Source organism: Stegostoma tigrinum, chromosome 21, assembly GCF_030684315.1.
Source record: "Stegostoma tigrinum isolate sSteTig4 chromosome 21, sSteTig4.hap1, whole genome shotgun sequence".
NCBI classification, from domain to species: Eukaryota; Metazoa; Chordata; class Chondrichthyes; order Orectolobiformes; family Stegostomatidae; genus Stegostoma; species Stegostoma tigrinum.
In genome coordinates, this window is record NC_081374.1 from 46,017,041 (window position 1) to 46,285,525 (window position 268,485).

Here is a 268,485-nt window from a genome sequence, read left to right on the forward strand (position 1 = left end):
GGCCCTGCAGCCAAACCGGGCCTTGACCTGTCCGTACTCCCTGGGCTGACCTATCCACTCCCTACCTCCCCACCTACACTCACCTCTACAGGCTCCATCCCTGCCTCTTTAACGTGTCTGTCTCCTCTCCACCTATCTTCTCCTCTATCCATCTTAGATCCGCCTGCCCCTCTCCCCCTATTTATTTCCGAACCCCCCTTCCTCTCCCCCATTTCTGATGAAAGGTCTAGGCCCGAAATGTCAGCTTTCCTGCTTCTCTGATGCCGCTTGGCCTGCTGTGTTCATCTAGCTCCACACTTTGTTATCTTGGATTGGTGAAGGGAGTCTGGCAATTCGCAAATGCAACATTCCCCACTGCACCCCAAACAAAATCAGTGACGTTTTCTTCATGCCCTGGATGGGAAGGAACAGTCGGCCAGGAAAATATATATGGGAGGCAGGCTTTATGGTTCAGAGTGCGGAATATTCAATGGCTCGATCGATCAACTTTGAAATGTTGGCTCCCTGCTTACTTTGATTTTGACGCTTCAGCTAAGAGGTCTGAACCAGACAGAAGGGGAGATGTTGATTGGAGAATTGGGGCTGTTCTTATTAATACCATCCATCACGCACAACCTGAATCTGAATTTCCCCTCATTCCCTTCCTCCTGCTAAGTCACTCACCTTGACTGATCCTGAGTATTGTGGAACTCCTCAAGACTGGGTCAACTCCAGCCATGTAACGCCACACTCCCTGATGTGCCAGGTTGTAGCACGGCTCTCTTGGGAAGCAGCCTATCCTTGTGAATCAGGTGCCATCTCCCATCGCACAGTAAATGTTTCTTAGACTGACTGAAAAGCTCAGTGTAGAGCAGGCTGCTGGAGAATGAAGGTATTGTGACTATCTCATACCGGCCAGGACTCTGAGGGAGCGAAACTTCCCCAAGGTGTAATAAATCACCAGACTCACATGTGGAACTCAGATGGATGGACGGTCTGTGGCATCTCATTGGTGTGGAAGAGTGGCTCTTGCTTCTGTTTTAGCGGGAGGCACTGAAATGTGGTTCGCTCTGCCTTCCTGCTCAGTGTGAGTGACCGCCCTTACATGACAAAAGACAGCAACCTCCCTGACATTGGAAATGCCTTTGGTTCCGTTCCAGGAGAAGACTGGCATTCATGGCCACACGGTTACTTTTACAGCCCCTGGCAGTGCCAATATCATCCACCTCTGAGTTTGCAACAGTGCCCGAACACTGGGCTGATCTCACAAAGCAGCCTCTCTATGACCCATAGGCTTTCCCAAACTGTTTGCCTCTGAGATGAAGGTAAGGAAATTACCACCATTTTGCTCAGAGGTTTTCTTCACTCATCTCCCGTTCCCTTTTCAATTAGTTTGTGACCCTCTGTGTCACTCAATCAAACTCGATGTGTTGCAGCTCCCTGGTGTTGCTAAGTGCTGCTTTGTGACTGTGAGCTAGTGTTTGTGAATAGAACCTTTGTGAGGAGAAACAGAGCCTTCACCGTGAGCTCTGCAGATTTTTCCAACTTTAACTGCTGCACAATTCACACTTTGATCAGCTTGACAATAGGCACTCAAAACCAACCAGCATCCAAGCTGAAAATAGTTGCTGAATCTCTTTAAATAACTCTGATCTTTCCTGCCTCTGGACACAGATTTAGCTGTGTGAGGTAACGGGTGGGCCTTAGCTTGGAGGGCTGAGGTTGAAATCTGTTACAGTCACACATGCTGTCATCGGTCTAATTTGTGTCCCCTGTACAAAAGGTTGAACTGAAATGGTTTGCGACAGGCTACCTACGTGTTGCGATGGCTATTTTGGGACAGAAATGGCATGCACGTCACATTGAAAACTTAGACTCTAAATATCCAAATGGTGTGGCACAAAGCTTGAATTTTTTTAATTGCAGAACTTGAAAAAGTATGCGTTTCCTTTCAGTTCAGAGACTACATTTTACAGGTTGAGAAATTGGCGTTGCGCTGGACATGCATATTGATCACTGCCCTGTCTACCCTCTCTGACATTGCTCTAGTAACAGCACACACCATGGGACAGGATTTCTGTTTCCAACATCAAACAATGGCACAGGGATGATGCCATTATCACTTGGTGACTGCACCCCATCAACAGCTTAGGGGAAGGCCCATCTAAACCCAAGGAGCTGCCCGTCACCGTCTTTGTTTTATCGCAAAAATCTACTCTATTCATAAAAAATACTGTCCGCATGTACATACAAAGGGTTCTCCATCTGTTATGCACCACCTTTGCAGAGAAACACGAACAACACTTTGGAATTTGACATCCCTAGAGCTACAGTGCAGTTGCTAAAACAAAGACACAGTTATGTTCATTTTGAAGCAACAGGGAAGTGGGAGATGGTTTTAAGAATTGAACAGAGCCCTGTTTTATTTTGGCAGAAAGACCCAAACAAGTGGGGAGTGTTGCATCATCCTCCTGCCTTGTGTTTAAAGGGGGACAATCATTACAGGATGCAGAACCTCTGCCCTGCTCTTGTAGCTATTGTGGCTATTGTACACATTCATGCAAAAGTCGATTCGATCCTATTCAGGGATCAAACTGCATTGTAATTATTGTTGTTTCATGGTAATGATGACAGCTCATTAAATTGCAAACAATTTACAAAATCTTTAGGTGTTCCCTCTGTCAATCTTCCAGCCAATTAGTAAGAGCCATATGAAGGATATGTCACTCACCTTGACTGATCCTGAGTATTGTGGAACTCCTCAAGACTGGGTCAACTCCAGCCATGTAACGCCACACTCCCTGATGTGCCAGGTTGTAGCACGGCTCTCTTGGGAAGCAGCCTATCCTTGTGAATCAGGTGCCATCTCCCATCTCCCAGTCTTACAATGCCTCTGAGAAAAAATCACAAGTCCACAGCTCAGTGTCCAGTGAGGAGACAATTCGTAGAATGTGTTGATGAAGCATCAGCAAAACAATTAGATCATCACCCACAAAGCCAGCAGACGGTGCCCTCCGAAAACTAAGGCACAATGGTATCCTGGGACAGAAGACTGATGCTGGTTGGCACGTGGGATCCATGGAAAGGAATGTTTCAGTGCTCTGTGAGAGAATGAAATTTTCAACAATAGCTATCACTGGAACCTGATGATATTCACAAATGATACTGTTTTGTCGTTGGTATTGAGAGAGAAACACAAATCAATTGAACAGAATTGGAAATGGTAGCGAAACCACAATGAACTACAGCTAACATGCTGGAAATGAGACTGTCACTGGACTTGGCAAGAAAACTATCTTTGTAAAGATGGATGGCATTTTTAAATCCTGCTAAAAATATTCACACTTATTTTGAGTCAGTGAAGAATCTGATACTGAATGGAGCCAAATTGTATTTTGGCTAAAGGGCCTTACACAGTGGCCTTTCCCCACTGCACCTTCCCAGCAGCTGGCCCAAGCTTTAGTGTATCCCTCAGCACATGGCCCTCGGCCTTGGAATGCGCCCAGCCTGCAACACTCAGTCGGGGTCAACATTTTGCACTGGAAAACCAACAAGTTTCAGGCAGACCAAAGAGTGTCTTTCACAGAGCTGATGGTGCTCTAGGTGCAGTCGATGTTTGTGTTGGTGTGTGTCCTGGGGAAGAGCCTGTACAGCACAGAGCTGCTCGGAACAAACTTCCACAAAACCACCGCATCTTTCTCCAGGATTCCTCTGCAAAGGCTCATTCCAGAAGGAGGCGTGTGACAGCCTCTATTCCCGCCCCTGCAACCACTGTGCTGGCGGCGTGTGGTGGTGTAGAGAGTGTACGTGAGGGGTCTCACAGGTAGTGCCCTTCTCACTACCAGCCGAGCGATATCTTGGTGCTTGTTGGAAAAGTTCTGGCGATAAGGCATTTTGCTGAATGCCAGGGAACAGGGTCCACCATCTCCTTCTCCTGCAGGGTCTCGTGCTGACCACTTCCTGATGGACTTGTGGACTCACAAATTTCTCCACGAAGGAGCAGGTGATATGGGGAAGTCCAACTGCTTGGGAGTGTTCCACAGCAACAAGGCCAGTCCCATCCTGCGCAACACCGGGGGCAGGTAGAACCACAGTGTGTAGTGACACTTGGAGTTTACATACTGAGGGTCTACGCACAGCTTGATGTGGCTGCACACAAAGGAGGCCTTTGGGAAGAGGGTGGTGTTGGATATGTCCTTCCCACCTTAACTACAGCTTTTTCATGGTGTTCCTGCAAACATACACAACCTTTGACTCTCAGGGAACCATCAGTCACCAAAATAACCAGATCAGAACTGAAGGTTTGGCTGATGATGGATTGTGAGCACATCAAATCCCTTCCCCCTCTTTTATTCTCAGGAAGTGACACTTATCGTGGTTATTGCTTCAGCTCAACTTGATATAATCAACGGAAAAACTGAAGCAAGATATGACTGTTGTTTTCTCAGGGCACACAGTGCAAGCAGAGCAGACAGAACCCAGTCTCCAACAAGAGCTGCTTCAAATGGGAGGACCATCCATCAGAATGTCACATAACACATAACCTCGGGGAGCCATGGACCAGCAGGCTCAGTGAGATCTCATTTCAGTTCATTCCTGACTCTGCATGTGAGTGTGCATTGGCGAGTGTGTGTGTTAATTGTGTATATTTGTGCTTGCTATAGATGTAATGGAGTGCATTAGTTGCCTACAACATGCATTGAATGTGTGAACAATATGTGGTGCGTAGGGGTGGTAGGGCACTGTTTAATGAGCGAACATTCACTAAAACCTTGCTGCATGTTAAGTCGTCCTCACTCATCTGTCGGGGCTTGCTGGACTACTTTGGAACCTGGTCGAACAATGCCACAATTTTAAAATTCTATCAGACTTTTCAGCTCTACAATGTCACAATCTTCCCTAACCCCGAAACTTCCTCTCAGCCACACAACTCTCCATAATCCTGTAATCTCCTCCAACACCTACATCCCTCCCTATCTCTGTAACCTCCTCCAACACTCACATCCCTCCCTATCTCTGTAACCTCGTCCAACACTCACATCCCTCCCTATCTCTGTAACCTCCTCCAACACTCATATCCCTCCCTATCTCTGTAACCTCCTCCAACACTCACATCCCTCCCTATCTCTGTAACCTCGTCCAACACTCACATCCCTCCCTATCTCTGTAACCTCCTCCAGCACTCACATCCCTCCCTATCTCTGTAACCTCCTCCAACACTCACATCCCTCCCTATCTCTGTAACCTCCCCCAACACTCACATCCCTCCCTATCTCTGTAACCTCCTCCAACACTCATTTCCCTCCCTATCTCTGTAACCTCCTCCAACACTCACATTCCTCCCTCTCTCTGTAATCTCCTCCAGCACTCACATCCCGTCCTACCTCTGTAACCTCCTCCAGCACTCACATCCTTCCCTATCTCTGTAACCTCCTCCAACACTCATATCCCTCCCTATCTCTGTAACCTCCTCCAGCACTCACATCCCTCCCTATCTCTGTAACCTCCTCCAACACTCATATCCCTCCGTATTTCTGTAACCTCCTCCACTCCCTACAATGTGTCCTGTGCCAGTAACCTCCTCTGGCCCTGTAATCCTCCCTTTCTCTGTAGCCTGCACTAATTGCTACAACACTCTCAGTCGCCAATGGCTACTCCACCTTGGGAACCCTCCAAGGTCCTCCAGAACTAACTTTTTGTATTTCACTACAGACAGCTGGGCCTTTAACTGCCTGGCTCCAAACTCTTCAAATCTCTCCATAAACCTCGTCAAGTCTCCTCTCTCTGCCTCCTCTAAGATTTCCTTAAAATGAACAGCTTTGACCATATTTCTGTTCACATTCCAGAACACCACCTTTTTCAGAATTGAAGTGTGCTTGCTCATGTCTCCTGTGAAATGCCTTTGTAGGATTTTCTAGAACGTTATTCTTGTTTTTCCTTTATTCACCAGATGTGGGCAGCTTCTGTTTATTCTCCATACCTAATCACCTGTCAGATGTTAGTGACTAGCTTCCTTCTTGAACAAGAGCAGTTCATGTGGTGTTGTGACATTCTCTGCTGTAGGGGAGGGCCAGGATTTTGTCCCAGCAGCAGGAAGGAATGGTGATACATTTCCAAGTCAGGATGCTGAGCAGCTTGGGGGTATTTGCAACTGATGGTGTTCCCATATGGCTGATGCCCTCGTCCTTCTGGATGGACGTGGCCATGGCTTTGGAGGTGTATCAGAGATGATGAAGGGTCTCAGCCTGAAACGTCAGCTTTTCTGCTCCTAAGATGCTGCTTGGCCTGCTGTGTTCATCCAGATCCACACCTTGTTATGCGAGTTTGGAAGATGCTGTGTGAGGATCTTTGGTGAATTTCTGCAGTGCATCTTGTAGCCAGTACACACTGCTGTTACTGAGTGTCGGTGGTGGAGGGAGTGGATGCTTGTGGATGCGGTGCCAATCTAACAGCTCCTTTGTCCTGGATGGTGTCCAGCTTCTTGAGTGGTTTTGGGGGCTGTACCCATCCAGGCAAGTGTTGGGTATTCCATCACACTCCTGACTTGTACCTTAAAGGGAATTAAACATTGCAGGATACAGCACCTCTGACCTGCGAGTGTATTTAATGTAGAAATCAACTTTATCCTTTCCGCGATCAAACTGCATTGTGATTTTTATTTCACGGTAATTACAACAGCTCATTAAATTGAAACGAATTTACTATTCTTTAGGTGTCTCCTCTATCAATTCTGGCAGCAATCGTCCCACCAATTGATAGGACCCGTATGAATCTCACAGTCTGTTACATTCAGAGAAAAAAACCCACAAGCTCTCAGCTCAACGTCCAGTTGGGGGGGGGTACAAGTGACAGCAAGATGGTTAGATCATCACCCGCAAAGCTATCGGACTCTCTGTCCTCAGAGAATCAAAGTACAGAGTTATTCTAGAGCTCGAGACCAATGCTGGATGGTACACAGGATGTATGGAAAGGAATGATATGGAGGGCAATATTTTTACATTATCGTGTGTGGAATGAGCTTCCAGAGGAAGTGGTGGATGTGGGCACAGTTACAACATTTAAAAGACATTTGGATAAATACATGAATAAGAAATGTTTGGAGGGAAATGGACCAATATGGGGCTAGTTTAAGATATCAAGGTGTAGAGCTGGATGAACATATTAGGCCAAGCAGCATCAGAGGAGCAGGAAGACTGATGTTTCAGGCCTAGACCCTTTTTCAGAAATGGAGGAAGGGAAGGGGATTCTGAAATAAATAGGGAGAGAGGGGGAGGCGGATAGAAGATGGATAGAGGAGAAGATAGGTGGAGAGGAAACAGACAGGTCAACGAGGTGGGGATGGAGCCAGGAGAGGTGAGTATAGGAGGGGAGGTAGGGAGTGGATAGGTCAGTCCAGGGAGGATGGACAGGTCAAGGGGGCGGGACGAGGTTCATAGGTAGGAGATGGGGGTGGGGCTTGAGGTGGGAGGAGGGGATAGGTGAGAGGAAGGACAGGTTGGGGAGGCGGGGACAAGCTGGACTGGTTTTGGGATGCAGCGGGGAGAGGGGAGATTATGAAGCTTGTGAAATCCACATTGATACCATTGGGCTGCAGGGTTCCCAAGCAGAATATGAGTTGCTGTTCCTGCAACCTTTAGGTGGCATCATTGTGGCACTGCAGGATGCCCAGGATGGACATGTCATCTGAGGAACGGGAGGGGGAGTTGAAATGGTTTGCGACTGGGAGGTGCAGTTGTTTATTGCGAACCGAGCGTAGGAGTTCTGCAAAGCAGTCCCTAAGACTCCGCTTAGTTTCCCCAATGTAGAGGAAGCCACAACGGGTGCAGCGGATGCAGCATACCACATTGGAAGATGTGCAGGTGAACCTCTGCTTGATGTGGAAAGTCTTCTTGGGGCCTGGAATAGGGGTGAGGGGGGAGGTGTGGGGGCAGTTGCAGGAAAAACTGCCGGGTGTGGTGCGGCTGAAAGGGAGTGTGGAGCAGACAAGGGAGTCATGGATTGAGTGATCCCTCCGGAAAGCAGACAAGGGAGGGGATGGAAAAATGTCTTTGGTGGTGGGGTCGGATTGTAGATGGCGGACGTGTCGGAGGATAATGCGTTGTATCCGGAGGTGGTGCATGTGGACAAGGGGGATTCACTTTTGGCGGTTATTGCGGGGGTGGAGTGTGAGGGATGAGTTATAGAAATGCGGGAGCCACGGTTGAGGACGTTCTCGACCACTGAGGGGGGAAGTTGCGGTCCTTGAAAAACGAGGACGTCTGAGATGTACGGGAGTGGAATGCCTCATCCTGGGAGCAGATGTGGCAGAGGCAAAGGAATTGGGAATAGGGGATGGCATTTTTGCAAGAAGGTCGGTGGGATAAGGTGTATTCTAGGTCGCTGTGGAAGTCGAAATGGATACTGGTTTCCAGGTGGTTGCCTGATACTGCTTGGCCTGCTGTGTTCATCCAGCTCTACACCTTGTTATCTCAGATTCTCCAGCCTCTACAGTTCCTACTGTCTCTGAGACTAGTTTAATCTGGGATTACAGTTGGCATGAGCTGTTAGGACTGAATGGTTTGATTCCATGCTGTATGACTGTATGAATACTTTAGAGCTCTGTTAGTAATTATAAGTTTCACAGCAGCTATCACTGGATCTTTCTGATATTAACAACTGACACTGTTTTTTCATTGGTATATCGAGAGAGATATGCAAATCAATTGGGCTGCATTGGAAATGAACACTTGACATGCTGTAAATGAGTCTGTTACCGGGTTTGGTGAGAAAATCATCTTTGTAATACCCAGTTTCGTGGTCCTACCTTGTACAGCATGCACTCCTCCCTGAAGAAAGATTTCAGAAAGAAGGCTTGCCCACGTTTGCAGCAAAGTGTAGATGGATGAAGGCAGTGGCAAGAAATGGGATTTGATATCAAGAGGATGACACAAAGAAACAAACCCGGGACCGGCTGAAATCCCAATTTTGTCGACATGGTTATCAGTGACGTGATGGCAGTGCGGTGTCAGTTACTCCCAGCAGTCTGACCAGTGAAGGCTCTACCCTGGCTTCATGAATAAATAAAACTCTCAAAGACAGCACTCAAAATGTGTTGAACAACTGGATGTTGGAAGACCAAGAAAGATTTGCTGAGAGCAGATATATGCAAGGATCCCCAACACGTGAAACATCGTGCCAGTGGGTCATAAACATGTGAAACAAACTTGATCCCTCTCTTGTCAAAATCTTTCCAAAACGTGCGTAATGTCCAGGTGCTGAGTGGTACTGAGAGCAATTATTTGTGAACAATGAAGTTGGAGTGATTGATACAACCCACGATGATGATGTATATGACTATGATGCTGTTTTGAAATATTGGGGCATGTTGTTTGCGAGTCGGAGGGGATCAGAATAATTTAGATCGATTTCAGTGTGAAGTGTTGTAGTTCTGGTCATTAATTTGATGTGATACATACTTATATTGCGTTGGACATAGCTTGGAATATTATCAGATAGATAAATATTAGAAACATGAATTATTTTGTGTTATTGGTTTTAAGTTTTATTCCATGGTGAAAGCCTTTTTGTGTCTTAAATCGAGAAAGCATGTCAATCCCTCAAAATGCTTGCCTTGTAAAAATCACTCCATGAGTTTTGGGTCAAAAATTGGACAGAAAGCTTTACTATTTGCACTGTAGATATGGTCAATAGCCGCTGTATGTTTCTGCTCAATAGGAACCCCAGGAGATTCATGGGGAGGTTTTCCAATTCCAATCAATATCACGGGAGCTGCTTCCAAACTTGTTAATTGGAGATGGTCGTTGATTGGCACTTATGGGGCATGAAAGCACTTTGCCACAAAGTGGTCAAAGTCTGCTGGGCAGGCTTCAGTACCATGTGAAGTGTTGCCAATAGTATTTGCAGATGGCGGTGCCCAATGCTCCTTCAGATGGTCCAGATCGCAGCTTTGGAAAGTACTGTTGAAGAAGCTTTAGTGAGGTGTTGCAGTGCACCATATAAATGGGGCACACTGGGCTGACTGTTTAACGTAGTTGATGGGTGCCAGACAAATTGCTTTACCCTGGATTGGTTCAATCTTCATCACTGTTGTTGGAGCGGAGCTCGTCCAGGCACAATGGAATCACCTCTGCTGGGTCCCTCCTTACTTTGGAACAGGCCAGTCTGAGTGTTGCTGGTGGGGGGTAAGGAGAGTAGGTGTAAGGTCTGATTCAGAGGGTGACAATGTCTGGCTGGTAGTTGACCAATCTGTGGCAACATGGTCAACACTTGGTCAAAGACCCAGATGGTAATGCTTTACCAGTTCAATTGGGTGTGCCGGCATTTTGCCTCTGAGTTGATGTACTATGTCAGATGATGATCTGCCTACTTTTAATCAGATTTCACTGTGTTGTAGCAATTTGCTAGGACATTTCAGAGTGTGTTTTAGAGACAACCTGATTGTTGCAGATGTAGAGCACCTTTATCCAACATTTTCACATACAGGGTCACAGGTCAATCTTTTTTCTGCCTTTGGACAGAAGAGGCAACTAACAAATGGACTCAAGAACACAACCTCTTTGCAACCAGGGGACTGCCTGCAAATCACTTGCAACTAAACAGATTGATGCATGGGGTTAAGTACAGAGTAAAGCTCTCTCTACCCCCTATTCCCATCAAACACTCCCAGGACAGGAACAGCACTGGGTTAGATACAGAGAAAAGCTCCCTCTACCCCCATTCCCATCAAACACTCCCAGGACAGGAACAGCACAGGGTTAGATACAGAGTAAAACTTCCTCCACCCACTATTCCCATCAAACACTCCCAGGACAGGAACAACAGGGGGTTAGATACAGTGTAAAGCTCCCTCTACACTATCCCCCATCAAACTCTCCCAGGACAGGAACAGCACAGGGTTAGATACACAGTAAAGCTCTCTCTACACTGATGCCATCAAATACTCTCAGGTCAGGAACAGCATGGGGTTAGATACACAGTAAAGCTTCCTCTACGCTTACGCCATCAAACACTCCCAGGACAGGTGCAGCACAGGTTAGTTACAGAGTAAAGTTCCTCAACATTTTTAAATTGAAAGTGAAGCTTCCTCTAATCTTTTAAACTGAAAGTAAAACTTCATTCACACTGTCCCCACCAGAGTCTCCCAGGACAGGCACAACATGGGGTTAGATACAGGGTAAGGCCTCCTCTACTCTTTTAAACAGGAAGTGAAGCATCCTCAGCACTGTCTCCATCGAACACTCCCAGGGCAGGATCATTGTCAGTTGGAGCTCATTGAGGGGAGCAGGTTTTCATTTTGTATTGCATTACCTGAACATCTGATGAGCCCGCTGATGGAGTTATTAATTAATGCTGATTGAGAAGGAATGCTGTGCTTTAGCTCACACTCAGTTTTAGCTGAGGTCAGCTTCTGAAATCTTTGAAGTTGTACCACTACTTCCTCAAGGTGTTGTGTGTCAGTATACCCTATTGCCTCATAAATATCTAAATTTCCTGTTTCTGAGCCAAAATGTAAGCCAATATTTCCTTTTGAACTGTTCACCTTGGTTAGCTTAGGTACATGGCAGATTTTCATGATGACAGCAAGTTGCATGTGGGTTATTTTCAGCGCTCCCTGTGTAGGCCAGGCTCCAATCGGCATCTTTATAGTCAGACCATGAGAAACAGGATCAGGAGGAGGCCATTCAGCCCTTCAAACCTGCTGCACCGTTTCGTACGATTACAGCCGATTCCTCTGCAAAATGAAACCAAGAGCTACAAACGCTGGCGATCGGAAAGAAAACCAGAAATTGCTGGAAAAGCTCAGCAGGTGTGGCAACATCTGTTTCAGGCCCCAGTGACTCTTCTTCAGAACTGATGGCAGTTTGGCAAAGGTTGGTGTATGTGCTGAAGATAGAGTTGGGGAGGGAGCAGGAATAAAGGATAGGTGGAAACGGAGCGCAGGTAGAGAGAGAATAACAGTTGAAAAATCAATGGGTAAAGGTCAGGCTGTGGGCATGAATAGCTGCTAATGGGGACAATTCGTGGCTGACATTGGGTTGTGTGTAGTAGTAGTACCATGCAATGACAAGTCCTGGTGTGTGGGTGTCGGAGTAAGGATATGGGAGAAAGTGCTCGAGCCCTAATATTGTTGGAGTTGATATTGAGCCCTGAAGGCCGCAGAGTTCCCAAATGGAAGATGAGGCGCTGTTCTTCCAGCTTGTGCTGGAGAACTGTGGCAAGGCTGAGACACAGATGTTGGCCATGGAACAAGGTGGCGTGTTAAAGTGGCAGGCAACAGGAAGCTCAGGGTCTTTTTGCGAGCAGAATGTAGATGTTCTGCGTTGCAGTTACCCATTCTGTACTTTCTTCCCTAGTGTAGAGGAGACCACGTTGTGAGCAGCGAATGCAGTAGACTAGATTGTGTGAAGTGCAGGTGAAGTGTTGCTTCACTTGGAAGGTATGTTTGGGCCCTTCGATACTGGGGAGGGAGGAGGTAAATGGGCAGGTGTTGCACCTTCGTCGCTTACAGGGGAAGTGCCGTAGGGCTGTTGGGGGGAAGGAAGAGTGAGCCGGGGTGGCCCGGAGGGAACAGTCCCTGTGGGAGGCTGACAAGGGAGGGGAGGTGAATATGTATCTGGTGGCATCATCATACTGGAGGTGGTTGCTATAGATTCTTTGGATGTGGATGTTAGAAGGTAGGTGAGGACAAGGGGGGCCCTAATGTTTTTCAGGGAAGGAAGAGAGGCGGGTGAGGGCAGCATGCAGGAGATGGGTCAGACACACCTGAGGGCCCAGTTTACCACAGTTGTGTTTCTCTCTATTTAAATAAAACTCAGTTCTTTTGTTCTCTCTTCCAAAATGAACAACTTCACATTTTTCACCCCATTACACTTCATTTGTGAACTTTTTGCCCATTTCATGGATCATAGAACCCCTACTGTGTCCAAACAGGCCCTTCAGACGAACAAGTCCATACTGCCTCTCAGAGCATCGCACCCAGACCCATCCCCCTATAACCCACCTAATCTACACATCTCTGAACACTACGGGCAATTTAGCATGGCCGATCCACCTAACCTGCATGTCCTTGGGCTGCGGGAGGAAACTAGAGCACCCAGAGGAAACCCACACAGACATGGGGGAGAATGTGCAAACTCCACACGACCAGTCGCCTGAGGGTGGAACCGAACCCAGGTCCCTGGCGCTGGGAGGCTGCAGTGCTATCCACTGAGCCACCGTGCTGCCCAAAAATTTACTGAACCTGTCACTGTCTATTTGCATCCCTCTCTCAACCTGCCTTTCATCCTGTGTTCTCTGCAAAATTGACCACAATACGTTCACTTCCTTCCCCCACGTTATTACTATATATTGTAAACAGTTGCTGCCCCAGCACTGATTCCTTTGGAACCCCACTGGTCATGGATTGCCAGCCTGAAAAAGAACTGCTTACCCCCACTCGCTGTATTCTGCCCATGAACCAGTTCTCTATTCAATTTGAAGGGACTGTGTACTGTTACAACTCAGTTGGGTTAGATGGACTGATTCCTTTCACTGCCCCACTCCTACAGTGGCCAAACACAATTTGATGTCAAAAAGGAAGTGATATTGCAATTAGCTTTACATAGGCTTATTCACTTATTGTCCAAACGCTTGTCTGTAGTTGAAGTCACTTTCCATACAAGCTGCTGGCACTAGATCCGTTATGGCTGGTCGATGTCTCTTTTTCTGCAGACACTTGATGTAGGTTCTGAATTCGCCTTTGATAACTCTCCACTTGAGTTGATGGTGGACTTTCTACTCTCAAACTTTGTTGAAAGGAGTTTCAGATAAAGGGAGAGGGTGTAATGGCTGGTTTTCCACACAACAGGTTCTCTCTAAGCCTATGTTCAAAGTTTATAAGAAGGATGTGGAAGCTTTGGAAAGGGTGCAGAGGAGATTTACTAGGATATTGCCTGGTATGGAGGGAAGGTCTTACGAGGAAAGGCTGAGGGACTTGAGGCTGTTTTCGTTAAAGAGAAGAAGGTTGAGACGTGACTTAATTGAAACATATAAAATAATCAGAGTGTTAGATAGGGTGGATAGGGAGAGCCTTTTTCCTAGGATGGTGACGGCGAGCACGAGGGGGCATAGCTTTAAATTGAGGGGTGAAAGATATCGGACAGATGTCAGAGGTAGTTTCTTTACTCAGAGAGAAGTAAGGGAATGGAACGCTTTGCCTGCAACGGTAGTAAATTTGCCAACTTTAGGTACATTTAAGTCGTCATTGGATAAGCATATGGACGTACATGGAGATGGGCTTGAGATCGGTATGACAGGTGGGCACAACATCGAGGGCCAAAGGGCCTGTATTGTGCTGTAATGTTCTATGTTTATTTTACACCTACTAACTGGATCATGCGGTATCTGACTGAAAGTGTTGTAGGGTCTCTTCAAGGAGCTTGTGTTCTTTGGAAGCCTCACTTTATTGTTGCTGTCACCAGTGTCCTTCATTTTGAGATAATAAAATGTGAGGCTGGATGAACACAGCAGGCCAAGCAGCATCTCAGGAGCACAAAAGCTGACGTTTCGGGCCTAGACCCTTCGTCAGAGAGGGGGATGGGGAGAGGGAACTGGAATAAATAGGGAGAGAGGGGGAGGCGGACCGAAGATGGAGAGTAAAGAAGATAGGTGGAGAGAGTATAGGTGGGGAGGTAGGGAGGGGATAGGTCAGTCCAGGGAAGACGGACAGGTCAAGGAGGTGGGATGAGGTTAGTAGGTAGATGGGGGTGCGGCTTGGGGTGGGAGGAAGGGATGGGTGAGAGGAAGAACCGGTTAGGGAGGCAGAGACAGGTTGGACTGGTTTTGGGATGCAGTGGGTGGGGGGGAAGAGCTGGGCTGGTTGTGTGGTGCAGTGGGAGGAGGGGACGAATGGGCTGGTTTAGGGATGCAGTAGGGGAAGGGGAGATTTTGAAACTGGTGAAGTCCACATTGATACCATATGGCTGCAGGGTTCCCAGGCGGAATATGAGTTGCTGTTCCTGCAACCTTCGGGTGGCATCATTGTGGCAGTGCAGGAGGCCCATGATGGACATGTCATCTAGAGAATGGGAGGGGGAGTGGAAATGGTTTGCGACTGGGAGGTGCAGTTGTTTGTTGCGAACTGAGTGGAGGTGTTCTGCAAAGCGGTCCCCAAGCCTCCGCTTGGTTTCCCCAATGTAGAGGAAGCCGCACCGGGTACAGTGGATGCAGTATACCACATTGGCAGATGTGCAGGTGAACCTCTGCTTAATGTGGAATGTCATCTTGGGGCCTGGGATGGGGGTGAGGGAGGAGGTGTGGGGACAAGTGTAGCATGTCCTGCGGTTGCAGGTCATTTTGAAGAGTGTTCTTTGCAAAAATCCAGTATATGTATGTATCTGTTGTTGTGGACCAGATCAAACCCCTCATACGTAACAATGAGATAGCCTAGGCCCTAACATTAATCTTTATTTAAACGTAGGTATAAGGTGCTGTGCTCCAGATATGATTCAAATGGTCAAACTACTAGGCTTTAAGCAAATAATAATTTATTCTTACGCCACAGTCAAAATACAAACAAAAAAAGGAATAACTTTAACACTGTTAAAATTTTTAATAAACTAATATAATATTTTACTATTCATCAACTGTTCCACTGTAGCAGCATCCCATAAACACACCCTTGGCAAAGGCAAATTCAGCAAAACAGATTTCCCTCACTTGCGATCTCCCCCGTTCCAGGAGAAGGAATATTGACAGGGCGAAGCTAGCAGCACAGAGAGCAAGCTGTACCTAGCAATTTCAACTCCAAAACCCCCAAATGCAACAATTGAAAACAAAAATAAAACCCTGGGTCTCTGTAATTATTGACTGGTGAGCCTGACATCAGTGGTAGGGAAGCTGCTGGAAAAGATACTGAATCTATTCCCATTTGGAAGAAAATGGGTTTATCAGTGATAGGCAACATGGTTTTGTGCAAGGAAGGTCATGTCTTACCAACTTCATAGAATTCTTTGAGGACATGACAAAGTTCATAGATGAGGAAAAGGCTGTAGATGTCAAACACATGGACTTCAGTAAGGCATTTGATAAGGTTTCCCATGGCAGACTGATGGAGAAAATGAAGTCACATGGGTTCCAGGGTGTGCTAGCTAGATGGATAAAAAACTGTATGGGCAACAGGAGACAGAGGGTAGTAGTAAAAGGGAGTTTCTTAAATTGGAGATCTGTGACTAGTGGTGTTCCACAGGGACCTGTGCTGGGACCACTGTTATTTGTGATATATGTAAATGATTAGGAGGAAGGTGTAGGTGGTCTGATCAGCAAGTTTGCAGATGACACTAAGATTGGTGGAGTAGCAGATAGTGAAGGGGACTGTCAGAGTTTACAGCAGAATATAGATAGACAGGAGAGTTGGGCAGATAAAGGCAGATGGAGTTCAATCCGGGCAAATGCGAGGTGATGCATTTTGGAAGATCTAATTCAAGAGTAAATGGAAAATTCAAACAGTAAATGGAAAAGTCCTCGGGAAAATTGATGAACAGAGAGATCTGGGTGTTCAGGTCCATTGTTCCCTGAAGGTGACAACGCAGGTCAATAGGGTGGTCATGAAGGCATATGGCATGATTTCCTTCATTGGGCGGGGTATTGAGTACAAGAGCTGGCAGGTCATGTTGCAGTTGTGTAAGACTTTGGTTCAGCCACATTTGGAGTTCTGTGTACAGTTCTGGTTGCCACATTTACCAAAAGGATGTGGATGCTTTGGAGAGGGTGCTGAGGAGGTTCACCAGGATGTTGCCTGGTATGGAGGGTGCGAGCTATGAAGAGAGGTTGAGTAGATTAGGATTATTTTCATTAGAAAGACTGAGATTGAGGGGGGACCTGATTGAGGTCTACAAAATCAAGAGGGGTATAGACAGGATGGATAGCAAGAAGCTTTTTCCCAGAGTGGGGGACTCAATTACTAGAGGTCATGAGTTCAAAGTGAAAGGAGGAAAGTTTAAGGGAGATATGCGTGGAAAGCTCTTTACACAGAGGGTGGTGGGTGCCTGGAACACGTTGCCAGCGGAGGTGGTAGACGCAGACACGTTAGCGTCTTTTAAGATATATTTGGACAGGTACATGGATGGGCAGGGAGCAAATGGACACAGACCCTTAGAAAATAGATGACAGGCTTAGACAGAGGATCTTGATTGGCGCAGGCTTGGAGGGTCGAAGGGCCTGTTCCTGTGCTGTAATTTTCTTCGTTCTTTGTTCACTCATGCTTTCTTTGACTACTTTTTAAAAAAAAATCCCAAAAACCATTTATTCTGCTTTCCATGGAGTTGACATCTGGGCACCAGGTTTACAACACCCCCATCAAGAAAAACTGGACTGAGCAAATCCCTTTACATGGCACACAGTATAGAAACAGCATCCCTACAGCATGGAAACAGGTCATTTGGCCCAACCGGTCCACATTCCCCTCTGAAGAGCATCCCACCCATTACCTACCCCTGATGTCCCATATCTAAACCATACATCCCTGAACACTATGGGCAATTCAGCATGGCCGATCCACCTAGCCTGCACATCTTTGGACTGTGGAAGGAAGCCGGAGCACCCGGAGGAAACCCACGCAGATGCGGGGAAAATGTGCAAACTCCACACAGACAGTTACCCGAGGGTGGAATCGAACCTGGGTCCCTGGCGCTGTGAGGCAGCAGCGCTAACCGCGGAGTCACCGTACCACTTCATCAGATTTTGTCACACCAGCTGGTTGTAGTACAAACTAAATTTTGACAACACATCTTTACAACAGTATCAACACTGCGTTTCAAAAATTTAAAAAAATCCTGTAATGCTTCAACATAGAGTATTAAGGATTATCTAATTGAAGCATTCAAGTGGATTAATTGATTTGATAAAATGAGTGCAGAGAAACCATTTCTATGCTGTCTGAAATCTCGAACAAGAGATTATAAATTTGCAGTACCGGTGGAATCGCTCAGAGTTGATTTAGTTGGAAATAGTTTTCCAGGGGCAGTGGAAATTTGCAACTTAGCTCTTGTCGCTTGTGATTCAGCTAAAAATGTTGGAAATATGCACGCAGTAAAAATCCCATAAATGGTACGATCATAATGAATCTGTTCTGGTTTGCTGACTATGGGTGGGGGGTGTGGGTGGGAACAGAATGCTGGCGAAGGAACAGGGGAGAATTCCCCAGTGCTTCTTGGAAATCGTCTTTTACATCCACACCAGGGGACAAGTGAGACTTTAGATTAGTGTTCTATTGGAGAGACAGCATATCTGACAGTGTGGCACTCCATCAGCTCACAACACTGCCTCTGTTTTCGAAAATACCCTGTTGCCAGCATGTAACAGGTACACAATGAACATTTCACTTTTCCTCAGTTATGATGTGCTGGCCTTTTTAGCTACCCCATGCTCTCTATATCCCCCCGTGCCTCAGTGCAGTTTGTGCCTGTTAGTTTCCTCCTTTGGTTCGTTTGACCTTTGGAAAATGAGCTTCTGTACAGTGTGGCCCAGGGCTAGGACCTTGTGTAAATGGCTGTGAATGTTGGCAGGAGGCTGAGTGTGAGGGTCTCGATGGTGCGGACAATGAAGTTGGGGATTTGAGGGATGGGGCATGAAGTGAAGATCCTGGGTGGTCCTGGCCACAGGGTGATGGTTGACTGGTCGTGCGCTGTTTCTACGCTGTATGCCTCTATAAATCATATCAAACCGGCCTCATTCTGTGTCTCGCCCTGGTAGAAAGCAGGACTGGCCAGCCGTGATGGACGAGCAGAAGACCCCCGGCCCCAGAGCCAGTAAGGGGGTGGGCCCCCGAGAGGGCAGGAGGACAGCGAGACGGCGGAGGGAGTTACGGAACGCCCAGGATTCACAGCAACTGCAGCAAGAGGCCAGCTGGAGCTCTGGGGAGCGCTTCATGGTGGAGAAAGTGCATGAGTTTTTCCAGCAGTGCGGTGGGGCTGAGAGGGGCTTCATCACTCGCGATGACATGGAGGTGAGAGGAGCTCAGATCGGTACATCTCCCCGAGTGCTGACCCCCAGCTCAATGAGCTTACAGCAGCCTGGGCCCGTTTATGAGACCCAGGATGGGCTGTAGCCACTGAGACCTGGGCAATTCCAAATCTAATAAACACCTCCATTAATATGGTGACATATGGTGAATTGCATCAGTGCGTGGGCCAATGATAAATGGATTCCCGTCCCTTGATTCACACGCGTTTAATGACCAGTTTCATCATCCCGTGTGTTCAAAGTGGCTAACACTGCCACAACGGCTCACATCTTCTCTTACGGAGGTGGTGGGGTTGGGGGTGGCAGTAGGGGTCTGGAGTCGAGGTGAGGGCTATAGACCTGAGGGGGCGGGGATATGGGAGAGGAGTTGAGGGGTTAGAGGTGAGAGGGCTGGGTTGGGGGAGAGGAGGTGACAGGTGTAGGGGGTGATGTGAGGCGAAGGTGGGTGGGTGAGGATTGAGGGGGTACCAGGGAAGTGGTGTCTCAAACGCACAGAGGGACAGTAACATGGCCTTCCGCCTCAATGGAAGCAGTTCTTTGTGGATAGGCTGCGTCTTCCTGCACACTGGGGACATGAAAGAGCCTTTGTGGGCGTGTCTGTGAGTTTTACTACTTTCCCTCGATTTTCTTTCCTCAGAAGCTGCAGGACAAGTTTGATTTCAGTCCTGAGGAGTTAGAGATGGTTTTCAATAAACTGGATGTCGATCAGACTGGCCACCTCACTCCCGAGAAGCTGACCAAGGGCCTGAGTAAGTTCACAATGTCGCCCCTGGGTGAATAGTCATTCAGAAACGCTGGGACGACAGAGAGCCCCAGGGTGTGATTCAGAGTTATCAGCTCTGTCGTCACACCAGTGAGTGAGGTCTGCTAAACGCTGACTCATGTTATAAAAGGACTGAAGCATCACTGACAGGGGATCTTTTGGGACCTCTCAGTGCGGCGTGGGTTCTGATCCCATTACAGTGCGGTGAATTCACACAGTGTGGGAACAAGTCAGACTTCGTACTCACCACAATGCCACAAATAAACTCCAGGGTGGGATATTTCACTGTTTATCACATCCAACACATTGAGCCAGGTTCATCTGGGCCTTTCTCCCCTCATGTCATTCGCATTCAAAACATTTTTAGGTGTTAATATTTTGAATCGAAGTCAAATAGATCAGCTTTGTGTTAAAGAAAGGCCAAATGGCCATCCAGCCAATTTACAAATCCCTGCTGTGCTGATATTGTACAAAGTCATTTATCTGTTTGAAGTTCCTGGTTAAAGTTGGTCCCAATGCAAACCATCCCATCACGCACTGGGCACGGCCTGGTTGCCCCACCCAGACCTCACCCCCCCACCAACACCCAAAACCACCCACCTACTCAAACTCTGTGAGGGCCATAACACTGTCATCCTGGCCGACAGCTTCCGCCCAAAACAACTCAACCAGGAGTGAGGGAAACTTGAGTGGGAAGGCAGGTGTATGACTGGGGGTGACGGGGAGCCGGGGTGTGAGGGGGGGAGGGGACAGTATTGGGAGAGGGCAAGGGGTGGGGGACAGTGAGTGGGAGAGGGAACAGTGAGTGCAGGAGGGAGAGGGGGAGGGTAAGTGAGTAGAATGGAGCAGAGAGTGGAGGAGGGGGCAGTGAGTGGAGGAGGGGGCAGTGAGTGGGGGAGGGGACAGTGAGTGGAGGAGGGGGCAGTAAGCGGAGAAAGGGGCAGTGAGTGGCATGGGCAGAGGGCAGTGAGTGGAGGAAGGGGCAGAGAGTGGGGGAGGGGGCAGTGAGTGGAGGAAGGGGCAGAGAGTGGGGGAGGGGGCAGTGAATGGAAGAAGGTGCAGTGAGTGGGGTGGGGCAGTGAGTGGAGGAGGGTGTAGTGAGTGGGTGAAGGTGGGGGTAAGGGTGGGGGTGGTGATGGGAGTGACCGTGGAGACAATGAGTGGAGGAAGGAGCAGTGAGTAAGGTAGAGGATGGGGGCAGTGAGTGGGGTGTTGGAGGGGGCATGAGTGGGGGTAAGGGTGGGGGTGAAGGTGGGGTTGGGTGTGGTGGTGAGAGAGGTCAGTGAGTGGGGGAGGGGGCAGTGAGTGAAGTGGGGGAGGGGGCAGTGAGTGTGGTGGGGGTGGGGGCAGTGAGTGCGGTGGGGGTGGGGGCAGTGAGTGCGGTGAGGGTGGGGGCAGTGAGTGTGGTGGGGGAGAGGGCAGTGAGTGAGGTGGGGGTGGTGGCAGTGAGTGTGGTGGGGGTGGGGGCAGTGGTGAGGTGGGGGTGGGGGCAGTGAGTGCGGTGGGGGTGGGGGCAGTGAGTGAGGTGGGGTGGGGGCAGTGAGTGTGGTGAGGGTGGGGGCAGTGAGTGAGGTGGGGGTGGGGGCAGTGAGTGCGGTGGGGGTGGGGGCAGTGAGTGTGGTGGGGGTGGGGGCAGTGAGTGAGGTGGGGGTGGGGGCAGTGAGTGAGGTGGGGGTGGGGGCAGTGAGTGAGGTAGGGATGGGGGCAGTGAGTGGGGTGGGGGAGGGGCAGTGAGTGCGGTGGGGGTAGTGGCAGTGAGTGCGGTAGGGGTGGGGACAGTGAGTGGGGTGGGGGAGGGGCAGTGAGTGAGGTGGGGGTGGGGGCAGTGAGTGCGGTGGCGGTGGGGGCAGTGAGTGAGGTGGGGGCAGTGAGTGTGGTGGGGGGGGCAGAGTGAGGTGGGGGCAGTGAGTGTGGTGGGGGTGGGGGCAGTGAGTGAGGTGGGGGTGGTGGCAGTGAGTGAGGTGGGGGTGGGGGCAGTGAGTGTGGTGGGGGTGGTGGCAGTGAGTGCGGTGGGGGGGGCAGTGAGTGAGGTGGGGGTGGTCGCAGTGAGTGCGGTGGCGGTGGGGACAGTGAGTGAGGTGGGGGCAGTGAGTGTGGTGGGGGTGGGGGCAGAGTGAGGTGGGGGCAGTGAGTGTGGTGGGGGTGGGGGCAGTGAGTGAGGTGGGGGTGGTGGCAGTGAGTGCGGTGGGGGGGGCAGTGAGTGAGGTCGGGGAGGGGGCGCTGAGCCAGTGAGCAGTCAGGCACTGAGGTGGAGCAGGGTTTGTGCTGTCAGGAATCGAGGTGGGTTTAATGTGAGATGACACGGTGCGGAGCTGGATGAACACAGCAGGCCAAGCAGCATCAGAGGAGCAGGAAAGCTGACGTTTTGGGCCTAGACCCTTCATCAGAAAATGGCTGGGTGTTGAATGGGAAAGTGCTTCCCTCTGTTCCTCGAGTGTGTGGTCTATGACTGACTGAAGGAGATGATTCCTGCTCAATGAGACTGTTCCTCACTGACTGTTTGGCCAGCTCAGGCCCTGAGAGATGTGGGGGCGGGGCGGGGGGGGGGGGTTCTATTTCTATTTCTGAGGGAGTAGTTTTGAGCTGTTTATAATAGAGACACGATCACTTAGAGCCGGTCCCTAAGCTGGGCCTAGGCCTGATCCCTCACTCTTGGTTTATATTGAGGTGTTTGATGTTTGAACAAAAGAATGACTGTCTGGTCTACAATCTGCAGGCCACTTTCTAACGGATCAGAGGCTGGCCGAGGATGGATCACAGCCACAGAGCCTTTCAGAATCTCTCTATCAATCCCAGGGCTTGCAGCAGCAGGTCGAAGTAGAAGATGAAGAAAAGCAACAGTTTGCTGCTCTGATGGAGAGACTGGGGGCCAGTACAGTCTTCCCAGAGTAAGTGGATAATGTAGACTCTCTCACTGAGGGCGGTCATGGGCCTTGTTATTTTAGGGAAAGTGTGTGTATGCCAGAGATAGAATGAGCCCAACTGCAGAGGGCTTCCGGGCATATCACAACCACATGTTGTTCAGCGTTTTCCTCATTTCTCTTCCTGAAGGCAGGTCAAAACCATTGAACCATGAGATAACCTCCTTCAAGCTGCTCATTGCAAGGTTCACAGAATCCCAGAGATAATGGGAACTGCAGATGCTGGAGAATCCGAGATAACAAAGTGTGGAGCTGGATGAACACAGGCCAAGTAGAATCTTAAGAGCACAAAAGCTGACGTTTCAGGCCTAGACCCGTCAGAATCTAGGCCTGAAACGTCAGCTTTTGTGCTCCTAAGATGCTGCTTGGCCTGCGGTGTTCATCCGGCTCCACACTTTGCTATCACAGATTCACTGGTGTCTTGCAGCGCAGGAGGACACCAGTGTACCTGTCCCAGCTCATTAAATGAGTATCATTACCCTGGGTAAATCTCCTGCATTTCCCCACCCCCATCTCCTTCCACACCATCTCGATCCAAATGACCATGCAATATCCTCTTAACTGCCTCCTTTGAACCTGCCTCGTCCACATTTCCAGGCAGTGCACCCCACACCCTAACTACTCACAGCGTGAAAAAGCTTTTCCTCACTTCACATTTCCTTGTTTTGCACATCACTTTAAACCTGTTGCCTCTCATTCTTGTTCCTTTTATGAGCGGGAGCAGCTTCTCCATCTAGGCCAGCTCATGATTTTGTAAAAAAGACCTCTCTCAAACCTCCTCTGCTCCTTCTCTCAAGGAGAACAGTCTCAATCTGGAATCATAGAATCCCTATGATATGTAAGCAGGGCCAGTGAGTCCACGCCACCCCTCTGACAAGCACCCCACCCAGACCCAATCCCCGACCCCGCAATTCTCCATGGCTAACCCACCTCGCCTGCACATCCCTCTACTCTATGGGCAATTTAGCATGGACAATCCACCCAACCTACACATCTTTGGACCGTGGGAGGAAACCCACGCAGACACTGGGAGAACGTGTAAACTCTACACAGACTGTATCCCCAAGAGGGGAATCAAACCAGGGTCACGCACAAGGGACACTTGCTCGACCTCAGCTGGAGTCCTGTGTACAGGTGTGGACACCATGTTGTAGGAATAAGTGAACACCTTGGAGAGAGGCAGATATGATGAACAAGAATCATTCAATGGGAAACCTCAGTGATGCTGATAGAATAATGAAGCGGATGGCACCCACAAAACACCATAGGCCTGGGCTCAATACCAACCTCAGTGATGCTGATAGAATAATGAAGCTGATGGCACCCACAAAACACCATAGGCCTGGGCTCAATACCAACCTCAGGAATCTGTCTGTGTGGAGTTTGTCCATTCTCCCCATGACCTATATGTTTCCGCACAAATCTTTTGTATAGCACTGTATCAAATGCCTTCCAGAGATCCATGTCAGCCACATTAGTAATACTCCAAACAATGGGTCATTCTGCTACCATGACACAGAACTCCAGCCAGGTTGCAAACAAGATTTCATATTCAGAAATCGAGCTGACAATTCCTGATCAAACTAAAATTTTTGATGTGATGAAAAACTTTATCCCAAATAATTGTTTTCTGAGGTGAATGTTATCTTTAATTATTTCGAGTGCTTAACGCTATGAGTCTGGACTATGATTTCCTTGTGGAAATGTTGATGGTTTCAGTAAAGGAGTGCGGGTCCACAAGTGTATAACAATGAGGGGTGTATCGGTGTGTTACAGTGAGGGGTGTGGGGTGTATTGGTGTGTTACAGTGTGGGGTGTATCGGTGTGTTACAGTGAGGGGTGTGGGGTGTATTGGTGTGTTACAGTGTGGGGTGTGGGATGTATCGGTGTGTTACAGTGTGGGGTGTATCAGTGTGTTACAGTGAGGGGTGTGGGGTGTATCGGTGTGTTACAGTGAGGGGTGTGGGGTGTATTGGTGTGTTACAGTGAGGGGTGTGGGGTGTATCGGTGTGTTACAGTGAGGGGTGTGGGATGTATCGGTGTGTTACAGTGAGGGGTGTGGGGTGTATCGGTGTGTTACAGTGAGGGGTGTGGGGTGTATCGGTGTGTTACAGTGAGGGGTGTGGGATGTATCGGTGTGTTACAGTGAGGGGTGTGGGGTGTATTGGTGTGTTACAGTGTGGGGTGTGGGATGTATCGGTGTGTTACAGTGTGGGGTGTGGGGTGTATTGGTGTGTTACAGTGAGGGGTGTGGGGTGTATCGGTGTGTTACAGTGAGGGGTGTGGGATGTATCGGTGTGTTACAGTGAGGGGTGTGGGGTGTATTGGTGTGTTACAGTGAGGGGTGTGGGATGTATCGGTGTGTTACAGTGAGGGGTGTGGGGTGTATTGGTGTGTTACAGTGAGGGGTGTGGGGTGTATCGGTGTGTTACAGTGAGGGGTGTGGGATGTATCGGTGTGTTACAGTGAGGGGTGTGGGGTGTATTGGTGTGTTACAGTGTGGGGTGTGGGGTGTATCGGTGTGTTACAGTGTGGGGTGTATCAGTGTGTTACAGTGTGGGGTGTGGGGTATATCGGTGTGTTACAGTGAGGGGTGTGGGGTGTATTGGTGTGTTACAGTGTGGGGTGTGGGGTGTATCGGTGTGTTACAGTGAGGGGTGTGGGGTGTATCGGTGTGTTACAGTGTGGGGTGTATCAGTGTGTTACAGTGTGGGGTGTGGGGTATATCGGTGTGTTACAGTGAGGGGTGTGGGGTGTATCGGTGTGTTACAGTGTGGGGTGTGGGATGTATCGGTGTGTTACAGTGAGGGGTGTGGGGTGTATTGGTGTGTTACAGTGTGGGGTGTATCAGTGTGTTACAGTGAGGGGTGTGGGGTGTATCGGTGTGTTACAGTGAGGGGTGTGGGGTGTATTGGTGTGTTACAGTGAGGGGTGTGGGGTGTATCGGTGTGTTACAGTGTGGGGTGTATCGGTGTGTTACAGTGTGGGGTGTATCAGTGTGTTACAGTGAGGGGTGTGGGGTGTATCGGTGTGTTACAGTGAGGGGTGTGGGGTGTATCGGTGTGTTACAGTGAGGGGTGTATCGGTGTGTTAGAGTGTGGGCTTTATCGGTGTGTTACAGTGTGGGGGGTGGGATGAATCGGTGTGTTACAGTGTGGGGTGTGGGATGTATCGGTGTGTTACAGTGAGGGGTGTGGTGTGTATCGGTGTGTTAGAGTGTGGGGTGTGGGGTGTATCGGTGTGTGACAGTGTGGGGTGTGGGGTGTATTGGTGTGTTACAGTGTGGGGTGTGGGGTGTATCAGTGTGTTACAGTGAGGGGTGTATCGGTGTGTTAGAGTATGGTCTTTATCGGTGCGTTACAGTGTGGGGATGGGATGACTCGATGTATTACAGTGTGGGGTGTGGGGTGTATCGGGGTGTATCAGTGTGTTACAGTGAGGGGTGTGGGGTGTATCGGTGTGTTACAGTGTGGGGTGTGGGATGTATCGGTGTGTTACAGTGAGGGGTGTATCGGTGTGTTACAGTGAGGGGTGTATCGGTGCGTTATAGTGTGGGCTTTATCGGTGTGTTACAGTGTGGGGGTGGGATGAATCGGTGTGTTACAGTGTGGGGTGTGTCGGTGTGTTAGTGTGTGGGGTGTGGGATGTATCGGTGTGTTACAGTGTGGGGTGTGGGATGTATTGGTGTGTTACAGTGAGGGGTGTATCAGTGTGTTAGAGTGTGGGCTTTATCGGTGTGTTACAGTGTGGGGGGTGGGATGAATCGGTGTGTTACAGTGTGGGGTGTGTCGGTGTGTTCGAGTGTGGGGTGTGGGATGTATCGGTGTGTTACAGTGTGGGGTGTGGGATGTATTGGTGTGTTACAGTGAGGGGTGTATCGGTGTGTTAGAGTGTGGGCTTTATCGGTGTGTTACAGTGTGGGGGGTGGGATGAATCGGTGTGTTACAGTGTGGGATGTGGGATGTATCAGTGTGTTACAGTGTGGGGTGTGGGATGTATCGGTGTGTTACAGTGTGGGGTGTATCGGTATGTTACAGTGTGGGGTGTGGGGTGTATCGGTGTGTTACAGTGTGGGATGTGGGGTGTATCGGTGTGTTACAGTGTGGGGTGTATCGGTGTGTTACAGTGTGGGGTGTATCGGTGTGTTACAGTGAGGGGTGTGTGGTGTATCGGTGTGTTACAGTGTGGGGTGTATTGGTGTGTTACAGTGTGGGGTGTGGGATGTATCGGTGTGTTACAGTGAGGGGTGTATCGGTGTGTTAGAGTGTGGGCTTTATCGGTGTGTTACAGTGTGGGGGGTGGGATGAATCGGTGTGTTACAGTGTAGGGTGTGGGATGCATCGGGGTGTATCAGTGTGTTACAGTGAGGTGTGTGGGGTATATCAGTGTGTTACAGTGAGGGGTGTGGTGTGTATCGGTGTGTTACAGTGAGGGGTGTATCGGTGTGTTAGAGTGTGTGCTTTATCGGTGTGTTACAGTGTGGGGGTGGGATGAATCGGTGTGTTACAATGTGGGGTGTGGGATGTATCGGTGTGTTACAGTGAGGGGTGTGGTGTGTATCGGTGTGTTAGAGTGTGGGGTGTATCGGTGTGTGACAGTGTGGGGTGTGGGGTGTATTGGTGTGTTACAGTGTGGGGTGTGGGATGTATCGGTGTTTTACTGTGTGGGGTGTATCGGTATGTTACAGTGTGGGGTGTATCAGTGTGTTGCAGTGTGGGATGTATCGGTGTGTTACAGTGTGGGGTGTGGGATGTATCGGTGTGTTACAGTGTGGGGTGTATCGGTATGTTACAGTGTGGGGTGTGGGGTGTATCGGTGTGTTACAGTGTGGGATGTGGGGTGTATCGGTGTGTTAGAGTATGGGGTGAATCAGTGTGTTACAGTGTGGGGTGTATCGGTGTGTTATAGTGTGGGGTGTATCGGTGTGTTACAGTGAGGGGTGTGTGGTGTATCGGTGTGTTACAGTGTGGGGTGTATTGGTGTGTTACAGTGTGGGGGGTGAGATGTATCGGTGTGTTACAGTGTGGGGTGTATTGGTATGTTACAGTGTGGGGTGTATCAGTGTGTTGCAGTGTGGGGTGTATCGGTGTGTTACAGTGTGGGGTGTATTGGTGTGTTACAGTGTGGGGGGTGAGATGTATCAGTGTGTTACAGTGTGGGGTGTATTGGTATGTTACAGTGTGGGGTGTATCAGTGTGTTGCAGTGTGGGGTGTATCGGTGTGTTACAGTGTGGGGTGTATTGGTGTTTTTCGATGTGGGGTGTATCGGTGTGTTACAGTGAGGTGTGTGGGGTGTATCGGTATGTTACAGTTTGGGGTGTGAGGTGTGTCGGTGTGTTACAGTGTGGGGTGTATTGGTATGTTACAGTGTGGGGTGTATCAGTGTGTTGCAGTGTGGGGTGTATCGGTGTGTTACAGTGTGGGGTGTATTGGTGTTTTTCGATGTGGGGTGTATCGGTGTGTTACAGTGAGGTGTGTGGGGTGTATCGGTATGTTACAGTTTGGGGTGTGAGGTGTGTCGGTGTGTTACAGTGTGGGGTGTGTCGGTGTGCTTCAGTGTGTGGTGTATGATCTGACGCTGTTCCTTTCTCTGATGTTGTGCCCTCTCAGTGAGGCGGAGATATGGAAATTGTGGGTCCAACTTCGACGCAATGAGCCCAACTTACTTGGTCACCTGGAAGATTTCCTCTCCAAGGTCACTGTTCGGTTCCAGGATGCTCAGAGTGAGAAGGACGATTTGGAACGGACCCTGAAAAAGTGAGTAATTCAGTGTCCATTTGTTTTATTCCCTCCTGTATCAACTGCGGGACAGATTCTTTGTAGAACATTTGTATAAATGCAGACTTGCATGTTTGTCAAAAACTTACTGAATTCAATCTGTCGCTACAAAGTTGAAGGGCCTAAGACCAAAAAAATCAGCTTTCCTGCTCTAAGATGCTGCTTGTCATGCTGTGTTCATCCAGATCTACACCTTGTTACCTCGGAGGCATTGTTTGTGATCATCCAGAATCCCTTACATTCTAAGTGCCATCTGCAAGAGTTGAAAAGATGAGATGCAGAACTGTCCTATTTATAGAAAACAAGAATAGAGAATGTTGGTATGTCACAGCCAGTTGGTTTCATATCAACCAGCAAACTGCTGGCATTCGCGATGTGACAACAGAGTACTTCAAAAATCACATCATTCAGCAGAATTGACACTAATTGATGCAAGGAAAACTAGGCTTTACAAATTTGTTAGAGCTTTCTGTTGAGGATATAATGTGAAGGGTTGATAATGGGGAGCTGGTAGAGGTGGTGTAATGTGTGTTTACAAAAATTAGCTGATAAAGGGTCCCTCAGTTATGACACAGAATTCCCTGGATTCGAGGTAATGTACCAACATAGAGTGAAGTTAGGCTACTGGCCACAAAACTGAATAGGAATGAATGGGACATTTTTGGGCTGATGCATTGTATTTATCAGAGTGCCATGAGGATCAGAATTTGGCCTCAACTATGTCTAATCTATATTAATCAGTTGGGTGAAGGGGTTGAGTGAAAATACCCAAACTGTTGACTCAGTATTCAATGAATGGCTGGACACTAGAATGCTCAGAGGAAGAGAACAATCTTGGGGTTGTTATCCACAAACCCGTGAAGGTAGCAGGGCAGGTTAATGGGGTGGTTAGGGAGGCGTTTGGGACACTGCCTTTCTCATTTGAGGTGTCGATTATAAGGGAAAGGGGATTATGCTGGAGCTGTACAGAATTATTGTCAGACCACAGCTAGAAGATTGTGTACAGTTCTGGCCACTTTGTTATAGGAAGGATGGGACTACAGGTGGAAGGGAGTGCAGAGGAGATCCACCAGCATTCTCCCTGGGATGGTGCGTTTCAGTGAGGAAGGAGAGGCTGGATAAGCTCAGGTTGTTTACGCCGGAGCAGAGAAAGTGTGTAAGATTATCAGGGGCAGGGACAAGGGGTTGGATAGAAGGGTAAATAAGGGGGTGTTATTTTAAAGTGAAAGGCGAGAGGTTCATAGAGGATTTGAAGAAAAATATTTTCACCCAGAAGGTGGTAGAGATCTGAAGTGGAGACTTGGGGCAGTAGTTGAGGCTGAGAAACCTCCTAAACTCTTAAAAAAAACTTGGATGAACACTTGAAGTGCCATAACATCCAAGGCTATGAGCCGAGTGTGGAGCAGTAGAGCTAGTGGAGGGCGTAGTATATACTTGAAAGGCCAAAGGGCCTGTTCTGTACTGTATGATGTAAAGAAGTTGCAAAGATTTATACCACATCAGTGGTTGGGCCAGAACACGGCGGTGACCTGGTGGCAGTGGAAACAGCTCCAATATCACTTTCAGCCCTAATGAGAGAATGTCAAATCCTTTTGTTTCATTGGTCCTTGAGGGAAGCTTCATGGAAAGGCGTTGGAAACATCTACTTTGCCTGATAGAAGGTGACACACTTTATATTGATGGGTACGACTTCAGTGATCACTCAGATGGGTGTATGGGTGGAATGTGATAGCACTCCCTGGCATTGAACTGGTAAAGGGGGAGTATAAAATTGCGAGCCATGCTGACAGCACTGTACAGGCTGACTGTATTCATGTCTTTACCATGAGGTCGGAGGCTCTAAGCAAGGCCTCTAATTGACCAATCAGTGGCCATTCAAGGGCCTCTGCACTCTGTTGTTGGTATTTTGGCAGTGGTGGGTGGTCTTCACTCAACATGGTAAAGATGGCATTTAATACCTGGCTACCTTTTTACCTTTCTACATTTTTCTGATGAAGGGTCTAGGCCCGAAACGACAGCTTTCCTGCTCCTCTGATGCTGCTTGGCCTGCTGTGTTCATCCAGCTCCACACTTTGTTACCTCTTTACAGACTGGGGGCCCGATGAAGGATCTCCCACCAACAGTGCCCCTCATTCTCGTATTTTCCAGCTGCCCTACTGAGCCGGACGCCATCTCTCACACTGGGACTCACCCAGTACAGGCTTACCTCAATTAGCTAATTACATAAGAAGTTAGGAATTGGGAGCAGGGGTAGGTACTTCAGCCCTTAGAGCCTGCTCCACTATTTACCACAATAATGGCAGATCTTATCCTGCTCTCAACTCCAGACTCCTGCCTCCTCCCATATCTCTTTATCTCGCTTTTCGTCATAGAAATCCCGACAGTGTGGGAGCTGGCCGTTTGGCTTTTTGAGTTCACACTGACCCTCCAAAAAGCATCCCACTCAGACCCACCTCCACGACAACCCTACATTTCCCAAACCTAACCTACCTAGCTTGTACACCCTGGAAACTACAGCATGGCCAATCCACCCAAACCTGCACATCCGTGGACTGTGGGGAGAAACCCACGCAGACGCAGGGAGAATGCGCAAACTCCACACAGATAGTCGCCTGAGGGTGGAATCAAACCTGGGTCCCTGGTTCTGTGAGGCAGCAGTGCTAACCACTGAGCCACTGTGCCACCTGACAGAAACACATCTATTTCCTTCTTGATAACAAAGTGTGAAGCTGGATGAACACAGCCAAGCAGCATCTCAGGAGCACAAAAGCTGACGTTTCGGGCCTCGACCCTTCATCAGCGACTATGGGATGGTGATTGAAAGGGGCCTCACTCCCAGCTTTATGACTGGGGGATTGACAAGATTATGGGTTCAGGAAGCTATCTGATCCACCATCCCTGTAACTATCGGGTGTTTGGACCTGGGGTGCCCTGCTTAGAACTGACCATCTCTACTTCTGACACAGGAAGATGGTGGAGCACAATACCGAGGTTCAGAAGCTCTACGAGGAAATGGAGCTCCAAATCAACAACGAGAAAGATCGGATCGAGACTGAAGTGAGTAATATAATTGTCAGGCTGAGTCCTCAATGAAGCTGGTGAGGGTCTCAGTTTTATTACTGAGATGCTCCTCACTGGGTTTAAGTAGCACAGCATTGGTGTAGTTAGTTAGGGGTGTGCGCGTTTGAGATTGATACAGAGTGGCACAGGGAAAGAATACCGTTTCAATTAAGTAAGAGTAAAATTACAACCTGGTACATCTCACATAACAACTCTTCCTTGTTCTTTTGTGGGATGTGGGTGTCGCTGGCTGGATCAGCATTTACGGCCCATCCCTAATCGCCCAGAGGACTGTTAAGAATCAAACACACACTGCTGTGGGTCACACGTACGCCAGGCCAGGTAAGGATGGCAGATTTTCTCCCTAAAAATCATTGCCGTGTTCTCAAATAGAATCAGCCTCTGGGCTAACACTGTTTGAATTGCCTAAAACTTGTTCAAACAATAAACCCCAACCTCAAGTAACCAGAGGCGAGCTGTTAAATACTGAAGATCACTTTCTGCGCTTCTATCCCTGGAAGGTGCAAAGAATTAACTTTTTAACTTTCTGTTGTTCTGATTTTGGTGAAGTGTAAAGGCTAGTGTGTGAAAAGGTCAACTTGTAGAAGGGACACTCAGCATTGCTGTTCCAAAAACTGTGTTACTTACTCCAGCCTTGTTTGTACATTGGTGAAGCATTCAGAAACACAGGAGTTAAATTTGATTCAGGCTCATAAATAAAGAGCAACGCTGTGGGGCAGACCACATCGATCGTGCAGAACCTTAGCAATCATTAAGTGTGTCTTAACATAACTACCACCATTATTTACCAGCAGCTCTCAGGTTGCAAATGGGTTGAGTTTGCAAGTCGATTTGTATGCAAATCAGACCACAGTGCAGGATGATGTAAAACAGCTGTTTGTAAGCACAAGAAATGTTTGTATCGCTGGGTCTTTGAAATGACACCCCTGTACGAGATCGTGTTTCTAAATTGGAGCGTTCATCAATCAGATGTTCGTAAATCAGGGACCCCCTGTATATAAGTTATTTGGGAGGAAGTAATTGTTACTGCGTTATAGAAAAATGTATTTTTAATGTAATGATATGATAAAACAGGCATGTGGATATTTTAACCTGTAAGGGGCAACTGTTGCAGCCAATAGTGACTGTGAGCGAACTCACTGAGGTACCTTTTGTGATACACTTTCAAACGTAGTTATCAAGCTTTTGTAAAGCTTTTGTTAGAAGTGAAGTAAGCTATTGAAGTTTATAAAACAATCATCAATTTATATGGGTTTATGCTTTGAAACAAAATGTGATCAAAGACTGATTTCCAAAATTTGGTCAAATTATCAAACTGCAAAAGTGGGATAAGAGATCCCCCCCACCCCGGCTGGATTTTGATTCAAACGTGATGCCCGCTACACAATCCGAGATTACACAGGCAGCATGCACCGCCCAGGATGACTGTTCTGTTCTCTCTGTGCTTTTAGAATACTGTGAAGCTCCATGCTCAGAGCCAGGACCTGCAGAAGGAGTTAGACAGCAAACAGGAGGAAGTACAACATCTGGCACAAGCTCAGGCACAGGTAAGCCGGAACTGCTCCCCAGGTGTTAATGTTAAATAGCCCCCTCCACGTGCACCCTGGGTTCCCCTCCCTTGCGATGGAAAATTGATAAACTGGGAGCTGGTGGAAAATCTGAAGTTTAAGACCAATGGTCTGGGTGAAAGTCTCAGGAGCCAGCTAAAAGGGAAACAGCAGCTTTGTTGACTAGGAAGCAAAATACATAAGTGACAATGGGAACTGCAGATGCTGGAGAATCCAAGATAATAAAATGTGAGGCTGGATGAACACAGCAGGCCCAGCAGCATCTCAGGAGCACAAAAGCTGACGTTTCGGGCCTAGACCCTTCATCAGTGAGGGGGATGGGGTGAGGGTTCTGGAATAAATAGGGAGAGAGGGGGAGGCGGACCGAAGATGGAGAGAAAAGAAGATAGGTGGAGAGAAGAGTATAGGTGGGGAGGTAGGGAGGGGATAGGTCAGTCCAGGGAAGATGGACAGGTCAAGGAGGTGGGATGAGGTTAGTAGGTAGGAGATGGAGGTGTGGCTCGGGGTGGGAGGAAGGGATGGGTGAGAGGAAGAACTGGTTAGGGAGGCAGAGACAGGTTGGACTGGTTTTGGGATGCTGTGGGTGGAGGGGAAGGGCTGGGCTGGTTGTGTGGTGCGGTGGGGGGAGGGGACGAACTGGGCTGGTTTTGGAATGCGGTGGGGGAAGGGGAGATTTTGAAGCTGGTGAAGTCCACATTGATACCATTGGGCTGCAGGGTTCCCAAGCGGAATATGAGTTGCTGTTCCTGCAAACTTCGGGTGGCATCATCGTGGCACTGCAGGAGTTCCAGAACCCTCACCCCATCCCCCCCTCTGATGAAGGGTCTAGGCCCGAAACATCAGCTTTTGTGCTCCTGAGATGCTGCTGGGCCTGCTGTGTTCAACCAGCCTCACATTTTATTAGCAAAATACATAATATGCCTTTTGGCCCACCTGGTCTACTTCTCCATTCATTAGGATCATGGCTAGTTGCTGCAGCCCACATGTTGTAGGATGACCCACAATACCCTTAGGGATGGAATTCCAGGATTTTGGCCCAGGAACAGTGAGCGAACGGTGATATAGTTCCAAGTCAGGGGTGTGAGTGGCTTGGCGGGGAACTTACAAGGGGTGGTGTTCCCATATGTATCTGCTGCCCTTGTCCGTCTAGGTGGAAGTGGTCATGGGCTTGGAAAGTGCTGTCTGATAATCTTTGGTGAATTTCTGCAGGGCATCTTGTAGCTGGTGCACTCAGCAGTACCACAGAGAATGTTGAGGCTGGTACTGGAAAAGCACCCAGTGGATGCCAGGATTGTGGTAGGCATGGAGAGAGCATTTCCTCAGGGTGAGGGTCATAGGAGCGTGGACGGAGCCAGTGATGGGTGGGGTCAGATTAGATTCCCTGATGTGTGCCCTTCGGCCCAACAAGTCCACAGCGCCCCCTAGAGTATCCCACACAGACCCATCCCCCTATAACCCACACACCCCTGAACACTACGGGCAATTTAGCATGGCCGATCCACCTAGCCTGCACATCTTTGGACTGTGGGAGGAAACTGGAGCACCCGGCGGAAACCCACGCAGACACAGGGAGAATGTGCAAAGTCCACACAGACAGTCACCCGTGGGTGGAATCGAACCCGGGTCCCTGGCGCTGTGAGGCTGCAGTGTTACCCACTGAGCCACCGTGCCACCCTAGATGCAAGGCCAGGCGGATGGCGACCACCAACCACTGCCCCTACCCACACCTTCCTGATATCCAGTCCCTCACTCAGGCACAGATTGTCTGGAATGAGGGACACCCCACCCCTGGGTGCCTGTAGTTACAAGATGCTCAGAGAGTACACTCACCATGCAGCCAGGTTAATCCAGGTTCTGGGAGGCTGCGGGCCCTTATTTGTTCTCAAGGGTACACTCAAGCGTCTGTATTGACAGTGGGACAGGAAGATTGATTGTGGGCCTTTCTGCTTAGAACTTGATTGTGATGGAGCTGGAAGGAGGAAGAGACCTGGCCCACCATGACCCCACCCGATTATATACCCCTCCTTCCTTTCTCAACACCAACAACAGCAGAAGATTCTGCCCCCCAACCACTGGCAACCTGATTGAGAGGTTGCTGTGCACGCAATAGCTAGCTCTCTCTCCTTTCCTGCTGACAAGGACACTGTGAATTACTGCGTCTTTGGTGTACAGAAGGATACAAGTTGCCTGTAGTAGCAGAAGCATTCAGGTGAACAGGGCTGGCTGCACTTGTGTGGTCAAGCCACGGTTTGAGACCAAATTCAACTCATGAAAAGTTAGTGCACAAGATCAGAGGTCATGCTGTGGGGGCAATATGTCAGGGCGCACAGAAGGTTGGCTCACAAACAGCAAACAGGATTAGGATAAATGGATCATTTTCAAAGTGGCAGATTGTAACCAGTGGAGCCCCACTTGGACCAATGCTGGGGCTTCAGCTATTTATAATCCACACTCGCGAGTTGGGTAACATGGTTGATAGTATCACAGCTGATGGTGGAGAGATAGAGCAAAGAGTATGTTATGAGAGAGTTGCAAAGAATCTGTGAAGTGGCATCAATATATTAGGAGAGTGGACAAAAAAAATGTGGCAGATGGAATGCAATGGTGGAAGATGCACACTTTGCAAAGCTGAATATTATTTAAGTGGAAGGTAGGGTGCCATGGTATGGAGAGATGTGGGTGTTCTTTTACACCAATCACTATAATCCAACCTGCTGGTCCTGCAAGTAATTCAGGCAAATGGGATATTGGTCTTCAGTGCAAGGGAGATGGAGCATAAAAATAGTGCTTCAAATGTACAGGACATCAATGACCCTGGATTATGGAGGGCAGTTTTGGTCTCCCTATTGAGGAGGGATATACTTACATTAGAGACAGGTCAGAGAAAGCTCAATGGGCTGGTTCCTGGCCTGAGGAAAAATTTTTATGAGGAAAAATTGCACAGTTTTACTTAATATCCACCCATGGGAGATGAGAATGAGAGGCGATTGTATTCAGTTGTAGAGGATGATGATGGGGGTTGGCATGGTTGATGCTGAGGGGAGGGGTATGATCTAGAACTGAGAGACTGTCTGATAACAGTCTCCAATTTAGGACTGAGAAGGGGGTTAAAAGTTATCTGTGAGGCTCAGTAGTGTTTGGAATTCTTCTCCCCAGGGAGGAATGGGGGCATTGAGCCACTGATTTTGTTCAACAGTGAGTCGGGTAGATTTTTGATCAACAGTCCGAGTTCCTGGGGAGCTGGCAGGAAAGTGGAAGTGAGAGCCCAATCAGATCCCACGCAATCCTATTGAATGACAGAGCAGTCCCAAGGGACCACATCTCCTGCTCCTATTTCTATTGTTCTTAGAAGATACAGGAAAGGGACAATTCAGGTAAAGGGAAATGAAAGTAATAGTATCAGATATACCAGGATCAGGGGGTGGAACATAAGCTAATTTATGGTGATATATTGATATTTGACAGGTAACAGCAATTTTCTGTTACTGAGAAGGTGAGTGACAAATCCAAACCTATTTCTGGAATCAAGGGATAGATTGGGATGATGGGATTTACTCTTCTGAAGCCATCATATAATCCCTATATTGAAGGAAATGTATTATCACCCCAAAGTTTATTATCACATGCATGCATCTCCCCATCCCAGTTAGAGGCAGAGCTTGTCTTCCTGCGCAGTAAACAGAATGAGTCCATCACTGAGAATGAGATGCTCAAAGTGACCAACCAGGAGCTGGAGACGAGGCTGGAGCAGGTCCAACAGGATCTTCAGGAAGCCCGGGATCGGCTGGTGGATCAACAGGAGGAAGCAGCTCACCGAGAGGAGAGAGAAGGGTAAGAGAGCCTGTACACACCCCTATATTGAGCATATGTCCCTCAGTGTGCACACAGGGACAGTGTGAACATGTAGTATAGCCTCACTACTCTGTTACAGTGAGCTGCTGCAGTTACTAATCCCAACTAATTCCTGCTAAACAGCAGGCATGTGGGACCTGGTCTGGCATGTGTGATTGAGGTGTGAGTGAGTGAGGATATCTAACAATAACAATCCTACATTTATTCCAGAGAGCGGGATCAACCTCCCGGCAATGACGGACTGCACTTCACTGAAGTTTATCCACAGGTAACGAGAGATGGACAGTGTGTGGCTAATTATGCAAATAGACTGCTTCAAAATCATTCAACATTGCTATGGGCTTCCAGAAATATTTAATTAATTTTCCTGAAGGAGAATGCTACCTAAATGTGATGACTATAAAATGGAGAGACGTTATTGATGTTATTAGAAAGTTATCATAAGTCATCCAGACGTAGTAAACAGTGCAATGATTTGGTAAAAAATGATAAGGATTTTACGTGGATCTCCATTGCTAACTATGGACCCTCATGACTTGGATAATGGGATAGAAGACCACCTGTAAATGAAACAGTGAGAGGTTTCTATGTAAACAATGCTGATGGAAGCAAAAGGTTGTAAGAAGGTTATTTGTAGATTAGCGAGTGGGCAAAACTGTGGTTAAGAAGTTTGGATCTAAAAAGGTGCTTTCTAAAATGGTGAGAAGCTACAACCTGTGGAAGAACAAGTCGATTGGGAGGTCAAATATCAATGAAATTTATAGAAAGTGACTCTAAAGCCTGGTTTTAACATTTACCCACTTGTAATACAGGTCTAATAGGTGCGATGCTACAATTATACAAGCCCTGGATGTATATAATCTGGAATACTGAGTTCAGTTCCAGGCATCGCACTTTAGGAAGGATCCATTAGACTGGGAGGGCGGGTAGGAAGCATTTACCTGATTGATAGCTGAAATCCAAGGGTTAAAATTCAAGGAGAGCATACACAAACTAGGGTTATAGAGTATTCCCTGGAATTTAGAAAGTTAAATGGTGATTGGCTGGAGGTTTGTAATTTATGAGAGAGATCTAATAGGGGCTATAAGGAGAAACCAATTGAAGTGGCCACTGAGTATGGGATTAACAGGCACATTGGGGACCGCTTTGCAGAACACCTCTGCTCAGTTCGCAATAAACAACTGCACCTCCCAGTCGCAAACCATTTCCACTCCCCCTCCCATTCTTTAGATGACATGTCCGTCATGGGCCTCCTGCAGTGCCACAATGATGCCACCCGAAAGTTGCAGGAACAGCAACTCATATTCCGCTTGGGAACCCTGCAGCCCAATGGTATCAATGTGGACTTCACCAGCTTCAAAATCTCCCCTTCCCCCACCGCATCCCAAAACCAGCCCAGTTCGTCCCCTCCCCCCACTGCACCACACAACCAGCCCAGCTCTTCCCCTCCACCCACTGCATCCCAAAACCAGTCCAACCTGTCTCTGCCTTCCTAACCTGTTCTTCCTCTCACCCCAAGCCGCACCTCCATCTCCTACCTACTAACCTCATCCCACCTCCTTGACCTGTCCGTCTTCCCTGGACTGACCTATCCCCTCCCTACCTCCCCACCTATACTCTCCTCTCCACCTATCTTCTTTTCTCTCCATCTTCGGTCCGCCTCCCACTCTCTCCCTATTTATTCCAGAGCCCTCACCCCATCCCCCTCTCTGATGAAGGGTCTAGGGCTGAAATGTCAGCTTTTGTGCTCCTGAGATGCTGCTGGGCCTGCTGTGTTCATCCAGCCTCACATTTTATTATCTTTAATTCAGAATGTTAGCTCTTTTAGGAGCGAAATTAGGAAACACTTATAGACACATTTGCCATTTTCTTTTCCAATGACAATTGAGATCACTTGTAAATTTTAAATCTGTCATTGATAGATTTTTGTCATCCAGAAGTGTGAAGGGATATGGGCTAAAAGGGGGCAAGTGGATTTAGGTTACCAATTAGTCATGATCTGATTGGATAACAGAGCAAGTGTGCAGACAGAATGGTATCCTCCTTCTCCCATGTACGAGAACCAGTGAGTGTGACGGAGACAACATTCTCAAATGGTCATTTGCATTGCTTAATGTTTACTTTCAATTTGGCTTCAGATACAATCAGCTGTGGATGATGTTTTGTTCAAAACTCTTTTGCTTTCAATCTGACAGTGTCATGTTAATATAAACACACAGAAAGTGTACACCATTTAAATTTGAAGTGTGATGTTAAATACCAGTCCTAAGGTTCTTCCAGTTTAACCAGAAATGTAACCTTCAGTTTAGCTTAAATAGATCCCAATACGAGTAACTAGAATATAATACATGTAGAACGTATGACAAAGAAGGGTCCTAATAGCCGAATGATGCTTCCAGAAGGATTGTCTCGAGTGGCTGAGAGTGTGATACGGGGGTAGGGGAGATGAGGGGAGGCTCTTCACGGGATATCGTGGAGCTCTAGGAATGGGTTTTGGGTACAGTATTGGGCCTCTTTGGAAATAGGGTGCTGGGTGGAGGTTCTTTGGGAGAGTTAAGGAACGAGCGAGATGGCTTTCAATAGAAAGAAAGGATATTGTTAAACTAGAAAGGGTGCGGAAAAAGAATTATAAGGATGTTGCTGGGACTGGAGGGTTTGAGTTATAAGGAAAGGCTGGGACATTTATCCCTGGAATGTCGGCGGCTGAGAGGTGACCTTATAGAGGTTTATAAAATCATGACAGTCATAGATAAGGTGAACAGCCAAGGCCTTTCTCCCTAGGGTAGGGGAGTCCAAAACTGGAGGGTTTGGATTTAAGGTGAGAAGGGAGAGATTTAAAAGGGACCTGAGGGGCAGACTTTTCATACAGAGGGTGGTGAGTGTATGGAAAGGGCTGCCAGAGACGGGTGCATTACAACATTAAAAAGACATTTAGGCAGGTCCATGGATAGGAAATGTTTAGAGGGATATGGGGCCAAATGAAGGCAAATGGAACTAGTTCAATTCAAGAAATTCAGTCAGCATGGACAAGTTGGACTGAAGGGACTGTTTCCATGCTCAACGACTCCACAAAATAAAGTTTGAGAATAATTAATGTTTTGAGAGAATGGACCCCTGACACAATTTGGGAATTAAGCCCAGATTTTACTTGGAGTCTAAGGGAACTAGGGATGGGATTTGGTGAAAATGTGAGACTTCAGTGAGACAGACCTCCACAAAAATAATTGGGGAGCTGCAAGTGTGCTATTCTTTATGTCTTTATTTCTGTTAGATTTAGATAGTAGTCTAACAAATGGAACCAGGCTATTTCCATCTTGTTGAATGCACATGTGGTCTCCTGGATGCTTGCTGTCTGCTTCCAGCTCTGGGTTTTGAGCTGGAGCTAGAGTGACCCTGGTGCAGAGTCATGAATTTAAAGGATCAGCCTTCTCAGACAATGTATACGTTTTCTATTAACTTCTAATTTAAAATATATTGTTTGTGGAGAAGTAGAATTTGATCTTGTTGAGCGTGGGTAAGGTGAGACCCATAAGGACTAGATCAACTGCAGAAGCATTGTGTCTTCAGTGAGTGAACGGTAATTGGCTTATTTCTTGTAATCACTAGCTTTCCATTTCAGAAAGAGACCAGGCAGAGGTGGGGATCTGACACCAGTCAGGGATTTACAAGCTCTGAGTGGTAAGTGATTGATCCCTGTCTTCTGAAACCCTTCAGCCCCACCACCACCACCACGCTATCCCATTCACAACCAAACATAACCATTGCAATACTTAGAGACCAACTCTTGTTAGAATCTGTTTCAAATTTGTCGGGGAGCGAAAACAGGTCATTCAGCCCCTTTGCTATGCAATTCAATCATTCCAATCTTCACCTGCTGACATTTATCTGCCGCTGATCTAATTCTGAAATACCCAAATGAAAATCTACCAACTGCAGCCGTGGAAGCTCCAATCCTTCCCAAACATCTGCAGCCTGTTGCAGGGTGTGAGATTTCTGGATTTTCACTGCTCTTTTGTGTGATAAAGTGTTTCCCGGTTTCACTGGTTCTCGTTTTTTATTCTTTAGTGCAATGTGGGAATCGCTGGCTGGGCTAGTGTTTCTTGCCCATCCCTAGTTGCCCCTTGAGAAGGTGGTGGTGAGCTGCCTTCTTGAACCGCTGCTGTCCACCTGCTCTGGGTTGACGCATAATGTCCTTAAGGAGGGTATTCTAGGATTTTGACCCAGTGACAGTGAAAGAGCAGTGATATATTTCCAGGTCAGGATTGTCAGTGACTTGCAGGCAGTGGTGTTCCCATGTACCTGCTGCCCTTGTCCTTCTGGATGCAAGCAGGTTTGAAGGTTCTGTCTTCGGATCTTTGGTGAGTTTCTTTCGTGAATGTTCCAGATAACACACACTGCTGCCACTGAGCGTTGGTAATGGAGGGAGTGGATGTGGTGCCAGACAAGTGGACTGCTTTGTGCTGGATGGTGTCAATCTTCTTGAGCGTTATCGGGGCTGCACCCATCCAGGCCAGTGGCGAGTATTCCATACACTCCTGAGTTGTACCTCGTAGGTAGACGAGCTCTGGGGAAACAGGAGGAGAGTTACTCGCTGCAGGTCTCTGACCATTGGGTGCGTTAAGTTTATGTTTCATCACGCACTTCACAAAACTTTGCATCACTCACCCAATCAATACCTTTCCACACCCCAGTCAGATCAATCTTAAATCTTCAAACACTCAACAACATAAAAACTAAGTTTATGGAACTGGCTTTCTCAAAGAGAGAAAAGAAAATCCTGTTGGCTGCCCTCCGATTAATATAGTGCCCTGTTACTTATCACCTTGTAACCATTCAGCAGTCTTCAGAGGAACTTGGAAAGCTCAGGCCATGTGACCCGCATCATTTCAATTGAAGAAGAACCCCTGCCACAGCAGGTCCAAGTCTTTGGAATACAAAGGTCAAGGGTCACCAGACAGGAAGTCGACATGAGCACTGTCAAAGATGGAGACGTAGTCTTCGAAGATAGAACAGAGCCTTTATGGAGTGTTGGAGAGGCACGTCTTCCAAAAGAGGTAAGCAGCTACTCCCACTTTTTAAACCTGCCCGGGGCCCTCAATTGTCCATTCATTAGAGAGAGAGCCATCAGCAAGCAGCTGCCTGCCTTACTTTGGCCTCTTGAGCATTTCCAAAAATGTCCACTCCTCCACTGTTAGCTTTGCCTTCAGCTGTTGTGGATCTATGTTCTGGGAAGCCCTTCCTATAAATCCTGACTCATGTGCTTTCATTCCTCCTTTAGGACACTGTTTAAAATCAAGCCTCTTTTGTCACTTATCCAAACATTTCCATTGTAGCTTGGCGTTAATTTTTAGGTCTCATAATCTAGAGGCGGCCTCTCTGGAGTAGATTGAGGCCTATCAAAAGCCTCTTCTCACTCCTCCCAGCTCTGGCCACATGGATATGATGACCCTAGGAAGTGATACCAATCATTGTTAGGAAGGAATTTCCCATCACAACGCTGGCCATAAAGCTATGACGAACCATGGGCTTCAATTTCTCTCAATGCTGCAAGAAGTATCTCTGTCTGGAGCTGCTCTCCTGGTCTCCTACCTGCCACCGTAGTGTCTCAACTGGACAATGTTACAGAATATAGTCCCCCCAGCTCCATCGGGCCTTCCAGTTCCCCATTCGGCCCCCACGTCTGCGACTGGCCAGGGATCCTGGAGGACTAATTGACTGAATCCAGGAATATTGGGAGTGCCCTGACACCACTGGAAGTTCTGGGAAACTGGAACACCGGAATATCTTGGGTAGTGACCACACTAGCACTGTGATCCAATCACCATCCAATTCAATTCTCACACAGTGAAAGAGAGAGAAAGACTAAAGGAGGTAAAGTGAGACAGAGAGAGACTGAGATAGTTGCAAATGGAAAGAGATAGAGAGACAGATCAGGAAACAGAGTGAACGATAGTGCGAGAGAGCCTGTAGAATGAGGGAAACAGTAAGACAGCTGACAATCTGATTTTCTATTGAGATAGCTTCATAAATACTGATTGGATGCGGTGCCTGGGTGTGTTCCTGTTCCCAGTTACAGGAGGAGCTTGTCTCTCTGCGCAGTAGACAGGGCGAGGCTGTCGCCGAGATTCAGATGCTCAAAGTGACCAATCAGGAGCTGGAGACGAGGCTGAAGCAGATCCAACAGGATCTTCAGGAAGCCCGGGATCGGCTGGTGGATCAACAGGAGGGCGCAGCTCACCGAGAGGAAAGAGAAAGGTAAGAGAGCCTGTACATACACTTTTTGCACACCCTGCGTGAAGGAAGTAGGCAGTGCGTGCGAGTACCACAATCTGAGTGCACACCTTGCATAGAATAGAGAATTATAGGCTAATTAGTGAAGTCAAATAAAAGACATGGTAAAACAGTGCAATTGAGGGTAACCGTGCATGTTTGTGTCTGCGTGGAGTGGGGTACTTTGGATTGGTGAGTTACAAAACTCCGTCTGCCATTGTGGAAATTTGATGTTACTGTGATAAGGGGACTGCCCAAAGGAGAAGAAGATTGGGTTTTTAATATTCCTGGGTACAAGGTGTTCTGGAAGGATAGGAAAGGATGTAACAGAGGACAAGTGTCAGTATTGGGTAAGGAGAACCCCGCAGTGCTGGAGAGAGGTGATGCTTCAGATGTTTCAAGCTAAGAATGGATTTGGATTGAGCTAAATAACAAAAAGAGTACAATTACATTGTTCAGTGTTGTCTCTCGATCACCAAATAGCAGGAAGGCACAAATCTACATGGAAATACAGAAAGGTTTTAGAATCATAGACCAATTATAATGGAGAGCTTTAATTACCCAAATGTAAACCAAGTCATGTAAGGGGAGAAGAGGGGCAAGAGTTTCTGGAATTTGTCCAGGAGAATTTCCTTTAGCAGTGGGCATCCAGTCAAACAGGAAAGGAGGCACTGCTTTAACTGGGAATGATGTGAGCCAAGTAGGTCAAGTGTCATTGGGATATCGTTGAATGGAGGATTATCATTGTATCGCAAAGTTTAGGAGAGTGGCGGAAAAGAACAATGAACAATACAGAGTAAGAATAATCAACTGGGAAAGAGCTGACTTCCATGGAACAAGAACGACTGAGCAGATAGATTGGAACTAAAAGTTGGTGGGAAAACCTGTAGGTGAATAACAGCTATTTGTCCCTGGACCTTCAGAGGCTGAGGGCGAGCTTATAGAAATTTATAAAATCATGAGGGGCTTGGATAGGGTGAATAGCCAAGGCCTTTTCCCCAGGGTAGGGGAGTCCAAAACTAGAGGGGCATAGGTTTAAGGTGAGAGGGGAAAGATTTAAAAGGGACCTGAGGGGCACCTTTGTCACACAGAGGGTGGTGTGTGTATGGAGTGAGCTGCCAGAGGAAGTGGTGGAGGCTGGTACAGTTACAGCATTTAAAAGGCATCTGGATGAGTACATGAATAGGAAGGGTTTAGAGGGATATGGGCCAAATGCTGGCAAGTGGGACTAGATTCATTCAGGATAGTTGGTCGGTGTGGACAAGTTGGAATGAAGTATCTGTTTCCGTGCTGAACATCTCTATGATCCTATGAGATGGTTCGGGTACAGTGGAGGTGCAAAGGAGTGCAAATCCATAGCTCCCTGTGTGTAAAAAGGAGATGGAAATTAAAATATAACAAAGGAAACGTGCGTTTATTGAGTCGGTGTCGGGTAGAAAATACAACTGAGATCCAGGGCGAATACAGAAGGCTTAGAAGGGAGGTAAAAGAAAGTAAATGGCAGAAGAGGGGTTATGAAAAGAGACTAACGACTAACGTAATGTGGAGAAGTGTGAGGTCATATGTTTTCATAAGAAGAACATGGAGACAGAGTGTAAAATAAAAGGTGGCACTTTTGAAAGGGTGAATGGGAACAGACTGACCTGGGTGTGTCTATGCATAAGGCATTAAAGGTGCTGAAACAGAAACTGCTGGAGAAACTCTGCATGACTGGCAGCATCTGTGGAGAGAAAAACAGAGTTAATGTTTTGGATCCAGGGACATTTTTTCAGAACTAGTTGGAGCTTGGAAAAGTTGGTTTAAATGGTAAAAGTAGGGTCAGGGAGGGGTAAAGGAGTGAGAGGATAGATCCTAGAGTATGAGAACAATATATGGACAGATAAAGGAATGGATAGTGGGATGCTGCAAGGAGGAAAAGCTGATAATAGGGTCAATGAGTGGGTAACAATGCGTTGGCTGGGCTGAAAGCAGCCCATGCCATGACAAAACCTGAAATGTTGGGGGACGTAACACACGGAAGGAGGGCTTCATATCCTAAAATGATTTTATAGGGTCCTAAAGGCTGCAGGCTCCTTAAGCAGGAAATGAGGTGCTGTTCTTCCAGCTTCCACTGAGTTTTGCTGGAGCTCTGGAGAGAGAGAGAGAGATTGGCCAGGGAACAGGGTGGCGTGTTGAAGTGGCAGGCAATCGAAAGCTCAGGGTTATTCTTATAGACAGAACGTAGGCATTTGGCAAAGCAGTTCCCCAGCCTGTGTTTTGTCTTCCCAAGGCAGAGGAAACCACACTATGAGCAGTGAATACAGGAGACTAGATTGAGTGAAGTGCAGATGACGCTCCCCTTCACCTGCAACGGTGTTTTTGGGCCCTTGGATTCTGAGGAGGGAGGAAGTAAACAGGCAGCTGTTACACCTTCTGTGACTGCAGGGAAAGGTGCCAAGGGGTTGTGTGGTCTTGGGAGGTGTTGGGAGTGGTGGAGGAGTGGACCAGTTGTCCATCCCATTCTCCCAGTTTCTTTGTCTCCATGGCATCTGTCCTAGCAATATTACCTTCTGCAGGGGAGCCTCAGAAATGTCCGTCTTCTTCCTCAACTGAGGTTTCCCAGCACTGAGGTTGACAGGGCCCTCAGCCATTTCCAAACCATCACCTGCACTTCCACCCTCACCCCCTTTCTTCTCTCCCACAACTGCAGTAAGGTTCCCCTAGTCCTCGCCTACCATCCCATCGGCATCCACATCCAATCCACCAGCTCCAGCAGGATGCCACCACCAGACATACATTCCCATCCCCTCCCCTCCTTTGTTAGCCTTTCACAGAGAAAGCTCCCTCTGGGGCACCCTAGTCCACACCTCCTCCAAACAACTCGCATTTGTGTGGCATGAATGTTACTTGCTGTATGTCAGCCCAAGCCTGGATATTGTCCAGATCTTGTTGATTTGAACATGAGCAGCTTCAGTATCTGAGGAGTTGCGAATGGTGCTGAACATTGTGCAAACATCGGTGAACATCCCCACTTCTGACCTTATGATGGAGGGAAGGTCATTGATGAAGCAGCTGAAGATGGTTTTGCCTGGGCCACTACCCTGAGGAAATCCTGCAGAGATGTCCTGGAACTGAGCTGACTGATCTTTAACAACCACAACCATCTTCCTGTGTGTCAGGTGTGGCTCCAACCAGCGGAGACTTTGTTCCTTGATATCCATAGATTCTAGTTTTGCTGGGGCTCCTTGATGCCACACTCAGTCAAATGCAGCTTTGATGTCAAGGGCTGTCACTCTCACCTCCCCTCTGGAATTGAGTTATTTTGTCCACATTTGAACCAAGGCTGTAATGAGATCAGGAGCTGAGTGGCCCTGGTGGAACCCAAACTAGGCGTCACTGAGCAGGTTATTGCTGAGCAGGTGCTGCTTGATAGCGCTGTTACTGACACCTTCCATCTCTTTACTGATGGTCGAGAGGGGACTGATGGGGCGGTAACAGACTGGGTTGGATTTATCCTGCTTTTTATGTACAGGAGATATCTGGGCAATTTTTCACATTGTCGAGAGGATGCCAGTGTTGTAACTGTACTGTAACAGCTTGGCCGGGGGAGCGGCGAGTCCTGGAGCACAGGTTTTCAGTACTATTGCTGGAATGTTGCCAGGGCCTGTAGCCTTTGCAATATTGAGTTTCTCTGACGGTTTCTTGATATCACATGGAGTGAATCAAATTGGCTTCTGTGTTGCTGAGACCACTGCAGGAGGCTGAAGTGGATCATCCACTTGGCACTTCTGGCTAAAGATTGCCCCAACAGCTTCAATCTTATCTTTTGCACCAGGTTAGAGATAAAAAAACTTCAAATGCTAGAATCTGAGGCCGACAGACAGGAGGCTGGAAGAACGCAACAGGGCAGGCAGCATCTGGAGTGAAAGAGCAGTCAAAGTTTCGAGGACTACCTTTCCCGAAGAAGTGTATTACTGGAAACATTGACTGTTCCTTTCCTCCAGATGCTGCCCGGCCTGCTGCGTTTTCCCAACCTCCTCTTTGTCTACCTTATCTTCTGCACTGATGTGCAGGGCTTCATTGTACCATCATTGAGGAATATTTGGGGTGTTTCCTCTTCCAGTGAGTTGTAAATTGCCCACCACTATTCCCGAGTGGAAATGGCTGGACAGAAGTGCTAAAATCTGACTGTTGATTGTGGGATCACTTAGTTCTGTCTGTCACTTACTGTTTGGTGTGCAATTAGTCTTGTTTTCTGGCTTCACCATCTGATACCTCATCTTCAGATATGCCTGATGCTGCTCCTGGCATTACCTCCTGCACAATCCATTGAACGAGGGTGGATCCCCTGGCCTGATGGTAATGGTGGAATGGAGGATATGCAGGGCCATGAGGTTACAGATTGCGCTGGAGTACAGTTCTGCTGCTGTTGATGGCCCACAGCGCCTCATGGATACCCACTGTTGAGTTACTAGATCTGTTTAAAGTCTGTCTCAGTTAGCACAGTGATAGTGCCACATAATATGAGGGAAGGTATTACCCTGGTACAGTGAAAAGTTTTGTTTAGCGTGCAGTACAGGCAGATCATGGGTGATTGAATAGAGCGAGGAATACAAATTTTACAGCTGCAAAGCGGGTGTATTAAAAGTAAGTTCAACATCAGATTCCAAATTGAGCAATTAGAAATGAAAACTATTGCACACACATTTGCCATTAATTTCATAGACACACCATGTACTGTATGGATAATGTGTCCACGTGTGACACACTGTACACACACTGTACTCCCTGTGTACACCCTAAAAAAGTGTACACACACTGAGCACTATGTACATGGGGGCATCATAGAACCAGAGAGGCCGACAGCACGGATATAGGCCCTTCGGCCTAAATTAGAGCCAAATAACAGTGGGGAAGAAGCTGTTTTGAAATTGTTGGTATGTGTGTATTAAGCTTTTGTATCTTCTGCCTGATGGAAGGTGTTGGAAGGGATTACAACTGGGGTGGGGGATGTCTTTGATGATGTTGGTTGCCTTTCTGAAGCAGTGGGAAGTGTAGATGGAGTCAATGGAGGGAAGGCTGGTGTGCGTGATGGACTGGGTGATGTTCACAGCTCTCTGTAGTTTATTGTGGTCTTGAACAGAGCAGTTGGCGTACCAAGCTGTGATGCACCCAGAGATTCCCTCAGCACCTGTCGCAAACTCAGTCTGGCCGCCAGGTCCTTTCGGATGTGACCGGTCAATCGGGAATGCTGATGGATTTGACTCACTCTGGATGCAGCTCGCCCACTGGCTACACACCCACCCAATGTGTCCATGTCCCGTACACAGGGGCAGTGGGAATGTTCAGACCCAGCCTCACTGTGGGACAGTGAGTGCCTGTGGTTCCCAATCTCAGGAAGTTCCTGATGAGCAGCAGGATTGGGAGTTGGGCTGGGATTTGGGACTCAGGGGCCAGTGAGTGAGTGAATCTGAGAATGAATGTCTGTGGTGATCCTTCCTTCTGTCAGTGACCTTCTCTCCCCGTCTGTCTGATCCTTTGGTTTTCTCTCTGTGCAGGGAACAGAAAGAGGCCATCGCTGAGATGGAGAAGTTGAAAGTGACCAATCAGGAGCTGGAGACGAGGCTGGAGCAGGTCCAACAGGGCCTTCAGGAAGCCCAGGGTCAGCTGGTGGATCAACAGGAGGAAGCAGCCCAACGAGAGGAGAGGGAAGGGTAAGAGAGGCCTCATTCTGAACCCTTAGAACACGCCTGCGTACAAACTCCATTTATCAACTGTATATGTGTGGTCTATGTCTGTACTGTTCAGTTGTTCTGTGATTGATTGTAGAAGTCTGTATATTTTTACTGCTCCCTCTGGTTGATTGGTTAAGACTGGGTATGGACTCAGTGTCAAGGAAAGTCAAAGGAACTGGAAGTTAGAATTGGAATGTAGAGCAGACACTTTGAACAATCTGAAATGAAACCTATTGCACACACAGAAATCAATGTGATCCCTGCACAGATTGAGACATAAGATTTACAAAGTGTGCCCATGCCTTTCATTCTGTACATACACCACTTACTTCATAGACACACCATGTACTGTATGGATAATATGTCCACATGCGATACACTGTATACACACTGTACTCACTGTGAACACCGTGAAAATGTGTAAACACACTGAGCGCCGTGTACGTGGGGACAGTGTGCATCATAAAGCCGTAGTGTCCTACAGCACAGAGATTGGCCCTTCAGACCACACTGGTCCATACTGACCAAAATGTCCATCTATGCTAACCCCATACCCTGCACGTGGCCCATATACTTCTAAACCTCTCCTATCCATGTATTTACCCAAATGCCTTTTAAATGTTGTTAATGTACCCACCTCAACCACTTCTGCTGACAGCTTATTCCATATGCATACCCTCCTCTGTGAAAAAATGTTACCCCTCAGGTTCCCATGTATTCTTCCCTCAGACCTTAAACTGATATTCTCTAGAACTTGATTCCCTAATCCTGGGAAAAAGGTTGTGTGCATTCATTGTATCGACGCCTCTCATGATCTTTTACATTCTGTAAAATTCCCCCTCAGAGAGCTATACTAGAAAGATAAATGTCCTACCTTGTTCAATTTCTTCTTATAACTAGGTCTTTTCACTTTAATAACATCCTTCCTATAGCAAGGTGACCAAAACTGAACACAATATTCCAAGATAACAAAGTGTGAAGCTGGATGAACACAACAGGCCAAGCAGCATCTCAGGAGCACAAAAGCTAACATTTCGGGCCTAGACCCGCAATATTCCAAGTCTGTTCTCACCAACATCCTGTACAATTGCAACATAACTTCCCAACTTCTATTCTCACTGCCCTGACTGATGAAGGCCAACCCTGGGAAAAAGACTGAGTGCGTTCACCCGATCCATGCCTCTCATGATCTTATACACTTCTATAAAACTTCCACTTGGTCATCTACACTCTAAAGATAAAAGTCCTCGCTTGTCCATCTCTCCCTATATCTCAGTTCTTTGAATCCTGACAACACCCTTGTAAATTACTTCTGCAATCTTTCCAGTTTAATATCATACTTCCCACAGCAGAGTGACCAAAACTGAACACAATATTCCAAGTGTAGCCTCACCAATGCCCTGTACAACTGCAGCATACCTTCACAACTTCAATACTCAGTGCCCTGACTGATGAAGGCCAGTGTGCCAAATGCCTTCTTTCCTGCCCTGTCTACCTGGGACTCCACTTTCAGAGAGTCATGCTCCTGAACTCCAATGTTCCTCTGTTCCACTGCACTCCTTAAGGCCTGACCATTCACCATGAAACTCCTACCTTGATTTGATTTCCAGAATGCAACACCTCACAATTATCTATATTAAATACCATTTGTCATTTTGTGGCCCACTTCTCCAGGATCCTGCTGCAATTTCTGATATCCTTCCTCACTGTCCACAAAACCGTCTACTTGAATATCATCCACAAACTTACTAATCCTGCGTGATACTTTCTTATCCAAAGCATTGACAAAGACAAAAATCAGCAATGGGCCAACATTGACCCCTGAGGCACACCGCTAGTCACAGGCCTCTAGTCAGACAAGCATCCTTCCACTATTACACTCTGCTTCCTGCCATCAATCCAACCTTGTGTCCAATTTGCCAACTCTCCCGGGATTCCATGTGCTGTAACCTTCCAGAGCAGCCTACCATGTGGTACATTACCAAAAGCCTTACAGAAATCCATATGGACTACGTCTACTGCCCTGCCCTCATCAGCCTTCCTGGTCATTTCATCAAAGAATCCTAACGAATTTGTGAGGCATGATCTCCCACGGAATGTTCAGACCCAGCCTCACCGTGGGACAGTGGGTGCCTGTGGTTCCCAATCTCAGGAAATTCCTGATGAGCAGCAGGAATGGGAGTTGGGCTGGGATTTGGAATTCAGGTGCCAGGGAGTGAGTGAATCTGAGAATGAATGTCTGCAGTGACCCTTCCCCCTGCCAGTGACCGTTTCTCCCTGTCTGTCTGATCCTTTGGTTTTCTCTCTGTGCAGGGAACAGAAAGAGGCCATCGCTGAGATGGAGAAGCTGAAAGTGACCAATCAGGAGCTGGAGACGAGGCTACAGCAGATCCAACAGAGCCTTCAGGAAGCCCAGGATCAGCTGGTGGATCAGCAGGAGGAAGCAGCTCACCGAAAGGAGAGGGAAAGGTAAGTGAGCCTCATACTGAGCCCTCTTCACACTCACTGTATACAAACTCCATTTATTGACTGTATATGTGTGGTCTATGTCTGTACTGTTCAATTTTTCTGTGATTGATTGTTGAAGTCTTTTTATTTTTACTGCACCCTCTGGTTGATTGGTTAAGACTGGGTATTGACTCAGAGTCAAAGAAACTGGAAGTTAGAATTGGAATGTAGAGCAGACACTTTGAAATGAAAACTATTGCACACACAGAAATTAATGTGATCTCTGCACAGATTGAGACATAAGATTTACAAAGTGTACACATGCCTTTCATTCTGTACATACGCGACTCATTTTATAGACACACCATGTACTGTATGGAAAATGTGTCCACATGCGATACACTGTACACACACTGTACTCACTGTGAACACCGTGAAATAGTGTAAACACACTGAGCGCCGTGTACGTGGGACAGTGTGTGTCATTGAGCCATAGAGTCCTCCAGGACGGAGATCGGCCCTTCAGGCCACACTGGTCCGTGCCGACCAAAATGAATAACCATGCTAACCCCCTTTCCCTGCAAATGGTCCATATCCTTCTAAACCTTTCCTATCCATGTATTCATCCAAATGCCTTTTAGACGTTGTTAATGTAGCCGCCTGAATCACTTCCTCTGGCAGCTTATCCCATACGTGTGCCACCCTCTGTGTAAACAAGTTTCCCCTCAGGTTCCCCTGCATTCTTCCCCCCTCTTACCTTAAACTGATGCTTTCTAGTCCTCGATTCCCCAACCCTGGGAAAAAGACTGAGTGCATTCACCCTATCCATGCCTCTCATGATCTTAAACACTTTTATAGATCCCCCTCAGTCACCTAAACTGTGAAGATAAATGTCCTCGCTTGTCCAATCTCTCCCTATAACTCAGTCCCTTGAGTCCTGGCAACATCCTCGTAAATTTCTTCTGCACTCTTTTCAGTTTAATAACATCCTTTCAATAGCAGGGTGACAAATACTGAATACAATAATCCAAGTGTAGCCTCACCAATGCCCTGTACAACTGCAACATAAGTTCCCAATTTCTATACTCGGTGCCCTGACTGATGAAGGCCAGTGTGCCAAAAGCCGTCTTTATTGCCCTGCCTACCTGGGACTCCACTTTCAGAGAACCATGCTCCTGAACTCCAATGTTCCTCTGTTCCACCGCACTCCTTAAGGCCCGATAGTTCGCCATGCAGCTCCTTCCTTGATTTGAATTTCCAGAATGCAACACCTCACACTTATCTATATTAAATACCATTTGTCATTTTGTAGCCCACTTCTCCAGGATCCTGCTGCAATTTCTGATATCCTTCCTCACTGTCCACAAAACCGCCTACCTTAATATCATCCACAAACTTACTAATCCTGCGTGATACTTTCTCATCCAAAGCATTGACAAAGACAAAAATCAGCAATGGGCCAACATTGACCCCTGAGGCACACCGCTAGTCACAGGCCTCTAGTCAGACAAGCATCCTTCCACTATTACACTCTGCTTCCTGCCATCAATCCAACCTTGTGTCCAATTTGCCAACTCTCCCGGGATTCCATGTGCTGTAACCTTCCAGAGCAGCCTACCATGTGGTACATTACCAAAAGCCTTACAGAAATCCATATAGACTACGTCTACTGCCCTGCCCTCATCAGCCTTCCCGGTCATTTCATCAAAGAATCCTAACGAATTTGTGAGGCATGATCTCCCACGGAATGTTCAGACCCAGCCTCACCGTGGGACAGTGGGTGCCTGTGGTTCCCAATCTCAGGAAATTCCTGATGAGCAGCAGGAATGGGAGTTGGGCTGGGATTTGGAATTCAGGTGCCAGGGAGTGAGTGAATCTGAGAATGAATGTCTGCAGTGACCCTTCCCCCTGCCAGTGACCGTTTCTCCCTGTCTGTCTGATCCTTTGGTTTTCTCTCTGTGCAGGGAACAGAAAGAGGCCATCGCTGAGATGGAGAAGCTGAAAGTGACCAATCAGGAGCTGGAGACGAGGCTGGAGCAGGTCCAACAGGACCTTCAGGAAGCCCAGGATCGGCTGGTGGATCAGCAGGAGGAAGCAGCTCACCGAAAGGAGAGGGAAAGGTAAGCGAGCCGTCATACTGAACCCTCTTCACACTCACTGTATACAAACTCCATTTATTGACTGTATATGTGTGGTCTATGTCTGTACTGTTCAATTTTTCTGTGATTGATTGTTGAAGTCTTTTTCTCCCTCTGGTTGATTGGTTAAGACTGGGTATGTACTCAGAGTCAAGTAAAGTCAAAGGAACTGGAAGTTAGAATTGGAATGTAGAGCAGACACTTTGAACAATTTGAAATGAAAACTATTGCACACACAGAAATCAATGTGATCTCTGCACAGATTGAGACATAAGATTTACAAAGTGTACACATGCCCTTCATTCTGTACATGTGCCACTTAATTCATCGACACACCATGTACTGTATGGAAAATGTGTCCACATGCGATACACTGTACACACACTGTACTCACTGTGAACACCGTGAAATAGTGTAAACACACTGAGCGCCGTGTACGTGGGGACAGTGTGTGTCATTGAGCCATAGAGTCCTCCAGGACGGAGATCGGCCCTTCAGGCCACACTGGTCCGTGCCGACCAAAATGAATAACCATGCTAACCCCCTTTCCCTGCAAATGGTCCATATCCTTCTAAACCTTTCCTATCCATGTATTCATCCAAATGCCTTTTAGACGTTGTTAATGTAGCCGCCTGAATCACTTCCTCTGGCAGCTTATCCCATACGTGTGCCACCCTCTGTGTAAACAAGTTTCCCCTCAGGTTCCCCTGCATTCTTCCCCCTCTTACCTTAAACTGATGCTTTCTAGTCCTCGATTCCCCAACCCTGGGAAAAAGACTGAGTGCATTCACCCTATCCATGCCTCTCATGATCTTAAACACTTTTATAGATCCCCCTCAGTCACCTAAACTGTGAAGATAAATGTCCTCGCTTGTCCAATCTCTCCCTATAACTCAGTCCCTTGAGTCCTGGCAACATCCTCGTAAATTTCTTCTGCACTCTTTTCAGTTTAATAACATCCTTTCAATAGCAGGGTGACAAATACTGAATACAATATTCCAAGTGTAGCCTCACCAATGCCCTGTACAACTGCAACATAAATTCCCAATTTCTATACTCGGTGCCCTGACCGATGAAGGCCAGTGTGCCAAAAGCCGTCTTTATTGCCCTGCCTACCTGGGACTCCACTTTCAGAGAACCATGCTCCTGAACTCCAATGTTCCTCTGTTCCACCGCACTCCTTAAGGCCCGATCGTTCGCCATGCAGCTCCTTCCTTGATTTGAATTTCCAGAATGCAACACCTCACACTTATCTATATTAAATACCATTTGTCATTTTGTAGCCCACTTCTCCAGGATCCTGCTGCAATTTCTGATATCCTTCCTCACTGTCCACAAAACCGCCTACTTTAATATCATCCACAAACTTACTAATCCTCCATGATACTTTCTCATGCAAAGCATTGACAAAGACAAAAATCAGCAATGGGCCAACATTGACCCCTGAGGCACACCGCTAGTCACAGGCCTCTAGTCAGACAAGCATCCTTCCACTATTACACTCTGCTTCCTGCCATCAATCCAACCTTGTGTCCAATTTGCCAACTCTCCCAGGATTCCATGTGCTGTAACCTTCCAGAGCAGCCTACCATGTGGTACATTACCAAAGGCCTTACAGAAATCCATATAGACTACGTCTACTGCCCTGCCCTCATCACCCTTCCTGGTCACTTCATCAGAGAATCCTAACAAATTTGTGAGGCATGATCTCCCATCGAATGTTCAGACCCAGCCTCACTGTGGGACAGTGGGTGCCTATGGTTCCCAATCTTAGGAAATTCCTGATGAGCAGCAGGAATGGGAGTTGGGCTGGGATTTGGGATTCAGGTGCCAGGGAGTGAGTGAATCTGAGAATGAATGTCTGCAGTGACCCTTCCCCCTGTCAGTGTCCCTGTCTCCCTGTCTGTCTGATCCTTTGGTTTTCTGTCTGTGCAGGGAACAGAAAGAGACCATCGCTGAGATGGAGAAGCTGAAAGTGACCAATCAGGAGCTGGAGACAAAGCTGGAGCAGATCCAGCAAGACCTTCAGGAAGCCCAGGATCGGCTGGTGGATCAGCAGGAGGAAGCAGCTCACCGAGAGGAGAGGGAAAGGTAAGCGAGCCGTCATACTGAACCCTCTTCACACTCACTGTATACAAACTCCATTTATTGACTGTATATGTGTGGTCTATGTCTGTACTGTTCAATTTTTCTGTGATTGATTGTAGACGTCTTTTTCTCCCTCTGGTTGATTGGTTAAGACTGGGTATGGACTCAGAGTCAAGTAAAGTCAAAGGAACTGGAAGTTAGAATTGGAATGTAGAGCAGACACTTTGAACAATTTGAAATGAAAACTATTGCACACACAGAAATCAATGTGATCTCTGCACAGATTGAGACATAAGATTTACAAAGTGTACACATGCCCTTCATTCTGTACATGTGCCACTTAATTCATCGACACACCATGTACTGTATGGAAAATGTGTCCACATGCGATACACTGTACACACACTGTACTCACTGTGAACACCGTGAAATAGTGTAAACACACTGAGCGCCGTGTACGTGGGGACAGTGTGTGTCATTGAGCCATAGAGTCCTCCAGGACGGAGATCGGCCCTTCAGGCCACACTGGTCCGTGCCGACCAAAATGAATAACCATGCTAACCCCCTTTCCCTGCAAATGGTCCATATCCTTCTAAACCTTTCCTATCCATGTATTCATCCAAATGCCTTTTAGACGTTGTTAATGTAGCCGCCTGAATCACTTCCTCTGGCAGCTTATCCCATACGTGTGCCACCCTCTGTGTAAACAAGTTTCCCCTCAGGTTCCCCTGCATTCTTCCCCCTCTTACCTTAAACTGATGCTTTCTAGTCCTCGATTCCCCAACCCTGAGAAAAAGACTGAGTGCATTCACCCTATCCATGCCTCTCATGATCTTAAACACTTTTATAGATCCCCCTCAGTCACCTAAACTGTGAAGATAAATGTCCTCGCTTGTCCAGTCTCTCCCTGTAACTCAGTCCCTTGAGTCCTGGCAACATCCTCGTAAATTTCTTCTGCACTCTTTTCAGTTTAATAACATCCTTTCAATAGCAGCGTTAAAAATACTGAACACAATATTCCAAGTGTAGCCTCACCAATGCCCTGTACAACTGCAACATAAGTTCCCAATTTCTATACTCGGTGCCCTGACTGATGAAGGCCAGTGTGCCAAAAGCCGTCTTTATTGCCCTGTCTACCTGGGACTCCACTTTCAGAGAGTCATGCTCCTGAACTCCAATGTTCCTCTGTTCCACCGCACTCCTTAAGGCCCGATCGTTCGCCATGCAGCTCCTTCCTTGCTTTGAATTTCCAGAATGCAACACCTCACAATTATCTATATTAAATACCATTTGTCATTTTGTGGCCCACTTCTCCAGGATCCTGCTGCAATTTCTGATATCCTTCCTCACTGTCCACAAAACCGCCTACTTTAATATCATCCACAAACTTACTAATCCTGCGTGATACTTTCTCATGCAAAGCATTGACAAAGGCAAAAATCAGCAATGGGCCAACATTGACCCCTGAGGCACACCGCTAGTCACAGGCCTCTAGTCAGACAAGCATCCTTCCACTATTACACTCTGCTTCCTGCCATCAATCCAACTTTGTGTCCAATTTGCCAACTCTCCCAGGATTCCATGTGCTGTAACCTTCCAGAGCAGCCTACCATGTGGTACATTACCAAAAGCCTTACAGAAATCCATATAGACTACGTCTACTGCCCTGCCCTCATCAGCCTTCCCGGTCATTTCATCAAAGAATCCTAATGAATTTGTGAGGCATGATCTCCCACGGAATGTTCAGACCCAGCCTCACCGTGTGACAGTGGGTGCCTGTGGTTCCCAATCTCAGGAAATTCCTGATGAGCAGCAGGAATGGGAGTTGGGCTGGGATTTGGAATTCAGGTGCCAGTGAGTGAGTGAATCTGAGAATGAATGTCTGCAGTGACCCTTCCCCCTGCCAGTGACCGTTTCTCCCTGTCTGTCTGATCCTTTGGTTTTCTGTCTGTGCAGGGAACAGAAAGAGGCCATCGCTGAGATGGAGAAGCTGAAAGTGACCAATCAAGAGTTGGAGACAAAGCTGGAGCAGATCCAACAGGATCTTCAGGAAGCTCGGGATCAGCTGGTGGATCAGGAGGAAGCAGCTCAACGAGAGGAGAGGGAAAGGTAGGTGAGCCAGTACCAATGCCATTGAGAGATAATGCGAACTGCGGATGCTGGAGAATCCAAGATAACAAAGTGTGGAGCTGGATGAACATAGTAGGCCAAGCAGCATCTCAGGGGCACAAAAGCTGACGTTTCGCGCCTAGGCCCTTCATCAGAAATGGGGGAGGGGGAGAGGGTTCTGGAATAAACAGGGAGAAAGGGGGAGGTGGACCGAAGATGGAGAGAAAAGAAGATAGGTGGAGAGGAGAGTATAGGTGGGGAGGTAGGGAGGGGATAGGTCAGTCCAGGGAAGACGGACAGATCCAGGAAGTGGGATGAGGTTAGTAGGTAGGAAATGGAGGTGTGGCTTGGGATGGGAGGAAGGGGTGGGTGAGAGGAAGAACAGGTTAGGGAGACAGAGACAGGCTGGACTGGTTTTGGGATGCAGTGGGGGGAGGGGAAGAGCTGGGCTTGTTGTGTGGTGCAGTCGGGGGAGGGGACGAACTGGGCTGGTTTAGGGATGCGGTGGGGGAAGGGGAGATTTTGAAGTTGGTGAAGTCCACATTGATACCATTGGGCTGCAGGGTTCACAAGTGGAATATGAGTTGCTGTTCCTGCAACCTTCGGGTGGCATCCTTGTGCCACTGCAGGAGGCCCATGATGGACATATCATCTAAAGAATGGGAGGGCGAGTGGAAATGGTTCGCGACTGGGAGGTGCAGTGTTTATTGCGAACCGAGCGGAGGTGTTCTGCAAAGCGGTCCCCAAGCCTCCGCTTGGTTTCCCCAATGTAGAGGAAGCCACACCGGGTACAATGGATACAGTATACCACATTGGTAGATGTGCAGGTGAACCTCTGCTTAATATGGAAAGTCATCTTGGGCCCTGGGCTGGGGGTGAGGGAGTAGGTGTGGGGGCAAGTGTAACATTTCCTGCGGTTGCAGGGGAAGGTGCCGGGTGTAGTGGGGTTGGAGGGCAGTGTGGTGCGAACAAGGGAGTCACGGAGAGAGTGGTCTCTCTGGAAAGCAGACAAGGGTGGGGATGGAAAAATGTCTTGGGTGGTGGGGTCGGATTGTAGATGGTGGAAGTGTTGGAGGATGATGCATTGTATCCGGAGGTTGGTGGGGTGGTGTGTGAGAACAAGGGGGATCCTCTTTGGGCAGTTGTGGCGGGGGGTGGGGTGTGAGGGATGTGTTGCGGAAAATGCGGGAGTCGCGGTCAAATGCATTCTCGACCACTGCGGGGGGAAAGTTGCGGTCCTTGAAGAACTTGGACATCTGGGATGTGCGGGAATGGAATGCCTCATCCTGGGAGCAGATGCGGCGGAGGAATTGGGAATAGGGGATGGAATTTTTGCAGGAGGGTTGGTGGGAGGAGGTGTATTCTAGGTAGCTGTGGGAGTCGGTGTGCTTGAAATGGACATCAGTTTCTAGCTGGTTGCCTGAGATAGAGACTGAGAGGCCCAGGAAGGTGAGGGATGTGCTGGAGATGGCCCAGGTGAACTGAAGGTTGGGGTGGAAGGTGTTGGTGAAGTGGATGAACTGTTCGAGCTCCTCTGGGGAGCAAGAGGCGGCGCAGATACAGTCATCAATGTAATGGAGGAAGCGGTGTGGTTTGGGGCCTGTGTAGGTGCGGAAGAGGGACTGTTCCAGGTAACCTACAAAGAGGCAGGCATAGCTGGGGCCCATGCGGGTGTCCATGGCCACCCCCTTTGTCTCTCGGAAGTGGGAGGAATTGAAAGAGAAGTTGTTGCGGGTGACGATGAGTTCGGCTAGGCGGATGAGGGTGTCGGTGGAGGGGGACTGGTCGGGCCTGCGGGACAGGAAGGAGCGGAGGGCCTTCAGGCCATCTACATGAGGAATACAGGTGTATAGGGACTGGACGTCCATGGTGAAACGCCATTGAGCCCACAGCCTGCACACAGGGTATAACACAGCATGGTATGTGTAACATTTTCACACAGAGGGTGGTGTGTGCGTGGAATGAGCTGCCATCAGAAATGGTGGAGTTTGGTACGATTACTGCATTTAAAAGGTATGAACAAGCTGTGCTGAAGGATCTGTTTCTGCGCTGTCTAGCACTATGACTGAATCCACAGTACAGCTGAGAGTTAGTGCTCAATTGTTCTGTGTCTGACTTTATATATCTGTCTAGTTATCACGCACATCAGTACTTGGTCCATCAAACCTGGGTGTGGCCCCAATGAACAGGGTGGCGTGTGTAAAGTGGCAGGCAGCTGCAAGTTCAGGGTCCCTTTTATGAGCAGAACGCAGATATTCGGCAAAGCAGTCACCCTGTCTACGCTTCGTTTCCCCAAAGTAAAGGAGACTACATTGTGAGCAGTGAATGCAGTAGACTAGATTTTTGGAAGTGCAGGTGAAGTGTTGCTTCACCTGGAAGATATGTTTGTGCCCTTGGATACTGGGGAGGGAGGAGGTAAATGGGCAGGTGTTGCACCTTCGCCGGTTGCAAGGGAAGGTGATGTGGAACTGTGGGGGGATGCTGGAGGTGAAGGAAGATTGGGCCAGGGTGTCCGAAAGAGAACGGTCCCTGCAGAAGGGGTACAAGAGAGGGTAAGGGGAATATGTGTCTGGTGGTGGCATCCCGCTGGAGGTGGCAGCAACGGTGTCTGATGATCTTCTGGATGTGGATGTTGGTGAGATGGTAGGTAAGGACAAGGGAAACCCTATTGCTGTTGCAGGAGCGAAGGGAAAGGGTGAGGGTGGAAATGTGGGAGATGGGTCGGACCTGGTCACGGGCCCCATCAACAACAGTGCTAGGGAATCCTCGGTTCAGGAAGAAGGTAGGCATTTCGAAAGCTCCCATTGTCGAATTTGGCCTCATCTGAACAAATGCAACAGAGACAGACGAACATGAGAGTACGGGATGGCACTATTACACGAAGCAGGGTGTGAGGATGCTTAGTCGCAAAAAAAGACACTGAGCTACCTGTTACCTTCCGCTTTCATGCACCACCCTGTTCCGTGATCAACATCTGTGTCTCAGGCTTGCTGCAGTGTTCCAGCGAAGCCCAACGCATGCAGGAAGAACAACACCTCACTTTCTGCTTGGGAACCTCTCAGCCCTCCAGACTCAATATTGAGTTCAATAATTTTGGGGCCTAAACTGTCCCATGTCCTAGCCCCCTACCCCAGGTGTTGTTATCACATAGCCTGCCACTACACAACCCCCGTTGTTGGTCATTAACAGCCCCCATTAACAACTACTCACCCTCCCAGCCTGATTGTTAGCAACTCCTTTGTCTGTCCAACTGTCTCTTTCTCTCTCTTTGGGCTCTGTCCTATCGTTCACTCCCTACCCCACCCTCCTCCCTGTTTTCTGCATATGAACTGACACTTTCCCAGCCACCATCAGTCCTGAGGAAGGGTCACCAGATCCAAAATGTTAACTCTGTTTTCTCCTTCACAGATGTTGCCAGACCTGCTGAGTTTTGCCAACTGATCTGTATCCTGATGTAGCGCGTGCTCACCTTCCTCACTATCTGCATCTCCACCATTTTCCATGTTGTAGTACTGACAGCAAAACCTCTTGCATACACAGAAAATAATAATGTCTCCAAAGGTTTACAGTATAAAATATACGACGTCATAGATAGCCCCCTCGCTGTGGGCACCACCCACCCACTGGTTACACACCCACTCGATGTGTCCATGTCCCGTACACAGGGGCAGTGGGAATGTTCAGACCCAGTCTCACTGTGAGACAGGGAGTGCCTGTGGTTCCCAATCTCAGGAAATTCCTAATGAGCAGCAGGAATGGGAACTGGGCTGCGATTTGGGATTCAGGAGCCAGGGAGTGAGTGAATCTGAGAATGAATGTCTGCAGTGACCCTTCCCCCTGCCAGTGACCCTCTCTCCCTGTCTGTCTGATCCTTTGGTTTTCTCTCTGTGCAGGGAACAGAAAGAGGCCATCGCTGAGATGGAGAAGCTGAAAGTGACCAATCAGGAGCTGGAGACGAAGCTGGAGCAGATCCAACAGGATCTTCAGGAAGCTCGGGATCAGCTGGTGGCGCAACAGGAGGATGCAGCTCACCGAGAGGAGAGAGAAGGGTAACGGAGTAGCTTGTCCCACTGAGAGTTTGATCCTCTCGCTCATTCACTCATAAGGGTGGCACAGTGGCTCTGTTGTTAGCACTGCAGCCTCACAGCACCAGGGACCCAGGTTCGATTCGACCCTCAGACGAGTGTCTGTGTGCAGTTAGCACATTCTCCCCGTGTCTGTGTGGGTTTCTTCTGGGTGCTCCAGTTTCCTCGCACAGTCCAAAGATATGCAGACTAGGGTGGACTGGCCATGCTACATTGCCCATAGTGTCCAGGTATATTCAGGTTAGACATGGGTAATGCAGAGGTAGGGGAATGAGTCAGAATGGGATGCTGTCCAGAGGGGTGGTGTTGACTTGTTGGGCTGAATGGCTGTTCCCACACTGTAGGGATTCTGTGAACCTACGTGCTTTTGGTAAACCCACGACACCCTTAGAGAGTGAAATCTGGAACATTTACCCAGTGGCAGTGAAACAATGGTGATATATTTCCAAGTCAGGACAGTGGTGGGTTGGAGGGGAACTTGCAGGAGAAAGTGTTCCCATGTCTCAGCTGCCCTCATCCTCCTAGATAGAAGAGTTCATGTGTTTGTTAGGCGTCTCAGGATCTTTGGTGAATCTTGAAGATGGTAAACATTGCTGTTACTGAGTGTTGGTGGTGGAGGGAGTGGGTATTTGTGGATGTGGTGCCAATCAAGTGGGGGCTGCTTAGTCCTGGATGGTGCCAAGTTCTTGAGTGTTGTGGAGCTGCACACACTCAGGCAAGTGGGGGGCATTCCATCACAATCCTGACTCCTGTCTTGTAGATATTGGACAGCACATGGCCAGTGAGGAGATGAGTTATTTGCCACAATGTTCCCAGCTTCTGCCCTGTCATTGTAGCCACACTGCTAAAGTGGTGAGTCCAGTTGAGTTTGCTGGACAATGTAACCCCAAGAATATCGATAGTGGGGGATTCTGTGATGGTAACACCATTGAATGTCAAGGCACAGCAATTAGTTCACCTCTTGTTGGAGATGTTTATTGCTTGGCATTTGTGTGGCACAAATGTTACTTGACACTTGTTCGCCTTAGCCTGGATATTGTCCAGGTCTTGTTGCATTTGAACATGAACTGCTTCAGTATCTGAGGAGCCATAAACGGTGCTGAATGTTGCGAAATCATCGGCGAATGTCTCCAAGTCTGACCTTATGATGGAGGGAAGGTCATTGACGAAGCAGCTGAAGATGGTTGGGCCTAGGGACACTACCCTGAGGGATTCCTGCAGAGATGTCCTGGGGCTGAGACAACAACCATATCTTCATTTATGCCAGGTATGTCTCCAACTGGCAGACAGATTTCCCCTGGTACCCATTGATTCCAGTTTTGCTAAGGTTCTGTAATGTCACATTCAGTCAAATGCAGCCTAGGGCTGTCACTCTCACCTCTCCTCTGGAATTCAGCTCTTCTGTCCATGTTTGAACCAAGGCTGTGATAAGACCAGGAGTTGAACAGCCCTGGTAGACCTCGAACTGGGCATCACTGAGCAGGTTATTGCTGAGCAGGTGCTGCTTGATATCGCTGTTACTGACACCTTCCATCACTTTACTGATGGTCGAGAGTGGACTGACGGGGCGGTAACAGACTGGGTTGGATTTATCCTGCTTTTTATGTACAAGAGATATCTGGGAAATTTTCCAGGCACCCGTGTTGTGATTTTACTGGCCCAAGCTGGCCCGGGGAGTAGCAAGATTTGCAGCACAAGTCTTCACTACTATTGTCAGAATGTTGTCGTGACCTGCAGCACTCAGTGTCTCCAACTGTTTATCGATACCACATTGTGTGAATTGAATTGGCTGAAGACTGGTGTCTGTAACGCTGGAGATCACTGGAAGGAGGCCGAGATGGATCATCCACTTGGCACTTCTGGCTGAAGATTGCTGCAAAGGCTTCAGCCTTATCTTTTGCGCTGATGTGCTGGACTCTTCCATCATTGAGGATGGGGGTATTTGTGGAGCCTCCTCCTCCAGTGAGTTGTTTAATTGTCCACCACCATTCCCAAATGGATGTGACAGGTCTGCAGAGATTAGATGTGATCTGTTGGTTGTGGGATCGCTTAGATCTGTCTATCATTTGCTGCTTTTGCTGCTTTCGCTGCTTGGTGTGCAAGTAGTGTTTTTTTATGGCTTCACCAGGTTGATACCTTATCTTCAGTTGTACCTGGTGCTGCTCCTGGCATGCCCTCCTGCACTCTCCACTGAACCAGGGTTGATCCCCTGGCCTGATGGTAATGGTTGAGTGGGGGATATGCCGGGCCATGAGTTTACAGATTGTGTTGGAGTACAATTCTGCTGCTGTCGATGGCCCACAGCGCCTCATGGGTGCCCAGTCTTGAGTTGCTCAACGTGTTCAGAGCCTGTCCAATTTAGCTTGGTGATAGAGCCACAAAACACGATGGAGGTTGTTCTCAATATGAAGAAGGACTGTGCAATGGTCACTCTTACCGATACGGTCACGGACAGATGTGTCTGCAGCGGCAGGTTGGTAAGGATGAGATCAGGTGTGTTTCTCCCTCTTGTTGGTTCTCTCGCCGCCTGCTGCAGACCCAGTCTAGCAGCTACGACCTTTAGGAGCTGACCAGCCCGATCAGTAGTGCTACTGCCCGAGTCATACCGGGTGGTGCCCACGGAAATCCACCACCCAGGGTACGCTCATGGTTACAGTCACGTGCCTGTCCAAATGCCTGTTAAATATTGCAATTGTATCTGCTTCTGTCATCTCCCTTGGCTGTGTGTTCCAGGTACCAACCACCTCTGTATTGTAGTCTCACTCTCCCCCTCTCGCCTTAAACCTATGCCCCCTGCTATGTGACATTTCCACACTGGGAAAAGTTTCTGATGACCCACCCTATCCATACCTGTTAGAATTTTGTACACTTCTATCAGCTCATCCCTCAGGCGCCAGCATTCTCATGAAATAACCAAGTTTGTCCAAACTCTTACAACAGTTCATGCACTCTCATCCAGCCAACATCATGGTAAAACTCACTTTCACCCTCTCACGGCCTCCAATGGTGCGGTGACCAGAGCTCCCCACATTACTCGAAATGTGGCCTCACTGGTCTTTTATACAGCTGCAGCATGACTTACCACATGTTTATGCTCAATGCCCTGACCGGTGAAAACTAATGTGACATACACCTTCCTCACCAACTTATCCATTTGTGTTACCATGTTCTGGGAACTATGCACTTCCATCCCAAGATCCCTGTGTAAGTCAGTGCCCTAAAAGTGCCTGCAACTTACTTTCCTTTTATATTTGACTTCACAAAATACACCACCTGTCTCTTGTCCAAAGTAAACACCATTTCTGGGCCCAACTTGCCAACTGATCTATATCCTGCTGAATCCTATGATCACCTTCCTCACTATCCACAACTGCACCAGTAGCACTGACAACAAAATCTCGTGCCTACCCAGAAAATAATAACTTTGACAAAGATTTACAATATAAAATATTTGACGTCATAGAGAGCCCCTCACTATGGACACCACCCACCCACTGGGTACACACCCACCCAATGTGTCCATGTCCCGTACACAGGGGCAGTGGGAATGTTCAGACCCAGTCTCATTGTGGGACAGGGAGTGCCTGTGGTTCCCAATCTCAGGAAGTTCCTGATGAACTTGACAGAGGTGTACAAAATGATCAGCGATATAGACAGAGTGGACAGCCACAGACTCTTTCCTAGAGTGGAGATAGCTATTACATGGGGGCATAGTTTTAAAGTGAGTGGAGGTAGATATAGGGGAGATGTCACAGGTAGATTCTTTACTCAGAGAGTGTTGGGGTGTGGAAAGCATTGCCAGAGAGGGTATTAGAGTCGGTCTCATTAGGGGCATTTAAGCAGCTATTAGATAGTCATATGGATGATAGTATAAGGTAGGCGTGGAGGTTAGATAGACCTTAGGTTTAGGAAAAAATCTCGCACAACATTGTGGGCCGAAGGGCCTGTACCGCACTGTACTGTTCTATGTTCTGTGTTCTTTGAACAGCAGGAATAGGAGCTGGGCTGGAATGAAGTGCTCGTGTGTGAGAAAATCTTGAAATGAATCTCAGCAGTGACCCTTCCCTCTGTCAGTGACCCTCTCTCCCCGTCTGTCTGATCCTTTGGTTTTCTCTCTGTGCAGGGAACAGAAAGAGGCCATCGCTGAGATGGAGAAGCTGAAAGTGACCAATCAGGAGCTAGAGACGAGGCTGGAGCAGATCCAACAGGATCTTCAGGAAGCTCGGGATCGGCTGGTAGATCAGGAGGAAGCAGCTCACCGAGAGGAGAGGGAAAGGTAAGAGAGCCAGTACCCACTCCATCGAGCCCACAGCCTGCACACAGTGTGTAACACAGCATGGTGCGTGTGTGCTCTGTGAGCTGGCAAGGTAGCGCTCAGCTGTTTGTGTTTGACTTTATACGTCTGTTTATTTTTGGTACACATCAGTGCTCGATATAAGGTCGCGGTGGAGGTTAGATAGCCATTAGGTTTTGGGTAAAAGTTTGGCACAACATGGTGGGCCGAAGGGCCTGTGCTCTGCTGTCCTGTTCTATGTTCTATGATATGTTAGCCTGGGTGTGGGCAGACCTGTAGACAGATCTGGAAGCAGGGGTTGGAGCATGGAGCAGGCATTTTAAAGTAGAGAACATGGAGAAGGGCAACACTGTCCAGACCCTTCGGCCCACCATGTTTGTACCAACCATGATGCCTTTCTAAACTATCTCTATCTGACTGCACTAGTCTGTATCCGTCTATTGCCAGCCTGATATTTAGACAACAGACAATAGGTGCTGGAGTAGGCCATTTGGCCCTTCGAGCCAGCACCACCATTCATTATGATCATGGCTGATCATCCACAATCAGTATCCTGTTCCTGCCTTATCCCCATAACCCTTGATTCCACTATCTATCCATCTCTTTCTTGAAAGTATCCAGAGAGTTGGCCTCCACTGCCTTCTGGGGCAGAGCATTCCATATATCCACCACTCTCTGGGTGAAGAAGTTTTTCCTCAACTCTGTTCTAAATGGCCTACCCCTTATTTTTAAACTGTGTCCTCTGGTCCTGGACTCACCCATCAGCGGAAGCACGCTTCCTGCCTCCAGAGTGTCCAATCCCTTAATAATCTTATATGTATTCATCTTATTCAATTTACCCGCGAGATGGGGGCATTGCTGGCTGGGCTAGCATTTATTGCCCGTCCCTAATTGTCCTTGGTGAGGCGATGGTGAGTTGCCTTGTGGAACTGCCATGATGTGGAAGTGCCAGTGTTGGCCTGGGGTGGACAAAGTAAAACTAAATCACACGACACCAGGAGGAAGGCCAACAGTTTTATTTGAAGACGCAAGCTTTTGGAGTGTCGCTTCTTCTTCAGCTGTCAGTGAGAGCGGTCACAGCATTTATAAGCAAAAGGTCAAAGGGAAAATAGCCCTAGCCTATTCAGCCTCTCCCTGTAGCTCAAACCCTCCAACCCTGGCAACATCCTTGTAAATCTGTTCTAACCCTTTCAAGTTTCACAACATCCTTCCTGTAGCAGGGAGACCAGAATTGCTCACAGTATGCGAAAGGTGCCTAACTAATGTCCTATATGGCGGCAACATGACCTCCCAACTCCTACACTCAATGCACTGACCAACAAAAGGCAAGCATACCAAACACCTTCTTCACTTTCCTATCTAACTGCGACTCCACTGTCAAGGATCTATGAACCTGCACTCCAAGGTCTCTTTGTTCAGCAACACTCCCCAGGACCTTACCATTAAGTGTATAAGTCTTGCCCTGATTTACCTTTCCAAAATGCAGCACCTCATATTTATCCATGTTAAACTCCAGCTGCTACTCATTGGCCCATTGGCGCAGCTGATCAATGTCCTGTTGTACACTGAGGTAAACTTCTTTGCTACCCAATACACCACCAATTTTAAAGTAATCTGCAAACTTACTAACCATACATCCTGTGTGCACGTCCAAATAATTTATATAAATGACAAAAAACAGTGGACCCAGCACCGATCCTGTGGCAGACTGCTGGTCACAGGCCTCCAGTCTGAAAATTAACCCTCCACCACCATCTGCTGTCTTCCACCTTCAAACTCATTCTGTATCCAAATTGCTAGCTCTCCCTGTAATCCGTGTGATCTAACCTTGCTCACTAGTCTACCATGAGCAACCTTGTCGAACACCTTACTAAAGTCCATATAGATCACATTTAATGCTCTGCCCTCATCAGTTCTCTTTGTTACTTCTTCAAAAAACTCAATCAATTTAGTGAGACACGATTTCCCACACACAAAGCTATGTTGACTATCCTTAATCAGTCCTTACCTTTCCAAATACATGTAAATCCTGTCCCTCAGAATTCCCTCCAACAACTTGCTCAACACTGATGTCAGGCTCACTGATCTACAGTTTCCGGCTTTTCCTTACCACATTTCTTAAACGGTGGCACCACATTAGCCAACCTCCAGTCTTCCAGCTCCTAACCTGCGGCTATCAATGATACAAATATCTCAGCGAGGGGCCCAGAAATCACTTCCCACAGAGCTCTAGGGTACACCTGATCAGGTCCCGGGGATTTATCCATATTTATGTGTTTTAAGACGTTCAGCATCACCTCCTCTGTAACAAGGACATTTTTCAAGAAATCACAATTTATTTCTCCAAGTTCTCTATCTTTCAAATCCCTCTCCAAAATTAACACTGATGCAAAATCCTTGTTTAGTATCTCTGCCATCTCCTGCAGTTCCACACATAGGCAGACTTGCTGATCTTTAAGGGGCCCTATTCTCTCCCTGGTTACCCTTTTGACCTTAGTAGATTTGTAGAATCTCTTTGGATTCTCATTAACCCTATTTGCCAAAACTATCTCATGTCTCCTTTTTGCCCTCCTGGCTTCCCTCTTAAGTATACTCCTGCTGCCTTTATATTCTACTAGGGATTCACTCGATCCCTGCTGTCTGTCCCTGTCACACGCTTCTTTCTTTTTCTTGACCAAAACCTCAATTTCTCTAGTCATCCAGCATTCCCTACACCTACCAGCCTTGCCCTTCATACTCACAGGAACATACTGTCTCTGGGCTCTCGTTATCTCATTTTTTGAAGGCTTCCCATTTTCCAGCCATCCCTTTACCTGGAACTATCCGCTCCCAATCAACTTTTGAAAGTTGTTGCCTAATAATGTTAAAGTTGGCCTTCTTCCAATTTAGAACTTTAACTTTTTGATCTGGTCTATCCTTTTCCACCCCCACTATTTTAAAGCTAACAGAATTATGGTCACTGGCCCCAAAGTGCTCCCCCACTGACACCTCAGGCAACTGCCCAACCTTATTTCCCAGGAACAGGTAAAGCTTTGCTCCTTCTCTAGTAGGTGCATCCACATAATGAATCAGAAAAAAATCTTGTACACACTTAACAAATTCCTCTCCATCCAAGGCGCAAACACTTTTGCAGTTCCTGTCTATGTTTCAAAATTTAAAATCCCCTACCATAACCACTCAATTGTTCTTACAGATAACTGAAATCTTACAAATTTGCTTCTTAATTAGCTGCTGATTAGTGGGGGGTTTGGTGGGGCGGGCGGGGGCGCTGTAGTACAATCCCAGTACAGCTTGTGACATCAAATATAAACACATAAGCACACACGCACAGATGCGCGCACACACACACACATGCACACAAACACAGAGACACACACACACTCATGGACACACACACACACACACACACACACACACACGCAAACACAGAGACACACGCACACACACAAGCACACAAACACAGACACACACACTAATACACACACACACACATACAGGCACACACACACACACACACACACACACACACACACAGACACAGACACACGCACACACACACACACACACACACACACACACACACACACACAGACGCGCACACAGAGACGCGCACACAGAGATATACATCTATGAGGGGAATTTGTATTTATAGATTAGTAATTGCAGATACATTCAATTTTGCTCAAAAAGCACGCAATTTGTCAATGTGGCATTTTATAAATTCCTACTTTGGAAATAAAACCAGTCTGTCTTCCAGTTGATATACATCCAGATTTTAAACAAGTCCTCATACCTAAAATGCATTGTCTGACCTGGGATAAACATAGAACATAGAACAGTACAGCACAGAACAGGCCCTTCAGCCCACGATGTTGTGCCGACCATTGATCCTCATGTATGCACCCTCAAATTTCTGTAACCATATGCATGTCCAGCAGTCTCTTAAATGACCCCAATGGCCTTGCTTCCACAACTGCTGCTGGCAACGCATTCCATGCTCTCACAGCTCTCTGTGTAAAGAACCCGCCTCTGACATCCCCTCTATACTTTCCTCCAACCAGCTTAAAACTATGACCCCTCGTGCTAGCCATTTCTGCCCTGGGAAATAGTCTCTGGCTATCAACTCTATCTATGCCTCTCATTACCTTGTATACCTCAATTAGGTCCCCTCTCCTCCTCCTTTTCTCCAATGAAAATATGTCACCTCTGGTATACTGATGGAACAGATAAACCCTTTAGTTATCTCAGGGCACTGACTTGAAAGAAATTTGGCATTTTGCATATTAATCCTTTCAAACTGATTAAAGAATTAACAGCCGTTTTAAATTTGTTCAACACTGCATCATTTCAATGACCCTTTGATCTTTTGCTTATACATTCTGTGTCTGATGCCACCTTTCTCACTGACACCTGTAGAAGGAGTGAGACTCCGAAATCTTGTATCTTCAAATAAACCCATTGGACTATAACCTGGTGTTGTGTGATTTTTGACATTGTCCACCAGCACCTCCACATCAATCCCAATGAAGGTGATCATCCCTTTCTTATTCTTCAGTTCCACCAAATAACTTCCCTGGACATACTCCCATGAATATCCTCCGTAAGTACAGTTACCCCTAACCAAAAACACCACTCCCCCTCCTCTCTTGCCCCGGCCCACCACCCCCAGCCCCACTTCCCCTATCTTTCCTACAGCATCTATACCCTGGAACATTAAGCTGCCGGTACTGTCCACCCCCGAGCCATGTCTCTGTAATCCCTATGATATCCCAGTCCCATGTTCCCATTCATGCCCAGTCACCTGTTAGGCCTCTTGCATTGGAATAAATGCAGTTTCATTTATCATCCTACCTCATTCTCTGCCTTGCTCCTGCCTGCCCTCACTGTTTGACTTGCTCCTTTTCCTAACTGTGCCAGCCTCAGGCTGATCTGTTTTTGCACTATCTCCCTGGGTCCCACCCCACCATTCTCCCCAACCTTAGCAGCTCAAGCAAGTCTCCCCACCAGTATACGATTCCCCTTCTAATTCAGGTGTGATCCATCCCTCTTATACAGATCCCTTCCACCCCAGAAGAGATTTTGATGATCCATCAATGTAAATCCTTTTCCCTTGCATGAGCTCCTCGGTTGTGCACTCATCTGCTCTACCCTCGGATTGCAACTGTCACTAGCTTCTGGCACCGGCAGTAATCCAGAGACTACTATCCTTCAGGGATAACAAAGTGTGGAGCTGGATGAACACAGCAAGTCAAGCAGCTTCTTTTGCTGCTTGGCCTGCTGCGTTCATCCAACTTCACACTTTGTTATCTCGGATTCTCCAGCATCTGCAGTTCCCATTATCTCTCTACTACTATCCTTCAGGACCTACTTTTTAAATTCTTGTCTAATTTCATATCTTCTCCCCTCAGAATCTCATCCGTTTCTCATCCTATGCTGTTGGTTCCAATGCGTACAATGACTTCCAGCTGGTCCCACTCCTGTTTGAGAATATTCTGCACCTTCTTCAAAGTATCCTTGATCTGTGTATGAGGGACTATATAGCCAGTATACACTATATAGTATACCGCAATATAGCACTATACCGCAATATAGCCAGGAAGATGGGTTACCTCCAGGAAAGGTAGGAGAGGGAGGTAGGTAGTGCAGGAGTCTTCTGTGGCTATCCCCATCTCAACGCCATTCTGATGTCTTGCTGCCGGCCACAGAATCATCTGACTAGTGACTCCCCTATCACAGTTAGTCACTTGGAACCTGACGTACCTCTCATTATATTAGAGCCAGTCTCATACCAGAAACCTGGTTGTCCCTGCTACATTCCTTTGAGAGTCCATCATCCCTAAACGTTCCAAAACAGCATATTGGTTTGAGATGGGGATAGCCACAGAAGACTCCTGTACTACCTACCTCCCTCTCCTACCTTTCCTGGAGGTAACCCATCTTCCTGGCTATATTGCGGTTTTTCTCTCTTTCCGAAAACGTCATACATCACAACCCCTAGCTCCTGTAGATTCCACATTGTCTCTCGGTGATGCTCCAATCGATCCATGCGATCCGATAACATTTGCAACCAAACATAGTTCCTGCCGACATAGTCATCAGTAACACGAAGACTCCCTAGTCTCCCACATCCAACAGGAAGCGTACAAAGACAACAAAATGTGAGGCTGGATGAACACAGCAGGCCAAGCAGCATCCCAGGAGCACAAAAGCTGACGCTTCGGGCCCAGGCCCCTCATCAGAACACTGCTCTAAAGGCCACCATTACAACTATCTACTGTCTACAGACTCAGAAAATAGCACAGTATTACTGCTCTAAAAACACTGCTCCGAGCTAACCTCGAATCTGTTTTTAAAGTTTAATCGAGTCAGATCGCAATAAAACATAAGAAATCTCACTGTATTCACTCTTGTAGATTTATAGAAAGAAATACGAAGGTTAGACTGTACAAACTAGCTCCCCCTCACAGGTTTCTCATGGTCAGTGGTGATTTTCACTTTGTTTATGTTTCTTAGAACTAACTCGGATGCCCAGAGACACTTGAACCCAAACAGCAGACGCAGTCAACTGTACAGGAACTCTGCTCACTAGGTCACACAGCTGTACAGGATCACTGCTCACTCGGTCACACAGCTGTACGAGATCACTGCTCACTCAGTCACACAGCTGTACAGGGTCACTGCTCACTCAGTCACACAGCCATATAGGATCACTGCTCACTCAGTCATACAGCCGTAAAGGATCACTGATCACTTGGTCACACAGCCGTAAGGGATCTCTGCTCGCTTGGTCACACAGCTGTACAGGATCACTGCTCACTCGGTCACACAACTTTACAGGATCACTGCTCGGTCACATAGCTGGACAGGATCATCGCTTGGTCACATGGCTACACAGGATCACTGATTGGTCACACAGCTGTACAGGATCACTGCTCGATCACACAGCTGCACAGGATCACTGCTCACTCGGTCACACAACTGTACAGGATCACTGCTCACTTGGTCACACAACTATACAGGATCGTCACTCACTCGATCACACAGCTGTACAGGATCACTGCTCGATCTCACAGCTGTACAGGATCACCGCTCGATCATACATCTGTACAGGATCACCGCTCGATTTCACAGCTGTACAGGATCACTACTCGATCTCACAGCTGTACAGGATCACTGCTCGATCACACAGCTGTACAGCTTCTCCATTTGCTCCACCTGCCATGTGCTACCTGCTCCCTCTCTCTTCTTCCTTATCCCAGTGTTGTTGTTTTGATCTAATTTTTCCCTAAGTTCCAAAACAATGCAACAGTTGGTTAAACTGCAATTTCTTCTCAAAGAATTTGAGGAAATCAGTGTACAACAGTGAAAATACCTCAAAAAAAGGAGCAGCTCTTAGACACAACTTTTCCCATCCTCCATCTTGCATTATACAGAATTCCTGATGGAGGGAAGGTCATTGATGAACCAGCTGAAGATGGTTGGGCCTCGGGACACTACCCCGAGGAACTTCTGCAGAGATGTCCTGGACCTGATATGACTGACCTCCCACAACTATGACCATCTTCCTATGTGCCAGGTGTGATACAACCCAGCGAAGAGTGTGCCGCCTGATACCCATTGGTACAAGCTTTCCTAGGGCTCCTTGATTTCTACACTCAGTCAAATGTAGCTTCAGTGTCAAGGCCTGTCATTCTCACCTCTCCTCTGCAATTCAGCTCTTTTGTCTATGTTTGAACCAAGGCTGCAATGAGATCAGGAGCTGAGTGGTCCTGGCAGAACCCAAACTGGGCGTCACTGAGCAGGTTATTGCTGAGCAGGTGCTGCTTGATAGCACTGTTACTGACACCTTCCATCACTTTACTGATGGTCGAGAGGGGACTGATGGGGCGGTAACTGACCGGGTTGGATTTATCCTGCTTTTTATGTACAGGAGATATCTGGGCAATTTTCCACATTATTGGGTAGATGTCAGTGTTGTAACTGTAATGGAATAGCTTGACCGGGGGAGCGGCAAGTTCTGGAGCACGAGTCTTCAGTACTATTGCCGGAATGTTGTCAGGGCCTGTGGGCTTTGCAGTATCCAGTGTCTCCATCCATTTCTTGATATCTTGTGGAGTGAATTGAATTGGCTGAAGACAGATATCTGTAGTGCTTGGGACCACTGGAGGAGGCTGAGAGGGATCGTCCACTCAGCACTTCTGGCTGAAAGATTACAAAGAACAAAGAATATACTTCTTGCCCTTTCGATTGCTGTGAATGCTTCAGCCTTATCTTTTGCACTGATGTGCTGGGCTCTTCCATCATTGAGGATGGGGATATTTGTGGAGCCACCTCCTCCAGTGAGTTATTTAATCATCCACTATTTTTCATGCCTGGATGTGGCAGCACTGCAGAGCTTAGCTCTGATCCATTGATTGTGAGATTGCTTAGCTCTGCCTATCACTTGCTGCTTTCGCTGTTTGGTGTGCAAGTAGTCCTGTTTGGTGGCTTCACCAGGTTGATACCTCATCTTCAGGCACACCTGGTGCTGCTCCTGGCATGCCCTCCTGCATCCTCCACTGAACCAGGGTTGATCCCCTGGCCTGATGGTAATGGTTGAGTGGGGGATATGCTGGGCCATGAGGTTACAGATTGTGTTGGAGTACAATTCTGCTGCTGTCGATGGCCCACAGCGCCTCATGGATGCTCAGTATTGAGTTGCTCAGTGTGTGCGAAGTCTGTCCCATGTAGCATGGTGATAGTGATACACAACACAGAGACTGTTCTCCACATGAAGTGAGACTTCATCTCCACTCTTACCGATACTGTCATGGACAGAAGCATCTGCAGCTGGTAGTTTGGTAAGGATGAGGTCAGCTCTGCTTTCCCCTCTTGTTGGTCCCCTCACCGCCTGCTGCCCAGCCAGTCCTGGTGGTGAACATTGAAATCCCACACCCAGTGTCTGCCCACTGTGAGCCCCACCCACCCACTGGGTCCACACCCACCCAATGTGTCCATGTCCTGTGCACTGGGGCAGTGGGAATGTTCAGGCCCAGCCTCACTGTGGGACAGTGAATGCCTGTGGTTCCCAATCTCAGGAAATTCCTGATGAACAGCAGGAACGGGAACTGGGATGGGATTTGGGATTCAGGAGCCAGTGAGTGAGTGAATCTGAGAATGAATGTCTGTGGTGACCCTTCCCTCTGTCAGTGACTCTCTCTCCCCGTCTGTCTGATCCTTTGGTTTTCTCTCTGTGCAGGGAACAGAAAGAGGCCATCGCTGAGATGGAGAAGCTGAAAGTGACCAATCAGGAGCTGGAGACGAGGCTGGAACAGGTCCAACAGGATCTTCAGGAAGCTCGGGATCGGCTGGTAGATCAGGAGGAAGCAGCTCACCGAGAGGAGAGGGAAAGGTAAGAGAGCCAGTACCCACTCCATCGAGCCCACAGCCTGCACACAGTGTGTCACACAGCATGGTGCATGTGACTGTGAGCTGGAGAGGAAGTGCTCAGCTGTTCTGTGTTTGACTTTATCTGTCTGTTTATTTTTGGGGTACATCGGTGCTCGATATGTTAAGCCTGGGTGTGGGCCCAGAGAAACATAACCCACCTGTAGACAGAGCTGGAAGCTGGGGTTGGAGCATGGAGCAGACATTTTAAAGTAGAGAACACGGTGGCTCAGTGGCTAGCACTGCAGCCTCACAGCACCAGGGACCCGGGTTCGATTCCTGCCTCAGGCGACTGTACAGAGTCTGCACGTTCTCCCCGTGTCTCTGTGGATTTCCTCCGGGTGCCCCGATTTCCTCCCACAGTCCAAAGATGTGCAGGCTAGGTGGATCAGCCATGGGAAATAGTCCGTAGTGTTCAGGGGTGTGTGGGTTATGTGGGCACGGATCTGGGTGGGATAATCTGTGGCTCGGTGTGGACTTGTTGGGCTGAATGGCCTGGTTCCACACTGTAGGGATTCTATGATATGAGAACATTGATCTGTACAGCACAGTCCAAACCCTTTGGCCCACCAAATCTGTGCCGACCATGATGCAATTCTATACCAATACCATCTGGTTGCATGTGGTCTGTATCCATCAATTCCCAGTCTGTTTATGTGTTTGTCCAAATGCCTGTTAAACATTTCAATTGTATCTGTTTCTACCACCTCTCTTGGCAGTTGGCTGCAAGCACACTGTATGGATAACTTCCCTCACACAGCTTTAAACATTCTGCGTCTCACCTTAACCCTATGCCCTCTGCTGTGTGACATTTCCACACTGTGAAAAAGTCTGACCATTACACCCTATCCATGCCACTCATAATTTTACATTCGTTCATTCACGTATCCCTCAGCCTCTGACTTTCTAGCGAAACAGCAAAGTTTGTCCAAACTCTCCTTATAGCTGATGTGTGATAAACCTCTTATGCATCCAGTCCACGGCCTCCTCATCCTGCCAATAGTGCGGCGACCAAAACTGCGCACAGTACTCCAAATGTGGCCGAACTAATGTTTATATAGCTGCAACATGCCTTGGCAACTTTCATACTCAGTGCCCCCACTGATAAATCAAGCATCTTCAGCATCTTATCCACTCGTGTTACCACTTTCAGGGAGGTATGCACTTGCATGAGAGGAGACTGTCCGCGCTCTGAATGCTCCTGCTATTTGCTGTCAACTTACCTTTGCTTTTGACCTCCCGAAATGCATCACCTGACACTTGTCCAAAGTAAACATCACCAGCCATTTCTGGGCCCAACCTTCCAACTGATCGATATCCTGCTGTATCCTGTGATCACCTTCCTCACTATCCACAGCTGCACCAATTTCTGCGTTGTAGTACTGACAACAAAACCCAGTACAACACAGAAAATAATCATGTCTGCAAACATTTATAGCATAAAATATACAATGTCATAGATAGCCCCCTCACTGTGGGCACCACCCACCCACTGGGAATACACCCACTCAATGTGTTCATGTCCCGTACACAGGGGCAGTGGGAATGTTCAGACCCAGCCTCACCATGGGGACAGTGAGTGCCTGTGGTTCCCAATCCCAGGAAATTCCTCATGAACAGCAGGAATGGGAGCTGGGCTGCGATTTGGGATTCAGGTGCTAGGGAGTGAGTGAATCTGCGAATGAATGTCTGCGGTGACCCTTCCCTCTGTCAGTGACCCTCTCTCCCTGTCTGTCTGATCCTTTGGTTTTCTCTCTGTGCAGTGAACAGAAGGAGGCCATCGCTGAGATGGAGAAGCTGAAAGTGATCAATCAGGAGCTGGAGACGAGGCTGGAGCAGGTCCAACAGGATCTTCAGGAAGCTCGAGATCGGCTGGTGGATCAACAGGAAGTAGCGGTTCCCCGAGAGGAGAGAGAAGGGTAAGATATTCCCTGAAGGTGGTGTGTCCTACTGAGTGTTTGATCCTGTCTCTCATCATCCATCCCTGGATCCCTCAAACCAACAACTCACACACTTTCCCAGCTCCTTACCCAGGACACACCATAAGACCATAAGACATAGGAGCAGAAATTTAGGCCATTTGGCCCATCAACTCTGTCCTGCCATTCATTTGTGTCCAATAAATTTTTCGCCCCATTCTCCCACTTTCTCCCGGTAACCTTTGAACCTCTTGACTCACATCCTTCATTCGCTGTCCCACCTCCCCCCATGGGGACAGGATTCCCCCACCAGGTTCAGAATGGATTCTTGAATTCCTGAATTCTCCGACCAGCACAGTTACTGGACAGCAGTGATGGTCTGCTGAGCCTTGTAGCTGCTTCAGCCAATCAACTCGTTGAAGATTTACTCTCTGCCTTTCCTTCTCCCACTAGTTTTCCAACTTTTCCTTGACAGTGAAAACAGATCCCAAATCCTCAGCTCACAGACTGACCATTTCCTTAAAAGCTGGAAGTGGAGGAGAAATCTGGCAGGTCTGGCTGCACTGGAGACAGAAACAGAGTTAATGCTTCAGGTCCAGTGTGACCGGTTCAGAACTGAAGAGAAAGTTGATCATTTGATGGATTTTAAGCTGAAGAGAAATGTAGAGACTGCGAGTGGAACAGAAGTAAAGGCCAGGGGAATGTCAAAGGCCAAGTCAGATCACAGTGACGCAGAATGAAATGTAAAGGCAAGGAGACAGCTTGGTCTGTGAGCATCATTTCCAATCCTCTCTGGGCCCACTTGTGGTCGGCTAACATCGTATCACTGCTTAAAAAGAAAGAATGGGAAAGGTTGAGTAATTATTGTCCATAAGTTCCGTGGTGGAGAAATTATTGGAGAAATGATTCTGAGGGACGGGATAAATGTTTGTTCAGAAAGGCATGGGTTCATCACAGTCTGCCAGCGTGGGTTTGTTCAGGGAAGCTTGTATCTGACTAGTGTGATCGAATGGTTGAGACTGTACGAGGACAGTCAATGGGAGGAGTGTGTTGGATATAGTCGATATCAGTTTTAGCAAAGCTTTTTCTATGGCAGCACAATGGGAAGAGGAGCGAAAGCCCATAAAATCTAAGGCAAGCTAGCAAGTTAGATCCTAAAGCAGCTCAGAACGAGGGAGTAAACAGTTATGGTCGGTGGCTGTTTCTGTGTCTGGGAGACTGATTCCAATGGCATTCGCCCAAACCTAAGTCCTACATCCCCTGCTGTTTGTGGAATGCATCAATGATTCGAATGTGAACATAGAGTGGATGATTAAGAAGTCTGTAGATGCAAAAATTGGCTGTGTGGTGTAATGACGGAGATAACTGGAGATTGCAAGATTAAAATGGAGCAAACAAGTATTTGGAGATGGTCGAGAAATGCCATAACCCATTAGGGGACGCAACAAGAGCTGGAAACTGGGATCACGATGGAAAGCTCCTGGTTGGCTGAAAGGCCCCCCTCTATGTTGCACATTTCTACGATTCTAATATGTGTGTAATATAGAATTGCGAAACGTCCCAAAGGATTGTAAAAGTGCAATGTAATTGCAAGTGTCTCTTTTACTCTTCATTCTCTATTGCCTTCACATTGTTACTTTCAGCAGTGCTCAGTCTGTCTCTGAGACCCCTCTCCCTCCTGCCCTGAGACAGAGCTGAAGAAGGGTCTAGGCCCGAAACGTCAGCTTTCCTGCTCCTCTGATGCTGCTTGGCCGGCTGTGTTCATCCAGCTCTACACCATGTTATCTCAGATTCTCCACTGTCTGCAGTTCCTACTATCTCTGATCCCAGCAGCAGTCTCATTGTTTCGGGCCCATTTGTCAAGCACAAAATAACGATGGTCTCTCTCTCTCTCCCATTCCCTCTTTCTCTGAATTTCCTCGACAGGCTTCAGCGAACTCGCTCCATCCGACGCCGTGCAACCCAAAAACCGACCCCCCTGGGAGAGGACCCTGCACTCGCTCACCTGAGGGTCGAAGGTCAGGGTGTGACCATGGCGATGGGCAATGACGGAGATGGAGTCACTGAGGAGCCAGCAGCATCTTTAGGAAGTGACGGAGCAGGAGAGAGAATGAAAGAGGTAGCTGGGCCCAGGGAGCAGGTGTCCCACCGTGAGAGCTGTAGCCAGAGGGAGGGCCTCTGTCCAGCAGGAACTGGATCCCCCCCCCACCTGAGTGCAGTCCCCCACAGAGACATCGAGCTGAGGGACAAAGGGCCCAGGCCAGGCCTGAAACCCCTGTGAATCAGAGACAGTCTCTCACCTCCTGAAGGCCTCACTTTGTGTCAGCTCCAGCTTCAGGGAAAGTTAAACCAAGACAATTCGGGGAAGTGTCATTAACAGAATGACTGACACTTGGCGAGGACCTTAAATTACACAAGTTTCCCCTTGGATTCTGGGGGGAATGTGTTCTGGAATGTAGGTGGGGATATAACTAACTGAAAAATTCCGTCTCCCAGCACTATAGGATTAGAGTCTTTTGGGGAAAACGGGGTGTTTAATTGAGATTGAAGAAGACACAAGGAGAGTCGGGGACAATGTCTGAGAGATAAAGGCTCAGACGAAGTGTACGAACAATGTGAGAGACTGACAACACGAGTGATGGGAGAGATACAGAGTGAGGCTGTGTGAAAGATGTCGATAGATGGTTTACAGAGCACGTGTCGTGCGTTTTACCTTCCTATTGGTGATTGAATGCGGTGCCTGTGTGTGTTCCTGCTCCCAGTTACAGGAGGAGCTTGTCTCTCTGCGCAGTAAGCAGGACGAGGTCATCGCTGAGAACCAAAAACTCAAAGTGACCAAGCAGGAGCTGGAGGCAAAGGTGGAGCAGATCCAACAGGACCTTCAGGAAGCTCGGGATCGACTAATGGATCAACAGGGAGATGCAGCTCACCGAGAGGAGAGAGAAGGGTACGAAACCCCAAATACTGAGCCCTCATCACATGCACTGTGTACAAAACTCCATTTATTGTCTGTTTGATTGTTCTGTGATTGATTGTACAAGTCTGTTTATTTTTACTGTGCCGTCTGGTTGATTGGTTAAGTCTGGATAGGGACTCAGGGTCAAGTAAAGTTAAAGGAACTGGAAGTTAGCATTGGAACATAGAGCAGACACTTTGAACAACTGGAAACATTGTTGATCCCTGCACAGATTGAGACATAAGATTTACAAAGTGTACACATGCCTTTCATTCTGTACATACGCCGCTCACTTCATAGACGCACCATGTACTGCATGGAAAATGTGTCCACACGCGACACACGGTATACACACACTGTACTCACTGTGAACACCGTGAAGAAGTGTAAACGCTCTGTGCGCTACGTACACAGGAGCAGGAGACAAGCCCTTTGGCCCAAACTGGCCCGTGCCCCCCAAACTAACCCCATTTCCCTGAACTTGGCTCATATCCTTCTAAACCTTTAGTCTCCATGTGTTTGTCCAAATGCCTTTTAAATGTTGTTACTGTACCCACCTCCACCACTTCCACTGACAGCTCATTACAGATGTGTACCACCCTCTGTTTAAAAATGTTACCCCTCAGGTTCCCATCTATTCTTTCCCCTCTACCCTTAAACTGATGCCCTCTAGTCCACAATTCCCCAAACCCTGGGAATATATCTGAGTGCATCCACCCTATCCAAGCCTGTCATGTCCTTATACACTTCTGTAAGATCCCACGCCTCAGTCACCTACACTTGAAAGAAAAAGCCCTCATTGGTCCAATCTCTCCCTATAACGCAGTTGCTTGAGCCCTGGTAACATCCTTGTTAACTTCTGCTGCCCTCTTTTCAGTTTAATAACACCCTTTCTACAGCAAGGTGAGCAAAACTGAACACAGTACTCCAAAACGGCCTCGCCAATGTTCTGTACTAATGCAACATAATTTCCCAACGTCTATACTCGGTGCCCTGACTGATGAAGGCCAGTGTGCCAAAATCCTTATTTACTGCCCTGTCTACCTGGGACTCCACTTTCAGAGAGACATGCACCAGAACTCCAATGTGGGGGAGGGTTTAAACTAATGTGGCAGGGGGATGGGAACCAAGTATTGGACAGAAAAGAGGTAGAAATGAAAGCCTGTAGGGAACCAGATAATGGAGTCAGTGTGAATAAAGGGAATAGTAGTCGGGAAGCAGATGATGAACACAAAGGGACAGGTGGTCTGAGGTGCATTTGTTTTAATGCGAGAAGTGGGGTAGATAAGGCACTTGAGCTTACGGCTTGGATCGGTACCTGGAGGTATGATGTTATTGCTATTACTGAGACTTGGTTGAGGGAAGGGCATGACTGGCAACTAGTTGTCCCAAGATATCTATGCTTCAGGCGGGATAGAGAGGGAGGTAAAAGGAGTGGAGGAGTTGCAGTAATGGTCAAAGACAATATCACAGCCGTACTGAAGGAGGGCCCCATGGAGGACTCAAGCAGTGAGGGAATATGGGTAGAGCTCAGAAATAGGAAGGATGCAGTAACAATGCTGGGGCTGGACTACAGGCCTCCCAGTAGTGAGCGTGAGATAGAGGCACAAGTATGTAAACAGATAATGGAAAGGTGTAGGAGAAACAGGGTGGTGGTGATGGGAGATTTTAATTTTCCCAACATTGACTGGGATTCACTCAGTGTTAGGGGTCAAGACGGAGCAGAAGGAGGGTTTTCTAGAGCAGTATGTATGTAGTCCAATTCTGGAAGGGGCCACACTGGACCTGGTGTTGGGGAATGAACCCGGCCAGGTGGTTGATATTACAGTAGGGGACTATTTTGGAAATAGCGACCACAATTCCGTAAGTTTTACAATACTCATGGACAAGGATAGGAGTGGTCCTAAAGGAAGAGTACTAAACTGGGGCAAGGCTGACTATACCAAGATTCAGCAGGATCTGGGGAATGTGGATTGGGAGAAACTGTTTGAAGGTAAATCCACATTTGATATGTGGGAGGCTTTTAAGGAGAGGTTGATTAGAGTGCAGGAGAGACATGTTCCTGTGAAAATGAGGAAGAGAAAAGGCAAGATTAGGGAGCCATGGATGACAGGTGAAATTGTGAGACTCGCCAAGAGGGAAAAGGAAGCATACATGAGGTCTAGGCGACTGAAGACAGACGAAGCTTTGCAAGAATATCGGGAATGTAGAGCAAATTTGAAACGAGGGATTAAGAGGGCTAAGAGAGGACATGAGATATTGCTGGCAAACATGGTTAAGGAAAATCCCAAAGCCTTTTATTCAGATATAAAGGGCAAGAGGGTAACTAGAGAAAGGATTGGCCCACTTAAGGACAAAGAAAGAAAGTTATACGCTGAGTCAGAGAAAATGGGTGACATTCTTAACGAGTACTTTGCATCGGTATTCACCAAGGAGAGGGACATAACAGGTGTTGAGGTTAGGGATGGATGTTTGCTTACTCTAGGTCAAGTTGACATAAGGAAGGAAGAAGTGTTGGGTATCCTGAAAGACATTAAGGTGGACAAGTCCCCAGGTCTGGATGGGATCTATCCCAGGGTGCTGGGGGAAGCGAGAGAGGAAATAGCGAGGGCCTTAACAGATATCTTTGCAGCGTCCTTAGACACGGGTGAGATCCCAGAGGACTGGAGACTTGCTAATGTTGTCCCCTTGTTTAAAAAGGGCAGCAAGGATAATCCAGGTAATTATCGACCGGTGAACCTGACGTCAGTGGTAGGGAAGCTACTGGAGAAGATACTGAGAGATAGGATCTATTCCCATTTGGAAGAAAATAGGCTTATCCGTGATAGGCAACATGGTTTTGTGCAGGGAAGGTCATGTCTTACCAACTTAATAGAATTCTTTGAGGACGTGGCAAAGTTGATTGATGAGGGAAAGGCTGTAGACGTCATATACATGGACTTCAAGGCGTTTGATAAGGTTCCCCATGGCAGGCTGATGGAGAAAGTGAAGTCACATGGGGTCCGGGGTGTGCTAGCTAGACGGATAAAAAACTTTATGGGCAACAGGAGACAGAGGGTAGTAGTAAAAGGGAGTTTCTTAAATTGGAGATCTGTGACCAGTGGTGTTCCACAGGGATCTGTGCTGGGACCACTGTTGTTTGTGATATATGTAAATGATCTGGAGGAAGGTGTAGGTGGTCTGATCAGCAAGTTTGCTGATGACACTAAGATTGGTAGAGTAGCAGATAGTGAAGGGGACAGTCAGAGATTACAGCAGAATATAGATAGACTGGAGAGTTGGGCAGATAAATGGCAGATGGAGTTCAATCCGGGCAAATGCGAGGTGATGCATTTTGGAAGATCCAATTCAAGGGCGAACTATACAGTAAATGGAAAAGTCCTAGGGAAAATTGATGAACAGAGAGATCTGGATGTTCAGGTCCATTGTTCCCTGAAGGTGACAACGCAGGTCAATAGGGTGGTCAAGAAGACATATGGCATGCTTTCCTTCATTGGGCGGGGTATTGAGTACAAGAGTTGGCAGGTCATGTTGCAGTTGTATAGGACTATGGTTCAGCCATATTTGGAGTACTGTGTACAGTTCTGGTCGCCACATTACCAAAAAGATATGGATGCTTTGGAGAGGGTACAGAGGAGGTTCACCAGGATGTTGCCTGGTATGGAGGGTGCGAGCTATGAAGAGATGTTGAGTAGATTAGGATTATTTTCATTAGAAAGACGGAGACTGAGGGGGGACCTGACTGAGGTCTACAAAATCATGAGGGGTATAGACAGGTTGGATAGCAAAAAGCTTTTTCCCAGAGTGGGGGACTCAATTACTAGGGGTCATGAGTTCAAAGTGAGAGGAGGAAAGTTTAAGGGAGATATGCGTGGAAAGTTCTTTACACAGAGGGTGGTGGGTGCCTGGAACACGTTGCCAGCGGAGGTGGTAGACGCAGACATGTTAGCATCTTTTAAGATATATTTGGACAGGTACATGGATGGGCAGGGAGCAAATGGACACAGACCGTTAGAAAATAGATGACAGGTTAGACAGAGGATCTTGATCGGCGCAGGCTTGGAGGGCCGAAGGGCCTGTTCCTGTGCTGTAGGTTTCTTTGTTCTTTGTTCTTTGTTCTTTGTTCCTCTGTACCACTGCACACCTCAAGGCCCGACCATTCACCATGAAACTCCTACCTTGATTTGAATTTCCAGAATGCAACACCTCACACTTATCTTTATTAAAGTTCTTTTGCCATTTCTTGGCCCACTTCTCCAGATGATCAAGATCCTGCTGCAATTTTTGATCACCTTCCTCACTGTCCACGAAACCGCCTGTTTTAGTATCATCCACAAACTTACTAATCATGCCTGATACATTCTCATCCAAAGCATTGATAAAGACAAAAATCAGCAATGGGCCCAGCATTGACCCCTGAGGCACACCGCTAGTCACAGGCCTCCAATCCGATCCGCATCCTTCCACTATTACACTCTGCTTCCTCAATGAAGACAACTCTGTGTCCACTTTACCAGTTCTATTTTGATTCCATACGACCTACTTACTCAAATCATTATATATCACGTGTACCGACCTGCCCTCATCAACCTTCCTGGTCACTGTTTCAAGGAATTCCAACAAATTTGTGAGGCATGATCTCCCAAGCACTATTCAGTTGCAGCCTCACTGTGGGACAGTGAGTCCCTGTGGTTCCCAATCTCAGGAAATTCCTGATGAACATCAGGAATAGGATTTGGGCTGGGATTTGGGATTCAGGTGCCAGGGAGTGAGTGAATCTGAGAATGAATGTCTGCGGTGACCCTTCCCCCTTTCAGTGACCCTCTCTCCCCGTCTGTCTGATCCGTTGGTTTTCTCTATGTGCAGGGAACTGAAAGAGGCCATCGCTGAGATGGAGAAGCTGAAAGTGACCAATCAGGAGCTGGAGACGAGGCTGGAACAGGTCCAACAGGATCTTCAGGAAGCCCGGGATCGGCTGGTGGATCAACAGGAGGAAGCAGCTCACCGAGAGGAGAGAGAAGGGTAAGAGAGCCTGTACATACCCCTCTATTGAGCACATGCTCCTCACATTCCATTTACTGCATATGTACACACCCACTGTGTGTGTACAGTTCAGTAATTGTGTGGCTGCTTATAAAGTCTCCCTGTGGTTGATTGGTCAAGCCTAGATATGGGATCCAGAAAAATTAACCAACTGGTTGATAGACCCAGAGGCAGGTTTGGAACATGGAGCAGACGTTTGAAGCAGTAAAAATAAATCCCGTTCCACGCGAAGAAATCAGTGCAATCTCTGAATAGGTCTGCCACACAGCTCATCACCATTGATGGTCCCTCGCAGATGAGGATGACTCTCTTCTACTCTCAGGGGGATTGTGCAAGTGGATGTACAGACTGATGAGGCTATCACAGGATCTGTTACAGTTGAGAGGGTTGGGGTGCAGGTGGTCATAGGACGGGGTGGGGTGTGGTGCTGATGTGACAGTGCCCTCCATACGCTCCTTGCGCCTGGCTTCCACCTCTTCCCGACGTCAAGCCTTGAGGGGCTCGACACATTCCCGGGAATAGTGATCCTCCTCTTTGGACGGGCAAGAGCTGGTGCTTCCCAGATGTCTGTGGGAATGCCGCACTTTGCCAGTGAGGCCCTAAGGGAATCAATGAAGCTGTTCCAATGGCCACCTAGGGATTGCCTGCTGTGTCGAAGCAGGGAGTAGAGCGCCTACTTGAGGCGGGTTGACTTGGTTGTGCGGACGATGTACCCAACCCGCCGTAACAGAACACGGGTGGACAGTGCCTGGATGCTGCAGATGTTGGCCGGGTCACAGACGCTGGTGTTGGTGTGTCTGTCTTCCCAGTGGAATCACAGGATCTTGTGCAGGCAGTGTCGGTGTCACTTCTCCAGCACCTTGAGGTGTTTGCTGTGGACGGTCCACATCTCAGACCCATACAGGAGGGCAGGAATTATCACAGCTCTGTAAGCCACGAGCTTGGTGTCAGATCTGATGTTATTGTGCCATGTGTATACTGTGTACACAACCCAACCAATCGGTACATACCGGGTCAATGTGCCCACATCCCAAACGCACAGCAAACACAGGGGCAGGGGGAACTATCCAAGCTTAATCTCACAATGATTCAGTCAGCACCTGTGGTTCCTAATCTCAGGGAATTCCTGATGAACTGTGAGAATGGGAGCTGGGCTGGGATTTGGGATTGAGGTGCTATTGAGTGAGTGAACCTGAAAATGAATCACAGTAGTAACCCTTCCCACTGTCAGTGACCCTCTCTCCCCGTCTGTCTGATCCTTTGGTTTTCTCTCTGTGCAGGGAACAGAAAGAGGCCATCGCTGAGATGGAGAAGCTGAAAGTGACCAATCAGGAGCTGGAGACGAGGCTGGAACAGGTCCAACAGGATCTTCAGGAGGCTCGGGATCGGCTGGTGGATCAACAGGAGGGAGCAGCTCACCGAGAGGAGAGAGAAAGGTAAGAGAGCCCTTTTACTGAACCCTCATCACACCCACTGAATACAGACTCCATTTATTGACTGTATATGTATGGTCATGTTTCTGTACCGTTCAATTGTTCTGTGATTGATTGTAGAAGTCTGTTTATTTTTACTGCTCCCTCTGGTTGATTGGTTAAGTCTGGGAATTTGACTCAGGGTCAAGTAAAGTCAAAGGAACTGGAAGTTAGAATTGGAATGTAGAGCAGACACTTTGAACAATTTGAAATGAAAACTATTGCACACGCAGAAATCAATGTGATCTCTGCACAGATTGAGACATAAGATTTACAAAGTGTACACATGCCCTTCGTTCTGTACATGTGCCACTTAATTCATAGACACACCATGTACTGTATGGAAAATGTGTCCACACGCGATACACTGTATACACACTGTACTCACTGTGAACACCGTGAAGAAGTGTAAACGCTCTGTGCGCTACGTACACAGGAGCAGGAGACAAGCCCTTTGGCCCAAACTGGCCCGTGCCCCCCAAACTAACCCCATTTCCCTGAACTTGGCTCATATCCTTCTAAACCTTTAGTCTCCAGGTGTTTGTCCAAATGCCTTTTAAATGTTGTTAATGTACCCACCTCCACCACTTCCACTGACAGCTCATTACAGATGCGTACCACCCTCTGTGTAAAAATGTTACCCCTCAGGTTCCTATCTATTCTTTCCCCTCTTCCCTTAAACTGATGCCCTCTAGTCCGCAATTCCCCAAACCCTGGGAATATATCTGAGTGCATCCACCCTATCCAAGCCTGTCATGTCCTTATACACTTCTGTAAGATCCCACGCCTCAGTCACCTACACTCGAAAGACAAAGTCCTCGTTGGTCCAATCTCTCCCTATAATTCAGTCGCTTGAGTCCTGGCAACATCCTTGTTAATTTCTGCTGCCCTCTTTTCAGTTTAATAACACCCTTTCTACAGCAAGGTGAGCAAAACTGAACACAGTACTCCAATTTTGGCCTCGCCAATGTTCTGTACTAATGCAATATAATTTCTCAACGTCTATACTCGGTGCCCTGACTGATGAAGGCCAGTGTGCCGAAATCCTTATTTACTGCCCTGTCTACCTGGGACTCCACTTTCAGACAGCCATGCACCAGAACTCCAATGTCCCTCTGTTCCACTGCACTCCTTAAAGCCTCACCATTCACCATGAAGCTCCTTCCTTGATTTGAATTTCCAGAATGCAACACCTCACACTTATCTATATTAAATACCATTTGTCATTTTGTGGCCCACTTCTCCAGGATTCTGCTGCAATTTCTGATATCCTTCCTCACTGTCCACAAAACCGCCTACTTTAATATCATCCACAAACTTACTAATCCTGCGTGATACTTTCTCATCCAAAGCATTTATAAAGACAAAAATCAGCAATGGGCCAACATTGACCCCTGAGGCACACCGCTAGTCACAGGCCTCTAGTCCTACATGCATCCTTCCACTATTACACTCTGCTTCCTCAATGAAGACAACTGTGTGTCCACTTTACCAGCACGATATTGATTCCATACGATCTACTTACTCAAATCCAAATGGACTATGTGTACCGACCTGCCCTCACCAACATTCCTGGTCACTGTTTCAAGGAATTCTAACAAATTTGTGAGGCATGATCTCCCAAGCACTATTCAGATGCAGCCTCACTGTGGGACATTGAGCACCTGTGGTTCCCAATCTCAGGAAATTCCTGATGAGCAGCAGGAATGGGAGCTGGGCTGGGATTTGGAATTCAGGTGCCAGGGAGTGAGTGAATCTGAGAATGAATGTCTGCGGTGACCCTTCCCCCTGTCAGTGACCCTCTCTCCCTGTCTGTCTGATCCTTTAGTTTTCTTTCTGTGCAGGGAACAGAAAGAGGCCATCGCTGAGATGGAGAAGCTGAAAGTGACCAATCAGGAGTTGGAGACGAGGCTGGAGCAGGTCCAACAGGATCTTCAGGAAGCTCGAGATCGGCTGGCGGATCAACAGGAAGTAGCGGCTCCCCGAGAGGAGCGCGAAGGGTGAGAGTTTCCCAGGAGGTGGTGTGTCCCACTGAGTGTTTGATCCTGTCTCTCATCATCCATCCCTGGATCCCTCAATCCAAAATCTCACACACTTTCCCAGCTCCTTATCCATCCCAACATGCTCCAATCACAGTCCCCCATTCCTCCATGGGGCAGGATCCCCTACCAGCTTCTGATTAGATACTGGAATTCCTGAATTTTGTCCCCAGCGCTGTTACATCGCAACAGTGCTGGGCTGTTTGACCCTTGCAGCCGCCTCAGCCAATCAAGCTATTGGAGGGGAAATCAGATTAAATTTTATCCTGGTTTTATTTTGACTCCTTTCCACCAATGAGAAGAAAGGATGGGCTGGCAGATAGTGGTTGGAAGGACATAGGATCATGAGCAGGAGGTGGCCATTCAGCCTCTCTAGCTTGTTCTGCTACTTAATACAAACATGGCCGCTCTCATTCAGCTCCAACTCCACTTTCCTGGCTGCTCCCCATTAATCTCCACAAATTAAAAACCCAGCTATCTACTCCTTACATTTACTCGGTGTCCCCGCATCGATTATACACCGAGTTAGTGAATTCACAGATTCACGGCCCTTTGAGAGAAGTAATTTCTCTTTAATTCTGCTACTCCTTACCCTGAATCTATCATCTCTCATTCGAGGTTGTTCCACATGAGGAGACTTCCTCTCCTTGTCTAAGATAACAAGGTCTGGAGCTGGATGAACACAGCAGGCCAAGCAGCATCAGAAGAGCAGGAAAGTGTTCATCCAGCTCCACACCTTGATATCTTGGATTTTCCAGCATCTGCAGTCCCTACTATCTCTCTCTATGTCTACTTTGTCAATCCCCTCTCAGCATCTAATGTACCGCAGTTGGATCTCCTGTCATTCTTCTAAATCCCTGACAGTATCAGCCGAATCTGCACGATCTCTCTCCATATGACAAACTGCTCGTGTCTGGAATTAATGTAGTGAACCTCCTCTGAACTGACTCCAACACAACTACATCGCTCTTCAAGTAAAAGGATCAAAACTATACACAATACTCAAGATGCAGTCTCATTAATTACAATGTAAGAACTCCTGTTGAACACAAATTAATGATGCTCTCTCTCTCCCATTCCCTCTTTCTCTGAATTTCCTCGACAGGCTTCAGCGAACTCGCTCCATCCGACGCCATGCGAACCAAAAACCGACCCCCCTGGGAGAGGACCCTGCACTCGCTCACCTGAGGGTCGAAGGTCAGGGTGTGACCATGGCGACGGGCGATAACGGAGATGGAGTCACTGAGGAGCCAGCAGCACCTTTAGGAAGTGACGGAGCAGGAGAGAGAATGAAAGAGGTAGCTGGGCCCAGGGAGCAGGTGTCCCACCGTGAGAGCTGTAGCCAGACGGAGGGCCTCTGTCCAGCAGGAACTGGATCCCCCCCCCGAGTGCAGTCCCCAACAGAGACACTCAGGTCTCCTCATTGAGCTGAGGGACAAAGGGCCCAGGCCAGGCCTGAAACCCCTGTGAATCAGAGACAGTCTCTCACCTCCTGAAGACCTCACTTTGTGTCAGCTCCAGCTTCAGGGAAAGTTAAACCAAGACAATTCGGGGAAGTGTCATTAACAGAATGACTGACACTTGGCGAGGACCTTAAATTACACAAGTTTCCCCTTGGATTCTGGGTGGAATGTGTTCTGGAATGTAGGTGGGGATATAACTAACTGAAAAATTCCGTCTCCCAGCACTATAGGATTAGAGTCTTTTGGGGAAAACGGGGTGTTTAATTGAGATTGAAGAAGACTCAAGGAGAGTCGGAGACAACGTCTGAGAGATAAAGGCTCAGACGAAGTGTACGAACAATGTGAGAGACTGACAGAACACGAGTGATGGGAGAGATACAGAGTGAGGCTGTGTGAAAGATGTCGATAGATGGTTTACAGAGCACATGTCGTGCGTTTTACCTTCCTATTGGTGATTGAATGTGGTGCCTGTGTGTGTTCCTGCTCCCAGTTACAGGAGGAGCTTGTCTCTCTGCGCAGTAAGCAGGACGAGGCCATCGCTGAGAACCAAAAACTCAAAGTGACCAATCAGGAGCTGGAGGCAAAGGTGGAGCAGATCCAACAGGACCTTCAGGAAGCTCGGGATCGGCTGGTGGGCCAACAGGGGGAAGCAGCTCACCGAGAGGAGAGAGAAGGGTAAGCGAGCCAGTACACACCCCGAGACTGAGTACATGCCCCTCAGTGTGCACGCATTCCATTTACTGCATGTGTGCACACCCACTGTGAATGTCTCATTCAGTTGTTCTGTGGTTGATTGCAGAAGTCTCGTTCCTTCCAATGCATGCTGTGGTTGATAAGGGGTCCAGGAAAATTAAACAATTGGTTGATGGACCCAGAGTCAGATTTGGAACATGGAGCAGATGTTCAAAGCAGTAAAAATAAAACTTGTTCCACACAAAGAAATAAGTGTATTCTCTGTACAGGTCTGAGACACAAACGATACACTGTGTACACAACCCAACCAACCAGTGCAAACCGGGTCAATGTGCCCACCTCCCAAACGCACAGCAAACACAGGGGCAGGGGGAACTATCAAAGCTTAATCTCACAATGATTCAGTCAGCACCTGTGGTTCCCAATCTCAAGAAATTCCTGATGAATATCAGAAATGGGAGCTGGGCTGGGAATTGGGCTTCAGGGGCCAGTGAGTGAGTGAAGCTGAGAATGAATGTCTGCAGTGACCCTTCCCCCTGTCAGTGGCCCTCTCTCCCTGTCTGTCTGATCCTTTGGTTTTCTGTCTGTGCAGGGAACAGAAAGAGGCCATCGCTGAGATGGAGAAGCTGAAAGTGACCAATCAGGAGCTGGAGACGAGGCTACAGCAGATCCAACAGGATCTTCAGGAAGCCCGGGATCAGCTGGTAGATCAACAGGAGGAAGCAGCTCAGCGAGAGGAGAGAGAAGGGTAACGGAGTAGCTTGTCCCACTGAGAGCTTGATCCTCTCGTTCGTTCACTCATAAGGGCGGTACGGTGGCTCAGTGGTTAACACTGCTGCCTCACAGCACCAGAGACCCAGGTTCGATTCCACCCTCAGGCGACTGTCTGTGTGCAGTTTGCACATTCTCCCCGTGTCTGTATGGGTTTCCGCTGGGTGCGCCGGCTTCTTCCACAATTCAAAGATGTGCAGGCTAGGTGGATTGGCCATCGGAAATTGCTCATCGTGACTAGGGTGGGAAATGCAGTCATACAGTAGGGGATGGGTCAGAGTGGGATGGACTCAGAAGGGGCGGTGTAGACTCGATGGGCCAAATTGCCTGCTTCTACCCTGAGAGGACTCTGTGAATTCCCCTCCCTGGATCCTCCATTTGATGCATCACACATGATCCCAGCTCCTTACCCAGCCGCACATGCTCCAATCACTGCACCCCTGCCCCATACACCCATGTGTGTGAATCCTGGAATTCCTGAATTGTGCTCCCAGCAGAGCTTCATGGCAACAGTGATGGGCTGATTGACTCCTGGAGCTGCTTCACCCAATCAACTAAGTCAGGCCTTTATCTAGTTTATTTTTATACTGACTATACATCGTGTTCCATTCTTCCTCTGGTTGAGGGGAGGTGAGTGGATGTGTTTGGAGCATCGGTCGTATTCCTGTTCAGCACAAAATAACATTTCTCCCTCTCTCGCTCTCTCTTTCGCTCCCCCATTCCCTCTTTCTCTGAATTTCCTCGACAGGCTTCAGCGAACTCGCTCCATCCGACGCCGTGCGACCCAAAAACCGACCCCCCTGGGAGAGGACCCTGCACTCGCTCACCTGAGGGTCGAAGGTCAGGGTGTGACCGTGGCGACGGGCAATGACGGAGATGGAGTCACTGAGGAGCCAGCAGCATCTTTAGGAAGTGACGGAGCAGGAGAGAGAATGAAAGAGGTAGCTGGGCCCAGGGAGCAGGTGTCCCACCGTGAGAGCTGTAGTCGGAGGGAGGACCTCAGTCCAGCAGGAACTGGTTCCCACCCCCGAGTGCAGTCCCCAACAGAGGCACTCAGGTCTCCTCATCGAGCTGAGGGACAAAGGGCCCAGGCCAGGCCTGAAACCCCTGTGAATCAGAGACAGTCTCTCACCTCCTGAAGGCCTCATTTTGTGTCAGCTCCAGCTTCAGGGAAAGTTAAACCAAGACAATTCGGGGAAGTGTCAATAACAGAATGACTGACACTTGGCGAGGACCTTAAATTAAACAAAGTTCCACTTAGATTCTGGGGAGGGATGTGCATTGGAAATTAGGTGGGGATATAGCTTGCTGAATAATTCAGTGTCTGAGCACTGTGGGATGGGGGGATGTGCGTAGTGAACAGTGGGGCAGGTACCTAAATAGGAAGGCTTTAGAGGGATATGGGCCAAACACAGGCCAACTGGGACAATGGGTCGGCATGGACGAGTTTGTGGCTGTCCAAGACATTAGTTAGGCCACTTTTGGAATACTGTGTGCAATGCTGGTCTCCTTGCTTCGGAAAGATGTTGCTAAAGTTTAAAGGGTGCAGAAAATATTTCCAAGAAACTTGGCAGGCTTGGAGGGTTTGAGCTCTAGAGAGAGGCTGAATAGGTTGGGGCTATTTTCCCTGGAGCATCGGAGGTATGGGTGACCTTTTAGAGGTTTATAAAACCATGATGGGCATGGATAGGGTCAATAGACAAGATATTGTTTGCAGGGTAGGAGAATCCAAAACTAGTGCACTCAGGTTTAAGGTGAGGGGGCAAGATTTAAAGGCACCTAAGGGGCAATTTTTCAATGCAGAGGGTGGTGCGTGTATGGAATGAGCTGCCAGAGGACGTGGTGGAGGCTGGTACAATTACAACATTTAAAAGGCATCTGGATGGGCACATGAATAAGAAGGGTTTAGAGGGATGGGGGCAAATGCTGGCGAATGAGACTGGATTAATTTAGCATATCTGGTCAGCATGGACCAAATGTTCTGCTTCTGTACTGTACAGCTCTATGACTCTGTGGCTGTAACTGAGCCTGACAGCACTATGGGAATGGAGGACAGGGTGTGAACAGTGGTAGAAGAACATGGGTACAGAAAGGGGGAGAGTGGGGTGAAGCTGGGAGCAAGTAAGAGAGGTGGAATAATGATTTAGAGAGAGCAGCAGAGAATTTGGAGAGTAAGTATTATCAGGAATATAATTTTTGTGACATTATGAACGAGGACGCTGGTTGTGAGTCTCTGCGGAGGGGTCACAGGAAACTGCACATCATTGAAATCCTGCAACTCCTCACTAATTCTTAGATGGAGAACTAGGACAAGGAAGTATTTCTTTATTCTTTCATTGGGTGTGGTTGTCACTGTCACCCATCCGTAATGGGCTTTGAACAAAAGTGGATTGCTCAGCTATTTTGGAAGGCGGGTAAAGTTTGAGCACAGTGCAGTGGATCTGGAGGTCAGACCACGTAAGGATGGATGATTTCCCTCCCTAAGGGGAATTAGTGAACTTGGTGGATATTTGCAACAATTGATGATCATTTGGTGTCACTGAGACTTGTTTTTATTTACTGAATTTAAGTTCCACGAGCTGCTATGGTGGGATTGAATCCCTGTTTCTAAATAATTCTCTCAGTGTGTGGTCCAGTGGCATTACCATCATAATCTTCTTGAGAGTGGGCAATGCAGAGGCAGAGAGTTCTAACAATTTCCAGGATAATTTTTGTGAATGGTTACTTGATAAATACTGATTGAATGCGGTGCCTGTGTGTGTTCCTGCTCCCAGTTACAGGAGGAGCTTGTCTCCCTGCGCAGTAAACAGGACGAGGCCATCGCTGAGAACCAAAAACTCAAAGCGACCAATCAGGAGCTGGAGGCAAAACTGGAGCAGATCCGACAGGACCTACAGGAAGCTCGGGATCGGCTGGAGGAAGCAGCTCGCCGAGAGGAGACAGAAGGGTAAGAGAGCCAATACACGCTCCCATATACAGTGTGAATACCCCACACTCTGCATTTGTCCCATTCCTGCTATGCACCCTGTACTTCACATGCACTAATCCTCTTGTTACAGGCAATGTTCTATGAGCACATCTATCCTTATGCATCAGTAGTGTTTGTTTTTTGTAACTCCACAGAGATGCCTTGCTTTTTAACAGAACCATAGAGGTTTGAAAAATTGAACATCCACAAACCAACAAGTCCTGGAATAAAAGCAAAATACTGCAGATGCCAGAAATTGGAGACGAAAATTGAAATTGCTAGAGAAACTTAGCAGTTCTGGCAGTATACAGGAATTGTGAATTCTGCACTGTGTGAACCATCTACAAGATGCACTGCAGAAATTCACCAAAGCTATTTAGACAGCACCTTCCAAACCGACGACCATTTCCATCCAGAAGAGCAAAGGCATAAGATACATGGGAATACCACCCCCGCGGAGCACTCACTCTGCTGATTTGGAAATACGTCGCTATTCCTTTACTGTCACTGGGTCAAAATCCTGAAATTGTGGGTCAACCTACGACACGAGGAATGCTGCGCTTCAAGAAGGCAGCTCACCACCACCTTCTCAAGGGCACCTAGGGAAGAGCTATAAATAGTGGCCCAGCCATCGACATCCACGTTCCCATGAATGAATAAAATAGTCGCACTGCACTCAAAATGTTACCTCTGTTTCAGGCCTGCTGAGTTTCTGCAGCACTTTCTCTTTCAGTCTCGGAGTGAGACTTGGACCTGGAGCTTCTTGTTTACAAGTTCCCCAACTTTACACCTGTCCCTTTGCTTCTGAGGCAGCTCTAATTCCTGCCACTCTCCTTAAAACACCTGCACTCAGTCAAATCTTTGTTCTGTGATGCCATTCCCAGAGTTACCTGAGAACACCCCAAGCCTACCAGAAAGTCAGAGGTCACACGGGATTTTTCAACACATGGATTCAGTACAAGAACTGAAATGTGTCGACAACCCTTGAGAATCGGACTAACTCGTTCTACCTGTCATCACTTCATTTTCATTCATTCTCCATTCACCCACTTTAGTAATTGACTAACCCAATGCTGGTGGTTAACTTCACGTCTATGGTAAGCCCCCAAAGTGTTGATAGCCGTGATGGGGACACAGTGGACATCAAGGGGAGATGGTTGAAAATGGTGTGTAGTGTGCGGAGTGTGCATGTTACTTACCACTCCATAGCTCACTCCCCTCCTAAGTCCGTGATTTCCTCCTGACCAAAACACATGGAGATATCCATACTGCTCCACCTCTAGCCTCTTAAGCGTTGCTGCCTCTAATCATACAAGAATAGTACATAGGAGCAGAAATAGGCCATTCGGCCCCCGAGTCTGCTTCACCATTCAATAAGATCATGTTTGACCTATTTTGTCCATCTACCTCCAATAGCCCTCAGTTTCCCCCGATGACCCTCTGTTCCCCTCCAATGATGCATGATTCCTCTCCGATGCCCCTCGGTTCCCCTGCAATGGCCCTTGTCTCCCTTGTGATGACCCTGGATTCTCTGCCTGACATGAATCTACCCACCTGTGTTTTAAAAGCCCTCAATGGCCCTGCCTCCACCGTTTTCAGAAACGGAAACTTCGAAAGTTGCATCACCCTCTAAGAGGAAAGGCGTTCATCTCATCTCTATGTGTGCCCCCAGTTGTCGATGGGCGCCCCCTAGTTGTGAACAAACACAAAAGAGAATACACCCTTTCCACGTCCATCTCATCATGCTAATTTGGGATTCATACACTTCAGTCAAATCACCCCTTCTCTTCTAAACTCCAGTGGATAACAAGCCCAGCCTGTCGAACCTTTCCTCATATGACAACTCACTCATTCCAGGCATCAATCTGCTGAAGCTCCTCTGAAGCGCTTCCAATGCATTTGCTGTCTTTCTAAATAAGGTGACTAAAACTGCACATAGTATCTGAGATTTGAACTCCGCAATGCCCTGTGTAAGTGAAGCAATACACTCTTACTTTTATTAAATGTTCAATTCCTCTCTTAGTAAAGGCATCGAGCATTTTTCTTGACTGCATGCTGTACCTGCACACTAACATTGTGTGTCTCCGACACAGGAATGCCTGAATCTTGGAATTCTGCTGTCTTGCTCCATTTTTCTACATTCTGCCAAAGTCAGCACCTTCACATTTTCCCGCATTATGCTTCAGCTGTCTGCTCCCTCAGCCTATTTATAACTTTATACAACTCTTTATGTCTTCTTCATAACTTATCTTTCTAACTATCTCTGTGCTGCCTAGTGACAATACTCTCACTCCCCTCATCCATGTCATTAGATGTAAATTGGCCCTAGCACAGACCCCTGGTTTGCAACCTTTCGCTTAATCCATTAAATCTCCCAGCAGTGTTATATTGAGCAGAGAATAAAGCATTTACTTTATTGTGGCCATCTCTTCCATTGATCAGAAAAGAGTAACATGAATAATGTAAGCTGTTTGTCACAGCACTCTTCGCATCCTACCAATTAGGCAAATACCATTTCCACCTACTCTGTGTTTTCTGCCAGTCAGCTGATCTTCTGTTTGTGCTAATGTGACCCCAAACAGTGTGAGCTTTTATTTTTCACAATAATCTTAACAAATGCCGCCTGGAAATATGATGACAGTATTTCCACAGACTTCCCTTTATCCACCAGCATATGTTATTCCTTCAAACAACTCCAACAAATTGGTTAAACATTCCTTCTCTTTGATGAAACTCTGCTGGCTCTTACAGATTCCCTGCTTTTCTAGGTGCACAGATGTAATTTTTTTCATGATCAGTTCTACCTCTTTCCCCATGATGGACATCACGTTAACTGGCCTATAGCTTCCTGTTTCTGCCTTCCAGCTTTCTTGCATACAGGGCTTGTATTTGCTATGTTCCAGTCTGAACCTAAGGAAATCTGGAAAATCAACTACAACACATCTGCTCTTCCCATTGGTCACCAGGCCTTCTCTTGCTGAGCCTCTAAGCTCCAGAATTCCATTGTCAAAATTTTCTGTCCCTCTCTGCGAGGGAGTCCGAATATTTCCGTTGGTGGTTTGGTGTCAGATTTTCTTTTATATGTTATCCATGATGGTGCTTGACGACAATAAGCACGCCGAAGAATTTACTAATGTCTGTAACTCAACTCATAGGATGGTAATTGGCAGATTAAATTTGTTTGGGGATGGGATATAGCTGGGCACATTTCTACATTACCAGTTAGATATCAATATTGTAGATTAATTGAAACAGCTTGACGAAAGCATGGCTAATTTGGAGCACGCACGGACATTGTAAATCCAGGACCATGTCTCAGTGAGGGCTGTGTGGTGGTCACTGCTACAATTACTGAGAGAGATCGACAAATCTGTGACAGGTAGATTGGTTGAAATGAGTTAAAATAGACTATCTCCCTCTACTAGCCAAGCAGCCACGTCCTACTAAACATCTCAGTGTTAGTGGTGCTATCGAGCAGCGCTTGGCCGTCTGAGACAGAGTACATTCTCAACCCTTGCCATGCTCAGTGTTTCTCCCAAATGTTGTTCAGCATGGAGGAGGATTGATTCATCAGCTTAGGGAGAATGGTACATTGTAATCAGCAGGAGATTTCCTCGCCCATATTTGACCTCGAGCCGTGAGATTTTATGGGGTCCAGAGTCAATGTTGAGGACCCCCAGGGCAACACCCTCCTGACTGTATCCCACTGTGCTACCCCCTCCTCTGCTGGGTCTGCCCTGTCAGTGGGACAGGACGTACCCAGGGATGGTGATAGTGGTGTCTGGGACATTGCCTGTAAGGTGTGATTCTGTGAGTTCGACTGTGTCAGGCTGTTGGTTACCTAGCCTGTGAGACAGCTCTCCCAATGTTGGCACTAGCCCCCAGGTGTTAGTGAGCAGGACTTGGTAATTGTGTTTGTCATGTCTAGATCTAAAGCTTAGGACTATGGTGATTGGTCCATTGGTTTTTTTTTAAAATTTAGATGATGAGCTAAATTAAAATAATGTTCAGTATGGAAAAAGGTTGGGAGAATGGTGCTAAGTCATGACACTGATTTTGATACTGATTTAGAAAGCTAGTAGACCGAGAGGGCTGAATGGCCTCCTGCTGATAATAGTCTAACCATTTGTGATACTCCTTCAATAACAGGTTGATTTAATTGTGCTGCTTGTAACTGTGTTCTGTCTCTGTCATTCGTGGTTCTCAGACTTCATCGAACTCACTCCATCCGACGCCGTGCGACCCAAAAACCGACCCCCCTGGGAGGGGACCCTGCACTCGCTCACCTGACGGTCGAAGGCCAGGATGTGATCGTGGTGACGGGCGATGATGTAGATGGAGTCACTGAGGAGCCAGCAGCAACTTCAGGAAGTGACGGAGCAGAAGAGAGAATAAAAGAGGTAGCTGGGCCCAGGGAGCAGGCCTGTCCACACTGGGAAGAGCCTCAGTCTCATGGAGGTGGTTGATCTTCCTCTCAACCTTCGAGAGAGATTAGGGTGTTGAGGAGGGAAAAGGGAGTCTAAGGCCCGAGCAGACAACAGAGGTCCGGAGGCTGAGAAATTTAGATCACTAGAAGAGAGATTCTCCCCACTGTCTGACCATTATCGCACTGTTTGCAATTAGCTCACTGCCTGGGATTATAGCAGGCCCTTTGGCCTGTTGTATCCATGCTGGTTATCAAACACTTATCTGTTTCAATCCCATTTTCCAGTAGCTGGCCTGGAGTCTGGCATGCTATAGTGTTTCAGTTACTCATCTAAATGTGACTTAAATGTTGTGATGGGGGTTCCCCACTTTTGAAAACATTTTCGGGTTTGTGTTCCAGGTACAGTCCACCCTCTGGGCGAAAGGAATTTTCCTTAAATTCCCTGCAAACCTCCTGCCTCTTATTTTAAATCTATGTCTCCTGGTTATTGATCCCTCTAATAAGGGAGAAGGTTTCTCCCTACCTCCCCTGCCTATGTCCCTCAGAACCTTGTACAGCTCACTGAAGTCTCGCCCTCAGCCATCTGCACTCTAAGGGAAAGAACCCCAGCCTGTCTTTAGAGCTGAGTCACCCTGGTCCAGGCAACTTCTTGGTGAATCATCTGTCCAGTGCGATCACATGGTGGTGATCTGAGCTTCACTACGGCCTAATGAAAGTTGTACACAGTTTGTTTAGCCATCCTCCAGTCCTCTGGCACTTCTCCTTCAGCAAGAAAGGGTTTGAAAATTAATGTGAAAGCCCCTGCAGTCTCCTGCCTTGAGGTTTAGCTCTGCCTGGGATTATCACTGTCCCTCAGGAATATCTCTGTGTATCTCGGGATTATCTGTGTTGGTTGATTACCGCACTGTGCTGGGATTATTGCATCATTTTTGGGATTATCCCACTATTTGGACCCCTTTATCCCTGTAACACCTGATCCTTAGTGGGTCGATGACCCAATGCTATTTTCTCCTGTAAATACATTACCCTGTGTGTGTTCAAGCATACTCAGTTTGATAAGCTTGGAGCAATGACAGGTAAATGTGCCGAGCATGATATTAAATCAGTACTTCCTGAGTGAGGAGATTTGTGATGTCTGATCGAAAACAAACAGTCTGGACTCACTGATACAATGGTAGATGAGAGAATGTTTTGAGACAGTATTGAATTGTGAAGTAAGGTGTTTGCTGTAGTCCTCTGCACTATAGGAGCAGTAACACTGTGAACTGAAGTTGTGTTCCTCCTTTTTATAAAATTCTCTCCTCCTGTTTTACAGGTGGGAAGCAGCAAGGATCCTGACCATCTCTACAACATCATGTTTGTTGGGAATGCCAACACTGGGAAAACATCCTTCATTCAGCGGTTTTATGACAATAGTTTCAAACCTGGGCTAGCTTCCACAGTAGGTATGGCAACACTGCATCGTCCCTGTAGTGACTGTAATGAGGTCAGCCAAGTTGTAGAATATGAGTTCCCTGATTGGGGCTATTAACCTGGCCCAATCAGAGAGTCCTGGCTGACAGATATAAACAGGAGTGTGAGACATCCTGTTTGCTCTGACAGCTGGCTCTGAGGGAGCTGGACCAGAGAAACGGACTCTCCACATGTAAATAAACAGTGATGGGATACTGGCCTCTGTGGAGTTATTTCAATTCGCATCAGCTTCACTGGTGTCGTTTAGGGAAGGAAATCTGCAATCCTTCCCCAGTTTTGGACATGTGATTGCAAACCCCACACCAATGTGGTTGATGCTTAACTGCTCTGTGGGTAATTAGGGATGGGCAAGAAATGCTGGCCAAGCCAGCAATGCTTCTAACCCATGAAGTACTAAACAAAATGACACAAATGCAGATTGTTACTTGACAATGCAGAGTTAGAGTCCCTCTAGTCTAGTTTGTTAACACTCATAGATCAACAACGAAGTGTATTCTAAGAGAGTATCATCCACTAGCAGATTAAATCGCAAACGTTAGCGTGGGGTCAGTGAAACACTTTCAGACCGAGTTAGTTCTGGGACACTGGCAGTTTAGCTGGTGTTTGTATTTGAGTCAGTCCCACAGTAGAACAGAGGAAATGTTCACGGCCCCATTGCCCGAAACCTTCATGCGCCATTTCTACATTATTTTGAAGTGAACGTTTTCATTATCAGGGCTATCTAGCTTAGTTAGGGTTAACCATGTGAAATATAGATGTTAGCCTGTGAAATTGATACAACTGAAACTGAAGCAAAACCCAGGAATTGGTGATTTAAAGCTCCATTGTAATATTCAAGCCCAGTGTTATAGTGGGCGATGGGTTTTAACATGAGTGCCTGTTCCTTTAATGTTAATTGATTTAATTCTTCCTTCCAATAGTAGTCCCCCATACACTAGGTAAGTCGGCCAGCTGTCTCGTTCAAGACTTATGGGCTCTTACCGTGTACAATTCTGGTTCTATGTGAAGAATGAAGACATGTCAAAAGTGTTTGGTTTGCTCTCAATCACTTTGACATCCCCTGGGAATATGTGCAGCGTTGTGTGAATTTTAATTTCGTACACACATCATTGTCAGATAGAGTTCCCTGAGCACGTAGGTAGAAGAAAGACTTGAATTGATAAAGTACCTGTTCTCACCATTGGAGAGTTTAAAGCCAATGAAATTAGTTGTCAAGTGTAATCGATCATGGTCATAGAATAATTAAATAGACAGAAAAGCAGGAAACCATTCAGCCCATTGAGTCTGCACTACTTCTTTCAGCGAGATATCTGTTTAGTCGCATTCCCTCAATCATCCCGATATCTCTGTATTTTTTAAATGTTCTTCAAGTTTTATTGTAACTTCCATTCGAAGTTTTCCGCTCAGCGTGGATCTACCACCCACTCAAAGCAAGGCATTCCAATGCCTCACTGCTTTTCCACAAGTTTGTTCCCTTCACATTTCCTCAAGTCCTTTGTCTTCAATCTGTAGCCTGTGCTTATCACCCCTTTACCCAGTGGAAACGGTCTCCTGTAGCCTGTGCTTATCACCCCTTTACCCAGTGGAAACAGTCTCCTGTAGCCTGTGCTTATCACCCCTTTACCCAGTGGAAACAGTCTCCTGTAGCCTGTGCTTATCACCCCTTTACCCAGTGGAAACGGTCTCCTGTAGCCTGTGCTTATCACCCCTTTACCCAGTGGAAACAGTCTCCTGTAGCCTGTGCTTATCACCCCTTTACCCAGTGGAAACGGTCTCCTGTAGCCTGTGCTTATCACCCCTTTACCCAGTGGAAACGGTCTCCTGTAGCCTGTGCTTATCACCCCTTTACCCAGTGGAAACAGTCTCCTGTAGCCTGTGCTTATCACCCCTTTACCCAGTGGAAACAGTCTCCTGTAGCCTGTGCTTATCACCCCTTTACCCAGTGGAAACAGTCTCCTGTAGCCTGTGCTTGTCACCCCCATTAACCAGTGGAAACAGTCTCCTGTAGCCTGTGCTTGTCACCCCTTTACCCATCGGAATGTGTCTCCTGTAGCCTGTGCTTGTCACCCCTTTACCCATCGGAATGTGTCTCCTGTAGCCTGTGCTTGTCACCCCTTTACCCATCGGAATGTGTCTCCTGTAGCCTGTGCTTATCACCCCTTAACGCATCGGAAACAGTCTCCTGTAGCCTGTGCTTGTCACCCCTTTACCCATCGGAATGTGTCTCCTGTAGCCTGTGCTTATCACCCCTTTACCCAGTGGAAACGGTCTCCTTTAGCCTGTGCTTATCACCCCTTTACCCATTGGAAACGGCCTCCTGTAGCCTGTGCTTATCACCCCTTTACCCAGTGGAAACAGTCTCCTGTAGCCTGTGCTAATCACCCCTTTACCCAGTGGAAACGGTCTCCTGTAGCCTGTGCTAATCACCCCTTTACCCATTGGAAACAGTCTCCTGTAGCCTGTGCTAATCACCCACTTACCCACTGGAATGGGCCTCCTGATTATGTCAGTCTGGGCCCTTCATCACTTTAAATGGCCTGAACAAATCTCCTGTGTGTCCTATTTTTGCCTTAAAGGACAGCAGTCTACTTAAGTAACTGCAATCCCACAATGTGGAACCTGTCCATTGAAAGCACACATGCCAACTGGTGCACTGCAAGAACACACAAACATCGGTGTCAGTAATAACCCTTGATTTGGAGATGCCGAAGTTGGACTGGGGTGGTCAAAGTCAAAAGTTATACAACACCAGGTTATAGGCCGCAGGACTGGACGTCAGCCTGGATGATGAGTTTGTGTCTCTGGATTGAATCCATTCCTTCCTAACTCAGTGAATGTGCTGTTTGATGTGTGAGACAGAGCGGTCTTGGTGTGAGGGTGGCACATCGTTGTGCTCACAGTGATATGATCAGCCATTAGATTAGGCCAGGCTTGAGTTTCACAGTAACTGGTCCAGCCCCTGACCTTGGCGATACTGCGGTAATCAGATTGATGTAGGCCTCGCCCTACGGTGAAGGAAATCTTTCCTCAAAGATGAGGAAAGTGCTGCTAATAGGAGGACTGTTCCCTGTCCCACTGCCCGCTGCTGATCTCTTGCCCCATGATTGCAGGGATGGACTATCGAGTGAAGACCTTGACAGTGGACAACAGACATATTGCCCTTCAGCTCTGGGATACTGCAGGACAGGAGCGGTGAGTGTCGGGTCTCCAATAACAGCGCACGGCTTCAGGTACTCAACCAACAGACAGTCTTGGTGTAAGGATAACAGGATTGGAAACCGTTAAATAATGGACCATGACCTCAAGGTCAAAAACCTGCTGGAGAAACTCAGAGGGGTCTGGCAGAATCTGTGGTGTGAAAGCAGGGTTTTCAGTTCAGAGTCCAGTGACCCTCCATCAGAACTGCCCCTTGGTCTGCCAGTGAAAGGGACAATACCCCAGGCATCAAAAGATTAAAAGGACAGCACTCCCAGCAGTCATAGTGTAAATGGAATATGTGTTAAAAGGAGCAAACCTTCAATGTGTGAAGGGGGACAGCACAACTGCGTGTTCCAGCTAAAGGAACAGTACCTCTCGGGATCAATGTGTTAATCGAGCAGTGCGTTAAAGGAACTCAAATCATCGTGGTCAGTGTGTTAAAGTGAGAGCACCTGTATGGGACTGTGTGTTAAAGTGACAGGACCTGTATGGGTCAGTGTGTTAAAGTGACAGGACCTGTATGGGTTAGTGTGTTAAAGTGACAGGACCTCTATGGGACTGTGTGTTAAAGTGACAGGACCTGTATGGGGCAGTGTGTTAAAGTGACAGGACCTGTATGGGTCAGTGTGTTAAAGTGACAGGACCTGAATGGGCCAGTGCGTTAAAGTGACAGGACCTGTATGGGACTGTGTGTTAAAGTGACAGGACCTGTATGGGTTAGTGTGTTAAAGTGACAGGACCTGTATGGGTCAGTGTGTTAAAGTGACAGGACCTGTATGGGACTGTGTGTTAAAGTGACAGGACCTGTATGGGTCAGTGTGTTAAAGTGACAGGACCTGAATGGGCCAGTGCGTTAAAGTGACAGGACCTGTATGGGTCAGTGTGTTAAAGTGACAGGACCTGCATGGGTCAGTGTGTTAAAGTGACAGGACCTGTAATGGGTCAGTGTGTTAAAGTGACAGTACCTGTATGTGCTAGTGTGTTAAAGTGACAGGACCTCTGTGGGTCAATGCGTTAAAGTGACAGTACCTGTATGTGCTAGTGTGTGAAAGTGACAGGACCTCTGTGGGTCAATGCGTTAAAGTGACAGTACCTCTATGGGTCAGTGTGTTAAAGTGACAGTACGTCTATGAGTCAGTGTGTTAAAGTGACAGAACCTGTATGTGCCAGTGTGTTAAAGTGACAGGACCTCTGTGGGTCAATGCGTTAAAGTGACAGTACCTCTATGGGTCAGTGTGTTAAAGTGACAGTACGTCTATGGGTCAGTGTGTTAAAGTGACAGTACCTGTATGGGCCAGTGTGTTAAAGTGACAATACTTCTATGGGTCAGTGTATTAAAGTGACAGTACGTCTATGGGTCAGTGTGTTAAAGTTACAGCACCTGTATGGGACAGTGTGTTAAAGTGACAGTACCTGTATGTGCCAGTGTGTTAAAGTGACAGGACCTCTGTGGGTCAGTGTGTTAAAGTGACACTACCTTTAATGGGTCAGTGTGTTAAAGTGACAGTACGTCTATGGGTCAGTGTGTTAAAGTGACAGTACCACTATGGGTCAGTGTGCTAATGTGACAGTACCTCTGTGGGTCAGTGTATTGAAGTGACAGGACCTGTAATGGGTCAGTGTGTTAAAGTGACAGTACCTGTATGTGCCAGTGTGTTATAGTGACAGGACCTCTGTGGGTCAGTGTGTTGAAGTTACAGGACCTGTAATGGGTCAGTGTGTTAAAGTGACAGTATCTGTATGTGCCAGTGTGTTAAAGTGACAGGACCTCTGTGGGTCAGTGTGTTAAAGTGACAGGACCTGTAATGGGTCAGTGTGTTACAGTGACAGGACCTGTAATGGGTCAGTGTGTTAAAGTGACCGGACCTGTATGGGCCAGTGTGTTACAATGACAGGACCTCTGTGGGTCAGTGTGTTAAAGTTACAGGACCTGTAATGGGTCAGTGTGTTAAAGTGACAGTACCTGTATGTGCCAGTGTGTTATAGTGACAGGACCTCTGTGGGTCAGTGTGTTAAAGTTACAGGACCTGTAATGGGTCAGTGTGTTAAAGTGACAGTATCTGTATGTGCCAGTGTGTTAAAGTGACAGGACCTCTGTGGGTCAGTGTGTTAAAGTGACAGGACCTGTATGGGTCAGTGTGTTAAAGTGACAGTACGTCTATGGGTCAGTGTGTTAAAGTGACAGGACCTGTATGGGTCAGTGTATTAAAGTGACAGTACATCTGTGGGTCAGTGTGTTAAAGTTACAGGACCTGTATGGGTCAGTGTGATAAAGTGACAGTATCTGTATGGGGCAGTGTGGCAAAGTGAGAGCACCTGTAATGGCCAGTGTGTTAAAGTGACTGTACGTCTATGGGTCAGTGAGTTAAAGTGACAGTACCTGTATGGGCCAGTGTGTTAAAGTGACAGTACATCTATGCGCCAGTGTGTTAAAGTGACAGGACCTGTATGGGCCAGTGTGTTAAAGTGACAGGACCTGTATGGGCCAGTGTGTTGAAGTGACAGGACCTGTAATCTTCAGTGTGTTAAAGTGACTGTACCTGTATGGGTTTGTGTGTTCCAGTGACAGTACCTGTAAGGGGCAGTGTGTTAAAGTGACAGTATCTGTATGGGTCAGTGTATTAAAGTGACAGGACCTGTAATGGGCCAGTATGTTAAAGTGACAGGACCTGTATGGGATTATGTGTTAAAGTGACAGGACCTGTATGGGGCAGTGTGTTAAAGAGACAGGACCTATATGGGTCAGTGTGTTAAAGTGACAGGACCTGTAATGGGTCAGTGTGTTAAAGTGACAGTACCACTATGGGCCAGTGTGTTAAAGTGACAGGACCTGTAATGGGACAGTGTGTTACAGTGACAAGACCTCTGTTGGTCAGTGTGTTAAAGTGACAGTATCTGTATGTGCCAGTGTGTTAAAGTGACAGGATCTCCGTGGGTCAGTGTGTTAAAGTGACAGGACCTGTAATGGGACAGTGTGTTACAGTGACAGGACCTCTGTGGGTCAGTGTGTTAAAGTGACAGGACCTGTAATGGGTCAGTGTGTTACAGTGACAGGACCTCTGTGGGTCAGTGTGTTAAAGTGACAGGACCTGTATGGGTCAGTGTGTTAAAGTGACAGTACGTCTATGCGCCAGTGTGTTAAAGTGACAGGACCTGTATGGGCCAGTGTGTTGAAGTGACAGGACCTGTAATCTTCAGTGTGTTAAAGTGACAGTACCACTATGTGCCAGCGTGTTAAAGTGACAGTACCTGTATGGGCCAGTGTGTTAAAGTGACAATACTTCTGTGCGTCAGTGTATTAAAGTGACAGTACGTCTATGGGTCAGTGTGTTAAAGTTACAGTACCTGTATGGGGCAGTGTGTTAAAGTGACAGGAGCTGTATGGGACTGTGTGTTAAAGTGACAGTGCGTCTATGGGTCAGTATGTTAAAGTGACAGTACCTGTATGGGCCGGTGTGTTAAAGTGACAGGACCTGTATGGGTCAGTGTGTTAAAGTGACAGTATCTGTATGGGTCATTGTGTTAAAGTGACAGTACGTCTGTGGGTAAGTGTGTTAAAGTGACAGGACCCAAGTGGGTCAATGCGTTAAAGTGACAGTACGTCTATGGGTCAGTGTGTTAAAGTGACAGTACCTGTATGGGCCAGTGTGTTAAAGTGACAATACTTCTATGGGTCAGTGTATTAAAGTGACAGTACCTGTATGGGGCAGTGTGTTAAAGTTACAGTACCTGTATGGGGCAGTGTGTTAAAGTGACAGGACCTGTATGGGTCAGTGTGTTAAAGTGACAGTACCTCTATGGGCCAGAGTGTTAAAGTGACAGTACGTCTATGGGTCAGTGTGTTACAGTGACAGGACCTGTAATGGGTCATTGTGTTAAAGTGACAGTACCTCTGTGGGTCAGTGTGTTAAAGTGACAGGACCTCTGTGGATCAATGCGTTAAAGTGACAGTACCTCAATGGGTCAGTGTGTTAAAGTGACAATACGTCTATGGGTCAGTGTGTTAAAGTGACAGTACTTCTATGGGTCAGTGTATTAAAGTGACAGTACGTCTATGGGTCAGTGTGTTAAAGTTACAGCGCCAGTATGGGACAGTGTGTTAAAGTGACAGTACCTATATGGGTCAGTGTGTTAAAGTGACAGTACCTGTATGGGCCAGTGTGTTAAAGTGACAGGACCTGTATGGGTCAGTGTGTTAAAGTGACAGTATCTGTATGGGTCAGTGTGTTAAAGTGACAGTACTTCTATGGGTCATTGTGTTAAAGTGACAGTACGTCTATGGATCAGTGTGTTACAGTGACAGGACCTGTGATGGGTCAGTGTGTTAAAGTGACAGTACCTGTATGTGCCAGTGTGTTAAAGTGACAGGACCTCTGTCGGTCAGTGTGTTAAAGTGACAGGACATGTAATGGGTCAGTGTGTTAAAGTGACAGGACCTGTAATGGGACAGTGTGTTACAGTGACAGGATCTCTGTGGGTCAGTGTGTTAAAGTGACAGTACCACTATGGGTCTGTGTGTTAATGTGATAGTACCTCTGTGGGTCAGTGTGTTAAAGTGACAGGACCTGTATGGGACAGTGTGTTAAAGTGACAGGACCTCTGTGGGTCAGTGTGTTAAAGTTACAGGACCTGTATGGGGCAGTGTGTTAAAGAGACAGTACCTATATGGGATTGTGTGTTAAAGTGACAGTATCTGTATGGGTCAGTGTGTTAAAGTGACACTACCTGTAATGGGTCAGTGTGTTAAAGTGATAGTACGTCTATGGGTCAGTGTGTTAAAGTGACAGTACCACTATGGGTCAGTGTTTTAATGTGACAGTACCTCTGTGGGTCAGTGTATTGAAGTGACAGGACCTGTAATGGGTCAGTGTGTTAAAGTGACAGGATCTCTGTGGGTCAGTGTGTTAAAGTTACAGGACCTGTATGGGTCAGTGTGTTAAAGTGACAGTACCTCTGTGGGTCAATGCGTTAAAGTGACAGTACCTCAATGGGTCAGCGTGTTAAAGTGACAGTACCTGTATGGGCCAGTGTGTTAAAGTGACAGTACCTGTATGGGGCAGTGTGTTACAGTGACAGTACGTCTATGAGTCAGTGTGTTAAAGTGACAGGACGTATATGGGTCAGTGTGTTAAAGTGACAGTACGTCTAAGGGTCAGTGTGTTACAGTGACAGTACCTGTATGAACTAGTGTGGTAAAGTGACAGGACCACTATGGGTCAGTGTGTTAAAGTGAGAGCACCTGTAATGGCCAGTGCGTTAAAGTGACAGTACCTCTATGGGACACTGTGTTAAAGTGACAGTACCTGTATGGGCCAGTGTATTAAAGTGACAGTACCTGTATGGGATTGTGTGTTAAAGTGACAGGACCTATATGGGTCAGTGTGTTAAAGTGACAGCACCTCTGTGGGTCAGTGTGTTAAAGTGACAGGACCTGTATGGGCCAGTGTGTTAAAGTGACAGAACTTGTATGGGCCAGTGTGTTAAAGTGACAGGACCTGTCTGGGATTGTGTGTTAAAGTGACAGGACCTGTATGGGGCAGTGTGTTAAAGAGACAGGCCCTATATGGGTCAGTGTGTTAATGTGACAGTACGTCTATGGGTCAGTGTGTTAAAGTGACAGGACCTGTAATGGATCAGTGTGTTAAAGTGACAGTACCTCTGTGGGTCAGTGTGTTGAACTGACAGGACCTGTAATGGGTCAGTGTGTTAAAGTGACAGGACTTGTATGGGCCAGTGTGTTAAAGTGACAGTATCTATATGGGACAGTGTGTTGAAGTGACAGGACCTGTATGGGTCAGTGTATTAAAGTGACAGGACCTGTAATCTTCAGTGTGTTACAGTCTCAGGACCTGTATGTGCTAATGTGTTAAAGTGACAGTATCTGTATGTGCCAGTGTGTTAAAGTGACAGAATCTGTATGTGCCGGTGTGTTAAAGTGACAGTACGTCTATGGGTCAGCGTGTTAAAGTGACAGTACCTGTATGGGTCAGTGTGTTAAAGTGACAGTATCTGTATGGGGCAGTGTGGTAAAGTGAGAGCACCTGAAATGGCCAGTGTGTTAAAGTGACAGTACCACTATGTGCCAGTGTGTTAAAGTGACAGGACCTGTATGGGATTGTGTGTTAAAGTGACAGGACCTGTATGGGCCAGTGTGTTGAAGTAACAGGACCTGTAATCTTCAGTGTGTTAAAGCGACAGTACCACTATGTGCCAGCGTGTTAAAGTGACAGTACCTGTATGGGCCAGTGTATTAAAGTGACAGTACCTGTATGGGATTGTGTGTTAAAGTGACAGTACGTCTATGGGTCAGTGTGTTCACGTGACAGGACCTGTAAGGGGCAGTTTGTTAAACTGACAGTACCTATATGGGCCAGTGTGTTAAAGTGACAGTATCTGTATGGGGCAGTGTGTTAAAGTGACAGGACCTGTATGTGCCAGTGAGTTAAAGTGACAGTATCTGTATGGGGCAGTGTGTTAAAGTGACAGTACCTGTATTGGTTTGTTTGTTACAGTGACAGTACCTGTAAGGTGCAGTGTGTTAAAGTGACAGTATCTGTATGTGCCAGTGTGTTAAAGTGACAGGGCCTGTATGGGATTGTGTGTTAAAGTGACAGGACCTGTATGGGGCAGTGTGTTAAAGAGACAGGACCTATATGGGTCAGTGTGTTAAAGTGACAGTACCACTATGGGCCAGTGTGTTAAAGTGACAGGACCTCTGTGGGTCAGTGTGTTAAAGTGACAGTATCTGTATGGAACAGTGTGTTAAAGTGACAGTATCTGTATGTGCCAGTGTGTTACAGTGACAAGACCTCTGTGGGTCAGTGTGTTAAAGTGACAGTATCTGTATGGAACAGTGTGTTAAAGTGACTGTATCTGTATGTGCCAGTGTGTTAAAGTGACAGTACGTCTATGTGTCAGTGTGTTAAAGTGACAGGACCTGTATGGGTCAGTGTGTTAAAGTGACAGGACCTGTAATGGGTCAGTGTGTTAAAGTGACAGTATCTGTATGTGCCAGTGTCTTAAAGTGACAGGGCCTGTATGGGATTGTGTGTTAAAGTGACAGGACCTGTAGGGGGCAGTGTGTTAAAGAGACAGGACCTATATGGGTCAGTGTGTTAAAGTGACAGGACCTGTAAGGGACAAAGTGTTAAAGTGACAGTATCTATATGGGACAGTGTGTTACAGTGACAAGACCTCTGTGGGTCAGTGTGTTAAAGTGACAGGACCTGTAATGGGTCAGTGTGTTAAAGTGACAGGACCTGTAAGGGACAGAGTGTTAAAGTGACTGTATCTATATGGGACAGTGTGTTGAAGTGACAGGACCTGTATGGGTCAGTGTATTAAAGTGACAGGACCTGTAATCTTCAGTGTGTTACAGTCTCAGGACCTGTATGTGCTAATGTGTTAAAGTGACAGTATCTGTATGCGCCAGTGTGTTAAAGTGACAGTATCTGCATGGGTCAGTGTGTTAAAGTGACAGTATGTCTATGGGTCAGCGTGTTAAAGTGACAGGACCTGTATGGGCCAGTGTGTTAAATTGACAGGACCTGTATGGGGCAGTGTGTTAAGGTGACAGTGCCTGTATGGGTCAGTGTGTTAAAGTGACAGTATCTGTATGGGGCAGTGTGGTAAAGTGAGAGCACCTGTAATGGCCAGTGTGTTAAAGTGACAGTACCTCTGTGGGTCAGTGTGTTAAAGTGACAGTATCTGTATGGAACAGTGTGTTAAAGTGACTGTATCTGTATGTGCCAGTGTGTTAAAGTGAGAGGACCTCCGTGGGTCAGTGTGTTAAAGTGACAGGACTTGTATGGGCCAGTGTATTAAAGTGACAGTACCTGTATGGGATTGTGTGTTAAAGTGACAGTACCTACATGGGGCAGTGTTTTAAAGTGACAGTACGTCTATGGGTCAGTGTGTTCACGTGACAGGACCTGTATGGGCCAGTGTGTTACAGTGACAGGACCTCTGTGGGTCAGTGTGTTAAAGTGACAGGACCTGTATGTGCCAGTGACTTAAAGTGACAGTATCTGTATGGGCCAGTGTGTTAAAGTGACAGGACCTGTATGGGTCAGTGTGTTAAAGTGACAGTACCTGTATGGGTCAGTGTGTTTAAGTGACAGTACCTGTAATGGGTCAGTGTGTTAAAGTGACAAGACCTGTATGGGGCAGAGTGTTAAAGTGACAGTACCTGTATGGGTCAGTGTGTTTAAGTGACAGTACCTGTAATGGGTCAGTGTGTTAAAGTGACAAGACCTGTATGGGGCAGAGTGTTAAAGTGACAGTACCTGTATGGGACAGTGTGTTAAAGTGACAGTATCTGTATGTGCCAGTGTGTTAAAGTGAGAGGACCTCCGTGGGTCAGTGTGTTAAAGTGACAGTACCTGTATGGGTCAGTGTGTTTAAGTGACAGGACCTGTAATGGGTCAGTGTGTTAAAGTGACAGTACCTGTATGGGTTTGTGTATTAAAGTGACAGGACCTGTAATGGGCCAGTGTGTTAAAGTGACAGGACCTGTATGGGATTGTGTGTTAAAGTGACAGGATCTGTATGGGGCAGTGTGTTAAAGAGACAGGACCTATATGGGTCAGTGTGTTAAAGTGACAGGACCTGTAATGGGTCAGTGTGTTAAAGTGACAGTACCACTATGGGCCAGTGTGTTAAAGTGACAGGACCTGTAATGGGACAGTGTGTTACAGTGACAGAACCTCTGTGGGCCAGTGTGTTAAAGTGACAGGACCTGTAATGGGTCAGTGTGTTACAGTGACAGGACCTCTGTGGGTCAGTGTGTTAAAGTGACAGGACCTGTATGTGCCAGTGAGTTAAAGTGACAGTATCTGTATGGGCCAGTGTGTTAAAGTGACAGGACCTGTATGGGTCAGTGTGTTAAAGTGACAGTACCTGTATGGGTCAGTGTGTTTAAGTGACAGTACCTGTAATGGGTCAGTGTGTTAAAGTGACAAGACCTGTATGGGGCAGTGTGTTAAAGTGACAGTACCTGTATGGGACAGTGTGTTAAAGTGACAGTATCTGTATGTGCCAGTGTGTTAAAGTGACAGTATCTGCATGGGTCAGCGTGTTTAAGTGACAGTACGTCTATGGGTCAGCGTGTTAAAGTGAGAGTGCCTGTATGGGGCAGTGTGTTAAAGTGACAGTACCTGTATGGGACAGAGTGTTAAAGTGACAGGACCTGTAATGGGTCAATGTGTTGAAGTGACAGGACCTGTATGGGTCAGTGTATTAAAGTGACAGGACCTGTAATCTTCAGTGTGTTACAGTGACAGGACCTGTATGTGCCAATGTGTTAAAGTGACAGTATCTGTATGTGCCAGTGTGTTAAAGTGACAGTATCTGCATGGGTCAGTGTGTTAAAGTGACAGTACGTCTATGGGGCAGTGTGTTAAAGTGACAGTACCTGTATGGGTCAGTGTGTTGAAGTGACAGTACCTGTAATGGGTCAGTGTGTTAAATTGACAGGACCTGTATGGGACAGTGTGTTAAAGTGAGAGTGCCTGTCTGGGGCAGTGTGTTAAAGTGACAGGACCTGTATGGGTCAGTGTGTTAAAGTGACAGTACCTGTATGGGGCAGTGTTTTAAAGTGACAGGAAATGTCTGGGATTGTGTGCTAAAATGAAAGTACCTCTGTGGGGCAGTGTGGTCAAGTGACTGTACCTCTGTGGGTCAGTGTATTGAAGTGACAGGACCTGTAATGGGTCAGTGTGTTAAAGTGACAGGACCTCTGTGGGTCAGTGTGGTAAAGTGAGAGCACCTGTAATGGCCAGTGTGTTAAAGTGACAGTACGTCTATGGGCCAGTGTGTTAAAGTGACAGTACCTGTATGGGATTGTGTGTTAAAGTGACAGTACCTATATGGGTCAGTGTGTTAAAGTGACAGTACGTCTATGGGGCAGTGTGTTAAAGTGACAGTACCTGTATGGGTCAGTGTGTTGAAGTGACAGTACCTGTAATGGGTCAGTGTGTTAAAGTGACAAGACCTGTATGGGGCAGTGTGTTAAAGTGACAGTATCTGTATGTGCCAGTGTGTTAAAGTGACAGTACCTGCATGGGTCAGCGTGTTAAAGTGACAGTATCTGCATGGGTCAGTGTGTTAAAGTGACAGTACCTGTATGGGTCAGTGTGTTGAAGTGACAGTGCCTGTAATGGGTCAGTGTGTTAAATTGACAGGACCTGTATGGGGCAGTGTGTTAAAGTGACAGTACCTGTATGGGACAGTGTGTTAAAGTGAGAGTGCCTGTATGGGGCAGTGTGTTAAAGTGACAGGACCTGTATGGGTCAGCGTGTTAAAGTGACAGTATCTGTATGGGGCAGTGTGTTAAAGTGACAGTACCTGTATGGGGCAGTGTTTTAAAGTGACAGGAAATGTCTGGGATTGTGTGCTAAAATGAAAAAGTACCTCTATGGGGCAGTGTGGTCAAGTGACTGTACCTCTGTGGGTCAGTGTGTTGAAGTGACAGGACCTGTAATGGGTCAGTGTGTTAAAGTGACAGTACGTCTATGGGTCAGTGAGTTAAAGTGACAGTACCTGTATGGGCCAGTGTGTTAAAGTGACAGTACCTGTATGGGGCAGTGTGTTAAAGTGACAGGACCTCTATGGGTCTGTGTGTTAAAGCGACAGTATCTGTATGGGGCAGTGTGTTAAAGTGACAGTACCTGTATGGGTCTGTGTGTTAAAGTGACAGTCCCTCTCTGGGCCAGTGTTTTAAAGAGACCAAACCACTATGGGTTTGTGTGTTAAAGTGACAGTACCGCAATGGGGCAGCGTGTTAATATGACAGTACGTCTATGCTGTAGTGTGAATATTATATCATAAATAGTGCGGTACCAGTATGCTAACAGGACAGTAAGAGAGTAAGTGCAAACATTAAGGGGCAATACTTCGAGGATTCAGGCTTGACAAAATCAGAGATGAAGGAACTTTGATAGATAGTAGAATAGGTGGAGGAATGTGATAAATGGGGAGGGGTTTAATTAATGGGGAAATAGGACTCATTGATAGGGAGTCTCGGGGGAGGTCATCAAGTGGGAAATGCAGATCATGAATTTAAATGAAGGGTCATTGGGTATTTAGGAAATGTTGATGAGGTTTGGGTCTGGGGGAGGATATTGACAGAGAATAGAGATATGGAGATATTGACAGTGAATCGGGGATGGGAGAGATATTGATGGGAAATTGTGGGAAGGGGGAATATCAATGGAGAACCAGGGATTTGGGGGTGAATAGCAACAGAGAATTGGGGCTGTTGGGGAGGATAGTGATGGCGAATCATGGTAGTGGGGGGAATTTAGAGGTGGAATGGGGCTGAGTGAGGGACAATGATGGGGAATTGAGCTTACAGATCCCCCTGGAAACTTGTCGTTGCTGCAGGGAGATGATTGGCAGTGGGAGTCATCTAAACACATGGGGTAGGGACTTGTTAGTGCTGGGCTTGGTGAGTGGGGTAAGGCTGGTGCTGAAAAGGTCAGGGTGGGGAAAAACAGCACTTCCTGACTCTGAGGTACCTCTTCATAAACAGGTACCTCTGAAACCTAAGTTCAGTCGACAAAACCCAACCCCAACCCACACATCCCTAACCCCAACCCGTACAGCCCTAACCCTAACCCCAACCCACACAGCCCTAATCCTAACCCCAACCCCAACCCGCACAGCCCTAACCCGAATCCATACAGCACTAACCCTAACCCTAAACCTAACACACACAGCCCGAACCCTAACCCCAACCTTCACAGTCCTAACGCTAACATCAACCCGCTCAGCCCTAACCCTAAACCTAACACAAACAGCCTTAACCCTAACCCTAACCGCACAGCCCTAACCCTAACCCCAACCCACACAGCCCTAACTCTAACCCCAACACACACAGCCCTAACCCTAACCCTAACCCCAACACACACAGCCCTAACCCTAACCCTAACCCCAACACACACAGCCCTAACCCTAACCCTAACCCCAACACACACAGCCCTAACCCTAACCCTAACCCCAACACACACAGCCCTAACCCTAACCCTAACCCCAACACACACAGCCCTAACCCTAACCCTAACCCCAACACACACAGCCCTAACCCTAACCCTAACCCCAACACACACAGCCCTAACTCTAACCCCAACACACACAGCCCTAACCCTAACCCTAACCCCAACACACACAGCCCTAACCCTAACCCCAACCCACACAGCCCTGACTCTAACCCGAACCGACACAGCCCTAACCCTAACCCTAACCCTAAGATAGTGAGAGGCATAGATAGAGTTGATAGCCAGAGACTATTTCCCAGGGCAGAAATGGCTAGCACGAGGGGTCATAGTTTTAAGCTGGTTGGAGGAACGTATGGAGGGGATGTCAGAGGCGGGTTCTTTACACAGAGAGTTGTGAGAGCATGGAATGCGTTGCCAGCAGCAGTTGTGGAAGCAAGGTCATTGGGGTCATTTAAGAGACTGCTGGACATGCATATGGTCACAGAAATCTGAGGGTGCATACATGAGGATCAATGGTCGGCACAACATTGTGGGCTGAAGGGCCTGTTCTGTGCTGTACTGTTCTATGTTCTATGTTCTATGTTCTAACCCCAACCCCACAGCCCTGACTCTAACCCGAACCGACACAGCCCTAACCCTAACCCACACAGCCCTAACCCTAACCCCAACCCACACAGCCCTAACCCTAACCCGAACCGACACAGCCCCGAACCTAACCCCAACACACACAGCCCTAACCCTGACCCTAACCCCAACACACACAGCCCTAACCCTGACCCTAACCCCAACACACACAGCCCTAACCCTGACCCTAACCCCAACACACACAGCCCTAACCCTGACCCCAACCAGCACAGCCCTAACCCTGACCCCAACCCGCACAGCCCTAACCCTGACCCCAACCCACACAGCCCTAACCCTGACCCCAACACACACAGCCCTAACCCTGACCCCAACCCGCACAGCCCTAACCCTGACCCCAACACACACAGCCCTAACCCTAACCCCAACACACACAGCCCTAACCCTGACCCCAACCCACACAGCCCTAACCCTGACCCCAACCCACACAGCCCTGACCCTGACCCCAACCGGCACAGCCCTAACCCTGACCCCAACCGGCACAGCCCTAACCCTGACCCCAACCCACACAGCCCTAACCCTGACCCCAACCCACACAGCCCTGACCTTAACCCAAACCTACACAGCACTAACCCGAACGCACACAGCACTAACCCTAAATCTAACTCCAATCCACACAGCCCTAACCCAAATTCAACCCACACAGCCCTAACACCAACCCCAACCCGCACAGCCCTAACCTTAACCCTAACCCTAGCCCTAGCCCTAACCCTCACCCCAACCCTAGCCCTAACCCTAACCCCAACCCACACAGTCCTAACCTTAACCCCAACCTGTGCAGCCTCCCTGTTCTGGTGGCATTACCTGTCTCAAGCAATTGCCTTGACCGGAAGCGGAAATTAGCTAATGGAGAGTCATGTGATCCTGAACCCTTCAGTGATTGGCTGTCTCACTTGTTGCCCAAGTCTCCTACTGTTCTTTTCATGTATCATTCATAAAGTCAGGAGGTATGGGATACAGGGTGATTTGGCTGTCTGGATTCAGAATTGGTTGGCAGACAGGAGGCAGAGAGTGGTTGTAGATGGTAAGTATTCTGCCTGGAGGTCAGTGCTGAGTGGGGTCCTGCAGGGCTCTGTTCTTGGGCCTCTGCTCTTCGTAGTTTTTATAAATGACTTGGATGAGGAGGTTGAGGGGTGGGTTAGTATGTTTGCTGATGACACAAAGGTTGGAGGTGCCGTTGACAGTATCGAGGGCTATTGCAGGCTTCAGCGAGACATTGACAGAATGCAGAGCTGGGCTGAGAAATGGCAGATGGAGTTCAACCTGGATAAATGTAAAGTGATGCATTTTGTAAGGTCGAACTTAAATGCTGAATATAGGATTAAAGGCAGGATTCTCGGCAGTGTGGAGGAACAGCGGGATCTTGGTGTTCAAGTGCATAGCTCCCTCAAAGATGCCACCCAAGTGGATAAGGTTGTTAAGAAAGTATATGGTGTTTTAGCTTTCATTAACAGGGGGATCGAGTTTAAGAGCCGTGAGGTTATGCTGCAGCTCTGCAAAACCCTGGTGAGACCACACTTGGAATATTGTGTCCAGTTCTGGTCGCCCTATTATAGGAAGGATGTGGAGGCTTTGGAGAGGGTGCAAAGGAGGTTTACCAGGATGCTGCCTGGACTGGAGGGCTTGTCTTACAAGGAGAGGTTGACTGAGCTCGGACTTTTCTCTCTGGAGAGAAGGAGGAAGAGAGGTGACCTGCTCGAGGCATACAAGGTAATGAGAGGCATGGATAGAGTCGATAGCCAGAGACTTTTCCCCAGGGCAGGATTGACTGCCACCAGGGGTCATAGTTTTAAGGTGTTAGGCGGAAGGTATAGAGGAGACGTCAGAGGGAGGTTCTTCACCCAGAGAGTTGTGAGCGCATGGAATAGTTTACCAGTGGTAGCCGTGGAAGCGGAGTCATTAGTGACATTTAAGCGACTGCTGGCCATGCACATGGACAGCAGTGAATTGAGGGGAATGTAGGTTAGGTTATTTTATTTTTGGATTAGGATTATTCCACAGCACAACATTGTGGGTCGAAGGGCCTGTACGGTGCTGTACTTTTCTATGTTCTTTGTTCTATGTTCTATCATCTCAGATTCCGCAGTTTAACCAAACAGTTCTTCAGGAAGGCTGATGGAGTGATCGTGATGTATGACATTACATCGTCCAGCTCATTCGCAGAGGTACGCTACTGGCTGGGATCTATCAAGGTAAGAAACATTCAGTTTCAGTCACTTTACACTGCTCATACCCTGCATGAGGACTTTCAGAGCTCAGGGATAGGTCTGGCTGGAAGGTCACTGAAGGCACACTGAAGTAGACTGCTATTTGCCAATATGGACCTGATTTTTCTGACAGACTATCTAAGGTCTGCAAGGCCCATTTGAGATCATGCTGAGCTGCTGTAGTACTGCCCTTCTTCATGCCAGGCTTGGCTCACTAATGCCACTCTTGAAGCTGTGCTGGCTCAGCCTCAGGCAGTGAAGCACAGCACTGTCAGTAGCGAGGACTCTGAGCCCTGTGGAAGGGGACTGAAGACAATAGTTTGGTTTTTCCCAGCTTTTAGTGGAAAACAGTTATGGATCACTGCTGACTGCATTGTCTGACAGCATCATTCGTGACTCCTGAGATACCGAAGCAATCTGTGTCCGATAATCACTTCCACCTAAAGAGAATCTAATCACTGCTCCTTGATATTCAAAGGCATTACCATCACAGAACCTCCTCCACTGTCAACATACCGGGGCTACTAATAACCAGGAACTGAACTGAGCTAGATGTACTAGTAATGTGGCTACAACAGCAGATCACGGGCTAGGAATTCTAGTAACTCCCCTCCTGACTCCCCAAAGCCTGTCCACCATCTACAAGGCACAAGTCAGGAGTGTGATGGAATACTCCCCACTTGCCTGGATGAGTGCAGCCCCAACAACACTTAAGTAGCTGGACACCATCCAGGACAAAGCAGCCGCTTGATTGGCACCAAATCCACAAACATCCACTCCCTCCACCACCGACACTCAGTAGCAGCAGTGTGTACTATCTACAAGATGCACTGCAGAAATTCACCAAAGATCCTCAGACAGCACCTTCCAAACCAATGACCACTTCCATCTGGAATGACAAGGGTGGCAGCTACATGAGAGCACCGCCCCCTGCAGGTACCCCTCCAAGGCACTCGCCATCCTGATTTGGACATATATCACTCCTCCTTCAGTATTGCTGCAAAATCCTGAAACTCCCTCCTGAATGGCAGCATGGCTGTAGATACACCCCCTTCGCTGCAGCGGTTCAAGAAGGCAGCTCACAATCACCTTCTCAAGGGGCAGCTAGGGACAGGCAATACACACTGGGCTAACCAGCGATGCTCAAACCTTGTGAAAGAATTATGAATGGAAGCACAGCCAGTGGAAAGATTGCGTTTGACAGGGTCATTGTATGTTCCTGTAATGCACAGAAATAATAGACAATGACACCGACATCTGTGTTACAAATTACAGTGACCTCTTGGGGTGACCTTCATGCCTCATGTTGCTTCTTTGTGCTCAGAGCCATGTAGAGGAGTAACTTAACAGAGGCTTGAGCCCGGATACTCTAGTGGTGTGCTAAGGGAATGCTGTATTATGGACACTGGGTGAGGTGCTGTTTTTTGAATGTTCCATTAAACTGAGAGCCTGCTGCTCCTTTCGGTAATTGTAAAATATCCCGTATTTCAACTGGAAGTAGAGCAGGGGAAGTCCTCCAGGTATCATTTATCCTTTGAGCAGTAACTACCATCAGGTCAACTGTACATTGGAATGGGGTTTTTGCAGCTTCAGAAACACTTCATTGGATGTTGATGTATGAGAAATGTGGAATCTGTGTTGAAAACATACAGTTTTATCCAAACTTAAATTCAGTGAATGTGGAAATTCCATAAAATGCTCAATATGACAGGCTGTATCTTCCTCTCACTCTTCAACCTTTCTGCTCTCCCCCTCTCTCTCCCTCCATTTCTCTTTCACTCTTCCTCTTCCCTCTTCTGCCTTTCTCCCACACCCCTTTTTCCTCTGTCTTCCTATCACTTGCACTCTGATTCTGTCTCTCCATCCTTCTGTTTCGCTCTTTCTATCCCTCCCCCCTCTCCATATTGTTCACTGTCTCTTCTTTCTATCTGCCCTCATCTATCTATCTATTTTTCCCTTCCCTGTATTCCCTCCACCTCCATCTTTCTATTTTCCTCTCTCTGCCTCTAATTCACTCTCTCTATCTTTCCCTGAACTTCCGTTATATTGCATCTTTCCCCTTTCTGTCTCCCCCTCACTCCTGTGTCTTCCCTTATACCTTTTCTCTCTTCCTCCTTCTTTCTTTTTCTCCATCTACCTCTCAATTTTTCTTCCTTGGTCTTCTGTTTATTTCTCCACCTGCCTCTCTCTTCTCACTCTCTCCATTTTTCTCCCGCCATTTCTCTCTCAATCCACCTCTCTCTTCCTCTTGTTGAATTTCTTTCTTTATCACCCTTCATGCCTCTTCCCCACGTCCATCTCTCTTTCTTTCCCTACCATAATGTCTCCACCCCTTCCTCTCTTTCTCCATCTCCTTCTTCCTCTCCATCTCTTCCTCCATCCCTTCTGTTGCCTTTCCAAACTCTCTTCCCAGGAAACAGTGGATGATAATGTTGCCATTCTTCTTCTGGGGAACAAGACAGATGATGTAGCTCATCGTAAAGTGCCCACCCCCGAGGGGCAGCGCCTTGCCCAGGTTGGTGCCTATTATTGACAGTACAGCCAACATTACAGTCCTCCCCAAGAGCTGCTGTCAGCTCCCTCTGTGTCAGGTCTTCTCCAGGCGTGAGGTCAGCCTGACAGATCCTGCTCACATGCACTCATCAGGGCTGGCACCTCACCCAGCGTCCACTTGCCTGTTTGACCGCAAAAGTCAGCGGATCGGAGCTGGATGGACCTTGCTCGGGGGCATTCTGTGACCAGCCTTCTCTCCACTAACAATCCCAAAAATGGAGACCTTGCCCAATTCGCTCTGAATGCTCGCAATGCAGGGGCAATCGTCCAGCCAACCACTGATGGGAGCAATGATCCCATCGAGCTCAGTGACTGCACCCTAGCAGCATCAGGGATGACAGAGGGGTCCCTGAGCAGCTTCAGTAACCGTTTGTGAAGTGATAGAGTGAGCCCATGTGACTGTTTCGAAAACTCAGTGACTGTGGGCACTAACTTATTCTCATTCGATCCCCACCCGCTCTCTGTGTCTCCAGGAGTACAACATCATGTTCTATGAGTGTAGTGCCTGTACCGGCCACAACATTAGCACAGCCATGCTGCAGCTGACAAAGTGAGTTAAGCACAAACAAATGGAAGCCCTTCTGTCTTTGTGGCCCGGTGTCTGTCCCAGCTGCCCTGCCCTGTCTGTGTATACCGCCCTGCCCTGTCTGTGTATACCGCCCTGCCCTGTCTGTGTATACCACCCTGCCCTACGCCCTGCCCAGTCTGTGTATACCGCTCTGCCCTGTCTGTGTATATCACCCTGCCCTGTCTGTGTACACCGCCCTGCCCTACCTGTGTATACTGCCCTGCCCTGTCTGTGTATACCTCCATGCCCTGTCTGTGTATACCACCCTGCCCTGCCTGTGTACACCGCCCTGCCCTGTCTGTGTATACCGCCCTACCCTGTCTGTGTATACCGCCCTGCCCTGTCTGTGTGTACTGCTCTGCCCTGTCTGTGTATACCGCCCTGCCCTGTCTGTATATACCACCCTGCCCTACGCCCTGTCCAGTCTGTGTATACCACCCTGCCCTGTCTGTGTACTCCACCCTGCCCTGCCTGTGTACTCCGCCCTGCCCTGCCTGTGTATACCTCCATGCCCTGTCTGTGTATACCACCCTTCCCTGTCTGTGTATACCACCCTGCCCTGTCTGTGTATACTGCCCTGCCCTGCCTGTGTATACTACCCTGCCCTGTCTGTGTGTACTGCTCTGCCCTGTCTGTGTATACCGCCCTGCCCTGTCTGTATATACCACCTGCCCTACGCTCTGTCCAGTCTGTGTATACCACCCTGCCCTGTCTGTGTATACCGCCCCGCCCTGTCTGTGTACACCGCCCCGCCCTGCCTGTGTACACTGCCCTGCCCTGTCTGTGTATACCACCCTGCCCTGTCTGTGTATACCGCCCTGCCCTGTCTGTGTGTACTGCCCTGCCCTGTCTGTGTGTACTGCCCTGCCCTACCTGTGTATACTGCCCTGCCCTGTCTGTGTATACCGCCCTGCCCTGTCTGTGTGTACTGCCCTGCCCTGTCTGTGTGTACTGCCCTGCCCTACCTGTGTATACTGCCCTGCCCTGTCTGTGTATACCACCCTGCCCTACGCCCTGCCCAGTCTGTGTATACCGCTCTACCCTGTCTGTGTATACCGCCATGCCCTGTCTGTGTATACCGCCCTGCCCTGTCTGTGTGTACTGCTCTGCCCTGTCTGTGTATACTGCCCTGCCCTGTCTGTATATACCACCCTGCCCTACGCCCTGTCCAGTCTGTGTATACCACCCTGCCCTGTCTGTGTATACCGCCCCACCCTGTCTGTGTACACCGCCCTGCCCTGCCTGTGTATACTGCCCTGCCCTGTCTGTGTACACCGCCCTGCCCTGCCTGTGTATACCGCCCTGCCCTGTCTGTGTATACCGCCCTGCCCTGTCTGTGTACACCGCCCTGCCCTGCCTGTGTATACTGCCCTGCCCTGTCTGTGTATACCGCCCTGCCCTGTCTGTGTATACCACCCTGCCCTGTCTGTGTATACCACCCTGCCCTGTCTGTGTGTACCGCCCTGCCCTGTCAGCGTGTACTGCCCTGCCCTGTCTGTGTGTACCGCCCTGCCCTGTCTGTATATACCACCCTGCCCTACGCCCTGTCCAGTCTGTGTATACCACCCTGCCCTGTCTGTGTATACAGCCCCGCCCTGTCTGTGTACACCGCCCTGCCCTGCCTGTGTATACTGCCCTGCCCTGTCTGTGTACACCGCCCTGCCCTGCCTGTGTATACTGCCCTGCCCTGTCTGTGTATACCGCCCTGCCCTGTCTGTGTACACCGCCCTGCCCTGCCTGTGTATACTGCCCTGCCCTGTCTGTGTATACTGCCCTGCCCTGTCTGTGTATACCGCCCTGCCCTGTCTGTGTATACCACTCTGCCCTGTCTGCGTATACCACCCTGCCCTGTCTGCGTATACCACCCTGCCCTGTCTGTGTGTACCGCCCTGCCCTGTCAGCGTGTACTGCCCTGCCCTGTCTGTGTGTACCGCCCTGCCCATCTGTGGATACCGCCCTGCTCTGCCTGTGTATACCACCCTGCCCTGTGTGCTGTTACCGCCCTGCAGATGCTGTTCACTGCTACCTCTCCTTGTTTCTTTACAGATTGCTGAAACAGCAGGATGAGAAAATCAAAGGCTCAGTAGTGGAGATGGTGAATCAACCCAGGAAGAAGGGGAAATGCTGCACATAGACTGTAATACTGCTCTGTCCCATTGTTCTCACCCATTACACTGTCCCGTCACTGTACACTGTCCCGTCACTGTACACTGTCCCATCTCTGTACACTGTCCCATCACTGTACACTGTCCCATCTCTGTACACTGTCCCATCACTGTACACTGTCCCATCACTGTACACTGTCCCATCTCTGTACACTGTCCCATCACTGTACACTGTCCCATCTCTGTACACTGTCCCATCTCTGTACACTGTCCCATCTCTGTACACTGTCCCATCACTGTACACTTCCCATCTCTGTACACTGTCCCATCTCTGTACACTGTCCCATCTCTGTACACTGTCCCATCTCTGTACACTGTCCCATCACTGTACACTGTCCCATCTCTGTACACTGTCCCATCACTGTACACTGTCCCATCTCTGTACACTGTCCCATCTCTGTACACTGTCCCATCACTGTACACTTCCCATCTCTGTACACTGTCCCATCTCTGTACACTGTCCCATCTCTGTACACTGTCCCATCTCTGTACACTGTCCCAGCACTGTACACTGTCCCATCACTGTACACTGTCACCTTGTACCCTTGTTGCACCGTTCCTGTAGCCCTGCACATGTTGCTTGAAAATTCCTTGTATACCCTTCAAAAACGGCATGGTGCCATGGTGGCACATTGGCTCAGTGGGTAACACTGCAGCCTTGCGCCGCCAGGGACCCGGGTTCAATTCCAGCCTCAGGTGACTGTCTGTGCGGAGTTTGCACATTCTCCCCGTGTCTGCATGGGTTTCCTCCGGGTGCTCCGGTTTTCTCCCACAGTCCAAAGATGTGCAGGCTCGGTGGATCGGCCATGCTAAATTGCCCGTAGTGTTCAGGGGTGTGTGGGTTATAGGGGGATGGGTCTGGGTGGGATGGTTCAAGGGGCGGTGTAAACTTGTTGGGCTGAAGGGCCTGTTTCCACACTGTAGGGAATCTAATCTAAAAAAAACACTTGCCCTGTTTACACTATTACTCTCCCAGTTTATATTTGGATAATTAAAGTCTCTCAATATAACACCGTATAGATTTTGTACCAGTCTGCCTTTTTCTTACAAATCTGATGAATAGCTATACCTTTTGTTGGTAGCCTAAGGTATACATCCACTAGCGTAATAGCCCCACTGTTGTTTCTTAGCTCTATCACAGACTTCAAGGGGCTGTGATCCAGTAAAATCTCACATTCAATTCTCACCTTTGAACAATCAAACCTATTCCTTGTCATATTCAAATAAAATAGTAATCTATTTTACACTTACGTATAAATCTTCTCAACAACAGGTGTTTTGACACTTCAGAGGTATAACTTGTGAAATGTTAAATCTCTAAAATATATGGAAAACTTGCATTGATCAAACATCATAAGTGTAAAAAGAAACACAATGTTTTTCAGTTTTGGGACAATAAACTGCAATCGAAGCTGTACTCTTGAAACTGAAAAGGCTTGAGCGTTTGTAACCTGAGAATCAAGTGTTGTATATTGTTGAACGGTGCAAAAATAATGCTGTTGTTTTGGAAGTAAAAACAAAGATAATTCAAGACTGAGCATCACCAAGAATATTTTGAACTGAGGAAATTCCGCAAGTCAACTGCTCTCTGGTTGCACTGCAACATTTCATCGAAGTTGTCAATGCCAACAGTAGCAGAGTGTGTAAAACAGCCAGAGTGTTAGGGTGGAGAGCCTCTCTCTCTCTGTCTCTCTCTAACCCCCTTCTGCGTGGTGAGGATGACAGAGAACCCAAGAAAGCTTAAAAGAAATAATTCATCCAAAATACTTCAGGTCCCTGATCAACCAGCAGATCAAAGGATGACCATCAATGTCCTGGCAACACCCTATCATATCTGTAAACCTCAAAAAGAGTGAGGGAACTTCGCTGTCCACCCGGTTGTTTGGACATTTGATCTTCAGAATTTTGTTTACCCTATCGTACATATTCTCTTATAGCCAGAGTTTGTACGTTAAGCTGCTCGTATTTAGTCTGCCCGAATCATGTTTGAGTTTGTGTGCGTGTGTGTGTTTGTGTGTGTGCGCATATGTGTGTGCACATGCATGTGTGTGAGCACGTGTGTGTGTTTGTGTGTGCACACACATATGTGTGTGTGTGTGCGTGTGTGTTGGGGTTTTTGAAGGCGTGGGGTTGTATAAATCAGAAATCTGTTATATTTTTACTGCTCTTTTTATGTGAACAGGGTTGTTTTTACTCTTACTGAAGAAATCTGGTGTGAATTGCTCTTGTTCTCAGTATGGGACTGTCAGGAAGTGTTTATTCTGATGATTGTGGCACAGTGGGGCACGGTTATCTGTGCACTCCACCCACTTGTACCGAAAGTTACAATCGCTTTGAAATGATGCCGAGCACCATCATGTTCACAGATCACATTTTGCCTGTAGCCAATTGCACGAATCACTGATAAATGTTTAGTTTTTAATAACTTGTTTTATTTTTCTAAACTTTGACCAATATTGTATATGCAGGAAGGTATCATTCAATTAACACTTCGTACAAATCTTGAAAATATTATCAAAATGCCCTTTTTTAACACGTATGTTTGTGAGCATCAGTAAAATGATGTTGCTTAGAAATCTATCAAAATGTCTTTTGTCCTTTTACATTGTAGCATTTAAATTACAACATTAAAGCTCTGAGAATATTATGTTTTTGGCACACTTTGAAAATATGGCTCTTCTTGTTATTTAGGTGGCTGATTCCTAATCTAACCCACCCCAGAACCTCGCAAGGACAGAGCTAGTAGGAACTGCTTCTGAAGAAAGGTCTAGGACCGAAACGTCGGCCTTCCTGCTCCTCTGCTGCTTGGTCTGTTGTGTTCATCCCGCTCGAAACCTTGTTACCTCTCAAGGACATCTCTTTTCTGTAATATTCTTTTCTATTTTTCCCTTTGCTATCCTTCCTGAATCTCTTGTATCCAGCACTATTTAAGACCCAAAGCTGCTGTGTTTATTTGAGCCAGGTGACTGTCATAACCAGAACATCATATTCTCAAATGGCTATCTGTCTACCGGTTAACACCGTTCACATATTTACATCTGTGCATTAGTTTGGACTTTCTTGCATTCTCTCATACTTTGACCACACCAGATACCTTAGTTTTTACTTTAGAGCTCTGTGTATCTTGTTTGTAAACATTCTGTTTAACTTTACTGCCTGGTTCCCATGGCTTGTCAAGTTACTTTAAACCACCCCCAGTAACATTTACAAATCACTCCACTGGGACATCATTCCTGGCTCAGCTCAGATATCACCCAGCTGTCCTGTACAGGCCCCACTTTTCTCCGAAACTGCTCCCAATACCCAGGTATCTCAAACTGCCCCCCTTTCCCGCCCCTGCATTGTCTCCCCAGAAATACACTTGCTTGCTCTATCCTCACCGCTAACCTGGTCCTGTCCGTAATGCCAAGACACAGCGCAGTCTTTCTTTCATGCATTCACTCACTCTTTTCCTGACAGTGCAATCCTATCCTGGCCTCCCAGCCACCCAGTTCTGGATAAACAATCTGTTTAGACTGTTCTGCCATGTAGTGCCGATAGTCACTGAGAAGTCACTGCGACTGCGTGGTTATTATTATATATCACCATTCCTTCGCTGTCACTGGACCGAGGATGATGACTTCAGCTTGTACAAGGGGGCCTAGCTACAAACTGAGGGGTGATAGATTTAAGACAGATGTCAGAGGCAGGTTCTTTACTCAGAGAGTGGTAAGGGCGTGGAATGCCCTGCCTGCCAATGTAGTTAACTTAGCCACATTAGGGGCATTTAAACAGTCCTTGCATAAGCATATGGATAATCATGGGATAGTGTAGGGGAAGGGGCTTAGATTAGTTCACAGGTCAGCGCAACATCAAGGGCCGAAGGGCCTGTTCTGCGCTGTATTGTTCTGTGTTCTATGTTCTAAAATGCTGGACCTCCCTCCCCAGCAGCACACAGTCAACCAGCAGCACATGGACTGCGGCAGCTCAGCACCACCTTTTCAACGGCAGCTCAGGATAAGCAGTGACTGTTGGCTTTATGAGTGATCCCCACATTCGGTGAAGGAGGTGAAATACAAAATCAGTAAGAAGGTTGGAGAATGTGTCCTTTCTTTTACTTCCTCCTGAGCCCCTCTAAGGGAGGGGTTGCCATTTCATTCCAGGAGGCAAGACATCCAGAACTTGACCCCAGGTCCTGCACATTGGGACAATCAGATTCCACATCCCAGCCAACCAGCACTCTTCCCTCTTGCAGAGTAAACATTGGTTGTCCGTGAATTAGCATTTGAAGTAACTCCTGAGGCTGGTATCCCATCACCAAGTCAGTCCTTACTTCAATGTGGAAAGTCATTGACATTGATCCAGCTCCTTCAGAGTGAGCTGTCCTGTTTATAGTCTCTGATTGACCAGATTAACTGCCCCAATCGGGGGACTCATACTCTATAAGTCCCAGCTGGCCAACCTTGTTACAACTATTACAACATTCTTGTGAATTGTCCTGATGAGCTCAGGCCAAAGATCTTCGTCAAAACATGTACTTTTTCAGCAGAAGACAAGTTCTGTCATAATAAACACAATTTAAAATAATCTTCATGTTAAAAAAAACCCTTAATTCTAGCCAGTGCCAGTTGTCTTAGTCTCTGTACGTGCATTAAGTATGTAACATTTAAATTACCCAGGACTTTGAATGGCACATGCATGCATTGTCATTGGCTGTTCATCCCGTATCAGCTCATTGAACGAGTTGCTGATCTATTCCTGTTATTGGGGAATAGAACATAGAACACAGAACATAGAAAAGTACAGCACCGTACAGGCCCTTCGGCCCACAATGTTGTGCTGTGGAATAATCCTAATCCAAAAATAAAATAACCTAACCTACATTCCCCTCAATTCACTGCTGTCCATGTGCATGGCCAGCAGTCGCTTAAATGTCACTAATGACTCCGCTTCCACGGCTACCACTGGCAAACTATTCCATGCGCTCACAACTCTCTGGGTGAAGAACCTCCCTCTGATGTCTCCTCTATACCCTCCTCCTAACACCTTAAAACTATGACCCCTCGTGGTAGTCAATCCTGCCCTGGGGAAAAGTCTCTGGCTATCGACTCTATCCATGCCTCTCATTACCTTGTACGCCTCGAGCAGGTCATCTCTCTTCCTCCTTCTCTCCAGAGAGAAAAGTCCAAGCTCAGTCAACCTCTCCTCATAAGACAAGCCCTCCAGTCCAGGCAGCATCCTGGTAAACCTCCTTTGCACCCTCTCCAAAGCCTCCACATCCTTCCTATAATAGGGCGACCAGAACTGGACACAATATTCCAAGTGTGGTCTCACCAGGGTTTTGTAGAGCTGCAGCATAACCTCACGGCTCTTAAACTCGATCCCCCTGTTAATGAAAGCCAAAACACCATATGCTTTCTTAACAACCTTATCCACTTGGGTGGCAACTTTGAGGGAGCTATGCACTTGAACGCCAAGATCCCGCTGTTCCTCCACACTGCCGAGAATCCTGCCTTTAATCCTATATTCAGCATTTAAGTCCAACCTTCCAAATTGCATCACTTCGCATTTATCCAGGTTGAACTCCATCTGCCATTTCTCAGCCCAGCTCTGCATTCTGTCAATGTCTCGCTGAAGCCTGCAATAGCCCTCGATACTATCAACGGCACCTCCAACCTTTGTGTCATCAGCAAACATACTAACGCACCCCTCAACCTCCTCATCCAAGTCATTTATAAACGCTACAAAGAACAGAGGCCCAAGAACAGAGACCTGCGGGAACATTAACTTGCTGGGCCTGATGATTATCCTGTGCTCTGTGCAGGTCATAATCTCACTTTGTCCTGATCAGCTGCCTGTAGTGAAGGCTGACATGTATATATTTGCAGGAGTGAGTATTTATCTGGGTGCTTTATGTTCACAGGGTAACAATTGAGTTGATGACTGCACAGCTCAGGTCTCACTTTATAGATAACACAATGTGGAGCTGGAGGAACACAGCAGACCAGGCAGCATCAGAGGAGCAGGAAAGGTGATGTTTCGGGCCTCGACCCCTCTTCAGTAATGGGGCGGGAGAAAGGAGCTCAGGAATAAGTAAAGAGAGGAGGAGTGGGGTTAGGGAAGGTAGGTGGGACGGTGATTGGTGAGTGCAGGTGGTGAGTGGTGGGGATTGGTCAGGGAGTTGGGAGGAGCAGATCCCTCAACTGTCTACCTGCACTCACCTGCCAACTCATCAGCTCCTCTCTACGTCCTGCCAAAGTGCAAGATCTCATATTTTCCTACATTATATATTCCAAATGCCAAGTGTTTGCCAATCTCTTAACCTGCTGATCTCTCTCTGCAGACTTTTTTGGCCATCCTCGCCAATTGCCTTCCCACCTGGTTTTGTGCCACCTACAGACGTGGCGACAGTTTGTTTAATTTACTTGTCCAAGTCATTAATATACTTTGTAAATGATTGTGGTCCATCTCTGCAGCACTTCACCAGTTACAGTTCCCAACCTGAACATGCCATCTTTCTGCCAACTGTCTTTCTTCGATGTTGGGGCCAACTTTCCATCCGTGTTAAAATATTACCCCAACACAATAGGCTCCCGTTTTATTAAGAAGCCCATTTGTGTGGCACCTTATCAAACACCTTCTGAAAATCCGACTATACGACATTCACTCAGTCATACAGATGCATAGCATGTAAACAGGCCCTTCTGTCCATCGCATCCACGCCGACCAGATATCCTAAGTTAATCTAGTCCGATTTGCTAGCATCTGGCCCATATCCCCCTGAACCTTCCTATTCATAAACCCATCCAGATGCCTTTTAAATGTTGTAACTGTACCAGCCTCCACCACCTCCTCTGGCAGCTCATTTCTTACACGCACCACCCTCTGTGTGATCAAGTTGCCTCCTGGGTCCCTTTTAAATCTTTCCCTTCTCCCCTCAAGCCCATGTCTTCTAGTTTTGGACTGCACTCCCCTGGTGAAAAGACAATGACTATTCACCCAATCTATGGCTATCATGATTTTATAAACTTCTATAAGGTCATCCCTGAGCCTCTACCTCTCCAGGGAAAATAGCCCCAACCTATTCTCCCTCCAGCTCAAACCCTCCAACCCTGGCAACGTCCTTGTAAATCTTTTCTGAACCCTTTCAAGTTTCACAACATCTTTCCTATAGCAGGGTGACCCGAATTGCACACAGTGTTCCAAAAGTGACCTAAGCCCTGTACAGCCACAACATGACCTCCCAACTCCTATACCTATGCACTCACAAATAAAGGCAGGTATGCCAAACACCTCCTTCACTATCCTAGATACCTGTGACTCCAATTTCAATGAACAATGAACATGCACCCCTAGGTCTCTTTGTTCGGCAATACACCGCCCGCACCCCCCCTCCCAGGCCATATCCACATCAGGACATAGAACAGAAGAAACAGGAGGAGGAGCAGGACTACGCCATCTGCCCCTCGAGCCTGCTGTGCTATTCAAAAAGATCATGGCTGATCTTTTTGAGACTCAGCTCCACTTTCTCGCCCGCTCACCATAACCCTTAATTCCTTTACTCTTCAAAAATCTATCTTTGCCTTGAAAACATGCAACAAGATAGCCTCAACTGCTTCTCTGGGCAGGGAATTCCACAGATTCACAATCCTTTGGGTGAAGAAGTTCCTCCTCAACTCGGTCATAAATCTGCTCCCCCTTATTTTGAGGCTGTGCCCCCTAATTCCAGCTTCTCCCACCAGAAACAATCTCCCTGCTTCTTTCTTAACTATTCCCTTAATAATTTTATTTGTTTCCATGTGATCCCCTCTCATTCTTCGAGATTTCAATAAATATAGACCCAGTCTACTCAATCTCTCTTCATGTGACAATGCTCAGAACCTTACCATTAAGTGTGTAAGTCCTGCCCTGATTTGCCTTTCTAAAATGTAGCTCCTCACATTTATCTAAATTAAACTCCGTCTGCCACTCCTCGGCCCATTGGCCCATCTGATCAAGATCCCATTGTACTCTAAGGTAACCTTCTTCACTGTCCACTACACCTTCAATTTCACTGTCATCTGCAAACTGACTAACCATACCTCCTATATTCACATCCAGATCATTTATATAAATGACGAAAAGCAGTGGGCCCAGCACCGATCCTCGTGGCACATCGCTGGTCACAGGCCTCCAGTTTGAAAAGTAACCCTCCACCACCACCCTCTGTCTTCTACCTTTGAGCCAGTTCTGTATCCACATAGTTAGTTCTCCCTGTGTTCTAACCTTGCTGGCCAGTCTACCGTGAGGAACCTAGTCAAACGCCTTACTGAAGTCCATATAGATCACATCCACTGCTCTGCCCTCATCAGTCCGCTTCGTTACTTCTTCAAAAAATTCAATCAAGTTAGTGAGGCTTGATTTCCTATGCACAAAGCCATGCTGACTATCCCTTATCATGTAAATCCTGTCCCCCAGGCTGACCTCTAACAACTTGCTCACCATTGATGTCAGGCTCACCGATCTACATGCCCTGGCTTTTTCTTACCGTCTTTCTTAAATAGTGGCACCATATTAGCCGACCTCCAGTCTTCTGGCTCATCACCTGCGGCTATCGATGAATCAAATATCTCAGGGAGGGGCCCAGCAATCACTTCCCACAGAGTTCTAGGGTACACCTGATCAGGTCCCGTGGATTTATCCAGCTTTATGTGCTTTAAGATGTCCAGCACTTCCTCTTGTAACATGCGCATTTTTCAAGATGTCGCAGTTTATTTCTTCAAGTTCTCTAGCTTCCATACCCTTGCCCATCGTAAACACTGATGAAAAAATCTCAATATCTCCCTCAGAGACAGTAGGAACTGCAAATGCCGGAGAATCTGAGATAACAAGGTGTGGAGCTGGATGAACACAGCAGGCCAAGCACAATCAGAGGAGCAGGAAAGCTGACGTTTCGGGTCTGGACCCTTCATCAGAAATGGGGGAGGGGAAGGGGGCTCTGAAATAAATAGAGAGAGGGGGGAGGTGATGAGAGAAGGTGGATATAGGAGCTGATAGGTGGGAGGAAAGACAAACAGGTCAGGGAGGCTTATCACCCCCTCAACCTCCGGATTCAACACGTCATTCTCCACCACTTCCGCCACCTTCGATCTGACCTCACTACCAAGGATATATATTCCCGCCCCACCCTTATCTACCTTCTGGAGAGACCGCTCTCTCCGTGACTCCCTCGTCCGTTCCACACTCCCGACTACCCCCACCCACCCCCGGCACCTTTCCCTGCAACCGCAGGAAGTGCTACACCTGCCCCCACACCTCCCCCCTCACCCCCACCCCAGGCCCCAAGAAAACCTTCCACATTAAACAGATGTTCATCTGCACATCCGCAAATGTGGTCTATTGTATCCGCTGTTCCTGCTGTGGCCTCTAAGGGAGACCAAGCAGAGGCTCAGAGGCCGCTTTGTGGATCACCGACACTCAGTTTGCAACAAACAACAACGCCTCCCAGTCGCGAACCCCTTCAACACCCCCTCCCACTCCTTGGACAACATGTCCACACTGGGCCTCCTCCAGTGCCACAACGATGCCACCCGAAGGTAGGAGGAACAACACTTCATCTTCTGCTTGGGAACCCTGCAGCCCAATGGTCTCAATGTGGACTTTACCAGCTTCAAAATCTCCCCACCCCTGACGTCATCCCAAGACCAGTCCCCCCTCTTGACCCTGCCTCCTTGACCAGCCCGTCTTCTCTCCCACCTTCCCTCCCACCCTCCTCACTGACCAACCCCCATCCCAACTCCCTGCCTACACTCACCTGTACTGGTTTTATCCCCACCTCCTTGACCTGTCCGTCTCCTCTCCACCTATCAGTTCCTCTATCCACCTTCTGTCATTCCCTCTCCCCACCCACCCCCCTAGTTATTTCAGAGACCCCATTCCCTCCCCCTTTTCTGGAGAAGGGGCCAGACCCAAAACATCAGCTTTCCAGCTCCCCTGATGCTGCTTGGCATGCTGTGTTCATCCAGCTCTACACCGTGTTATCTCATTTAACATCTCTGCCACCTCCTGCAGTTCCAACATAGGGAGCCCTGTTGATCTTTAAGGTGACCTATACTCTCCCAAGTTATTCTTTTGACCTTAGTGTATTTGTAGAATCCCTTTGGATTTCCTTAACCCTATTTGCCAAAGTGATCTCATGTTTCCTTTTTTTCCCCTCCTGGCTTCCCTCTTAAGTAAACTCCTACTGCTTTTGTACTCTTCCAGAGATTCGCTCAATCTCTGTTGTCCATACCAGACATGTGCTTCCTTCTTTTGGGGACATTTAAGAGACTGCTGGACATGCATATGGTCACAGAAATCTGAGGGTGCATACATGAGGATCAATGGTCGGCACAACATCGTGGGCTGAAGGGCCTGTTCTGTGCTGTACCGTTCTATGTTCTATGTTCTATGTTTTCCTCGCCCTCCACCCTAACAGGAACATATTGTCTCTGGACACCCGTTACCTCATTTCTGAAGGCTTACTTCCCAATGGTAGGGCAGGGTTTGCACCCTCTTTAGTCAGTACGTCCATATTTGAAAAAGAATATTTTCTTGTACACACTTAGCCAATTCCTCTCCATCTGATCCCTTAACACTGTGGCAGTTGCAGGCAATGCCTGGAAAGTTAAAATCCCCCCTTTCTATCCTTCCTACAGCATCTATATCCTGGAACATTAGCCTGCCAGTACTGTCCATACCCGAGCCATGTCTCTGTAATCCCTATGATATCCCAGTCCCATGTTCCCATCCATGCCCAGTCACCTGTTCGGCCTCTTGCATTGGAATAAATGCAGTTTCATTTATCATCCTACCTCATTCTCTACCTTGCTCCTGCCTGCCCTCACTGTTTGACTTGCTCTTTTTCTCAACTGCACCAGCCTCAGGCTGATCTCTTTTCTCACTATCTCTCTGTCATCCCAACCACCCACCTCTCCCCGCTGCCCAACCCTTCCAGTTTAAAACCTCCGGAGCAGCTCTAGCAAATCTCCCCGCCAGGACATTGGTCCCCTTCCAATTCGTGTGCAAACTCTCCTTCTTATACAGGTCACCTCTAACCCAGAGGAGATGCCAATGATCCAAAATGTGAATCCTTCTCCCCTGCACCAACTCCTGAGCCACGCATTCATCGGCTCCACCCTCCTTAACAGAACATTGAGCAGTACAGCACGTTCGGCCCACTACTAAGATCAAATTCCTATTCCTGCCCTCACTAGTATAAGGGACAGAAAGGAGCACCAAGCACGATCAGGAATCAAGCTCAGGCCTCCCAAGTGGCAGGCAAGAATTCTACCAGGCAAGCGCCACACAAGCACTGCCACCACCACCCCCCCCCCTTTTATTTAATCTGCCTGTTCATTCCTCAACAAATTCTTGTAAATTTATCAGGGATGATTTCCTCTTACTTGAAGTCGGCCAATGCTGCCCGAATATATTATTAGTTTCTGAATGCATCTTTTGTAATAATCTCTGATGTTTCCCTAATAAAAATGTTAAACTGACTGTCCTACAGTTACCTTTATTTTTGTCTCCTTTACTTTTTAAAGAAAGGTTGTTTTGTCAGCTTTCTGCTGCTCGAGGGCTTTTCCAGAATCTAAGGATTACTGCCAGTTTATCCACTATCTCTACTGATGCTTCCTTTCAACGTCCCAGGATACAGCCTACAGTTGCCAGTGATGTTCCATTTTTATTCAACCAGGTTCCCTGGAATATTATCATTAGTGATGGTCATTGCATTTAATTCCTCGCCTCCTTTCGCCCTTTGAGTGTTCAGTAATTCTGGAAAACTAGTACTATCTTCTTACTGTGAGGACTGATACAAAATAATTACTCAACCCCTCTGTCATTGCCTCATTCCCCAAACTCCATCGCCATTTCTAAGCATCGTTCTCCACAGGGTCTGAGTTCAGTTTATGTGAAACTATTGTGCGGGCAAGGCATGAGGAGAGTGGGTGAGTGGGGAGGTCGGGAGGGGAGAGTTGGTGAGTGGGGAGGTCGGGGGGAGAGCTGGTGAGTGGGGAGGGTCAGGGTGGGGGGGAGAGTTGGTGAGTGGGGAGGTCGGCGGGGGGAGAGTTGGTGAGTGGGGAGGTTGGGGGAGAGTTGGTGAGTCGGGAGGTCAGAGGGGACATTTGGGGAGTGGGGAAGTCGTGGGGAGAGTTGGTGAGCGGGGTGGTTGGGGGGGAGAGAGTTGGTAAGTGGGGAGGTCAGGGGGAGAGTTGGTGAGCAGGGAGGTGGTGAGTGGGGAGGTTGGGGGGAGTGTTGGTGAGTGCGGAGGTCGGGGGTGGGAGAGCTCCTGAGTGGGAAGGTCGGGGGGTGAGAGTTGGTGAATGGGGAGGTTGGGGGGGGAGAGTTGGTGAGTGGTGAGGTCGGGGGGGGGAGAGTTGGTGAGTGGGGAGGTCGGGGGGGAGAGTTGGTGAGGGGTAAGTCGGGGGGAGAGATGGCGAGTGGGGCGGTCGGGGTGGGGGAGAGAGTTGGTGAGGGGGGAGGGTTGGGGAGTGGGGAAGGCGGGGGGCAGGGTTGGTGAGTGGGGTGGTTGGGGGGGAGATAGTTGGTGAGTGGGGAGGGCGGGGGGCAGGGTTGGTGAGCGGGGAGGTGGTGAGTGGGGATGTCAGGGGGAGGGTTGGTCAGTGGTGGCTTGGGGGGGAGATGCTGAGTGGTGCGGTCGGGGGAGAGTTGGTGAGGGGGCGGTCGGGGGAAAAGATGCTGCGTGGGGAGAGTTGGTATGTGGGGAGGTTGGGGGGAGAGTTGGTGAGTGAGGAGGTTGGGGGGGAGAGTTGGTGAGTTGGGGATCGGGAGGAGAGTTGGTGAGTGGGGGGGTCGGGGGCAGAGTTGGTGAGGGTGGATGTTGGGGGTGAGTTGGTGAGTGAGGAGGTCAGGGGAGAGAGTTGGTGAGGGTGGGTGTCAGGGGTGAGTTGGTGAGTGGGGAGGTCAGGGGGAGAGTTGGTGAGTGGGGAGGTGGGGGGCAGAGTTGGTGAGGGTGGATGTCGGGGGAGAGTTGGTATGTGGGGAGGTCGGGGGGAGTGTTGGTGAGTGGGGAGGTCAGGGGGAGAGTTGTTGAGGGTGGGTGTCGGGGGTGAGTCGGGTGTCAGGGGCAGAGTTGGTGAGGGTGGGTGTCGGGGGGAGAGTTGGTGAGTGGGAAGCTCGGGGGAGAGTTGGTGAGGGGACAGTCGGGGGAGAGATGCTGAGTGGGGAGGTCGGCGGGAGAGTTGGTGATGGGGGTGGCTGGGGTGGGGAAAGTTGGTACGTGGGGAGGTCAGGGGGGAGTGTTGGTGAGTGGGGAGGTCGGGGAGAGTTGCTGAGGGTGGGTGTCGGGGGAGTGTTGGTGAGTGGGGAGGTCGGGGAGAGAGTTGGTGAGTGGGGAGGTCGGGGGGAAGAGTTAATGAGGTGGGTGTCGGGGGAGAGTTGGTGAGTGGGGAGGTTGCTGGGGGGAGAGTTGGTGAGTGCGGGGTCGGGGGGAGAGTTGGTGAGTGGGGAGGTTGCTGGGGGGAGAGTTGGTGAGTGCGGGGTCGGGGGGAGAGTTGGTGAGTGGGGAGGTTGCTGTGGGGAGAGTTTGCGAATCGTTGCAATGTCCTGAATGTTTGATAAGCTCCTCCTGAGCTACAGCTTCATGATTTTTCCCGAGTCTGGCAGTAATGGCAGGGGGCAGGGTTGGGGAGCAGGGTCGGGGGCAGAGTTGGGGGGCAGGGTTCGGGAGCAGGGTCGGGGGGCAGGGTTGGGGAGCAGGGTCGGGGGGCAGAGTTGGGGGGCAGGGTTGGGGAGCAGGGTCGGGGGGCAGAGTTGGGGGGCAGGGTTCGGGAGCAGGGTCGGGGGCAGGGTCGGGGGGCAGGGTTGGGGAGCAGGGTTGGGGGGCAGGGTCGGGGGGCAGGGTTGGGGAGCAGGGTCGGGGGGCAGGGTCGGGGGGCAGGGTTGGGGAGCAGGGTCGGGGGGCAGAGTCGGGGGGGCAGGGTCGGGGGGCAGGGTCGGGGAGCAGGGTCAGAGGCAGTGTTGGGGGTTGGGGGGAGATGTGTGACTGCGCGGTCTCACCCCCAGCACGGCCGGGGGCAATGGCATCAGTTCAGGGATCACACTGGCGTTTCAGTGTTTGGGCTTCAGATCAGGGTCAGGGGTCATGGTTCAGTGTCAGAGGTCAGGGGTCAGGGTTTAGGTTCAGGTCAGGTCAGGGGTCACAGTCACAGAGCGAAGGACCAGACAGACCGAGTCAGGGTGAGATATTCTTTCAGGGATAGACTGACCCTGAGGGGGGGAATGGCCCGCCACGGGGTGGGGGGGGCAGCGGGGATGTGCCGGAGGCAAATACTCCCCTCACACTCACATCACACACTCACACTCCCCTCACACTCACACTCCCCTCACACTCACACCCACACACACACTCCCCTCGTACTCACACTCTCCCCTCACACACCCCCCACACACTCACACTCCCCTCACACTCTCACACTCACACTCTTCCCTCACACTCACACTCCCCTCACAGACTCACACTCCCCTCACACACTCACACTCACACTGTCCCCTCACACTCACACTCCCCTCACAGACTCACACTCCCCTCACACACTCACACTCACACTGTCCCCTCACACTCACACTCCCCTCACAGACTCACTCTCCCCTCACACTCATGCACACACACTCACACTCCCCTCACACAGTCACACTCCCCTCGCACTCACACATTCCCCTCACAATCACACACTGTGTTCCCACACTCACATTTCCCTCCCACTCTCACACTCCCTTCACACTCACACACTCCCCTCACACTCACACACTCCCCTCACACACTCACACTCTGCTCACGCACTCACACTCCCCTTCCACTCACACACTCTCCTCACACTCACACACTCCCCTCACGCTCGCACACGCCCCTGTTTCACCCCCTCACCCTCACTAAGTTCCCTCACCCTCGCCAACTACCTGGCCTGCCTGTCACTGTCTTCCCTCGCTGCCCCTCACTCTCCCTTGCTCACCCTTTTTAACTCCCCTCACCCTCATTTACTCCCCTTGTCCCCAGCAGTTGCGGGGGTTAGGTGTGTGGAGGGACAGCTGTCCTTCGAGTGGTGCATGTAGCTTAGGCGAAGTATCAGCCAGCAAGCGGGCAGTATGACCCACACACCATTTGTGTGCTTGGTTTGTGGAGACCATGGGCAATGTCTGCATTAGTTGCCCATCTTTCATTAGCCTGAGAATGTACGGGTGAACACAATGTTTGATGCAGGGGCTCAGCAGTGCAGAGGACACTGTTGACAATGTTGGCATGGAACTGGAGTCACACACAGGGGAGACCTTAGAAGGACAGCTGACTTGCTTTATTGAACAGCAGTGGTGGAGTAATTCATTGTTTACAAGAATTTAGCTGCTGCCCGATCGCTTTTAATGACACCAGCTTTCGATTTTTCAGGGGAGATTTGATAAAAGTGTGCTGGGCTGTGGCAGATTTAGGTGGCGATGGGCGATGAAAATCTGTTGTTCAGCGGGTTCAGTTCCAAGGAGGAGTCACACTGGACCTGAAACGTTAACTCTGTTCCTCTCTCTACAGATGTTGCCATTCTTGCTGAGTTTCTCCAGCACTTCCTGTTTCTATTTCAGATCTCCAGCATCTGTACTTCTTTGTTTGATGGTGTTTTGGAGTACGGTGTGTACGGTGTGCAGCCTGGAGTCTTGCCGAAGGATAGATATATTCCTAAGGTTCACGAGACTGATTCCCGGTATGAGGGGTTTGTTCAACCAGAAGAGATTGGGCAGAGCTAGACTATGTTCCCCAAGGCTTAGAAGAATGAGGGACAATCTCATTATAGCAAATCAGACTCCCACTTTTATGGTACAATATCACTTACAGACCATAATCCTGGACAAAACTAACCAGTCTTTGGAAAAGCTTGGGAAAATACAATAAACATAAGTCTGATCAAATTTCTTAACATCAAATCCTGTTTAACAACCTGACTCGGGTATTTGGGGAAGAGAAGGGGATATCTCCACCAAAGGGCCAGCCCAGGAATGAATGGCATAATGGCCTCCTTCTCTCCCATACTATGGTATGATTCTTCTGTGATTCGTAATATCCTGGGAGCATCTAAGGAAAGGCAAAAATGTGGCCTTTCCGGTCTCACCTACATCCCAAGGATTGGCACATTTAGAAAACCTCTCATTCCAGTCTCTGTTCACATTATTTTGTCTGAACAACATTTCCATGACAACTGAGATCTTCAATAACCCAATGTTGCTGGCAACCTTTGGGGCTGAACTTAAATATGAAATGCGGTGTTTTTTTTTAACTCGATTTATGTCATGTTGCGCAGATTCCCATCACACGCTTGGTGAAGACTGACCTGAAATATATTGTGACTTAAAACAGGTAAAGCTTCCCATATTTCCAAGATGTTGTTCTTGGCTTCAGAATTAACATGAAAATTGCCATCGAGAAGGCATATGGGTACTTGACTTCATAAATGAAAGGTTTACATACAAAAGCAAATGAATTATAATCGTCCTTTATAAAATACGAGGTCTCTGTGCCCAACTCTTGTTATGCCAACAGCTAGATTACATTACAATCAATGCTAGAGCAGTCAACTGGTAATCTGGGCGAAGGAACTAGGACACTGCTGCTCAGTTTGCAGGTGACAGGAAGATAGGTGGAGGGTCAGGTAGTGTTGAGGAAACCGGGAGGCTGCAGAAGGACTTGGACAGGCTAGGAAAGTAGGTAAGGAAGTGTGGGAGAGTGCAAGGCTTCGCATTTTAGTGGAAAGAGTAGAGGTGTGGAGTATTTTCTATGTGGGAAAAGGCTTTGGAAATTTGAAGCACAAAGGGACTTCGGTATCCTTGTTTGGGGTTCTCTTCAGGTTCACATGACATTTGGGAGGCCCAGTGCAATGTTCACTTTCATAGAACCTCTACAGTATGGAGACAGGCCATTCAGCCCAACAAGTCTACACTGCCCCTCTGAAAAGCATCCCATCCGCCCCCTACCCCTACATTTCCCATGCCTAACCCACCTACCTTAACATATTTGGACACCATGGGAAATTTCCCATGGCCCATTCACCTACCCTGCACATCTTTGGACTGTGGGAGGAAACCAGAGGGAATCCACACGGACACAGGCAAACTCCACACAGACAGTCACCCAAGGGTGGAATCGAACTTGGCGCTGTGAGGCAGCAGTGCTAACCAATGAGCCACTAGAATCGTTGGTTGAGGAAAAAAGGTGGATAACTCTGAGGCATCTCCCCCATCTGCAGTGCAACGGATGCGACGGAGACAGAGAATGTGGGAGAATGGAATGCAGTCGTTACAGGAAGCAGGATGTGTATAGTCAAAGATGTGCAGGTTAGGTGGATTGGCCATGCTAAATTACCCATAGTGCCCAGCAATGTGTAGATTGTGTGGGTTAGCCTCTGGAATTGCAGGGTTACAGTTATACAGTAGGAAAGTGGGATACTCTTCGGAGGATCGGTATGCACACAAGGTGCTGAATGACCTGCTTCCACACTGTAGGGATTCTGTAAGAAAAAGAAATTCTATAAATAATGCAGGAATCAGTGGATATTGGTGACCAGCCAATTCCCCAGGAACAGAAACAGAGATGACGAGGCAAGAAAGGGAGGAGTTAGAGGTGGACCATGTGAAAGTGAGAGCATCCTGGAAACTGGAAGCAAAACTGATAAATGTTTCCAATTCCAGATGAGAGAGGGATGCAGCCCCAATGATATCTTCAATGTACTAGTGAAAGAGTTGTGGGTGGGCACTTGAGTCGGACTGGAACAAGGAATGTTCATTATACTGTAAATGTGATGTCAACGCTCAGTATAACTGAAGCAGAACCTCCCTCCCTTTGTATTCAATTGCTGTTGTGGTAAATAGTAACATTCTACTAAATTCTTCCAAATTCCTTGCTGTCCCTGCACACTAACTGTTTGCAAATCATGCACTAGGATACCCAGATCCCTCTGCGACTTACAGCTCTGTAATCTCTCATCATCTTCTGTATGTCCTGTATGTATGCCAAAATGGGCAATTTTGCATTTTCACACATTATACTCAATTTGCCAGATCTTTGCCCACTTACTATTAGATTCCCTACAGTGTGGAAACAGGCCCGTCGGCCCAACAAGTCCACACTGACCCTTGAAGCATCCCACCCAGACCCATCCCCCATAACCCACACACCTCTGAACACTGTGGGCAATTTAGCATGGCCGATCCACCTAGCCTGCACATCTTTGGACTGTGGGAGGAAGCCGGCGCACCCGGAGGAAACCCACGCAGACACAGGGAGAATGTGCAAACTCCCCACAGACAGTCACCCGAGGCTGGAATTGAACCCAGTTCCCTGGTGCTGTGAGGCTGCAGTGCTGACCACTGAACCTATCTATCTCCTTGGCTTCCTTCAGTCCTCTTCATAACTTACTTCTTACTTCTCTAACTTTGCTTGATCAGCAAATTTAGCAAACATACCTTGAACTAAGTCATGTATGTAAATTATAAAAGATTGAGACTCCAGTACCGACCCCTGTCATACACCACTCACTGCCAACCAGGAAAAGACCCATTTACAGCTATTCCTTACTGCTTGTTAACCAGTCAGTCTTCTATCTCAATATGGTACCCCTACACCATGAGCTTTTATTCACTGTGATAACCTTTGGTGTGACACCTTATCGAATGCCTTCAGGAAAACATAGAACAGTACACCCTCCAGTTCCCCTTTATCCATAGCACATGTAGTTTCCACATAGAATCCAGCAAATTGTTTATCCATGATTGCATCTCCACAAAACCATGTTACCCCGTCTGATTATCTCTATGTGTTCTGCTCAAACATCGGTATTAATAGCTCATATCTTTCTAATTCCAAGTATTATGCTAACTGGCCTGGAGATGCCTGCTTTCTGCCTGCTTCCCTTTCTTGAATTAAGTAGTTACATCCTCTGCTGATTATAATTTCTTGATTTCTTACCTACTTTTCAAATAGTTTGGTATTCAAAACAAGTCAGACTGGTTTCTTTAGTTAATTAACAATAACTAGTTTATAATAAATAGGACCAAGTTAATAAAAGATTCAAAAGATTATTGACAAAAAGGATCAGATTATGCAATGACAAATATAACTTAGACTCTAACACCTAGAATTAACATGAGGTAAATATGAATTACAGGCAAAATGTTGTTGGAGACTCCACCGAGTACATCAAGTATGAAATGTGGTCAAGGTACACATCTTAGATTTCTTAGCAATATAATTTGCCGCTCTCCAACCCCTGGCATGAGTGGCACATTGGGACGTCAAATCTCATTGAGGCTTCCGAAGGTAAAACAACTTGGGAGGTTGTTCTCGTTGAAAGCCAAAGCGTTGGATCTCCTCAAAAACCCTTTTGTCGCAGAGTGCCTCAATTCTTGCTCATTGTTTCATCCTTTTTTCCTGGGTGTACACTCTCCTGGATTCTGGAAACTGCTTCCAGCAGCTACCAGAACACCATAACAGCTTTGCACAGACAACCCATATTACCCTGGGCTTCTCTGAGGTCCAATCTTATTCATCTACACCACACAGATTATTCATTTAGTTCATTCAGAGGATCTGGGCATCATTGGCCAGACCAGCATTTATTGCCCTTGCCCAGTTGTTAGGAGTCCACCACATTGCTGTGGGCCTGGCCTCACGTGTAGGCCAGAAAAGGTAAGGATTGCGGTTTCTTTCCCCCAGGACATTATCAAACAAAATGAGTTTTTCCTAACAATTGACAAAGGTGTCACAGTCATCATAAGATGATTAAATCCAAATTCCAAATTAAATTCAAATTCCACATTCTGCCAGGTGAGAAAAACCCAGCTCATTGCCTGAGTGCCTGGATGAATAATCTTGTGATAAAACCACTAGACCATCTTCACCGCTTGCCTTCCTGTATATTTAGAAAGCTCTGAGGGGATTTTCTCAGAAAGTAGCAGGGACTGAAAGACATTAAATCTGTGAGAGATTAGAGAGGATGGAGCCATTCCCCTTAGGGTGAAGAGGAACATTCAGTGCAAAATTCAAAACTATGAAGGGGTTTAGACACAGAAATTGTGTTAGTAACCAGGGGCACACAGACTGGATGTAAAAGAACCAGAAGACAGATGAGATGTTGTCAATTGCTCTGATCTAGAACATGCTGCTTGAAAGGCTGGCAGAAGCTGATCTAATAGTAATTTTGAAACTGAATTATACTTGCAAAAGGGGGATGTGTTAGGGTGATGGAGCAGTGCATGGAGTGCAATTAATGAGATAACTCCAGCAGAAAGCAGGTACAATGGGCCCAGTTGTCTTCTGCTGCGCTATGAGGTTCTTAAATTCAGTGGAATACAATCCTTATATCACTCACAGGACATCCCTTGCCCTCTCCTCTCAGGTGATTCCCGACACGACGACAGTGCCACGATGTTTCCAGGAGCATTCCCATTCTTGGTGATGGTTGGCTTGACCTTTGACCTTGCTGGAGTGAGCAATGCTGTGACCTACACATATTCTGGAGGCGTCTGTACCACCTCATGCATCAAACAGGACCTGGACTACTACTGGTGTTACCAAAGGGGAGGCGATCTCTCGCTCTGGGACTACTGCTCACCCATCTCGCACGTTGACTACACGGGCAGCTACTGCTCCAATAACTGCGTCGAAGGTTATCTCTACAGCCACTGGTGCAACTTGGAGAAAGGTGGCTGGTCTTTCTGTAGCCTTGTGGTTGGATGTTGAATTTGCCTGGCACCAAGCCGAGGACTAACCCGTCTGCAACGCGCCATCTCCACAAATGCTCCAGCCACTTGCTGCTGTTTGCCCCTCTGTTCATTGGTACTTGTTCTTGTTAATGATCTGATGTTGTTGTTCTTGAAGGTTTTCCTTTAGTGAGAGATGCTGAGCCTGTGAGGTAAAGACAAACTCAGCCAGGCATCCTCTTACTGATCATTGCTGAATGTTTGTCATGAGCTTCGGCCAATTTCAGTATGGTAAGCTGGTAATGTAGTTGGCAGCAATGGGCAATGCTGTGGCAGTATTACTGCTCTCCACCCAGCATGAAATCAGTACAGTGCCAAGCGAATGCTGCATTGTTGGAGGTACCATCTTTTGGATGTTACTTTGCCTCTCAGGTGGACTTTCCAGTATTGAACTCCTGACCAATTCAGCTCTGACAGATTGTCTAGTCATTGACCCTATGCCTCCCATAGAATTAGTTATTGCATTCCCATGTTACAACAGTGCATCCACCTCAACAGCACTCAATTTACTGTCAAACACTCACACACATATTGAGGTTGAATCACTTTGCGTTAATGCAAATCTGAGGCTTTCACTTTGTAAGTCCCTGGGAAATGACGTGAATCGATTGACTTCAGTTGGAGCTGTATTTTTTTCGGGATGAAGAAATCCTGTTTCCTTTGGATGGGGAATCTAACTCCCAGGATAAGAGCTCAATCACTTTGAACTGACATGAGGACAGGGCTGTGAACCTTTGGAAAAGTCAACGCCGAAGGGTTTATGGATGCTTTCATTTTGGCTTTATTCCAGAGGGAGATTGGTGGAATTATAAACTCTCAGGGAATCAATGGAAAAGTGAAAAGAAAACAATTGGTCAATTGTAATGAGAGGTGGAGCAGGGTCAAGGGGCTGAATGGTCTGCTCTTGGTCCCATTTTGCAAATGTTTTTGTCCTAAAACAGCACTGTTGCAGAGAATTGCATAGAATTTAAAATGTAGAACCATTTCATCCAGCTGGTCCATTGACAGTCTTCATCCTGTTCTCAATTGTCCTCACTCTCTATATCTTCCCACCCTCTCAGCAATTCCTCCTGGTCCTTTCTCCTTCCCGAGTATATCTAATTTCTCCTCAAATGCATCAATGTGATTCACTTCTCCAACTCCCCCCGAAGCTGAGATTTCCAGTGTCACCATTCTCTGGATTCAGAACCCAATTGGATTTCTTCACGGCTATCCGGTGTTTCTCCCCCTTGTTTCGGAATATCCAGCAACAATTCCACAACCCTGTCAAACATCTTCATAGTCGTATAGTCCTCTATCAGACCACGAGTTGCTTTTTCTTGAGGAATTCTCTCCAACTGTTCACCTCTTCCTCATGAATCTCTGTTTTTCTCCATGAAATCTCCATGTTCGGACCCAGATTGTGATGCCAAAGGGGATGCTGATATTGTGATGCCAGTCCCTTTGCATCTCAACTGAGGGGGCAGGTGGGCAGGAGATTCCAGAGCCTCGGATATAAAACCAGAACATAAAAGCAGAAGCAGGCCACTCAGCCCATTGAGTTTGCTGCACCATCCAATGAGATCACACTTAATCTAATAATCCTCAAATCCATTTTCTGGCCTTTTCCCCATAACCTTAGATGGATTTTTTTTATAGTAAGGGAATCAATCTCAGCCTTGAATATACCTAATGACACGGCTCAATAGCCCTTTGTTGAATAGGTGACAAGAAATCAAAGCAGGATCAGGCCATTCGGTCTGTCCAGCATGTTCTGGCATTCAGTGAGATCATGGTTAACGTTTGACCAAACTGCACCTTGCCACATGGTTACCTTGATTCTGTGGGTGTATTCCCCTCCCTCCCCTCAGTGTCCCCTCCCCCTCAGTGCTCCGTCCCGCTCTGTGCTCCCTCCCCCTCAGTGTTCCCTCCCCCTCAATGTTCCCTCCCCCTCAGTGCTCCCTCCCCCTCAGTGTTCCGTCCCCCTCAGAGTTCCCTCCCCCTCAGTGCTCTCTCCCCTCAGTGCTCCCTCCCACTCTGTGTTCCCTTCCCCTTAGTGCTCCCTCCCCCTCAGTGTTCCCTCCCCCTCAGTGCTCCCTCCCCCTCAGTGTTCCCTCCCCCTCAGTGCTCCCTCCCACTCTGTGCTCCCTCCCCCTCAGTGCTCCCTCCCCCTCAGTGTTCCCTCCCCCTCAGTGCTCCCTCCCCCTCAGTGTTCCCTCCCCTCAGTGCTCCCTCCCCCTCTGTACACCCTCCCGCTCAGTGCTCCCTCCCCCCTCTGTACTCCCTCCCCCTCAGTACTCCCTCCCCCTCTGTGTTCCCCCACCAGCCTCCTACCCCCCGTATTCTGGCTGTAGATCCCTCATTTGCATGTGTGGGTGAGCAATGTGTGACAGCTGTATTTAAGCTATTTGTGATTTCATTAAACGTGTTGTGTTGGAGCATTCCTGCTCTCTGTGAGTGTTTACAGACCGCCTTTCCCACTGACCTTTCATATACAATCCCCCCACCCCCTGCATTGAGGTCACTGCCTCTTCCTGAGGCACAAGTTTTGAGGGTCTCATTGCTGCCCCTACATCTTGTCTGCTGCCCCCTATTGCCCATTGATGCCACAAAGTGGTCAGTTCAGAGGCAGCAATTTATCCAACTGGGTGTCCAGGTTTGTCACTGTCTTCAGGAGGCAGGGTGTGCCAGGGGCAAAGCACAGACAGATGGTATCCCCCTCAGTATCGGCGGGCTGCTCGACATGAGGGCATCGTAGTGCCCACCAGCCCGGGCCTTGTCCTTTCCTACAGGAATCCTGGGGAAGGAACAGGAATCTTCGGACTCTCCATTGAGCATCACTCTGTACATTTGGTTTACACTTTGACACTGATGTTGTCCAGGGTCTTGCTGCATATTAACGCAGACGGGGGATGTTGAATTGATGTTGAATGTTGTCTGACTTCACCCTGAGTGGCCCATCCTGGTGTTGAGCCATGTCTCATCATTTTTCATCTGCCTTGATCAGCTCATCGATCCTATCGGGGCTACAATTTGTTTGAACCTGTTACCCTCCAATGTATCTGTGTCGTTATTTCAAATATCCCACCAGACAGAAGGCCTTTATTCTGACAACTCCTGAATGAAGCAGTTATTGCAGAATTCCCAGTCAGACTTATATATCTTCTGTTATGTTCATGACTGAGATCAGAAGTGGAAAAATCTCTATTCCTTACTGACCAAACTCTTCAGAGTTTTAAAAGCAAGGATTGATCAGACCAGCCCACAATGTTCTCTAATTGACCCGAGCTGTGTGTATTCTTGCTTTGATGATTCCTGTAATTGTATACTGGAATCTTGTGTCTTTCTACCCCATTGATACTCTTTGTCCCCAAGGAATGCGTGGCGCTCACATTGCTTCTAACAAAGTGGCGCTCCTCGCATTTAGCAAAGGGGACTCAAGAGGTTAGTCCTCCATTTTGGGGTGGCGCAGTGGCTCAGTGGTTAGCGCCAGCGACCTGGGATCGATTCTACCCTCAAGCGACTGTCTGTGTGGAGTTTCCTCATTCTCCCCGTGTCTGTATGAATTTCCTCAGGGTGCTCCGGTTTCCTCCCACAGTTCAACGATGGGCAGGTGAGGTGTATTGGCCATGCCAAATTGCCCGTAGTGTTCTGAGATGTTAAGGTTAGGTGGGTGAGATATGGGGAATTAGGGGAATGGGTCTGTGTGGGATGGTCTTCGTTGGGGTGGTGTAGATTTGTTGGGCCGAATGGCCATACTGTAGGGATTCTATGATGAGGTCATGTCCTCAGCAGCCAAAGATGCAATGATAGGAATTGTGGATGTGAAAAATCAGAGGGACACAAAGTCCAACTGGGAAGAGTGTTGCAGGGGGTGACAGGGATGGGAAGAGACCAAGGTAGAGCAATGACTGCAAACAAAGAATGTGTGGGACGGCTTCCCAGTGACGAATGGACATGTAGCAGGGATTGAATAAGGTCACAACCACAGAGGCTGGTCCAGGGACCATTGGAATGAAGAACAGGCAGGGACATAAATCTTCGCATTTACCGTATATTTTGAGGCCAGCTGATCACGGCGCACCACAAAAGAAATATATTCTTGGGAACAAAATCCAGGGGCACAAACAACAGAGGATGAACACGACGAAGGTTTCAGGGAAAATTTATGGTTGTAATATAAATGCCCAGTACTACATCACACACACAGACTGTTCTACATCTTACAGAGAGACCCCGTACTACATCACACACACAGACTGTTCTACATCCTACAGAGACACCCTGTACTACATCACACACACAGACTGTTCTACATCTTACAGAGACACCCTGTACTACATCACACACACAGACTGTTCTACATCTTACAGAGAGACCCCGTACTACATCACACACACAGACTGTTCTACATCCTACAGAGACACCCTGTACTACATCACACACACAGACTGTTCTACATCTTACAGAGACACCCTGTACTACATCACACACACAGACTGTTCTACATCTTACAGAGAGACCCCGTACTACATCACACACACAGACTGTTCTACATCCTACAGAGACACCCTGTACTACATCACACACACAGGCTGTTCTACATCTTACAGAGACACCCTGTACTACATCACACACACAGGCTGTTCTACATCTTACAGAGACACCCTGTACTACATCACACACACAGGCTGTTCTACATCTTACAGAGACACCCTGTACTACATCACACACACAGGCTGTTCTACATCCTACAGAGACACCCTGTACTACATCACACACACAGGCTGTTCTACATCTTACAGAGAGACCCTGTACTACATCACACACACAGGCTGTTCTACATCTTACAGAGACACCCTGTACTACATCACACACACAGGCTGTTCTACATCCTACAGAGACACCCTGTACTACATCACACACACAGGCTGTTCTACATCTTACAGAGACACCCTGTACTACATCACACACACAGGCTGTTCTACATCTTACAGAGACACCCTGTACTACATCACACACACAGACTGTTCTACATCTTACAGAGAGACCCTGTACTACATCACACACACAGGCTGTTCTACATCCTACAGAGACACCCTGTACTACATCACACACACAGGCTGTTCTACATCTTACAGAGAGACCCTGTACTACATCACACACACAGGCTGTTCTACATCTTACAGAGACACCCTGTACTACATCACGCACACAGACTGTTCTACATCTTACAGAGAGACCCTGTACTACATCACACACACAGGCTGTTCTACATCCTACAGAGACACCCTGTACTACATCACACACACAGGCTGTTCTACATCTTACAGAGACACCCTGTACTACATCACGCACACAGACTGTTCTACATCTTACAGAGAGACCCTGTACTACATCACACACACAGGCTGTTCTACATCTTACAGAGAGACCCCGTACTACATCACACACACAGGCTGTTCTACATCTTACAGAGACACCCTGTACTACATCACACACACAGGCTGTTCTACATCTTACAGAGAGACCCTGTACTACATCACACACACAGGCTGTTCTACATCCTACAGAGACACCCTGTACTACATCACACACACAGGCTGTTCTACATCTTACAGAGACACGCCGTACTACATCACACACACAGGCTGTTCTACATCTTACAGAGACACCCCATACTACATCACACACATAGACTGTTCTACATTTTACAGAGAGACCCCGTACTACATCACACACACAGGCTGTTCTACATCTTACAGAGACACCCCGTACTACATCACACACATAGACTGTTCTACATTTTACAGAGACACCCTGTACTACATCACACACACAGGCTGTTCTACATCTTACAGAGACACCCCGTACTACATCACACGCATAGACTGTTCTACATTTTACAGAGACACCCTGTACTACATCACACACACAGACTGTTCTACATCTTACAGAGAGACCCCGTACTACATCACACACACAGACTGTTCTACATCTTACAGAGACACCCTGTACTACATCACACACACAGGCTGTTCTACATCTTACAGAGAGACCCCATACTACATCACACACACAGACTATTCTACATCTTACAGAGAGACCCTGTACTACATCACACACAGAGGCTGTTCTACATCTTACAGAGAGACACTGTACTACATCACACACACAGGCTGTTCTACATCTTACAGAGAGACCCTGTACTACATCACACACATAGACTGTTCTACATCTTACAGAGAGACCCTGTACTACATCACACACAGAGGCTGTTCTACATCTTACAGAGAGACCCCGTACTACATCACACACACAGGCTGTCGTACATCCTACAGAGAGACCCTGTACTACATCACACACACAGACTGTTCTACATCTTACAGAGACACTCTGTACTACATCACACACATAGACTGTTCTACATCTTACAGAGAGACCCTGTACTACATCACACACACAGACTGTTCTACATCTTACAGAGAGACCCTGTACTACATCACACACACAGACTGTTCTACATCTTACAGAGAGACCCCGTACTACATCACACACACAGGCTGTTCTACATCTTACAGAGACACCCTGTACTACATCACACACACAGGCTGTTCTACATCTTACAGAGAGACCCTGTACTACATCACACACACAGGCTGTTCTACATCCTACAGAGACACCCTGTACTACATCACACACACAGGCTGTTCTACATCTTACAGAGACACCCCGTACTACATCACACACACAGGCTGTTCTACATCTTACAGAGACACCCCATACTACATCACACACATAGACTGTTCTACATTTTACAGAGAGACCCTGTACTACATCACACACATAGACTATTCTACATTTTACAGAGAGACCCCGTACTACATCACACACACAGGCTGTTCTACATCTTACAGAGACACCCGGTACTACATCACACACATAGACTGTTCTACATTTTACAGAGACACCCTGTACTACATCACACACACAGGCTGTTCTACATCTTACAGAGACACCCCGTACTACATCACACACATAGACTGTTCTACATTTTACAGAGACACCCTGTACTACATCACACACACAGACTGTTCTACATCTTACAGAGAGACCCCGTACTACATCACACACACAGACTGTTCTACATCTTACAGAGAGACACTGTACTACATCACACACACAGGCTGTTCTACATCTTACAGAGAGACCCTGTACTACGTCACACACATAGACTGTTCTACATCTTACAGAGAGACCCTGTACTACATCACACACAGAGGCTGTTCTACATCTTACAGAGAGACCCCGTACTACATCACACACACAGGCTGTCGTACATCCTACAGAGAGACCCTGTATTACATCACACACACAGACTGTTCTACATCTTACAGAGACACTCTGTACTACATCACACACATAGACTGTTCTACATCTTACAGAGAGACCCTGTACTACATCACACACACAGACTGTTCTACATCTTACAGAGAGACCCTGTACTACATCACACACACAGACTGTTCTACATCTTACAGAGAGACCCTGTACTACATCACACACACAGACTGTTCTACATCTTACAGAGAGACCCTGTACTACATCACACACACAGGCTGTTCTACATCTTACAGAGAGTCCCTGTACTACATCACACACACAGACTGTTCTACATCTTACAGAGACACACTGTACTGCATCACACAAACAGACTGTTGTACATCTTACAGACACACCCTGTACTACATCACACACACAGATCCCCAGTATTGCAGTACACTGAGACATCCGGGCAGCACGGTGGCTCAGTGGCTAGCACTGCGTCCTCACAGCAGCAGTGACCTGGATTTGATTCCACCCTGGTGGCCCCAGTGACCTTTACCCATTTAGTGCAGTTGGCACTCGTAGTGGTCCAGTGGAAATGCGTCTCTAGGCAAGATCCACCAGGCTCCCACTCCCAGCAGCAATGGGCTGTAACTTTTGCTGGGAAGGTTAATGTTTGCCCTGAGTGTGTACATAGGACATAGAACAATATAGCGCAGAACCGGCCCTTCAGGGTAAGACTAGTAATTGAAGCTCTGTGCCTTATGATCTAACTTAATCAATTCCCCAATATGATTTTAAGCTTGTTGTGAGGTTGATGAAATGAGCTCATTTAACGGGGAAAATGTTGGATGATTCTGGAGGTCTTGCATACATGTCATGTACAATTGTGAAAAACATGAAGGAATTCAAAAAGATGTCCAAGTTAAAAATAAAGCTTTTATTGGGAATAAAATGCAAAATAAACACCTCAAAATGTAGATGCGCAAATGTAAAATGGCCCATGAACACTCATATAAATTATGCAAAGAAACACTCTGCAAAATTTATATAAATTCAGCTGCAGGAAATATTGCTCCTTGTTTGGATTGTATGTGGAGTTGAAGGATTTCACATCATCTGTTTCACCTTGCTGTCAGAGCTTGTATTGAGCTGCTGAAGTAGGGATTCAGGGAAGAAAACAATGAAGGAAGATTCCACTCAACTATCCAGCAAAGAAAATTAAGACGCTCTAATAAAATTACAGAAGAACCAGTCACCGAAATGAACAAATCTCAATCTCCTGACTCTATTTCTTTCTGAAAATACAAGGGAATAAAGTCAGCAAGACCTGCAACTATGCAGATCTTTATGTTTTGCCAATTATCGATGTCTGTGCCTCTCTTCTTGCAGCCACACAGGGTTACAGTCCACTTCACCATAAGTTCGTGCAAAGAAATTAAAGCTGAATTTCTCATCAATCTGGAGAATCGGCTGCAGATTTTGAATGTTAGGTGCAGACTGAAATCTCTCTCTCTCTCTCTGTTCCCCGTCATCTTCAGCATTCCCACTGCTCTGTTCAGCAGGAGAGGCAGCACTGTGGTAAGCAGATGGGAAGGAATTGCCCTGGGAGTCCTCAACATTGACACCACGCCCCCTGAAACTTTAATTTCCACATACAATCCTCGCCCTGTTGATGAATTGGTCCTCCTCACTTGGAGGGAGCACTCAGGGTGGCAAGGGCCACAAAATGTGCTCTGGGTGGGAGATTGCAATGTCTCATCACCGAAGTGGCTCAGCAGCAGCTCTACTACAGATCGAGCTGGTTGGGTCCTAAAGGATATAGCTGTTAGACTGGGTCTGAGCATGCAATAAGGGAACCAACAAGAGAGAGAAACTTACTCGATCTCATCCTTACCAACCTGCTGGCCACAGATGCATCTGTCCGAGACAGTATTGATAAAAGTGACCACTGCACAGTCCTTATGGGAAAAGGTCCTGCCCTCACATTGAGAATGCCCTCCTTTGTGTTGCATGACAGTACCACTGTGCTAAATGGGACATGATTCAGATGGGTCCAGCAACTCAATACTGAGCATCCATGAGGCACTATGGGCCACCAACAGCAGCAGAACTATACTCCAGCACAACCTGTAACCTCATGGCCCGGCATATCCCCCACTCAACCACTACCATCAGGCCAGGGGACCAACCCTGGTTCAGTGGAGAGTGAAGGAGGGCATGCCAGGAGCAGCACCAGGTGTGCCTGAAGATGAGGTATCAACCTGGTGAAGCCACCAAACAGTATTACTTGCACGCCAAACAGCGAAAGCAGCAAGTGATAGACAGAGCTAAGCAATCCCACAAGCAATGGATCAGATCTAAGCTCTAGGCCCTGCTACATCCAGTCGTGCATTATGGTGGGCAATTAAACAACTCACTGAAAGAAGAGGTTCCACAAATACTGGCATCCCCGATGATGGAAGAGCCCAGCACATCAGAGCAAAAGATAAGGCTGAAGCTTTCACAGCAATCTTCAGCCAGAAGTGCCAAGTGGATGATCCATCTTAGCCTCCTCCAGTGGTCCTCAGCATTAGATGCCATTAGATTCCACGTGATATCAAGAAACAGATGGAGACACTGGATAGGCTATAATACATAGCAATAGTACTGAAAACCTGTGCTCCAGACCTTGCCGCTCCCCTAGCCAAGCTGTTTCAGTACAGTTACAACACTGGCATCCTCCCAACAATGTGGAAAATTGCCCAGATATCTCCTGTACATAAAAAGCAGGACAAATCCAACCCGGCCAATTACCGCCCCATCAGTCTCCTCTCGACCATCAGTAAAGTGATGGAAGGTGTCAGTAACAGTGCTATCAAGCAGCACCTGCTCAGCAATAACCTGCTCAGTGACGCCCAGTTTGGGTTCCGCCAGGACCACTCAGCTCCTGACCTCATTGCAGCCTTGGTTCAAATGTGGACAAAAGAGCTGAATTCCAGAGGAGAGGTGAGAGTGACAGGCCTTGAAATCAAAGCTGCATTGGACTGAGTGTGGCATCAAGGAGCCCCCACGAAACTGGAATCTATGGGTGTCGAGGGAAAATACTGTGCTAGTTGGAATCACACTCTGCACAAAGGAAGATGGTCATCGTTGTCGGACATCATTCACAAATAGAGAAAAGCCCACGGAAATCTCAGGCACCTCAGTGAGCGAAGTGGGTTTGCAGGTTGGGTAACACATGAAATGGTGGGGCTTGGGGGGTGTGGAGGTTATTTGATCATGATGATAATGAGAAGTTGCTCTCATTGACTGACTCTCCCTTCCTAAGGCCAATGCTTGGGACATTTTTTGCAGGATACAATTCCATGAGTACAACTCTGTCCGTTAACATTTCTTTCATAATAGGTTCCACCACTTGCTCTAGTAACTGATGTCAGGTTAACTGTCCTGTACTTCTGTCTCTCTGTCTCTGTCTCTCTCCTTCCGTAAATCTTGTAAACAGCTCCCTTTACTCAGGCCCCCTCTCCATCAGTTAAGCCACCATGACATTCCCCCCCAAAAAATGAGCCTTTCTCCCACTGTCATTGTAAACTATCTCGAAGCTCCATTTCCTCTCCCAAGTCCTAAAATATGTTGTCACTTTCCAAAACCAGTCCCATCTTTCCAAGAACTTTGTGTTTGTATCTGTCCAGTCAGGTTTCTGGTTTTGAACCAGAACAACTCTTTGCAGATTTAAAGGTACTGTAATATGAGTCTGTAACAGGGGTATATCTCCAACAAGCTCACTCTGTGGTCATTGTCATGGTTATCACACTTCCCTCCTCCAACATCTCTCCAATGTTGCCCAAAGTTCACTAGTTTGGCTCCATCATCAACTATCTCTCATCCTGATGGAGAATGACCTCCAATGATCTCTGTTTCTGCTCTCACTCTGTTACCACTAGTGTTTCTTATGGACCTATCCTTAACTCCTCATTCCTCATTGCCATATTGTCCATTGGTGGCAGAAGCTGGAAGCACAATGTTTGTTTTCACATGTACACTGATGACGCATTGTCCTACCTCAAAAGCTACTCCCCCAACCTCTACTGTTTTGAAATGATCAACCTCCTTATGCCAGAGTCAGCGCTAGATGAGCTGAAATTAGCTGTAATGGAAGATTTGTCTTCAGCACCCCACCCCCTGACACAGTCTGTTCTCTAATCAGGTAACTCATTCAGCTGCTAGAGGGCCATTGCTGACTCAGCAATGAGCTTGTAAAATTTGTGTCATCATACATCGTATTTTCCCATCTTTATAACAATCACCTGACTCTGCCCCCTGGCTCAGGACATCTGCGGCGAAACTCTCACTGAAATCCTTACCTGCAGACTCAACCATTCCAAAGCTTGCCTGCAATCCATAAACTTGGTGTCATTCAGTACTCCGCTGCCTGTGATGTTACTCACACACAGGCAACCCCTGTTCGCTGATCTCCCCTGTGCTCTTGGGCCTACAATGGCTTTTGGTAAAGAAATTCTTCCATTTCCAAAACCCCTGTTCGTATTTTCATGTCCTTCCCTATTTCTACAGTTTTCTTTGCCTTATGCCCCTGAGCTGATGACCTGTTTTTGATGGTTGTACCTTTAGCTGCCTGAAGAAACCCTCCCTACGTCTCTCAGTCTCTCCAGCTTTATGGTGCTCCTTAAAATGTACCTCTGTGATTCAGATCTGGCCATCTGCACCAATATCCCTCTGTGTGGTGCGGTGTTTAATTCTCCTTTGTTTATAGCTCCTGTGAAGTACATTTTCTTGTATTTTGTGAAGACTCTAATTAGAAATTGCGGTTGCACTACACCCAGGATGAAATGGGAGGCCAGACGAATGCACACCCTCACTATAAAACCAGGTAGGGGAGGCTTTTTCTTGGGTTGCAGTGGACTGCCAGCTGTGAGGGTTGGTGTGTGGGGAGAGCTGGCAGCAGTGAGACCCGGGGAGACAGCTAGGCACAAAGCTTCTCAAAATCAAAGCAGAGACGCACTGGGTCTCGCTGTACACCATCAAAGAGTTGGATAGATTTTGGATGTTTTGAAATGTAAAACTTTAGTTCATCGTCACAGCCCAGATCCCAAGTCAGTATGTCCAACCATATCCTGTTGTGCGATCATTTGTGACGCTGTCCAGTTCAGGAGCATTGTTTTGTGGTTCTGGAAATCACACTGAAATGAAGAGTGCTACCAGTTATAGGAACCTGGAATGCACAATGTTCCTGACCTATTCAATATATTCTGTTCCTAATCCATCAGGATGATCATTAAAGTGCCCTCAGCTTTATAAATGATATGCCTGACAGTAGCAAAGATCTTGTTCACTAACTGTGTCCTTAACAACACATGGCCCTGTAAGGGTGTCTGAGAGAAGAAAACAGCTAACAATTGATTGTTATTTAACAAGGAATTCTCCGCACAACCAAGAAGCTCTGAAGCCTGAGAGTAATTTTAATCAAACCCGAGAGATTGGTTGTCAACAGATCAGGTTCTGTGGTGCCTTCATTATTCAGTGTTCTTGTAAGGCGACAGAAGGTGACAATCTACTCCTTGCCCTTGTAGTTGTCTTGGTGTTGCCTCTGAATGCCAGGGGCTGGGGGAAATGTGAAGGAGGTGGTTCAGCTGTTAATTCTGTGCAAGATCGCGTGCCCACTGAAACCCACCCCCGGCCCAATGGTGCACCCAGCAGATGTGGCCTAAGGCCTGAGGCCTGACCTAGCTCTGGCTGCAGGGAAAGAACATGGGGGCATCAGTCACAAAGGTCACCTTTGGAGCTCCGAGCTCCAACCCTCACTCCACTGTGTCAGTAGTGTAACTGCAGGCCCTTCCTGGATCAGATAACCCAATGAGAGAGGTACAGCATGCACGTATATTCTGATACACTGAGGCAACGTTATACAGTAAAGGGAGACATCGGGCTGCACCTTCCTAATGGTCCGGCTCTGTTACCTAATACGCAGACACTGTCAGAATGTAGGGAAACACAATGGCAAATGTGTGCACAGCAAGATCCCACAAAACAGTGGTCAGGAACTGATCAGGCCATCTATTTTCTCAGCGATGTTGGTTGGGGGATAAATATGAGCCAGGACATTGGCAGGATCAGTCATTAGTTAACTCATCGTTGCTGCTTGCTGGGTGCAGAATGGTTGCTACAATACACAGCGGGGCGTGGTCACGTGGGATATAGGCAGCCTAGTAGGAGAATTGTGTAAGCTGATTGGTGAGGATCACCTCAGAGTCAGGGCCATACCAGGAAACCTTTTTTGTGGCATAATACTTGCTGAGCAGAGGTCAGATTCCAACTGACGATCAATGTTATACAGTCAACAGCTTACTCACAGTTCAATTCACCATGGGCTGTGATCTCAGACATACTCACCATGCAGTGCCTGCACTGATTGCAATGAGGTCAGCCAGGTCGATCTCATAGAATATAAATTTCCTGATTGGGGCTGTTAATCTACTCCAATCAGGGAGTCCTGGCTGACAGATTTAAACAGGAGTGCCAGAGGTTCTGTTCACTCTGAGAGCTGGAGATGGATCAGCGTCAACGACTCTTTATGTATAAATAAAGAGTAACAGGATACCAGCCCCTGTGGAGCTACTTCAGACACCACCTCGCACTATACGCTGACAGACTCCATCTCACACGACACCATTCTCCCTGTGTCTGCATGGGATTCCTCCCGGTCCTCCAGTTTCCTCCCATAGTCCAAAGACTTGCAGGTTAAATGGATTGGCCATGGGAAATTGCCCCATAGGGTTCAGGCTAAGTGAGTTAACTATGGTAAATGCGAGTTTACAGGGATAGGATGGGATGCCTATCAGAGGGTCAGTGCAGACTTGATGGGCCGAATGGCTTGTACCTCCACTGTGGAGGGTCTAAGATTCCAGTGTTGTCCCCCAGTGTGAAATCCAACCCAAAAACACACTCACAGGGGCAGGCGTAATCCTGACCCGGATCGGTTATTCATCTCATCTCTCAACCATACAGCAGTCACAGCATGTACATAAATAGAGTAACACATACACCACACACACACACACACACACACACACACACACACACACACACACACACACACACACACACACACACACTCTCCCCCACATCCACACATACACACACAGACACACACACACTAATCCCCCCCACACACACTTGCTCTTTCCAACACCATCTCACATATACACACTTTCCTCCCACACTCACAATCTCACACAGACACGTGCACATACACACACATATATACACTCCCATGTACGTGTGCATACATGTACACTTCTCCCCTCAACACACATACACACTCTCCCACACAATCACACACACACATGCCTACGCCCACACACACACACACACACACGCACACACACACATGCACAAACACATGCATGCAAATGCACACACACATACACACACACATGCACACAAACAAATGCGTGCACACACACAGGCACACATGCACATGCACACACACAAATGCACACACGCACATATACACACATGCACACACACACGCGCACATAAACTGTTCAAGCTCCTCTTGGGAGCACGAGGCGGCGCCGATACAGTCATCAATGTAACGGAGGAAGAGGTGGGGTTTGGGGCCTGTGTAGGTGTGGAAGACGGACTGTTCCACGTAACCTACAAAGAGGCAGGCATAGCTTGGGCCCATGCGGGTGCCCATGGCCACCCCCTTTGTCTGTAGGAAGTGGGAGGAATCGAAAGAGAAGTTGTTGATGGTGAGGATGAGTTCGGCTAGGCGGATGAGGGTGTCGGTGGAGGGGGACTGGTCGGGCCTGCGGGACAGGAAGAAGCTGTGGGCCTGTAGGCCATCTGTATGGGGAACTATTTACTGAAAATAATTGGCCAGATCTTCCAGACAGGAACAACGTGGGTACTTGTAAGTTCGCTGTCTCTAAGACTGCCTGCTGCTGATCTCGACATAAAATATATTAATTCCTTCAGGTGCTGTCTGAGGATCTTTGGTGAATTTCTGCAGCATATTTTGAGGACAGTACACACTGCTGCTACTGAGTGTCAGTGGGAGTGAATGTTGGAGGTGGTAAATGTAGTGGCAATTAAGTTTTCATTTTAATTTAAGTTATGACAATTTTTGAATGAGACAAGTAGGAACAGCAGATGCTGGAAAATCTGAGATAACCAGGTATAGAGCTGAATGAACACAACAGGCCAAGCAGCATCTTTGGAGCAGGAAAGCTGACATTTCAGTCCTAGGCCCTTCTTCAGAAATGGGGGAGGGGAAGGGGATTCTGAAATAAATAGCGAGGGGGGGGGGCGCAGATAGAAGATGGAGAGAGGAGAAGATAGGTGGAGAGGAGACAGACAGGTCAAAGAGGCAGGGATGGAGCCAGTAAAGGTGAGCGTGGGTGGGGAGTTCCGGAGGAGATAGGTCAGTCCAGGGAGGACGGACAGGTCAAGGGGGTGGGATGACGCTAGTAGGTAGCTTGAGGTGGGAGGAGGGGATAGGTGGAAGGAAGGACAGATTAGGGAGGCAGGGACAAGCTGGGCTGGTTTTGGGATGTGGTTGGGGAAAGGGGAGGTTTTGAAGCTTGTGAAATCCACTTTGAAACCATTGGGCTGCAGGGTTCCCAAGCAGAATTTGAGGTGTTGGTCCTGCAACCTTCAGGTGGCATCATTGTGGCACTGTGGGAGGCCCAGGAAGGACATGTTGTCTAAGGAATGGGAGGGGGAGTGGAAATGGCTCACGACTGGGAGGTGTAGTTGTTTAGTGTGAACCGAGCGTAGCGATCCTCAAGCCTCTGCTTGGTTTCCCTGATGTAGAGGAGGCCACAACAGGAACAGCGGATGCAGTACACCACATTGGCAGATGTGCAAGTGAACCTCTGCTTGATGTGGAAAGTCTTCTTGGGGCCTGGGATAGGGGTGAAGGAGGAGGTGCGGGGGCAAGTGTAGCACTTCCTACGGTTGCAGGGGAAGGTGCCGGGTGTGGTGGGGTTGGAGGGGAGTGTGAAGCGGACAAGGGAGTCACGGAGAGAGTGGTCTCTCCGGAAAGCAGATAAGGGTGGGGATGGAAAAATGTCTTTGGTGGTGGGGTCGGATTGCAGATGGCGAAGCGTCGGAGGATAATGCTTTGGATCCAGAGGTTGGTGGGGTGGTGTGTGAGGATGAGGCGGATTCTGTTTTGGTTGTTATTGCGGGGAGTGGGTGCTCTTGAATAACATGACTACATTGTTCATTTTGACCCTTGACTTATTTACAACTTCACTCCATGTGCCTGCATTTTCTCCATCCTATCCTTCCAGTTAAAATGGTTCGAGGCAGAGAGATGCTTCAAATCAGGAAGCATTTTGAAAGAGTCAAGAAAGAGAAATTGTTTCCAACGGTTTGTGGATCAGTAATGAAAGGGCACAAATAAAATTGACTAAAGAATCGGTGAGACAATTAAGCGGGTTATTTTTACCACTGAGCTGCTGAGATCTAGAAAGAGTGATGTGTCATGGGAGGAATTTCGAAAATAACTTTTAAAAATGGAGTTGAATAATGATGGAAGGTGAATCTCAAAAGATAGGTACAGGAAATAATTATCATTTATCACAAGTGGAACTCAGTACAAAGGTAAAGAGGTTAAGTTTCAGTTATGCAAGCCTGCCTGACCAGACCGTGGGATAACAAGGTGTAGAGCTGGATGAAAGTTGGATATGGAAAGTCTCCTTGGGACCTGGGATGGGGGTGACGGGGGAGGTGTGGGGGCAGGTATGGCACTTCCTGCGGTTGCAGGGGAAAGTGCCAGGTGTTGTGAGGCTGGGGGGGAGTGTGGAGCAGACAAGGGAGTCATGGAGAGAGTGGTCCCTCCGGAAAGCAGACAAGGGTGGGGAGGGAAAAATGTCTTTGGTGGTGGGGTTAGATTGCAGATGGCGGAAGTGTCGGAGGATGATGCGTTGTATCCGGAGGTTGGGGTCCTCCTCCTAAGCTGCTGCTTGGCTTGCTGTGTTCATCCAGCTCCACACTTTGTTATCTTGGATTCTCCAGCAGCTGCAGTTCACATTATCTCTTCTACCAGACCATGGGGCTGCTGTCTCATTAGAGAGAGCTATCTTGTGGTGGTTTAACCTGAGGGTCACCGCAGTTCAGGCAAAGGGAGACGTTGGGAAGGGAGTCCTTAACCTCAGCCAGTACAGGAATCAAACCCATAGTGTTAGCATCACACTGCTTCAGCAAACCGACTGTCCTGCTGACTGTGCTACAGGGCACAGCTGCAGCATTGTGCACAGGATTGGTCGGCTTTTTTTAAGGAAGAATGTAAATGGAATGGGAAGAGTTTGGAGAGGGTTTACCAGAATAACACCTGGAATGAAGAAATTTTGGACAGGCTGGGCCCTTGTCCTCTGAAGTTCAGAAAAGTGAGAGTTGACTTCACTGAAAGCTATAAGATCCTGGGGTGGATGTGAAAAGGATTTTTCCTTTAGTGAGAGAGTCTAGAACTTAGTGCCTTCTGTTTACGAATATAGGATTGCCTATTTAAGACAGAGGGTCTTTGGAGCTCTCTCCACCAGGACCTTTGGAAAACTTTTAAGACAGAGGTGGGTTTGATGAACGAGGGGGTGAAGGTAATCATGGACAAGTGGAAGTGTGGTGTAATCAGACAACCATGATCTTAACTCGAACTGGAGGGGCCGATTGGTCTCCTCCTATTACTGAATCATACTTTTATACGTAACATTTCTGGAGCGATGGCAGAAAGAGAGAAAGTGTGGGACAAATTGGGTCGTTGTTCAAGAGGCTGGCAGTGGGGCTAAATGGCCACAGCTATCAGACTCAATGCCGACAAGGGCCAATTTTCCATTGACATATCGGGCAATTAAATAAGAAAGCAGAAATTTAAGGGAAAGAACCCAAAATAAAAAGAGAGAAAAATACCCTACTGACAGAAATAACTCTCATTTCAGTTCCTGTGAAATTTGGAGCGAACATTTTCTGGTTAGTTCATACTGACATTTTTTATGAAGCTAATATGAGATTCTGGATCCAAGTGAAGAGGCTGCAGATGGTTTGGAGATTTATGCCAACCTACCTAGTGGGCACACACACCTGGCTCAACGGTTAAGAGCACATACTTCCGGGTTCCAGCACGGTCTGAGGATACTGGCCTGAGGATATTGGCCTGAGGATACTGGTCTGAGGATACAGATTGAGGATACAGACTGAGGATACAGACTGAGAATACAGACTAAGGATACGGACTGAGAATACAGACTGGGGATACAGACTGAGGATACAGACTGAGAATACAGACTAAGGATACGGACTGAGAATACAGACTGGGGATACAGACTGAGGGTACAGACTGGGGATACGGACTGAGGATACAGACTGAGAATACAGACCGGGGATACAGACTGAGGATACGGACTGGGGATACAGACTGAGGATACAGACTGAGAATACAGACTGGGGATACAGACTGAGGATACGGACTGGGGATACAGACTGAGGATACGGACTGGGGATACGGACTGGGGATACGGACCTAGAATGCAGAATGACGATGCAGACTGAGGATATGGACTGAGGATAGTGGCCTTTGACAGGTCAGGAGGCATGGCCTGGTCATTGAGGTTCTTTACTGACAGCCACTCAGCTTTCTGTTACTTTAACCCAGCCTCCCATCAAGGCCAACGCCTGCAACAATAAATGACACTCACTGATTAATCATTGACAGAGGGAATGAATAGCTGCTTCCTGGTAAACTGAGACTGTTATTCTCCTTTGTGTGGTGTATATAATGCTGGAAATGTCAATGGTTATTTCCCATTCTTAATTGCCTCTGAACTCAGTTTTTGAACAGAGAGCAATTAAAGTCAACCACAGCCGGGCCAAACAAGGTTGGCAGATTTGCCTTGCTAAAGGGCATTAGAGAGCCAGACGATGTGTACGAGAGGCAATGATAATTGTCATGGTCCCTCTGACCAAAACAAGCTTCCTACTCCACCGTCATTACTCGAGTCTAATTTCCTGAGATGGGATTGAATCCCATGTCCATAAGGCCTCGGAAGTATTAGCCCAGTAACATTATCAGGGCACCACCCTTTCTCCCAAGCACACACCATTGAAAGAGGAAACTGACTATAGCGGAACTGAAATAGGAACTGACTCTAATTTTACTCTTGTGACCATTTCCTACACACAGCTGGATGTAGTCCATTTCTCAGCTGCAACTGTCAGTTGTAAAGCAGGACAACAGGATATTCTTTAGTGAGTGGGTCACTCAGAACTGTAACTGAGTCACCATCGATCAGCCATCAGATCCTGACACTATCGCCGTGGGAAGCGGTGGTATTATGGTTGTATCACTGGATTGTAAATCTGAATCAATGATCTGGGGAACAAAATTCAGACCCCACCACAATAGCTAGGGAATTTAAATTCAATCTATTACTTGAATCTGGAATGATGTCCATGAAATCATCGTAAAGAGCAAGTTGGTTTACTGATCGCCTTTAGGAAATCTGCCATCCTTACCTGGTCTGGTGCACACGTGACTCCAGACCTACAGCATTGTAGTAGACACTAACTATCCTCTAGATAAGCCCTAATGAGCCATTCAGGTGGACTAATACTAAAATGAAAAGTTATCATATCATAGAATCCCTACAGTGAGAAAAGAGGCCATTCAGCCCTTCAAGTCTGCATCAATCCCTTGAAGAGCTCCCCACCCAGGCCCAAACCTCCATCCTATCCCCATTGCCCTACATTTACCATATCCACCCAGCCTGCACATACCTGGACACTATGGGCAATTTCCCATGGCCAATCCACCCAGCCTACACACCTTTCGGACTGTGCACTTGGAGGTAATGTTTGGGGAGGTCATACAAAGTCTTCTGCATCCTGGGCACAATAAAAGCACATCCTGCCCAGTTACCTTTGAGTCTTGGAACCTGGTGCCAAAATTGGGACAGCTGTCTCACAAACTGGTAAAAAAAAAACAGCCTGGCATTCTCTTAGTGACAGAATCATTCCTTACAGCCCTCTTGCTAATTATCACATGCCGCCCCAGATAAAGCTGATCATGCATAATGTTTACTACTTGGAAGAAGCCTAGAGTGCAAAGAATGCACTCTGGCTGGGGTTACATGTATACCAATCTCTCCCATTCAACGTGAGTAGTGTTGGCAAGATTAACATTGTTACAAATCACTAGTGGTACTTCCAGACCTTGGGTGTGAGTGCGTTTGGCATGGGGGAGGCCTACCAAGGAGTGGGAGTTGTTTTGGGAGTGGGGAGATGGGGAGGTGGGTGAGAGGTTGCTGTCTGTTCTTCCACTATTGGAGCAATGGAGCCTCCAAATATGATTTCAATTCTGGTCTTTTCCAAATTTTCCTGATTCAGTATGGCATAGTGTCCACTAGCATTGGCCCGAGAGTATTTCCTGAGGTACGTAGGTGATGCCTGACTAACACAGTGAGTAGGATTCCCAAGCATCACAAACAGATGCAATTTGCTTCAAAGTAATGGTTTGTGCTTTTTTACCTTCTAGAAGCTTCTCTCGGGGGATATTGCATCAAATCCCATTATATGCCAAGCTTGATATCCAGTTCTATCCAAGTTAATGTCACTGAATGTCACTCTTGACATATAATATGCTTGCTCAGATATGTTATGTCACGCATCTGGGGCAGGTGGATCTTGAACCCAGACCTTCCGCCCCAGGGAAAAGGACACTGCTGCTGCGCCATACTGTCCTTTGTAAGTTTTCGGCCAAGCTCAGTTGCTATCCCATGTCCTTTCTGGTAACTGAGGATCATTGGTAGATGACAGCCTGCAGTGGCGCCCTGTACCGGCAGACGGTAAAACCAGGATGAAATGCTAAGGCCCACCGTGCAGAATAACAGCAGGTTGAGAAAACTCTGTGACAAGATGAGACCAATTTGGAAATAATCAATTGGCGATAGTTTCAAAATATTACCAAAGTGATTAAGATTTTCAATCTGAAGAAGTCACATTGAACTCACCATAGATGGTGCCAGACCTACTGAGATTTTCCACTTCTTCCAAAAGGATGGCAAATGGGATATCAGCCTTTATTTCAATGTCATAAGGAGCAAAAGTAGGAAGCTTTTGCTGAAACTATACAAGACACGAATTGGGCTACACTGTCAACAGTTTTGGGCCCCATGGAGAAGACTCACTAGCATTGGAGATGGTCCAGAGAACGTTCATTCCGTTGATCCCAGGAGCCTTATGCATAGAGTTTGAGTAGGATGAGTCTGTACTCAGTGGAGTTTATAAGAATTACAGGAGACCTTTCCTGAAGCAAGATTCTGGGGGACTTGACAGGGTAGATGTGTAAAAGTTGTTTCCCATTGTGGGAGAATTCAGGGCCAGAGCACATAACATCAGAATAAAACATAGACAAGGAGGCACATCTTCATTTCAAACAGGGATGGGGCGGAATTTCTTCTCGCAGGCAGTAGTGAATCTGTGGAATTCTTAATTTACCACAGAGAGGCCTCAAGGCTTATATTCCAGCCTGGCCCGGGCATATTTTTAATCAGATAGGGAGTCAGAGGTATTGAGGAAAATGTAGGAAAATGAGTTAAGGATCATCAGTGATCTCATTGAATGGTGGAGCAGGCTTGATGGACTGAATGGCCTACTTCTGATCCTACATCTTTAAAGATTCACACAGGTAGGGGATAGAAGAATTCTTGGGTCAAAATGAACTGCTAGAGTCATTAGATTTATCAAGAAAAGAATTTTTTTTCAGCCTGAACCACCGAAGAGCATAATGTATAACAAAAGTTTCGGTTGTGGTGTCAGCAGAGATACAGGGATGTATTATTTTAAGAAAGGAGATAAGTGTAGATTGGTGGATAGTTGAGCTTGTGCTGGAGGGTGGCTATGCTTACACTGGAGATGAATAAACATAGTATCCAACCTTTCTATGAGTTCAGCTTTCCATTGAAAGGCTTCTGGTTACACATCTTGTTGTGCTTTAGGCCTCATTGATACAATGGGCTGAATTGAATCGACCTGGACTCCCAATTAAGTCATCTCTTTGAAAGTCTACTTATGTGGCTATTTATCTTCAGATCCAATTTCGAGTTCCTTGTTCAAATTGAATTAGCATTAGAGGAAATTTTAGACAACTTCCCCTTTAATAAGATTAGTTGCTGACTAAACAGATGGTGAATCAGAAGGGTTCATTATGATTCCTCCCCAGGCTTGCCATTCTGTTAGGACTGCAGCAGTGAGTATCTCACTGCAGTTCTAATCCTTGCCCCTTGCTCCTAAGCTTCTGTTTGAGATGCAGATGTCCAGACATAAGTGGTATGATGGCTCAGTGGTTAGCTGCCTCACAGCTCTGGGAACCCGGGCTCGATTCACCCTCAGGGGACTGTCTGTGTGGAGCTCACACATTCTCTCCCTGCTCTGGCTTCCCCTCTCAATCCAGAGATGTGCAGGTTAGGTGGATGGACCATGGAATTTGCCCATAGTATCCAGGGATATGCAAGCTAGATGGGTCAGCCATGCAGGATTATAGGGTAGGAGGGAGTGATGCTCTTAAGGGGGTGGATGTGGACTCGATGGGCTGAATGGCTTGCTTCCATCCAGTAGGGATTATGAGAATGTGACAAGGTATCGCCCTGATGTTGGCATCGAGGGATTCAGCAAGTGTAATGCCTTTGAAAGCCAAGCAATGACAGTTACATTCAGAATCACAAAAGTGTCACAGCATAGAATGAGACTGTTCGGCCCATTGTGCTGACACTGGCTCCTCAAATAAGCATCATTAGCCAGTGTCAATCTCCTGCCTTATCCCCGTACCACTGCACTCCATTTACATCCAAATAATCATTCAATGCCGCTCTTGAATGCCTCAATTTGAACCTGCCTCCTGCACGTTTCCAGGCATTACCTTCCATTCCCGAACAATGTATTGTGTGAGAGAGTTTTTGCTTCCTTTCAGTTTATATCAGAATCACATATCTTACATCTCACAGCTCACCTTTCACAAATCACTTTACATCTATACCTTCCTGTCCTTGTCTCTGTACAAGAATAACTTCATCCTATCTACTCTATCCAGCCTGCTCAGGATTTTGAAAAACCTCTAACAAATCTCCTTTCATCCTTCTTCTCTCCAAGGACAGCAGTCCCAACTTCTTCAATCTATTCTCATCACTGGGGTTTCTCATTGCTGGAACCATTGTTGTAAATCACATCAGCTCTCTCTCCATATGTTCACATCCTGACGGTTATGCGGTGCCATTGCTGCACAAAAATCTCCAGCTGAGGTCTACCAAGTGTCTTGTACAACTTCAACGTCACTCCCTTGCTTTCATAGTCTCTGTCCCCACTAATAAAGCTGAGAACCCTATACACTTTATTAACTGCTCTCTCCACCTCTCCTCCCACCTTTAACTCCCTTTATAAAATAAAACCAAATCACTTATGAGGGAATTTGGTAATCCCACTAACCTGGGATTTACAAATCTTGTTGACATCAAATAGACACTCTGTCGAAGTGAAGCGTGATGCCAGTGCTGATGTCACTATCCTGCCAGGTCAGTTCACATGGCTCAAAGCAGTAACTGTAGCCTGAAAAATGACACTGCTTCAGTATCTGAGGAGTCACTGATGGTGCTGAACATTGTGCAATCATCAGTGAACATCCCCACTTCTGACCCTATAGTGGAGAGAAGGTCATTGATAAAGCAGCTGAAGATGGCTGGGCCTAGGGACACTACATGGAGAAACTCCTGCAGAGATGTCCTGAAGCTGAGACGACTGATCTCCAACATTTGTAACCATCTTCCTATGTGCCAGATATAACTCAAACAGCAGAGAGTTTTCCCCAAATCAAATTGATTCCAGTTTTGCTAGGGCTCCCAGATGCCACATTTGGTCAAATGCAGCCAAGCGCTGTCACTCTCACCTCACTTCTGGAATTCAGCTCTTTTGTCTATGTTTGAACCAAGGCTGAAATGAGACTAGGAGCTGAGTGGCCCTGGTGGAACCCAAACTGGGTGTCACTGAGCAGGTTATTGCTGAGCAGGTGCTGCTTGATAGCACTGTTACTGACACCTTCCATCACTTTACTGATGATCGAGAGTGGATTGATGGAATGGTAATTGGCCGGGTTGGGTTTGTCCAGCTTTTTATATACAGTACGTATTTAGGCAATTTTCCACATTGTCGGGAGGATGCCAGTGTTGTAACTGTACTGGAACAGCTTGGCCGGGGGAGCAGCAAGTTCTGGAGAACAAGACTTCAGTGATATTGCTGGAATGTTGTCAGAGCCCATAGTCTTTGTAGTATCCAGTGCCTCCAACTGTTTCTCAACATCATATGAAGTGAATCGAATTGGCTCGAGACTGGTGTCTATCATGCTGTGGACCACTGGAGGGGGCCGAGATGGATCATTCACATGGCACTCCTTGAAGAAGATTGCTGTGAAAGCTTTAGCCTTATCTTTTGCACTGATGCACTGGGGTCTTCCATCATTGAGGATGGGGATATTTGTGGAGCTCCTCCTCCAGTGAGTTGTTTAATTGTCCACCACCATTCACAATTGTAAGGGGCAAGACCTGGAGAAACACATTTTGATGCATGGCAGCAAACTCTGCATTAAAGCATGTGTACCCTCTGGATGTGAGGGATAGCCAGAAACTGGAAGACTGATAGGGTCTGCTTTTATAACATTATGGATAGAGATACTGAATAATCAATGTTTAAATATGATGCTGAAAAACTTGCCCTGACCCTTCCATTCCTTTCCATGCTTCTCTATGTACCATTGTCCTTTCACAGCCATTTAATTCTTTCATTCTTGTTTTAAAATGCTAAACTTTTCTCAATCCCTCCAATCTTCCGGTCTCTCCCAATCACGACCATCTCCTCCACCCCAACACCCCATCAGAATATCTGCCCTCTTCCCAATTGAGCCTTTTAAGTATTCTCTCAATGTTAACTGCACCACTAATAACAGAAGTGCCTTCAGTTCCCTGGCATTCCCTTCTTTAATCTTTCACCCTCTCTCTATAAACCAGGCTTTCCTTCTCTAGGATACTCCAACGACTTACGGATTGTCCCTAATACCTCAGAATGCAGAACGGTCATATGTGCTGTTTACAGCAATCCAGTGAAGCACTAAGGTGCATTTTCTTGTTCTAAGCCCCTGTTGTATTTAGACTGATGAATGATCCTTCTAACTTCTGATGTGGTTAATATTGAACCTACTTTGCGCACTCCATGCGCTGTGTAACCTGTACGCCTCTCTCTGTCCAAGCACCCTATAATCTGCATGTCTTTGCTTACTATGATCTGCCTATTCTACCCGCAAACGAAGCTTTTAACTACTTACATGCACGTGACTACAATAAATCAAATCGAATCAATTACACATGAATATATATGTAATATCTATTTGAAACAGCTCTGTGAGATCATGGCAACATTCAAAGATTCATAATACTCCTGGAAAACTAGCTCAACAATAAATAGACCAATTGGACCGACATTGCCAACCATCATTCAGTTGAGATATGTGATATTCACAGATTGCAAAGCTAACAGTGGGGCCATTCGCTAACAGTTCCATCTTCAGTGAAGCAAACACTCAGAATCTCTGCAAGGATTTGAGTAGAGTGACTCTTTCTCATAACAGCTCTGAAGAGGAATCATATCAAACTAGAAAGGGTATCTCTGTATGTCTCTCCTCAGATGCTGCCAGGCGGGCTGAGTTTCTTCAGCGTACTCTGTGTCTATTTCAGATTTCCAGCAGTTCTTGTTTTATTTAGAACCGCTGGGCAGAATGTGTCTCTCTCCATCTGTTGCTGAATTTAACCTGCTTAAGTGAAGATGCGTTTAACCAGTACACACGAAACCGGACAAAATTTACCGAGTACCGAATTAGAACAGTGCCAAGTGAAGTTTAACTGCAGCTTCACTTTCATTTCCTTGGACCATAAATACATTCACTCACCAGCCCGTTTGCTGTGCTGTAACGTCGTGACGTTGTCGGATTGTAACTTTCCAACACCCCCACCCCCAGCTCAAGGCGCCCGGAAAGGAAACCAATTGTCAAAAGACTGCAAGTGAGAAACTGCTGCTGAAAAAAGAAACTCCCTTCGGGGGTCCAAACGATTAACGAAACGACCCAGGGCTTTTGAGAGACGAGCGCACGTTGGCGAGAAGTTAGCGGGAGAACTCCGAGGAGACAAGGTACTGATCAGATCATGTTACACTGCGGGAGCCCTGCCAGAGGTCAGGATAGCGTTGGGATGGCAAGGCTATAAAATTAAGAAGGGGTTAGATATAGTTTAAGAGGCTAAAAGGATCAAAAGGGTACAGGGAGAAAGCAGGAACGGGGGACGAAGTTGAATGATCAGCGTGATCACACTGAAGCCTGCGATCAGCCAAATTACTGGTCCTTTCCTATGTTTCGATGTAGGCTCAAATCAGTGAGAGATCCTCAACTCAGCCGTTGCTAGTTCGGGGACAAGCACAGCCTTGGTCCAGGCGAAACGCTTTTACTGCGAGACACTGAGCCTGGGCTCACTCCAGGGAGACTGAAGGAGGACAGTCCAGGCAGGGCTGCGCTGAAATTGGGGTTGGAGGGTGGGGAGGATGTTATACCAGGAGCGTATCTGCCATCCCAGCGGCTCTTAAAAACAGACGCAGCGCTGTTTGGAAGATGTGCCAACAAGGAATCCCATTTTGAAATGGCCAAGATTTATTCCTCAAATAACAGTGTGGGCACAGGTCACTATTGCTTTGATGTTTTCAGGAGCTGGTTGTGTACGCAGTCACCGCCAGGCCTCCGACTTCAGAGTCCACACTTCGAACGCTTTCTGGGTGTACTGAGTGTGCGAAAGAAATTGTGCAAATGCAAGCCTTTCTTCTGAAAATGTGTAACATAAACTTGTGATTGTGAAACTCCACAGGGTTTTTTTTTGATAAGCCAAAAGATTTCCCGAGAAACCCCGGCAGCACAGTTTGCTGTTAGAGACAGTCACCCTGGTCACCTCAGGTTTCGACGTGGTGACGTTAGTCTTTCCCCAACTGCTGGTCATTCGTCGCCTGTTGTCGAAAGTGATGCTACTCCTCTCTGCTTTTACCCACAGCCCCATACCCAGGGATATTTATCTAATCCTTTCTGAAATGTAGTCATTTAACAACTGCAAGTCCCCAAAGTCAAGTTTAAGGTGATTATTCCTGCACTCCCTCTGTGGATAGAACACGTGGTAATGACTGGGCGCCTCCATAAGGAAAAATTACGAATTAATCTGTTTCCACTAATGTCGCAGGCAGTGCATTCCTGATCCTCCTGACTCGCTGTTAACAAACGTCTCTCCATCTCCTCACTGTTCCCTTTGCAGATATCTAAAATCTGTTTACAAGGCTTCAACAGTTTCGCTGATTGTCTTCAGCATAATTTTTCATGTTGTTCCCTCAATTTTCCCTCAACCTCCTTTTAACTTCATTCTCTCTCTCTGATGACCCTCTTACCTGGTATCGCTCAGACATCCGAGGGGAGAAGAACAGTAAAACTAGCCAATGGCACATCTGCTCTGATTAAAATCTAGTACCACCAAACCCTTCACTTCTAACTATTACTTTAATACAACTGGTCTTTCTCTCTGGAAAATGACTTCTGAAGCCTCTGAGAGATCAGTTTGGGCTCAAATGATTTAAACAGCGGCCTCGTCTCGGAGTGGGCCCCCTACACCTGATCCTGAAGGAAGAGAAAGACCTCAAACTGTCACCCAATCTCTGACAGACCCAACAACTGCCGATCCTCTTCCTGGAGCAGCTGGGAGGGACCTATGGGACTTGGAATATTTCGAACCCCTTTCAAGGATAGAGGGAGCTCCTGTTCAGAATGTTATTGCTGGCTTTGAGAAGTCGCTTCTCCTGTGTGCTCATACTTAACGTCTCAGGAACAAATCCTTAACTAATGATTTTTAGCCAGGGTAATCCCACTCTTTATATCGTTTGGAAATTTTAAGGGATGTCTCTGGCTTTGTTAGGGATTGTTTTAAATACATGGCAGTTATTAGACATAACATAGGATGGCCCAGATTTCACGGAACTACTAGGGGAATTTCAGTGAGTTAAATAGCTCTTTTCGAGAATTCACACAAATGCAATGCACTAAAGGACTGCTTTCTGCCACGTGATAGTCTTGAAACATTCCAGTTACTCCGCTCTTGGTGGAGAACTAAGACTTGCATTACTTAAAAAACCCAATTTTTAATTAGACTAACATCAAGAAACTGCTGATGTTGCAGATCTGGAGAACCATGGCGAAACTCAACAGTTTGGGCGGCATCATTGCCGAGAGCAAAACTGAGTTTGTGTCTTGGCACGGTCATGCCTGACCTGAAGCATTAACTTGGTTTCTCTCTTTTTAAATGCTGTCAAACCTGTGAGTTTTACTACCCAGCATTCTCCATTACTGATGTAGCTGTGTCCCATTACTTTTAGTTTTGTTGTTTTAAGTTATTTTGGCAGGTTGGAAAGAACACTTTTCAAAGGAATAACAGGAAGCACTTGACCTAAAGCAGAGCTATGAGCTCTTAACAAGGTTGTTTATGTGGTTTGTTGCATTGAATTAACTGTCAGTTACTGACACTCAACTTCCTTTGACATTATGGTGACTATTATCAGAATTGATATAAACATTCTGCTCTGATTCTTGATTTGAGTTGAACTACCTTACTGACGTTGGTTGCACACTATGTCATCAGTTCAATAATCTCTGCAATATAAATAAAGTGCTGGAGAAACTCAGATCTGGCAACATCCATGGAGAGAAACGGAGTTCCTATCCCTGAGCTGGAGAAGTCGGGGAGTGATGGGTTTCATGTTGAAACATGTCGCGATGAGCATCTGGATGAGGAGGTGAGGTTAGAGAGGTGGGGGAAATCAGAGATCACAGGTGTCACAGAACACAAGGCAATGTGAGTGGTGATGGTAGAGACAAAAACTGATAGATCCACAGTGTGAGTTAATTGAAGAGTATTCATGGAAGCAAGACATGAGCAGGGGGAAGACTCAAAATGGAGGATAGAGCTCATGGTCTGAAGATGTGTTTGGTCTCCCCACTGTAGAGAAGATCACATTTTGAGCAGACGATGCAGTAAGCTAAATTGAAAGAATTCAAGTAGATCACTGCTACATCTGGAAGAAATGTTGGGGAAGTCTTGGGAAATGAGGATGGAAGAGATAAAAGTGCAAGTTTATAGCTCCCGGACTCATCTCCAGAATATGATATCTAACATGGGCCGGGATAAGGCCAATCCAGGACTTGCTGCACACCTAGCCAAGCTGTTCCAGTATAGTTACATCTCTGATAACCATCTGACAATGTGGAAAATTGCCCGGGTACATCCTGTCTGTGAAAGGCAGGACAAGTCCAACCCAGCCAATTACTACCCAATCAGTCTACTCTCATTGATCAGTAGAGTGATGGAAGGTGTCATCAATAGCACTATCAAATGGTAATTGCTCAGCAATAACCTGCTCAGTGATGCACAGTTTAGGTTCTGCCAGGCCATTTAGCTCCTGACCTTATTACAGTCTTAGTTCAAACTAAAGCCTGTCCACCATTTACAAGTCAAGAGACTGATAGGATACTCCGTACTGGTCTGGATGGTCACAGCTCTAGCAATACATGAGAAGCTTAACACCATCCAGGTCAAAACAGCCCACTTCTTCTGGCACAGCCAATGGGTTAAAAACTAGGCTGCTTCCTGTGAGTTCAGCAAAAAAAACTAGAACTATTTGGCCAAAGTTTTACAACTGTCTTCTTTATAAGGCATCAGAGGTGAGCAGCCTTGTGTTGTCATTAGCTTGTGCAGTGGAAAGCCGCAAGCTGCAGTTTCTTTGTTTTCAGTTTGCTTTCTGCAACCTTTCTCAAGGTTCTTCCTGTTTAGCACAGCCCTCCAGCTATAGCCAGGTGACTCATCACACATTTACATATCAATTTTCTACAAGAATGCCCACATTTGCAATGTGTGTTGTTTTTGTTGCCACTCTGATCGAGGATCAGCATCACCATCAGAGCCTATTCCATAGTCCTTTTCATCCTCACTAAGCCCATAGATCAATCTCAACACTGATCCCAATGGCCAGGCTCTTGCTGCAACCCTGTATCAATTTTAAACTAATTCCGTTGCTCCATCGTCTCCACATTCTCCAGTCCTCCTCCAAAACTTACCCCACTGCTACATTTTCTCTCGTCATCCTGTATCACTCCAAACTAATCCCTGCACTTTTCTTTCCTTCCTGTTAGAATTATAATTAGAATTAGCTTTATTGTCATGTTACTCACATGGGTACAATGATAAGTCTACAGGTCGCCATAATAAAACTCATCACCAAGTTGACAAGATCGTGACATCATGCGTAGCAAACTGGATTTTTGCAGTTGTTATAATCCACTTTTTTGCATTATAAGGACCAGGGCCTTTAGTCAGAACGATATCGTGAATGTCATCGTTGCATTGCATCATGTGGAAGGAAATTTATCACCTCCAAAAGGATAGAGACTAAAACTGTTCACGGTGTTCCAACTAGTGCCCTGTATAGTTTTAGTAAGTCCTCCTTATTTTAATACTGTATTCCCTTTGAAATAAAAGCCAACGCTCTATTTGCCTTCCCTCTCATGCACTGAAATTGTTTGCTAGCTTTTAGTGCAGTTTTTGCTGCAGTTGTATCTAGATGTACATCCGCAATGCTATGATGGAGCAGGGAGGGAGGGGGTACTTTCAGGATTTGACCCTATTAGAAGAAGGAATGGTGATATGTTTCCAAGTCAGGAGGTGAATGTCTTGGAAGGGAACTTGCAGGTGCTGGCATCCCTGTGTACCTGCAGCCCTTGTCCTTCTAGACTGTCATTGTTGTGCGTTTGGAAGGTCTTGCCTAAGGGGCCTTGGTGAATTTCTGCATCTTGTAGATAGTACACTCTGCTGCGACTGAGCGTCAGTGCTGGAGGAACTAAATGGTCAAGATATTGGATAAGGTGCCAAACAAGTGGACTGCTTTGACCTGGATAGTTCTTGAATGCTGTGCACCCATCCAGGCAAGCAGAGAGTATTCCTTGACTCTACAAACTTGTGCATTGTAAATGTTGGACGGGTAGCTTACGGTCATGGCATGTAGTAACGTCACTGAATTGCCAAGGTAATGGTCAAATTCTATTTTGTGGGGGATGGTCATTGCATAGCACAAATGTTATTTTCCACTTGTCAGTACAACCCTGGGTATTGTCCAGGTCTGCTGCATTTGGACATGGACCACTTTAGTATCTGAGGATTTGCGAATTGTGCTGACACTGTGCAATCATCAGCGAACATCTCTTTTTCTGACCTTATGATGGAGGGAAGGTCATTGATGAAGCAGCTGAAGATGTTTGGCCCTGGGACACTATCTTGAGGATCTATTGCAGAGAAGCCTTGGAGCTGTGATGACTGATCTATGACAACCACAATCATCTTCCTGTGTGCCGGCTGTGACTCCAACCACTGGAGGGTTTGTCCCCCAATACACATTGATTCCAATGATTCTTGGCCTTCTTGAGGCCAAATTTGTTCGAATGCAGCCTTGATGTCAGGGGCTGTCACTCTCACCTCCCCTCTGGAATTCAGCTCTTTTGTCTGTGTTTGAACCACGGCTGTAATGAGGTCAAGAGCTAAGTGATCAGAGATAATGAGAACTGCAGATGCTGGAGAATCCGAGATAACATAGTGTGAGGCTGGATGAACACAGCAGGCCCAGCAGCATCTCAGGAGTACAAAAGCTGACGTTTTGGGCCTAGACCCTTCATAAGTGACCCTGGGGGAACCCAAACTGGGCAGGATAGCACAGCTCACAGGATAACACTGTCAACGAGACCTTCCATCTCTTTGTTGATGATGAATTTTCCACCATTGTTCGTGGCTGGATTTTTTTTTAATTCACTCGCAGGACGAGGGCATCGCTGACAGGGCCAGCAGTTATTGCCTTTTCCTGTATGGAATGCTTAGCCCTGTCTATCGTTTGCTGCTTATGTTGCTCGGCAAGTCACCCCTTTTGGTAGCCTCACCTCATTTTCAGCATTACCTGGTGCTGCACCTGGCTTGCTCCCCCCACCACCCCCTGCACTCTCCACTGAAATGACATGAATGAATAACTCCAAACTACCAGGTCTGGGTTCAACTCCTGGACTGTGATCAGGATTAAAGTCAGGACTGGTGCTTTGCTTGTGATTTGGATTAAGTTTCGGACCCTAAGGGTGAAATCAGTTATCAAGCTTTGGTGTACAGTCAGGTTTAGGAGAGGCCAGAGTTGGGTTAGTATTTTGATTCTGGTTCAGATTAGGAGAACGAGTTGGGTTAGGGATACACCTTAATTATAGTTTAGAATAGAGATAAAGGTTTTGTTATGATTCGGCAACTTTGTCAACCAGCTGTTATCTTCTCTCAGGCCAACTGCATGTTATCTCACCCTCCTCGGGTCTGTTCCCTTCACCTCCTGGACCTTAAAGCATTTATTGTTCAAACACAATGACTGGCATTTTCAAACCTTCAACTAACTTTGATTAAATTAAAACGACATTTGACTTGTGTGATTTTAATCAGCAATCTACTGAAACATCTTGCCAGCTGAGCTCACATTCACACTTTACCAACCAAGATTATTATTGCACATGATTTTGAACTTTTACTTGAAGTTTGACACATCCCATTTCCCCAAAGCAATGTGAGCAGCTGAAGAAAGTGAGAGGGCGTATTGTGCTGAGAGAGGACACTTATCCTTTCAGTTGTGCCACAGATTGGTTCCAGAGTGAGACACATTTTCCACTTTATTTTAAGGTTATGGTGGCTCTTCCTTTGAGCCAATTCTGTCCTCAGGTCCCAAATTTGGACAACTTCCCCTCTGAAATCCCTCCGCTCCATGCTCAAGCACTTCCTTTGCTTCTAAGAAATTATAATCAGTTGGTTCTGAGCTAACTGCGTTTGTGAAAAAGTCCCTTTCACATCTGAGTCAAATGTCAGAGACATTTATAGTCATGATTCAGTGGTAAATTCCACACCCATCAGAAGGATGAAGACAGGCCATGTTATTACTCTGGCTGTGAGCCTTCCTATTAATAGCTGTTAATTAATTAACCTCCAACAGCAGGGGGGGCCTTAATGTGAAGCAACATTGGTGGTAAAGTTGGCAGATATATCTATAGAAGGTAGTATATGGATATCTATTTTGAACACACAGCTACTATCATAGCCATATAAATCTATATACCTATTGACAATAGTTTGAAATAAAAGCTAGATTCTATAAGCAGGTGTACAAATATATTCGAAGGATCATTGCAAACGGTACCAGCCATTCCCTCTCTCCTCATTTTGAGTATCGAGCTGTTTCCACTGCAGGCCTCTCTCAATATCATTGACCTTATTGTAATCTGACTGTCTTAGAAATTCATTAGCCACACAACACAGCGCACCACTGAGCCCTGAATCCCTAAAGGAATGTGAAGGGTTACAAGAACGCAGCATGGATCCCATCCTCCTCGCTCTCGAGACACGATTCGATGTATGGCAGAGGTTGAACTCTGAGTTAGAGAGAAGGTGCTTGGCTCCTTTGTGCACAGCACGCTCACTGAGCCGTTTTGCTTTTTCATGTGTTGAACTCAGAGCAGATCGGGGAATTTCCTTTTCAGGCCGGAAGTAGAAGCAGGAAGTGGCCTCTCACTTAGAGAGGAGGTGGCTGCCTGTTTGGGTGGGCTACTCAGAACAGAAACCTCCAGGCTGAAGGCTGCAGCGTCCCATCAGAACTGATACACCAAGCATCCTCTGCACTTTTCTCGATTTAGCTGCAGCTTGAAGCTTTTCACACCCTCAATTGTTCCATTATGCCGTGTAGCTTCTTGTATCGGGGTGCAGTTACAGACTTAATGTAAAAAAAAGGCAGCCAATGTTTGCACCACTGTTCCAATGAGAGAGATGACGATGTTTGCTTGTGATGTGGCGCAGGGAATAATTATTATTCAGGACACCAGGAGGGAGCTCCTTCACTCTTCCTTACACTGTGTTTTGCTTTGATTAACCGACCGGCAGACCGGGCAGGTGGAATCTTGGTTTGACACCTCACGCTGAGGGACGGCACCTCCTAATGAGTGTGAGCCTCACAGGCGTGAGCACTTTTCCAACCTGGCACTGTCTGATTCAGAGGTGAGAAATTTTCCACTGAGTCATGGCTGACCTCCAAGCTGCTGTTCAGAGGTGTATCAGATGGTAATTATCCTTTGTTTGATCCAAGTGGGAAGCAGCAGGCAGCTTGATCCAGGAGACTGTCATACAAAAGTGCCAGCTGTTTGAGGTGAGGGCTGTTGGATGGTGAGTTGCAGTCATCTGTACCTGCTAATTCCTTGTAGGTGCGGTGAAGAGCATCAACATCTGTCATTGCCACTGAATGGCAAGCTACCCTCAAGCTTCAGCTCACACAGGAGAAATGATCCTGCAATTTCAAACTTTGCTGTATTAATGTTAACTACCCTGAGGAATGGGTACAGCTGAGTGTTCCCAGGATGGTTGCCCATGGTAACCTCTTGGAATAGGACAAGCAGGAAACTGATGAGTCTACAGGTTCAGTGAGATGGAACATAGAACATAGAACAATACAGCGTAGAACAGTACCTTCGGCCCTCAATGTTGTGCAGACCTGTGAACTAATCTAAGCTCCTCCCCCTACACTATCCCATCGTCATCCATCTGCTTATCCAAGTTCTGTTTAAATGCCCCTAATGTGGCTGAGTTAACTACATTGGCAGGCAGGGCATTCCACGCCCTTACCACTCTCTGAGTAAAGAACCTGCCTCTGACATCTGTCTTAAATCTATCACCCCTCAACGTGTAGCTATGCCCACTTGTACAAGCTGAAGTCATCATCCTCGGAAAAAGACTCTCACTGTCCACCCCATCTAATCCTCTGATCATCTTGTACGTCTCTACTAAATCCCCTCTTAGCCTCCTTCTCTCCAATGAGAACAGACCCAAGTCCCTCAGCCTTTCTTCATAGGGCCTGCACTCCAGACCAGGCAACATCCTGGTAAATCTCCTCTGTACCTTTTCTAATGCTTCCACATCCTTCCTCTAATGGGACGACCAGAACTGCATGCAATATTCCAAATGGGGCCGCACTAGCGTTTTGTGCAGTTGCAGCATGACATCACGGCTCCGGAACTCAATCCCTCTCCCAATAAAACCTAACACACCGTAAGCCTTTTTAACAGCACTATCAACCTGGGTGGCAACTTTGAGATTTGCTATCATGCAATGATAATGTCCAACTCACAGGAGGGCACTGATGTAGCCAAGCAGTGGGGTAGCTGGGTAAGGAATTGAAGTGTAGTGATGTTAGTGATGACCCAGACTTGGAGTAAGTGAAGGATCAGTAACTGGTGGCCCCGGTGAAGGGCTGCAGTCAGTTGGACAACAGGGTCAGGAGGAGTGAGGGCTCAGCGGAATCTGTGCACAGGACTGTGGATTAACCAGTGGATGTAACTGGAGGTCCACAAAGGCAAGTTGAAGGTTCAGCAGAATTTTTAATAGACAGCATGACGGCTGCAGAGGGCAAAACCCTACAGTCTTTGAGCCTAGAGCTGACGAAGCAATGATCAAAGATTTCAGGGTCATAGAATTGTGGTGTGGAAATGGGGGAATATTACTGAAGGCTGACAGCTCAGGTGATGGGTGAACTGTGGGATTGTAAACTTGGAGAAGTCAAGCAGAGGCCTGCAGTTACAAACCTTTGGAGATGAAATTAGAGATTCTGAAATGAGCTGAAGAATGTACTTTGGCCTGTTAATGCTGAGCTGTAGGAAATTCCACAGCTTAATGTTGGAGACTTTGTCATGGGCATGGCTATGGAGATAACGGGAAGTAAAACAGTGACGTCCTTTCATTTACTCCTGTGGTGCGGAAATTGGTGAGAAAGCTGACATTTATCGTGTTGTTATGGTTACACAGAAAGGATACTGGTGGATCTTGTAACAATTTTGAACCAACAACTGAAGCAGTGTTGCCAGAGGGCAGTTAAGAGTCCGTCACAGTATCCTGGATATGGGAGTCATATGCAGGCTAGATTCGGTGATGATGGCAGATTTCCTTCTCAAGTGAAGAGAGCTTTTAAAGGCAATCTGACAGCCTAATGCTCGCTAATAACAGCTATTTATGTCTAGATTTTACTCTGACTGAAACTGGCAGATTGAGACCCTGTACACCTGCATTCCGCATGGAGATGGCCTCAAGGCCCTCCGCTTCTTCCTGTCCCGCAGGCCCGACCAGTCCCCCTCCACCGACACTCTCATCCGCCTAGCTGAACTCGTCCTCACACTCAACAACTTCTCTTTTGACTCCTCCCACTTCCTACAGACTAAAGGGGTGGCCATGGGCACCCGCATGGGCCCCAGCTATGCCTGCCTCTTTGTAGGTTATGTGGAACAGTCCCTCTTCCGCACCTACACAGGCCCCAAACCCCACCTCTTCCTCCGGTACATTGATGACTGTATCGGCGCCGCCTCTTGCTCCCCAGAGGAGCTCAAACAGTTCATCCACTTCACCAACACCTTCCACCCCAACCTTCAGTTCACCTGGGCCATCTCCAGCACATCCCTCACCTTCCTGGACCTCTCAGTCTCCATCTCAGGCAACCAGCTTGTAACTGATGTCCATTTCAAGCCCACTGACTCCCACAGCTACCTAGAATACACCTCCTCCCACCCACCCTCCTGCAAAAATTCCATCCCCTATTCTCAATTCCTCCACCTCCGCCGCATCTGCTCCCACGATAAGACATTTCACTCCCGCACATCCCAGATGTCCAAGTTCTTTAAGGACCGCAACTTTCCCCCCACAGTGATCGAGAACGCCCTTGACCGCGTCTCCCGTATTTCCCGCAACAAATCCCTCACACCCCGCCCCTGCCACAACCGCCCTAAGAGGATCCCCCTCATTCTCACACACCACCCTACCAACCTCCGGATACAATGCATCATCCTCCGACACTTCCGCCATTTACAGTCCGACCCCACCACCCAAGACATTTTTCCATCCCCACCCCTGTCTGCTTTCCGGAGAGACCACTCTCTCTGTGACTCCCTTGTTCGCTCCACACTGCCCTCCAACCCCACCACACCCGGCACCTTCCCCTGCAACCGCAGGAAATGCTACACTTGTCCCCACACCTCCTCCCTCACCCCTATCCCAGGCCCCAAGATGACATTCCACATTAAGCAGAGGTTCACCTGCACATCTGCCAATGTGGTATACTGCATCCACTGTACCCGGTGCGGCTTTCTCTACATTGGGGAAACCAAGCGGAGGCTTGGGGACCGCTTTGCAGAACACCTCCGCTCAGTTCGCAACAAACAACTGCACCTCCCAGTCGCAAACCATTTCCACTCCCCCTCCCATTCTCTAGATGACATGTCCATCATGGGCCTCCTGTACTGCCACAATGATGCCACCCGAAGGTTGCAGGAACAGCAACTCATATTCCGCCTGGGAACCCTGCAGCCATATGGTATCAATGTGGACTTCACCAGTTTCAAAATCTCCCCTTCCCCTACTGCATCCCTAAACCAGCCCAGTTCGTCCCCTCCCCCCACTGCACCACACAACCAGTCCAGCTCTTCCCCCCCACCCACTGCATCCCAAAACCAGTCCAACCTGTCTCTGCCTCCCTAACCGGTTCTTCCTCTCACCCATCCCTTCCTCCCACCCCAAGCCGCAGCCCCATCTACCTACTAACCTCATCCCACCTCCTTGACCTGTCCGTCTTCCCTGTACTGACCTATCCCCTCCCTACCTCCCCACCTATACTCTCTCCACCTATCTTCTTTACTCTCCATCTTTGGTCCGCCTCCCCCTCTCTCCCTATTTATTCCAATTCCCTCTCCCCATCCCCCTCTCTGATGAAGGGTCTAGGCCCGAAACGTCAGCTTTTGTGCTCCTGAGATGCTGCTTGGCCTGCTGTGTTCATCCAGCCTCACATTTTATTATATTAGATTGAGACCTGTAGCCACATTCTCTGGACTGCTACTGTAGGGATCTTGTCCTATTCTGGAGGGGCACAGAGGATACTGAATTGGAGAGATGACAGTAGGCGAGGATTGGCTAGGCAAGGTCAAAGTATTTACTTCAGAAAACAGTGGAGCTGCAGATTAGAGAACTGACAACAATCGAGCCTGTGTCTGAGGATTTTATTATATAAAGATAAGAAGGTGTAGAGCTGGATGAATACAGCAGGCCAAGCAGCATTATAGGATCCTGCTCCTCTGATGCTGCTTGGCCTGCTGTGTTCATCCAGCTCCACACCTTCTTATCTCGGATTCTTCAGCATCTGCAGTTCCTATTATCTCTGATAGACTTTATTATATAGTTGAGGTGCATGCTGTTTCTAGAGAATAGCACATTGCTTGAAGGAAGAGTGGGGTTAGATGGAGAGAGAAGTGGGACGCAGTGTGGTGGCATGATGGATCTGTCCTCCAGGAGCAGAGACTAACTTAGCATAGGGAAGCTTTTGAAAAAGTGACATTAGAAAGATATTGTCATTGTAGGGAAGAAGAACAAAATCCAAGAGAGTGAATCAAAGGCAGAATATGTACTGTATTGATTTCCATTCAGTCCCAGGAATGAATAGAAATCATCAGCTTTGTAATGGAAATCAAACAAACCAGATTGGGGTGACCAGTCAGAGTTCCAAAGCAATTTTCCCATTGAGATTTGGACTCTGAGGAGTAATAGGGGATGGGATGATGATAATGATGGTAGTGATAATAATAGCCATGTATGAATTACAGAACAAGTTGGTGGAATTATGTATACCCAGTAGGAGATAAACCTCAAGTGGAGACGTAGTGTAATAATCTAAGAATATACTCACAGTAATTACAAAACTCACAACACTTTGACAGCGGCAAAGCAGCCAAAATAATGAGACAGTTTGGAAAACAGAAGGAAAGCGCAGTATAGATAGTTGCATTCAATAACACATGTATCTAAGAGCAAATAAAGAAGTGTTATGTCACTGAAGAAAGTGAGTCTGACTACACTAGGAAAATGTTGAATTTTAGGATTTGCAACCTAATGAAAACAGAACAGCCTGAAGAATATACATGTAGATATCTAATGTCCAGGCAGTCAAAAGTGCACTGAATATAAAATTGGTCCAACCGTCCAAGATAGTGGGCTTCTCTGCTTACTGGCCACATCAAGTGTTGTGAACTGGAAGGAGGGTAGTGATAGACTTCAAGAGCTATCAATGGGTTGGAGGGTTGGGCAGGGACTTGAAACTTCATGTGCCGAAGTGCAAAATGATTGATTCTGATAGGGAAATGAGGAGAGACAATATAAAACAAAAGGTACAATTGTAAAGGGAGTGCAGGGGAAGAGGGAGCTGAGGGTGAATGTACAAACACGTCTAACTACCGGGGCAGGTTGAGAAAATGGCAATAAAAGCAAATGGGATCTTGGCTTTTACAAGTGAGGCATGTTGTAGAAAATTAAGGATGTTTAGATGCTACTTTATAAAACACCAGAACAACCTCAACTGGAGATTGTGTTAATTGCTGGGTGCTAGCTTTCAGAAGGGTTCTTGTGGCACAGTGGTCATGTCCCTGCCTCTGAGCCAGGAGTCCCCAAGCTGAGGTCCCACCTGTGCCAGAGGTATATAGTAACATTTCTGGTTAGAAAATTTCAACAGCTTTTAGAAAGGATTGGAAGCCATGAGAGAGTGATAAAAGATTGTTGAGAGTGTTTTCAGAAATGAGGGGTGTCATGGTTCATTAGCAAATCCTGGAGTTGCTCTGCTTATAGAAGATTGAGAGTACATTTAACTGAAATGTTCACAGTAATGAAGGGTTAGAATAGCTTATATCAAGGGAATAATACCTGTACAGAGCTGACATGAATTGTGTCCTTGAACACTGTAACAATTCATTAATACTGCTGCTCCATTCTGTATTTATTCTAATCTGTGCTTCTAGGATCGGGCTGTGTGTGAGACAGGGCTGTGTAAATGGAGCAAGGCTGTGTAAACGGGGCCAGACTGTGTTTATATACTGGCTTGTGTGTATGGAACCAGACTGCATTTCTGACACTGTGTTGTGTTTACGGGATCAGGCTGTGTTTATATGCTGGGTGTGTTTATGAAACAGGATTTTGTCTGATGCTAGACTGTGATTAAGGAACCAGACTGCATTCCTGATTCTGGGCTGTGTAAATTGGATCAGGCTGGCTTATGGAATGGACTGTGTTGTTGGGTTGGTCTGCATCCATGGTGCTGGGTTGTGCTTGTGGGTTTGGGCTGTGTTTATATAATTAAGGAGTAACACTGTCCTTTTGATTGCAGCGGAAACCTCAAAATGGCAGAAACATGCTTGAAGTCTCTGAAATACATGCTGTTCGTGTTCAACTTACTATTTTGGGTAAGTGCAGATTCCTGTGGGAGCAGTAGATAGAACAAAGTTCTAGTCCACAGTTGGCCAGAGGATCACAACTCTCTTAGGCAAGAAATTCCTCCTCATCTCAGTCTGAAATTGGTGCCTCTTAATTTAAACTATGCCCCCGGTCATGGATTCTTCCATGAGGTGAACCTTCTTTTCAGCAATTACCCTGTCAAGCCTCTTAAAAATCCTATATATTTCAATGGAATCACCTCTCATTGTTGATAATCACCCAATGTTCAGTACTATCTTGTGACTGCACAGTCTGTGTCCATCTGCAGCAAGGTCAGGTTCTAGCTGAAAAGTGGAAAGTAATATATGTACCCCACAAATGCAGGCAATGATCATCTCCAATAAGAGAGACTTTAATAGTTGCCTTATAACACTGAATGGTGGTACCATCACTGAACTCCCCAATTATCAATATTCTGGGTGTTTCCATTGACCAAAAACTCAACTGGACTATCAACAAAAACACAGTGGCAACAAGACCAGGTCCAATGCTGGGAAAGCTCGAGTGAGAACTCATCCTCTGCATCCCTGCAACATGTCCACTATCCACAGGGCTCAAGGCAGGAGTGTTGGGTGGGAGGAGTCAGGATGGGAGTCATTGCTGGTTGGCTGTGGGAGTACTTTAGGGTAGCTGGAGGATGTTTGATGGGTTGAGGGGGTACAGGAGGAGCCTATGTCATGAGAGTTTATATGTGGCGAGTTTGGCGCAGGGGGCAGTTTTGTAGTTAGCCAGGAGTTGGAACAGGTTTTAATTCCTCTAACCTTTCCTGGCTAATAATAAGTTAAGTACATTCAAAATCTGTGACGTTTCTGACTCCATCTCAGAGCTGGAGACATTTTCAAGATGTTTCCAGATGTTGGGTGAATGTCTAATTGAAGAAGTTGCATTGGGATATTGACACGGATCCAAAGGTCTATTGGATGGTACAGGGTGTACAGGTTTCCACTGCAATCGAAAGGACAGTGTTACTCCTTAATTATATAAACACAGCCCAAACCCACAAGCACAACCCAGCACCATGGATACAGACCAACCCAACAATACAGTCCATTCCAAAAGCCAGCCTGATCCAATTCACACAGCCCAGAATCAGGAATGCAGTCTGGTTCCTTTATCACATCATGGTGTAACAGTTTGAGGAGGTGAACTAGCTATCTCCCATTGTGGTGACACTGTATACTCATCTCTTTCAGATCAGCGGATGTGCTATCCTGGGATTTGGTATCTATCTGCTGACCTTGAATAACTTTGGGGCTTTGCTCTCCAGTCTGCCGTCTATCTCCATAGCCAACACTCTGATCGTCGTGGGAACAGTCACCATGGTGGTGGCTTTTCTGGGCTGCATGGGAGCGATCAAGGAAAACAAATGCCTGCTACTGTCAGTACGTTTTACCTGTATCTTCATTCTGACTGACTTGCCGAAGATTAACCAGTTTGGCTAAGTAGCTGAGACTAAGAGTGGGATTGGGACTGGCACTGGGCCTGGGGCTGGGGAATGGGAATGGGGCTGGGCCTGGGGTTAGGGAATGGGTTTGAGGGAGGGGCCAATGGGGATGCAGGATGGGGGTGAAGTTGGAGGGATGGGGGAATGGTAGATGGGGGCAGGGGAATGGGAGATGGTGGAGTAGGGATGAGGGTTGGAGAGGGGCATGGCGGTTGGAAAATGGGGTGAGGAGTGGCATATGGTGGATGGGGATGAAAATGGAGGTGGGGGTGCAGAGGTTCATAGTGATGGAAAATGGGATGGGGGAGTAGGAGATGGGCATGTGAGGGCTGGGGTAGTGGGGAATATGGGATGGGAATGCGGGGATGGGGATGAGGATGGGGGATGGGGATTGGGTAGGGGGAGGAGAGTTGAAGGATGTAGGAATAGTGGCAGGCCTTTGGATAGAGATAAAAAGAGACATGTACATGATTTAGTGATCCTCCTTTTTCTTTCTTTTGACTTAAAAGTCTGTAGTTTTGTTCAGATGCTGTACCAAACAAGGATTGAAGAACAGTAAGGAAGCACAGAGTAAAACGGGAGTGGTGTCCATATTATTAGATCAATATCAAGCATACTGCAAACAGAAAAAGTATAAATAAATCCTTGCATATTTTACAGTGCTTTAAAGTCCATGAGAACTTTTTGAAGGTGCCCTCATCATTCGAACGTAGGGAACACAGCCACCACTTTGCACAAAGCAACCTCCCACAGACGGCATGGCTAATTGAACAACCCGATATTGAGTCATTTTGATTGAGGATTAAAGATGGCCCATTCGTGAGGCTGACTCATCAGTTGAGGGAAGGACGAACTGTCAGACGTGCCTGAAAGCAGTCTCCTCACTGTCTGCCCTCTCAGGTGGCAGGAAGCAATCTCCTTGATAGCCCTGTTGGGACAGATAGCAAGAGAGATCTGCCTGTCACTCCACACCATTGCTGCATCTGACTGTTTATCTCAGTGAGGTTCGGGGACCTCACTGTTTGTAAATTGCTGCTACATTTCCAGCAACAGCTGGAAGACAGTGGTGTAGTGGCAGTGCCATGGGGCTAATAACCCCGTGGGTCCAGACAAATGCTCCGGGGACAAGGATTCAAATCATTGTCGCCACTGGTAAAAGTTCAATTTAATTCATACACTTGGAATGAAAAGCTGGTCTCGATGATGATGACCTCAAAGCTACCATCGATTCTTGTAAAAGCCCATCTGGCTCACTAATGTCCTTCAGGGAAGGAAACTGCCATCCTTACCTGGTCTGACCTACACGTGACTCCACACCCACAGCGATGTAACTGGTTCTTAATCAGCACTGGATAATAAATGCATATCTCACCAGCAGCGCCCAGATCCCATGAAATTATAAACCAGTAGAAGTTACTGATCTTTCAGGAGGTCCAGTGTTTGCTCTAAAATCACCGGGGTCCCCCTGAGGTCAGAAAAGCTGTGATAGAAACAGAGGTTATTTAAAGGCACTGTGTTATTCTCTCTCCCAGGCATTGCCCTCTCAAGATCCTAACAGTTGGTGGGTGGTAGTTCTCTTGGTACCAGCTGTCCACTGGCATCTCACCCAAATGGCTATTCTCAGTATCATTGTCATTGCCAGGAACTGGCTCCCAGCTTGAAGTCCAGCCACAAGCCTCTGTTTATAACTGCTGCCAGTTTCCGTATGTTTAGACACTACGGTCAGAGGGCATCTGAGCGTTAGAGCATTAAGCAAAAAGAAAATCCAATTTCTAGCAGCTCTTCCTTCTACGCAAAGTAAGCGCTCTATCTTATTATGGGCTTTAACCACACATTTCATCTCCTCAAACAAAGTTCTCTACACAAACATAATTGTCCATAAAAATGATCAAGGTGGGAATTCCAGGAAATTTAGCTGTATGGTATCTCCAGTTAATATTGACCAGCTGCTGTCTAAATGATAACTTTCCCCACCTCACAGGAATCATTTGCATCAATTTACTTTTAGCGTCAGACTGCCTTCTCATACAGCTCCCAAATTGTTCAGCCTGGTGACTCCTCTTGGTGTGAGAGGAATATTTCCTGATACTCATAGGCTTGTTTCTCTTTCCTGTCTCTAGTTCTTCATATTGCTCCTCCTGATCCTTCTGATTGAAGTGACAGTTGCCATCATCGTCTTCTTCTATGAAAATAAGGTAGGTTTGATCACTAAAAACCAAAAGAACATGCATGCTGTAAATCAGAAACTTAAACAGAAGTTTCTGGGGAAGCTCAGCAGGTCTGGCAGCATCTGTGGAGAGAAATCAGAGTTAACATTTCGGGTTGAATGACCCTTCCTCAGAACAGTTCTGAGAAAGGGTCACTCGATCGATCATGTTAGCTTCAATTTCTGTCCACAGATGCTGCCAGACCTGCTGAGCTTTCCCAGCAACTTCTGTTTTTATTTAGATTTGCTGACTTCTCGATTTTGATCGCCAGGGTTGAAGTTTGAATCAATACAGAGAGATTTTTGGCTTCATCATCGGCACAATGGCCTGGCCAATCACTTTCTGACCAATTGCAGACATCCTAGAAGCAGACTCTGATTGGGTTAGAATGGGAAGACTTTGGGATCACAGGTTCTCTACAGATACCAATAGTGCAAAACTCTCTTCACATCAGTGTCTTTTTCATCATCGCTGCAGATGAGTTATTTGTACTAAGTTAGATCTTCATCTTACCTTGGGATTTGGTATTTTGAGTATTAGAATTTTACTCATATTCTTGATCACTGATGACTGTCCCAAGCTCAAAGAAAGCCATTGGTGGGAATCAGTGATGATAATAGCATTGAATATAAAGAGAGGATGGTTAAACAGTCTCTTGTAGAAGACATTTATTAGAAAACATTTGTCTCTTATCCATCTAATCCCAAATTCTGTGTTCCCCCATTGAGACTCCATGCACTGGCTTAGATACTGATGACCTGTACTTGAGGGAGATGAAGGGGGCCTCTGGAGTTTCCAGTTACTGTCAGGACTTTAAAGCTGAAAGCTGTTGTGGTGGGGAGCAAAGATTTTTGTCGGGGCTTGGTTTGCTGATAAGATGGAACATGTCATTTCGGTGGGAGAAAGACAAATGTGATCAGCCCCAGCTTAGAGCAGCAGCGTGTATTATCTCCAAGACGTGCTGCAGAAATTCACCAAAGGTCCTCAGACAGCGCCTTCCAAACCCATGCCCACTTCTATCCAGAAGGACAAGGCACCAGTACATGGGATAACCACCACTTCCAAGTTCCCTCCAAGCCACTCACTGTCCTCTGACTTCGAAATATATCGCTGTTCCTTCAGTGTGACAGGTCAAAATCCTAGGATTCCTTCCCTAACGGCATTGTGAGTCAACCTATAGCATGCCGACAGCAGCAGTTCAGTTTAGCACTGTCTTCTCAAGGGCAACTAGAGATGGACAATAAATGCTGGCCAGCGAGCGATGCGCATACCCCATGAATGAATGTAGAAAATAGCATATAGAGAGTGGAGAATGGACAGTCAGGGTCTAAGGCTCATGAGGCAGTGCTGATGAGGAAGCCGCATGGTCTGGCACATGGAGTACATCAGTACACAAGGCACAAGGGCCTGCTGGATTTGGGGTTGAGTTGACAAGCTGTTGGTGCTCTGGGTCAGGGATGGGATGAGTGTGAGGGCCCAGGCCAGGAGCAGCATCAGGGCCCAACATTTCCTTGTCTGGGAGACAACACTGTGTGCCTGGATGATGAAGGGACACAGCGGGAATCTGTGAGCTGATCAGAGAGGAAAATCCAGCCCAGCGCAGTGTCAGGAAAGAGAGAGGACTGGCAGGGGTTAGAATCTGATACAGGAGAACTGATAGAGGCATAAAGACAAGAGAGAGAGGTCTGAGAGAGAGGACGAAATGAAAAGATGCAAAGCGAGCAAATGGAAGTGAATGGCTCAAATTACCAGTGAAAGCCAAACGGCACACACAAATTGTCACAGAAAGAAACATACATTACATCGGGTGCTAACCACAAAAAATGAAGATGCTGATAGCTTTGTAATGAGGAGTATTAGGGATGAGCCAAGGGGAGGGAATGGGAGTTCGGTCATGCTATGAAATTGCACTGGGTGGCTGGGGTCAGTGTGAAGTAATGTTAACTATTTGGAAGCAGATATGCCAACATAAGTCCCTTCCTCTCTCTCACTCTGTCGCTCTACCCCCTCACTCTCCCTCCCCCTCACCCTTTCACTCCCCTTTTCCCTCTCCTTTGCCATCTCCTTCCCCTTCCCCCTCTCCCTCCACATTTCCCCTCTCCCACTCTCTTTCCCTCCTGCTTTCCCTCTTTCCCTCCTTCCCACCTTTCTTTTACCCTCTCCCTTCCATTCTCCCTCCCACTCCCATCTCCTTCACCCTCTCCACCCTACGACCCGCCTTCCGCCCCCTCTCCTTGCACCCCCTCTCCCTCCCTCTACTCCCCCCCCCATCTCTCACAATCTCTCTCTTCCACTGCCTTTCCCTCTTTCTCCCCCTCTCCCTTTCCATTTTCCCTCCCCTTTCTTTCACCCACTCCCCTCCTGCCCCAGCGCCTCCTCCAGCCCCTTTGATGGTCTGCATTGAGTTTAATGGTCTTTCTATGTACATTAATCATTTGGAGATTGTGGGTGATTTACTGGGGTTGGTTAATAGGTGAAAAAATACCAAGGATCAAGTCTTTGGGGGATTCATTAGTGATTTATTTTTCAAATGATCTGCCTGGTCCAGACCAGCAAACCCAGGTATGATCATAGAGAGAGGGAGAACCCCAGTCTCATCATCATGTTCCTGTTTTTGATCTGCAGATAACCAGTTACATTGAAAATGACATGAAACTGGGTCTGAAGAAAGAAAATAACACTGGAATTGTCGAAGCTTGGAATAAAATCCAGGAACAGGTAAATTGTGGGTGCCATGAATCTGCCCCTTGTATTCTTGGAAACACTGGTGACAGTTTCTGGAGAGGCCTGTGGCTCAGTGGTTAGCACTACTGCTTCACAGCAGGGACCCGGGTATGACCCTACCCTGGGGTGACTGTCTGAGAAAAGTTTGCACGTTATCCTTGTATCTGTATTGTTTTCCTCCCACAGTCCAAAGATGGGCAGGTTAGGTAGATTGGCCATGGGAAATGCCGGGTTGCAGGATTAGGGTAGGGGAGTGCGTCTGGGGTGAGATGTTCTTCTGAGGATCAGCATGGACTCGATGGGCTGAATTGCCTGCTTCCACATTGCAGAGATTCAATGGTTTGGAATGGAAGAAAATGGCTGCCAGCTCTGTGCCTCACACAGCACAAGATTTGGCGATGGAGGTCTTAGCCAGTGAGAGATTTACTGATCTTAGTTTGTGGATGGCCATTCAGGCAGTTGAGAGGCCAATGGGAGGCTTTCCCCAGGCGAGTTGGTTCTCACTGAGAACTGGAGCCTGTAGATTGTTTACTCAGCAGCACAACTGGGAGGACAGTGGCTGCTGCTGGAATGACAGCCACTAGAGGCCCAAGCCCTGGCCGGCAGTGATGAGAGTGTTTCTGCTGGATAGGGGGAGCTGAGGTGGAGGGAGACATTGGGATGTCAGCGGCAAAGGTGTGGCCGTGGCTCTCAGCAGTTCCCCTGTTTCCCCATGCTGAGGCCCTCAGTCAGTTACTGAGCCCCCAGCAGGGACCCTGTTCACAGCCAAATGGCCCACACAGCTTTCTTGTCATGCTCTAGGCATGGCAACAGCTGGATGAGGTCCATTTAACTGAACACGAGTTACTCACGAAAGGGTTGCAATTGGTAGTTGGGCAGAAATGCACTGGGGTGATCAGTAGCTGCCCCGGCCAACCCAAACACAGCTTGAGAGGAGGCAGGTGTAGTGATCAGCACCAGGGCCAGGAAGATCTTATTGACTATGAGATCCTTGATTAGGTTTGTTAACTTGGGCCATTCAGGGAGGCCTGGCTGACAGATGAAAACAGGAACTACAGACAGTTTCCTCTTCCTAAGGACTGACTCCAAGCTGGCTGGCCACATGTAAATAAATGGTGTGTTGGTAATGGGATACAGGCCTCTGTGCAGTGGGAGAGTCTATTTGGTGGTTTGCTCTGAAGTTGTAGCAAAAAACTCTGGGGAAGTGAGAAGGATGTTCTTCTTCGGTGTTTCGTTAGGGCTTGTTGTGCTGTGCTGTTCTTTGTTCCTTGCTGCCATCAACGTGACTCCTTCTGCCAATTTGGGGAAACATGGCAAAGGTGGCAGCTGGAAGGATGCAATGATACTGTTAGGAATGCCATGTAGTCACCACAAAACCTTCAGATAGTCTATGCTTTACATCAGGAAAGGAAATCTGGGACTCCAGTTCCTCACAAACATTCAACTTTTTTCAAACTGAAAAAGCCTACTTTATTCACTAAAGACAATCTCCACCCACATTCACAGGTGCTAGGTCTGTACAGTCTCGGTGTAGCAAGAAAAACAAGCATTGCAATTTGGCACCAAATGCATTTCTTACTCACGTAGGACAGTATTCACATACATTGAGGTATTGACAGGGTCTACCCACAAACAGCATTCATTCTTGAAGTGGCCTATCCCGCCCTTCCTTTTCACTGAAGTTCATCATAGAAAGTGGCCACAAAAAGGCACGACCAACACGCATTCATCTCAATCCACACGGACAAGGAGAACCACGACTTTGTCTGGGACAACACCAAGATCCTGGGTCCGGCTAGGCAGAGACAAGCACGGGAATTCCTGGAAGCACGGCACTCCACGAAGCAGGCTATTAATAAATACATTGAACTCGGCCCCATATACATTCCACTACGGAGGAAACCCGGAAGTGAGACAGTCCATCGCAACGGACACCAGAGTTTAAAAACCAGGCAGGAAAACACACCGACGTTTCATCAGAGGCTGCACTGAGGATGTTACCAAGCATGGTAATGAAACGTCTGCGGAACAACAAACGAGCTCGGTGTGCCAACCAACCGCAACACCCACAACCCAAGCTACGAATCTACTCCAAAACCTTAGAGAAAGTATTCTGTTTGGGTGCACCACAGCTGGGCAACTGCTCTACCCAGGACCTTAAGAAGCTACAGAGTGTTGTGGGCACAGCACAATCCATCACACATCTATCCTTCTCAGTGCCTCAGAAAAACAACCAACATAATCAAACGCCCTCCCAGCCCAGTTATAATCTCTTCCAATCTCTTCGGTTGGGCAGAAGATACAAAAGCTTTAACACACAGGCCAACCGATTCAAGAACACCTTCTTCCCTGCTGTTATTAGATTTCTGAATGGACCTCTCAAATTTTTTATTTAATGTGGATCTCACTCTTTGTGCACCTTCTCCGCAGCAGTTACATCGTGTTCCTCGCTCTGTTGTATCACCCCAATGCACTTTGTATAGTACGATCTGCCAGCACTGTGTGCAAGACAAAAGCTTTCTCTGCACCTAGGTACATGTGGCGATAATAAATCACATCACAAAATCAAATCAAGTCAATGTCTGCTTGGGGGAACCCTCCAGACTGGTCCTGGGCTATTCAGAAGCAAGAGTGAAATCTTGCTGCAATAAGTGCAAAAAAATTCTCCTGATGTGACTTATTCATTTGTGTTTTGGATATGTCTGTTATGAAAAAAAGTTCTAAAATCAAGATGAAAAGGATATCTGAGCAGATCGTCACATGTCATCTAATCAATAACAAAATCATGCCTTTTTTCTCTCATGTCGGCAATGGGAAAGCGGGTATTGTGCCAATCATTGTGTTAGGGATCAATGAAGGGAATGTAGAAGCCGGATTGTGTGGGTTAGGGATGACACATGCTGAAATCTCCAGGTTTCATCCATTCCAACTCGGCAAACCCATAAGAAGAGATGGCCAATTAATAACAGCTGCAAGAGAAAAGACACAGCCCGAAACAGAATCTCTGACAAATTAAAGCATCCGATTTAATATCAACAGTGTACATTTGTCTGTGATAATGTATAGAAGCAGAATTCTGCAGATGTTGGAAATCTGAAATAGAAACTGAAAGTGTTTGTAAATATTCAGCAGGCCTGGCAGCACCTGTGGAGAAAGAGAGTTATTGATCTGGCGTGTTAACTGTTTCTCTCTTTCTGGAAACATGATGCTCAATGTAATGTGTAATTTTATTCTTTCTTTGTTTTCTCTTAGCTGAAGTGTTGTGGTGTTGCTAACTACACTGACTGGGGAAACTCTGTCCCCAGCTCATGCTGCAAAGACGAACTGAAACCTTGCAACTCTCCAAGCTATTTCTCAAAGGTGAGGTGAACAAATGCACAAAATTGTTTGAATGTGGTGTATCTGTGTATACCTGTATGAGTGTGTATACATATCTGTGTACGCATATATGTGTCTGTGTACACTAATCTGTGCATATTTGTTCTGTGTATATATTTGCATGTGCATGTGTATCTGTTTGTACATGTATATGTTTGTGTACCTATCTATATGTGCGTCTGTGTGTTGGTGTGTTTGTGTGTGTCTATCTGTCTGATAATGTGTTTGTGTGTGTGTCTGACTGTTGTTAAATTTGAGTGTGTTGGTGTGTTTGTGTCTGTGTATCTGTTGGTGTATCTGCGTGTTGGTGTGTATCTGTCTGTTTGATGGTGTGTTTGTGACGGTCTGTCTCTTGGTGTGAATGTGTGTTGGTGTGTGTCCGTCTGATCGTGTGTGTGTGTGTGTGTGTGTGTGTGTGTGTGTGTGTGTGTGTGTGTGTGTGTGCACGTGCCTGTTGGTTTGTCTGTGTTGATGTGTTTGTGTGTGTCTGTCTAATGGTGTTTAGTGTGTGCATGTGTGTATGTGAATGTTTACGTATGTGAGTGTCTTGTTAATGGTGTGTGTGTGTCTGTTGATGTCTTTGTGTGTGTCTACCTGTTGGCAGGTGTTCCTGCATGTTGGTGTATTTGTGTGCAAGTGTCTGTCTACTGTTCTGTTTCTGTTTGTGTGCTTGTATGTTGCTCTTCCTGTGTCTGCCTGTTGGTGTGTATGTCTGCCTGTTGGTGTGTTTACGCATCTGTAAGTTGCTATGTGTGTGAGTGTCTATCGGTCTGTTGGTGTGACTATGTTCGTACCAGTCTGTTGCTGCATGTGATTCTACATGCTTGTGGCCCCAAATTGGCACCTGTAGGTTGCATAATCAATTACTCATGTGTTCTGCAAGGTTTCCACTTCCTTACTGAGAGCCAGCTTCTGAAACTTGTGTGTGTGTGTTTTCCAGGGATGCTACAGCATGATCCGAGAATGGTTTGACGCCAACTTTTTATTTATTGGTATCGTCATCATCTGTGTTTCAATTATCCAGGTAAGTACTTCATGTAAATTCATCAGACATCGGTACAAATAATTGTTCCACTGGTTTAGATGTGAAAGTGTCACTGGTCTGAAGGAGTACCAAAGACTGGAAACTTCTCACGTGCCATCTTGCTTTTTACTGAATACTGTCGAGGATTCACAGTTGAACATTTGAGATCTGAATACCTCTTGGTGTTAAAAATGATTTCTCTTAACCCTTCTTTTCCTGTAATAATGTAAGTAAAGCGAGGGCTTTAAGCTAAATTGTGTGGGGCGGGGGTGAGGGTTTACGTGAGGTAAGAGTTGTACAGTTAAGCAGAGCATGACAGGAAGAGGCAGAGAGAAAAATAGAACATTGCACCAAACAAATAAGGTCAGATGGGGAAATGGCAAAAAAAAGACAGAATTAAAGGCCCTTCATTTGAATGCGCACACCATTTATAGCAAGATAAATGAATTGAAAGCAGTAATAGATACATGACAGTATGGTATGAAAATAATTCCAGAAATATGGTTGCAAGGTGAGCAAGGAGGGGACCTGAAAATTCAAGGGTTTTTGATATTTCGGAAGGATAGCATGAAAGCAAAAGGAGGTGGAATTTCCTTATTAATAATCGTTGCAGTTAGTACAGTAGTGATCTTGATATAGTAGGTCTTGATATGGAATCCACTTGGGTAGAGATAAGTAATAGCAAAGTAAAGGAGTCACTGGTGAAAGTCGTTTATAGCTCCCCCAACAGGTGCCACTGAGTAGGACAGGCAGTGCATCAAGAAAAGGTGGTTTGCAAGCAAATTGCTGAATTACTGATGAGTGACTTAAACCTTCACGTTGTTTATACAAATCACACACACACACACACACACACACACACACACACACGCACACATACTGTCACTCACTCTCACACACACACACACGCACGCACACACGCACGCACACACGCACGCACGCACACACACGCACGCACACACACACGCACACACACACGCACACACACACACACACACGCACACATACTGTCACTCACTCTCACACACACACACACATACTGTCACTCACACACACACACACACACATACTGTCTCACACACACACACACTCACACACATGCACACGCACACACGTGCACACACGCGCACACGCACACACACACACATACTGTCACTCACTCACACACATACACACACACACTCACACAAACACACACACACATACTGTCACTCACTCACACACACAAAAACACACACACACACACACACACACACACACTCACACAAACACACACACACATACTGTCACTCACACACACACACACACACACACACACACACACACACACACACAAACACACACACACACTCACACAAACTCACACAAACACACACACATAAGGGTGATCAAACATTCAACTTCACAATGAGAGAGCATCAGAGGCTGAGGGATGACCTATTAGAAGTTTACAAAATCATGAGGGCCATGGTGAATAGCCAAGGTCTCTTTCCTAGTGTGGGGGAATCTAAAACTAGAGGGCATAGCTTTATGGTGAGAGGAAGAAGATTTAAAAGGGTCCCAAGGGACAATCTTTTCACGCAGAGGGTGGTGAATGTATGGAATGAACTGCCAGAGGAAGTGGTGGAGGCTGGTACAGTTACAACATTTAAAAGGCATCTGGATGGGTATATAAATAGGAAGGGTTTAGAGGGATATGGGCCAAATGCTGGCAAATGGGACTGGATGAGTTTAGGATATCTGGTCGGCATGGACGAGTTGGACCTAAGAGTTTTTTTCCATACTGTACAGCTCTCTGACGGTATGTCTCCGTGTAGATCCACAATTAATGTTAAACCCAAAGACTATTACAAGAGCTTTAAACGAATTGGCTAAAATGGACTGGGTAAACATGTTAAAGGAAGGTAAGATGTACAGATGTAATGAAGACATTTAAAGAGGGATTTACTGGAATATAACACACAAATACATATTCCATTCAGGAAGGAAGATTACCAGAATGGTGCACAATTTGTGGCTAGATAAGGAAGCCTAGAGACTTGTTAAATAAAAAGAAAATACGACAAAAATTAAAAGTAGGAAAAGGGAGAGTGAAAGCTTTAGTGACCTACAAAGGATGCTGAAAAAATTGTATAGAAGGTGAAGTCACAATGAGCGACAACTCAGGAGGAATATAAAAACACTCTAAAAACTTCTATAGGCATATAAATAGGAAGGCAGTAGCTAAAGTGTGCTTTACCCTATTAAAGGGTGGGACTGGATGATTAATAATTGTAAATAGTAAAGGCCAGAGACTTTAACAAACGTTTTGTAGTTTACTTCCCCATGGGAGAACTCAACAAACCTACCAAGAGGGACAGAATATCAAGGGGCAAAAGGAAGAAAAAGGGTGAAAAAACTCCTGGACCTGATGGTCTTAATCCAAAGGTTTTAAAGGAAATAGCTACAGAGATAATGGTTCCCAAATGCCCCATATTCAGGAAAATGAGTTGGAAAAATATAAAGTTATTCAAGAAAGAAGGAAGACAGAAAGCAGGAAACGATCAGCTAGTTAACCTAATGCCAGTCGTAGGGAAAATGCGAGTTTCAAACATTATTGGACAATCAGCATGGTTTTGTGAAAGGGAAATCATCTTTGACCAAATTAGAATTCTTTGAGGTTATGACTAACAGGGTAGACAACTGGTGGATGTGGTGCGTTTTGATTTCCAAAAAGACATTCAATAAGGTGCCACATTAAAAACATAATCAAAGTAAGTACAATTTTAAGAGATAGGTACTGCTGTGGAGAGAGGTCTAGTTCAGAAATGGAAAGCAGAGAATCAGGCTAAATGCGTCATTTTAACTTGGCAGCCATTAGCAGAATGTCACAGAGATCAATGCTGGGGCCTCAACAGTTTATATTCTACATTAATGACTTGGGCTGACCGCATTTACTGATGGTACAAAGATTGGTGGGAAAGTAATTTGCTAGGACGTTGCAAAGAGACTATAAAACGACATTGATAGGTTAGGTGAGTAGGCCAAAATTTAGCAGATGGAGTGTATTGTTGGAAAATGTGAGCTTGTCCACTTACTGCGACAGAGAATGGAAAATACTAACATTTAACTTCTCCTGCCTTCAGGTACTCGGTATGTCATTTGCCATGACCATGTACTGCCAGATCTGTCACAACTACAAGTCCTATGAAAATTGATCCGATTCCACAGGTCTGGTAGAGGAAAGCCCATCTTGTGGGATTGTAAATGTATCTGCAATCACAGGCTCTGTTCTTCTGAAGAATGGGGCTTTGCTCATTTCTTGATGCTATTACCAGACGGTATGAGTTTTAACTGTATAAACCAGGTCTATCTAGTTTGCCAATGACTCATCTCTGGTACAACTACAGTTCCTCTCAAGGCTCTCCTTTGGACTTCAGTCACACCTCTGCAAAGTATCAAACTTTGTCTTATCATGTCTGTTTGTTGGGAAACTGTGGGATTTAATAATCCTGCATTGCACTATTTGTCAGAGTAATGGGCAGAGACTGTCTATCTTGGCTGTTATGTTTACCAATTGAAAAACAGAACAATTTCTAGAATTGGACAGGATATCCTTCATGGTAACAAGACCCGAGGAGACCAAGCCCTAGTAGTTATGTCCCGCATGAGCCTTCTTCCTCTCCCCTTAATCTAACTCTATTTCTTTCACCGTTACGTACCTACCTGGATTTTTCTTTACAATGTATCCATGCCATTCAACTGCACGTTGAAGTAGCTAGTTCCAAATTCTAATCATTCATACCAGCAAAGGTGTTTTTCCTGAATTCTGTTTTGAATTTGGGAATGATTATAGCTCCTAGTCCAGTCTTACCCACAACTGAAACACTTTCTCCAGGCCTGCCCTACCAAATCCTGCCATCACCTTAAACACAGCTCGGTCATCTCTTAACCTTCTCCTTTTAAAGAACAGAAGCCTAACCCAATCAATCCTTCCTCATCAAAACCTGCCCGTTCTGATATTATTGTTGTCAATCTCCACCTTCTCCATGTACTTTCTGCACATTATCCTTTTGTTAATATGGAGACCTGAAATGTTCTCATCACACTTTATTTGATCTAACAATAGTTTTATACAAGCTTAATATAACGTTGTTTTTCAATCTGCCAGAACTGGATCTCAGGGTATGGTTTGCATATTTATTAACCAGTCTCACTACTTTTAATGATTTTTATAGTCACTCCTTTATTTAAATGTTTAGTTTCCTTAGATAATAACATTCCTCCCAAAATGAATTGTCTGCACTCCCCGATGTTGAATTGAAATTCACTAGCCCTTCTTGATGGTTTACGTCCCTGACATTGGGGTGATGAATTCGCCACATGACTGTCTTGTAAATGAAAATTATTGCTTAGGGCAAGACAGATAGACAGAGCTGTGACAACAAACTGAGAGGCTGGATGGGTGCCACCAATTGACTATTGCATTTGCCAAAGATCACGACAACTTCTGGAGGATCCTTACTTGCTGTGGGTGTTCTGTGGAGCTAAAAATGACAAGATAAATTTCTGCCATCCTTCAATCTGGAGATCAGTTGTGTGCAAGCGCTTTATACATTTCCATCTGGCCTCATACACACAGATAATGTCTTGTCCAAGGCCTGTGCAGATTACTGGTTAGAACTCAACCAAAGCGCTCTAGACTGCATGAGAAAACATGAGGGACTTCCAAGAGTTCCACTAGTGAAAGATTCTTCTCTTTGAAACCCAGGAGACAAATTGTACAACCCTGAAATTTCTTTGACTGGTTCCCTCGAAGGGTTATTAAAATCATGGAGATGGGAAAAGGGCTGGTTGATGCAACGTGAAGTTGGAGATTTTCTTTTTATTCATTCGGCGGTATGGGCATCGCTGGCTGGACTAGCCTTTATTGCCTGTCCCTAGAAGCACTTGAGCAGATAATGGCGAGCTGCCTGCTTGAACTGCTGCAGTCTACGAGCTTTAGGTCAACCCACTAAGCTCTTATTTGGGGAATTTCAGGATTTTGGAACCTAATGGTAGATCAGAAAGACGGCTCACCAGAGTTGGCAACTCTCGTCAAGGCATCTTGAAAGCCTGAGAGTCTGCCACTTTTCTCTGGACAGTCTTGCATAAACTTGTGTTTGCTGATCCTTCAAACTTAACCTCAACTCAGTCGTTGATAGCAGCATTTTGAAAATAGGTCTCGTTGGCTGAGTATTGGATATTTTAACATGATAAAAGGTATTCTCCCAGTGCAATATAACAAGGGGGAAAGTGATACACTCAGTAAGCACCTGGAGATACTGAAGCATAAAGCTCCAACCATAGTTTGTCTTGCAGCAGTAAATTCAACATAACTGAGAGTCAATAGAGTGGAAAGGGCCATGATGTAACTTCCCAAATCAACTACAAATTTTCCGGTGTCAAAATGTAATTGATATTCAATTTGTACAGTAGTAGTAGGATTTTCTTTAAGGGACGGGATAGCCTTTTCTAAGCACTGACTGTTCTTGCTTTGTCGATATAAAGAAACCCGGGCTTTGAAATCTAAAATAACCAGGATACTCCAGATTGTTAAGAAGAGTTGAGTTGTGATTCCAAATTCCCTTGGGGTCTGTAAATGATTGTTGAGATGGTGTGACCACAGAGCCAGTGACAGTTTGTGGGCATATTGTAACCATCTCAATAGGGCTTTAGTATTCAAATACGGTTTCAGAATAATATGTTTGAGACATCTCATTGACATGTTAGATCAAATTGAGAAGATAGTACTATGATAATCATGCATTTAAATAACTGATTTCAATTAATTATACAAGTAAGGCAAGAAGTGCTACAGATATTAGCTCAAATGTTTGGAGATCAATGATCAATTAGGTCCTGAAATGTCTGTTCCTTTGGTCTATATTTCTCCATTCAATGTAGAGATCTCTTACGAGGCTACATATGGACATGCTACAATTCGTGACAAGAATGGAGATGATGTAGTTCATGTGCTTGTCAATCAGATGGACACTGCTGTAAAATTTTATGTGTGTAATTGATATTTTGTAACTATCCTTTATTCACTGCAATTTGTTGGTGATATCATTTTGCTTTCAAAAAAAAGCATTTCCTTGATTTTCAGTCATATGTTTCTTCATTGAGATCCTTTTCAAATAAACTATAGACTGTTGGCTATGATTTACTCTTTAACCAACAGGCCCTTAATGCCAAGTAAATAAACTTTCTTTGCCATAACAATAGTCTGTTTTATGTGAGATAACAAAGTGTGGAGCTGGATGAACACAGCAGGCCAAGCAACATCTCAGGAACACAAAAGCTGACGTTTCGGGCCTAGACCCTTCATCAGAGAGGGGGATGGGGAGACGGAACTGGAATAAACAGGGAGAGAGGGGGTGGTGGACCGAAGATGGAGAGAAAATAAGATAGGTAGAGAGGAGAGTATAGGTGAGGAGGTAGGGAGCGGACAGGTCAGTCCAGGGAAGATGGACCGGTCATGGAGGCGGGATGAGGTGGTAGGTAGAAAATGGAGGTGTGGCTTGAGGTGGGAGGAAGGGATGGGTGAGAGGAAGAACAGGTTAGGGAGGCAGAGACAGGTTGGACTGGTTTTGGGATGCAGTGGTGGGAGGGTACGAGCTGGGCTGGTTTTGTGATGCAGTGGGGGGAGGGGAAGAACTGGGCTGGTTTTGGGATGCAGTGGGGGAAGGGGAGATTTTGAAGCTGGTGAAGTCCACATTGATGCCATTGGGCTGCAGGGTTCACAAGCAGAATATGAGTTGCTGTTCCTGCAACCTTCGGGTGGCATCATTGTGGCACTGCAGGAGGCCCATGATGGACATGTCGTCTGAGGAATGGGAGGGGGAGTTGAAATGGTTCGCGACTGGGAGGTGCAGTTGTTTGTTGCGAACCGAGCGGAGGTGTTCTGCAAAGCGGTCCCCAAGCCTCCGCTTGGTTTTCCCAATGTAGAGGAAGCCACACCGGGTGCAATGGATACAGTATACCACTTTGGCAGATGTGCAGGTGAACATCCGCTTGATATGGAAGGCCATCCTGGGGCCTGGGATAGGGGTGAAGGAAGAGTTGTGGGGGCCAGTGTGGCATCCCAGTTGAATTTCACTCTGTCCTTCAGGCAGTAAAGGCAGTATAGATGTCAGGGTGGCTGTATTCACTGTGTCATTCTCAGGTTCCAAGATATCCTTGATGCTTGATGGTGAGGGAGAGCTCATGGGCTCCAAAACAGTCTGAAAGGCTGGCAAGAAGCCAGGGGTGGGCAAAGGCCTAGTGGTATTATCACTGGACAGATAACCCTGAGGCCCAGATAACATTCTGGGGTCCCAGGTTCAAATCCTGCTTTGGCAGATTGTGGAATTTGAATTCAATAAATATCAGGAATTAAGAATCTAGTGATGACTATGAATCCTTTGCCAATTGTCAGGGGAAAAACCTATCTGATTCACTAATGTCCTTTAGGGAAGGAAACTGCCATCCTCACCTGGTCTGGCCTACATGTGACTCCAGACCCCAGCAATGTTGCTGACTCTGAACTGTCCTCTGAGCAGGTAGGGATGGGCAATAAATGCTGGCCTCATCCTATGAATGACTAAAGCAAAAGAAGTGCCAGGCATATTTTGATCCTGCACTGTTTGCGAGTATGCAGCTTTCATATGATCCATGTGCTTGCTCAGAACCATCACCTCTACGTGAACATTGTACATCTCTGGAACTGGTCTCATGTTGACCACACAGGATGCAGAGCTGGGCAAAGAAGTGACAGATGGAATTCAACCCAGAAAAGTGTGAAATGATTCATTTTGGAAGGTCGAATTTGAATGCAGAATAAGGGTTAATGGCAAGATTCTCGGTGGTGTGGAGGAACAGAGGGATCTTGGGGTCCACGTCCATAGATCCCTCAAAGTTGCCACCCAAGTTGATAGGGTTGTAAAGAAGGCAAATGGCGTGTTGGCTTTCATTGGCAGGGGGAATGAGTTTCAGAACCGTGAGGTTATGCTGCAGCTCTATAAAACTCTGATTAAACCACACTTGGAATATTAAGTTCAGTTCTGGTCACCTCATTACAGGAAAGACGTGGAAGCTTGAGAGAGGGTGCAGAGGAGATTTACCAGGATGCTGCCTGGTCTGGAGGGCAGGTCTTATGAGGAAAGGTTGAGGGAGCTCAGGCCTTTTTCATTGGAGCAAAGAAGGATGAGAGGTGACTTGACAGAGGTGAACAAGATGATAAGAGGCGTTGATAGAGTGAATAGTCAGAGACTTTTTCCCAGGGAGGAAATGACTATTACAAGGGGGCATAATTTTAAGATGATTGGAGGAAGTATGGGGAGATGTCAGAGGTAGGTCCTTCACAGAGAATGGTGGGCGTGTGGGATGCACTGCAGGCAGTGGTAGTGGAGTCAGATACTTTAGAGACTTTTAGGCGACTCTTGGATTGGCACATGGAGGATAGTAAAATGTAGGGTATGCAGGGTAAATTGATCTTAGTAGGATAATAGGTTGGCACAACATCGATGGCCGAAGGGCCCGAACTGTGCTGTACTGTTCTATGTGCTATATTCTATGTTCTATGCTTCTCACCCATGTTGGGCCATTCCCTTGGTTCCTACACTAGGCTCCATTCCCCGAAGTAAACTGTCTCTCCCGCTTGGCAGAACCGTCATGGCGTTTCACACTACCCCCAGGTCTCGGAAGATCAGGCTAGCCTGATCAACTCTTCCCACGATCAACTCTGCTGGCTCTGTCCTCTAATCGAAAAGGAACTGGGATAGTTTGGTATCTTGTGAAGCTGTAAGCTGTTTCTTTAAGCCTGCCCTGAAAGTTTGAGCTGCTCTCTTTCTGCCAGACCATTGGGCCATAGATGGTAAGGAGCTCTCCTTTTATGACGAATACCATTCAATTTTAGGAAATACTCAATTCCCTGCTGGTAAACAATGGCCTGTTTTCCGTGGCCAACACTTCTGGGAGCCTGTGTCATGCATGGGATACGTGTAGGCTTTCTATCGCTGTCCCTGTGTTTGATGAATGAGCTCAATGCACATGCAGCCACTTTAAGTGGGCGTCGACAATGGCTAGGAGCATTAACTGACCTGGGTAGTTGATGTGTAACCGAGCCCAGGGTTTTCACGGCCAAAAAGGCAGGCCTCACGTATCAATGCCAGATCTAGATTGGCATCATGGTGTGCCAACAGGATGTTTCTTTACTTCACTGAAAGCTGTGGTTTGGCTATGGGACCATTTCCAAGGCTGATCCTTCTTTAAGAGTTGATGCAAATGTGCCTGGGTGGAGGCCACGTTATGTATGAATTTTCCGTAATAATACATCAACCCAAGGAAAGACCAAAGCTCCGATACCAATGTGGGAGTCCCGGGCACATTTAATCACACACAATTTATCTTCCAATGGGTGTAGCTCAGTATTATCAACTCTGTAGCCCAAGTAGGGCTTGGGACACCTGGAACACACATTTATTCCCTCCCAAGGTGTACACCCACCTGTTAGAAACATTTAAGCACCAGGTCCAAGTGCTCCTTATTGGTCTTTACTGTTACCAGGATCTTATCTAGATAAATGGTAACCTGGGGTCGATCTGGCAAAATGTTTCCCATCGCTCACTGAAAAATGGCACCATCAGTGGTAACTGAAGCAACAGCTTCTCATAAGAGATCAGAACCAAAGTTATACCTTTACTGCGTAAAGGTTCGCTGGTATGTGTTCTCAGCCTAGACAAGGTCTTGTGCCATCTTAATGGTTGGAGTCCAGAGCGAATTTTGGTAAAGACTGGTTCTGTGATCACTGGAACAGCCGCAGCAATGTTGGCTTCTGTTAGAACCAGGTGACCGTTTAACCAGATATTTATTTTGATTGGTTCTGATTTGGATTTCACTGAGCAATTTATCAGTTCCAAACCAGTTGTATGTGGACTTTTCAGGGGTGAGCGCTCTCCTGGATACTGACCTATGAGTTTTCTAACTCCACTTAGATCTAGTGGGACCCTTTTGCAGCTCCAAGTCCTCATTCTGGCAGGAATTATAATAACTGTCGTTGGAGAAAAGAAGAATGGGAGGTGACTTGATCGAGGTTTACAACATTATGAGGGGCACAGATAGAGTGAATAGTCAGAGACTTTTTCCCCAGGGCGGAAATGACTGTTACGAGGGGGCATAATTTTAAGTGATTGGAGGAAGGTATGGATGTGATGTCAGAGGTAGGTTCTTTACCCAGAGAGTGGTGGGCATGTGGAATACACTGTCGGCAGTGGTAGTGGAGTCAGATACTATAGAGACATTTAAGCAACTTTTGGATAGGTACATGGAGGGTAGTAAAATGTTGGGTATGCAGGGTAGTTTGATGTTAGTAGGATAATAAGTCGGCACAAGATCGTGGGCCGAAGGGCCTGAACTGTGCTGTACTGTTCTATGTTTTTGCTGGCCTGGATCCTTGAGAATGTTTTAACAGTTTGGCTGAGGCTTCACTTTGTTTTGGGGTTTCGCTGTGGGCTGGCCTCGTCTCCCTCTGTTCAGGAAATGTCCTGAGTGAGGCTATGAAATTACCTTCACTCAAGCGGTGTCCCCAGGCTCAGTCGGACTGGTGAGGGGTGTCCACTTCTGTCAAAATACTCTGCAACTCACAAGCTCCACTTGTTGCATTTTCCAATGATAAAGCTAAAGTTGTGCTGCCTGCTTGAGGTCCAGTTAGGCTTCATCTTGTTGGCACTTTCGCCGAGTTACATCATCAGTCCCACATACCAAACGATCTGTGAGCATCTCATGCAGGGTTAAAGTCACATGCCTCTGCTCGTCATCTTAAATGAGTTAAAAATTCTGATACAGATTCCCCTGGTTTTCAAATGGCCAAGTAAAACTGTTAGTGTCTCAGAATTAGAGGAGGTTTGGGGTCGAAATATTCCTTAACTAAATCCATCAAAGGTTTCATTATCTGGTGCCTCAGGGAAGGTTAGGATCCTCATCAGGGAAAAAGCTGCAGATGCACAAGCTGTTTGGAGAAATACTCTTTGCTTTCCATCTACCCCAAAAACATTTGCCCAGATAAAGTAATGCATTCTTCCCACATACTGGGCCCATTCTTCAACTTCAGGATCAAATGAGTCAAGTTTCCCAAATAACAACATGATGCCAGAAGGGTTTCCTCTAACTCAAAGATGGCTATTGTGAGTGAATTGCTTTGGGAGTGTACTGTTTTCTCTCTTTGTCACTGAAATAATTCTATAGAGTCTAGTAGCCATCACAAATTTGCCCTTTGTTTACTCATGGAGAGCCCTTGACACTGAATGCTGAATACAAGAGCAGGAGGATATGCTGGAACTGTATATAACATTAGTTAGACTGCAGCTGGTGCACAGTGCGCATTCCTGGTTGTCACATTGTAGGAAGGATGTGATTGTATTGGAGAGGGTGAAGATGAGATTCACCAGGATGTAGCTTGGGCAAGAGTGATTCAGCTATGAAGAGAGATTAGGTGGGCTGGGATTGTTTTCCTTCAAGCAGAGAAGGCTGAAGGGGCTCTGAATGAGGTATACAAAATTGTGTGGGTCATTGACAGGATAGATGGAGAAAAACTTTTCCCCATAATAGAGGGATCAAGAACCAGGGGCATACATTTAAAGTAAGGGTGGTTAGTAAGTTTGCAGATGACACCAAATTGAAGGTGCAGTGGACAGTGAAGAAGGTTACCTTAGAGTACAACGGGATCTTGATCAGATGGGCCAATGGGTCAAGGAGTGGCAGGTGGAGTTCAATTTAAACAAATGTGAGGTGCTGCATTTCGGAAAGGCAAATCAGGGCAGAGCTTCAGGACATTATACCTAATGGTAAGGTCCTGGGAAGGACCTTGGGTGCAGGGTCATAGTTCTCTGAAAGTTTAGTAGCAGGTAAATAGGACAGTGAAGAATGTGTTTGGTATGCTTGCATTCATTAGACAGTGCATTGAGTATAGGAGTTGAGAGGTCATGTTGTGGCTGTGCAGGACATTGGTCAGGCCACTTTGGGAATACTGTATTCTATTCTGGCCTTCCTGTTAAGGAAGGATGTTGTGAAACTTGAAAGTGTTCAGAAAAGAGTAACAAGGAGGTTGTCAGGGTTGGAGGGTTTGAACTCTGCTCCAAAGTTTGGAAGAAGAAGAGATAATTTAATTGAAACTCACAAAACTGTTAAGGAGCTGTCAGGATCCATGCTGAGCTGCTCTCTAGGCTGAATAGCCTAAATCACAGAGGTCATTGCCTTAGACTAAAGGGCCAATTACACAGGACTAAGATGAGGAGAACATTCTTCACTCAAGGGATTGAGGATCTTAGATTTCTGTACTCTGGAGAGTTGTGGATATTAAGTTGCTGAATATATCCAAGAAAGAGCTCAGAAGAATGAGAGGTTATCTCATTGAAACATATTGAAATACAAATGAGAGTCTGATAGATTTTTGGGTATTAATTAAGTGATATGGGGTTCATCTGGGGAGATGTAGCTGAGTCAGGCGTTCAGGCCAAGATCCTCTGGAGCAAGATTGTAAGGAAAATATCAGATCAGAAATAGGAGCAGAATTAAGCCGCTGGGCTGTTTGGACCTGTCATTCTATTCATAACAACAAGTCTGATCTGATTGTGATCTTGACTTCTTTTGTTGGTTGGACTTTGTCTAACGCAGCTTAAATATTTTCAATAGCCCCACCTGGCTTTCCCTCTGTGGAAGTGAATTCCAAAAACTAACGACCCTCTGAAAGGAGAAATCATTCACCTCAGCATTAAGTGGGAGGCTGTTTACCTTCAAACAGTGCGCCCTGGTTCTAGATTCCTCCACCATGTGACAATCCTCTACACTGTCAGACCCCTTCAGAATCTTTCCTTTTGTTTCAGCAGATCCCCTTTCATTCTACTAATGTCGAATTCACATACGCCAACCAGTGCAAGGATTTTTCAGAAGTCAAACCCCACCTCCCAGAAATCAGCTGAGTGAACCTGCTCTGAACTGCTTCCAATGCAAGTCTATCCCTCCTTAAGTAAAGCAAACAAAGCCAAGCATAATGCACTATGTCTGATCTCACACCTATACAACTTTAGCAATATCTCCGCACATTTATATTCCATTCCCTTTGCAGTGGAGACTGATGTGACATTTTATACTGTTATATTCCCTTTTATGATTCATGTACAATTCATGTACAATTCATGTACAATTCCCTTTGTAGACTGTTATATTCCCTTTTATGATTCATGTACAATGATAGCTAGTTCCCTAAATGCAACAGTCTGCAATGCTTTTGCCCACACACTTCACCAATCTATGTCCCTTTGTAGACTGTTATATTCCATTTTATGATTCATGTACAATTCATGTACAATTCATGTACAATTCCCTTTGTAGACTGTTATATTCCCTTTTATGATTCATGTACAATGATAGCTAGTTCCCTAAATGCAACAGTCTGCAATGTTTTTGCCCACACACTTCACCAATCTATGTCCCTTTGTAGACTGCTTCTACTCTCATTGCAACTTGCTTCTTCCCTAACTTTGCATAATCAGCAAATTAGGCTTTGATATAATCTGCCTTTTCATTCAAGACATTAATGTTGATTGCAAATATTGAGGTCACAACATCGATCCCTGTGACAGAGACAACGGGAGCTGCAGATGCTGGAGAATCCGAGATGACAAGGTGTGGAGCTGGAAGAACACAGCAGGCCAAGCAGCATCAGAGGAGCAGGAAAGCTGACGTTTCAGGCCTAGACCCTTCTTCAGAAATGAGGGAGGGGAAGGGGTTTCTGAAATAAATAGGGAGGGGGGGGAGGCGGATTGAAGATGGATAGAGGAGAAGATAGGTGGAGAGGAGACAGACAAGTTAAAGAGGCAGGGATGGAGCCTGTAGAGGTGAGTGTAGGTGGGGAGGTAGGGAGGGGATAGGTCAGTCCGGGGGAGACAGACAGTTCAGGGGGCGCGGGATGAGGTTAGGAGGTAGGGATGGGGGTGGGGCTTGAGGTGGGAGGAGGGGATAGGTGGGAGGAAGAACAGGTTAGGGAGGCGGGGACAAACTGGGCTGGTTTTGGGATGCGGTGGGGGAGGGGGAGATTTTGAAGCTTGTGAAGTCCACATTGATACGATTGGGCTGCAGGGTTCCCAAGCAGAATATGAGTTGCTGTTCCTGCAACCTTCGGGTGGCATCATTATGGCGCTGCAGGAGGCCCAGGATGGACATGTCGTCTGAGGAATGGGAGGGGGAGTTAAAATGCATCTCCGCTGCATCTGCTCCCAGGATGAGGCATTCCACTCCTGTACATCTCAGATTTCCTCGTTTTTCAAGGACCACAACTTCCACCCCCTCAGTGTTCGAGAACGCCCTCAACCGTGTCTCCCGCATTTTCTGCAACTCATCCCTCACCACCCCTCCCTGCAATAATAACCAAAAGAGAATCCCCCTCATCCTCACATACCACCGCACTAACCTCCAGATCCAATGTATCATCCTCCGACACTTCCGCCATCTGCAATCTGACCTCACTATCAAAGACATTTTTCCCTCTCCAACCTTATCTTCTTTCCAGAGAGACCACTCTCTCCATGACTCCCTTGGCTGCTCCACACTCCCCTCTAGCCCCACCACACCCGGCACCTTCCCCTGCAACCGTAGGAAGTGCTACACTTGCCCCCACACCTCCCCCATCACCCCCATCCCAGGCCCCAAGAAGACTTTCCACATCAAATAGATGTTCACCTGCACATTTGTCAATGTGGTATACTGTATCCGCTGTTCTCGGTGTGGCTTCCTCTACATTGGAGAAACCAAGTGGAGGCTTGGGGACTGCTTTGCAGAACACCTCCGCTCGGTTTGCAATTAACAACTGCACCTCCCAGTCACGAACCATTTCAACTCCCCCTCCCATTCCTCAGACGACATGTCCATCCTGGGCCTCCTGCAGTGCCACAATGATGCCACCCGAAGGTTGCAGGAACAGCAACTCATATTCCGCTTGTGAACGCTGCAGCCCAATGGTATCAATGTGGACTTCACCAGCTTCAAAATCTCCCCTCCCCCAACCACATCCAAAAACCAGCCTAGCTCATCCCCACCTCCCTAACCTGTTCTTCCTCTCACCTATCCCCTCTTCCCACCTCAAACCGCACCCCCATTTCCTACCTACTAACTCTTGACCTGTCCATTCTCCCTGGACTGACCTATCTCCTACCTACACTCACCTTTTACTGGCTCCATCCCTGCCTCGTTGACCTGTGTGTCTCCTCACCACCTATCTTCTCCTCTATCCATCTTCTATCCGCATCCCCCTCTCTCCCTATTTTTTTCAGAACCCTCTTCCCCTCCCCCATTTCTGAAGAAGAGTCTGGGCCCAAAACATCAGCTTTTGTGCTCCTAAGATGCTGCTTGGCCTGCTGTGTTCATCCAGCTCCACACCGCGTCATCCCTGTGGCACTCCATTAGTTACAGGTTGCCATCCTGAAAATGACCTATTTATCCTGGTTTCTGTTCCTGTTGCTTGGTTTATCTATTCATACCAATGTATCACCAAGATTGCCTATCCTCTGCATAATATGTGATGTGGCACCTTAATGAATGCCTCTTGGAAATACAAGTACAGTACAACTGCTAGCTCCCCTTTCTCTACCCCACTTGTCACATCCTCAAAGAGTTCGCATGAATTCTCCTTTTACAAAGCCACATTGACTCTGCCTGCTTTTATTATCTAAACGCCCTGCTATCACCTGCTTAATAATGGACTCTACACTTCTCCATTAACAGATGGTTGGACTGACTAGTTTATAGTTTCCTAATTTCAGTTTCCTTCATTTTTTGACTATGTGACATTTGCAGTTTTCAGTCCATGGAATATTTCCAGAATATTTGGGATTTTGGAAGATCACAACCATGGCATCTATTATCTCTGCAGTCCTTTCTTTTCAGACACTAAAATGCAGGGGATCAGCTCCAGGGACTAATTGGCCTTTAGTTTCAGATTTCTTTCTATTGTTAATGATTGTTTTAAGCTCTTCCCCGACTTTTGCCTTTTGAGTTGATCATATTCCTGGGATGTGTTCCCTTCTATGAGGACAAATACAAAATACTTGCTCAATGTCTCTGCCATTTCTGAATATTAATTCCACAGTTGCACTATCCAAAGAATTTATGTTTTCTTTAATTATTCTTTGTAAGCTCTGAAGAGCGGTTTTTACTGCCTGTTTATATTTCAGCCAGTTTTCCTTTCTGTAATCATACATTTCTGGTTGCTGAAAAATTTCTAGTCTTCTAGTCTACCACTAATATTTCAAACATTGTCTCCATCCACAACTTTCTCACTGCTCATAAATGTTGCTTGTTTACCATTGAGTTCTTCTTTCATTTATCAGGGCTAATGAGCATGTCCCCACATTTTCACATCTAAAAGATTTACATAAACTATCAAAACTTGTATCTTTTCCCCTAACGATCAAGATTGATGTGTCGATCCCTAGACAGCCAAAGATGGTGCATTCTTCTCCAGATTATCAAGGCAAGTGTATGTATGTATCCCCAAGCATTAGGGCTGGTGTATTTACCTGTAAATAATCTGGGCTGGTGTATTTACCCCCAGGGATTACAGCCGGTGTATTTACCCCTAGACAGTCCAGGCTGGTGTGTTTACACCCAGGCCATTAGCGTGGTGTATTTACCCCCAGGTATTAGGGCCAGTGTATTTACCCCTGTCCATCAGGATTGGTGTATTTACCCCTGTCCATCAGGATTGGAGTATTTACCCCTGTCCGTCAGGATTGGAGTATTTACCCCTGTCCATCAGGATTGGAGTATTTACCCCTGTCCATCAGGATTGGTGTATTTACGCCTGTCCATCAGGATTGGAGTATTTACCCCTGTCCATCAGGATTGGAGTATTTACCCCTTTCCATCAGGATTGGAGTATTTACCCCTGTCCATCAGGATTGGAGTATTTACGCCTGTCCATCAGGATTGAAGTATTTACCACTGTCTGTCAGGATTGGAGTATTTACCCCTGTCCATCAGGATTGGAGTATTTACCACTGTCTGTCAGGATTGGAGTATTTACCCCTGTCATTCAGGATTGGAGTATTTACCCCTGTCCATCAGGATTGGTGTATTTACACCTGTCCATCAGGATTGGAGTATTTACCCCTGTCCGTCAGGATTGGAGTATTTACCCCTGTCCATCAGGATTGGAGTATTTACCCCTGTCCATCAGGATTGGTGTATTTACGCCTGTCCATCAGGATTGGAGTATTTACCCCTTTCCATCAGGATTGGAGTATTTACCCCTGTCCATCAGGATTGGAGTATTTACCACTGTCTGTCAGGATTGGAGTATTTACCCCTGTCCATCAGGATTGGAGTATTTACCCCGTCCATCAGGATTGGAGTATTTACCACTGTCTGTCAGGATTGGAGTATTTACCCCTGTCCATCAGGATTGGTGTATTTACCCCTGTCCATCAGGATTGGTGTATTTACCCCTTTCCATCAGGATTGGAGTATTTACCCCTGTCCGTCAGGATTGGAGTATTTACCACTGTCTGTCAGGATTGGAGTATTTACCCCTGTCCATCAGGATTGGAGTATTTACCCCTTTCCATCAGGATTGGAGTATTTACCCCTGTCCGTCAGGATTGGAGTATTTACCCCTGTCCATCAGGATTGGAGTATTTACCACTGTCTGTCAGGATTGGAGTATTTACCCCTGTCCATCAGGATTGGTGTATTTACCCCTGTCCGTCAGGATTGGAGTATTTACCCCTTTCCATCAGGATTGGAGTATTTACCCCTGTCCATCAGGATTGGAGTATTTACCCCTGTCCATCAGGATTGGAGTATTTACCACTGTCTGTCAGGATTGGAGTATTTACCCCTGTCCATCAGGATTGGAGTATTTACCCCTGTCCATCAGGATTGGAGTATTTACCACTGTCTGTCAGGATTGGAGTATTTACCCCTGTCCATCAGGATTGGAGTATTTACCCCTGTCCATCAGGATTGGTGTATTTACCCCTTTCCATCAGGATTGGAGTATTTACCCCTGTCCATCAGGATTGGTGTATTTACGCCTGTCCATCAGGATTGGAGTATTTACCCCTGTCCATCAGGATTGGAGTATTTACCCTTTCCATCAGGATTGGAGTATTTACCCCTGTCCATCAGGATTGGTGTATTTACCCCTGTCCATCAGGATTGGAGTATTTACCCCTGTCCGTCAGGATTGGAGTATTTACCCCTTTCCATCAGGATTGGAGTATTTACCCCTGTCCGTCAGGATTGGAGTATTTACCCCTTTCCATCAGGATTGGAGTATTTACCCCTTTCCATCAGGATTGGAGTATTTACCACTGTCCATCAGGATTGGAGTATTTACCCCTGTCTGTCAGGATTGGTGTATTTACCCCTTTCCATCAGGATTGGTGTATTTACCCCTGTCCGTCAGGATTGGTGTATTTACCCCTGTCCGTCAGGATTGGAGTATTTACCCCTGTCTGTCAGGATTGGTGTATTTACCCCTTTCCATCAGGATTGGTGTATTTACCCCTGTCCATCAGGATTGGTGTATTTACCCCTGTCCATCAGGATTGGAGTATTTACCCCTGTCTGTCAGGATTGGTGTATTTACCCCTTTCCGTCAGGATTGGAGTATTTACCCATTTCCGTCAGGATTGGAGTATTTACCCCTGTCCGTCAGGATTGGAGTATTTACCCCTGTCCGTCAGGATTGGTGTATTTACCCCTGTCCATCAGGATTGGAGTATTTACCCCTGTCCATCAGGATTGGAGTATTTACCCCTGTCCGGATTGGAGTATTTACCCCAGTCCGTCAGGATTGGAGTATTTACCCCTGTCCATCAGGATTGGAGTATTTACCCCTGTCCGGATTGGAGTATTTACCCCTGTCCGTCAGGATTGGAGTATTTACCCCTGTCCGTCAGGATTGGAGTATTTACCCCTTTCCATCAGGATTGGAGTATTTACCCCTGTCCATCAGGATTGGAGTATTTACCACTGTCCGTCAGGATTGGAGTATTTACCCCTGTCCGTCAGGATTGGAGTATTTACCCCTTTCCATCAGGATTGGAGTATTTACCCCTGTCCGTCAGGATTGGAGTATTTACCCCTGTCCATCAGGATTGGAGTATTTACCCCTGTCCGGATTGGAGTATTTACCCCTGTCCGTCAGGATTGGAGTATTTACCCCTTTCCATCAGGATTGGAGTATTTACCCCTGTCCATCAGGATTGGAGTATTTACCACTGTCCGTCAGGATTGGAGTATTTACCCCTGTCCATCAGGATTGGTGTATTTACCCCTGTCCATCAGGATTGGAGTATTTACCCCTGTCCATCAGGATTGGTGTATTTACCCCTGTCCGTCAGGATTGGAGTATTTACCCCTTTCCATCAGGATTGGTGTATTTACCCCTGTCCGTCAGGATTGGAGTATTTACCCCTGTCCATCAGGATTGGTGTATTTACCCCTGTCCGTCAGGATTGGAGTATTTACACCTGTCCATCAGGATTGGAGTATTTACCCCTGTCCATCAGGATTGGTGTATTTACCCCTGTCCATCAGGATTGGAGTATTTACCCCTGTCCATCAGGATTGGTGTATTTACCCCTGTCCATCAGGATTGGAGTATTTACGTCTGTCCATCAGGATTGGAGTATTTACCCCTGTCCATCAGGATTGGAGAATTTACCCCTGTCCATCAGGACTGGTGTATTTACCCCTGTCCATCAGGATTGGTGTATTTACGCCTGTCCATCAGGATTGGAGAATTTACCCCTGTCCATCAGGACTGGTGTATTTACCCCTGTCCATCAGGATTGGTGTATTTACCCCTGTCCATCAGGATTGGAGTATTTACCCCTGTCCATCAGGATTGGTGTATTTACGCCTGTCCTTCAGGATTGGAGCATTTACCCCTGTCCGTCAGGATTGGAGCATTTACCCCTGTCCATCAGGATTGGTATATTTACCCCTGTCCATCAGAATTGGTGTAGTTACCTCCACAGCATCAGAAGGTGTGTATTTACCATCAGGAAGCTCCACTTCGAACCCTTTCACTGATCGTTCCTTTTAGTATTTCATCAAATTTCTGGATGAGGTGATCTTGGGTTCTGGGTTTGGCCAGAACGTTCTCACCTACTCTGTCTACCCAGTTCTTTCTTTGAAGTTCGGATTTGCCCCAGGCTTGAATCCATGAAGAACAGGCCCGTGTGCTAGATCTTGGCATCTAGCCCTGGGCAGATTGGCTACTTAGAACAGGAGCCATTGAGATGTTGTTGGTCAGAGTAACAAATGGTCTGGTTGGCATCATCACATGATGTCATCCTCTGTGGTAGGTGTGGTAGGCGTGACATCATAATCTGCTGTGTCAGCAGCAGCTGGAGCCTACAATGTGCCCAGTCAGTACAAAGATGCCCTGTGTTCTTTTGAGGCCGAGATAGGCTACAGAATCTTCCAAGATGTTCGGAAGTGCTTGATGATTTGGGAAAATGTGGTAAGAGCATGGACCAGCCTATCACAAGGGAGGCACTTAATGGAAAGCTAAACAAGCACAAGGAGCTAGAAGGAGGAGTCGAAGATTAATGCTTCTGGGGTGAGATGAGGTGGGATGAGCGGGGACACATGTTGAACGTTAATGTTGGCAAATGGAAGAAAATGGAATTCAATCAGATAAGTGTGAAATGATGCACTTGGACAAGACAAACAAAGTAAGTGAATAAATGATGAGTGGTAGGACTCTGGGAAGCACCCATAATCAGAGGGACCTTGGTATGCTTGTACAGCTGTCCCTTAATGCATTAGGAGGTGGGTAATGTTGTTAAGGTATGCTTACCTTTACTAGCCGAGGCATAGAGTTTCAGCAAAGTGAGGTGATGCTGGAATTGCATGAAATATTTGTTCGGCCACAACTAGAGTATTGTATGCGGCTCTGGGATCCACATTGTAGGAGGGACGTGAAAATACTGAAGAGGGTGCAGAGGAGGTTTACCAGGATGTTTGCCTGGGCTGAAGAGTTTCAGTTCTGAAGAGAGATTGAACTGACTGAGGTTGTTATCCTTGGAGCAGACAAGATGGCGAGGGGACATGATTGAGATGTATTAAATTATGAGAGGCTGGATAGGGCAGACAGGCAGTAACTTCTGTATAGATTTAAGGTAATGGGCTGGGGACTTAGAGGAGAGGGGAGGAAAAATGGTTTTCACCCAGAGGATGCTGGGAACCTGGAACTCACTGTCTGTGAGTGTGGTAGAGACAGAAATCCCCAAAATATTTAGGGAATCTTTACACTTGCACTTGTAATATCAAGCCATACAAGGCTATGGGCTAAGTGTTGGAAAGTGGGATTGGAATAGTCAGGTGGATGCTTTTGGCTAGAGCGAAGGTGATTATTTTGTGATGTAGATCTCTATGACTCTATGACGCATTGGCCGATTGTGCCCTGTGGATTGTTTCTGTTGAGCCGTCTGCTGTAACTCAATCTGCCTTTTTGTTTCAAGGATATTCAGGTGGTCAGAGGACTCACACCTTGGAAAGGAACTCAATGATTCAACCTATGGAGGGGCCCATGATTGGACCTACATTCCTGCTCCAAGAGTGGTTAAAAGACCAGACAACTATGAGTTGCAGAACCCAGTGCACTCAGTATCGTCGGAGATCCTGACTGAGAAGGAAGTAAGAAATGCCCTGATGGCCTGGTTGAGGCGAAAGGTACGCTATAAAAATGAACTGGCCCAGAAAATGGAGATTAAGGAGATCATACCATCAATAATATTTTACTATGTTCTCGACACTTTTATTGAGCAAAGGGCTTTGAAGTTCTCCTGTCAGCAAAAACCAATAAGTGGAGCTGCACTCCCACCCAACAAGAAGTTAAAAGCCTGGGAGGTACAGTGTTTCCCAGTCAAATACTTTCAAGAAGAAACCAAGTACTTTCACATGCCCAACAGTGACAAGAAAGGAATGTGTATCAGCTGCTATGGCCGAGGCCTGGTCCTCTGCGCAAGGTGCTGGGGTTCCGGTGAAATCACCTGTCGGAAAGTCTATTCTTCCAGGAGGGGTCCGATGTTGAGTCTGTGCGCAGAGTGCACAGCGAACAATACGGGCGACTGTGAGAGATGTGCAGCTGTTGGCCACATTCAGTGCCTCCGATGTGATGGCCAGGGTAAGGTCTGGTACTTCACCAACATGAAGGTGGAGTACCTGACCCAGCGCCAGCACAAGTTGATCGCCCAAGAGGACCTTCCCACCTCCGCCTTGCAGAAGGCCCATGGGATAGTTATACACGACCATACTGCAGAGTTGGTCACACCCATCAGCACCTGCGATGAGGAGGAAGTCAACTTGGCATCACAGCTCCTGGTGCAGGAATCACACTTTGCCTGGCCTGACTCCAGAATTCTCCAACAGAAGCACAGTCTCACAGCTATCCCTGTCAATAAAGTGCTCTTCACCTGGGAGGATCTGAATGGTCGCTTCTGGGTCTATGGGACCAAGCGGCAAATTTATTTCAGGAACTATCCTCTGAAGAAATCTTGCTGGCCCTGAGTGAGGAAGGGACCAATAAACCAGTGCCTAAAGTCTCTCACAAATGCAAAGGACAATGAGATCAGAAAATAAAAGGAAGTGCAAAGGGATATCAGTGTGATTGTGTCCTTGATGTGTCTGCTTTCTGATAGTAAAGGAAAACAGAGCACTGTGATAGGAGATAATAAAATGTGAGGCTGGATGAACACAGCAGGCCAAGCAGCATCTCAGGAGCACAAAAGCTGACGTTTCGGGCCTAGACCCTTCATCAGAGAGGGGGATGGAGGGAGGGAACTGGAATAAATAGGGAGAGAGGGGGAGGCGTACCGAAGATGGAGAGTAAAGAAGATAGGTGGAGACGGCGGAAAAACTGCTCTATGTCCGACCGTGACTGGTATTCGTTGATGTGTGGTTGTAGGGGGACAAAGGTGAGCCCCTTGCTCAGGACTGACCGTTCGTCCTCAGGGTTGTAGGGGGACAAAGGTGAGCCCCTTGCTCAGGACTGACCGTTCGTCCTCAGGGTTGTAGGGGGACAAAGGTGAGCCCCTTGCTCAGGACTGACCGTTCGTCCTCAGTGTGATAGGAGTTTGGGTTGGATGATGTTAAAGCTGTCCAAACTGTGGCTCACTATAGTCCTCATTCTCTGCTTTGCTACCTTTGAATTTTGTTGGGCCACAGCTTTTAGAAAAGGCTGCTCTGAATGGGAGGGTTTACAGGGGACTCCCAGGCGTGGATCATAATTGGTAAGCAATCCTGAGATGTCCAAGATCTGCAGGGCAATCCCAGAAATGTGTGTTATTATTCATAGGAAATCCCAGGGCTACTTCAGTCTTGTCCATTATTTCCCCAGCAACATGCCAGAGCCTGGTGTGTCAGTGGGCAAGATTTACATCAATCTATTGAGGAGCACAGCCCTAACAGCGATCACAGCATTCAGTGGAATTGAATCCAAGTGCTGGTGCTTTTGTTAGTCTGGATAGTCTGCAGTGCACATATACATTCTTATAAAATGCATACAAAAGCAAGGTTTGCAACAGGGGGAGAGATAAATTCAAGGGGAAGGATAAAATTGTCTTGAAGGTAGCTTTGTGCAAATGGTATTTTGTGTTTTACTATAGTTTCCTACCCAGTTACATGTCTCACAAAAGTGTGGCTCCTTACAGAAAGATTCCCTGTCTATATTGTCCAGCTAATTGAACTGGCAACCCCTCCAAGTCACTCAGAGGAAGGATGAGAAAGTATTACCAAATATCTGCGTGATTACCAGCTCGACAGAAAACTGTTGTCCTGGTGACAATGGCCTGGACTTTCCAGTGGCAGTTATGGTGAAACTGACAACATTGTCACTTGGAAACTGAGGGCAATTTCAGGAAGCTGCACATGTGCACAATAATGTGGAAATCCCAAGGATACTGTCAGTGATTGTACACCAGCTACAAGAACGGTGTGCAACTCAGGGCAATCAATTCATAAAATCCCTACAACAATCCCACACCGAGTCTATGAGAAGCATCCCACCCAGACTCAATACCCCTACCCTATCTCTGTAATCCTGCATTTCCCATGGCTAATCTGCCGAATGTACACATCCCCGAACACTATGGCCAATCCACCCAAACCTGCACAGTGGGAGAAAACTGGAGCAGCCAGAAGAACCCCACACAGATATGGGGAAAATGTGCAAACTCCACACAGGCAGTTGTACGGTTGTCTGAGATGGGAATTGAACCCAGGTCCCTGGCGCTGTGAGGCACCAATGCTAACCACTGAGCCACCGTACCACCTCAAAGTCAGCTGGCTGAAACTTCAACTCAGGTACTGTTAGTCTCAATCAAAACAACAATGCACAGTCATACAGCACAGTTAACAGAGTCAAACATGCTAAGGCACACAATATTTTGTTATAAAAAATGTTTGAAAAGCTGTACCTTTTTGATTGACCGTATTAGTGGACTAAATCATTCGGGAGGCAGAGGGGGTTATTGAGAGGAGTTACAGGGAGGTAGTCACTCCTCAGGTACAAGAAAAAGGTAGATGGGTTACAGTCAGGGGCCGGAAAGGGAACCGGCAGGCAGTGCAGGGATCCCCTGTGGCCATTCCCCTCAACAATAAGTATACCGTTTTGGATACTGTTGGGGGAGATGACTTACCAGGGGAAAGCAGGGGGGCATGGGTCTCTGGCACAGAGTCTGTCCCTGCTGCTCAGAAGGGAAGGGGGAAGAGGAGCAGAGCAGTAGTCATTGGGGGCTCCATAGTTAGGGGGACAGATAGGAGGTTCTGTGGGGATGATAGAGAGTCAGGGTTGGTGTGTTGCCTCCCAGGTGCCGGGTGCGTGATGTCTCTGATCGTGTTTTTGGCATCCTTAAGGGGGAGGGGGAGCAGCCCCAAGTCGTGGTCCACATTGGCACCAACGACATAGGTAGGAAGAGAGATGGGGATTTAAGGCAGAAATTCAGGGAGCTAGGATGGAAGCTGAGAGTAGGACGAACAGAGTTGTTGTCTCTGGTTTGTTGCCCGTGCCACGTGCTAGTGAGGCGAGGAATAGGGAGAGAGAGGAGTTGAACACGTGGCTACAGGGATGGTGCAGGAGGGAGGGTTTTGGATTCTTGGATAATTGGGGCTCTTTCTGGGGTAGGTGGGACCTCTACAAGCAAGATGGTCTTCACCTGAACCAGAGGGGTACCAATATCCTGGGGGGGAAATTTGCTAAGGCTATTCGGGTGAGTTTAAACTAATTCAGCAGGGGGATGGGAACCAAAATTGTAGTTTGAGTATAGAAAAGGTTGAGAGTAGGGAGGTCCGAAATAAAGTTTCAAAGAAGCAAGATGGCACCGGCAAGCAAGAAGTTGGTTTGAAGTGTGTCTACTTCAATGCCAGGAGCGTCTGGAATAAGGTGGGTGAACTTGCAGCATGGGTTAGTACCTGGGACTTCGATGTTGTGGCCATTTCGGAGACATGGATAGAGCAGGGACAGGAATGGTTGTTGCAGGTTCTGGGATTTAGATGTTTCAGTAAGAACAGAGAAGATGGTAAAAAGGGCGGAGGTGTGGCATTGTTGGTCAAGGACAGTATTACAGTTGTAGAAAGGGTGTTGGGGACTCGTCAACTGAGGTAGTATGGGCTGAGGTTAGAAACAGGAAACGGGAGGTCACCCTGTTGGGAGTTTTCTATAGGCCTCTGAATAGTTCCATATATGTAGAGGAAAGGATAGCAAAGATGATTCTCGATAGGAGTGAGGGAGACAGGGTAGTTGTCATGGGGGGCTTCAACTTTCCAAATATTGACTGGGAACACGATAGTTCGAGTACTATAGATGGGTCAGTTTTTGTCCAGTGTGTGCAGGAGGGCTTCCTGACACAGTATATAATATGTAAGCAGATAATGGAAAGGTGTAGGATAAACAGGGTGGTGGTGATGGGAGATTTTAATTTTCCCAACATTGACTGGGATTCACTCAGTGTTAGGGGTCAAGACGGAGCAGAATTTGTAAGGTGTGACCAGGATGGTTTTCTAGAGCAGTTTGTATGTAGTCCAATTCTGGAAGGGGCCACACTGGACCTGGTGTTGGGGAATGAACCCGGCCAGGAGGTTGATATTACAGTAGGGGACTATTTTGGAAATAGCGGCCACAATTCCGTAAGTTTTACAATACTCATGGACAAGGATAGGAGTGGTCCTAAAGGAAGAGTACTAAACTGGGGCAAGGCTGACTATACCAAGATTCAGCAGGATCTGGGGAATGTGGATCGGGAGAAACTGTTTGAAGGTAAATCCACATTTGATATGTGGGAGGCTTTTAAGGAGAGGTTGATTAACGTGCAGGAGAGACGTGTTTCTGTGAAAATGAGGAATAGAAATGGCAAGATTAGGGAGCCATGGATGACAGGTGAAATTGTGAGACTCGCCAAGAGAAAAAAGGAAGCATACATGAGGTATAGGCGACTGAAGACAGAAGAAGCTTTGCAAGAATATCGGGAATGTAGAGCAAATCTGAAACGAGGGATTAAGAGGGCTAAGAGAGGACATGAGATATTGCTGGCAAACATGGTTAAGGAAAATCCCAAAGCCTTTTATTCATATATAAAGAGCAAGAGGGTAACTAGAGAAAGGATTGGCCCACTTAAGGACAAAGAAGGAAAGTTATACGCTGAGTCAGAGAAAATGGGTGACATTTTTAACGAGTACTTTGCATCGGTATTCACCAAGGAGAGGGACATGACGGATGTTGAGGTTAGGGATAGATGTTTGCTTACTCTAGGTCAAGTTGACATACGGAAGGAGGAAGTGTTAGGAATCCAAAAAGACATTAAGGTGGACAAGTCCCCAGGTCCGGATGGGATCTATCCCAGGTTGTTGAGGGAAGCGAGAGAGGAAATAGCCGGGGCGCTAACAGATATCTTTGCAGTGTCCTTAGACACGGGTGAGGTCCCAGAGGACTGGAGACTTGCTAATGTTGTCCCCTTGTTTAAGAAGGGCAGCAAGGATAATCCAGGTAATTATCGACCGGTGAGCCTAACGTCAGTGGTAGGGAAGCTACTGGAGAAGATACTGAGGGATAGGATCTATTCCCATTTGGAAGAAAATGGGCTTATCAGTGATAGGCAACATGGTTTTGTGCAGGGAAGGTCATGTCTTATCAACTTAATAGAATTCTTTGCGGATGCGTCAAAGTTGATTGATGAGGGAAAGGCTGTAGATGTCATATATATGGACTTCAGTAAGGCGTTTGATAAGGTTCCCCATGGCAGGCTGATGGAGAAAGTGAAGTCACATGGGGTCCAGGGTGTGCTAGCTAGATGGATAAAAATCTGGCTGGGCAACAGGAGACAGAGGGTAGTAGTAGAAGGGAGTTTCTCAAATTGGAGACCTGTGACCAGTGGTGTTCCACAGGGATCTGTGCTGGGATCACTGTTGTTTGTGATATATGTAAATGATCTGGCGGAAGGTATAGGTGGACTGATCAGCAAATTTGCTGATGACACTGAGATTGGTGGAGTAGCTGATAGTGAAGGGGACTGTCAGAGATTACAGCAGAATATAGATAGACAGGAGAGTTGGGCAGATAAATGGCAGATGGAGTTCAATCCGGGCAAATGCGAGGTGATGCATTTTGGAAGATCAAATTCAAGGGCGAACTATACAGTAAATGGAAAAGTCCTAGGGAAAATTGATGAACAGAGAGATCTGGGTGTTCAGGTCCATTGTTCCCTGAAGGTGACAACGCAGGTCAATAGGGTGGTCAAGAAGACATATGACATGCTTTCCTTCATTGGGCGGGGTATTGATTACAAGAGTTGGCAGGTCATGTTGCAGTTGTATAGGACTTTGGTTCGGCCACATTTGGAGTACTGTGTACAGTTCTGGTCGCCACATTACCAAAAGGATGTGGATGCTTTGGAGAGGGTGCAGGGGAGGTGCACCAGGATGTTGTCTGGTGTGGAGGGTGCGAGTTATGAAGAGAGGTTGAGTAGATTAGGATTATTTTCATTGGAAAGACGGAGGCTGAGGGAGGACCTGATTGAGGTCTACAAAATCATGAGGGGTATAAACAGGTTGGATAGCAAAAATCTTTTTCCCAGAGTGAGGGACTCAATTACTAGGGGTCATGAGTTCAAAGTGAAAGGAGGAAAGTTTAAGGGAGATATGCGTGGAAAGTTCTTTACACAGAGGGTGGTGGGAGTCTGGAACGCGTTGCCAGAGGAGGTGGTAGACGCAGACATGTTAGCGTCTTTTCAGATATATTTGGACAGGTACATGGATGGGCAGGGAACAAATGGACAGAGACCGTTAGAAAATATACGACAGGTTAGACAGCGGATCTTGATCGGTGCAGGCTTGGATGGCCGAAGGGCCTGTTCCTGTGCTGTAGGTTTCTTTGTTCTTTGTTCTTTGCTCTTTATGTAGACAGGCCAACAAGGGGCGAAGTCGCATTAGATTTGGTAATGAGACTGGCCAGGTGTTAGATTTGGAAGTAGGTGAGCACTTTGGTGATAGCGATCACAATTCTGTTATGGGATGAAGGCTCTCTGATTCTGCTCTCTGATGAAGGGTCTAGGCCCGAAACGTCAGCTTTTGTGCTCCTGAGATGCTGCTTGGCCTGCTGTGTTCATCCAGCCTCACATTTTATTATCTTACAATTCTGTTATGTTTACTTTAGTGATGGAAAGGGATAGGTGTATACCACTGGGCAAGAGTTATAGCTCGGGGAAAGGCAATTACGATGAGATTAGGCAAGATTTAGGGAGCATAGGATAAGGAAGGAAACTGCAGGGGATGGGCACATTAGAAATGTGGAGCTTATTCAAGGAAAAGCTCCTGTGTGTCCTAGATAAGTATATACCTGTCAGGCAGGGAGGAAGCTGTAGAGTGCGGGAGCCGTGGTTTACGAAGGAGGTGGAATCTCTGGTCAAGAGGAAGAAGAAGGCTTATGATAGGTTGAGATGTGAAGGCTCAGTTAGGGCGCTTGAGGGCTACGAGGTTGCCAGGAAAGACCGAAAGAGAGAGCTCAGAAGAACCAGGAGGAGACTTGAGAAGTTGTCGGCGGATAGGATCAGGGTAACCTCTAAGGCTTTCTATAGGCATTTGAGGAATAAAAGAATGACGAAAATAAGATTAGGGCCAATCAAGGATAGTAGTGGGAAGTTGTGTGTGGAGCCAGATGAGATAGGGGAAACACTAAATGAATATTTTTCGACAGTATTCACTCTAGAAAACGACAATGTTGTCAAGGAGAATACTGAGATACAGGCTACTAGACTAGGTGGGATTGAGGTTCATAAGGAAGAGGTATTAGAAATCCTACAGAGTGTGAAGATAGATAAGTCCCCTGGGCTGGATGGGATTTATCCTAGGATCCTCTGGGAAGCCAGGGGGGAGATTGCCGAGCCTTTGACATTGATCTTTAACTCGTCATTGTCTACAGGAATAGTGCCAGAAGACTGGAGGGTAGCAAATGTGGTTCCCCTGTTCAAGAAGGGAAGCAGAGACAACCCTGGTAATTATAGACCAGTGAGCCTTACCTCAGTTGTTGGTAAAGTGTTGGAAAAGGTGATAAGAGATAGGATTTATAATCATCTAGAAAAGAATAATTTGATTAGGGATAGTTAGCACGGTTTTGTGAAGGGAAGGTCGTGCCTCACAAACCTTATTGAGTTCTTTGAGATGGTGACCAAACATGTAGATGAGAGTAAACCGGTTGATGTGGTGTATATGGATATCAGCAAGGCATTTGATAAGGTTCCCCACAGTAGGCTATTGTACAAAGTGCGGAAGAATTGGTTTGTGGAAGATATAGCAGTTTGGATCAGAAATTGGCTTGCTGAAAGAAGATAGAGGGTGGTAGTTGATGGGAAATGTTCATCCTGGAGACCAGTTACTAGTGGTGTACCGCAAGGGTCGGTGTTGGGTCCACTGCTGTTTGTCATTTTTATAAATGACCTAGACAAGGGTGTAGAAGGATGGGTTCGTAAATTTGCAGACGACACTGAGGTCAGTGGAGTTGTGGATAGTGACGAAGGATGCTGTAGGTTACAGAGAGACATAGATAAGCTGCAGAGCTGGGCTGAGAGGTGGCAAATGGAGTTTAATGCAGACAAGTGTGAGGTGATGCACTTTGGTAGGAGTAACCGGAAGGCAAAGTACTAGGCTAATGGTAAGATTCTTGGTCGTGTAGATGAGCAGAGAGATTTCGGTGTCCATGTACCCAGATCCTTGAAAGTTGCCACCCAGGTTGACAGGGAGGTTAAGAAGGCATACAGTCTTTTAGCTTTTATTAATAGAGGGATCGAGTTCCGGAACCAAGAGGTTATGGTGAAGCTGTACAAAACTCTGGTGCGTCCGCACTTGGAGTATTGTGTACAGTTCTGGTCACTGCATTATAAGAAGGATGTGGAAGCTTTGGAAAGGGTGCAGAGGAGATTTACTAGGATGTTGCCTGGTATGGAGGGAAGGTCTTGCGAGGAAAGGCTGAGGGACTTGAGGCTGTTTTCGTTAGAGAGAAGAAGAATAGAATAGAATAGAACATTACAGCACAGTACAGGCCCTTCGGCCCTCGATGTTGTGCTGACCTGTCATGTCAATCTGAAGCCCATCTAACCTACACTATTCCATGTACGTCCAAGAAGGTTGAGAGGTGACTTAATTGAGACATATAAAATAATCAGAGGGTTAGATAGGGTGGATAGGGAGAGCCTTTTCCAAGGATGGTGACGGCGAGCACGAGGGGGCATAGCTTTAAATTGAGGGGTGAAAGATATCGGACAGATGTCAGAGGTGGCTTCTGTACTCAGAGAGTAGTAAGGGAATGGAACGCTTTGCCTGCAACGGTAGTAGATTCGCCAACTTTAAGTACATTTAAGTCGTCATTGGACAAGCATATGGACATACATGGAATAGTGTAGGTTAGATGGGCTTCAGATTGGTATGACAGGTTGGCACAACATTGAGGGCCGAAGGGCCTGTACTGTGCAGTAATGTTCTATGTTCTATGTTCTATAAATGTATCGCTTTCCATTTCCAAAAGCAGGTTTACCTTGGAACCTCCACTATGGGGTGGGGAAGGAGGCAGGTCCTCACCCCAGGCAGAATGGGGAGTGAACTATGTGCTGCTGGCATCAATCTGGGCCATACCAGCCCTCTAACCAACAAGTACCATGTCACCCCTTCCCTAAAGTTACTGTAGTAACATGGGCTTTGACAAGCATGGTGCAGCTGGGAGATATAGCTTGTGACAGTAGAGGCTCCAATTTCTGTCCATCAGCTGGCCAACTGGCAACCTCTCCCCCTCTCCCTCTTGCCATCAGCTACTGGAAGGATTTGCGATTTGATTCTCATTCTATTAGTTGAGTGCACCCTCACATAAATGCACATTCATTTGTCATCAAGTCCTGGAGTGAGTCTCAAACCCCGAGGATTTAAATCAAAAACAAAAGGGCCAAGTGGTTTTAAATTCCTGATCTAATGTGTGTGAACACTTCAATGTGATTGCTGGCATCAAAGCTACAGCTGTTGCTACCCGGACTTGTACCTGGGTAATAGTGGGCAACAACTTCACAGAGCTCACTCACTCCCTGGGCAGCTTTCTTCTCTTTCATACAGCCCACAAAGTTCAGGTCAGTAACATGTTTTTCTTAGAATCTGTATAGTGCAGAGAAAAGACCATTTGGCCCATGAAATCTGCACTGATCCTCTGAAGAGCATCCCACCCAGATTCATCCCCTTAACCTTGCACCTACCGTGGTTGATCCATCTAACCTGCATGCCACTGGATACAATTTGGCGTGGCCAATCCAGCTAACCTACACATCTTTGGACAATGGAAGGAAACCAGAGCATCCAGAGGAATCCCACGCAGAGACAGGGAGAAAGTGCAACCTCCACACAGATAGTCACTTGAGGCTGGAATTGAACCTGGGACTGCCGTGCTGTGAGATCGCAGTACTGCCCCCAACTAACAAGCTTCCTTTCAGCTCTGCTTCAGTTTTCAATCCATAGCAGATGGTGCGTCAATAATACAGCCTGGCTCCTAGGCTCCCGTTCCTTCCAAGAGCCCTCACAAGCCTGTGTCATACTGTCATTGTCCAGTGTTTGTACGTTTAGCTGATGAAGCCACGTTTTCAGACAGTTCATCACTTGTTTAGCATCAGTGCTACAAGCTCAGTTTATGCACAGTAAGTGTTGAAGAAAATGCTTATCCAAACCCTTAGTGGGCCCCAGACCTGTTGTCGATATATGGGCGAGAATGACAGGTGCTTCACTCTCAAAATTACTGTCCCCCAAAATATGCAAAAGAAAAGAAATATACTTTAAAAAAAACTTCCTTAAAAACATCCAAGCAGAGAGGTTGTGTGTGGGAGAAGACAAGATTGCAGGTGAGAATGGTTAGATGAGGCAAGGGGAGCGTAAGCATAGGGAGCTGAGGAGCACTGATAACGCACCGTCCTGTTAATGCCGAAGAGTTCTACAGGACTTCCCTCCTGCTACAGGGGTCAGCCTGGCAGGTACAACTCCCAGAAAACACTGCAGGGCATCCATGCCAGCTGCTGACCTCACAATGGCATACATGTGTGAAGTGAATCACAATCAGACCTCCCCCAGCAACATCCCACAGATCATTGTGTTAACTCCTGGAAACCTACTCCTTAACAGTCTTGAAGCAGCATTTACCCAATCACTCACGATAGTTCCAGCCTGACCTGCTTCTCTTTCCAGTAAGAATGTTTAATTCTAATCTCGTGTACATGACTGGTTTAACTGCGATGCTTGTTGCTTTTGTTCTCTTCTGCTTTCTCTTCCTGTGAATGTTGTGTTTATTTAAGTGGCAGTGCTGTTGGTGAAGGCAGCATTTGTATTTCAGTCATAAGAAATCTTTGATGGGGATGCAGTGTGGGCTACGATACACAGTATCGCTTTCTCTACACATTCCCAGCAACTATTCTCAACACTTGACAACAGCATCTTCCTCCAGCTTCTCTGCACCATTAGACATCTTGATGGAACTGCACTCACCCAATTCCAACCTCACCCATCTAATCATATCCAAAGAGTCAGCCTCAAAACTCTCCCTTTGAGTCCGGCACCAAATCTGCAATTGCACACAATTTTTCCTTGGTTCCTTTCTATCTCTGAACGATATACTGCCCCCATTCCAAACAGTGTTGGACTGCTCTCTCTCAATACACTGCTCAGTGGCCAGGAATTTCCTCCAAATAGACATTGTAAAGATGGAAGTCATTGTCTTCATTCCTGATGCAAACTTCGTTCCCGAGAAACTGCCTTCCATCCAGTCTCTCGATTGATTTGAAGATGAAGTTCCAAAGATGTCTCTGTGCCCTTATTAAGATCGTCTAATTCAACTCTGTCCCATTACCCAACTTTGACCCGCACTCCCACTAGCTTCATCAATAAGGTTTTGATGAAAGGCCTGAACCATTAACACTATTTCCTTCTCCACAGATACTGCCAGGCCTGCTGAGTATTTCTTGTCGAAACCTGTAGTTAGATTCTGCTATCACACTGACTCCTGCATGTTGAAATTCTCATTCTCCTACTGACCCTGTATTCTTATCAGTCTCCCTCTCGATAATCCCCTGCTCCATTATTCGATGTTCCTTTAACTCAAACAGCTTCAGCTTCCCTGAATTTATTTGATGGCTTGTCTCCTATTCAAAGGCCCAAAGTTCTGGAAGCAAAGCCCATTGCCTCAGTACTTCCTTGAAAAAAATGATTAAATTTGACATTTACCCGAAAACTTCTGTAATATTTCATGTTGATTTGTATATTGCTCCTGCTGAGCACCTTGGAATGCTTTACTTCGTGAGCAGCATGAGGTCAATGTACTGACCCCCATCAAACACTCCCACGACAGGGAGAGCACAGGGTTAGGTACAGACCAAAAATTCTGTCTTCACAGCCCCCATCATTCTAAAGCAGGCCTGCGCCAGTTTAATAAAGATGGCCGAGTGCCCAGACTGGACCCTTCCCTGCTGTGGTGATCCTAAGGGGCTGGAAAGACATTGCAGGGCCAAATATAAGATCAAGGCTGTAAATTGTCTGGCTATGCCTCAGAAAGTGTGTGAAGCAGGGTCCAAGGCTGCGAGTTGTGCAAGAAACTAACTGTATTGGTTTCAATTATTTGAATGAAATGGCTTCTCCACCAGTAGTGGATTTCTGCATGCAGTCCAAACTCATTGAGGCAGTGCAGGGACTTTGATGTGATGCTGGTTTTGAAAGCAATAATCACATATATATCTAGGCCCAGACTTTTGTGCCTGGCTAGAAATGATTTCCCAGCACCTCCCTGGGATAAGGAGGGTTTGCAAGGGTATGGAGGATAAAGGTCGATTTCTGGCAGGTCTAATATCAAGACAAGCATCAGATTATCAAAGGCTTTGATAAGATTTTGAATCATATCTCAGAAAAATCAAACAGCGAAGGCAGCAAGTGATAGGCAGAGCTAAGCAATCTCACAATCAATGGATCAGAGCTTAGCTCTGCAATGCTGCCACATCCAGGCATGAAAAATAGTGGATGATTAAATAACTCACTGGAGGAGGCTGCACAAATATCCCCATCCAAAATGATGGAAGAGCCCAGCACAGTGCAAAAGATAAGGCTGAAGCATTCACAGCAATCGAAAGGGCAAGATGTATATTCTTTGTTCTTTGTAATCTTTCAGCCAGAAGTGCTGAGTGGACGATCCCACTCAGCCTCCTCCAGTGGTCCCAAGCACTACAGATATCTGTCTTCAGCCAATTCAATTCACTCCACAAGATATCAAGAAATGGATGGAGACACTGGATACTGCAAAGCCCACAGGCCCTGACAACATTCCGGCAATAGTACTGAAGACTCGTGCTCCAGAACTTGCCGCTCCCCCGGTCAAGCTGTTCCATTACAGTTACGACACTGACATCTACCCAATAATGTGGAAAATTGCCCAGATATCTCCTGTACATAAAAAGCAGGATAAATCCAACCCGGCCAATTACCGCCCCGTCAGTCTCCTCTCGACCATCAGTAAAGTGATGGAAGGTGTCAGTAACAGCGATATCAAGCAGCACCTGCTCAGCAGTAACCTGCTCAGTGACGCCCAGTTTGGGTTCCGCCAGGGCCACTCAGCTCCTGATCTCATTGCAGCCTTGGTTCAAACATGGACTAAAGAGCTGAATTCCAGAGGTGAGGCGAGACAGTACTTAACGCCAAGGCTGCATTTAACTGAATGAGTCCTAACAAAACTAAAGTCAATGGGAAACAGAGGGAAAATGCTCTGCTGGTAATAAAGTGTGAAGCTGGATGTACACATCAGGCCAAGCAGCATTTCAGGAGCACAAAAGCTGACGTTTCGGGCCTAGACCCTTCATCAGAGAGGGGGATGGGGTGTTTGGAGTTATACCTGGCACATAGGTTGCTGGGCCTAAACCCTGGAATTCCCTGCCTAATGGCATTGTGCAGCAGTTCAAGCTGGCAGCTCACCATCACCTTCTGCAGGGCAATTAGGGACGGTCAATAAATGCTGGCCCAGTCAGCGATACCCACATACCATCAATGAATTGCCAAAAAAATCTGGGAAACCCCACGAAGTCAAAGTTCAAAGTTCAAAACCCACATTAATATCACTGTATTAAGTGACTAATTACATTTAATTTTACAACACAATTCTGCTACTCAGTACAATGCAGGTAAAAGAAAACATGCAGGCTCCCTGACTTGCTCACAACTGCAAGATCTCAGTCTGATCTACACCCAGACTCACTCACTCATTCACAACCAAACTTTGCTTGTCAATTGGTGCCTTTGACAGTTGGTGACTCTGTCATTCAGTCCCTCTGTCTGGTGGAGGAGAAAGAGGAGGAGAAATTCTGGGTCAATGGCCCTCAGTAACCTCTTCCTAGATTAGCTACACTGCCTGTCCCTGTGGTTCCCTATCTCATTCCTCCTCCAGCTTCCTTCACAAGTCACACAGTGAAGAATCTGAGCCTTCACTCTCTCTCTCTGTCTCTCTAGAACCTTGAGCTTGTTTAGCATTAGCACAGCACCTGTATTCATCTCCCTGTGAAAATAACACAGTTTGTGTCTGCCAGTCAGTGTTTTGGTCAATATTTCTATGACCCTTTGTCTAAATCAGTCAGTATCTCTTCTGGTGTTCCTGGCAATGTTGCAGTCCATTGTAAAATGGGGGCAAACAACAACACTCAGAGAATGTTGAATATTGTTGAATTTGTTTAGGAAGATGGTGGCATTATGGCAATGTGACTGGACCAGTAATTTAGATTCAGGCTAATATTCTGGGAACATGGGTTCAAATCCCATCACAGCAGCTGGTCGAATATAAATCCAACTTACAAAACTGGAATGTAAAACAATCATCCATCATTGTGAAAACCCAATTGGTTCACTAGCGTTCTTCAGGGAAGGAAGTCTGCCGTCCCTGTCCAGTCTGGCCTTCACATGACTCCGATCCCGAGCAAAATGGTCGATTCTGAACTGCCCTCTCAAATGGCCCAGTGAGCAGTTCAGTCCAAGGGGGATTTGAAATGAGCAACAAATTTGTCAGTGATGCCCATATTCATAATAGAATTAGAATTAGAAAAGACCAAGCTATGTTTCGAAGAGCTGTTGGTCCACAGAAGCTGAGAGGACAATTGAGGAGGAGCGGTGGGCTCTCTTGCTGCTGAGTGATGCCTGGGGACAGGAGTGAAACAGAGGTCCTATCCTCACTATAGGCTTTTACCTTAGGATGCCCATTGCTAGTGTTGGTGAGAGATGGTTGCTGATTTCTGCTCTCTTTTGGATGAGTGGCTCATGTGCTCTCCGAAAATAGAAGCCTTTTTTAAACAAAAAGGTATTCATTCACAGGATGAGGGCATCGCTGGCTAGACCAGCATTTATTATCCATCTCTAAATTAAGAGTCATGCTGTGTATCTTGAGTCACATGTAGGCCAGTTTCCTTCCTTGAAAGAGATTAGTGAACCGGATGAGATTTTTCCAGCAGTCAGAAACGGATTCATGGTCATCCCTAAACTCTTAATTCCAGATTTTTATTGAATTCCCATTCTGCCACCTACCATTGTGGGATTTGAGCCTGAGTCCCCAGGACATTACCCTGGCCTCTCAACCAAGAGTCCGCTAACAATATCACGAGGTCATAGCTCCCCTCGTGCCTATGGCATTCTTGGTTCCACCCAGCTGAGAGGAAGCCTTGGCAGCAGGTTGGCACATTGCCTTGCAACCAGCTGCCCCTGATCACTGTTATAAATGGTATTGGCTCAGTGAGGGTACCAGACTTCATCACCTTCACAATGGGTACAGCAACTTGCTTTGGCAAGGTTTGCTCAGAATCAAGATCTTGTCGGAGCACCCGGGGAGGTGGAAGGGGCAGGGGCTGGGTGGGATAGGGAGAGGGGAGGGGCCTTTGACGACAACTGAACTGCTCAGTGACCAGAGGGTCCTTTTCAGGTGACAAAAGAGTACCTGCTGAAAGCAAGGCTGATGTCACCAGAGTGTGTCAATGAGCACGAGTAAAATAACCTCCTGCCCAGTGGGCAGCCACTGGGATCGTTGACCATGCTATTTTCATCATCAGAGGGACAAGAAAACGAAGGGGGTGATTGGTTGGCAGACTATGCCCAACCAAGAGCAGCAAACACAAAGCAGAGCCCAGGATAACCTCTCAATCCTCCTGAGTACGGATTATCCTGGACTGCAGGTCTGAGCCCTGGGCTACCCTCAGTGGGTTCTTTTACAAAAGCAGCACAGTAGCATTTGGCCTGACCTGGAATAATCCATTTCACCTTGCATCAACAGTGAGGTCAGGAATATTCACAGAGACGTCATCCAGGCACCTCCTAGTGGTAATAAAATGTGAGGCTGGATGAACACAGCAGGCCCAGCAGCATCTCAGGAGCACAAAAGCTGACGTTTCGGGCCTAGACCCTTCATCAGAGTGCTCCTGAGATGCTGCTGGGCCTGCTGTGTTCATCCAGCCTCACATTTTATTATCTTGGATTCTCCAGCATCTGCAGTTCCCATTATCACCTCCTAGTGGTGCTTTTCCATTGACCCATATTAATGAATGAGATGGCACTCTGTAGTCACGGGGTGCTCAGATGATTCCCCAGTAGCCTCTTGGAAAACCGTCTCCAGGCCTGGCAGCAGGTCTATGCTGACCAGATGTGGGAGACCACACTGATACACTTCCATATCTTGGCATTGAGACAGAAATGCAGCAATTAATGTTACTAAATGTTACACAAAGATTCCCACAAATAGTCTGATGTGCAGGAGTCTCCTAGGGGGATGACCACTTGTTCAATGGAGAAGCTCATGGGCTTCATGGGCTGAAGTCTGTTCATTGCTGCCTCTGTCAATCAATACTTCAATCATAGTCACTTTGTCTGTCCAACAGTGTCACAGTTTCTGTTAATTACAGTCTCTGTCAGTCAAATTCTATCAGTTATTTGTGATCGCTATTCCTGTCAGTTAGTCAGTGTCTTTGTGAGTCAGTGTCTCTGCCACACACTATCTCAGTCAGTCAGCGTTTTTGTCAATAAGTACATCTGTCAGGCAGTGACTCTGTCAATCATTTCCTTGTCACTCAGTTTCTGTGTATCTCTGTCAGTTGCTGCCCTTGTTTCTTCGTTCAGCAGTGTCTCTCTCTCTCTGTTTCTATTAATATGTCCCTCCGATAGCCAGTGTCTCCAATCCACCACTGCCTCTTCCAGTCATTTTATCAACTAGTGACTCTTGTCAGACACCAGTCGGTCTCGCTTTCAAACTGTCAGTCTGTCAGAGTATCTCTCTCGATCGATTTTTCTGCCAAGGAATGTTAGTGATCCTGCTAACCTTTTCCTCTATCGGTCAGTCTCTTAAAGCTGGTATCCCAGTCTGTTGCACTGTCACTGTCAGTCAAAGCCAGTCAATGGCTGATTGCCAGCATCATTTTAAAGCAAGAACAGAGTGATGAGAAACAAACACAGGGAGTACAAAACATTTAAGTTTCTACAAGCATTTTTAAAAGGAAAGGAGTAATTAAAGGGAGTGCTGGCATCCAGAGACTGAGAATGGGAAATTGTTAACGGGAAATCAGGAAATAGAGGAAGAGTTAAACCAATATTTTTTCTCTGGCTTCACTGTAAAAGACATGTGTCACTTCCCAGAAATAATTCCACAACAAGAGGTGAAATGTGGGGACCTTTAAAGTAATCGCCCAATGGTTTAGGAATGAATAAGTTTAAAAAAACTTTAAAACCCAGCTGTAATTACGTGGAGTTGATATGGTTTTGTAAAAGAGGAAATGTTGTGCCTGACAAATTTATGAATGTTCTTTGAGAAAACAGCAACATGGAGGAAAGGGGAAAAAAAATGTTATCGCTGGGGGGTATTGGATTGCCAAAAACCATTCAGTAAGTTGCCATACTAATGTGCCCTGTAAAGAAATGGTGAACACTGAAAATGGAGATGAGATAAATATTTTTCCCTCCTCCAGAGAACAGGGGAGGTTTCGTGACTGAATGTTTCTAAAGCTGGGTTGGATAGAATCATGATCGATGAGGGGGTCAAAGGTTAAACATAGACCAGTCCCCTGGAACTCATGGCCGGCTCTCTAACCTCTTAGAGGACATCTGCCTGCAGAGATAGCAAGTACATCGGTTGTGTGATAACCCCAACAAGGTGCATTGGGAATCATTAATTAACTAATTAATCTCCTCATGGAGTTTATGGAGTAGGGGTTCCCCTGGGAACAGGCAATAGAACTCATCACCTGAGGCCTTTTGATAAAGCAAACCCATTATTGGGCTGGTCAGTAGGTTAAATAAAAAGTCACCGTGATTTTGATTGTGGGAAAGTCATTCAATTGTGCATGATAGCGCTTCAGAATTTATATCAAAAAGCAGAGGCGGTAAGTGCCCTTGTGGCACAATGGCCGTGTTTCTACCTCTGGGCTGTGGAGGTCTGGGTTCAAGCCTCACCAGCTCCGAAGGTGCGTAAGAGCATCTCTGAAGAGGTTGATTAGAATATAAACGCAGACCCAGTCACTTTTAATGGTGTGCATAGCCAATAATGGGCTTTGCATATAAGTTTCTAATTGGCTATATGGATACCAGTAGGTAGCTTTTCACAGTAAAAAGCAATGTGATAGGATTTTGTTGATGGGATGGCTGTTGGTTTCTGTCTGGTAACGCTTCCAGACATAAACAGAAAGCAGACTCAGGGATGGGTTTACAGCACTATCTATGCCAGGTTGAGACTAGACTACACACGCTTCGAATAGTAGTTTACTTTGGGTGTTCACCAATAAACAATCTCCCTTTTCAGTTGGGTTTCCTGAGTTATTGCATTAGCAATGAGAGACAGCCTGTCCTTTCAATGAACCTGGTAAGACTATGATAGGGAAATATTGGAGACGATGTTCTTTGGAAAACTGGAACCTTATGCTACAGGGGTGGAGTATTAGCCCCACTATGCTGAAAGAACGAGACACTTTGTTCGAACAAATGGGATAGAAGAGGATCTCGATCGGAGTCTGTTAGTCAATTTCTGTCAGTCTCTCTGTCTGTGTCACTGTCAGTCAGTGTTTCTATCAGTCTCTGTCATTGTCAGTCAATCTGTCTGACAGTGTCTCAGCCAGTGTCTCTCTTAGTCTGTCTCTCAGTCTGTACCTCTGTCAGTAAATGTCTTTGTTTGTCTCAGGGAGTGCCTCTCTCATTCAATGTCTTTCTCACTCTGTGGCTCTGTCAGCATTTTCCATCAGTTAATGTCCCTTTTGTTCGTTTTTCATGTTGGCTGTGCCTATACTAACATAGATGCCAGTCGGTCTCCCTGTCTGGCCGGATCTCTGTCATTTAGCTTCTGTTAGTCCCTGTCCCTGTCAATGTATCTGTCCATCGACACAAACAGAAGTTGCTGGAAAATCTCAGCAGGTCTCACAGCATCTGTGGAGGTAATCAGAGTTAACATTTCGGGTCAAGTGACCCTTCCTCAGACCCATCCTGTTCTGGGGAAGGGTCACTCGACCTGAAATGTTAACTCTGTTTTTCCCTCCACAGATGCTGCCAGACCTGCTGAGCTTTTCCAGCAACTTCTGTTTGTGTCTCCGACTTCCAGCATCTGCAGTTCTTTTGGCTTTTATCTATTCATTCATGTCATGCCGTATATCTGTCAGAAATCACACGACAGCAGGTCATAGTCCGAGTGTAAGGGAGCAGTCAGGAATGTGTTGGAACAGTCGAGCCTGGATATAATGTTGACGTAAAAGAGAGTTTCAGCAGCAGATGTTACGGATGAAGTTGGCTGATGCTCTGAGGTTGGAAATAGCACCTTTTGTGATGGAGTAAACTTGAGGCTAGAAGCTCAGCTTCAGATTAAATGTGACACCTAGGTTATGAACAGACAGGCTTCAGCACAGACTGTTGCAAGGGAGATGGATGGAGTTGATCTTGCTATATTTGCAATATTTCAGGGAGTACACAAGAAACACCAACAGTGACCACTTCTGACACAACTTCCTAAAGGGCACTTAGAGAATGGACAACAAATATTGACCATGCCAAAAATACCCACATCCCACGATAAAAGAATAAAAGAAATTCCCTGACTCCCAGACACACGGACAGAGTTACAAACCAGAAGAAACATAGATAGATATTGATCGAGAGAAGTGAACTGACTGATAGATTTATACCTAGGTCAGCCGTTTAAATGCAGTGGTTACAAGAGTAGGTCAGAGACTGGGAATTCTGCAAGAAGTTACTCACCTCCTGACTCCCCAAATCCTGTCAACCATATAAAAGGCACAAATCAGGAGTGTGATGGAATACTCCTGGATGGGTTCAGCTCTAACAACACTCAAGAAGCTTGGCACCATCCAGGACAAATCAGTTCGCCTGATTGGCACCTCATCCAAAAGCATCCACTCCCTCCATCACTGACACTCAGTAGCAACAGTGTGTTCTATCTACAAGATGCACTGCAGAAATTCACCAAAGATCCTCAGACAGCACCATCCAAACCCACGACGACTTCCATCCAGAAGGACAAGGGCAGCAGACATACATGGACATCGGACAGGGACATCAGGCAGGATTTTTCTGGTGGGATTGAATGGGTTGGTGGGGTATATATTCCTGGCGATGTCATGTATATAATCAGGCAATACGCTATGGGATATTGGGAGGTGGGATTTCTGACCAGAGCTTTATCTCACACAGTGGGCAATCAATTGGATTGGCAGACAGACCTGTAGGTCACAGCTGGCGCTCCCCCGTCTCCATTTCCCACTCCTTCACCCTTTCTCTCCCTCCCTCCATATCCCAGCCACCATCCCCCTTCTCCCTCCCTCCCTTCATTCCCCCTGCTCTATCCCTCCTCCTTCTATTCCACTCTGCCTTCTCTCATTCCCCCCTCACTAATACCTCTCCCTTGTACCCCTTCCTCATTCCTCCTCACTCTATCCCTTTCTGCTTCTCCCCATTTGCCTTCCCCTCTATCCCTGCCTCTTCTAACTCTTCCCCATTCCCTCTTCCCTATTCTCTTGCCTCCCCCACTCACTCCACCATTTCCCCTCTTATGTTCCACTCCCTCTGCCACTGGATCTAAATCCTGTAACAACCCCCTACCCAAAAGAACTGGAGGTTTACCTAAACCCCACAGGCTACAGCAGTCCAAGCTGGCAGCTCACCACCATCCTCTCCAGGGCAACTGGAGATGGGCAATAACTGCTAGTCTAGCCAGCAATGCCAAGTCCCACGAATACACTTTTAAAGAGCTCGTTAAAGACAGATAATCATTTATTAACCTCTTAAATTTGCCACTCAGGGTTTGAACACCTCCCCCTGCTGTGTTAATGGTATTACAATCACTGAATGCCCCGTTGTCAACATCCTAGGGGTTACCATTGACCAAACTGAACTGGGCTAATCACATAAACACAGTGGCTACAGGAGCGGGCCAGCCGCCAGGAATACTGAGGGGCTGCTGAGTAACTCACCTCCTAACTCCCCAAAGCCCATCCACCATCTACAAGGCAAAAATCAGGAATGTGATGGAATACTGCCCACTTGCCTGGATGAGTGCAGCCCCAATAACAGCCCCAATAAAGTTACCCTCTGTATCTTTTGAAACTCAGCTAAACATGCAGAACTGGTTTAGCTGGTTTGGAAACTTTTACGAATTTAGGCAATGCAATCTTAAAACTGAAAGACAAATTGGTCATTTTGAAAGGTGCAGGTGGCGTTTAACACTCATTGCAAAGCAAGTTGCCTGTCAATTGACGGGGCGTAGCCCGTGATTAGTTTTTATTCTGTTTTCATCATCAGGGCAATTTTAGTTTCGAAGCTAAGGATTTCCAAACATTTACATTGTAATTCAGGTCAAGAGGTAGCTGGGATCACTCTGCTAGAGATAATGGGAACTGCAGATGCTGGAGAATCCAAGATAACAAAGTGTGAAGCTGGATGAACACAGCAGGCCAAGCAGCATCTCAGGAGCACAAAAGCTGACGTTTCGGGCCCGGACCCTTCATCAGAAAAAGTCTGATGAAGGATCTAGGCCCGAAACGTCAGCTTTTGTGCTCCTAAGATGCTGCTTAGCCTGCTGCGTTCATCCAGCCCCACATTTTGTCACTCTGCTAGATCTGTGAGGCTGATTAGTACAAGGATTTTCAGAGGGGTGGTCACACCACAACTTAACGACATGAGGTAGAAAGGGAACCGGTGACCACAAGGCAGTCCAAGAGAAACAGGTAGGTAATGGCAGGTGACCGCTGTAGTCCTGCTAGCAAATTGGTTTTCAGTTTTGGAAATTGATGAGGCACTGATTCCTCAGGGGACTGCCGTCAAAGCCCAACTTCTGACATTGTGAGCAGCCTGACAGTACAGGAGAGGAAGGAGTAGGAAGGAAGTGAGACAGTAAGAGAGGATTATTAGATACGGGAACAGACAAGTGTTTCTATGGCTATAGACCTAACTGCCTGGGTCTCTGGGTCTCCAGACCAATAGTTTAGTGACAATGCCACTAGCCATCAACCCCCTAAATGAGCACATTGCAGTGTTGGAAAGAGATGTTTCAAAGGTTCAGACACAGAAGCTATTTGCCAATATCTAAGGAACAAATAAGGTGCAATTAAATTCTACAGACCACTAACTGATGGGAATAATATAGAAGAACTAATCCTTAGGGAAATTAGAGAGATGCCCAACATTATGGAATACTTAAAATAGAAGACTGTAATTACCCAAACATAGATTGAGAATACTGGTAGTGTACAGAACAGTTAGGGGCAAGTGATAACACGGTGTGGAGCTGGATGAACACAGCAGGCCGGGCAGCATCAGAGGAGCTGAAAAGCTGATGTTTTGGGTCTGACTCCCTTCTCCAGAAATGGGGGAGGGAACGGGGGCTCTGAAATAACTAGAGAGAGGGGAAGGCAATGATAGAAGGTGGATAGTGGAGCTGATAGGTGGAGAGGAGATGGACAGGTCAGGGAGGCGGGAATGAAGCCAGTACAGGTGAGTGTAGGTAGGGAGTTGGGATGAGGGTTGGTCAGTGAGGAGGGAGGGAGGGGTAGGTGGGAGAGAAGAGGGACATGCTGAGGAGGCGAGGATGAGGCTATTAGGTAGGAAGTTGGGTTGGGAGTTGGTCTGTGAGGTAGGAGGAGCGGATAGGTGGGAGAGAAGATGGGCAGCTCAAGGAGGCAGGGGCAAGATGGACTGGTCTTGGGATGAGGTCAGGGAGGGAAGATTTTGAAGCGTATATAGTCCACATTGAGACCATTGGGCTGCAGGGCTCCCAAGCAGAACATGAAGTGTTGTTCCTCCTGCCTTCGGGTGGCATCATTCTGGCACTGGAGGAGGCCCAGAATGGACATGTTGTCCAAGGAGTGGGAGGGGGAGTTGAACTGATTCATGACCACGAGGTACAGTTGTTTGTTGTGAATCGAGCATAGGTATTCTACAAAACGGTCTCCGAGCCTCTGCTTGGTTTCCCTGATGTAGAGGACGTGGATACAATAGACCACATTAGCAGATGTGCAGGTGAACATCTGCTTAATGTGGAAGGTTTTCTTGGCGCCTGGGATGGGGGTGAGGAGGGAGGTGTAGGGGCAGGTGTAGCACTTCCTGCGGTTGCAGGGACAGGTGCCGGGGGTGGGTGGGGTTAGTGGGGAGTGTGGACCGGACGAGGGAATCGCGGAGAGAGTGGTTCCTCTGGAAAGCAGATAACGGTGGGGAGGGAGATATATCCTTGGTAGTGGGGTCAGATTGCAGGTGGCGGATATGGCGGAGAATGATGTGCTGTCCCTCTATCTGCTCCTCTAGCCACCTTCTATCATCGCCTCCCCCTCTCTCTATTTATTTCAGAGCCCCCTTCCCCTCCCCCATCCTTAAGAAGTGCCCCGACTCGAAACGTCAGCTTTCCTGCTCCTCTGATGCTGCCTGGCCTGCTCTGTTCATCCAGCTCCATACCTTATCATCTCAAATTCTCCAGCATCTGTAGTTCCTACTATCTCTGAGTCAAGGGAAAATGTTCAGTTGACAGGTTGGAGGAAGATTTGCAGTGTATTTCCTCAGGTGGGCAGTACTGAGATCATGCTTTTCCTGGTGTATGTTAATAACATGGATCTTGGTGTGGAGGGGGAAGGTTACAGATGATGCTAAACTCATAAAAGTTATAACCTGTGAGGAAGAGAGTGTGAAACTCTAAAAGGACACTGCAAAGCTGGTGGAATTGGTTTGATGGTTGGCAGATGAGGTTCAATGTAGGGAAGGGTGAGGTGATGCATTTTGGTCGAGAAGATAATATAAATAGAGAGTAAAGCTTTGAAGGAGGTACAGAGTAGAGGGACCTGGGTGTATATGTGCACTGATCATTGAAGGTGGCAGAGTAATTAATAAAGAATACAGTGTCCTGGGCTTTATCACTGGAGCATAGAGTATGAAATCAGGGGAGGTGATGTTGAACTTGTACAAGATACTTGTTGGGCTACAGCTGGAGTATTGTGTGAGGTTGCTGGCATTACTTTACAGGAAAGATGTGCACGCACTGGGGAGAATGCAGAAGTGATTTGCAGAGGAAGGGTCTGAGGAAGGGTCACCAGACCCGAAACGTTAACTCTGTTTTCTCCTCTACAGATGCTGCCAGACCTGCTGAGCTTTTCCAGCAACTTTGTATTTTTTAGTGATTTACACCAAATGGTTTCAGGAATGACAAACCTCAGTTATAAGATTGTAAAAGTTAGAATTATTCTTGGAGAGAAGAAAGCTGAGAGGAAATTTGACCAAGGCTTTCCAAACCATGAGGAATATGCAAGTAAGAGGTGAGAGAAGAACTTCTTCACACAGGAGGTGGTTCAGGCCCCCAAACCCTTCCCATTTCAGTGGGGTTGGGAAGGGGGGTCGGGCTTGGTTTTGCAAATGTGTATTCTTGAGATGTAGGCAGCACTTAAATTATCAGCTGCTGCCACTGATGTGAGATTCCTGTGTAATATTGATCCCAGTGTGTGCACATCAGGCCTGCCAAGGTCTTTGTGAATTTGACTGGAATACTCAGGTGTCCCTTTGGGGAGGTAAGGTACGCCTTTTAGATATAGCTCCAGGACAGCGTTGGGGGAGGAGTGTATTCCTTGATAATAACTTTGGCGGGTTGAAGGAGTCAGATAGACTTTGGAATGTTAGAAGTAGACACGAATATGCCTAAGAGCACATGAATCAATTGAAACTGTCAAAGTTAACAAAGAACTGTCAAACTGTAGAAACCAAACTGTGAAAGATGTCAAGTACCTTACCACTGCTACAAAAAAAAGCTTGTGAAGTTATTGTTAAAAATATAAGTCCTTGCTACTTCCCTCTCTCTGTTGACATGAGCCTGAGTGTTACCATTATAGGATTTGCACTGTATGGCTGATTTTACAACGAAATGCCAGTAGACCTATGACACTATTTTATGTAGGGATGGCTTGTGAGATTTTCCAGTGGTAGATAATAAGTGAAGTTTGCATGAAGGAGTTGGACAAAAGGCAAGGAACATTAAGTTGGCATGGGTCTAAAGAGGACCAAGGACAGAGCATAGATTGGGGCTGCACTATATAAGAATCATAGAATTGTTGCAGTGCGGGAACAGGCCATTCAGCCCATCCAGTCCACACTGACCCACTGAAGAGCATCACACTCCCCTGCCATATTTTCCATGGCTAACCCACCTAGCTTGCACATTCCATGACTCTACGGGCAATTTAGCATGGCCGATCTATCTAACCAGCACATCCTTAGATGGTGGGAGGAAACCCACACAGATGCAGGGAGATTTTTCAAACTCCACGTAGACAGTCGCCCGAGGCTGGGATTGAACCAAGGTTCCTGGTGCTGTGAGGCTGCAGTGCTACCTACTGGGCCACCATGCCATGAGTAGAGTTCTCTGGGAGGACAGAAGGACGTTAGTTAGCGTGGAAATACGAGGTGACACGGTCAACATGGATGGGCATGAGGAGTGTGAATGGGGAAAAAGGGATTATGAAGGGTGATGGTTGGAGGGTAGTTTTTGGTTCTATTAGTTTTTAACTAACTTTCCACACAGTTCCAATACACAGGCAGGACTCACAACAAATCCGCATGCACAGCTTACAGCATCTGCTGTCATTCTGAGATCACTTTCCAAACAATTCAGCCACCACGAATAAAATTCCATCTCCTAAACTGGTTTTTCCCAGGTTGGGTTTGTGGAACTGGAATGTATTCCATCTCTGTGCTCTCAACCTGGGAATGAAAATCGGGGTCACAAACAACTTTTCTCCTCAGATGTTCACATTTCTCCTCAAAATGCTCTGTATCTGTTTTTCTTGCTATGGCTAGTCATTTGAAGTGCTGGATTAATGGTAATCCCCCCAGGATGTTAATGGTGAGAGATCCAATGACAATAATTCCATTGAACATCAAGGAGAGACAGATTCTCTCTTGTTAGAGATACTTAAGACAATATGGCCCATGACAATATTCTGGCAATATTGTTGGAGGTTTGTGCTCCAAAAATAGTGCTGTATACTTTTGTGGTATGAATGTTACTTGCCACTTATCAACACAAGGCTAGATGTTATCCAGGTCTTGCTCCTTAGGGATGCAGCCTCCCTCAGTATCTGAGGACCTGTGAATAGTACTGAGAATTGTACAAATGTTAGTAAACATCTGCATTTCTTGTTCATGGTTTGTTAATTACATTGTTAAGATTGAAAGATGAAGTGCATTAATTATAAAGAGATTCTGGTGGGACACAGGGTTGATGGGCAGAAGATAGACATTGGGTAATGCTGCAATCTGCAAATAAATCTATTATCATGAAAAGTATTAGTGCCTAGTTTCAAGCGTTAGATTGAATTGCCTTCTGACCTTGTGACGATGGGAAGGTGTTTGATGATTCAACTAAAGGTGATTGGACTTCGGACACTACCTGAGAAACTCCTGCAACAATGCCCTGGATGAGATGATTGCCCTCCAACAACCACAACCATCTTCCTTTGTACCATGCGTGATGCCAACCAGCGGACTCAAAATTTGCCAATAGCCATCATCACTTACACATGAGCTTTGGAGTTCTCCTCTTAGTTTTAGACTAAGGCTATAATGAGTGTTGGGGCCCTGGTGAGACTCAAACTGAATGTTAGCAAACAGATTACTGTAAATACTATCTAATTTTTTTTTTGACAGTCAGTGTTTCAGTCAGATATTGTCAGTCTTTCCAGTTGCATCTACATCAATGTCACTGACAATCAGCATCAACATGTCTATGTCAGTACTTTGTCAGTCAGTATTTATGTCCATCAGTTTACATCATTCACTGCATCTGTCAGTAACTGTCCGTCAGTCAATGTCTCTAGTAGACAATGTCACCTGGTTTGTCCTTCAGTGCACCTGTCATTTGCAACGTAAGGGCTGTGAATTATGCAAACCAATGTAGGATTTTGAAGTAGTGGCATGTGGCTGTGCATATGAAGGTGTCTTTTCTATGGGGTGGGGGAACTCAAAACTAAGGGGCATACTTTTAAGGTGAGAGGAGAAAGATTTAAAAAGTCATGAGGGACAATTATTTTAAACAGAGAGTGCTTTGTGTGTGAAATGAACTTCCAAAGGAAGTGGTCCACGTTGGTATATTTACAACATTTAAGAGACATTTAGATGAGTACATGAATAGGAAATGTTTGGAGGGATATGGGCCTAGTGCAGGCAGGTGAGGCTAGTTTATTTTGGGAACATGGTTGGCATGGGCTGGTTGGACCAGAGGGGTATGTTTCCATGCTGCATGACTCTAGGTAGCTAAGAATCTTCTAATGTAATTACTGACTGGCCAACTGATTGCAACAGCTGTAGAGTTTCTTCAGAAAATACACTAAATTGACTGAGAGGACAAATATGTTTCAAGTGGTTACCAACTACACCTGTAAAACCGTAACTTACTTGAAACCCAATTCTATTAATTCAGCTGGTTAAGCTACAAGCTGTTATAGGTGTCAGGTACAATGACGTTTCAGCACGCTTCAAAATGCAATGTGTTTAGAAACGCACAGCATCATATAACTTTTGCTAGGGTTAGAAATTTTGACTGTGTTAAAGGCAGTGGTGAGAATAAAAAGGTTAGGAGTTTTGTTTTTAAGGAAGCATGGTTGCAACAAAGGCATGGCTGACCAGAAACCTTTGTCAGTCTCTGCTACGATGCACACAGATGCTTGAGCATGTGGAAAACTGGAACACATGGCATGCAAGCAGCTGCCAACAGCTGGTGTAGCAACAAAATCAACAAAGGTAAGGCTGCAAATATTTTGCAGAGGAATGTTTAACTGGCAGCTGAGGCTGTGTAATCTCGCGGCTAATTAAACATTTTGAAATGAATGCAATCTTACCCATAATGCACAAAACTTCAAATGTCTCATTGCCCTTGTTTGACTGTTCGACTATTTTAAACTATTCTCACAATAGGTCTGCAGGAACCTAAAAGCACTCATACTTCACCAGAGACTCTCCAGATGTAACCAAGCTTAAAAGGACTGTAACACATCAGAGCAGAAGGAGACCATTCAGCCCATTGAGTCTGTTCTCCCATTCAAAGAGTTCCTGGCTGATCTGATAATCCTCAGCTCCATTTTCCCACTTTTCCCCAATAATTCCTGATTCCCTATTTAGGCATTTGTGGATGTCTGCCTTAAATATTCTTAATGACACAGCCTCAACAGCCCTCTGCAGTAAAGAATCCCACAGATTCACTCCCCTCTGAGTGAAAAAAATCCTCCTCATCTCAGTCTTGAATCTGTGACCACTTTTTCCGAGGGTCCTAAACTCTCCCACAAGGAAAACAACATCTCTCCACCTCACCTGTCAAGTCCCCAAATAAACTTTTTCATTTCAATAATGTTGCCTGTCATTCTTCTAAACTCCAATAAGTACAGGTCCAAACTGCTCAAACTCTTCTCATAAGACAGCCACTCCAGGCTGAGATCAGCCAATTGAGCTTTCGCTGATTGCCTGCAATGTCAGTATATATTTCCTTTGGGAAAGGGACCAAAACTGTTCTGTGGTCTGATTAGTGCCTTGACTTCTCTATTTTTATACCCTATTTCCTTTGAAATAAACAGCAGCCATTCCTACTGCCTGTTGTACTTGTATGTTAGCTTTATGGATGGGAACGCCAATATCCCTCTGTGCTGTAGCTTTCAGCAGTTTTCTCCATTTAACTCCCATGCTCTTCCTGCTAAAGTGCATAACCTCACATTTCCCTTTATTCTATTCATCTGCCACATTTTTGCTCACTTGCTTAACCTGTATATATACTTCATACTCTTTGTGTCATCCTCATCACTCTCCTTCCCACTTTGCATCATCTGTAAATTTAGCTATAGTGGATTCATTTTTCTCATCCAAGTCACTAATAAATATTGTAAATAATTGTGACACCAGCCTGATCCCTGTGGCCCATTACTAGTTATATGTGCCAACCAGAAAATTTCCCCTTATCCCAACTCTGTCTTCTAGAGTTAGCTGCTCCCATCTCCAACATCATGGGTAGCAAAGTGTGAAGCTGGATGAACACAGCAGGCCAAGCAGCATCTCAGAAGCACAAAAGCTGACGTTTTGGGCCTAGACCCTTCATCAGAGAGCTCTCTGATGAAGGGTCTAGGTCCGAAACGTCAGCTTTTGTGCTCCTGAGATGCTGCTTGGCCTGCTGTGTTCATCCAGCTTCACACTTTGTTATCTCGGATTCTCCAGCATCTGCAGTTCCCATTATCTCCAACATCATGGGCTCTTGCCTTATTAAATAGCCTAATATGTAACACCTTATGAAATGGCTTGTGAAAATTCAAATAAATTGCATCTACCAAATCCCTTTTATCTATCCTGTTTGCTAATTCCTTAAAGAATTCTCATAAATTTGTCAGGCATGAAGCTATATCCATAACCTTTAATCATACTATTGCTCTGCATCGTTTAAATGCACCACATTTTACACATTCAGGTGAACCAAGGACTTTACACTTTATTCCAGATGCCTTTTTTTCAGAAAGAAAGAAAAGAACAAGATTGGTGGCCAAGAAGCTATGATTTTTGGCAATAGGTGTTAAAATAATGACACGACGAAATAATGTGCCTATTCCTTGCACAACATTGAGGTGTACAGTTGAAAACATGTCTTTCTAATTCAGGAGAAAACAGTTCCCAATTATCTGTTTGCATGGCAGCGGTTCATAGAGTCATAGAGTCTGACAGCACGGAAACAGACCCTTCAGCCCAACCAGTCCATGCTGAACCTAATCCCAAACTCAACTAGTTCCACCCGCCTGCTCCTGGCCCATCTCCCTCCAAACATTTCTCATTCATGTACTTAGCTAGGCATCTTTTAAACTTTGTAACTTTGCGCACATCCATCATTTCCTCAGGAAATTCATTCCACACAAGATCCGTCTCTAAGTAAAAAAAAAATTTCCCCCCATGTCTTTAATAAATCTCTCTCCTCTCACCTTAAAAATATGCCCCCTAGTCTTGAAATCTTCCAACCTAGGGAAAAGACACCACCGTTAACCCTATTTAGACCCCTCATAATTTTATAAACCTCTATAACGTCACCTGTCAACCTCCTACACCCCAAGGAAAACATTCCCAGCTTATCCAGCCTTTCTTTATAACTCAAACCTCCCATACCTGGCAACATCCTGGTAAATCTCTTCTGAACCCTTTCCAGCTTAATAATATCCTTCCTATAACTGGGCGACCAGAACCAGACACAGTATTTCAGAAATCTTAGAAGAAATTTTGTCTTATCTGGAAAGAATGTAAGCTGCCAGAAATATTGCACATTCTGCTAACTACTCTGATTAGGTTTAGCTCAGGACTTTATGATGAATTGTCTTTCTTCAGAGACTACTGTGATCTCTGACATCGCTATTGATGTACTAGCTGAGTCCTTGCAAGGGTTCAAACCTCAGTCCATTGTGAGCAAGTGTTATAACAATCAGGATTCTTTTCCTTCAGCTTGAGCATATCGATCCTGAGGCACTCCAATGAACTGGGCCGAAATGACAAAAAATATAACTGGTTCTTTTTCGTTCATGATGGCACAGGTGATGCAGTTTGAAATCATTTCCTTCAATGATCTGGAAATTCCCCATGGGGAAGGAATGACCTAGTGGTATTATCACTGGACTGTTAATCCATCGACCCAGGTAATGTTCTGAGCACCTGGCTTGGAATCCTGCTAGTAGAGGTTGAATTCAATAAATACCTGGAATTAAGACAATTATCCTATGAATGGGGGGACAAAGAATTCTGGATCCCTCATGGAAACTTGCGCTCTTGACGGTTAATTTGTAAACACTCAAGAGATCGTTCGGTTATCCTCTAAAGAACACAGAGTCTTGGAATGACTAATCTACCATTGTAGATCTAGATGTCATATGCAACAGTAATATGCCTTTGTTGCGTGAAGTGCTGCTTGTGATCAAGATTAATTGAAATATAGTCTGGCTGCACTTTAATGCAGTATTCACAAATTTGCCCACATTCCTCAACCATTTTCTAAGCTTTCTGCATTGCTTCTAATCTCTTTGGTGCAGATTAATGTCTTGCGGTCAAAGAAATATAGATCCTGTTCCTTTTCTTTTGTTTCTCGTCCTGGCTATTTAATGGGAATGTGGGACATAAAGCTGAATTGTTGAGGTTGGTTGGCACATCGAGCTGGTTTGTTGTTCCGCAGACGTTTCGTTACCGTGCTGGGTAACATCCTCAGTGCAGCCTCTGAAGAAGCATCAGTGTGTTTTCCCGCCTGGTTTTTAAACTCTGGGGTCCGTTGCGATGGATTGCCTCACTTCCGGGTTTCCTGAAAGCTGAATTGTCCCAGCCCCTGAAAGACACAGGCCATGATGGGAACTTTGGGAAAATTGTGAGATATCCAGTGAAGGCCTTTGAAATCCAAAACTTTCCATTTTCCTAACAAATTGTGGACAGCGAGACAACATTCTCACCAGGCAAAAGGCCTATCAGCGTGAATTATTGCTCATTAATGATGTTGCGATGACTTAATCTTACCTCGTTATTATGTATTTTCCCATTCTCCCAGAAACTAGACATTGCCAATTCCTGACATGAAATTCTGAGCAGGTTTGTCACAACTGCAACTCTCAGCTGCTGGACCTCCAGCACCAACATCTCGGGGCATACTCCCTGTCCACAGACATTAGCACTCGAGACTTAATTGTCAGCCTCACCGCATCATCATGGTACATCTCTGATCCACTTACTGCACGCTTCTGTACTTTAACACTACACCTCGGAGCATTCCGGCACCTCTCATTGGAGTGCATTCGCCAGGGCACTTTCAGAGGCAGGTGCCCAGCTACTAGGTCAGACGGGTTGCACTTTGGGGCTGCTCACTTGCTCTCTTAATAATTGTGCCAACCTGACAGCATTCCTGAATTGTCTTGCTTTCTGCTGATTTGACCCCTCGACTGCATCTTAAAGACTCGCATCATTTCTGTCTCGCCTCGCCATTTAGTGCGGACGCAAATTCAAGCAGCTTGGTATGTTTGCTGGCGGTCACCTGTCAAGGAAGTGGTCATATTTGTTTCTAACACCATCCTATATCAACCTCACACCTATCGAGGGCACCTGTAGCCTATGAAGCAAACACACTGTGTGCAACAACTAAATAGCCACACGCCAAAGTCAATGGGAATTAGACCCCAGTCAGGTCAAAGGAGGGTGTCCTGCCTCAGTCACACAGGAGACCCTGGTGTAGAGTCCTGGGAGACCGATACAGTTAGAGGGGAGTCCTGGTACAGTCAATCAGAGGGTTCTGGTACAATCAGTCTGGGAATCCTGGTACAGTCAGTCAGGGAGTCCCAGTGCAGTCAGCCAGGGAGTCCCGGTACAGTGAGTCAGGAAGACCCAGTACTGTCAGTCAGGGAGACCCGGTACAGTCGGTCGGGGCATCTGGTACAGTGAGTCAGGAAGACCCGGTACTGTCAGTCAGTGAGATCCAGTACAGTCGGTCGGGGGTCCCAGTACAGTCGGTCAGGGAGACCCGGTACAGTCAGCCAGGGAGTCCTGGCACAGTGAGTCAGGGAGACCCGGTACAGTCGATCAGGGAGACCTGGTACAGTCAGTCAGGGAGTCCTGGTACAGTGAGTCAGGGAGACCCGGTACAGTCAGTCAGGGAGACCCGGTACAGTGAGTCAGGGAGTCCTGGTACAGTGAGTCAGGAAGACCCGGTACTGTCAGTCAGGGAGTTCCAGTACAGTGAGACAGGGAGTCCCAGTACAGTCGGTTAGGCAGACCCGGTACTGTCAGTCAGGGAGTCCCGGTACAGTGAGTTAGGGAGACCCGGTACAGTCAGTCAGGGAGACCCAGTACAGTGAGTCAGGAAGACCCGGTACTGTCAGTTAGGGAGATCCGGTACAGTAGGTCAGGGAGTCCCAATACAGTGAGTCAGGGAGACCCGGTACAGTGAGTCAGGGAGTCCTGATACAGTCAGTCAGGGAACCCAGGTGCAGTCAGCCAGGGAGATCCGGTACAGTCAGGGAGACTCGGTACAGTCGGCCAGGGAGTCTGGTACAGTGAGTCAGGAAGACCTGGTACTGTCAGTCAGTGAGATCCAGTACAGTCAGTCAGGGAGACCCGGTACAGTCAGTCAGGGAGTCCTGGTACAGTGAGTCAGGGAGACCCGGTACAGTCGGTCAGGGAGACCCGGTACAGTCATTCAGGGAGACCCGGTACAGTGAGTCAGAGAGTCCTGGTACAGTGAGTCAGGAAGACCCGGTACTCTCAGTCAGGGAGTCCCAGTACAGTGAGCCAGGGAGTCCCAGTACAGTCGGTCAGGGAGACCCGGTACTGTCAGTCAGGGAGTCCCAGTACAGTGAGTCAGGCAGACCCAGTACAGTCAGTCAGGGAGACCCGGTACAGTGAGTCAGGGAGACCCAGTACTGTCAGTTAGGGACATCCGGTACAGTCGGTCAGGGAGATCCAGTACAGTCGGTCACGGAGACCCGGTACAGTCAGTCAGGGAGTCCTGGTACTGTCAGTCAGGGAGCCCCAGTACAGTGAGACAGGGAGTCCCAGTACAGTCGGTCAGGGAGACCCGGTACTGTCAGTCAGGGAGTCCTGGTACAGTGAGTCAGGGAGACCCGGTACAGTCCGTCAGGGAGACCCGGTACAGTGAGTCAGGAAGACCCGGTACTGTCAGTTAGGGAGATCCGGTACAGTCGGTTAGGGAGTCCCGGTACAGTGAGTCAGGGAGACCTGGTACAGTGAGTCAGGGAGACCCGTTACTGTCAGTCAGTGAGATCGAGTACAGTCGGTCAGGGAGACCCAGTGCAGTCAGTCAGGGAGTCCTGGTACAGTGAGTCAGGGAGACCCGGTACAGTCGGTCAGGGAGACCCGGTACAGTCAGTCAGGGAGACCCGGTACAGTGAGTCAGGGAGTCCCAGTACAGTGAGCCAGGGAGTCCCAGTACGGTTGGTCAGCGAGACCTGGTACTGTCAGTCAGGGAGTCCCGGTACAATGAGTCAGGAAGACCCGGTACTGTCAGTTAGGGAGATCAGGTAGAGTCGGTCAGGGAGTCCCAATATAGTGAGCCAGGGAGACCTGGTACAGTCGGTCAGGGAGATCCTGTACAGTCAGCCTGCGAGCTGTCCAGAGGATTGGGCATGTCGGTAGTCCACTTGTGCCTGTCATGATTAGAGTCCGCCTCATGACAGTCTGAGGAGTGGGTCATGGTCATACTCAAAGCCAGCAGTCAGTCAGGGTCATTGTCAATCCCAAGGGTCAGTGGAATGAAAATCAAAGGATGTTACTGGGATCACTGTTGGAGTAGGGAAATGGAATAATCCCAATAACGGAAATTGGAGACTGCAAGCTGCGAAGGGGGCAAGTATGATGAAGAGGGGATTTCAACATGCAGGGGCCAGCTAGGAGTATTTCAGAGGACATGGGATGCTGCTGGGGTGGGATTATTAGCAGTCACCATGCCCTGGCCTCAGCAGGGATGAAGGACATCACAGTTGTAGGCAGCACTAAACTACAGTGATGGGCTCAGAGGGTAAAGATGAGGATTATGAATGTGGCTCCAGCTGGTAGATGGGAATAGGTAGTGGTGGGCTCTCCACATGGTGCCAGGAGGTTTCAGAATAGGGGCACCTGGTGACCAGGCTTGGCCTAGGACTTGGAAGACCTGCATTGACCTGCTTTGCCTTCCATGATGTCTTGAATCCGAAAGACTGGAGAATGGCTGTGACCACACCCCAAGTGAGTGGAATGAATGTTTTATTTTGTCCTAAAGTGCAGGCTTCATCTTTGAGCAATAGAAGGCCCTTTAAGGGGTGACTACACTAATCAGACATGGACAGAGTACAGGTCAAGGTCACCTGTAATAATAACTTGGTGTATGCAAAATGCAGTGTCCAACTGGGAGGGGTAAATGCTGTTTACAAGCAAACCCGACCACGCTATTGGTCCTTGTTAATCCCGACAACGCTATTGGTCCTTGTTAATCCCAACCACGCTATTGGTCCTTGTTAATCCCGACCACGCTATTGGCCCTTGCTAATCCCGACTGTGCTATTGGTCCTTGCTAATCCCCACCGTGCTATTGGTCCTTGCTAATCCTGCCCATGCTATTGGCCCTTGTTAATCCCCACCGTGCTATTGGTCCTTGCTAATCCCGACCACGCTATTGGCCCTTGTTAATCCCGACCGTGCTATTGGTCCTTGCTAATCCCGACCGTGCTATTGGTCCTTGCTAATCCTGACCATGCTATTGGCCCTTGCTAATCCCGACTGTGCTATTGGTCCTTGCTAATCCTGACCATGCTATTGGTTCTTGCTAACCCTGACCGTGCTATTGGCCCTTGCTAATCCCGACTGTGCTATTGGTCCTTGCTAATCCTGACCGTGCTATTGGTCCTTGCTAATCCTGACCATGCTATTAGCCCTTGTTAATCCCCACCGTGCTATTGGTCCTTGCTAATCCCGACCACGCTATTGGCCCTTGTTAATCCCGACCGTGCTATTGGTCCTTGCTAATCCTGACCGTGCTATTGGCCCTTGCTAATCCTGACCATGCTATTGGTCCTTGCTAATCCCGACCGTGCTATTGGTCCTTGCTAATCCCGACCGTGCTATTGGTCCTTGCTAATCCCGACCACGCTATTGGCCCTTGTTAATCCCGGCCGTGCTATTGGTCCTTGCTAATCCTGACCCTGCTATTGGTCCTTGCTAATCCTGACCATGCTATTGGCCCTTGCTAATCCCGACTGTGCCATTGGTCCTTGCTAATCCTGACCATGCTATTGGTCCTTGTTAATCCCGACTGTGCTATTGGTCCTTGCTAATCCCAACTGTGCTATTGGTCCTTGCTAATCCCGACCGTGCTATTGGTCCTTGCTAATCCTGACCGTGCTATTGGTCCTTGCTAATCCCGACTGTGCTATTGGCCCTTGCTAATCCCGACTGTGCTATTGGTCCTTGCTAATCCTGACCCTGCTATTGGTCCTTGCTAATCCTGACCATGCTATTGGCCCTTGCTAATCCCGACTGTGCCATTGGTCCTTGCTAATCCTGACCATGCTATTGGTCCTTGTTAATCCCGACTGTGCTATTGGTCCTTGCTAATCCCAACTGTGCTATTGGTCCTTGCTAATCCCGACCGTGCTATTGGTCCTTGCTAATCCTGACCGTGCTATTGGTCCTTGCTAATCCCGACTGTGCTATTGGCCCTTGCTAATCCCGACTGTGCTATTGGTCCTTGCTAATCCTGACCGTGCTATTGGTCCTTGCTAATCCTGACCGTGCTATTGGTCCTTGCTAATCCTAACCATGCTATTGGCCCTTGCTAATCCTGACCGTGCTCTTGGCCCTTACTAACCCCAATTGTGCTATTGGTCCTTGCTAATCCTGACCATGCTATTGGTCCTTGCTAATCCTGACCGTGCCATTGGTCCTTGATGACTGAAGATAGCTATCCCTGTGAAGTACAATTAATCCCAGGCAACCTGAAACGAAGTTGCGTGAAATGCATGTGTGCGCCAGAAAACATGAAGGTAATGGAAAATCTCATTGCCTGCAGATCATTTTGTACACTAGGTATCATGCAGTGCCTTCTTACATACAACTATATCTTTACGTGGGTGAGGTGTGGCATGCAGGGTGAAGTCTCAGTGCTGATACAGCACTTACAATCACCTAAAGTTTCCTGTGACTGTTGTGCATTCATTGGTAAAAGATGCAACATCAAAGTGTCATGGAGAGGTGTTCCATAGCTGTCATGATTAGAGTCCTTGATGTCCCACAGTATCGAGGACTGTGTTAATTCACTGTATGTGAATACTGAGCACTCATATCAATGAGGACCTGTTCTGTTTATATTCCCTGACAGGGTCACAGCCATTGTGACTGATAGCTCTACCCGCTGCTTGGGTTCCAGTCACTGTTGAGAGAAATGGAGGAAGACCAGATGGTCCAGCAGGCCCAGGACCAGCAGCAACTTCCAGCAGATGGTAAACAGCCTCCGCATGGAGACGTCCTCTCAGAATGCAGAGGAGGCCCTGAGTTTATCATCCTCAATGCTGTTTCCTCCAAACGGGGAAGCTGCAGTGCGATCCCAGACTCAGGATACTGTCACAGAACTCTGCTGGAATAAGACAAGCAAAATGAAGGAGAGGAGTAGCCATCCTATCCTAGCAGTGCTCCAAATGACAGCTTCATCGAACTTTAATGTGATTGACTCCTTCCAAAGATCGTCTGACAGATCTCTCAATTGCCCATCCGCGAGCGTGTCAAGCCTGTTGCCAAAGCAACTTCAGCTGGACTGCACGCTTGACCGCATTTCCCCGTGACAAGGTCAGTACTGCAGCCTGCTCATTCTGGGTTCAGTAGGCTCTCCCAATTTCCCAGGGACAGGGTGATCGAGAATGGACACATCGAGAGCACAATATCATAACTCAGCAGATCCACCAATAGAAATGTATTCCATTCTATCAATGTACAAATGATCTGTGATCAGCGGTGCCACATTTTCAAAGACTGAACCAGGTACTCTGGGAGCTGCCATATATCCTTCAGAACTCTGCTGTTCCTGCTATATTACAGGGACCAGGCGCCGTTACTGCATCACATAAATGCCTGACTGAGGTCAAGGGTAGATCTGGTGCTGCCCGTTCTTCAACCAGGGCCATGGTGCAGCAGATACAAGCCCTGCTGAAGGCATGGTTTAGCTGTTTGGATTCCTCTGGAAAACCCTCATTCTGGGCAGAGTGCTGCATTATTTTTACAAATCGTACTCTACAAAACTGCAGCAGGCAAAGAGGGGACATGATGGAGGATAATGAGTTGGGAGATCAGGAATGATCTTCAGAGGAGGAGGGTGGGCACTTTAAGCAGGAGGAATATCACCTTCTGTGCGACAAAGCACAGCAGCAAGGGCTACTCCTCAGCAGACAGGATTTCATTGAATTACTTGATTAAAGTAGCTTTGAGCTGGGTTCAGTGATCATTTCAGTTGTTGTAAAATTGTTGGTACTCAAAGGGAAGTTCCTGTTCCATGAGACAAATGTTTGTTTTCTGTTGCTTTTGAAGGCTTCCCTTGTATGTAATGGCTCTATATTGAACAATGCGAAGCTGCTGGGCTATACTGCACACTTACAGAAAGAGTAGTAGTGACTTAGACAGTGTAATATGATGGAATGTGATAAGGTTGGTTAAGCTGGATGCCCTGGTATTCAGGCAGCAGGAAGTGGCATCTGAGCGATGAGAAGCATTGGTTTGTGGGTTCTGTGTCTCTACATGCACAGTGAAGGGCAACTCCAGGTTGCCGACTATTGGCCATGTACCAATAGGTTTTAAAGACAGCACCGATACCAGGGCTCACTTGATATCTTGGCAAGAGGGAAGCATTGGATATACAGGGCACCAGAGGGACATTGTATCAAGTTAGTCGGGAGAGTCTGCATTAGTAGTGTGGAAAACTCACTGGACTTCATAGTGAGAAATCCCTTTGTAAAACTTGATGTAGATTACACTTAGCCTGGTAATAACTCCGGTAAGATTCAGACTAATGTGCCAATTATAGTTTATTGGTTTCCTGTACATACTGACCAGACAATTGTACATCATTAAACTTAATCACAATCTTTGTGCTCTCAGTGACATCTTTGTCAGCTAGTTGGCATTAACAATGGTTTGTGACTTGTCTCAGGGCTAGAATACAAACCCAAGGCAAAATCTGCATTTTCTTTCTCATGCTCATGCTCGGTGCTCAATTCCACTCTCGGGTGACAGTGTGTGTGGAGTTTGCACATTCTCCCCGTGTCTGTGTGGATTTCCTCCAGGTGCTCTGGTTGCCTTCCACTGGCCAAAGCCGTGCAGGTTAGGTGGATTGGCCATGCTGAATTACTCACAATGTCTAGGGTGGAAAGTTCAGGGGATGGGGAATCTCTGGGTGAGATGCCCTTCGGATGGTCAGTGTGGACTCAGTGGGCCAAAAGGCCTGCTTCCACACAGTAGGAGTTCAATGTTGCTGGTGGTGCTTCCTTCTCAGTCTCTGCAATTCCATGTGGTAATCTCTGCTAGTTTTAATCTTTGAAATTCAGCCCTAATGCCTGTACCTTTATTCATTCATTCATGAGATGAGGACGTCACTGTCCAGGCAGCATTTGTTGCCCATCCCTAATTGCCCAGAGGGCAGTTAAAAGTCAGTCACATTGCTGTGGGTCTGGAGTCACGTAAGCTGGATCAGGTAACGATGGCAGGTCCTTCCCTGAAGGACATTAATGAACCAGATGGTTTTTCTCCCCAGATAATCAACAATGGATTCATGGTCATCATTAGATTCTCAATCCTCGACATTTATTCAATTCAAATTCTACCATCTGCCATGGCAGGATTCAAACCTGGGTCCCCGGAATATTATCTGGGTCTCTGGATTAACAGTCCAGCGATAATACCATTAGACCATCACCTCCCCCAGTTGCATGAATGATGTACACCAATGATTTAATGGCTAGTTGCGAAAGCTGTCATTTTACATTCACATCTTGCTTCTTGCAAGGTTTTCAACACTGCTGTCAGTTTCATCATGTTCAGATGTGGCCGAACCATGAATTAGAATGTTATTGATATGGCAGATAACTCTTTCTAATCCTCTGGGTTGTCTCTCATTGCTCTTTGAAACACTTCTGCTGCTGACATAATGCCAACAGGTAGGTGATTAAAGCAATAACTTCTAGCGAGTTTTGAGAAGATTTGTAGCTCAGGTTGAGGTTCTGGATGCGAGTTTGCTCGCTGAGCTGGAAGGTTAGTTTTCAGACGTTTCGTCACCATTCTAGGTAACATCATCAGTGAGCCTCCGACGAAGCGGGACATAACACCAGCGCTTCGTCGGAGGCTCACTGATGATGTTAACTAGAATGGTGACGAAACGTCTGAAAACTAACCTTCCAGCTCAGCGAGCAAACTCACATCCAGCAATAACTTCTAGATGGTGTGATGAACATTGTTAGAAGTTTGGATTCTTTGTGCAGAGGTAGTTACCAAAAGCCACTGGTAACATAAAGTTTGGTAGAAGTTGTGCTTTTTGTGAGTGCAACCAGCATCTCACCCATTGATCTGTCTCTCGACTACATTGTTTAATTGGATGAAATCAATGCAAATTTATCGTGAGTTGTTCAGTTTTGATAGGGGCACCATGCCAGAATGCCAATTAGTTGGTTTGGCCACTGACGAGGTCACTTGTAGATGTAACATTGGCCTAATTTCATGCTTCAATTTCTTCAAAGGTAAATGTAAAACTTTTCTTGAAATGAATGAAAGATATTTGTTTCACATCTGATCCCGACATGATGTGGTTAGCTGTTTTTAACTTCCCATGGCCATCGGACAATCTTAGAAATTTTGCTCTGAATCCTTCTCATCCTCTCTGCTTTTCCAATTGATCAACTTTATGAAGAAGTCACAGATCCATGAAACCTTTTCAGTTTAGCATGGACACTCTTGATTTTGAAGCACGTGTTGTGTTTTTGTGATTTTTAGTTTGTTGATACCACAGTATTACAGTCAACCGGCTGATTTGAATATCTCCTGGTCCTTGGAGTCAACTGTTGGATTCCTTGAGGAAATCTTGTTTTAGCCACATTTCTGTGCCTGAAAGCACTGATGCCTTGTCTCCAGTATCCAACTTGACATTTGTTTAGTGCCAATTTATTTTAATACTTATTCCATTAATTTTCCTTAGATCCTACTACTTCTCCTGGGAATGTAACATCTTTGTTTTTTTAGGCTTTTGAATGTTACTGTTACTTGTTGTGGTGTTTTCTTTTCTTTTTGATTTTGATTTTCACCATTCTCACCGTGACAAACAATTTTTGAATATGCCGCCTTGCTGCGGGAATAGAATTCTACATACTTGGCTACAATCTTCATGCCAATGCAGCCTTTTCCCGCCACCACAAGAGCATTGAGCAACAGTGACCACTACCCCCTTCGTGACATGTGTACAAAGTGGGGAAGTGGCCCATATCACATCACCATCCGAATAACCTCACTCTAGCAGAATGCATGGTGGGCATTATTAAATCAATGATCCTCAAATATTGGACCAGTATTGCAGGATTTCCATATGGCATCACTGCGTTTTTGTACAACACTAATGTTGAAGGGATCATCATCCCCAGCATCACTTGAATAAAATAAACAAAGAACTGTGGATGCTGGAGATCTGAAACCAAAACAGAAGTTGGTGAAGAAACCCAGCAGATCTGGTAGAGAAAGCAGAGTCAATGTCTCAGTCCTTCACTTGAACCAATTAACTTGATCAACTCGATTGTTCCAAACCAGACTTTATGAATAACAACTCTTGGGCGCCAAATTTATGACTGAAACAAAAATTGACAGAGCATGGCAGAACGTGGATAAGCAACAACTAATCTAAACAATGTCAGTTATCTAAAGCCCAAACTTTATTTTGATCATAATGCCTGCTCACACACACGCACACACAGAAGACAGACAAAGACAGTTAAGGGACAAATTAAAAGAAAATAAAAAAATTGTAATTTGCCAGTTCAATTAACATCTTCTGATGATGGATACCTGGCCCTAATGAAATCCTTGGACAATACTCACAATAAAGCAGAACTGTATACATTGTTTGAATTCTGAAGTCACTTGCTATTGCAAACAGTTTCAGCGGGCTCCTAGAAATATTTACACATTTCTTACAGACTGGGATTCTTTCCTCAGGACATTTGATTTGATTTGATTTGATTAGATTGGATTGGATCTATTGTACGTATGTGTAGTACAGTGAAAAGTATTGTTTTGCAAGCAGTGCAGGCAGATCATACCAAACAAGGACACACAGATCATAGGGTGCTTAGACAGAGCGAGGTATACAAGGTTGTGGCTGCACAAGAGGTCACAAAAGCCAGGTCAGCATTAACAAGATCAACATAATTTGAAATTAAAGAGATCCATTTAGCAGTCTAATAACGGCAGGGAAGAAGCTGTTCTTGAAGCTGTTGGTGCGTGTATTTAAGCTTCTGTATCTTCTGCCTGATGGGAGAGGTTGGAAGACAGCGTTACCGGGGTGGCAGGGGCTTTTGGTTATGTTGGCAGCCTTTCCACAGCAACAAGAAAGGCTCCTTATGGATGTGCCAAATTTCCTGAGCCATGTGAAGAAGAAGACGCATTGTTGTGCCTTCTTGACCGTTGTACCTACACGGGAAGTCCAGGATAGATTGCTGATTATCATCACTCCTAGGGACTTGATGCTCTTGACCCTCCCCACCTCAGCTCTGCTGATCTAAAGGTTGGGGGGGGGGGTGGTGTCCTCCTCCTTTCTTCCTGAAGTCAATGATCAGTTCTCTCGTTTTGCCAACATTGAGAGAAAGATTGTTCACATTGCACCATGACACCGAGCACTCTACCTCCTTCCTGTATTCTAACTCATGGCTGTTTGATATGTGGCCCACCACAGTTTGTAAATGGTGCTTGTGCAGAATTTGGGTACACAGCTGCGGGTGTGCAGGGAGTACAGTAGGGAACTGAGAACACAGAGGAGCAGGACAGCTGACATTTTGGGCCAGCACCCTTCTTCAGAAATGGGCTTGTAAGCTCACTTCTATTTATTTCTAGAATGATCAAATTCACAACATGTGCCTTTCGTTGACCATGTACATCTGTTTGGGATAACTTATTATCTTTGGGAAAGGAATATGTTGTGATATACCTCATGGTCATTATGCCTGTATACTTTTCAGAGATATACTTATGATATCATCGCAGTATCATTGCATGGTGACCTACCAGTAAAAAGGTATCATACCTCATCTTACTCTGGGTTCATTGGAAACCATGACACATTACTGGAATTATGCTGCTCTCCACTGTAATTTCGTGGCTTAATAGTCACCCAGACATTTAGGAGCTGGAGGAACTTGATGTTTATGTATAATAGTTAGCTGTAATAAATATCTATTGGATTCTCCAATACCACGGTATCCACATCTAGTTTCATAAGTTACGGGAGATACTAGAAGCATTGCTGCGTTAGGTAAAACTTTCTTTCCTTGGCAAAATCACATTGCTTTCAGTCAATGTCGCTATCAGTCAGTGTCCATCAATTATCCTCCCCATCAGTCAGCATCTCTTCAACAGCACTTTTCTGTCTCTCCAATCAGAAGTTGAAATGATAGTCAGTAAAGTTTGCAGATATCAATCTAATTAAATTTAACTGTGTTCACCAGCTGCGAAGATGTTCTAAAGGGGAGGCAAATTCCAGTGAAGCACAATCTACTGTGTGGCCTATGGCTATTCTCAGTCTAATTGCCTGCTCTTTCTTAATTCACCAACAGGACTGACCAGCTCAACTATGGGAGATCCAAAATGTGAGCCAAGAAGGAGTCACGGTTAGTAAGCCTAGCTCAATGCATGAAGGTGAACATGTTGTATTAAAATGTGTAAGATTTCACTTTATATATCAAACTCATTACTGCCAGTGGAACACTTTCAATTTCATTGTGTGGTAGGATCAAAAGATGGCATTTTCTGAGGCAGCACTGGCCCTGCACCAGCAAAGTATCTGGCTGAGTCCTTGCTGCTAGTGTGAAGTTGGCAGTGGTCAGGTTGTAACTGTTGGAGGTCAAGGCATCATCCTTATCTGGGAGGGTGTCCTGCTTCCTGGGAGGTGCTGGTTAATCAGAATGACCATCGGCAGCACAGACTGCAGTCAGCTGAGTGGGGAAGGTAGGTAGCTTGAGGGATATGAGGTGAGGTACGAAGGCGACCAGGAGGCCGACAATAGTGAGCAAGCAGGGTCAGTGGAGAGAAAGATAATAAAATGTGAGGCTGGATGAACACAGCAGGTCCAGCAGCATCTCAGGAGCACAAAAGCTGATGTTTCGGGCCTAGACCCTTCATCAGAGAGGGGGATGGGGTGAGGGTTCTGGAATAAATAGGGAGAGAGGGGGAGGTGGGCTGAAGATGGAGAGAAAAGAAGATAGGTGGAGAGGAGAGTATAGGTGGAGAGGTAGGGAGGGGATAGGTCAGTCCAGAGAAGACGGACAGGTCAAGGAGGTGGGATGAGGTTAGTAGGTAGGGGATGGAGGTGCGGCTTGGGGTGGGAGGAAGGGATGGGTGAGAGGAAGAACAGGCCAAAACCAGCCCAGTTCGTCCCCTCCCCCCATGGCACCACACAACCAGCCCAGCTCTTCCCCTCCACCCACTGCATCCCAAAACCAGTCCAACCTGTCTCTGCCTCCCTAACCTGTTCTTCCTCTCACCAATCCCTTCCTCCCACCCCAAGTCGCATGTCCATCTCCTACCTACCAACCCTATCTCGCCTCCTTGGCCTGTCTGTCTTCCCTGGACTGACCTATCCCCTCCCTAACTCCCCACCTATACTCTCCTCTCCACCTATCTTCTTTACTCTCCATCTTCAGTCCGCCTCCCCCTCTCTCCCTATTTATTCCAGTTCCCTCCCCCCATCCCCCTCTCTGATGAAGGGTCTAGGCCCGAAACGTCAGCTTTTGTGCTCCTGAGATGCTGCTTGGCCTGCTGTGTTCATCCAGCCTCACATTTTATTACCTTGGAATTCTCCAGCATCTGCAGTTCCCAATATCAGTGGAGAGGAATCTGGGGTGGCAAAAGTAGGTGCTCAGTCAGGAGGATTCCACTGCCAAGGAACCACATGCCACCTGGCATGGCCCTACAAAATGGGCATCCCCACAGCCGGTAAAGTACCAGCAAGAGGAAGCTCATTACTGGTCACTAATATAAACCTGACCCACAATGTCACTGGTATACTCTAGCAGAAGTGGGGAGGTGAAGAGCATGACCACTGCAAGCGATCTCATCCACTCCGCTGTACCCCTGATGTTAAACCCTTTGCCTGCCAACCAACTCCTCGATATTGGCGGAAGAGTTGGTGCGGTTTGGAATTACAGCCAAAGTCTCCCACAGTGTGTAATAAGGCTTAAATAATGATCCAAAATTAACACGCCCAGAAAAGGGACAGAACAGAGTTAGATATAGAGTATAGCTCTCCCTACACTGTCTGCAACAAATACTCCCGGGACACAGGCAGTGCAGGGTTACATATGGAATAAAGCACCTTCAATACTCTCTCTGCTATTTTAAACTGGAACTGAAGCTCCCCCGACTCTGTGCCTATCAAACACTCCCAGAGCAGGGAGAGCATGGGGTTAGATACAGAGTAGAGCTTCCTCTACATCATTCCCATGAAATACTCACAGGACAGGCGTAGCATGAGGATAGATACAAAGCTTATTCTTTATTCATTCACAGAATGAGGGCGTCACTGACCAGGCAGTATTTATTGCCCATTCATAATTGCCCAGAGGGCAGTTAAAAGTCAACCACATTGCTGTGGGTCTGGAGTCACATGTAGGCCAGACAAGGCAGTTTCCTTCTCTAAAGGACATTGGTGAACCAGATGGGTTTCTCCCAACAATCGACAATGGATTCATGGTCATCATTAGATCCTTAATTCCAGGTATTTATTGAATTCAAATTCCACCATCTGCCATAGTGGGAATTCAAGCCTGGGTCCCCAGAACATTATCTGAGTCTCTAGGTTAAAGTCCAGCGATAATTCCATTAGGCCATCCCCTCCCCCTAGTAGAAGTAGAAATATTTCTACTTTTTTAAACATAAAATAAATATCCCTAAACACTGTCTCTATCAAACACCGCCAAGACTGGGACAGCATGTGTTTTGAAGCAAAGGGAAGCTTCCTCTACATTGTCCTTTAAATATTCCCAAGACAGATACAGCACCTGCTTCGTCACACAGTAAAGCTTCTTCGACTCTTTCAAACTGAAAGTAAACTGAAAGTGAAGCTCCTCTACACTGTGTCCATCAAACACTCCCAGGATAAGGACAGCATAGGTTTAGATGTAGAGTAAAGCTCCTCTACTCTTTTTAACTGAGGCTCCACTCTTTGAGACTAAAAGTAAGGCTCATTCTACATGTTCCCCATCAAGCACTGAAGGACAGGTGCAGTCCTTTCATGGGAGGTGATGACAGACTGGTACTATCACTAGGCTATTCATCCAGAAAGTCTGCTAATTTGAACTTGAGTTTGAATCATACTCTGTCTGACGGTGGGATTTGAATTGAACAAAAAAAACCCTGGAATTAAGAATCTATCGATGACCTTGAAATCATTGTCGTTTGTTGGAAAAACCCATCTAGCTCAATAATGTCCTTGTGGGAAGCAAATCTGCCATGCTCACCTGGTCTGGCCCACATGTGACTCCAGAACCACATCAGTGTGGTTGACTCTCAACTGCCCCCTGAGATGGCCTAGCAAGCCATTCAGTTGTAGCAATCACTGCGAAGTCTCAAAGAAATGAAACTGGACAATCACCTGGCATCGACCTAGGCACCGGAAAAGACAATGGTACAAACAGCCCTATCAATCCTGCAAAGTCCTCCTCACTAACATCTGGGGGTTAGTGCCAAAGTGGGGAGAGCTGTCTCACAGGCTAGGTAAGCAACGGCCTGACACAGTCACACTCATGGGATCTTACCTCGCAGACAATGTCCCACACACCACCATCACCATCCATGGATATGTCCTGTCGCACCGGCAGGGCAGACTCAGCAGAGGGGGCAACATCATGGTATACAGTCGGGAGGGAATTGCTCTTGGAGTCCTCAACATTGACTCCAGCCCCCATGAAGTCTCATGGCTTCAGGTTAAGCACAGGCAAGGAAACATCCTGCTGATTACCACATACCATCCTCTCTTAGCTGATGAATGGGTACTCCTCCATGTTGAACAACACTTAGAGGAAGCACTGAGGATGGCAAGGGCACAAAATGTACCCTGGGTGGGGGATTTCAACGTCCACCACCAAGAGTGGCTTGGCAGCAGTGCTACTGATCGAGCTGGTCGGGTCCTAAAGGACATAACTGCCAGACTGGGTCTGTGGCAGGTGATGATGGAACCAACAAGAGGGAGAAACATACTTGACCTCATCCTCACCAACTTGCCAGCTGCAGTTGCATCTGTCTATGACAGGATCGGTAAGAGTGACCATCGCACAGACCTTGTGGATACAAAGTCCCGCTTTCACTTTGAGAACAACCCACACTGTGTTGCGTGGCACTATCATTGTGCTAAATGGGACAGACTTTGAACATGTCTAGAAACTCAAAACTAGGCCTCCAGGAGGCGCTGTGGGCCATCAAAAGCTGCAGAGTTATTCTCCAGCACAATCTGTAGCCTCACGGCCTGACATATACCTCACTTATCATCAAGTCGGGGGATCACATCGGGTTAAATGGGAAGGGCAGAAGGGCATGCCAGCAGCAGCACCAGGCATACCAAAGTGACTACTTACATGCCAAACAGCACAAGGAGCAAGTTATGGCAGCACAGTGGCTCAGTGGCTAGCACTGCTGCTACACAGCGCCAGGGACCTGGGCTGCATTCTACCCTCAAGCTGTAGACTCACCAACTTGAAGGGCATTTAAATGGTCATTGGATAAACATATGGATGATAATGGAATAGTGTGATTTCTATGGTAGATAGAGCTAAACGATCTCAGAGCCAACGGATCAGATCCAAGCTCTGCAGTCCTGTCACATCCAATTGTGAGTCGTGGTGCACAATTAAACAACTCACTACAAGAGGAGGTTCCACAAATGTTCCCATCCTCTATGGCGGAAGAGCCCAGCACATCAGTGCAAAGGGTAAGGCTGAGCTTTCACAGCAATCTTCAGCCAGAATCGCCAAGTGTGTGATCCATCTCAGCCTCCTCCAGTGGTCACCAGTATCACAGATACCAGTCTTCTGTCAACTCAATTCACTCCACGAGATATCCAAGGACTGATTGGAGACTCTGGACACTGCAAAGGTGATGGGGTCTGACAGCATTCTGTTAATAGTACTGAAGGCATGTGCTCCAGAACTTGCTGCTACCTTAGCCAAGCTATTCTAGGACAATTATAATACTGGCATCTACCTGGCAATGTGGAAAATCAAATCAAATCAAATCAAATCAGATATGTCCTGTACATAAAAAGCAGGACAAATCCAACCCGGCCAATTACCGCCCCATCAGTCTCCTCTTGATCATCAGTAAAGTGATGGAAGGTGTCAGTAACAGCGATATCAAGCAGCACCTGCTCAGCAGTAACCTGCTCAGTGACGCCCAGTTTGGGTTCCGCCAGGACCACTCAGCTCCTGGTCTCATTATGACTTTGGTTCAGACATGGACTAAAGAGCTAAAGAATTCCAGAGGGGAGGTGAGAGTGACAGCCCTCGACATCAAGGCTGCATTCAAACGAGTGTGGCATCAAGGAGCCCCAGCAAAACTGGAGTCAATGGGTATCAGGGGACAAAATCAGTGCTGATCAGAATCACACGTAGGAAAATGGTTATGGTTTCAGGAGGTCATTCGTCTCAGCTCCAGGACTTCTCTGCAGGAATTGCTAGGGATAGGGTCCTAGGCCCAACAATCTTTGGTTGATTCATCTATGGCCTTCTGTCCATCATAAGGACAGAAGTGGGAGTGTTCGCTGACGATTGCACAATGTTCAGTGCCATTTGTGACTTCTCAGATACTGAAGTAGTCACATGCAACAAAATCTGGACAATATCCAGGCTTAGGCTGAAAAGTAATATTCACCCCATACAAATGCCAGGCTAAGACTATCATCAATAAGAGACAATCTAATTGACACTCCTTTACATTCAATGGTGTCACCATCATTGAATTTCCCGCTATCAACATCCTGGGGCTAGGATTGAACAGAAACTGAATTGGACTTGCCACATAAACACAGTGGCTGTAAAAAACAGGTCAGAGGCCAGGAATATTGCAGTGAGTAACTCAGTTCCTGACTCCGCGAAGCTTGTCCTCCATCTACAAGGCGCACTGCCATATTCCTAGCCTCTGACCTGTTCTTACAGCCACTGTGTTTATGTGGCAAGTCCAATTCAGTTTCTGTTCAATCCTACCCCCAGCAGTGTGATGGAATACTCCCCACTTGCCTTGATGAGTGCAGTTCTAACAACACTCAAGAAGCTTGACACCATCCAGGACAAAGCAGCCTGCTTGGTTGGCATCACGTCCACAAGCATCCACTCCCTCCACCACCGACACTCAGTAGCAGCAGTGTGTACTATCTACAAGATGCACTGCAGAAACTCACCAAAGATCCTCAGACAGCACCTTCCAAACCCATGACCACTTCCATCTAAAAGGGCACCACCCTCATGTTTCCCTCCAAGCCATTCGCCATCCTGACTTGGAAATATATTGCTGATCCTTCACCATTGCTGGGTCAAAATCCTGGAATTCCTTCCCTAATGGCATTGTGGGTTGCCAAAGCAGGAGGACTGCAGCGGTTCAAGTAGGCAGCTCACTGCCACCTTCTCAAGAGGCAACTAGGGCATTAAATGCTGGGCCCAGCTGAAGGAGATTTTCAGCTTTTATTCAGACCTAAAATAGATTTAGATGCATAGACCAGGCAGATAGCTCCTGAGCCTGTGGTGATCACATCATTTCTTTCTATCTTTTTTCCCAGCCCCGAGCTGATCAGTAAATTGAGAACCAATCACAGTTGTTGGAGCAGAAAAGGCTTTTGTCATCGCTAACTGGTCACCTGTTCATAGACCAACCAACTTCTTGTTGTTATCCAGCTGCATTTACATACAGCCCCTCAGCTACAGGTGGTCTGCAACCACATCATTTCTATGTGTTCAATCAGTCGTGGAAACACTTTTCAAAACATGCATCAGAGATGATGGGAACTACAGATGCTGGAGATTCCAAGATAACAAAATGTGAGGCTGGATGAACACAGCAGGCCCAGCAGCATCTCAGGAGCACAAAAGCTGACGTTTCGGGCCTAGACCTTTCATCAGAGAGGGGGATGGGGTGAGGGTCGAGAATGCCCTTGACCACGTCTCCCGCATTTCCCGCAACACATCCCTCACACCCTGCCCCCGCCACAACCGCCCAAAGAGG

General features: G+C 46.9%; 3 protein-coding genes across 11 annotated transcripts; all 3 read left to right on the forward strand.

Annotated features, from left to right (window-relative positions):
• Positions 1-4,427: 4,427 nt before the first annotated feature.
• LOC125462699 (restin homolog) lies at positions 4,428-124,901 on the forward strand. Of its 9 annotated transcripts, none has more exons than XM_059653493.1 (38): positions 4,428-4,551; positions 18,709-18,961; positions 19,616-19,727; positions 22,458-22,629; positions 28,273-28,419; positions 31,407-31,497; positions 32,973-33,068; positions 36,736-36,920; positions 37,152-37,209; positions 40,561-40,619; positions 41,779-41,995; positions 43,012-43,196; positions 48,749-48,904; positions 51,239-51,394; positions 53,338-53,493; positions 55,447-55,602; positions 57,556-57,708; positions 61,602-61,757; positions 65,917-66,069; positions 75,326-75,478; positions 77,277-77,432; positions 79,359-79,551; positions 80,195-80,379; positions 85,255-85,410; positions 86,712-86,867; positions 88,748-88,903; positions 90,048-90,240; positions 90,896-91,080; positions 91,691-91,846; positions 92,618-92,810; positions 94,644-94,816; positions 99,045-99,237; positions 100,579-100,708; positions 103,847-103,928; positions 118,650-118,764; positions 121,193-121,294; positions 121,806-121,882; positions 123,947-124,901. In XM_059653493.1, exons 1-38 carry the CDS (start codon positions 4,535-4,537, stop codon positions 124,032-124,034), a joined length of 5,520 nt encoding a protein of 1,839 aa, XP_059509476.1. In that variant the 5' UTR covers positions 4,428-4,534; the 3' UTR covers positions 124,035-124,901. The 9 variants fall into 9 exon arrangements, 8 of the variants coding, with proteins under 8 accessions (XP_059509476.1, XP_059509477.1, XP_059509480.1 ...); XM_059653494.1 differs by having other exon boundaries at positions 41,782-41,995; XM_059653495.1 differs by having other exon boundaries at positions 4,432-4,587.
• Positions 124,902-171,125: 46,224 nt separating this feature from the next.
• Positions 171,126-202,656, forward strand: LOC125462802 (leukocyte surface antigen CD53-like). The gene is made up of 8 exons (XM_048553195.2): positions 171,126-171,351; positions 185,530-185,605; positions 186,830-187,018; positions 189,201-189,275; positions 191,913-192,005; positions 195,264-195,371; positions 196,330-196,413; positions 199,539-202,656. Exons 2-8 carry the CDS (start codon positions 185,543-185,545, stop codon positions 199,608-199,610), a joined length of 684 nt encoding a protein of 227 aa, XP_048409152.1. The 5' UTR covers positions 171,126-171,351; positions 185,530-185,542; the 3' UTR covers positions 199,611-202,656.
• Positions 202,657-206,047: 3,391 nt separating this feature from the next.
• LOC125462700 (protein SSUH2 homolog) lies at positions 206,048-218,991 on the forward strand. The gene is made up of 2 exons (XM_059653271.1): positions 206,048-206,133; positions 217,944-218,991. The coding sequence occupies exons 1-2, from the start codon at positions 206,048-206,050 to the stop codon at positions 218,989-218,991; spliced, it is 1,134 nt and encodes a 377-aa protein (XP_059509254.1).
• The last annotated feature ends 49,494 nt before the right edge of the window (positions 218,992-268,485 follow it).

Bases quoted from the DNA above. Each gene is read 5' to 3' on its own strand.
- LOC125462699 (XM_059653493.1), top strand. The intron at 19,728-22,457 runs GTAAGTTCACAA...TACAATCTGCAG, and splicing joins GAAGCTGACCAAGGGCCTGA to GCCACTTTCTAACGGATCAG. The intron at 37,210-40,560 runs GTAACGAGAGAT...TTTCCATTTCAG, and splicing joins TCACTGAAGTTTATCCACAG to AAAGAGACCAGGCAGAGGTG.
- LOC125462802 (XM_048553195.2), top strand. From the start codon at position 185,543: ATGGCAGAAACATGCTTGAAGTCTCTGAAATACATGCTGTTCGTGTTC. The intron at 187,019-189,200 runs GTACGTTTTACC...TCCTGTCTCTAG, and splicing joins ACAAATGCCTGCTACTGTCA to TTCTTCATATTGCTCCTCCT. The intron at 192,006-195,263 runs GTAAATTGTGGG...GTTTTCTCTTAG, and splicing joins GGAATAAAATCCAGGAACAG to CTGAAGTGTTGTGGTGTTGC.
- LOC125462700 (XM_059653271.1), top strand. From the start codon at position 206,048: ATGGCACCATCAGTGGTAACTGAAGCAACAGCTTCTCATAAGAGATCA. The intron at 206,134-217,943 runs GTATGTGTTCTC...TTTTGTTTCAAG, and splicing joins TACTGCGTAAAGGTTCGCTG to GATATTCAGGTGGTCAGAGG.